Here is a 229,164-nt window from a genome sequence, read left to right as displayed (position 1 = left end):
TATGTAAACTCTTTAGGGTTCCAACTTCCTCTGGTGCTTTTTGGTACAAAATTGCAGGTTCATGTTTTTATCTGCAGCATACCCTCTTTGTAGATACAATAACACATTGGTATCTGACGTACTTGCAATTTTGGTAAACTGAAGAAGTTGAATTCCACCTGCATAGCTAACCTTAGCTCTTTTAACTATTTGAATAGAAATATATTCTATTTACAACCAATTAGGATCTATTCCACTTGATAAGATGGCCAAGTTGAATGTAAACCAACACTTACGAATTGGGGTTTGATAGACCTTACTTAAACTTTTACGGGAGTTTCAGAATTTTTGGAAAAGTTGGGAAGGGGGCCAATGTCATTAGCTTTAGTATAAAAATATTACACTCTAAGGGAGAGTACTGTAGCTATCACGTTTCTGCTAAGAATCCAGTCATCTAGTTAATCTATCTGTAAACTTGATTTAACTATTGGCCTAGTCTATATTATGCTACTAAAATTCTCCTGTCTGTTTTTGCCCTCCAGTTGGCCCAAATGGTTGGTTGTACCGGAAATTTGTTTGAATCAATGTACATCAAACCTGCCAATTTAAAGAACACATTAAAAAATTGGGACCGGTTACTCCTGTGGAATTGAAATTTCCAATGTTCATACTACTTCTATGTGCTGACTTTTGGCTGTTGCAGCATCCCCATGGTTGTTATTTCTGATGCTCCCTGCCAGCTTTCCCGCAAGCAAAGTCCAATGGGGAAGCTGTGGCAGGAAGTCAGAAGTGGCTCCCATACCTGGTGTATTAATACCACAACAATTTCTGAATCAAGGTACTTCAAATCCGCTAGTCTGCATTAAAGAATGCAGAAAAAAAATCCAAAAGCCATCACTCCCAATGGAATCTACACAATGTTCACACCAGTTTTATTTGCAAACTTCTGGCTGTCGCCGTGTCTCCAGTCACATGATATACTTTTAAGATGATGGCAACACCATCCAACTTCAGGTTAAAAAAACAAACCAGCCTAATTATGCCTTGTGGAAAGGAGGAGGAGGTCATATAGTCAACAGATAACACCAAACATCAGGAAGTGGTCACACGCCAGACACTACTTTTCTGTCAAAATGACTCAGTGGCTCATAAGGTTGTCTAATCTTGCAATTAATTTTTGGGCTTCATTAAGAAATTTAACAGGTGGACTTTGTTGGATTAAACTTAGTGGAAGCCCAATCTTTTGTTAAGCACCTGTGTACATAACAGACTGGACTATCAAATTTACCACTCGTGCTTAGTTTGCTATGTAGTATTACAGATCCAGCCTGTGTGGTTGGTTTATTCAGGATATTGTACCAAAAGAAAAAACAGTGGCAGCAGGTGGCAGCACTTATCCATGACTGATCTTGAAAAATAGGGTTGAGGTTGATTGCTACTTGGAGACTACTTAACCCAAAAAGTATGATGGACGCATACGTATGCCTATGGCTTATTTCATGACGGCTTGTTCCTGCTAAATACTTTCATGGGTCAATGAACTGAAGACTGGGGGATCCCTAGTTTAGGATGATGGAGGAGCCATCCCAACACAAGGAGCCATTATGGTGTAGTGTCTAAATCAGGTTTTACAAGTAATCCTCAACTTACCATTACTCGTAACTCAGTTTAGTCATCTCACCCCCACCCCGAATACAGGTAGTCCTCGACTTACAACCACAGTTGAGCCCAACATGTCTGTCGTTATGCGAGACATTTGTTAAGTGAGTTTTGCCTCATATTATGACCTTTCTTGCCACAGTTTATTAAATGAATCACTGCAGTTGATAAGTTAGTAACCCGGTTGTTAAGTGAATCTGGCTTCCCTATTGACTTTGTCAGGTGGTTTCGAAAAAGGATCGTATGGCCTCAGGACACAGCAACGGTTATAAGCATGAACCAGTTGCCAAGCACCTGAATTTTGTTCACATGACCCTGGGGTTGCTACCAAGGTCGTAACTCTGAACAAATGTTTCTAAGTCACTTTTTAAACTTTGAATGATCACTAAATAAATTTGGGGGTGGGTGGGAGTTGGTTTGTTTTTCCAAATTTTGTTCTATTGTACTTTACTAATTTGAATCTTTTTGTTCTTATTTTTATTTTTTGTTTTAAATATGACTTTACATTATGTAAGCCGCCTTGAGTTGCCATGAGGTAATAGGCGGCAATATAAATCAAATAAATAAAATGTTGTAAATCGAGAACTACCTGTATTAAGGGCAGGGGGCGGGACGGACACCTCCCAGGCTGAAATGCTTACCAGCCATGGCTTCTCTCCAATGAAAGAGTCTCACTGGATCTTATGGACAATTTCTTTTCATTCTTGAGGAACTAAATAGAATAACAGAGTTGGAAGGTACCTTGGAGGTCTTCTAGTCCAACCCCCTGCTTAGGCAGGAAACCCTACACCACTTCAGACAAATGGTTATCCAACCTCTTCTTAAAAAACGTCCAGTGTTGGAGCATTCACAACTTCTGGAGGCAAGTAGTTCCACCGGTTAATTGTTCTGACTGACTGGAAATTTCTCCTCAGTTCTAAGTTGCTTCTCTCCTTGGTTAGTTTCCATCCATTGCTTTTTGTCCTGCCTTCAGGCCTTTTGATTAGATTAGATTCAGCTTTATTGTCACTGCACATGAACACAGGCAACGAAATGCAGTTAGCATCTAACCAGAAGTGCAAAACAGCAATGAAGTATAAATATATACAGATATACAAAATATATAACTATAGATGGATGTACAGAATACCTATGAATATACGGAACATATATCTATGGAAGGAATATATACGACTATACAGAGTTGTTTATGAACATATGGAATATAAGTATAATGCACAGAGAGTTTATACAAGATATACATTATCAGGGGAAGTATCAGTGTGTGTGTAGCCGAGTTGAGGAGTTCAGTAAGGAGAAGCTGCTCCTTAGATTGACCCCCCTCTCCTTTGTGGCAGCCCCTCAAATACTGGAATACTGCCATCATGTCCCCCCTTAATCCTTCTTTTCGTCAGACTAGGCCTGCCCCATTCCAGCAACCGTTCTTTATATGCTTTATCCTCCAGTCCCCTCATCCTCTTCGTTGCTCTTCTCTTGAGCCCTTTCTAGCGTCTCCTTTCCATTTTAAGAAGGTTTCCATTTTAAACGTTTGGAAGGAAGTGGGGTGGGGGTGGGGGGCTAGAGGGTCGCTTCTGCAGCCCCGCACCCCCCCAAACGGGCAAGGGAGGCTTCCCTGAAACCCACTCCGCCCCCCCCCACCCGAGACCCTGCCTCAGCCTCTGCTCGGGAAAAGGACAAGAAGGGTCTCAGTCCGGCGGGCCCCACCGCCGGAGAGACGGCGGCGCGCACGCTCGGGCGCCTCCGCGCCGGTACCCAGCATGCCTGACGAGGCGGAGGCAGCGGCGGAGGGGCCGCCCGCATCTTCTCATCCCTCTTCCCGGCGCATCTCAGGTAGCGCCATGGCCCGCCCGGCTCAGCAGCCACGGCAGGCGCTGCCCGCCGAGGGGAGCCAGTAAGCCGCCCGCCCGCCCGCCCGCCCGCCTCCCTCCCTCCTCCCTTCCCTCGTGTCCGCCCCGCCTTCGGCTCCTCCAGCCGGCTCCGAGGCCGACCTCGCCGCCAGCCTCGGGTGGGAAAGGCGGCGGCGGCAGCGGAGGCTGCTCCTGCTGCTGCTGCTGCTCCTCCACCACCACCACCATGGCGGCCTCCGAGCTCTACACGAAGGTGAGGAGAGGCGCGCGCGCGGGAGGAGGCCAGGCCTGCCCGGGTGGCCGTTGGTGGTTGCCTGGCAACGCCGTGGGGGGCAAAGCCCCAAAAAGGGGTGACTGCTGGCTCCCCTCTTTTTTTTTACTGGGGGGTCTCTCTGGCGTGGGGGGGCGGAATTAAGGAAAGGAGTCTCGGCCGTAGGGAAGGAGCCTCCCTCCCCATCCTTGCTTGCATGCGGCATTGTCTCCTAGCTTGGGGCTCATTGAAACGCCCGTATATTTAAATAATATGTATTTTTTATATGTGCGTTTCTTGCTTTTTTGTTTTTGTTTCGTGTTGTGCTCAATTTTGGATTGCATCCCCCCTATAATGCAAAAAGCAGGACGACATGGCAACCTGGGCCTGCAGCATCTTTCAGCCTGCATCTTGTCCTCCATTTATTTTTGCCTCCATCATTATCCCTGTCTCTCTCTTTGCATATCCAAATACAAGGAGGTTGGAGCATCCTTTTTATATCTTTAAAAAAAAAACTTATTTAAGAACTTTTGCACCTGCACTTTACAGTGTTGGCAGGCCCTTCCTCAAGATTCATCCCCCCCCCCTGCCCCCAGAAGTGGTTGGGAATTTGAAGTCACTGCCCTATAAAGATTAAACAAAAAAGCATCGTTTTGTGCATTAGAAAAATTAGCTTTTTTTATGATGGCAGCTCTAGGAGGAATAAAAAATGCTTCATCAGTGCACGGATAGAAAGCTGTCTTTTGTTTATAATAAGGCTTCTTTGAACTACCGGTCTTTTTATTCTGCTATCTAAGTATGAATCATATTTGGTTTAATTGTGTTCGTTTATTTCCAGTACTTATAATGCTGCCCTGGTCCCCAAGGACTCTGGGTGGTGTGCTAGCAACATTTAATGAAAAGAAAAAACTGACATTAAAGAACTGCATCCAATTTAATATAAAAACCCAGAATTAACCCCAAAAGGAAAGCAAAAATAACACCCAAGACAGGCATGCGTTGTCAGTCACGTGGGACCAAAACCATGTTCAATCAGCTCTCACTTGTTCATGGAATTGCAGCAAGTTGGGAGCTCCAAATATTGCTGAAATGAAAATATTGTAGACCATAAAGTGGGGGCTGTTTTAGTGAAAGCTTGCCTGCTGAACGCCACAAGGAATAGAAACTTTTGGGTTCTCCGAATAGCCAGCCTGGATGGGGAGATATGCGTAATTTTGGCAAATCTTTGCCTAATTGCAATGTCATTGTATTCTTTGCTTATTCTATTCAGCAATAAGTTTTGTTTTCCTTGGTGGTAGAAGTGGTAATTTTACTTTCTTAACACTGTACAGCTAGTGATAATCTTGTGTCTGGGAATGATGAATAAGAGATTGACGTTACTACTGATAAAAAAATATTTCACTACTATAAGGTTTTGACTTTTGTAAGCAGGTAAAACCTGCTTATTTCCTTTTTTCTGGAACTGTCAATTCTTTATTTCTGGGGGAAATTCCTTCTCTTGTTCCATATATGTTGATGATGTAGATCTGTTTGTTGGAATAAGAAAAGTACTTGATTTGGAGGATGCTGCAAAAAAAATTAAGATGGCAGCTATGACTCAATGGCAGCTATGGAGTGTTTCTTTTATTCATTCAGTATGAGAAATTTAAATGCATGAATAGTTAGTTAACTTTTCATGAGGTGGATTTAGCAATGGCCCAGGGTTCTGTAACTTAAGATGCTGTGTTCGTCTCTGGAGATTCTCAATTTTTTCGTAAACTCTTCTGTTAGTATTTTTGCTTTTCTGCTATTTAGAGAATTGCAAAGCCTAAAAAAATGGTGATGTAGAAATGGCATTTTTTTTTCTTTAGGGACGTGTGTTACATTAATTAATTTTGGATTAGCATATAATTTAGTTAACTAGCATGAATCAGATCACTTTCTTTTTATTTTACTTGTTCCTTGGTGCTTTTTGGAAAGGATTTTTTTCCAGGGAGGTGCCTTTGAGTCAGTCTTGACTCCTGGTAACTGCCTAGACAAGTCCATGGGGTTTTTTTGGGCAACGTTTCTGGAAATGGCTTTCCGTTGCCTTCTTCCTAGAGTTGAGAGGGAGTGACTGGCCCAAAGTCATCCAGTTGTTAGGTGCTCATATTTATCACAGTTGACTTTGCGCCTACAACAGCTTTACAACTCACATTTTGCCCAGTTTCTTATCTGGTGCTTTCGTCTACTACACTAAACTGGGTCATTTTGAAAAGTTAGGCGACTTTAACTCAATTCACAGGTCCTGAAGGATGTGTAACCTAATAAATTCTCCAATCACTTCATTTGCAGCGATGTTGCAGTCTTTTAGCTTGAATTGACTCCATTCATTAGTCAGCCAAGCTTTTGTTCTTTGAGTACATAAATTGGAACTATATGCAGTTCAACATAAAAAAGACGAACCACATCAAGTGAAAAATCCCCTTACCACTGTGGCAAGGCAATAAAATCTCTTTACTTGTGACATTGGCTTTCACTAAGTGCCAGATGGTGTGATCTTTGGAAAGTGGGATAGAGTGGTTTTATTTTGAAAATAAGGCAAGCCATTTAACAATTAGATTAGATTAGATTAACAGAGTTGGATGGGACCTTGTAGGTCATCTAGTCCAACCCCCTGCCCAAGCAGGAGACACTACACCATTTCTGACAGATGACAGTCCAATCTCTTTTTGAAAGCCTCCAGTGATGAAGCTCCCAAAACTTCTGAAGGCCAGCTGTTCCATGGGTTGATTGCTCTCACTGTCAGAAAATTCCTCCTTATTTCCAGGTTGAATCTCTGTTTATTCAGTTTCCATTATTCTTTTTTCTGGCCTTCGGGTGCTTTGGAAAATAGCTCGACTCCTTCCTGCTCTCGGTGGCACCCTCAAATATTGGAAGACTGATATTATGTCTTCCCTGGTCCTTCCCTTCGCTCGACAAGCCATGCCCAGTTTGTCAATTGAATCCGTGTCTAATGAGAAATCAGTGAGGTTTGCACCCAAGTACATGGGCTGTGTGGTATAGATGCCTTCTTTGATAACCCATGTAGAATAATTGTGTTAAGTATATGCAATCATATATTCTGTTTCAAAGGATACTTTCAGATGCCTGTTAATTCACTGGTTAAGAGACATTGTGCAACTAACTTTTTTCCTTAATGGATTTTTTATGCGGCTAGTGGCTGGTGATATGCAGTTGAAAGAAGCAGTAAGAAAATGGTTGTGGAAGATGTTCCCCGGATTTTCCTTCCTCCTCTTTAAAATTCAGTGAATGAGGGAGGATCAATATTTCCATAGCCTGGAAGCATCAAAATCTTACTGGCCCTGGCCTAACAACATTTGCATGGAAACCTTAATGAATGTAAGATTCCTTGATGGTCTGTAATTTAGAGCATAGCTACAACAGTGCAGTAGATAAAAGTATTCAAAGCTTTAGGCATTTATTTCTTTAACCAGATGTTTTAGCTCAGCTGACCATTGTGGCCTATTTGTTTCACCGGAAGTTGCACATGTGCTTAAGATCTAAGATCAGATTTGGGAGATGGATAATGTCAGAAATAAGCAAAATATTAATGATTAAGAGGAAAGCAGGACATTTGTAGACAAAGACACTTTTGTCTCGTTTTTTCCAGTTCTTTCTCTTCTATTCATCTGCCTCCAGGTATTGCAATGGTAATGGTGATGATGATAACATTTTGAGACCATCTAACTCAGGGGTCTTCAAACTTGACAGCTTTAAGACTTGTGGACTTCAACTCCCAGAATTCCTCCTCCAGTCATGTTAGCTCAGGAATCCTGGGAGTTGAAGTCCCCAAGTCTTAAACTTGTCAAGTTTGAAGACCCTTGATCTAACTCCCAAAGCACTTTGGGCAGCTGTATCCAGAAAAGACCAAATACAAAGCATCTGGAAGACTAAAACAACCAAATATACCCCAAACCAACAAAAAAACGAACAAAAGCTCAGACTTGGGTGCAGGCCACATTTTAGCATCGTAGCCTGAGAAAGCTAGCTTTATAAAATTTTAACAGCAATTTTAGAGGCAAGCAGTTAGAGAAATGGAGCATGAACACAGTTTAACAAATGTAAATGCAATGTGTTGGTAGACTGATGAGTTGAAATTACAATTTATAAAGGGAAAAAAACCCCTTTCTATTGATTAAAGAAAGCCATGCAAACCAACACTGATATTTTGGTTGATTACAATTTGTCTTAACTGTGCGGTTTATTCAAAGGAAAGTATGATGAACATCAGCAGAACTGACTTGATGAGAGGCAGCATTTTATTTATGAAGAAATAATCTTGCTTTACAGGGCATTTCATGGGAAATGTTTATTCATATATGCTGGGCAGACCAAAATCTGCAATTTCCAAGAAATCAGTCTGGATGTATTGCCTGCCCTTTCTCCAAAATTCTTTGGAACAAATACCCTCACGTTTGTGAATATTTGCAAGCACATCTCAAGAGGTACACTTCCACTGATCAAGGCCCCATTTTAAAATATGTTAATTAGAGAAAACACCTAAACATTATGATTTGGGTCTCATCAAGTGATAGCAGTACAGGTAGTCCTCAACTTAACAACAGATCGTTTAGTGACCATTCAAAGTTACAATGGCACTGAAAAATGTTGAGTTATGGCCACATCCCCGTAGTCATGTGATCAAAATTCGGATACTTAGCAACTGGTTCATATTTATGACTGTTCTGTGTCCCAAGGTCACGAAATCCCCTTTTGCTACCTTCTGGCAAGCAAAGGCAATGGGGAAGCCAGGTTCACTTAACCAGGTTACTAACTCGCCGACTGCAGTAATTCACTTAATAGCTGTGGCAAGAAAAGTTGTAAAATGAGGCAAAGATCAACAAGGTTCGCAACAACAGAAATGTTAGACTCCGTTGTGGTCGTAAGTTGAGGACTACCTGTAATGTATTGCTTGTATGAATATCTTCAGCCTTAAGGTATTTACTGTAGAGAATCACAGTGTGAATAGGGAAGGTGTGAACTCATCCATGACTTTGTCTAGGACAGTGGTGGCTAACCTTTTTGGGCTCCTGTGCCAAAAACTGCATGCGTTCGCATTAACATGCACACTTGCATGCCAGCACCCAGAAGACAATGCACACACACACACCCACGTCCCCTGCACATGTGTGTGCAATCTCCCCTGCCGCCCTTACCTGCACTGTGCCTCACAGCTGATTTTCGGTCCATTTGAGGCCTTTTTCGGCCTCCCAAAGGATTGAGGAAGGCTTCTGCAGGTTTTGCAGTCCAAAAAATGGGCCCGTTTCATCACTTCCGGTATTTCCGGAAATATAGGAAATGATTTTTCGGCCTGCAAAGGCTTTACTCAAGCCTCTGGGAGGCCGAAAAAGGCCTCAAACCGGCTGAAAATCAGCTGTGAGGCGCGCGCATGCGCAGTGAGGTAAGTTTGCCTGCGGCTCGCATGCTGGCACAAATGGCTCTGCGTGCTGCCTGTGGCACGCGTGCCATAGGTTCACCATCATGGGTCTAGGATGTATATTGACCAGTTGATGTGAAATGATATGTCTGTGAAATGACAGCAGCTAGAATTTCTCATCTGTTGCATGACTGCCAAGAACTGGGCCAATTATTTTTTAACATGGTGCGGAGTAGAATGTGAAAATATATGTTCTTACATGGCAGTATATCTGCTTTCTGTGCAGAGATTATATCCACGCAAAGATTCTCTTAACACTTACTTTAAAGAGCCTATTTTTAAAAATCTAGTCTTGTAGCATGTGTCAAACACTTGGGCATTTCTATAACAATACATACTAGTGTTTATTTTTAAAATACCTTTATCACTTCAAGCAAATGAATTTACTTTGGGGTGTGGTAGGAGATTGATCGTTAACTGCTGGATAGGCTCAAATGTCAAAACTGCTTAATCACTCCCTTCTCTTTTTTGATGCAATCCGCCCTATGAATCAGTGCTTTGCAAGATGATTTGATGAGAGTGCTTTAAAGGAGGTTGAAAAAGGGAAATTCCATGTTTTTAAATGTTCCCAAGTAAGGATAGAGCCTTGCAAATATATAGGATGCTGAAGCCATGCATAAATTGCGTGTGTGATATTACCGCCATGGTTATAGATACACATCGGAAAGGATTACCTGTAGAAACATGTACTCTGCTACCAGCAAAATATAGATGGATAATAGCATCTATGTCTGTAGTCAACTGTGGCCATCTGAAAGATATACTTATTTATCAAATGTCTGTTTGAAAAAAAATGCCATTTTCACAGTGTTTCTGAAGGTTTACCTTGAGAGGAGACGAGCCATCCTAGACTGAGAGGGCCATGACCAAAAGTATTTCCAGACTTCTGTCCCCTTAATAGTGTAGAGGGGAAGGCCACTGAGAAGGACCAGGGGAGACAGGAGAGCAGTCTTCCAATATTTGAGGGGCTGCCACAGAGAGGAGGAAGGGGTCAAGCTATTTCCCAAAGCACCTGAAGGCTAGACAAGGAATAATGGGTGGAAACTGAACAAGGAGAATAAGGAAACTGAATAAAGAGAAACTTTCTGACAGTGAGAACAATCAACCCATGGAACAGAAGTTGCCTTCGGAAGTTGTGGGAGCTTCATCACTGGAGGCTTTCAAGAAGAGATTGGACTCCCATCTGTCAGAAATGGTGTAGGGTCTCCTACTTGGGCAGGGGGTGGGGTTGGACTAGATGACCTAGACAAGGTCCCTCCCAACTCTGTTAATCTGTAAAATCTGTAAATTAATTTTGAAGTTGTTGGCAATATGGAAAAATCAATTATACAGAGAGCAGATTTGGGGGATGGCATGTAACGGGTGAGAGCAAGAAGCCAAGATTAAGGCAGGTTATTGAATATCGAACACTTTGGCTATTAATCTCACTGTTTCTATGGGAGGAAGAAGAAGCGACCCAATGCCGCCAGACTTCGTAGGAATGGTGAAAACAAATTACTGCTGGGAGCGATGTTTTTTTGAACCGTTCGCATTTGATGACTGTCACAAGACAGTGGGATTTTGCCGTTCTTCCAAGAGGCACAGAGAACAGACATTCTGGCTTTTTGTGCTGGGGAACGTTTGGGCAGAATTCTTGGCAAGGAAGGAATCCAGCCGTCTGACATAGCTGTCACTCAACTGATCCTTACGTTCCTTTGAGAGTGGATAATATCACTTTGTCTGCTAGAATCGGCTCCAACCCACAGGGCTTACTAGAGACCAGACGGGAGTAGGTCTTATCCCATGTCTCGCTTACCAAGGTGACAATGATTGCTGCTCAGATTAGCAGAAGTTTGCACCACCGTGAATACTGGAAAACAGTGGATAGTTTGACCCATATGTACATTCAAGTAAGTTACCTTCTTATTGTTACGTATGGGATTTAAGTGCTAGATCTTGTTATTTGGAGATCATAACCTCTTTGCCAAGATGGCAGTCCTGTTTAAAGTTGCATAAGGAGTTGGTTGATTCAGTTGCAATGGATTGTACCCAAAGGGAATATTTATGCATGTTATGGGAAAAAGTACAGAGTGTAGTTTTAATGGAAGAGAATAGTATATTTTGGTGTGTAAATTTAGCGATCAAACTGTGTCTATTGTATTCATTGTCTGTATGGCTCTTTAGAGGTGAATTGTGGTTTAATTTTATTGTTGTTCTACCTGTGGAAACTGACAATTTTGGAATAATTTTGGAATGATGTTTCCTAGTTCAGATTGACAGAGTCTAATATGCATGCAAGTATATTAATATGCTCCGTTTTTCCCCCCAAAAATGATACTACATATTTAACTTTATATTAATGACAGAGGATGTTGTTTTTTCCAGTATTAATTTTGAATACTGTGTTTGCTTCCCTGTAGTGCGTTGACTCTAATTTTGCTTCCCTGCAGTGCGTTGACTCTAATTTTATGGGATTTTATGGGAGTTGCAGGAATTGAAAGTACTGGGGAGCACCAGTTAGGGAAAAACTATATTACATTTTATTGCAAAATAATTACTGTTGAATGTAGTGGGACTTATTTACAGAAACCTGTCTTATTATATTATGGGATTTTGTCTGGGTGCTTGATGAAGTTCCTGTTCCCTAAAAGCTACAGAGAAAATGTTGGTTCTAACTGGACAACTCTTTAGTTGGACAACAAAGCAAGTTTTATTTGACGAAAGTACCTTCCAAAAGATTTATCTAAGAAGATGTGATGAAAATGTAATAGTTATTGGTTCAACTTCTAATGTTTCTAATGTTGATCTTAGGGTAAAACTGTTCCTTCTAATGATTTATCGGTTTTTACATCACCTGTCTTGTTTTTTTTCATTGAGAATAAGGCAGTCCGGAATGCTCCCAGAACAAATTAATATCAACGATGGGTGTTCTTGGTTTTAAAAGGGGTTGCAGCTTAAAGTCTAATGTGACTTCCTTATGGGGCTTCTGTTTTGCTTTTCCTGTTGCCAGTCATCTAGGTGTAAGTCTTCTTCCTGTAAAGGTGGCAAAGCAGTAAAACATGTTTTTTTTTAAAAAAAACCAACAAATTTTAGTCATGTAGAAATCTCACATGGTTTTCTGCCTTTATTTCCTTCAGGAGAGGAAGACATTTTAAAACTGCAGTTTGAAGTAAAACAGCGCGCTCAACAATGCGCACAGAGAGAGATAGGTTAAAACCTTCCCCCTTCCTCCTGCATTACTTTTCTGTTTGCAAGGAGCCAATATTGTACTTGCTTTTCCTTCCTCCTTTTTTCTACTAAATTTGGTTCCGATTTGCTAATCTTCTGCCTTCCTGTTCTTGCAAACTTAGCAAATGAGATATCTGAACGTTGTAATCTGAGCAAGGGTGTGCCATAATTGAGGGACAGCAACTCTGTTTCAGCCAGAAACGTGTTCTTATGCTTCTTACTGAGATAGCATTTTGTCTTCTGGCGATGAACAGTTGCTTCCTCTGTTTATACGATCTAGCTTGAAAGGATCATCATAATGCCATGATTTGATGCCAGGCCAACGATGCTGGCTGGGGAATTCTGGGAGCTGTAGTCCACACCTCTAAAAGTGGCTATAAGGTTGAGACACACTTGCCTTAACCTCTCTATGCCACACTGGCCCCATTGACATTTTATTGCTGCCATAGCAAAACTTCTCTTCTTTACTTCCTTAGCGTTCTTTGCCCTCAAATGGCCCAGTTTCTATTAAAATGTTCAGGGAAGCAGGCTATGTTTTTGGAAGACTGAAGTTTATTGAGTCAAGAAAATGGGAGGGAGGGATTTGATAGCTGTGAACATGTTACTACTACTTTACATATTGTATAAAACGATGGAGAGGTTGATCTTGTTGTGGGATTTATGTTTGGAAGGTGTAAAACAATATAATTTGGACAAGGAGACCAGAAACCAAGCTGAAATTTCAATTACTGCTGGCAGGCACAGGATCCAGCAGGCTTGATAAAAAAAAATATTTATTTATTTATTTTTCATGTTGGAAAGAAACCTTCTCTGATTGCTAGAAGAAAGGGACGCATTGGCTGAAACCCAGGGGAAGCATTCCCAATGTATTCATTCATGCTTAATGTGATATGAAATGTTGTTATAATGCTGCTTTTGGGCTTGAGTAGTTGGTACTTGTAATTGAGTAGCCCCGTATACATAACTGCTTTTCTAACAATAACGCTTCTTGATAAGTCCTGATTTTATATGTTAACAATGTACGTAAATTATTGAGTACAAATGGTAAATATTTATTATTCAGTTGCATTTGTTACTAACATTCCTTTTTTAAGTCCCAAAATGATGTTTTTTTAAAAAAAATTAGTGATGCCCTTACACTTTTCCAGTGGGTTTTTTTTAAAATAGACTTGAGAAGCGTATTACACCCTGTTTTTGACAATCCTGAGTTTAAAAATACCTATTTTTACCACCACTGGTGCCTTAAGTGAGTCTTATGATGTGAATGTTTTGGTACCATAGTTTGGTCTGGTGATTTGCTCATATGATTTTAGATTAGATCACGAAATGCAAGAAGAAATTGTTTTAACGCTCTTGTTGTTTCCGTGGAACAGAAAGAATCCTGTCAGTGCTCTTTGTATCAAAATGTAATGAGTTTACAGTTGAAAAACTTCGAAGGCTGTCTCATCGTCTGGCTGTTCCAAGGGTTTGTAATCTCCACATATGGAGGTTCAGCGAAGAATACTAGATGGCATTTAATTATTATTATTTTTTGGGAGGGGGGGAATCCATCTGTGTATTATTTATATAAAGTTGTCTTTCCATGAGATAACTTAAAGAGTTTTTTTCAAGCCTATCTGATAATTAAGAAATGGAAGTTTTTTGAAGCGACTGCTTGAACTTCTAGTGGATGTTATTACCTTAAAACAGAGGTCTCCAAACTTGGCAACTTTAAGACTTGTGAACTTCAACTCCCAGAACTCCCAGCATAGCTGGCTGAAGAATTCTGGGAGTTGAAGTCCACAAGTCTTAAAGTTGCCAAGTTTGGGGACCCCTGCTTTAAAACATGATCCTCCCCCCATTTTTTAAAAGAAAAGTTCTCCATTTTTTTGAGGAGTGGATGGTAGCTTTTCCCAGGAAACACAATATTGTTTTCTTCTCTATCACAGACCAGTTTAAAGTCTGGGGGAAAATCTGTGCTATTCGATAGCTATTTGGTCATATAAAAAATGCCAGGATAAAAGCAAAACAATATTAAAAAAATTTCTACAACTATTTCTTAAGCTTAGATTCTGAAGCAAAAACCTCACGGATCCTTTGCAGGACATTGCTATCCAAGCAAGCTGCGTGCGCTATAGGCAACAATATAAAGCCAAGTTTGATCCTCTCAGATGGAATTGGTTGAAATTCAGGTGAAATAAGAGAAAATAATCACAACTCATCCACCTCCTGCAGCTTAATTATTAAGAGGATTCTTTGCCACGGTTGGAATATTAGTGCAGAAACCCAGGTGATCAAAATCGCACACTTAAACGCGGTGAGCATCTGTTGATGGCAGACCTTATTCCTTTAAATATCTCATGTAGTGGGCGCAGTGGGTTTTGGTTGTTTGGTTTCTATGGAAATGTGTTCCCTTGGTCCTTGTTGTTGCAACTGGTTGACGTTGTGGTTTTCCCAGCAGAGATAAACAAGATTCCGATGTTGTGGCATTAGAACAACGCTTCTCAAGCTTGGCCACTTCAAGACATGTGGACTTCAGCTCCCAGAATTCCCCAGCGAGCATATGCTGGCTGGGGAATTCTGGGAGTTGTAGTCCACATGTCTTGAGGTAGCCAAGGATGAGAAACATTTCCTTAGATTATTGGTGAGAATGGGATTGGCAGTTAATATTAGCAATTGTCCAACATGCCCCACATGCCATTTTGTTATTAGTATTGGACGTTTCTTGGATTTTCCCCCCCTGTTTTGTCCCAAAGGTGCTTGTGACAAGTCATAATATGAATGTGGCAAGTCATCCTTTTTTAAAACATATTTATTTTTCTTCTGTCACTAAACAAAATATATATAATGGGAAAATATGGAAATTCTCAATCATCCAGGTTCATGGTTGTCCCAAAAGTGCTTTTTTCAAGAGGCAACTAGAGTTTGTGGTTTTTCTTTGAAGTTGTTTCGCTTCTCATCCAAGAAGCTTCTTCAGCTTTGGCTGGATGGTGAGGAATGGAAGAATTTATATTCCTTGCAGACAGCTGGTCATTTGCATTCTTTTAGAGAGTCGTCAAGGCCACTTGGAGGTTTGTCTGTATCCTCAGGAAACCAGAATGTCCAGTTGCCTCTTGAAAAAGCATCTTTGGGACAACCATGACATGGATGACTTGAGAATCTCCATAGACAGTTTTCCTGTTTTGTATTTTATCTTTGGTGACAAAAGAAAAATATGTTAAAAAGAAAAGGTGACTTGCCACATTCGTAGTATTTTCCTAGGATCATTACATGTAATATTGATCCTCTGGGTAGGTAAATAAGACTGCCTTGAATGCCAACTAATTTGTCAAGTCTGTGTAGCCCATAGTAATTAAGCTTTTGGTTTTTTTATGGCGCAAAGCTTAACATCCATAGCAAGAGTGAAATGTCTCAGAGTTTATGTGGGCTTTATCCTTGCTAATGTTTGCTGGGCCTTTAAGTGGTTCGCCTTTTGGATGGGGTGTGGATGTATTTTGTTGTAGACTTCACTTGTCTCCTATGCAGTCCAACACATTGTTGTTCAGTTTCTTTGCAAGCTGAGCTTGAGGGGAGATGCAGCTCTGAGTTTGCTAAGAGAAAGATGGCATCTTTTAAAGCAAGGTTCTTCAAACTTGGCAAATTTAAGACTTGTGGACTTCAACTCCCAGAATTTTTGAGCTAGCATGACTGGACGAGGAATTCTGGGAGTTGAAGTTCAGAAATCTTAAAGCTGTCAAGTTTGAAGACCCCTGTTTTAAAGGGGTTTATCTGGAAAGTAAGGACCTGTAGGTGGACTTTTGCCCAGCTAGTGCGGAGGCCAAATTTGGTATTAAGGGAGAAAATGATCAGAAATAGGTAACATTGACTTGAGAGAAGAGCTACAAATGTTAGTTGATAAATGTGTTTATGTTCCTAATATAAATCCCTTTTTTAAAAAACCAGATAACTGTTTCAGTTGTTTTTGTTTTTTTAGTATGCAAGAATTTGGATACCTGATTCGGAACTAGTGTGGAAGTCAGCAGAACTTTTGAAAGATTATAAACCAGGAGATAAAGTCCTGCATCTTCAACTTGAGGATGGCAAGGTAATGTTTATTTTACTGTTATATTTAGTAAGGTTTGTTATACTTTGATTCTGAAATCTTTAGTTTTACGATGTAACCCTATTTATTTGGAATTTGCATTACCTGCTACTAAAGTCTTCCAGTTGGCTTTAAAGTTTCCTTAAAATAAAGTAAAAAAAATCCCATTAAAAGAGTACTTTATGTGCTACCTATATACCATAACAACCAACTTGAGCAAAAAGTTTGTAAGCTTGTTATAGAAAAACCTGGCATCTTTAGGACATCTCAAGCTTCCTTTTAATTCACACTGCTAATGAATGTTGTGGAAAACCTACAAAATATTCTTCAAATGTACTTTATGTCATTTTTTAGGCTATTGAATATAAACTTGATGCTAAGTCTAAGGACCTACCACCCCTGAGAAATCCAGACATACTTGTGGGTGAAAATGACCTGACAGCACTCAGCTATCTTCATGAACCTGCCGTTCTCCACAATCTCAAAGTTCGATTTATAGATTCAAAACTCATTTATACATATTGTGGTAAGCACGCACACTCTGAAGTCGCTTTCGTGCTATTTCTCATTAGGGTAGGCCAAGGGTCTTCAAACTTGGCAAATTTAAGACTTGTGGACTTCAACTCCCAGAATTCCTCAGCTAACACGATTGGAGGAGGAATTCTGGGAGTCCATAAGTCTTAAAGGTGTCAAGTTTGAAGACCCCTGGTGTAGGCAAATGGCACATTCCAGGCCAGTAATAAAAAAAATGCAGGGGCTTTAGTATTTTTTTTAAAAACCATGAAATCTCTATATCTTCGCTGGTTGCATAAAACCACAATGATGCAATGATTGGGTTTTTCCAATCTTGTCATGGGTTGGCATCAAGTAAGTTTGTAGAATAGACAAAATAACCGTCACATATATACAGGCATTAAGCTTACCTGAACCTGTTAGATGCTATTTTAAACTTTACTGTGCGGTTATTGAGCAAAGTCACATGACACATCTGTGTTTTCAGTTGTTGGGATGATATGTGCATGCAGTGTGTGCATCTGACAAAGAGTAATAGATCTTTCATCAGTTTCTTGGAAGTTGGTGCAATTAGGGAAGTTTTTTTTAAAAAATAGGAAGATCTTAAAAATGCATGAGAATTAGGAAGAGATTTAAGCAGAGTTTATTTAATAAACTTTCTGTTAATTTAACTAAGTTTTTCATATGCCTTTCCCCTTCTCTATAGATTACTATTCCTGTTCTATTCTTTACAAGTATTCTTGATTTGTCTTTTGTATTTCCAATAGCTGGCTTAGCCATTTTGATTCTTTTCTGCTTGGTCCTTTAGTTCCCTCTAGTGTCCATTAGCAACCTTCACCAAGCCTCCTAATATGGGTTTATTTCTTTTTTAGTTATCTCTCTCTAGTATGTCATTTAATTACATGCCTGTTTTTCAAATCTTACAGCAAAAATAAACAATATCCCAAATCTCCCTGGTCTCCCAATCTGTTTAGAACTTAAATCTTTTTGCTTTTTGCCAACTGTATATTATTTTGAATTCTTAAATCCCCGTTTAATTTTTTTTTTTTAACCCAGAGAAAGTAAAACTCATCAGGTATCTAATTAAATTCAATATTTTGAAGAGCTCTAATGTCCATAAAGTAGTTAAATTGAACATTTCCAAATGTTATTAGAAAGTGAGTTAGAGCTTAGTATCCTTACTAAAGTGTCCTTATCAAAGGTTCTGTTGGTGCTGAGAGTATAGATTTTGGCATTCCTGGCATTCAAATCCATGGGAAACTACTCTTTTATGGTCTCCTCACCAGGAGTTGGCATTCAGAGCAGAGTCTCTGGTCAACCATGACTCATACTGGAAGCCGTGTCTCCTATAGATGACCACTCACATTACGTATCACATCAGCTACTGTCATGCCCCTGTCAGAGTCTGAATCCGAGGAGGAAGTTGGACAGCTGACAGGGAGTGGGAGTATGGCTCCATTGGCTGTGGAGGAGGCTGGGGAAGGGCAAAGTCCGGCTGGGCAGAGCAGGAAACAGGTAGAACAAGGGAGAGGGAATTCAAAGGAAGACCCAGGCCCACCTCCTCTTCAAACTAGGGCACTCAGGGAGGAATGGAGAAGAGAGCAACGTGGGTTGCATGGCTTACGGGGGAGGAGAGAGCCCTGATTCCCTTCATTAGCTGAAGCTGGGAAGATAGTTGATGAGAAAGGCAGGCTGCGTGCAGCAGGCTGCTGGAAGCAATGTGACTTTATCTTGTGTTGTCATGGCTTATCTGTGTTCCTGGCGTCTTCCTAACTGTGTGAGTTTTGCCGTGCTTTCAAATCTGAAATTTCTGCTCCTGTGCTGCCAAACTAATTACTTCAGTTTGGCTTGTTTGGACTTTAAGTTACAGTTTGTGTTTACCCTGTTTTGGACTTAATTCTCTGCAGTCAAAGGCTGTTCCTGGGAGTGTTTTTCTCCAGCCAGAAGGTAATCTGGACATTGGGGGCAAAGTTGGAGATAATAAAGGGTATCTGATTGATTATCTCTGTGTTGTCTTTATGCCATGCCCTGGGTCATCATAGCTACATTATTTAGCCAATGCACTGACAAAGTGAAAGGGGAAATACTTATTGTGGTAGCTGCAAGTTCAACAGGGGTGAAATCTTTCCTTGAATTAATTCCACTCCTTTCCCTGACTTCGTTATTCTTTTGTTTTTAGGTATAGTTTTAGTTGCCATAAATCCTTACGAGCAGCTGCCTATCTATGGCGAAGACATCATCAATGCCTACAGTGGCCAAAATATGGGGGACATGGACCCCCACATCTTTGCTGTGGCTGAGGAGGCATACAAACAGATGGCCAGGTTTGTGGGATGGGGGTGTTCGCTTTTCACCGACTAGCAGCTTTGTGGAATGAAGTGGGGTTGTTGTCATGATAAATATAGGTATTGTTGGCCCGTCATCTGCCAGCCGAGCTAGCTGCAGAGTCAGAGGTGGAGGGAGAGCCTGGGCTGGCTTCGGAGCTTTTGGAAGGCTCTGATAAGGAAAGAGACAGAGGCAGATCCGGGGCCTTCCATCCTCCCCCAGGTGGAGAGGCAGCTGTCTTCGGAGCCTGAGCTGAGTGAGGAGGAAGAACAGATGGGGCCCATCCCAGATGCATGTACGTGCAGAGAGGAAAGGAGAGGAGAGCAAAGGAAAACAATAAGCCAGCTCTCAAGGAAAAGCAGAGGAGCCCCTCCCTGGGAAACAAATAGGGGTTTGGCAGTGGCTGGTTGTCGCAGGCAACAGTTCGTTTTTAGGATACAGCAAGCAATTCGGATTTCTAGGTTAGAACCAGGTCTGTTGGGACTAATTATGTTTGGGTTTTTTGTTTATCCGCATGAATAAAGACTGTCCCTAACTTGTTTGAAAAGGGGTTTGTTTTTTCTGGTGAGTAATTACCTGCTAAGGCTGGGTCAGAACAAGAGTCATATGCAGGTAACCTTCGACATTTGTTCAGTGACCGTTACAAGGGCACTGAAAAAAGCGACTCAGGACCGTTTTTCACACTTACAACCATTGCAGAATCCCCATGGTCACGGGATCAGATGCTTGGCCACTGGCTCATATTTAGGATGGGGGTCATGTGATCCCCTTTTGTGACTTTCCGACAAGCAAAGTCCACAGGGAAGCCCTTTTTAACAGCTGTGGTACTAACTGAACTGCTGCAATAATTCACTAAGCAACCGTGGCAAGAAAGGTCGTAAAAATTGGGCGAAACCCACTTAACAAATGTCTCACTTAGCAACAGAAATTTGGGGCTCAGTTGTCATAAGCCAAGGACTACCTGCATTCATATACAATTTAAATTACGGGTTTATAAGTTATAGGGCTTCCTGCTTGAACAGGGGATTGGACTAGAACAGTGGTCGTCAACCAGTGGGCCAGGGACCACTGGTGGTCCGTGAGAAAATTTGGGGGGTCTTCAGAGAAATGTCCTGCCCCCCAAAGCAATTCATCCAGGCTGTGTGGGAACACAAGGCTGCGCTACCCACATGGCCCGTGGGAACACAAGGCTTGTGTCACTTGCATTGCGAACAACACGAGGTAGTGAGGGGAGGGGGGAAAGGGTGGAGGGGAAAGGGACTTGGCCTACGCGCCTGGCCTGGCCACCGGGCTGCTTCTTTCCGCTTCTTTCTTCTGCTTTTGGCTGCACGTAAGGAAAGCAGCAAATGTCTTTCTTTCTCTCCCCCAAACTCCGCCAGAAATGAGTCTTTGGGACCCTCTTGCTCCAAGAAGCTGCGCCGACGCAACAAGTCTCACAAAGACTCATTTCTGGCGGAATGTGGGGGAGAGAAAGAAAGACTTCTGCTGCTTTCCTTGCATGAAGCCAAAAGTCTTTCTTTCTCTCTCCCCCTGAGAATGGAGCTGGAGACGGTATCCTGCGATCCCAAATAAAGAATGATCGATCCATAGGAAAACAGGGTGGGAGATTTTCCTGCAGACTTTTTTTGAGATTTTCCCAGGGTCTCTGGTCCGTGGGATTTAAAATGATGAGTTTGGTGGTCCCTGAGGTCCAAAAGGTTGGCGACCCCTGGACTGGCAGACCAGCTCTGTTATTCTGTTCCATGACTTTTGCTTCTGTTTCAGAGATGAACGGAACCAGTCCATCATTGTAAGTGGGGAATCAGGAGCTGGGAAAACCGTGTCTGCCAAGTATGCCATGAGATACTTTGCCACAGTGAGCGGGTCTGCAAGTGAAGCCAACGTTGAAGAGAAAGTGTTAGCTTCTAATCCTATAATGGAGGTAAGACCAGAATATGGTTTTAAAAAAATAAATAAATTGGAGAGCAATTTTGCCACCGGGCGACTTGTTTCCCCTTTACTGCTTCAACCATACTGGATGATGGAGTTTGGACTAGGAGCCTCGGTGGTGCAGTGGTTAGAGTGCGGTACTGCAGGCTACTTCTGCTGCCTACCGGCTGCCTGCAATTTGGCAGTTCAAATCCCACCAGGCTCACGGTTGACTCAGCCTTCCATTCTTCTGAGGTGGGTAAAATGAGGCCCAGATTATTGGGGAAAATAGTCTCACTCTGTAAACTGCTTAAAGAGGGCTATAAAGCACTGTGAAGCGATATATAAGTCTAAGTGCTATTGCTATTGTATATCAGACAAAATATCCATCACATTGTGTCCGAATATCCACCAAGAGCTCACACCGGCCCAATACCTGATTTTTTTTCAACATAGACCACCTGTCCTTGAATGGATATTAACATTTGACCCATTATAAGCCCATGTGTTTGCTAAATAAATAAATAAATAAATATCAGATAACTGATTTAAAATTGTAAGGGCTAACAGTTTTTGAAGGAAAACATGAAAATGTTGGAGTCCTCGAAATATAAGGCAAAAGAGAAATGGATGGGGAGGGAAGGTTAAATATATATATATTCGCCCTGCTTGAAATATAGACCAGATGCAGAATATTCAGCAGACCTCCTGCTAAATCCAACGCCCCCTTTTTCTTGAATATTTTAAAATCTGTTTTTTTTCCCTTGTTTTAAGCATTTCTTGAAACTCAAAACCCAAAGTGGAGGTGACCCTAATGCAACTTTGTCAGAGGTGTTTTTGATGTATTCAGAGCTCAGGTAATTCTGCCTGGTTTGCTGTGCGGTGTGGAATTTGCAAGCAACTTCACTGAGCAATTATTAGTAAAAATGTATACTAACCAATAGGCATGCCACGTGTGCATTTTCACTTTTCCTTCTAGGTGTATAAAGATTCCTGACCTGATAGGACAGGGGTGAGCAACTATGGCAACTTTAAAACCTGTGGACTTCAACTCTCAGAAATCCTGAGCCATCATAATTTAAAATACGCATTCATATTTTTTTTGAGCCTGTGCAAATCCCTTCACTACATCCCTGGTGATGTACAAATGCAATCATTGTTATCCTCCACCCTCAGCTTCCAACAAAACCTCTGATTCAATCTTAGAATGAAATAGTCCATGTTTGTGGGTGTTGGCTGCACTGTCACTAACATGCAGTTATTGTTAACAAAAATATATGGATGCATTTTCTGAAAGAAAGTCTGTTGGGGTAGTGTATACTTATCTTGTACACAGTAAAACAATTCTCTGTGCCTACACAAAATAGATGTGCTTGTGCCTAGTAATATCGTATGTGTTCTGACCCAGGCTTCCTAAACCGTAATTGCGCACACATTTATTTTAAAAGCAAAACCTGTTTTATTACAATGCTGGGAATTGTTTTCATTCCCAGCCGGAATTAATCTCAAACAGTCCCCCCAAGATAAGCACACACCTTTCAATTCTGTGAAGTGCAGCCAAAAACAGAAGTATCAAATGAACTAGAAAATAAACCAGCCAAAGTACCAAGAGCTTCAAGAATGAATCTGAACTGAAAGAACGACTTTACTTCCTGCAAAGGTTTCTCTACCTTTGCCTGTCCTTTATCCCTTATGGGAGGGGCAATCACCTCGCAGCCTTACTCACGAGTCGCCCCTTTTGTCTCAGCTGCTCTTGCCTTCTAGCAGCTCTGCGCACACGCTCACTGGGAACAGGCTCCCCTTGTTCCTCTGCCTCGCTGCTGCCAGACTCTGGAGGCAGCACCCCACTCCCAGATGGTCCTGGCCCCATCTCTGCATCGGATGCAGGACCCTCGTCCAAGTCCTCTCAAGACTCCCTAACTGGTCCCCGTTCTTCCCCACTGTCCGATTCCGCTGCCATCTGCACCGGCTGCTGGCGAACCACAACACTATGCATCTGAATATGTTAACCAGAGACATGGTATAGATTAAATTAGGGGTAGAGGCCTCGCTTTTTAATATGATTAAAAATTGGCAATTGTTAAAACATTAATTCTCAAGCATGATGTAGTCTGTCTTTCTTTTTGGATATGTACATGTGTTCTAAGAAAACCCTAATCTTACAAGAGGCATCCTCTCCCATGTGTGTGAGAAAGAAGCATTTCTTAAGGTGCCATTTATAATTGGACTGGGTTGTTTTTTGTTTTTCTTCACAGTCTATTGGCAATGCTAAAACCACGAGAAATGACAATAGCAGTCGCTTTGGGAAGTACATTGAAATTGGTTTCGATAAGCGGTATCGAATCACAGGTGCTAACATGAGAACTTACCTCCTAGAAAAATCGAGAGTGGTGTTCCAGGTAAAGTGGATTCTGCCTTATTTTGAAGCTGCATAATGGGGATTTGGGGGACAAAACTGTGCATGGCTGGTTATATCTGGAGTGGGATGTTGTTGGTTTTCCTCACTGCAATCTAGAGTGGAAATGATTAATTTAAGGAAGAAAGTATCTATACATCTATTGTTCCGGAGGAAGTCTCAAAAACTGGTGGAAGTTTTCAGCAGGGAACAAATTATGGGTTTGTTAGTCAAAACTTTCTCAGGATAGTATGTGCCATACAGGAAATTCATCCACTATATATATTATTTCTGAGTATGTATTTGTGTATAGTTTATTTGTTCCTGGAGACAGCTGTCTGTGTGGTTGCTAAGAGTCAGCACTGACATGCTAGTTCATGTCAAATAAAATCTGTTTGTATTAAAGGCGGAAGAAGAGAGAAATTATCATATCTTCTATCAGCTATGTGCTTCTGCGGCATTGCCTGAATTTAAAGCTTTAAGATTGGGTATGTAACGGTAACTGTTGTACCACATTTTGTCATTTACTTGTAATAAAGTACTTTTATTATCTATTAATGCTCATCTGTCTTCCATGTGCATCCAGCACTGCATATTCCAAACATTTTACCAATGTCAGTAATAATTTAAGAGAAATCGTTATTTGCTTGATCCCTCTGACTGCATCGAATCTCTGATTTTGAAGTTTGAATATAAACTGGATTTGATTCCAAGAGAGTCTAGTTTAAATTTTTTTTTAGTAATTTCAGCCTACAAAGCAAGGGACATAAATTCTTAATAATGAACAAATAGTCAATTTGTTTGGCTGCAGTTATTTGACTGTTGCATGAAAGTCATAACAGCATTTTGAAGTGCATTTTGTTATAAAAAATAATCTTGTTTTTGGCCTGTTGGTTTGAGTTCCCCAGCTTGGCAACTGGGTTGCAAACATTTCGTCACCATTCGAGGAGACATTGTCAGTGCGCTTTTCGTCACCATTCGAGGAGGCATCATCAGACGAGCACAATTCAAAGCACACTGACGGTGTCTCCTCGAAAGGCGATGAAACGTTTGCAACCCAATTGCCAAGCTTGGAACTCAAACCAACAGACCAACTACCAACTCAAGCTACTAATATTCAAGTTCATGTCAATCTTGTTCAAATAGGGAATGCAGGCTATTTTCACTATACAAAGCAAGGGAGAAGCCCAGTTATTGACGGGATTGATGACGCTAAGGAAATGCTTAACACTCGACGGGCTTGCACTCTTTTGGGTAAGTACATGACTCTTCAAAGGCTTCACTTAGGATAACTATTGTTGAATATTATTATTTGCAAAAAGAACAAAAAACCCTAAAAGGATGAATAGCTGCTTAAGAGAAGGTTCCACTTACTGAGCATAACAGTTTGCAAAATACAAATTGTTCTGGAGAGTTGCTAACTGCTATTTGACATCTCAAAGGCACCAAAGAGGAATGGAGAAGCAGCAGATGTCTGTTTCAGTGACAAACAGCTTTCTGTGCAGGGATACGAAGAGCAGCTGACTTTCTGAGAAAAATAAGATTTGAAGCACTGTAAGGCTGTTGCATTTATTGCTTGGTGCAAAACTCACCAAATTCTTTCACCAAACGCATATGCCTTGCTAGAGAATAAAAGTGTACATTTATGACAATATTGGTGCGTTGCTTTGAATTGTAAAAATGCTGTAGCCATCTACTTTATTCAAAAATGTGATTACATTAGCATAAAAACCCATTTGTAAGAAGGCAAATATTAAGGGGGGGGATTATGTAGGGATATAGAAGCATTGATAGTTTATGATGACCCCAAAAAAACATATTTCCATCTCTTGCAAGTGGGAGTCTACAGTCTGAATACTGGATGTGGCTGTAAGTTCTTGCCTTTTTGGTAAAAAAATAAAAATAAAAGGGTGACTCCCTCACTCAGTGATGAAGTGTTACCTTATTGTTAGTTATACCTTGTATTGGTCTTGCTTAGGTACTTAATAGGTTGTTGTTATACAAAGTAACTTTTTTAAAATTTTCCCCTCCCCAATACAACAGGAATTGTTGAGTCCTGTCAGATGGGAATTTTCCAAATCCTTGCTGCTATTCTTCACTTGGGCAATGTGTCCTTCACATCTCGAGATGCTGACAGCTGCACGATACCCGTGAGTTCCAAAATACTTAAATATTCTCAATCCCATTAACATGTCTAACCTCTCTACTCTTCCTTGTGTATTTGTGTTGCAGTTGTCTTGCCAACATGGAGATAGGCTGCATTTCCCCCCATCTCTTCTTCTATTATTATTATTATTATTTTTCTTTTTAGATTCTTTCTCATTTTTCTTCAGATATTCCATCTTTCCAAATGGAAAGAACTCTCTCCTTAAATCTAAGCCATGGGCAGGGAGGATTTTGAGTGGTGTGGTGGTGGAGCTCTCACCTCACAATCAGGAGGCTGTGAGTTCGATCCTAGGTAGAGGCAGATACATTTCTGTCTTTGGGCACAACTGAGAATAGATCTGCCGAACAAAACTCCACATTGGCAACAGGAAGGCCATCCGGCCAGTAAACGCTCAGCTCCATTCAGTTTCCCTGACAACCACCCCCCGCAAGGGGTTATGGAGTCGTTAAAAGAAGAAGACGATGGTAGGGAGGATTTTGGCTGCTTGAAAATTTTTAGATGACCAGATAGGAATCCATGTTACTTTCAACTCCTACTGTCATTGTAGCCTAAACACGAACCCCTCAGGATCTTCTGCGATCTCATGGGAGTGGAATACGAGCAGATGGCGCACTGGCTTTGCCACAGAAAGCTTGCTACTGCCACAGAGACCTACATCAAGCCGATTTCCAAGCTGCAGGCTATCAATGCTAGGGACGCTCTTGCAAAACATATCTACGCTAACCTTTTTACCTGGATTGTAGATCATGTGAACAAAGCTTTGCAGTCCACTGTGAAGCAGCATTCTTTTATTGGCGTATTGGACATCTACGGGTGAGTGCTTTCTGTCTCAGTATTTTTTTCAATTATTTCAAGTAGAGTAGTAAAAAAATGATAGATTCAACCTTGAGCTGCAATTATTTTCCTTCATTGATAGATTTGTCTGAAGCGGTATCTTGAAGTTTCATGCAATCAGATTATATAATAGACAAAACAAAATAGCTTACATCGAGAAGGACTCTTTGTTTTTTGTTTTTTCCTGGAAGGAATGTAGACATTGGGCAAATATTTTTTCTGTTTGTTTGTTTTGGTCTTGCCATTCCTTTCCATTTTAATAGAGCTGAAATAATTCAGTGGAAGCTTTTACACATCAGCCATGCCAATGGCTTGTTGAATACTTTTTAAGAAATGCTGAAAGTTGATTTTGTTTTTCAGGTTTGAAACATTTGAGATCAACAGCTTTGAACAGTTCTGTATAAATTACGCCAATGAGAAATTACAGCAGCAGTTCAATATGGTAAGTAAGAAACTTGGGGGTTTTTTGGGGGGGTGTATTGCTCTCTACCCACTGCTTAATTATCCACTTGATAATCAGATTTTCTGGATTAGTGGTTCAGAAGAAGGTCTTTATCATTTTCTAGAGGGATAGCTACGTTAATCTGTTGCATCTGGCAAAACAGGCTGTCTGTTTCCATTTCTGTATCACCGTTAAAGCCCCAGGAAAAACACAAAATGCAAAGTCAGTCACTGTAATCTTGCCCTGAGGATCCGTATTCCGCCCTCTCACACAGCACGTTTTTAAGTTGGAGCAAGAAGAATACATGAGGGAACAAATTCCTTGGACCTTGATTGATTTCTACGACAATCAGCCCTGCATTAACCTCATCGAGGCCAAAATGGGAATTCTGGATTTGCTGGATGAGGAATGCAAGGTAAGTAGTCCAAATTTCCCTATAGAATAATTTCCTCAGAACAAAGCAGAAAAGAGTTACATACCAATTTATATCCCCACCGGTTTAGTGAGACATTTTTTTCCATCTTGTTCGGCACAATTTGCCTGTTGGTATGTTCTGCAAGTTGCAGGGCTCCTGCCAATCCACAGCTTCCATAAGCTCCCAGTCCCGTTATTTGAATGCAGTGGCTAAGTTTTGCAAAGGGTCATTTCATGTGTCTCTTTTAATAAACTCTCTGGGATAGCAAAGGGTTGCGCAGCTCCCCTGTGCACCACATTAAAAGCCGGTTAAAAAACGTTACAAAATTCCTGCCCAGGAAAAAAAGGAAATAATCTCTCCCTTTCTCAGGGGCACCATTGATAACTTTTCTGTGATTACTCTTTCCCCCCATGGCTGTGTTCCCACCAGAAATGTGATCTCCCCGTCTTTCCCTCCTCTAGATGCCCAAAGGTTCAGACAACAGCTGGGCCCAGAAATTATACAACACTCACTTGAATAAGAGTGCGCTTTTTGAGAAACCCCGATTGTCCAACAAAGCTTTTATCATTCAACACTTTGCCGATAAGGTAAGGGAATTTTGTTTCCTGGCTGGTGTGGATATTACTTTTTTTTCTTGTACTTGTCTTGGTCTATTAAGACCTCTTTTTGCAGTTGTTATTTGGGAGGAGTTCTTTAGGCAGAAATATTTGGCAAGCAATTCCACAAAACAAGCATGTTTTGCGTTGAGTATGATGGCTTCCTTTATTAGTCGGAACCATTGGCAAAGCTTATAAATTTAAATCTGAAATTCGAAATCTCTGAAAGCAGAAGACTTTCTGGGCCACTGACTCCATACTGTTACTACAACAGCCGTTGTTTGGTAAAACTGGATATTTGCATTTCCAGGTGGAGTACCAGTGCGAAGGATTTTTGGAAAAAAACAAAGACACTGTCTATGAAGAACAGATCAATGTTCTCAAATCAAGTAAGGTTAGTGTTGAAATGACCCTCCCTGCCACTTCACTTAACCATCCCAATCCTATAAAGACTGAATTTTCATCATCATTTCTGATTTCAGCTCCTAGAGAAGAGCAGGATATGATTCTAGCCAGTTACAGAAACGAATAGATGCGATGGGACTGTCTACTCCTTCCTGATCATATTATAGGAAACTTAAGTCCATAATTAAAAATCAGAAAGGAAGATTACTTCCCTCCTCCTTGTCTGATTTGGGTTACTTTCTTGGAAGCTTACAGACTTCTAAGCGCTTTTCCCATAATCTCTTCTTTAATGGAAGGAAGATTGTCCTGTATTTCAGCGAAGGTGCCAGTTTTTCTCAAAATTCACAAGGCAAAAGAAACAGGGAGCGAGAAGTACTAGGTATCAAACTTCACAACTGTTAGATTGAGCAACGTATGGACCGTTTCCCCGCAACATTTACTTGGTGGAAAAGGACTGTCTTGAACTGTTTGCGGCTGCATGATTTGAAATCAACTTTTGGTCTGACGCAAGCCTAAGAGATTAGGAATGTCGCATCTGCAGCACGCTTGGAGTGAGTTAAGCAGTATAGATAACCGCTCTGTGGGAAGAGTGGAGAAGGTCTTGCATCACCATATTCTCCTTGTCAGTAAGTTTTACGGATGCTTCGGGTTGGCCTCGGTGTGACACAGACTCCTGGGCCAACTGCGCCATTGCTCTAATCTAGAAATTCTTACATTCTTTTGCTCATTTAAATTAACATGCTTTATAAAGCAAAATGTTAACTCATAAAATATTTCTATGGTCTTTTTTAGAGTTGCCAACAGAAAGGGAAGGGGGAAAGGGGTTTGAAAGAGCAGTGCGGCAGCTTGGAAATTGAGAGTGCATTCCATAAATAGTTTTTCAAAGATAGTAACTAGATGACTGTAGTTTCTCTGCCAGCAAAATTCTAACTAGAGAACATGATTGATGACTCTTGGCTATGGATGTGTCTCATTGGAGAATATGAATTATGATACACCTGGGGAAAACCAGGGTCAAGGGTGACAATTAATTATGTGTCTCAGAGTTGGCTACATCCAGGCAGTGCCAGATATGTTAACTCCCAATAAATCCTTTTGAAGTTTTGGAAGTTTGGCTCGAGACTCATGATTTAATTGGGGTGTCTGCCAGAATCCTGACAGCAAAACTGTCATATTTTTACAAGCATCTTGAACGTAACAAAACCAGCTCACAAATGATAATCTCTTTTGGCGTTGGTTCCCCTTTTTATTGTGTTACCTCAGGGGAAAACCTTCTCTTTCCTAATTCAGAGATGTCCTTTTTAAAAACTCTTGTGTCTGAATCAGTTTAAGATGCTGCCTGAGCTGTTTCGAGTGGAGAAGGCCATCAGTCCCACCTCAGCCACACCGTCCGGTCGTACCCCATTGTCTCGAGTGGCCGTGAAACCAGCTAAGTCAAAAATGGCCCAAGCAAGCAAGGAACACAAGAAAACTGTGGGGCATCAGGTAAAGGGAACATATTACATTTCTCTGTTCTGGGCTGTTTGTGGATTGTGCAGCCTCACATTACTCAGGGCTGTCCCTCGTGATGATGGAAGACGGGAAAAGAAACATTTACTGTAACCTTTTGTGGAGAAATAGTGAATTTTTTCTCCACAGTCTACCTCATTTTTTAAAATGATCTTTCCTTGGCTATTAGTTTGCCAATGCAGCTGCACTCTCTAATAAAGTCTTATAAAGATCTCAATTAAGGATTTAGGTAATCCTTGACTTAACAACTGCAATTGAGCCCAGAATTATGTTCATAAGTTGTGGTGGTCATTAAGTGTTCTGACCAAGGCTTATTGAGACACCAACAAACACACATTAGTTCCAAAACCCTTTTTTATTTCAATGGCTGTGAATTTTAATCATTCATAGCCCGTAATGAGTCTCCCACAGTATGTAAATAGTCCCATGGAAGTCTGCCAAAGTCCTTCAGGATAAGTCTGATATAAACACACACCTTTATCTTCCTTGAAATGCTGCCAACGATTAAATTTCCACTTAGTTATACCAAACGAAGTACAAATTCAACCCAGAGCTTCAAGTTTCCAACCGACCAGTACGAACAAAGTTGCTTCCTGCAAAGGCTCATGTCCCTTTGCTCCTCCTTCATATCTTATGGGAGGGCCAATCACCTCCAAGCCTTACTCCCGAGTCGCCTCTTTTGTCTTAACTGTTCTTGCCTTCTGGCAGCTCTGTGCACGCGTGTACCGGTAACAGGCTGCCCTTGTTCCTCTTCCTTGCTGCTGTCTCATTCTGGAGGCTCCGAAGTCAGCACATAACTCTCAGATGGCCTTGGCCCCATCTCTATATCGGACGCAGGTCCCTCGTCCGAGCCCTCCCCAGACTCCCGGACTGGCCCATGGTCCTCCCCACTGTTCGATCTGCTGCCAGCTCTGCAGGCTGCCGGCGAACCACAACATTAAGATGACGATGTTATTATGCTCTTATTTTACTGCTGAATTGTTAAGAGAGCACCATAATTGTTAAGCAAGTGTGGCGGTCATTATGAGCATGGTTTTTTTTTTGCCAGAAATTGGAAGGAAATGTTATTAAAAACACCCCCACCCCGAAATACTGAAATGCATGGTCATGTGACCATGGGATGCTGCAAGGAGATGGTTGTCTGGCACCCAAAATTCAATCATGTGACCATGTGGGGGAACCATGCGGCCATCAGGACTTCCAAAACGGGCCATAAATAGCTCTGGGGACATCCGTCATAACTTTGAACAATCACTAAGCGAGGATTACCTGTACTTCTTGGACCATGGCATAAGTCTGATCTGGATTTATTTCAGTGATGAATACAGATGCAGGCTGGCTTTTAAAAAAATTGCATAGCAAATGACTTGTCATTTATGCGAGTTGTTGCTGCAGAAATTGCTGCATGGAGAAGTAAAAGAAAGGGAAAAAAATGTACAATTCCTCCCCTCCTTTTTTTTTTTGATCTTTCCTATAGTTCAGAAATTCTCTGCATCTCTTGATGGAGACCCTCAATGCCACCACGCCACACTACGTGCGGTGCATTAAACCAAATGACTTCAAGTTTCCATTTATGTAAGTCCATGATGCTGTCATATTTGCCCTCTAAACGTATATTGTGCTAGAGTAAAAAAACAACAACAACCCAAACATTTGATGGTAATTTATGGTCTTGCTTGGGTGCACCAACAAATCTCTGCTGGAGCCATTTGGGAAGTCAAGGACTTTATTTGCATCTTTTGTTTGCTGTTGTTTGGGCAACTCGTCCATTCCCTCACAATAAAAACTTCCGTTCTGTGATCACACTCGTGTCATGAATGACTCGGTGCTGTGTCTTCACATGTAGGTTCGACGAAAAGCGGACCGTACAACAGCTGAGAGCTTGCGGAGTGCTAGAGACCATCCGGATCAGCGCAGCTGGTTTCCCTTCAAGGTGAGTGCGTCATGCAGGAGAGGTAGGGATACGGCTTGCATTTCGAAGGTCTTTTCTGACCGGCTAATGCCACCTTGCCTCTTGAAACCAGGTGGACCTATCAAGAATTCTTCAGCCGTTACCGTGTCCTGATGAAGCAGAAAGATGTCCTTGGTGACAGGAAGCAGACCTGCAAGAATGTCTTGGAAAAGCTGATTCTGGTAGTTATGCTGCTTTAATGCCTGTAAAGCTAGCCCCCACTGGGTGGATCCTTGTCATTTGAAGGATGGGTAATAAAGTGGTTCTCCAGTCTCCTCTACCAGTGTGCTCTTATCTATCTTGTCTATCTGTCTTTGCCTCTGTCCACCCACCCACCCACCCATCTACCTACCTACCTTCCTACCTATCACCCACCCACCTACTCATCTATCCATCCATCCACCCATATCTAGCTATCCCTATCTATCTATCTATCTATCTATCTATCTATCTATCTATCTATCTATCTATCTATCCATCCATCCATCTATCTATCTATCTATCTATACCTGCCTACATACTTACATACCTACATACCTACCTATCGTCTACCCACCCATATCTACCTACCTACCTACTTATCTACCTATCGTCCATCTACCCATCCATCCACATCTTTCTACCTACCTACCTATCGTCCATCCACCTATCCACCCATATCGATTTATCTATCGATCGTCCACCCACCCACCCATCCATTAATTAAGCACAGAGGGGGAGGAGATACTTATTTTTAAATTTGTTTCCTCACTTTCAACATGAAGACATCATTTTTCACGGAGAAGATCTATCTATATGGTTGCTAAGAGTTGATACTTGCCTTGATGACCTATAATCCAAATAGCATTTTAGTTTATCACCATGCCTCTAAAAAAAAAAAGAATAGCACAGGAAGGGAAGGGGCTTTTTATCAGGAAAATAGCTTTGTATGAAGACTCCTCCATCTTGATGCAAATGAGTTATCACCCCCCCACCCCACCCCCAAAACTGCTTTCAGTTCCTGGGAAATTTTTTAGAACTGCCAACTAGAAAAATCCAATGTGTCACGTGCAATCTGACCTTTGCCCAGGGTGTAGAAATCAAAGTACAATCAGAGACTAACAAAGCAACCATATATATATATATACAGACATGTCCATCCACATGCTGAATTCAATGGGGCTTGTCTCAGGTAAGCATATATATAAGATTGAAAATCCATTCATCCCATGGCAGCAAAACTGAATGAAAAATCCTTTAGACAAATTAATTTAGATTCCCAATTAAATCTTCCTTTTAAACTTCGACACTTTGGTATATTGATATATGTTTAACCCTCCTGCTTTTTGGGAAACACCGCACCTGCTTAGAATGAATTCCCTAACATAGAGTGAATAATAACACCCTAAATTTTTTTAACATTCTGAAATCATCATGATGTGTTAGAAATAGAATGGTACGATCCAGATGTTTTGACCCTTTAAAAAGTATATTTTAATATACTCTGCTGCTTCTGCATAATATCACCTTCGTGGTGTCGTAAGATATTTTTAATTCTTCTATTATTGAACCCACTCTGCCTTCTTATTTATATTGCAAAGTGGGTCAGATCTGATACTGATTATACTTTTCCTTCTGAAAATAGGACAAGGATAAGTACCAGTTTGGGAAGACAAAAATATTTTTCCGGGCTGGTCAAGTAGCTTATTTGGAAAAAATAAGGGCCGATAAACTGAGAGCAGCTTGCATCCGTATCCAAAAGACGATCCGGGGGTGGTTGATGCGGAAGAAGTACCTGCGCATGAGGAAGGCAGCCACCACTATTCAGAGATACGTCCGTGGATACCAGGCACGATGGTAAGCTGATCTTCCTTAGGATGGTGTGCCGCAAATAGTTTTGATAGAAGAGAATGTATGTAGCTCAGAGTTGAACTGTGGGGTCTTTGGCGCTCTCTGAGCTTGTTTGTTTTCTTGCAGACCTTTCATGACCCCACTAGGTAACATCATCAGTGCTAGAAGGGAGTGGGGTTTCTCTCTTTTTAAATACTAGTGGCTTGCCCTGTCAGCGTTGGTGGTTCCTTGATTAAGTTGTTATTTATCGTTTGTTTGTGTCAGTTGAGTAGTTCCTTGATTGGAGTATTGTTTATAATTATTGATCTAGTGTAAATAGTTTCATTGCTATCTGCTGAGTTTCCCTGAAAATAAAATTATTATAGGCTTATGTATTGAAAGGTAGGCCCGTGCAATTGGGTATTCATAAGACACACGCGTTCTGTTTTGCTGCCTGCTTGGAAAGCAAGACATTGTAGAATGCTTGGTGGAGCATAATATAGGGGAAATGAACTCTTTTTAATTTGATTAGGGGCATGGCATGAAAATTAATTACAGGCTTGGTCTAGGCTGCAAAACACAAATCATGGAAACTAAATATTAGTAGCTCCTAGTCATATATACACCATCTATGTTCAAGGGCTGCGAAGACTAAATCCTAACTATGGGAAGCGGAGACATTTCTTGAACATTTCTTTGGTTGGCATTTGGTTGGCAACTCTGATGCCCAATTAGATGAGCCGTTGGCCTTCTGTAGTTGAACTGTCATCAGGATGTAAACCTCTGCTGCATCACTGACATTCCCAAAAATAACGTGTGATTAACCAGATTTTATCTAATAAAGTTTCCTGAGCCTTTATACAAAATAAACTCAGAGAGAGTAGCATAGAAGGATAGATCTTTATCTTTCCCCTCTTTTCAGTCCTCCCACGTAAACTAGACAGGAAACATAACTAGATGAGCTAATTCTGCTTTGTTGTAAGGCTACATTAAGAGAAGCCTGTAAGTCTAAGTTCACAAGCTTCCCATCACGATTTTTAACCATCTAATCCAGGGGTGTCCAACCTTGGCAACTTTAAGACTTGTGGACTTCAACTCCCAGAATTCCTCAGCCAGCAAAGCTGGCTGAGGAATTCTGGGAGTTGAAGTCCACAAGTCTTAAAGTTGCCAAGGTTGGACACCCCTGATCTAATCAATTTGAGCAGGTCCACCCTAAGTTTCTTTTTTCTGACCATAAGCCCCTTCTCTTGTCAGGCTGTTTCCCAGGCAGCATTTTTTTCTCTTCCTTCCCCAAGATCTTCCACACATTCCATTCCATTTATTCAGACTATAGGTCATCATCCAAAGCTTTTGAAACCCACCGCATAAGGCAGAGTAAGAACACGGTACCTAGGGAATAACATGTTGGAGAATCTCTTGGTGGCTTCTGCAGGACCCAAAATTATTCTTGTTACTTTAGGGTTTTTTTTGAAGCTGAAATTCTACAGAATTGGAGTAAGAACAAACAACGTGTCTTTTTCCTCCACCACGCCTCTGAGCTATAGTCTGACTGCAATAGATACTAAAGGTAGTCTTTGTTGCAGTTGCCAAAGTCAAATCAAAATATTTGGTAAAAACTATTTAAATCTTGGAAGCTACTATGAATAATCCCTTGACTCCATGCAGCAGGATACTTATTCCAATACAATGAATTCATTTCTGTTCTTTTCTTCTTCTTCTCCATTTTCTTGCTCAGCCTTGCAATGTTCTTACGAAGAACCAAAGCTGCCACTGTCATCCAGAAATTCCAGCGCATGGTTGCTGCCCGCAAACGGTATCGGCACATCCAAGCAGCTACTGTGACTCTCCAGTCCCACTTACGAGGCTACATTGCCAGGAAGAAGTATCACAAGGTAAGCAAGATCTTGGCTGTGATTTTAAATCCTCTCCAAAAGTTATGATCCAGCAATACTTTCTTCCAGGATGCAGTAGAATACATACATGCTTTAATGTTGTTTCGATGGGCCCATTTCTCACGATTGAGATGAGCGCACTTGCAGACCAACAGAGAAGAATAGTGGTGCAAAACTTTGCAAAATATGTATCCCATAATACAAAATGAGCAAAAAACATTCGACCTATAATAGATATTCTTTCTAACCCTTTTCCAATTTGTTCAGTATCCTTTGGGGTTAGCTGTTGACAAAAACATAGCTATACTCCTGACATACCAACATCCAGAATTTTATATTTCGTGGGTTTCGACACATTCTTATACCTCCTTGTTTAAACCAGCTCCCCTGTTTTCTAATTGAAACCTTATTCTGTAGGAGAAATTTCACTGCGTTCTGTTAGATTGTAGAACCCTTTTAAAAACTTCAGCCTCTGACCCTTTGTGGCTTTGTAAGAATTTCAAAGGTGATTCAGTTGTGTTGATGGATCTTCTGACACATATCCATGGTATTCCGGTAATTAAAGATGATTTCATTCTGCATAGCATGTTCTTTGCCTGTGGAAGCTTTTGCAACAGCTGTCTTGTGATTATAAAAACTGGTATGGAAAATAATTACTGGCCTGTAAGAAGAGTTGACTCACCAGTTCACATGTTCGAAGGAGATTCCCAAATGAGATTCTGTTGGGAGGCTCACAGTTTTACAGGGATCTCCGCTGTTCCAACTCTAGAGATGCTGTTTTGTAAACAATCGAATGCACTTAGGGAAGTTTCTGATACTTGAATAGTCTTTGGATTTACTGGGATTATTTGTGTCAGCCTGAGGACCCACAGTCGAATCAAGGTATTTCTAGAGCATTTGAACAGAGCAATGACATAATAGTAGTTGGAAATATGCTGTTGTGTATCCCTGGGTAACTCAAGCATAAGAAATAATATTCAGGTGGCTGGGCTTTAAACATGAAAATAGAGAAAGGCTGGTTAATGTACTATTAGAAAGCAGCCTTTTCCAAATTGTTTTCCTGATATATACTGAAAGAGAATATGGCGTTCTTGGCCAGCAAATCAAAATTTGCATCACAATTTGTGGTCACAGGATGGATGAAGGATCTTGAATCTTTCCTAATAGCTGTACTCCTTTTGGGAGTTTAAATTCTTTATATTGATTCTGAGTATTAGTTTTATGTAATATAGGAACAAACTAAAAATACCAAACTGATTTAATTTAATTTATCAGCTGAATCTATCACTACTCAGATGAAGCAATGAAGCAATATTTGAGTTATTTATAAAACACGAATGTTTGGTCTACGACCTACGGCGTGAATAATTTTATAATTTTAACCTTGGTTGGCAAAGCAAGCTACTGCTATAAATTGGGAGGAAATATTTTTTCCTTCTTAGTTTTAGCGTTGATGTTTTCTATTTCAATAACTTTTACCTCAGCCACAACTCATTTTCACTGTGCTGTCAGTTAATTGTCCCCCGTAGCAAATTTCAGTCAGAGATCTGAAATTCAGGGAAAGGATGCTCAACCTGTCTTTTAAATGCGCAGATGCTTTGGGAGCACAAGGCCACCATTATCCAAAAACATGTGCGCGGCTGGCTGGCTCGCTTGCGCTACCGCCGGACTTTGAAGGCAATTATTTACCTGCAATGCTGCCTACGGCGCATGAGGGCCAAGAGAGAGCTGAAGAAGCTGAAGATAGAAGCTCGCTCGGTAGAGCACTACAAGAAACTCAACGTCGGCATGGAGAACAAGATTATGCAACTCCAGCGTAAAATCGATGACCAGGTAAAATGGGTGTGCAACTGCAGATTAAATGAGCCGTGGTGGCGCAGTGGTTAGTGTGCAGTACTGCAGGCTACTTCTGCCAACTGCCTGCAGTTTGGCAGTTTGAATCTTACCAGCTCAAGGTTGACTCAGCTTTCTATCCTTCCGTGGTGGCTAAATGAGGACCTAAGGAGACAAGATGATCCATAACTATTTAGCCTGCATCTGTCATCTTCTAATGATTGACCTGCAGTCTTTGGGTTTTTTGTTCAGACACGAGACTCCAGGTCCCTGGTTGAGAAGCTAACTAGCTTAGAGGCAGCTTATACTTCTGAGACGGAGAAGCTGCGGAATGACATAGAGAGGCTTCGGATGAGCGAAGAAGAGGCCAAGAACGCCACCAATCGCCTCATTAGCCTTCAAGAGGAGATTGGCAGGCTGCGGAAAGAGCTGGAACAGATCCAGACGGAGAAGAAAACGATCAAAGAAAAGGCGGATCTCTATAAACAAGAAACAGACAAGGTAAAAATCGTTCGGTTCCACTTTTAAGTATTGCTGATGAAAGCAACATGGTGCGTATGTGTGTGTTTGTGCACATGCACACCCACATGTGTGCGCATCAGTTCCATTCTCCACACTTTTGCTCCTATCTCTTCCCAGTTGGCTTCAGCTTGTAGCTTGAGTAGACCAGTTTCATCAAAGTTACATTAAAAAAAAAACCATTTTACCCTATCTGTCCTTTTCATCAAAACTCAGCAGACTCATATATTGTAAATCAGTCCGTCCCCCGTCGTTCCCCCCGCAGAGGCAGCTTAATAGTGCTGGCTGGGGTTCATGTTAATGGAAGACTCCAGCCTGAGCAAGTCTGATCTAATGTCCTAGATCAGTGGTTCCCCACCTGTGGTCCATGGACTTCTGAGGGGGGGCCCATGATGTCATCACAGGAGTGTCAGCATTCCAAGTAACAAACTCCAACACAACGAACTCCGAGACCAGCATTTTCTCAAAGTTCCGTGTAAATTAGAGTTGGCACATCTGGGAAAACCTGAATCTGAGAGTTCCTGGTTTTTCCTGAATAATTAACATCTCCAAATCCCATCCCCTGTACCCATCGGTCCATCACATGGTCCAATCATCAACCGTCCCAACTGGAGACCTTCCTCAAACCACTCCTTTCCCAGGTGCAGGATAGCTTGACCTTGACTCAGAAGAAGAATGTTTTTTCTTAATTATTTTTTATTTATTTTTAACATACAGTAAATCCACTCCATTTCAATCGATTAGGTACATATTTCATGTGCTTAACAATTACTAATAATATTTTTCTTAACAGTATAACAATATAATAATAATCACATTCCCATATATATAATATAAGCAATATTCAGTATGTCTATTACACTAGTTTTTCTTATTGTTTTATAAATAAGTCTTCAGAAGAAGAATGTTTTTTATGTCTAAACTTCCACTTTTCCATAAGATTCCCCCCTCCCAAATTCCCAGGCACTGAAATGTTTACTTCTGAGTAAAATATGCCTTCCAAAGCTGACAAGGGGCTCCACAAAGGCTTGAAGAACGGTTACGATTTAAATCTTGAGTTAAGTCTCGGGGTCATGGGGTGAAGAAAAAGTCTAGAACCACGGTGTCAGGCCTGCCTCCCTTCTAAAATCCAAGAAAGAAACCCCTGACTCCATTGGAATAGAGAAAGGGGTACTTTTGCTGAGTTCGAAATGCTAGCAGCAAAAGCAAGGCAAGATCTGATTCAAAAAGCATAAGAAAGTTACAGGTGGAAAGTTTCCCCCAATCCTTCCCGCCAGGGTATATGCTGAGTGTCCAATCGACGTCCAGTGTGATGGTGTGTGAAGCTCATTGTCAGGTATTCAGCCCACCTGGAGTCCTAGGACGGTTGGCCTTGACAGGGTGTAAACAACTCCTCTCAGCAGCGCAATCATTCTTGAGAGCATATCTCCCTTTTAGTTCACATGGGACTTCACCTCAACCAGTTCACTTCCCAACCCCAAATGCCAAGCCATCCCTTCCCCATTACTATGGCAGCCAATAGCAAGCATGCATCAAAGGAGAATCCCATGCTGGAGATCCCGCTGACACACTGTCCTAGACCAGGGGTCTCCAACCTTGGCAACTTTAAGACTTGTGGACTTCAACTCCCAGAATCCCAAAGCTGACTGAGGAATTCTGGGAGTTGAAGTCCACAAGTTGCCAAGGTTGGAGACCCCTGTCCTAGACTAAGTGAAATATTGTGTATAGATAAGACTTTGATAACAATTATCAGCAGCCTGGTTATAAACTTAGCAACTAATTTAATTGGACTCATATAGAAAGAGATTTATTGCCAGAGCATTACAAAACTATCCTTTCCAACCTTTTTTTTTTTAGCTGGTGCTGGAACTAAAAGAGCAAAACACACTTCTTAAAGAGGAGAAGGATGACCTGAATAGCCGCATCCAAAACCAGGCCAAAGAAATTACAGGTAAGCTCAGCTCTGGAATTTACTGACTGGTTTTTAAAAAAAAACAAAAAAAAAACTAGTTTCTGTGTTTAAATAGGCCTGTGGAACTGAATGTGGGAATGCTGGGAAAATAGGGAATTTCTCACTTGCAGAGAGAAAGCAAGGGGTGAAGTCCTGCTTTGATTTTTTTCTTCTTGTTTGCAGAGGTCATGGAGAAAAAACATCTAGAGGAGACAAAACAATTGGATCTCGACCTGAACAATGAAAGGCAGAGGTATCAGAATCTGCTCCAAGAATTCAGCCGGTTGGAAGAGCGATATGATGACCTGAAAGATGAGATGAGGCTGATGGAGGTGAGTGGACCAGGTGGCAAATTCAATATCAGATTTGGGTTTGGGAATAGATGCTTTCCTATAGCTCCAGGGAAATGGGAATGTACATAATTACCCTTAGGTAAGATGGGCATCCTATAAATTTTATTATCTATCTATCTATTATCTATCTATCTATCTATCTATCTATCTATCTATCTATCTATCTATCTATCTATCTATCTATCTATCTCCACGGTATCTATCTATCTATCTATCTATCTATCTATCTATCTATCTATCTATCTATCTATCTATCTATCTATCTATCTATATCTCTATCTATCTATCTATCTATCTACAGTATCTCTCTCTCTCTCTCTCTCTCTCTATCTATCTATCTATCTATCTATCTATCTATCTATCTATCTATCTATCTATCTATCTATCTATCTATCTATCTATCTATCTATCTATCTATCTATCTATCTATCTTCTCTATCTCTCTATCTCTATCACTCTCCCTTTACCAATCAATCAATCAATCAATCAATCAAACAAATTGTGAATGTAGTGAATAAGGAGGGCATCCTGAATCTTCTTCCTTTTTGCTGCTTCTCCGTCTGATTTTATTTATCAAATAGCTTTCATTTTTCTCTATAACTTTTCTAAATTCTCTCCAAGAGATGAAGCAATGAATGCGCAGGAAACCTTTAGCTCATAGAAGCACCAAAGTTAATGCTGGCTCTCCTTCCCTTCCCAGAGTATTTCCAAACCGGGGCACAAGAGAACGGATTCCACCCATAGTAGCAATGAATCAGAATATACTTACAGCTCTGAGATCGCTGAGGCTGAGGACTTTCCAATGAGAACAGAGGTATGGTTGGAAAATGTTTGTGATTTGTTTGGGAGTTTCCTTGCTCAGGATGCAGATCTTGTCATCATCTCATCAGTTCTGGAGATCATTTTTGAATATCCAGAAATGTTCTATATATCAAGTACTTGATGGCTGAGTCAAATTTTTAAGCTGTGATTTAAAAACATCTCAATATCAGAAAGTGGCAAGAAGTTCGTGTGTTCATAATTTGTATTGGAGTCTTAACTGTCAACCTGTTGTTGTTTTTTCTTTCCATAAAAATAAGGCAGAAAGTCATCATCTTTGTGGACCTTGAATTGTGTACTAGATTTCATTTTTTTTTAAAGCTTTAGGACCAATACTTTTGAAATTAGCTTTGTTTATCAGACTGACCTTTTGAATTTTTTTTTACTTCTACAATAACAATTTGAAAAAAAATTGGAACGTCCGTATGCAGCTCTTTTAAACAAGTAAAATATATACATTCCCCATCCCATTCTCTTCATTTATTCTTAACTTTTCCATTCAGTTTGCATGTTGACGTGCTCATTTAAAGCCAACTTGGGATTTTTTCCTTACAGAGATTTTCAGCTACTGCTCCAATGTTGCTGCCACGAGTTGGTCCTCTACATTGTGGGCCCTGTTTTCCTGAAAGTCCTTATTTCCATATGCTTTCATGTTTTTCTTAATGGTAGCAAACACTGTGTAGATCTGCCCTTCCTTCCAGTAGCTGGGAAACTTTCTGATCTCCACCCTTCCCCATTTGCCCTCTAAATCAGGAACCAAGTGAAAAGGCACCTTTGGACATGTCTCTCTTCCTCAAACTACAAAAACGAGTGAAGGAGCTGGAGCTGGAAAAGCAGTCCCTGCAGGATGAGCTAGAGAAGAAGGAGGACCAAGTTCTCCGGGCCAAAGCCAAGGTAAGATGGAAAAGATCACGCATCTTCTAGTCCAGGTGATGGGGGGACGGTTGGGATCCATGCCAGCAATGATATTCCATTCAGCCGGTGGGAAGTAGATCCATGATTCCCTCCAGAGGAAAACAATACAAGATAATATTGGCAACTCAGGGTTGAAATGAGGGGTCTTTGGTGCTCTCTGAGCTTGATTGTTTTCTTGCAGACATTTCCTGACTCAAACTAGGTAACATCATCAGTGCTAGAAGGGCTAGCATAAACACCACTCCGTTCTAGCACTGATGTTGTTATCTAGCTGGGTAATGAAATGTCTGCAAGGAAACAACCAAGCACAGAGAGCACCAAAGTCTCCTCAAAATTCCGAAAGTAACTAAGGAACACACAAAACAGTTGTCCACGCCTTAATTTTGTAATTGTCCACGCCTTAATTTTTGTTGGTTTGATCCATTGATGTTAGAAGCAAGGCAGAATTTTTTTTTTTCTTATGGTATTTTGTCTCATGACCTTACAAACTTTAAAAGTTGTTTTAATCTAGTTTTTAACTTGTTATCTTAATGTTGTTGAGACAGTCAGCAGAGCTACCAGTGATGCTTTTAGTAATTGTAACCTTTTGAAAATCAGTCCCCTATCTATCTCTCTTGGCTTGGCTGTAGAATTCAGTCCATTCTTAAAACCTTTAAACAATAAATAAACATTACTAATTATCTCAAAATGAATACAGGGACTTCACTGAAATACCCATTTATTCTTGATAATGCCTGAAATTGTTCTGTTTCTAAAAATGCAATATTTTGGTTTGTACTTTAAATTTTTCCAGGAGGAAGAAAGGCCTCAGATGAGAGGAGCAGAACTGGAATACGAATCGCTTAAGGTTGTAAAAAATATTGTACTTCGGATCCCTGAAATAGGCTAAATTAGAAAAACAGATTTAAATGATATTTACTGAACTTTTTAAAAAAAAAATGTCCCAATGCTTCATGTACATACTATGGTACAAGCATAAATGGAATCTGAAAGCCAGTAGTGATTTGGTTATTTCAGTTATTAGCCTGAGACACAGTCACAAAAGTACGTGGAATTTGTGATGCATCATCAGTGGATCTGGAAGTACCAACATTTCTGGACTACTTTTCCACTCTAGGCATATTTTAAGTCACTGTTTTTCAAACTTAGCAACTTTTAAGATATGTGGATCTCAACTCTGAGAATCCTGGCTGGCTGGAGAATTCTGGGAATTGAAGTACACACCGTTGAAGTTGCCAAGTTTGAAAAACCCTGGTTTAAAGTGTTTCCACTCTGAATATTTTCACTGGCTGCCATTTCTTTAGTGGGGGGAAAAAACAGACAACGCATACACAAAGACGGCTCTCTCCTGACCTCATCAGTCCACCAATTCATAGAATTCTTTAAATGGAAAGCACAGGGGTTTCACCTGGATTAAAGTAGACCTTCATTTGTGAGATATTTTATCAAACCCATCAGTAACTAAAATTGGCTTCTTTGCCTTGATCTTGATTTGAACTAGGACCGTTGGTGAATGAGGACAATTGTTTTTATTGTTTCTTCCCACCTGATACCCTGCAGCGTCAAGAGCTCGAGTCAGAGAATAAGAAACTAAAGAACGAATTGAACGAGTTGAGGAAGGCCCTGATGGAAAAGAATGCTCCGGATGTCACGATGCCTGGTGCCCCCGCATACAGGGTCCTTTTGGACCAGATGACCTCGGTCAGTGAGGAGCTGGAGGTCCGCAAGGAGGAAGTTCTCATCCTGAGGTCTCAGCTGATGAGCCAGAAGGAAGCAGTGCCGTTCAAGGTGAACACAGAAACAAAACTGGTTGTGTCATCCATATTCACGTTAGGTAGTACGAGGGCAGGTTACGTTGCTTCTTTTCTCCCGAAGTACAATCCACAATCAAGCCAAATAACTAGCATGGATTTTCTTCTATGGCTCATGAGCGGCGCAGGCTACGTGTGTAAACTCTTGCACTGCAGAAAGCTATTCCTTCTCACCATCGAGTACGTCGTTCATCAACTGTTGCGTTAATTTATGGCCTTTTGGAAGGGAGGGGGGCCAGCATGCCCAGTTCCTTACCATTTGCTTACCACAGTCATCTGAAATGGCCTTTCTGAAGCTTTAGAGCAGGGGTGTCCAACCTTGGCAACTTTAAGACTTGTGGACTTCATCTCCCAGAATTCCTCAGCCAGCAAAGCTGGCTGAGGAATTCTGGGAGTTGAAGTCCACAAGTCTTAAAGTTGCCACGGTTGGACACCCCTGCTTTAGAGCAAGGATGTCCAACCTTGGTAACTTTAAAATCTGTGGAGTTCAACTCCCAGAATTCCCCAGCCAGTCATGCTGGCTGGGGAATTCTGGGAATTGAAGTCCACAAGTCTTAAAGCTGCCAAGACCCCTGTTTTAGAGATTAGCAATCTCCAACAAGAAACGGCTTCCTTTGAAATGTGTTAGGATAGCAACTGATGCAGTTGCATTTATTCATCAGTCAGCTTTAATCAATGAGTATGTGTGTTAGATAACTAGCCTGTCTCTTTATTTTCCTGCTTGCACATGGATTACCAGGATGATAAGGTAACGTTGCTGCAGCACATAATTTTATTTCTTAATGCTGGAACCCTCGTAACTTGCCATGTGTCCATATTAAATGCATTCAAACAAGCCACTGAAGTGAGCCCACGAAAGGAACAAGGGATGTTTTGATCTGCAGTACATTATAATTGTGGTATTATTATTATTTTTACTTTGGCAGTAGCTTTCCTAAAATAAGAATCTCCAAAAGAAAAATAAGTTCCCCTTAAAGCTCTTTAGCTATACAAGAAAGATCAGGTCCACACACAAAGGTTCAGTGAAGCTGATCTATTGCTTAAAACCTATGCGCAGGAATCTTCCCAACTAACGGTCAATACCTGCTAAAAGTTAAATAAGGCTCTGCAGCACTTGAGGGGAAGGGGTTGAACTTATTTCTCTTGCGACTACATAGACATTTTAGGCTGATTCCCCCTTTTCACTCCACACACACACACCCCAGTTCTGCTATCATTTCTCCTATATCAAGGAACTTTTTTTTTTATTGTGTTGCTGAATCTGTCACAGCTTTGAAACAGCCCTGGGATATGTAATTGAGACAGAGTGCATGATTGGGCCAAAGATCAGCTAGGGAAGTTCATGACTCAATTAAGATTTGGACTCAAGCCACCTCTTGATGTTGGGCCAATGCACTTAGATCAAATTGCTTTAGCAACTCCTCTGGAAGAGCAGCGTAGACAAGTCTACATTAATGATAACTAAATAATGATTGCATTGCACAGTTTATTTGCTGCTGAGACAATCCTGTACTTAAGCATGTACTATTGAATCGTTCTCATTTGTCCTACCATTGATTATTCTCAGAACACCATGACAGACTCTACAATTCTTCTGGAAGATGTTCAGAAGTTGAAGGACAAAGGAGAGATCGCTCAAGCTTATATTGGCCTGAAGGAGACAAACAGGTACATTACTAAAAATCTTGAACTTTTGTCTCCCAACATTAATTATTATCTCTATTTTCTCTGTCTTTTTGTCTCCCATCCTCCTCCTCTCCAACCTTATGAAATGTACAGAACATTTCAATTGTTGAGCTATTTTGAATGTGAAAAGTCCCATTTAGCATTTGAAACAGCGTATTTGGAAGTGCTTGTAACTTAAGATTTAACACCCTGAGCCCTAAACCGCTTCCAAAAGGACCATAACAGCCCATCTTGAATATGGGATAATTGCTTCAAGCTCCAAACAGGGTATTTTGAATTCAAAACCTTTTACACACCTCCAGCATTTTCAGTCCATAAATCTTGATTTTTAAACGTGTACATTTTGGGTCCTTTAATTTGAATCTCTCTAAAGAGCAAGATGGTTTTAATGCCTTCAGCTTTCATGGGAAAATAAACCTCAAATAAGCTTGAATTTGATGTTTGAAAAGCCTTTTGTGGTTTTGATACACTATTCTGAAATTTGCTAAACCCTCTTGTAAAAATACAGCTTAATGCTGTGCCTTGATTTTCATCTCTCAGCATTGTTCGTACAAAGGGGGAAAAAAACTATTTTAAAATGAAAAATTGTTCCATGGATAGAAAGAAGCTGGTAGATAATGTAGGGTACTGGTGCTCTTTCTTGCCAACTTTGGTTGCAGTATCAGACCTGCCCTTAAGCAGAACAGCAGTGAAAATACTTTCTGATTGGCATTATTGCCCAGAAATATTACATTAGCCTCCTGTCACAGTGAATAAATACCTCTGAGAAGATTCTTCCCTTCTTCAGTTATTTGGGCTGTGTAAAATCCTTCTTATCTGGATCTAATAAAAATGTGGCTTATTTGTTTGGGTTTAATGAATCTGGAATAAAGCAGCTTTATCTGAACACATCTTATCAACTGGATTGTACTCAGGTTATCTTTTACAACTGTGTTACTTCTATAGTAATAGAAGCGATATATAGTTCTATATTCACATTGGAGGAAGTCCCAGTGAAATCAATAGATTTAGGTAGGATTACACAAATACAAGTTAGGAAGGTTGCATTTTTGTTTAAATTTAGGTATTAGGATCTTTACGACATCGGATGAGTAAATAGCTTGGAATTAATATTTACTGAGACCAAAAAAAGAATACTTCTTTTTGTCTCCTAATTACACTCTTCAGCTTGCATTGTCCTTTTACATAACATGTCCCATCATTTCCATCACTTTTTTGTTTTTGTTTCTGCATTTAAAAAAAAAATTGCTTGGAAGATCACCTCAAGACTGTCATTTGCTGAACGAGGATGGCGAACTGTGGCTGGTATATGAAGGGCTGAAACAAGCCAACAGGTTACCAGATTTCTCAGGATGGGGGTGTTGTTGTTGCATTCTTTCTTGCCTTCTTGTGTCACTAACATGCTGTGGGGCTGCTTTTGGCAATTCGATCCAAAGGTGTTTGTTAAAGGAAGAGAAAGAAGAGTGTGCATTTATGTATTAATAAGATTGACATACTGCCTGGCTCAATAGGGCTTTGGGCATCTAAGCCTCATATTAGAAAGAAATCTAGCATTAGGACTGACATGCCTAGGAATCTTCTGACTTGTGTAAAACTTTAAAAGAAGCAGCAGAATCCATTTATAAGTTGGGAACTTCATCAGGATAGGACAAGTGTGGATATGATGGAAAGAAGTCCAACACAGCCAATAAATACAAAATCTGTCTATGTTTTCTACTAGAGGACAAAGTCTTGTTGTTCTGACATTAATTAACACGTTCTTCTCATATGGAATTTTGTTTCTTTATTTGGAAAGAAGGTGAATTTTTTGTTTGTTCTGCTGGCTTCGCTGCCTGGATGATCTCCATCAAAATATTTAATAGACAGAGGAACTACAGTATCTGCTATTACAATTTATGGGGATTTTGCAGTATTAAGTGGACCTATTTCTTAGAGAGTCCCTGAAATCTTGGTGTCAGCTAGAAAAGATGGCGAACCAAACTTAGTTATTGATCTCCCAAAAAGAATGCATAGTCTAAAAACAGAAAGATAAAGTTCAAAACGCATAGTCCTGTACCTATCCTAAGATTAGCGGAATGAAACATGCAAGTAATTAAACCTATTATTTGCTTGTCAGTTTAAGTCATTCCAAATACTGTAGCTATTCTGCAGACCGTTTCCAAAAAAAAATCAGATTTAGGCCACTTTGAAAATGATCTCAACACAGTATGTGCACCCTGTTCTGTAAATATAGCCACTGAATGCATCTACTTATTGGAGAATGGGGAAGTCAGATTTTAAATATACATCTATATTCTCTAAAACTTTCCTGTTTTGTGCTATTTTTGTAGCCAAGTGATAATGAAAGTTTCATTTTTAGCTCAATCAAACAACACTCAAAATGCTACTTTTGCCAAGAATGCCAACTTAACCGGTCTCTTTCCTTTTCTTGTACTGCTAACAAAACACGTACAATTAACTGCATCTTTTTGTAAGTTTGCAAGAAGCTAACTTGGGGGGGGGGGGTTGGTCTACGCTGCAGGGAAAGCAGAGGGAAAGGTGGCTCTGCAGCTTTTTGTTTCTTTGTCCCCGTGTTGTAGAATTGCTGGAAGGTTCTAGAGCAAATGGCAAAGAAACGGAAGGTAAATTATCCCCATTTACCTTCATGTGCTTAGTCAATGTAGCTCTTAGCTGATCTGCTTAGACATATTTAAACCCTGAAAGACTGTGTCTAGATAGTTGAGATAGCACCTGTTTGTAGGAAATGCAGTGCTAGCGTTGATAATGATTATTTATTCTTTGTATGTATGTATTTATTTGTTTCCTCTCACAATTGACATAAGGTGAATCAATCTTTGGTTCACCTGCCCAAGGTTGTACGTTGAATTAGTAGCACAGGATTTCCTCCCCCTCTTTATTTAGTTTCTCTGATATTGGATCTGCAATAATATCCCTTTTAAAACCAAAGCTCTGAAAATCTTTCAAAGCCTCTGATCCATGTGGGTTATTTTTTGCTTTAGTTAGGATATTTCTGTTTCTACTCTGAGCAGAGTAATCCCGAAGAGTAGAAACTGCTTAATAAATACATCTTCACCGTAATAAATTTATTTGTCCCTTTTGCTTATAGGAAACCAATTGTAGGACTCTTTAAGGGCTAGGGTTACTTAATAATTCACTGGGGTTTAGGGACCAGCATTAGCCTAAGATGTTAGGTGTCTTGAGACAGAAAATCGAAATATTCCCTAGGATGATAAAAAGGTAGCAGTCACCAAATTGTATTTATATGTAATAAACTTCAGTTAGATGGTATATGCAATCCTGTTAACTAATTGTTGCCAATTGTAGATTTTCTGCCCTCCCAATAGTGCCCCATAGACTTCCCCCAAATTGTCCTCTTTGCAATAGATGTGGCTGTAAAGTAGCATTTACACCAGCCTTAAGCTTTGCGTGGAGTTCAGCATCTAGAATTACTAGGAGGAGAATTTTAGAAGCTGGAACATGTTAACCTGGCTGAGATTGAGAAACAGCTCTCCAGAAGGATCGACCTGCTTCGTAGTTTTGTAATTCAGCTATTTTGGAAAGAAAACCTGAATGCCCAAACATGCTTGTGCAGAATCAGCCTTAGTTCTGCTGCATGGGTGAAGTCAGTCAAGCCAAGGTGCTTTTTCAAAAGATAACTGGACTTTCTTTCCCTTGAAGACGTTTCGTTTCTCAGAGAAGCTTCTTGGAAGAGAAGTGAAACATCTTTGAGGAAAAACAAAGTTCAGTTGTCTTTTTTTTTTAAAGCACCTTTGGGACAACTATGACCAGGTTGACTCAATCTCCATAGTCAAGTCAAGCAAAGTTTCAGCCTCAAGACACTCAAAAGGGTTTAAAGAACCTTCTTCTGGCTTTCTTTCTTTCCCTGATCAGTCGGTCGCTTACTCCTATCAGCAGCAATTGAAATGCCCAATCTGTGATGAGAAAGTCTTTAACATGTGCTGGTTTATTTCTTTTTCTTCCTCCTCCTCCTCCTCCTCCTCCTCCTCCTCCTCCTCCTCCTCCTCCTCCTCCTCCTCCTCCTCCTCCTCCTCCTCCTCCTCCTCCTCCTCCTCCTCCTCCTCTTCTTTCTTCTTCTTCTTCTTCTTCTTCTTCTTCTTCTTCTTCTTCTTCTTCTTCTTCTTCTTCTTCTTCTTCTTCTTCTTCTTCTTCTTCTTCTTCTTCTTCTTCTTCTTCTTCTTCTTCTTCTTCTTCTTCTTCTTCTTCTTCTTCTTCTTCTTCTTCTTCCTGACTTTCTCTTCCCTCTTGGCCTTCGTCAATTGGCTTCTTGTAGGCTTCTGGAATCTCAGCTGCAGGCTCAGAAGAGAAGCCATGAGAATGATCTGGGGGCCCTCCGTGGAGAGATCCAGAGTCTGAAGGAGGAGAACAACCGCCAACAGCAGTTGCTGGCCCAGAACCTCCAGCTGCCCCCAGAAGCCCGAATAGAGGCCAGCCTGCAGCATGAAATCACCCGTCTGACCAATGAAAACCTGGTAAGGACTTTTCATAACTCAGTAGTCCGAAAAACCCAGCTGTACTTCCAAGGTTTCGGGGAAGAGGACAAAGAAAGGAGATTTTTTAAAGCCTTGTTGATAGCCGTGACTTTCTCAGCTGAGCTTGAGGCCTCCTTTCTCTGGCTGGAGAATTCTGGGAGTTGAAGTCCACAAGTCTTCAAGTTGCCAAGTTTGGAGACCTCTGTTCTAAGGCTTTATATTCTTTACTTTTTTTAAAGCATCAAATTAGGTGTGTATTCAGTTAGTTGCAACATGTGCACGAATCCCAACAAAGCATCTGCAGCTCACTAATTTTCATGCAATACCTTGGAGGAACCTGGGAGTAGTTTCCCACAAGCTATGACCTTCCAGAAATCTTGGGAGACTGCTGCATGCAGAATTCCCAGTTAAGCATGGCTGGTCGTTGGGAGGATCGAGTGAGACATAAGAAAATGGGCATAAGAGAACATCATGTTTAAATTCTCTCTTCCGGGCCTGCTTTTCTACTGCAATATTCCAGTAGAACTTCACTAACCTTACGATAAAAACAGTATGGAAAGGACCAGATTATTTTTGTCTCGGCAAATCTATCCAGAATAGGAACAGGCCTGAAGTCTGCCAAATGTTCCTGAAGGTTTAATGATGACTACCAGGTGCTACAATCCCCTTAAGCCCTGTGGGAGAGAATCTGCCAGAAACCAGGATACAGGATTTGTTGCATCTCTTGAACGAGGTCACATAAATCCTCTGTCATGCTGCATGCATTTCAGTCTCTCTCTTAGAAAGCAAAAGATTTTTATATAAAAACGCCAGGCTTGCCAATATTAGCCAAATGGTGGCATTGCCTTCCAGGTGTCCTGAGTTTTCTCTTGCAGCACTAACAGCACTGGTTTCTGTTTTGTCTGTTGCTTTTCTGGTCCTTTTTTTTAGCCTCTCACCCATTTTGTCCTCAATTTTGTTGGGTAGGATTTAATGGAACAGATGGAGAAGCAGGACAAGACGGTGCGGAAACTGAAAAAGCAGCTGAAAGTTTTTGCCAAAAAAATTGATGAGCTTGAAGGTATAGTACTTACCTGCGGTCAAAATTTTCTGCTTCTAAATATTAAATACAGACATACCTTTTTATCTGTCTGAGACAAAGATTCCTGAAGTTGCTCATGAAAAATACAGTGGTATTCTGCAATAATAATTAAGTTTGGATACATTGAAGGAGCTGCACAGGTTGTCCTAGGAGCTGTGTGCCAGCTGGTTAAGAGAAAATAGATGGCAGCATTGTTTTGAGGTTTTGTTTTTGTTTTTGCACTCCTGTTCTCTTGAATTTTGTTTATTAGAGGTTACAAAAGTAATATATTGAGTTTTGGATCTTTCCCTTGTAGCAACTACATAAGATAGAATTTCCGATAAAGGAGAATATTTGTAGCTCAGGGCTAAACTGTGGGATCTTCAGTGCTTCTTGGTTGTTTTCTTGCTGACATTTCATTACAGAATAGAATAGAATAGAATAGAATAGAATAGAATAGAATAGAATAGAATAGAATAGAATAGAATAGAATAGAATTTAGAATAGAATTCTTTTATTGGCCGAGTGTGATTGGACACACAAGGAATTTGTCTTTGGTGCAAATGCTCTCAGTGTACATAAAAGAAAAGATACATTCGTCGAGAGTCAAGATTCATAAGGTACAACACTTAAATGATACTCATAGGGTACAATAAGCAATCAAATCATACCAGGAAACAATAAAAAATCATTAGGGTACAAGCAATAAGGTTACAGTCATACAGTCACAAGTGGGAGGAGATGGGTAAAAGGAAAGATGGGAGGATTAATAGTAATAATAATGCAGACTTTGTAAATATTTGGACAGTGTTGAGGAAATTATTTGTTTAGCAGAGTGATGGTGTTCAGGAAAAAACTGTCCTTGAATCCAGTTGTTCTGGTGTGCAGTGCTCAGTCTCTAGAGTCGTTTTAAGAGTAGAAGTTGAAACAGTTTATGTCCAGGATGTGAGGGGTCTGTAGATATTTTCACAGCCCTCTTTTTGATTCGTGCAGGATACAGGTCCTCAATTGAAGGCAGGTTGGTAGTAATTGTTTTTTCTGCAGTCCTAATTACACTCCGGAGTCTGTGTCTGTCTTGTTGGCTTGCAGAACCAAACCAGACAGTTATAGAGGTGCAGATGAGAGGCAACTGGGTAACATCATCAGTGTTAGAAGGGAGTGGGGAGCAAACCATGTGGTGGCGAAATGGGCAAACTTAATAAATAAATAAAAGAATAAAACTAAAGAAATACTGGTGCAGGAGAGAATGATGCTTTCCCAACTAATTAATCTCCTTAGAAGACTAGAGGCCGTGTTTTGCCACCTAAGGCAATCTCATGAAACTGTTCCCAAGGTTTGCTCCTGGTTCGCTTCATAACCCAGTCTGTGTTCTTCACCTGGTTGGATTTCGCCCTTCGTAAGGCATTTTCCCAACCACACACCTGAGGGTGGGGGTAAAGGGCTCTTTTAAAGATTACATTAAAGGAGTGGCCGAGATCAAATCATTGCCTTCCCTTTGCCACGCTAAATGCCACGCTGTGCTGGCGAGTATGCACGTCTGTGTTTCAGCTCCTGAATTCAACAAGGTATGCGGGCAGACCGGGAAAATGTCAGAGCTATGTAGAAACTCCGGATTCTAGAAGCTTTCTGTTATTGATCTGCTGCCGGCTAACCTCAGCCAGGGTTGCTGTGTGTTGTATTTATTGTCGTAGGCTGACACAAAGCCAGGTTCAGTTTCTAGCTGATCAGCATTCCAGAGCATATTTTTGATTTTAACTCTTCTGGTGAGGGCATTCCTTTAGCACTTCTCCCCTCCCCAAAATGATTGTTTCCAGTATTTCCTTAAGAGAGTTTTATAGATCTCTCCTCTCCCTCTTCTTCTCCCTCTCCTCTCCATTCCCCTTCCTTCCCCTCTCCTCTCCTCCCCTCTCCTCCCCCTTCCTTCCCCTCTGCTCCCCTCTCCCTTCCCCTTCCTTCCCCTCTGCTCCCCTCTCCCTTCCCCTTCCTTCCCCTCTCCTCCCCTCCCCCTTCTTCCTCCTCTCCCTTCTTCCTTCCCTCCCCTCTCCCTCCCCTTCCTTCCCTCTCTTCCCTCTCCCTCCCCTTGCTTCTCCTCCCTCTCCTTCCTTCCCTCTCCTCCCTCTCCCCTTCTCCCTCTCCCCTCTCCTTCCCCTCTCTCCTCCCCTTCCTTCCCTCTCTTGCCCTCTCCCTCCCCTTCCTTCTCCTCCTTCTCCTTCCTTCCCTCTCCTCCCCTCCTTTCCCCTTCTCTTCTCTCCTCTCCCTCCCCTCCCTTTCCTTCCCTTCCTTCTCTCCTTCTTCTCCCCTCTCCTTCCTTCCCCTCTCCTCCCTCCTTTCCCCTTCCTTCCTCCTCTCTCCCTTCCCTCTCCTCCCTCCCCTTCCTTCCCCTCCTCCCCTCTCCTTCCTTCCTTCTCCTCCCTTCTCCTTCCTTCCCTCTCCTCCCCTCTCCCCTTCCTTCTCTCCTCTCCCCTCCTTCCCCTTCTCTCCCCCTCTCTCCCTCCCCTTCCCCTCCTCCCCTCCCTTCCTTCCTTCCCCTCTCCCTCCCCTCCTTCTCCTCCCTCCTTCCTTCCCTCTCCTCCCCTCCCTTCCTTCCCTCTCTTCCCTCTCCCTCCCCTTCCTTCTCCTCCCTCTCCTTCCTTCCCCTCTCCTCCCCTCCCCTTCCTTCCCCTCTCCCTCCCCTCCCCTTCCTTCCCTCCCTCTCCTTCCTTCCCCTCCCTCCCCCCCTTCCTTCCCTCCCCTCTCCTCCTTCCTTCCCTCCCTCTCCTTCCTTCCTCTCTCCTCCCCCCCTTCCTTCCTCTCTTCCCCTCCCTTCCCTCTCCTCCTCCCTTCCTTCCCTCTCTTCCCCTCTCCCTTCCCCTCCTCCCCCCCTTCCTTCCCTCTCTTCCCCTCTCCCTCCCCTTCCTTCTCCTCCCCTCTCCTTCCTTCCCCTCTCCTCCCCTCCTTTCCCCTTCCTTCTCTCCTCTACTCCCCTCTCCCTTCCCCTCTCCTCCCCTCCCCTTCCTTCCCCTCTCCTCCCCTTCTCTCCTTGCTCTTCCCTCCCTCCCTTCCTTCCAGGGGTGACCAACCTGAGTCACTACGTACTTCAGCTCCCAGAATTCCCAGCTGGGGAATTCTGGGAGCTGAAGTCACTGGTCTTAAAAAGTTGCCAAATTTGGACACACCTGTTGTAGAGCTTTATGGGTGCTTCATAAACAACGTGTGCTTTCTCAGCAACCTCCTAACGGATTGTAACTAATTCCTTAACTCTCAGGAAGAAAACTCCACCGTTCAGGGCCACCTTTCTGGGTCAAATCAAGCTTTTGTTCACCTCCTGTTCCCTCTTCCTTTCCTTGATTTAGTGGGCCAGATGGAGAACATTTCACCTGGACAAATCATTGACGAGCCAATACATCCTGTGAATATTCCAAGGAAAGAAAAAGACTTCCAAGGAATGTTAGAGTACAAGAAAGAGGATGAACCCAAACTCGTTAAGAATCTTATTTTAGGTGAGAGGCCTTTCGGCTTACGAAATGCGCCGTGTGGTGGTTTTGCAAACATACGCCCTTTTTTTTAATCATTATGTACAATTTTATTGTTAAGTCTACTGCACAGCAGGTTCCATTCTCTCCTTCAATAGCTTTATGCTCTTCTATTCTATAATAAGCCCAGGTAATTTTTTTTTTAAATTGGTGATTGCACAAAGGAAAACAAACTTGGAATAGAATCAGTAGCATCCATTTAAAAAGAACAGAGAAGTAGTATTACTTCAAAAGGCTTTTTTAAAAAAATTATTTTGCTTTTGAGTCAATCTGGACAAGTTCTTGGCAAGCTTTTTCAGAAGTGGGTTGCTATTGCTTCTCTCTGGGGGCTAAGAGACACTGGTCGGGTGTCGCAGTCGGCTTCTCACCTGAGGCAGGACAAGAACTCGTATTTTCCTAGTTCCCTTGAACCACTTCTGGCTCTCTGCTGTTTTATTAGGGCATGTTGAATACAGTGATGCAATATATAGGGGGCGCAATGGCTCAAAGCTTGTCAGCTCCCATTCCTTACCTCAGCTCCTGCCCACCTAGCACTTTGAAAGCATGCAAATGCAAGTAGATAAATAGGTACCACTTCGGTGGGAAGGTAACAGCATTCTATGTGCCTTTGGCTGGCCAGATGACCACGAAAATGTCTTCGGACAAGGCTGGCTCCTTGGTTAAGAAACGGAGATGAGCGCTGCCCCCTAGAGTCAGGCACGACATGGACAGGGGAAACCTTTACCTTTAAATACAGTGATCTACAAATTCCTGTATTCCTTTTTGTGACTTCTCCCTCCCTCAGACCTGAAGCCTCGTGGAGTGGCAGTAAATCTCATCCCAGGGCTGCCAGCTTACATTTTGTTCATGTGCGTCCGCCACGCCGACTACCTTAACGATGATCAAAAAGTGAGGTCCTTGCTGACTTCTACGATTAACGGCATCAAAAAAATTTTGAAGGTCAGTTTACGGTTTCGATTGAAACGTCACTCCGGAGTTTATTAAAAATACTGTTGATGAGCTCTGTATCATACAGACTCTGTCATGAAAACGCGATCAGGCAACTAAAGTATTTTTCTGTTAGAATAATAAAGGACAACCTAGCCCCGTGATGGCGAACCTATGGCACGGGTTTCACAGGTGGCACACAGGACCATTTGTGTGGGTATGTGAGCCCCAGCCAAACTTACCTGCACTGTGCATGTATGCGCCTCCCACTGGTTTCAGCCAGTTTGAGGCCTTTTTCGGCCTCCCAGAGGCTCGAGGGAAGCCTCTGCAGCCTTTGCAGGCCAAAAAACAGGCCCGTTTTGTCACTTCTGGTACTTCCAGTCACTTCAAGTATTTGGAGGCCGAAAAATGGGCCCATTTTTCAGCCTCCAAAGGCTGCAGAGGCTTCCCTCGAGCCTCTGGGAGGCCGAAAATCAGCTGGGAGGCGCACGCATGCAAAATGCAGATAAGGGGGAGTGTGTTGCATGCACATGCGCAGGGGGGGACACATTGCATTGTGGGTGCCGGCACACGCACACTTTCGGCACACCACAACAAAAAGGTCTGCCATCACTGACCTAGCCTCATCTCCATTCATGGCACAGATTCTGTGATGACCTGTGGTCTCTCAAAATAACCCAAAACATACATTAAAGTCCAGTAATGCCTTCAACTTAACTTCACTGTTTTATTAGGCACAGTTTAAAGTCACAAAAGTAAATATATTATGAGGCAAAAGGAAACCCAAAACAAACTGCATTGATGAGAGTTCCGAAGCAAACCAAGATAATTAATCATACATTCCAGGAAGATAACCGGGGAGAGTCCATGGGAAGAACGCCAACGAAGATAAACCTCATTCAAAGGAAGCACTAAATTTGACTCCAGCAATTCTGGCTATGCAGTTACAAACTTATATACATAGCTCCCAGCTGCAAGCCACGAGGAGGAACGTGGTAATCTCCCGAGTAGACCTCACTTTTCCCTGATCCTCTTCTCTCTGCGTGCCCTAGGATGGAGAGGGGATGGGCCCGGGTCCTCCTCTGACTGTCCAGCCGGCCTCTGCCCTTCCCCAGCCTCCTCCACCACCTCTGGAGCCACACTCCCACTCCCTGTTGGCTGTTCCTCCTCTTCCTCAGAGTCAGTCTCCACCAGGGGCATGACAGATTCCCTGATGCAGAAATGGATTCAAAGAGAGTCCCAAAGGTGCTTTTTTTTTTTTTTTTAAAAAAAGGCAACTGGACTTTCGTTTTTTCCTCGAAGACATTTCGCCTCTCATCCAAGGAGCTTCTTCAGTCCTGACTGAAACTTCTTGGAATGAGAAACGAAACGTCTTGAAGACAAAACGAAAGTCCAGCTGCCTTTTTTGAAAAAGCACCTTTGGGATAACCGTGACCTGGATGACTGAGAACCTCCAGTCAAAGAGAGGCACACAGAACCCGGTAGAAGTGCTGCTGTACCTTTTATATTTTGTAAAATAAATGTTCCATGATCAATAATCTTGTGTTTTAAACCTCCTTTAATGCACGCTGCCTTTTCATTATTATTTCGTATTTTTTTGCTTTTAGAAAAGAGGCGATGACTTTGAAACGGTCTCCTTCTGGCTATCCAACACATGCCGATTTTTGCATTGTTTGAAGCAGTATAGCGGTGAAGAAGTAAGTTCTCCATTTTGGTTTATTTCCATTGGTGAAAGCGCTTTGGAGGTTTGAAGTGGGCGTGAGTCTCATTCCTCTAGCAGGCTTAAAGAAAGTTAGCCACTGCGATGACCCGGGGCATGGCACAAAAGCAACAAGGTCACAAGAGTAGGTAAAATCCCTTTAATAACTGCAACTTGGCCCCCAATGTCCAGTTAAAACTCATCGGCTGGAGAAAAAACTCTCGCAAGAACAGTTTTTAAACAGAAGAAATTCAGTCCGAACCTTAAGTACATCTAAATTATAAATAAAAACCAACACAAACCATGCTGCAGCAATTAACGAGACAGGGCAGGATACGGAATTGAAGACTTCAAAAGATAATGAAACACACAGAGTTGGGAGGACGCCAGAACCCAGATAAGACTTGACAAACAAAGATAATTCACGCTTCGCTTCCAGCAAGGTGCTGTGTGCAAATGCCCTTTTAAAATCCTGTTTTCCCAGCTGCAGCTAATGAAGGGGATCAGGGCCCTTTCCTCCACCGTAACCCACGTTGCTCCCTTATCCGTTCCTCCCTGCGTGCCCTAGGATGAAGAGAGGGTGGGCCTGGGTCTTCCTCTGAATGCCCAGCCGGACTGTGCCCTTCCCCAGTTTCCTCCACAACCACTGGAGCCACACTCCCACTCCATATCAGCTGTTCGACCCCCCCCTTGGAATCAGATTCCAACAGGGGAATGACACCCACACTGTTCTTCACCCAAAGGATTTTTTTTAATTAAGTCATTATCCTCCTCACCTGTTTGAATGCAACAGCATAAAATACATTAATGTAAAAAGAAAATTCTTTCTCTCTGCCTTCAGGGGTTTATGAAACATAACACAACTCGTCAGAACGAACATTGCCTGACTAATTTCGATCTTGCCGAGTACAGACAAGTATTAAGCGACCTGGCCATCCAGATTTACCAGCAACTCGTTCGAGTTCTAGAGAATATTTTGCAGCCCATGATTGGTAAGGCGAAAGTGAAGGACGTGAGAGAAAAACCAGTGGAGATTTTTGGGGGGGTTCTAATTAAGAAAGTCATTTTCATCGTTTGGATTTTTCTCTGATAGCGTCCATCAATATTACTATGCAATGAAAGAATTTTGTTTTGTGTCAATTGTGTAAGCCGAGTTCAGAGGTTAATTTTGCTACGTGCTAATGCAATCTTAAATTGCATTAACAGACAGATACGATCGAGATCAAGTGAGGTACTAATGCCACTCTATAAAGCCTTAGTAAGACCACACCTAGAATACTGCATCCAGTTTTGTTCACCACACTATAAAAAGATGTTGAGACTCTAGAAAAAGTACAGAGAAGAGCAACCAGGATGATTAGCAGATGAGGATAAAACGTTCAATGAACTGTTAAGTAACTGGGCCTGGCTAGTCTAGTAAAGAGAAGGACCAGGGGAGACAGGATAGCGGTCTTCCAATATCTGAGGGGCTGCCACAGAGAAGAGGAGGGGGTCAATCTATTTTCTAAAGCACCTGTAGGCCAGACAAGGAACAATGGATAGAAACTGAACAAGGAGAGATTCAACCTGGAAATAAGGAGAAACTTTCTGACAGTGAGAACAATCAACCAATGGAACAGAAGTTGCCTTTGGAAGTTGTGGGAACATCATCACTTGAGACTTTCAAGAAGAGATTGGACTCCCATCTGTCAGAAATGGTGTAGGGTCTCCCGCTTGGGCAGGTGGTTGGACTAGATGACCTACAAGGTCCCTTCCAACTCTGATTATCTGTTATGCTTAGGGTTATTAAGCAAATCAAGCAGTGGCTGTCTATAGCTACTACAGGTAGTCCTCGACTTACAACAGTTCATTTAATGACTGCTCAAAGTTACAGTGGCACTGAAAAAAGGCCTTATCATATTTCATGCTGACAACCATTTCTGCATCCCCATAGTCAAGTAATCAAAATTCAGACGCTTGGCAACTGACTCATATTTATGACAGTTGCAGTCATAAATGGGGAAGGAAGATTTACTTTACAACTGTCTCACCTAGCAGCCGAAATTTTGGGCTCAACTGTGGTCGCACGTCAAGGACTACCAGTATTTATGATGTCTATGCCAGGTGGCTGTTGAGAACTGGCTGACACCAAAGAGGTTTTCTGGTTCTTAAGACCCACTTATGGACTTTCCAACAGTAGCTAGTCTGTGCTGTGCTTGGGTAACTCTCCTTGAGGTGGCTTGTCCTATTCCAGGTTTATCTTTGGCCATTTGGAGAAGACTTGCTGGTGCGGTGGCCTAGAGGTGGAGCTCTCACCTCACAATCAGGAGGCTAGGAGTTTGATCCTAGGGAGAGACAGAAATTTCTCTCTCTGGGTACAATGAGAATATATCTGCTGGAAAAAAAAAACCTCCACATTGGTGACAGGAAGGGCATCCGGCCAGCAAACACTCAGTTCCATTCAGTTGCCCAGACATCACCTCGCAAGGGATTATGGAGTCATTAAAAGAATATGATTTGGTGAAGACTTGCCTGTTTCAGTAGATTTTTTTTGGGGGGGGGTTAGTATGGAACTGGGCATTTGCTTTCATTTTAGTTTGACGTGTTCCTGTGCCACAGTTGTTTTCTCGTTAACGGTGTCCTTCCTTATTTTCAATTTTTTAAAGGAATATTTGTCATTGTTTATCCCTGCTTCCTTTGTTTCTGAGTTATTCCTCAGTTGAATTAATGTGACCCCCTTTTCTCAGTTTCAGGAATGCTGGAGCACGAAACCATCCAAGGAGTGTCGGGGGTGAAACCCACCGGCCTTCGGAAGAGAACCTCTAGCATCGCTGACGAAGGGACCTACACCCTGGATTCCATCATGCGTCAGCTGAACACCTTCCACTCCATCATGTGCCAGCATGGCATGGACCCTGAGCTGATCAAGCAGGTGGTCAAACAGACGTTCTACATCATTGGGGCCGTGACCCTCAATAACCTTCTGCTGCGGAAGGACATGTGCTCCTGGAGCAAAGGAATGCAGATAAGGTGGGGGAGATCTCTTTCAGAAGATTAAGTCCTTTGGGGTCCATTTCTTGGCTGAGCAGGGAGTTATTTTGAGTCAGCTATGTTCTTAACCTGAAGGTCTTGCTGGGCTGAAACGTTGGTTTACCAAGCAGGCAGGTCTCTAGCTGTGAAGGTTAGCCTGCCATATTTCTGTGTAGAATGAATGAAGGATGCATGAATGTGTATTTCTGAAAGCATCTCTCGGATAAACAGTCACTAAACAGGGCAACTGTTAAGCAAAGGGTGCCTGTAGTTTGAACTCTTAACATTGTTCTGACCCAACCGGGTTCCCAAAGAGCAAACACAGACAAAGGCAGCAGCCCCCACCTTTTAAGGTTTAATAACGAGTTCTGTTCCTTTCCACTAATTAGCTCTGAAAGAGCCTTGCCAATTTGTTTGTCAAGGCTTCCAAAAACCCAGAGATAAGAACTAATTTACAAGATTATCCAAACATGAACTAAGTTGTCCACAAGTTGAACTTCAGAGCTTCTTTGCTGTCTGCAAAGAACACTTTTCCAAACCTGGCTTTTATCCTCTTGAGGGAGGGGCCATTACCTTGCAGCCGAGTCGCCTGTGCTGCTGTAACTGCTCTCTCCTACGATCAATCCTGTGTTTATGTGCACTTGGCACAGGCTCCTCGGGAACCTCCTCATTGCTGCTGCCAGCCCCCACAATCTCTGAAGGCAGCAGTCCACTCCCTGATGGTCCTGGCCCCTCATCTGAGTCCTCGTTCTCCTCAGCCATCTGCACCTGCTGCTGGCTAACCATAACAAATGTGATGCTGTAAATGGGATACCCTGACTAGTAACTTTCTTTTCGTATGCTGATTAATAATAATAATAACGATCATCGATTACATTTAAATGCCGCCTGATTCTTGGCTGTTCTTGGTGACTTACAAATTGTTAGAAATGGGGGGGGGGAAACAAAGGAACAGAGAGGTCAGAGAAAAAGTCTATTAACTATTTAAAAATCAGAATTCCAGAACAGACCAGTATGTTTTTCTATCTGAATCAAAACCTTGTTCCCCCCGCTAACTGTAAAAGAACACAACTCAATGGGAAACTTTTCCCTCTATCAAATTTCACGTGAAGTACCAGAAAAAGTAGGAATTAGGGAAATGTTCATTCCTTGTTTCGTCTTCTAAAGGTATTCTGAGCAAGGAGCTGCTCTTTCCCTCGTAACAAACCAGTTTTGTTAATAATTAACAGAATACCTCTTGAAGGGCTACTGAGCAAGCATGCCTCGAGAAAACAATTCCCACTTAGGCAAACTGACTTTAAAAAGTTGTTATAAAGATTTTTGATTGAATTTTTTTCCCCCCAAATCACATCAACCCCGCAGGTACAATGTAAGCCAGCTGGAAGAATGGCTTCGTGACAAAAACCTGATGACCAGCGGTGCAAAGGAGACTCTGGAGCCCTTGATCCAGGCTGCTCAGCTGCTGCAAGTGAAAAAGAAGACCGAAGAGGACGCCGGCGCCATCTGCTCCATGTGCCATGCGTTGACTACCGCACAGGTAACCCTCTTCCTGGACAAGAGCAACGAAGACGGTTAGGGGACTGGAGGCTAAAACGTATGAAGACCTGTTGCAGGAATTGGGTGTCAGCTCATAAAACATGTCTATGCCTGTTTTAGGGTTGCCCTGAAATAGGGGGGCGGAAATTTGAAGGAGCAGCGGGGCAGTTTAAAACCGAAAAGTGCATTCCATTCTTATCTTGCAAAGATTGTAACTAAGTGACCGGAGTTTCTGCCCCAAAAATCTCTAATTGGAGAACGTGATTGATGACTCTCAGCTATGAAGGGGTTTCAGCTGGAGAATATGAATTATGATACACCCAGAGAGGTTGGGGTGGGGGTGGGGGAAACAGGGTCATAGGTGATAGTAAATTATGTGTCCCAGAATCGGCTTCACGCGGGTTATGCAGGCATGTTTGTTCCTAATAAATCCTTTGAAGTTTTTGAAGCTTGGCTCGAAGTCCAGGGGTGTCAAGCTCCATTTCATGGAGGGCCGCATCAAGGTTGTGTTTGTGACCTTGGTGGGCTGGGGTGAGCATGGCCAGCATGACATCACTTGGCTTGGGGAGGTGCCTGTGTTGTCCCAAGTGCTCTGCCAGTGAAAAGGGGAACCCAAGCTCTGTTTTTGGTTGTGACGACCTCCTGCAACCCTCTGCCAGCGAAAACGGAGCTCGGGGGGTGGGGGTGGGGGCACACGCAGCCCTCACGAGCTCCATTTTTGCGGGCTGGTGGTCCTTTGCTGTTTCCAGGGCCAGATCTAAGAACCCCCACGAGCCGGATTCGGGCCCTGGTCCTTGAATTTGAGACCCCTGATCTAGTCTAATAAAGAGAAGGACTAGGGGTGACATGATAGCAGTGTTCCAATATCTAAGGAGTTGCCACACAAAGACGAGGGAGTCAAGCTATTCTCCAAAGCACCTTAAAGGCAGGACAAGAAGCAACGGGTGGAAACTAATCAAGGAGAGAAGCAACTTAGAACTAAGGAGAAATTTCCTGACAGTTAGAACAATTAATCAATGGAACAACTTGCGTCCAGAAGTTCTGAATGCTCCCACACTGGAAGTTTTTAAGAAGAGATTGTACAACCATTTGTCTGAAGTGGTGTAGGGTTTCCTGCCTAAGCAGGGGGTTGGACTAGAAGACCTCTAAGGTCCCTTCCAACTGCATTATTCTGTTATACCACCCTGGCTGAGTTGACTGCACGCTTCACTTCTCTGTGCCTTTTGCCATTTTGCTCTTCCGGTGGAATTCGCATTCACTGCTTGCTCAGCTCAGCAGGGTGAACCATAATAAAAATGCAAAGATTGAAAAGGAGGAAGCTTTGCAAACCCCTCCGCCGAATGCAGTCGACATTAAAGACAAAGGTCTCCGTTTTGTGTCCGGGATTTATTTCACGGAGAAGAATAGAAAGGCGCCCTTTGTTCTTTTAGAGGGAAGGATTTCTTTTTAATCCTTCGGAACGGAGCGCGATGTCTGTTTGGTACAATTGTGACCACTTGCATTCCAACGTTGCTCTCCACTGAAACAGGATAGACCGCTTGAAAGACTGCGCTTAGCAACGATGATTGTTTTTTGTTTTTTTAAATATCCTACAAAGTGATTTAAGATTTCAAGCTGAATGTAGATTTTATCTTAGATTAGAGCAGGGGTTCCCAAACTTGGCAACGTTAAGACTTGTGGACTTCAACTCCCAGAATTCTGGGAGTTGAAGTCCACAAGTCTTAAAGTTGCCAAGTTTGGAGACCTCTGATTTAGAGCGATCCTATTGCAATCAAGCCATGATTAACGTTTCCCGTGACTTAAATTTAAAACGTTTGTTGGGGGTAAGTAGCAAGAATGCGTCAACATTACCTTCTCCTTTTTTTCTTTTAGATTGTGAAAGTGTTGAACTTATATACTCCCGTTAACGAGTTTGAAGAAAGAGTGTCTGTGTCTTTTATCCGGACAATACAGGTAAATTTTTATTTTCTTGTCTCACGGATGGCATCTACTGATATTGGAAGTGTGGTAAGAAGGACCATCCTACCTCCAAAGACTTGGGTTAGTTTGTGGGGGGAAAGGTGTGAGTGTCTAAGAAAATGTTTTCATATTAATGGAAGCAATAGGTCCCTGTTTATGGATCCTTTGGGAAGAGGAATGAAAAGTTTTCCCAGGCACTTTCTTGCACACTCAGCTGGTAGGAACGAGGACAACAAACATTTGTCTTTTAGCAATAAATTGAGGCGAAATTGTATTAATGAAAACATTCAAGAATTCAAGTGTACAACAACCACAGGCAATCTACGAAAACTGTCAACTCAAAAATATTTCTCTGGTCTTTTAGAGTTGCCAGCAGAAAGGGAAGGGGGGAAGTAGTGCATTCCTTAAATGCTTCATAGATAATCTCTAGGCGACCGAAGCTTCTGGCGCGCAAGATTATTATTGGAGAGCATGATTGATGACTCTTGGCTATGGACGTGTCCCATTGGAGAATATACCTCCAGGGAGTGGGGAAGACCAGGGTCACGGGTGAAATGAATGATGTGTCTCAGAGTCTGCTACACCCAGATAGCACCAGCATGTTCACTCCTACTAAATCTTCTTTAAACTCTGAGAGATGTGGCTAGAGCAGGGGTGGGCAAACTACGGCCCGCGGGCCACATCCGGCCCGTTGGTCTTTTTAATCCGGCCCACCGAAGATTGGTACAGAATTAAGGTTTGATGTGAATGATTGCATTCATTTGATTTTGACTTGTAATGTCAGGCATTTCGACACCCGGTGGCGGCCCATCTGTCAAATTTTAAAAGTCAATGAGGCCCCCGAGCCAAAAAGTTTGCCCACCCCTGGGCTAGAGGCTTATGATTTAAATGGGGGTGGATGCTGGAGCCCTGATGAAAATGTTGCTTTCTAAGCTCATGCCTTCAAAAAGAATGTTTAATATCTATCAGCATGTATGGTAAATTCACTGCAAATTTACTTTCAAACAACATCTTGTCTTTTGTTCTTTTGAAAAATAAGAATAGAATTGGCTTTTTTTAAAATGTATATAATTCAAACAATCTTGGGTAGAATGTCCACCTGGGTACAGGTTGTCCTGGACTTATGACCCCATTTGAACTCCAAATTTCTGTTGTTAAGTGAGACATTTTTAAACTGGGTTTTGCCCCAATTTAGGACCTTTCTTGTCTCAGTTGCTAAGTGAATCACTGCAGTTGTTAAGTTAGTAACCCGGTTGTTAAGTGAATCTTGCTTCCCCATGGACTTTGCTTGTCAGAAGGTCACAAAAGGGGATCACGTGAGACCCCAGGACACTTCATCCATCATAAATACGAGTCGATTGCCAAGCATCTGACCACGTGACCACGGGGAATGCTGCAACGGTCGTAAAAAAACGTGAAAAACGGCCACCACTCACTTTTTTTCCAGTGCCGTTGTAACTTTGAACAGTCACTAAGAAGAACTGTTGCAAGCTGAGGACTACCTTTATTTAAACAACAAGACTGTCAACTAAAAAGATACTCCTTTGGTCTTTTTAGCTGCCAGAAAAAGAGAGTGGGAAAAAACAAGTCCTTCCTTAAATGCCTAGATAATCAACTCAGCAGCCTAAAGTTGTTGGAGCATAAGAAGGTTATTGGAGAGCATGATGGATGACTCTTGGAGACGGATGTGTCCCATTGGAGAAATCACATCCAGGGGGTGGGGGGAAGACCAGGGTCAAGGGGGAAATGTATGATGTAATTTAGTATATTGGCTGCACCCAGCCACGCGCCAACGTGGCAGTTTCTAATAAACCAATTTACTTTTCCTGAGATGCGGCTAGAGACTTTTGCTTTGAATGAGGGGGATTTGTTGGAGCCCAAAGAAAGACACTAACGTGACCCATTATTCTCTTTGCAGCTGCGTATGCGAGACCGGAAGGATTCTCCTCAACTCCTCATGGATGCTAAACATATTTTCCCCGTCACTTTCCCATTCAGCCCTTCCTCTCTCGCGTTAGAAACTATCCAGATCCCAGCAAGTTTGGGTCTAGGATTCATCACTCGGGTCTGAACCCAAGGCCGAGGGAAGCTGTCAGCCGCCCATTTCTACTCATAATCTCTTTAACGCTGAAAATAAATTGAGTTCAAAAGCCATTGCGGGTTTGGGGAGGAATGGCGGGAAGAGACTGGAAGGGAATCACGTATGTGCTCTCAAACTGCATTGCAGAAAACTGGAATGCGTCGTCATCATTCTCTCACCACCGGAAGCTGATAGAAACCACTGGACATTTGTAGAAACTCACCCGTTCCGTGCTGAGGCCTACCTAAAGTTTTCAGGTTAAGAAAAACATTAGTACACACCTTAATGTTTCTCTCTCTTCCACCCCTCCCCCTCCTCAGTTGGTTGCAAGCTGTCTTATATTTGCCTTGTAAACCAAAAACAGCCTGTGACAGATAAACCGCGATGGGTTTTCCTTTTCCTTTTCCATATTAAGACCCAAAAATTATCATGTGCATCTGGTGGCAGAAATTACAATTGTGGGAAGAGGAGTCTTCTCAGTTTTAACGGTTCTGATAATCCCTATAATCTGTATTTTACACGTACGCTTTTTTTCTTTTTTTTGGGGGGGGGGTAGAAAACAGTCACCAGATATTCTTTCCTGTGTCTCCACTGAGTGGAACGGCATCATTCCAGTGCAATGGTGTGAGTGCGTTACCTCCAATCCATAATGTGTTTCTACGTTTAAAGCTCCTTGTAAGGCATTTCAGCATATTTAAGTGACAAGTGATTTGCCAGTTTAATCACTGATCAGCCAGGTGTGATTTTCAAGAGAAGGATGGAAATATTAGGGGTAGCTTCTGTGTATGTGTATATAAACACAGACACACATATACATGTATAAATATATATATTTCAAAGACCTGAACATTTAACAGAGACAGACAACATACAGTATCACTGATCAGGCATTTTGCCTGTACAAACCGTAAAAACCATTGAAATAAATAGAAATAGTCATACTCTTAGAAAGCACCATTCATTAGGGCAAGGTTAAATAAGTTTTTTTTTATAGGTTTCAACCTTAGAGATAATTGATCAGGTCAATTGATTGCCTCCCTATTTATGTCAGGTTGTGACATAAATGATGAATTAATGAAAAATATTTTGATTTACGTTCTGGTACAATAGAGCTGCTTGTTAGTACTGTTTCAAACCATATCAGAAGTGTCGCAGTCTGTGGTGTTCTTTTAAATGTACAATAATTCTTAAGGAACAGAAATGCAGGTTTATAAAATCACTGTAACTTTAATAGTCTGGTCTTTTCATAAGATTTATGCCAGTGTCAAGAAGCATATAAGTAGTAACAGGAAATGATAACTTAAGCACAATCTAAGAAACCTGTTTTCTAAAGTCAAAAGAACCAACCCAACAATATTATATTTTATATTTATTTATTGTTTTGGTATATGTTGCTTTTTGTGTTTTATTTGCCAGATGTGTAATGAGAGTGTGTAATATTTATTTTGGAGGTGGGGAAGAGGTTTTTTTCCTTATAGGGAAAGAGTTCATCTAAAATGCGCCTCAAACATTTAATCCTGGGAAAGAAAGTATTCCCCTACCATTAGCACCACTCCCAATCTTAACAATTTTCTTAAAAGCTTGCTACACATTCCTTTTTTAAAAATGTAATACTATCCCTGATTTGGACCTAGTTTATTAAACAAAAGGAAATATTCATTTTCTGTTTCCATGGGAACATTTCATTTAGACATATTATGAATACAATCTGATGAAAAGATTTTGCCGAAATCTCTCAGGCTGTTGATACAATAGTTGTCATGATTTTCCCCAGTGTGAAACTGACATTTTGAAATATTTGTGGACCTTCACTTAAAGTTCCCCAGGCTCCCTTAAAAAACAAAAAACAAAAAAAACAGGTACGGTCAGTGATGATCAGAAATACAAAAGATGACATTACATATCCCGAGACTGCCATGTGCAATATTTTAATTTATCCTAACAATTGAATGATGTTTATTTTCAAACATATCTCTGCTGTAAAATGCACATTATTAAAATGGTCTAGTCCTGGACTTAATTTCTCTGTGCACCTAAAAGATGCTGTCACTTGAAACAGGTTTAAATAGGTTTTCATGTGCGAAAGAGATGGGACTGACAGGGACATTGTTGAGGTAAATAAAAGAGGCCTGTTTTGGGGGGGGCTCCCCATTTTTTTTCGTTTTGTTTTATTGTGGGAAGGGAAGCAAATGCTCTTTGATTTTTTTTTTTAAAAAAGAAATATTCAGGTACTCAAGTATTGCCTTTAATACATGTTCTTTATTTATGATAATTAATAGGTCTTTACTTGAAAATGTGCATCTTCTTTTATAACTGGCACTATGTTTACAAAAATGACTAAGAGTGTGTCCCTCCTAGGATTACTTTAAAATGCTCTATTAAAAGGTACACTTCTTCTGGCTCTGGCCAGTTGGGGCTTGATACCACAAAGGAGCTGAAAGTTGAGATCCTAGAGTGGCCATTTCCACCCTAATGGCTTCCTAAATGATCTGGACTCTATTCTCATAATCTCCCAGCCCCAGGTGTAAATTAGTCAATTTCCTGTTTGTTGTGTGGTCAGTTTCTCTCTGTGGGTGTGTGGTGTGCAGTCAAACAATAGGTGTCCAAAACACCTTTCTTAGAGAAGGTAAAAATACAAAAGAATAGAGTTTTAATCAGTCATCTTTAGGGCAATTATGGAGCATCAAAGAACTTTTCGGAGATGCTGGATCTGCTTTGCTGAACTGGTGACACCATTTGGCATTGGCGATTGGCCTGGGGGGGTTATCTTCCACCCCCCCACCGCCCAAGTTTTACACCCATGCTCCTAGCGAGATTTGCCACGCTAGTTGTGGATTATGAGAGTTCATGTTCAGAATCTTAGATGGCTACTCAGATGGCAAAGTACACTAAACTTCTCACTGGATTCTTAGCATACTGCACAACAGATGTGTCCAACTTTGACAACATTAAGACTTATGGACTTCAATGCCCAGAATTCCCGAGCCAGTCGTGCTGCCTGGGGAATTCTGGGAGTTGGAAGTCCACAGGCCTTAAAATAGCCAAGGGTGGACATCCCTGCTGCATAATGAAAAGGCTGTAGCAGAAATTATGTAAGGGGACAGCTCTACTTTTCAAATCTAGCACCCCAATTAGTTTCCACTACTGGAAATTCTGCTTTTTCATTTCAACTGAATAACTGTTTTTTCAAGAATTTGACAATTCCAAAAGCGATGATGACATCGTTTAGATATATGGTTTTTAATTTTTTGTTTTATTTGTATAAAAGCCTTATTGTATCTTGTTTACTAATAAGAGTGATGGATGCCTGTCGGCATTATCCTCCGACTGTGTAATCTGATTAAATAATATCTTTCTGTCACATTAAAACCGAATGCTGCTTTCCATGTTTGAAAGGAGTTCCGAGTTTAACTGTAATTCATCCAACACTTTACATATCAGTATTTTATGTGCACTTTTTCTGGGTCTAATATTTTACTGTTACATGCTAGAAAACCAGCTGCTTTCAAGTTAGAATTTGCAGCATCTAACACAATTCGAATTTTGCTTATTTTCCCCCCCACCTTTAAAACACAATCATGTTATTTTAATGTGGAAGCGTTGCCCTCTCTTATTTTTAACTGATATGCTATGATTTCCCATTCTCCCCAAGCGTGCTTTTGAAATGTATAGACCCAAAATATTCCCTCCAATATTACCTCATTAGGTTTCAGATAGTTTTTGCTTTTCTTCCAGCTGCTCCTACAATGTAATCTTGCGATTGGAAGAATGTTCCTTGCTAGTCTGGAACAATTTTTGTTTTACGGAGTGTTGCAATCCTGGGCATCCTTTTAAAGCCCCTAAGAAAGTTGCAAGTAAGGATTAAATGCACTGTATTCAAAACATGCTTGCTTTGGTCACACAGCCTTTTTTTCTTGCTTGTGCTGGACCTGTTCGTTTGTTGCCCACTCCCAGAATATCCCAAGAGGGCTGGAGGCATTGATTTGTCTGTTCCACATGTACAAAGCTTTGTGCATCAGATATTGGTCACAATAAGTTTGCGCTATTCATAATCGGTCTTTCCTGCCGATACAAAGCTTTTGTGGGGCAGGTTTTCCCAGAACATCAACCTCACCCACATCAGATTTTAGCAAAATAAACCACAATTACAGGTCTACACACAGATATAGAGTATTCTTGATCCCAATAACGTGTTTTTTTTTCTCAAAGCAACGCTTTTCAGTTAGTTTACTATCTCAACCCACTGTATCTTTTTTTTTCTTTTGAGACTTTCAAAACTGGACACATTTCAACTGTTGTTGTTTTTTCCTTTTGTAAATCGCTGGATCATTGTCCTTTTAAACTTGCAATTCCTTTTGAAGCAAAAATAACAGGGTTTGAGGTCTTTTACCCACTAGCCGTAGATAGAAACCAAAATGTTTAATCTGAATGACTTAAGCTTGGAATTGTCATGGTGTCTGACATAATAAATGTATGCTTCGTAAATGCTGTATCATAGAAGAAATGTCCAAATAAAAGGAAATGCTAAAAAGTCTTTATTCTTCAGTCTCTTGTATGAAAGGTTATTTGTTGGAAGGATGAATTCAGCAATAATGTAAGATATTACGGTATCCTATCCATTAACTTATCCCAGTGTGCGTTGGGTCCAATTAATGGCTGCTCCTATGAAAATCTATCCTTTAAAGTTGCTTTTAAAAAGTCCTCTATTCCAAAATGCCATCACTTGCATTGGATACCTGCATTTTGCCCCCAGCCATTTCTGCATCGAAAAGTACACAAAAGATGGTGACAATGGCCTTTGTGTTTTTTTTTAAAAAGGGGTGCACATTAAAAACACCCCCAAAGCCAGGAAGGAGCGATAGCTTTTAGGCTACAGGGACCTACATATTTGGTATGCAGAACATCTGGACTAATTTTGGATACTTGTCAGAACTTTGGACATGATGGTCCTGGGCAATTCAAAAATGTGCATACTTTTTTGTGCCAGTTTGCTGGGGGAGGGGAGGGGAGTGGCAGGGGAGGTGATAGTCCAGCATTGCTGCGAGAGGCCACTTGTCTTATGTGGTATATAAATATGTGGTGGTGACCCTTTGAGAGCTGGATGCAACGAAATTTCATTTTAATGTATGCCAATTAGTGTACATTCAAAGTGATAATAAAGTTATTATCTCTCTCTCTCCATATCTATCTACATCCATCCATACACCCATGTCTGTCTCTTTTTCTCTCTAAATCACTCTACATCCATGTCTGTCTGTCTGTCTCTTTCTCACTCTATCTCTACATCACTCTACATTCCTATCTATCTGTCTATCTTCCATCCATCCACCCATTACCTATCTACCTACCTACCTATCTTATCTATCTACATCCATCTATACACCCATGTCTGTCTGTCTGTCTGTCTGTTTCTTTCTCACTCTATCTCTACATCACTCTACATTCATATCCTATCTATCTATCTATCTATCTATCTATCTATCTATCTATCTATCTATCTATCTATCTACTGTCCATCCACTCATCCATCCATCCACCTATTATCTATCTAATCTATCTCCATCTATACACCCATGTGCGTTTGTCTGTCTGTCTCTTTCTCACTACATCACTCTACATTCATATCCTATCTATCTATCTATCTATCTATCTATCTATCTATCTATCTATCTATCTATCTATCTATCTATCTATCTATCTATCTATCTTCTGTCCATCCACACATCCATCCATCCACCCATTACTGATCTAATCTATCTCCATCCATCTATACACCCATGTCTGTCTTTCTATCTGTCTCTTTCTCACTCTTATCTCTCCACATCACTCTACATTCATATCCATCCATCCATCCACTCATTATCTATCTATCCTATCCCATCCTATCCTACCCTTTCCATCCATCCCTACCGGTTTGCCTGTCTCTCTCTCCTCTCCTTACCTAGGTTCACGTGTGAATCCACAACCCCCTGGGTTGGAGACGGGGAGTGGAGCTGGCAGGCAAAGCCAAGCTCTGGAGATCCACTCAAAAGCAACTGCCACCGGGGTCCTGCCGGGGAGACCCACCCCCCGCCTTTCCCTCCCCCCACCCCCCCGCGGAGGGGGCCCGGCCGTCCCGAAGGCAGCTCCCTCCTCGGAGGCGGCCAGCCAGCAAACAAACGTGGCGCTCCGGCTGGGAGGCGGCGGCGGCGCGGAGCCCCACCTCCGGCCGGCGAGAGCGGAGCAAGGGGCAGGGCGCGCACCTTCCCCGCCGCCGCCGCCGCCGCGATGGCGCTGGCCGACCTGTACACGCAGGTAGGAGGCAGAGGCGCCGCTCCGCCTCGCGGGGAGCCCCCGCCGGGGTCTCCTCGCTCAGCCCCGGGAAGGCTCCGGCTGCCGGTGCCGCGGCGGTCCCCGCCAGCTGGCGAGAAGCGGCCGAAGGCCGGGCGTGCCCCGGCTGAGCCATCCGGGTGGAGGAGGAGGCGGGCGCCGCGGCAGGTGGGACGGAGCCGGGAGGGACGTTTGGAGCGGTGCTCGAGGGGAGACCCCGGCCCCTGGGGGACGCTTCGCCGCGGGCTGGGAACGCCGAAGGGAGGCTGTTCGACCCCCAAAGACTGCTTTGCACCCCGGAGTTTGACCCTGCGCTCTCTCTGGCTCTTTCCCCTTTCTTGCTCTCCTCCCTCCCTCCTTCTTTCCTCCATCTTCCTCCTTCCACCTTCCCCCTCTTCCTTCCTTCCTCTCTATCTTTCTTTCCTTCCTTCCTCCCCCTCCCTCCCTCCCCCTTTCTTTCTTTTCTTTCTTTCTTTCTTTCTTTCTTTCTTTCTTTCTTTCTTTCTTTCTTTCTTTCCTTCCTTCCTTCCTTCCTTCCTTCCTTCCTTCCTTCCTTCCTTCCTTCTTCTCTCTCTCTCTTCTCCCCCTCCCCTCTTTCTTTCTTTCTTTTTATTTCTTTCTTTTTATTTTATTTCTTTTGATTTGTCAATCGCTTACAAGATCATAGGTATAAGTATATACATAGTTATGGTATTCAGCTTTGTTCGGGTATTTTCCCACTTTTAAAGCACAACTATAATGACGTGGGAAAATACCCGAACAAAGCTGAATACCATACATATAAAAACCCTTAAGAAACTTAAGAAAACAAATATACATAGTTATGGATACATGAAATGGGTACATATAAGAAAAATAAACAATAGGACAAGGACGGTAGGCAAGTTGGTGTGCTTATGCATTCCCCCTACAGACCTCTTAGGAAAGGGGTGAGGTCAATAGTAGACAGTCTAAGGTTAAAGTTTTTGGGGTTTGGGGAAGAAACCACAGAGTCAGGTAGAGTATTCCAGACATTGACCACTCTGTTGCTGCAGTCGTATTTCCTGCAATCAAGTTTGGTGCGATTAACCTTGAGTTTGTATCTATTGTGTGCTCTTGTGTTGTTGTGGCTGAAGCTGAAGTATTCATTGACAGGTAAGTTGTTGCAACGTATGATTTTATATACCATACTTAGATCAGACCGAAGACGGCATAATTCAAGGTTTTCCAGATCTAGAATTTCGAGTCTGGTGGCATAAAGTATTCTACAACAAGTAGTGGAGTGGAGAACTCTTCTTTCTCTCTCTCTTTCTCCCCCCTCCCTCCCTCCCTCCCTCCCATCCTTGCCCTCCACCCTTTTTCTTTCTTTCTTTCTTTCTTTCTTTCTTTCTTTCTTTCTTTCTTTCTTTCTTTCTTTCTTTCTTTCTTTCTTTCTTTCTTTCTTTCTTTCTTTCTTTCTTTCTCTCTTCCTCCCTCCTTCCTTCCTCCCTTCCTTCCTTCCTTCTTTCCTCCCCTCTCCCCCTCTCTTTCTTTCTTTTGCCACCATCATCTCTATTTTTTCTTTTCCTGTTTCTTCCTCCCTTTTCAACGTTCTTCCTTTCCTGGGCCTGAGACCAGAGTCCTAGACATGACTGGTCCAGTAAACCTTTTTCCAAAGTTGTTGTTTCGCAAGCTGCAACAGGCTGACTTGCCTGGGCCCTTCAGTGGGCAGCCTCAGGGAAACATTCACCCCACACTCTCCCCTGCTTCCCAAATAAACCCATTTTTTTTTTCCTAGCCTATAAATTAACTAAATGTGCTGTTTTCCCCCACATGCTAAACCAGGGAGGGGAAAACCTCTAACCAAGGTAGGGAGTCTTTGATATGTTGTGTGTGAATCCATCTCCTTAGCTTTTTACCTGACTTGATTACACATATGATGCAAATCTGGTTGTGGTTTAAAAACTCTCTCCAAGCAATTTCCACAATCTCTAATTTCAACAATATCGTTGTTGAATCCCAGCGAAACAGGCGTTAAATGGTAAATGAAGCCAGTTGGCAGAATGACTGAACTCCAAAAGCTGTCTGGAGTCCTTTGTTGACTTATGGAGAGAAAGTTTATCCCATAATGCAGAGATCTCCAAACTTGGTGACTTTAAGACTTGTGGACTTCAACTCCCAGAATTCCCCAGCCAGCCTGGCTGGCTGGGGAATTCTGGGACTTGAACTCCACGAGTCTTAAAGTTGCCAAGTTTAAGGACCCCTGCCATTTGCTACTCTTTCCAGATTCAGAGGTACTATAGGCAATCCTTGACTTACAACCTCTCATTTAGTGACTGAAATTACCACATTGAAAAAAGTGACTTACGACTGTACTACCGTGTTTCTCAGCCATAATAAGGCCGGGCCTTATTTTTTGAGCCCGAAAAAACGGCTAGGCCGTCTTTTCGGGGGGTAACTTAATTTCCCCCTTTCATCCTCATCTAGAGCGCCCGTGGGCAGCCTCGCCACCAGCTGCTCCTAAGGGGCGATCATGGCGAAGCGCAGAGAGCTCCCTACTCCCACCAAACACCTTTGCTGCAGACCCAAGACCTTTGGCACCTGCCTCTGTTGCTTTCCTTCTGCCCATTCCGCTGCCGTTTGGAGTGCCGTTGGAGCTGCTGCCACCGTTTGGAGCTGCCGCCGCCGTTGAAGCTGCCGCTTCGCGTTTGGAGCACTACCGCTGTTTGAAGCACCACCGCCACTCCAAACACGGAAGCGGCAGCTCAAACGTGACGGCGGCACTCCAACGGCGGCGGCGCTCCAAACGGCAGAGGCAGCTCCAAACACGGAAGCGGAGCCACCGCCGCCGCTTGGAGCTGCCGCCGCTGTTTGGAGTGCCGCCGTCACGTTTGGAGCTGCCGCTTCCGCGTTTGGAGCACTACCGCTGTTTGAAGCACCACCGCCACTCCAAACACGGGCGGCAGCTCCAAACGCGAAGCGGCAGCTCCAAACGGCGGCGGCAGCTCCAAACGGCGGCGGTGGCTCCGCTTCGTGTTTGAGCTGCCTCTGCCGCTTGGAGCCGCCGGCGCCGTTGGAGTGCCGCCGTCACGTTTGGAGCTGCCGCTTCGTGTTTGAGAGCTGCCGCCGTGTTTGGAGTGGCGGTGGTGCTCCAAACAGCGGTAGTGCTCCAAACGCGGAAGCGGCAGCTTCAAACGGCGGCGGCGGCGGCTCCAAACGGCGGCAGCAGCTCCAAACAGCAGAGGCAGCTCCAAACGCGCCGGCGGCTCCAAATGTCAGAGGCAGCTCCAAATGGCGGCGGCGGCTCCAAACGGCAGAGGCAGCTCCAAACGGCGGCAGCAGCTCCAAGGGCACTCCAAATGGCGGTGGTAGCTCCAACGGCACTCCAAATGGCAAGTCCCCCACCCTTCCCCTATTTTGCATGTTTTAAACTAGGCCTAAATTTGGGGAGGGGCTTAATTTGATTTTATGCCTAGAAAACATGCTGGGTCTTCCTATTGGTGGAGGCCGTATTGTTGGAGAAACACGGTAACACAACTATTGCAGCACCCCCCTGGTCAGGTGATAAAAAAATGTGGGTGCTTGGCAACCGGTGTATATTTATGACGGTTGCAGCATTCTGGAGTCGTACAATTACTATTTGTTACTTATCAGACCGGTATCTGTCAAGCAAACTCAAAGGGAGAAACTAGATTCACTTCACAATTGTGTGAGTCACTTAATACCTGAAGCAATTTGCTTAACAACCATGGCAAAAAAAAAAAAAAAAACAATGGAAAATTGGACATGACTTACTTTACAACTGCCTTGCTTAACAGCAGAAACAGCGATCCTAATTTTGGTTGTAAGTGGAGCATCACCTGTATGAAGGACCCACAGTGGTAGACGCGCCTTGTGTAACTTGTAGAAACCTTTGGCAATTTATTGTGTGAATCCAAAAGCATCAATCACCTGCAGAATTGCTGTTACAGAATTACATACTGAAAAAAATCAGGAAGTGCTTTTGCAGGATCTTAGAAAATCCTTGTAGAAAAAAAAATAAAGTACCCAGATGACCTCATGCTTGAAAGCTTCAGTTGTGTACTTGCTGGTTTTCATACAGGATGGTGTAATTTTCCAGTTTCAGACAGGTGTCATGTAACCTCTATATACTTTCTCCAGTCACTCCAGGAATTCTCCAGTTTGCGATGGTGAAGGGGTGGGAGGAAATCTGGGTGTGACTCAGCATGAAAGTAAACCTGTTGTGTTTATTTGCAAGGCAGGTTCCCTGATTTGTAGGTGGCTTGTCATATTTGCAGATGGAGGCGCCTGGAAGAGTCTGCTTCAAGATCAGATCAAGTTAACATAGGTGACAAAAGAGGAATTCACCTTGTATTGCAATGTTTCAGCTCAAAAACCTCTTTTGTGCACAAATGCAAAGGTGCCACTTGTGCAAAGTCTCCATTCCTTTCAGCAAGTGGACTTCAATCCACAGTGTGCGATGGTTTAGTGCAGTGTTTTTCAAACTTGCAGTCTTGAAGGTGTGTGGACATCAACTGGCTGGGGAATTCTGGGAGTTGATTTCCACACGTTGCCATCATTCGTTTAGTGTATGATATGAACTTAGCTATCTGTGCATTGCAGATTAAACATGGCACTTAACTAATATTTATTTCCAATATTGCCTAAGATTGATTATTTTTCTTCTTGCCTCTTAGGGGAATTTGTATTTTGTTTTATCCTTTTCTTGCTATTCTATTATTGTTCCCTTAGGTTTGTAAGAAGCCTTTTAAGTGAAGGCTACCATCCTTCTACCTTTTTTTTAAACTGACCTTACTCTTGCATCGTTTGATAGTTGATTTTTTGCAAGCTAAAGGGTGTAATAAATAAAAAATATAACTGTATCTTAATTCCCTTTTTTCATCGTTAAGTTTACCCTTATATTATTCCGACCTGCTAAACATTTCCTTCTATGTGTAGCCCCTTTTAAATTTATTTTGATTCTACTGACTTACCGGTCTACAGGTCTACACTTGCATTTCTTCTATAACTTGCTTTGTGCTGGTTAATGACTGTAATTAAGGTTGATGATTATTCAAAGAATTAAAGAACCTTTAAAGCATTGTCCAGCCATATAACAGCTCAGTGACAATCATGGGATGTAAGAGGACAGAAAAAATCAATGAGGAAGAAAGAAACACAGATAGCGTCATACATCACTCTATGCTATTATACAGCTTGTTTGATTTTGCCTTAGCAAACTCTGAGCTGAGTTGCTATAAAACCACACAATTTACAGCACATAGTGATGTCTTGTTCAAATCCAACCTAGTCATTCCACAGAACATTGTTGAAATTGTGGCTTTGCACCAGGGGTGTGATTCTACCAGTTCGCACCTATTCGCTAGAACCGGTTGTTAACATTCTAAGCAGTTCGGAGAACCGGTTGTTAGAAGAAATTGCTGGCCTAATCCTGTAAGGAAGGCAGGAAGGAAACATTCTGGTGTTGCTTACAGAAACTGCCTCTCCGTTGACCCTTATTACATTCTTGGCAGGACTGGACTTCCTGTCTCAGAAGCATCTCTGGAGTTTTTTCCCCCCCTCCTTTGCTGGTACTTTGCTTGTGTGGAGTGACCATTCAAAGTTACAATGGCACTGAAAAAAGTGACTTATGACCCTTTTTCACACTTACGACTGTTGCAGCATCCCCACAGTCATGAGAGGCCAGGCGAGGAGATGCGTGCCTCGATGTGAGTAATATTGAGTTGGCCACACCCAGCCAATAACATGACCACGAAGCCATGCCCACCCAGTCACATGACCATCAAGCCACACCCACCACCTAAGCTACGCCCACAGAACCGGTTGTTAAAAATTTGAATCCCCCTGCTTTGCACACAATGGGTAACCAATCGATTGTAGCTATTTTTTCTTTTCTTTTAAAACTTTGCTAGTCAAGAACTTGGAGAGGGATGAATTATCAACTCACTGGTGGAATGAGGACGAATAAAATGGTTTAGATTGGAGTTAATCGAGAAGGACTTCCTTGTATAACTTGTTTCTCGGTCAAGTGATGGCAATAAACGGGCCAACAGATTATATAAACAGGGAAGGGAGCTGCCAATTCAGCATAAATGTAGTTTCTAGTCCTTGACTTACAACTGAAATTGGGACCGGAATTACAGTCATTGCAGTCGTTAAGCAGATCACTATGTGACCAGACTCAATTTTATGACTTTTTTTGTGGCAGTTGTTAAATGAACCCCCCCCCCCCAGCCATAAACTCATGGTTGGCTGGGGAAGTTTGGGAGTTGAAGTTCACACATCTGTCAAGCTGTCAAGTTTGAGATATGCTTTACATCAGGGGTCCCCAACCACCGGTCCGCGGACCGGTCCCGGTCCGTGGAACAAGTCCTACCGGGCCGCTGGCTTGCTGGGCGCCGCCATCTTTTGATGAAAAAGTGCTTTGGTGAGCTTTTCCGGGTCAGAAAGCCATTTCTACCGGAAAGCTCACACCGGAAAGCTCACGAGCGCTATGCGCTTTCTTTTTGATGAAAAGTGCTTCCGTGAGGTCACCGGAAGCACTTTTTCATCAAAAAGATGGTGGCACCCAGCTAATGCCGGTACCGGGCCGCGCCATAAAAAAGGTTGGGGATACCAGGCCGCGGCGTAAAAAAGGTTGGGGATCACTGCTTTACACGCTCTAGCATAGAACATGGTTGCACATGGGATTAATCCTCTATGCAGATGATAGTTTCTCAGCAAACCACTTTTCCCAACTTGGTGCTTTCCAGTCAACTACAGATCCCATCACTCCCTGCAAAACCAACGGGTAAAGCAAGAACCTTCTAATGTATCAACCCCTGATACAGTGATGTTTGAAGGGAAAAAGGCCTTTTCTACAATAGTAGACGTTTGAATTTACACATTTAAAAGCAAACTGTTCAAGTGGGAACTTTCAAAGTTTAACTCATGTAGTATAGGATGTTAAATGTCTTAAATGTTTAGAAGTTGATCTTAAAGATACATACCTCTATCCCACTTCAATTAATGGAAGTAAATGCCAAATTTCTCACAGTAGGGAAACAATGTTTTTTTAAATTCCATGCAAAAAATAAATAAATCTGTTTTTTGCAGCATAGAAAATTCTGCTATGTTTTCCTTTGAAACTCACTGCAACAAGGTTCTTAAAAGCAACCATAACGGTTAGCTACAATTATGCATTACGGCAAGCAATGTTTGCTGTTTTCATTTTTGCTGATGCTACACTCATCTATATATGTTTGGTTTTAGCTTTGTTTATTTGAGAACAAAATGAATCAAATCTGTTAAGAATTAAGCCACCAAACCCTCTATGATGTTTGTATTTTTCCCCTTTCTTGTAGTACAACAGAGTCTGGATCCCCGATGCTGAAGAAGTTTGGCAATCTGCTGAAATTACAGCTAATTATAGGTCTGGAGACCATATTCTTCACCTCCAGCTGGAAGACAGCACAGTGAGAATAAAGAATGGGTGTTTTTAAGCAGGCGGTGGTAGACTGGCAACACATGAAAATATTATTCAAATATTGGCTTATCCTTTTGGATCCAAGACATGGTTTGGTTGTAAAGATAGCAGATATATCTTCAGACTGAATAAAGAATACATGGTATTCTCCAAAGCAACTGAAGGCCGGACAGGAAGCAATAGATGGCAACTAATCACGGAGAGAGCAAACCTCGGCACAGAACAAAATAACAAGAGATAGAAGGGACCTTGGAGGTCTTCTAGTCTAACCACCTGCTTAGGCAGGAAACCCTATACCATTTCAGACAAATGGTTGTCCAATCTCTTCTTAAAAACTTCCAGGGTTGGAGCATTCAGAACTTCTGGAGGCAAGCTGTTCCACTGATTAATTGTTCTAACTGTCAGGAAATTTCTCCTCAGCTCTAAATTGCTTCTCTCCTTGATTAGTTTCCATCCGTTCAGTTGCTTTGGAGCACAGGTTCTTTGTGGTAACCTCTCAAATTCGGCCTCTGCAGGCCGAATAGGCCCGTTTCGTCACGTCCGGTATTACAGGAAGTGACTAAACGGGCCTATTCGACCCGCAGAGGCTTTTCTCAAGCCTCTGGGAGGCCAAAAAAGGCCTCAAACCAACCAAAAATCAGCTGTGAGGCACGCGCATGCGCAGTGAGGTAATTTTGCCTGCGGCTCGCCTGCTGGCACAAATGGCTCCGCGTGCCACAGGTTCGCCATCACGGTTCTATACCTAGAACTAAGGAGGATGCTGCAACACTGGAGATTGTTTGGAAGAGATTGGGCACCTAGAAGAACTCCAAGGTCCCTTCCAACTCTTTTAGTCTGTAATATTATTTTTCGCTTGGCTTACTCACAGGAGCTGGATTATCCAGTGGATCCTTCTGCTTTGCCGCCTTTACGAAATCCGGACATTCTCGTTGGAGAAAATGACCTCACAGCCCTTAGCTACCTCCACGAACCGGCTGTTTTACACAACCTTCGAGTTCGTTTTGTGGAGTCCAGGCTGATTTACACCTATAGCGGTAAATACCACGGGTCGATCCGCGTTGCATTTAGGATTCTAAAGAAAGCAACTGGTGCAACTCTATAAATTCTCTACTGGTGTGTCATCCCCAGGGATAATTTTGGTCGCCATAAACCCTTACAAAGAGCTGCCCATTTATGGGGATGCCATCATTCATGCTTACAGTGGTCAAAATATGGGAGACATGGATCCCCATATCTTCGCGGTAGCGGAAGAGGCTTACAAGCAAATGGCAAGGTACGTTCTGATCAGTGTCCTGGGATTAACCTTGGCGAAGGTTGGCACCCCCCTTGCCCCTCCCTGTAAGCTTTGAAGGATGGAGAAAGAGACTCTTAGAGTCAACAAGAGATTGTGGAAGGAGGTGTAGGAGATGACTAGGCAGAGCCCGAAGGTGGGGTCAAACACGTCATCAGTTTGGAATCCTTATGTAGCCACAAGAGATCTAAGTCCAACCGGTGGTGAATTCTATTTATTTATTTCATTTATTTTATTTGCCAATCACTTACAAGATAATAGGTGTCAACTATAAAACATGTATACAAAATGTTGGCTATACCCAGGTTAGTGCCGGATGTAGAATGTTACCTTCAAATAAATCCTCTTTAGTTTTGGGAGTGTGGCTCAAGGCTTGTGATTTAATTGGAGTAACTGCCGGAACCCTGATAATAGGTATAAGTATAAACGTGAGTAAGAATACAGGAAATAGGTACGAATAATTGGGGACAATAGGACAGGGGCAGTAGGCACGATGGTGTACTTATGCACGCCCCTTACAGACCTCTTAGGAATGGGGTGAGGTCAATAGTGGTTAGTTTGAGGTTAAAGGAATGGGGGTTAGAGGATGTAACAACAGAGTCAGGTAGTGCATTCCAGGCAGGGACCACTCTGTTGCTGAAGTCGTACTTTCTGCAATCAAGTTTGGAGTGGTTTACATTGAGTTTGTATCTGTTGTGTGCATTCTGTTGACTCTTATAGTACATTTTCCAGATAACAAAATTCATTAAAAGAGTCACACTTTGGTTAGATGCAGCTCCCTCCATCAGGAGGGGACAGGGAACTGTCAGAGAGAGGAAGGGGTCAAACTATTTTCTAAATCACCTGAAGGCCAGACAAGGAATAATGGATGGGAACTGAACAAGGAGAGATTTAACCTGGAAATAAGGAGAAACTTTCTGACAGTGAGAACAATCAACCCATGGAACAGAAGTTGCCCTCGGAAGTTGTGGAAGCTTTATCACTGGAAGCTTTCAAGAAGAGATTGGACTGCCATCTGTCAGAAATGGTGTAAGGTCTCCTGCTTGGACAGTGTCATGCCCTTATTAGAGTCAGACTCTGAGGGAGAGGAGGAACAGCCAACAGGGAGTGGAGGTGTGGCTCCAGAGGTTGTGGAGGAGGCTGGGGCAGAGGCCGGCTGGGCAGTCAGAGGAAGAATCAGGCCCATCCCCTCTTCATCCTAGGACATGCAGGGAGGAACGGAGAAGGGAACAACTTGGCTTACGAGAGAGGAAGCGGCCATGATCCCCCTCATTGATTGCAGCTGGGAAGAATAGTATAGAAGAGAGACAGATACAATACAGCATTGCCAGAAGTAAACCATGTTTTATTTTGGGCTGAAGTGATCTTGGTTGGCATCCTTCCAACAGACTGTGCCTTGTTGTTATCTCCTTGAAGTTGGTAATTCCTTATCCTGGTCTGTGGTGGAAATTCCTTCATTGTAGCTTGTTTTAGTTTTTTATTTCATCTCTATCTAATCATTAAGTTCGGACTGTATTGCTTTCTTTTGAAGACTATTTTTGAATACATTGTATCTCCAACTGAGAATTATTGAATAGTGGGGCCAAGTTGGAGGCATTAAAGGACATTTATTTATGTTTTGGATTTTGTGTTTGTTTGTGTTATACTCCGGGTCATCACAGACAGGGGGTTGGACTAGGTGACCTCCAAGGTCTCTTCCAACTCTGTTATTCTGTATTGAATCTTGAGTCCAAAGAAAGATAAAATAATATATCTTCAGTCTTTTGAAGCAGATCCCAAAGGGACCGTTTGCAGAAATGAGGTTTTTATCAGCACAATAGAGCGAGAGATTATGGCACTTAATTTCCAGCAGAAAGTTTGAGGTCATCCCAGGCTAACACAATGAGTTTTTCACACATGAGAGTTGTGAAATGAGAAGGTACATCATCTGTCTCACACGTAACCTGGGTTTCAATAACGAGCCTGCCTTCTGGTCCTTTATCCTGATCTTACCCCAATTTAAATCTCATGTCAGTTCAGCTACTCCGTGCATCCAATGAAATGAACTACAGCTCACAAAACCGTAGTACCTCAACCTTGTATAAAAAGGGGCTACTACACCTCTGATTTAGAGTCAGTAAAGTGATCACGCAAGCATTTTCATTGATTTTTTTGGAGCCCAGAATGATTTTTTTAAAAAGATTTATACCAATCACACCTGAAATATCTTTGTATCATGGTGATTCCGCCTTAGACCAAATTGGAATCTAATGTAAAAGGAACATAATGACATTTGAAGAGACTTATTTCTAACTTCCTGATGATGATGATATGATGATGATCATATGTTCTTCTTTAGGAATGACCGAAATCAGTCGATTATTGTAAGTGGGGAATCAGGAGCTGGCAAAACAGTTTCTGCTCGATACGCCATGAGATATTTTGCGACGGTCAGCAAATCTAGCAGCAACGCTAAAGTCGAGGATAAAGTGTTGGCATGCAATCCGATAACAGAGGTAAATTATTTTATTTCATTATTAGATTTTTATCCCATCTTTATTACTTTATAGGTGACACAAGACGGCGAACGTAGTAATATTCCTCCTTCCTCCTCCTTTCTCAACAACGGCCTGGTAAGGTGGGTTGGGCTGAAGGAGAATGATTGGCTCAAATTCTCCCAGCTGGTTTTCATGGCTATGGCTGGACTAGATCTCACAGTGTCCTGATCATTAGCCCAAAGTCACCGAGCCAGTTTTCATGCCAGAGGTGGGACTAGAACTCACCGTCTCCTGGTGATTGGCCCAAAGTCACCCAGCTGGCTTTCCTACCTAAGACGGGACTAGAACTTACTGTCTTGTGATTGGCTCAAAGATACCCAATTGGCTTTCATGCCTAACGCGGGACTAAAACTCACCATCTCCTGGTGATTGGCCCAAAGTCACCCAGCTGGCTTTCCTACCCAAGACGGGACTAGAACTCACTGTCTCATGATTGGCTCAAAGATACCCAATTGGCTTTCATGCCTAAGGCGGGACTAGAACTCACCATCTCCTGGTGATTGACCCAAAGTCATCCAGCTGACTTCCCTGCCTAAAACAGGACTAGAACTCACTGTCTCATGATTGGCTCAAAGATACCCAATTGGCTTTCATGCCTAAGGCGGGACTAAAACTCACCGTCTCCTGGTGATTGGCCCAATGTCACCCCGCCGGCTTTCATGCCTAAGGCAGGACTAGAACTCACCACCTCCTGGTTTCTAAGCCAGCACCTTAACCAGTAGACCAAACCGACTCTCTAAATGTTTCCCAACTGAATCATCTGATAGAAATAGCCCCCTTGCCATCTAAAACAATTTCATCTTTTGCGCAGGCAATTGGAAATGCTAAAACTACTCGCAACGACAACAGCAGTCGCTTTGGAAAATACATGGAAATCAGTTTTGATAAGAAGTACCAGATCATTGGGGCAAACATGAGGACATACCTGCTCGAAAAATCTAGAGTTGTTTTTCAGGTTAGTAAAAATTTGCAGCGAAATCAGGGCGTTTCTACTAACTTCAGAGACAGCAAACTTTCTCGCCTTCTGCAGATGGTCTCAAGGTTTATATCTAGCCAACATGCTGCTCAGGAGCAATATTCAGAGATGGCCTTAAAAAACTTGTAAAATTAAAAGTTTTTTTAAAAAACGTTTTGTTTCTTCATAGGAACAAAATAAGAACGAAAGACAGCAAAATTGCTTTGGGGTTTCTGTGTGCAATTCTTAGCATTGTTCAGAGGCGTTATGAAATTAGAATAATTCAAGATGCTTCCTCTTGTTTTTCAATGGAGAAGTGAAAACCATTATTGGAGCAAGAGCTTTGGCTAAAACGCAAAACCACTTTTGTCTGAGAGGCCAGCAGGTTGCACAATCTAGCAATTGGTCAAATGTGGGTGGGGGGCTGAGTGGTGGAAGCTTCCCACTGCATTGCACACATCAGTTTCTGGATAACCCACATCACAGAAAGTTGGCTGGCCTTCCGTCTCTCAATTTTGAAATTATTTCAAGGTTGATTATTTATATTCATTTTTTAAAAAATATCAAAGGGTAAAAGACAAAGCAAAAGAGGGGAGGAGAGGAAGGAGGGAGGGAGGAAGGAAGGAAAAAGGATGGAGAAAAGAAAGGAGGATAAAGGGAGGGAGGAAGCGAGGGAGGGAAGGAGGGGGGAAGGAAGGAAGGAAGGAAGGAAGGAAGGAAGGAAGGAAGGAAGGAAGGAAGGAAGGAAGGAAGGAAGGAAGGAAGGAAGGAAGGAAAGAAAAAGGATAGAGAAAAGAAAGGATAAAGGGAGGGAGGAAGCGAGGGGGGGAAGGAAGAGGGAGGAAGGAAGAAAGGAAGGAAGGAAAAAGGATAAAGAAAAGAAAGGAGGATAAAGGGAGGGAGGAAGTGAAGGAGGGAGGAAGGAAGGAAAGAGGATAGAGAAAAGAAAGGAGGATAAAGGGAGGGAGGAAGCAAGGGAGGGAAGGAGGAGGGAGGGAGGAAGAAAGGAAGGAAGGAAGGTCAGACTCAAGAAATGAAAAAAGAGAAGGGGGAAAAAACCTATAAGAAATATAATGAACTTCTTTTCAGTAGATAGTTACAATTTCATAGTCCCTCCTTTCTCTTAGGCATTATATAGGTTGATTTCAGCCCTTCATTTAATTTACATCTTTCTTAATCGTCAAATCCACAAATCAACATTTCATTTCTTTCTTCTGTCAGCAAAACATCCAAAATATTTCTAGTTTTATCTTTCTCTTCCTTTCATTTGCAGTCAGAAAATGAAAGAAACTATCACATATTCTATCAGCTGTGTGCATCGGCTCAGAGACCCGAATTTAAGCATCTTCAGCTGGGTATGTTACCTATCACCTTATAGATTAATCTCTTTTATTGCTTTATTACATCGGTTTGGTGCATAATTCACAGGGGAGGCTTCTGTTCTTTGTTTGGTAGCATCTTTTTAGGACTGTATGTTCTCGTGTGGCCAAAATATGGTCCCAGTTTAGTAAACCTCACCCTGCTAACTATTCAAAAGGATCTCTCTCCCAATGCTCCAACCCTTCTGCCTACAATTTCTGATCTATTCAATGACATATTGAATCCACTGGAATTGGGAGACCAATAAATATAAATAAATAAAATAAGATGGTGGAAAACAATAGCAAAGCAGTTTGGCGTTCCCCTTGGAAAGTCCTGGGAATTCAGTCTAGATAGGAGACGTGTCCACATTTATTGCAAGTATTTGAGGATAGAGTTTTAACAGATTAACAGAGTTGGAAGAGACCTTGTAGGTCATCTAGTCCAACTCCCTACCCTACACCATTTCTGACAAATAATATCTTGTAATTAAGTTCTTTCCACCAAAAGTTCAATGGTTTCTCAGCGTTAATCTTAAAAGACTCATTTTCCCTCCCGAACCTTTGCAATATTTGGCTACCTATGACCCATTCCTTAGGAGTCTGTTGCCTCCACAGTCAGCATATCTGGTGATGTGTTTGCTTTCCACCCATAGCAAGTGCTGAAGAATTTAATTATACTAACATGGGTAGAAACACCACAATTGAAGGAGTGAACGACCGTGCCGACATGAAGGAAACTCAGAAAACTTTCAGCCTGCTAGGTAAGATCAGTCAAGTTAGCTGTTAAAAAACAATAACAGCAAAATTCTGATATTTATGAAATGCTGGTGGGTCCTTTAGTTTTTGATAGATTGGCAAAAAATTGGCATGCTATCCGATGCAGCTTTTTAGGTACAAAAGGTAAAGTCCAATCTAGGGCACGGTAGTCATCCTTGTTTCTTGACCAAGGGAGTCAGCATTGTCCGAAGACATTTTCTGTAGTCATGTGACCAGCGTGGCTATATGCCAAAGGTGCACAGAACGCTGTTACCTTCCCACCAAAATGGTACCTATTTATCTACTTGCATTTGCATGCTTTCACACTGCTAGGTGGGCAAGAGCCTGGAGCAAGGAACAGGAACTCACTCCATTGTGAGTTGCACTCAGGTCTCGAACACGGACTGTTAGCTTTCCGGTCTTTAACTGCTGAGCCAACATGCCCTGTCCTTTTTAGGAGCCACTGAATTTAGGGAGCATCCATCAAATCACACTGTTAATGTAAAAATTATTTGTAATCTTAACATCAGGGTGAGAAATAATTTTTGCTCATTTTTCATTGCAGGCCTGAAGGAAGATTTTCAGATGGATGTTTTCAAAATACTCTCTGCTATTCTTCATTTAGGCAATGTGCAGATCAGTCCCGTTGGCGATGAAAAGTCTTGTGTTAATGTAAGATTGACTGGCAGAATGTTTTCATGAACGACGCAAGGTTTTGATAAGTTATTTCCTTCAGTCCCTTAATCTTTTGGCTTTTGGGTATTACACTCAGTAGGAAGTACCTTGCTGGCTGGGGAATTCTGGGAGTTGAGATCTATACGTTTTCAAATGGTCAAGGTTGAGAAACATCGCTCTCATGATTTTCTCTAACCCGTTACAAATCTAGAAGAAATATGTTAAAAGTTAAATTCTGCAGGATTGGCACTCAGTTCCAGGACTGCAAAACCTTGGGATCTTCTAGATATTTTAGGATAGTGTTTCTTCACCTTGAGCGGCTTGGTAGCCTAGTGGTGAAGGCACTCCCCTCCTATTCAGAAGATTGAGAGTTCAAACCTTAGATGGGGCAGATATTTCTTACCATGGAGGGAAGGAGAAAATATGTGCTGTGAACTCTGCATAGGCGTCGGGAAGGGCATCCAGCCAGTAAATACTCAGTTCCATTCAGTCACCCCAACTCTACCCCTAATTAAGGGATTACAGGGTTGTAAAAAAAAGTATGTTTCTTCACCTTAGTAATTTTAAGATGAGATAATTTCAACTCTCAGAATTCTCTAGACCAGGGGTGTCCAACCTTGGCAACTTTAAGACTTGTGAACATCAACTCCCAGAATTCTGGGAGTTGAAGTCCACAAGTCTTAAAGTTGCCAAGGTTGGACACCCCTGCTCTAGACAGTCATGCTAGCTGGGGAATTCTGGGAGTTGAAGTCCACTCATCTTCAAGTTGGTAAGGTTGAGAAACAATTCTAGGAAGCAGAACTTCGAAAACAAGGATCTGTGGACTATCAAGCTGTATGTTAAAAAATATATTGCATTTTGAAGCTGTAGCAGTTTCGGTGATTGAACTGCCCAGTGACAACAGGCTTCTTATTTCTGCTTCAAAGGTGGAGGACAAACATCTTAATATATTTTGTGGGCTCCTGGGAGTCGAAAGTGATAAAATAGCTCAATGGCTTTGTCACAGGAAAATTATTACTACCTCTGAAACCGTAGTAAAGCCAATGACGAAACTCCAAGCTATAAACGCCCGAGATGCTTTGGCCAAGAAGATTTATTCTCATCTTTTTGATTTCATCGTGGAACAAATTAACAAGGCCTTGCAGTTTTCAGGCAAACAACATAGCTTTATTGGTGTTCTGGACATTTATGGGTAAGGTGATCCATTTTTCAGAAATAACCCAACATCTGTATTAAATACAGATTAAATACAGATAATGTTTCAACTCCTACCCTCAAAATGACGCTGATTCGTTTAACAACTTTAACAAGTCATAAAGTGAGGCAAAATTCAATTAACAACTGTCTTGCTTACTTAGCAACAGAAATTTTGGGCTCAACTGTGGTCATAAGTCAAGGACTACCTGTAGTTATGTGGACACTACTTCTTCATTGGGACTTCTCCACTGAATGACCTCTTTGAATTCTTCAGATTCTACAAATCGACCGTTCTCACATGATATAGTACCAGAATATTGTTAATATCTTTTGCCCCAAAATGATTGCTCTGTATTGCCACTCAAACTCACGACAGAAAGGATCGCGTCATAGTTTTTGTTTTCCAGTCTAAAAATTTAAAACTTTCTACCATTTGTTTCAGATTTGAAACCTTTGATCTGAATAGCTTCGAACAATTTTGCATCAACTATGCCAATGAAAAACTACAGCAACAATTTAACTTGGTATGATCTTTTTTTTAATGGATGTCCGTTAGTTTGGATTAAAGTTTGTCCTGAGTTGATGTTCCAGAAATAAATATTGGCTTATTTTTGGCAGTAAAACTCAAAGCTTAAATGTTTTGGCACCTTTAAAATGCTTCTGTATTGTTAAGCAACCCTTGAGTTTTGATGTGACTCATAAAACAACCGATGGTATTTGTGACATTAAATTGGCAATATCGTTTTTTAGCATGTCTTTAAACTTGAACAAGAAGAATACATGAAGGAAAATATCCCATGGACGTTAATTGATTTTTATGACAATCAACCTGTCATCGATCTGATTGAAGCTAAAATGGGCATTCTAGAACTTTTGGATGAAGAGTGCTTGGTACGTTTCAACGTTTTAATTTCACAAACCCAAATCTAGTCCTTTTTTTTTTTTTGGGGGCTAATTTTCTTAACACACCCTTGCGAAAGGCAGTTTTGCAATTTTGCTACTCTAATGCTTTTTAGCCATATTAGCAAGACACCTCGCCAACCCAAAATTCATCTTCATAGTTTCTGTCTCTTAAGGCTATTTATGTAGATGCAATTTCCCATCAAAGTAGGATGCAAAATATACTTGAAACCGGCAACTCTTAAGCAGAGATGCAGATATAGCCGATTTTGGAGAATTTGCATCTGAGCTATAAAATGTCTTGGATTGATGAATCAAGCCAGAATCAAATGCTTTATTGCAGTGTATGGAATCCTGTTAACTGCGTTTGGTAACTCTGATCACTTCAGGATGTTGGTAGTGAAATGTAGCAGCAACAGGTGTTCATTCCTGCATGGAAGTTATCCAGGGGTTATTTTTGGATATTGCATTAAGTAGCCATGCCTTGTTTGTTCAGTTGTGGCTCAGCCATTTAATAAATCCTGATGCCTATGAAAAGTCTGAATCCAGTCAGAGAGAAGGATGGGGTGTTCCAGATTGCAACCCATCTTGTATTATAGAACAAGAAAGCTAAGATGGCTGTGTAGAAAAAGGTACACACTGTACACACTCTTGGTGTTGCATAGAAGAAGTGGGTTGTTCAACCAACCAACCACTTTGATCATTCAATAAGCATTTTCATTTATTGTTTCTAATTTTAGATATGCCATTTTTGCTTTTTTCAAAACAGCTACCTCAAGGAACTGACGAAAATTGGCTCCAGAAGCTATATAATAATTTTATGAACAAGAACCCTCTCTTTGAAAAACCAAGAATGTCAAATACTTCTTTTATTATCCAGCACTTTGCTGACAAGGTAAGGTGTTCAATGTGGAAAGAAATGACACCCTTCTATTTCCCAAAATGAACCATCATCCTTTGTCCTGATTTATTCACCTAATATGGAGTTAATAATATATCACCTATCCCCGCAAAAATGATGCTATTTCTATAAACAAGGTCATGGTTTAAAAGGAGTGAGTGATACGAGCTTCTGAAACAATTTTGCCAATGAGTTGTTTTGATTTCTGTAGAAGCTTCTCATTTTAGTCCAAGCATGTCATGGATTTTCTAAGACTACGATATAATATTTTATTTGGGAATTAAAGGAGATGTTTATAGATCTCCTTCCATCTGAAATTCATGACCTGATTTGCTTACAAATAATTAGCTGTGATCCCTTGGAGATCACTCTTGTTTGATCTGATGGGATCTGGCCAACTCACTGTCAAAGAATCTTAAATCTAAAAATTACAGATATACCCTGTGGCTGTCCTACTGATCTATCCTGGGAATGGATATAACACTTCTCCTTTTTATAACTTCATTGCTCTGTGATTGACCTTTGTTCCATAATCTTCCTTAAACAGGTAGAATATAAAAATGAAGGATTTCTAGAAAAAAACCGGGACACTGTGTATGAAGTACTGATTGCTATCTTGAGAAACAGTAAGGTAAATATATTTTTTATGATTCCACAGTACTTTTGCTATTATACTTCTGGTAAGCATAACTTTGCAAGATGTCTGGAAATGATCAAAGCTAAACTCCATCCTTTTTGGATGCTTAAATCTCAAATGGCACAACACAGAGATGCTTCTGGCAATGTCTGGCCGGAACTGAATGTGTCCATCTGGTCAAGTCGTTGTGAATGAAAAGTTCATTCCACCAAGCCATGTGTCAGCTTTGCAAGGTAGACCAAACAAGAAGCATGTCCAGATGAGCTAAATCTACTTTAATGTAAAGTTGCATGAAAAGAACCTTGCAAGTTTGAAAATACATTTCTTCCCCCATTCACTTGAAGAGGTGATTAAAAAGCCACGGTACAAAAATTGCAACTTCTAAACGGTTGTTAAACAAATGATTGTTAAATTGAAAACTGCCTGTCGTGCTATCTAATTTTAATTTTCATCTCTCCGTAGTTTCGGCTCTTTGCAAACTTCTTCCAGGATGGTCCAGTCCCTCTTTCCCCATTCAACTCTGCAATCAAAGTTAAGTCTGCAAAAACAGTGATTGTGTCACCTAACAAACAGTTCCGTGCAACTGTTGGAAGTAAGGTATTTTTGTTTTAGATTCAAGTTACCAAGTTTGAGAAACACTGAATTTTTTTTAAAAAAATTACATGCAGGATTGTTCTAGTTCTTGTATCTATTTTCTTACTTTGCCTTGAACAATCTTAGGCTGGGAAAGCATTGGGGACTCGACTAAAGGGTTGAAGGAAGAGGAGCTGAAAGTGGGAGGGAGCTAAAAGAGATATGGCAGATGGACTCTCAAACCTCCATCCACCAGACTCATTGAGTTTCTGTACACTCATTTGTTTTGACAATAAGGGCTGTCATCAGTATGAAGCTTGTAATAAATGTCATGGCTTCCATTCATAAATTAGCCAGAAAGATGTTGCTTGTATTCTAAAAGTTCAAACAAACTTTTCACCCTCTATATTTCAGTTTCGCAGTTCCTTATATTTATTAATGGAGACTCTTAATGCCACCACACCACATTATGTCCGGTGCATAAAGCCAAATGATCAAAAGTTGGCATTTGAGTGAGTATTGGAAAAAAAAATTGATGTTAATTTAAATATATATTATTTGAGTACGTGTAGAAGTGAATTAACAGATGTTTATGTGCCTGTTCTTGGAAAAATTCCTACTGAATGCGGTTCATAGTTACAATAGCATGAGCTGAAAGTTTGTTTTATAAGCGAGATGGCTAACTCGCAAGATTTTGAAACACAAAGCAAAAGGTCCGTTAAAGAACAGAAGGGCTGGGGGAAATAAACATCAGCATTAAATTATGGGGAAAAGAAAATTGTATCTTTATGTTGATAGAAATGATCAATTGCAGCTTCTTTCTAATGGAATGGAATGGAATGGAATAGAATAGAATAGAATAGAATAGAATAGAATAGAATAGAATAGAATAGAATAGAATAGAATAGAATAGAATTCTTTATTGGCCGAGTGTGATTGGACACACAAGGAATTTGTCTTGGTGCAAATGCTCTCAGTGTACATAAAAGAAAAGATACATTTACAGATGCTTATCTGGCTTTTAGCTACGTATGAATTTAGTTTAGTGCAACAGTGCTGAGGATCCAGAAAATATTGATGAGATCTTGTCAGCAAGCCCAAAAGCGTGATGGTATCTACTGTGACCTATCATCTCCTCCACTGTGGCTCTCAACCTCCAAAGAATGCCATCTGGAATGTAAAAATGGCATATCCCTCCTTCACAAGAAAATAATTGATTGTACCATGATATTCACGATCAACAATTTGCTCCTAGTTTGTTCCTGATTGAAACCACCAGATGTGATATGTAGCTTATAAAAGATCAGGACACATTTGTCCTTCGATTGGGCAGAAATCGGTTGTTCTTCTTGTTTTCTTCTTCTTTAGATTTGACTCCAAAAGAGTGGTCCAGCAATTACGAGCATGTGGGGTGTTAGAAACCATTCGTATTAGCTCTCAGAGTTACCCATCAAGGTATGGAGTTATACCTCTTCAAAGGTTGACTTTCGCATCTCTTTGATTGACTGATTCCAATGTTCTCCTCCTTTGACAGATGGACTTATATTGAGTTTTACAGCCGCTACAGCATTCTCATGTCTCAAAGTGAACTTTCTCTCACGGACAAGAAGCACATTTGCAAGATGGTTTTGCAGCGGCTAATCCAGGTCAGGAGTTTTCTAACCATCCCTACATGTAGAGAGCAGAAGGAATGGACATGAAACATTATAACTACAACAACAGAGGTGGTGGTATTCAGGGGTGGGATTCTACCAGTTTACACCTATTTGCTAGAATCTGTTGTTAACATTCTAAGCAGTTCGGAGAACCGGTTGTTAGAAGAAATTACTGGCCTAATCCTGTAAGGAAGGCAGGAAGGAAACATTCTGGTGTTGCTTACAGAAACTGCCTCTCCGTTAACCCTTATTACATTCTTGGCAGGACTAGACTTCCTGTCTCAGGAACGTCTCTGGAGTTTTTTTCCTCTCCTTTGCTGGTACTTTCCTTGTGTGGAGTGACCATTCAAAGTTACAATGGCACTGAAAAAAGTGACTTATGACCATTTTTCACACTTACGACTGTTGCAGCATCCCCACAGTCATGAGAGGCCAGGCGAAGAGATGCGTGCCTCGATGTGAGTGATATTGAGTTGGCCATGCCCAGCCAATAACATGACCACCAAGCCACGTGCACCCAGTCACATGACCACCAAGCCATGCCCACCACCTAAGCCATGCCCACAGGACCAGTTGTTTAAAATTTTGAATCCCACCCCTGGTGGTATTCATCAGGTTCTGACCAGTTCTGGAGGACCGGTAGCGGAAATTTTGATTAGTGCAGAGAACTGGCAAATACCGCCTCTGACTGGCCCCACCAACCCCATCTCTTCTCTGCCTCCCAAGTCCCACCTGATTGGCTGGGTCTCCTTTGGTTGCCCTGCACAGGAGAATGGAGATGGAGAGCAGGTTAGAGGTGTGGGGAGGGAATGGAGATTTTGCAGTAACTTCCCTCAGGAGTGGGGGTGGGAATGGAGATTTTGCAGTATCCTCCCCTGCCATGCCTACCAAGCCACGCCCACAGAAACGGTAGTAAAAACTTTTGAAGCCCACCACTGATTAGCAAGCACCTCAAATGTGATTATATGACCATGGAGGGTATGTGTGTGGTTGAAGTAACCTCCGAAACAGGTCATAAATAGCTTTTGGGAAGTTCCATTGTAACTTTGAATGGTCGCAAGTCAAGGTTGCAAGTCTTGTATAGCCATTTTATCTTCTCAGAAATGACTCTGATTTCTTTTTCTATTCCCCCCCCCTCCCCCCCAGGATCCAAGTCAATATCAGTTTGGCAGGACCAAGATTTTTTTCAGAGCGGGGCAGGTCGCCTATTTGGAAAAAGTGCGATCAGATCGCCTGAGGCAAGCATGCATCATGGTTCAGAAGAACATCCGAGGTTGGCTTCAAAGGAAGAAGTTCCTCCGCGTCAGACAAGCGGCGGTCATCATACAACAATACTTCCGTGGACAGAAGTCTATACGGTATTTGCAAGGAACAATGGAGATGGTCCTTCGTTGATTAATGGGAACCTTTCCAGTGGACATATTTTGCAGCAAAATAAGCCACTGACTGTGTTAGTCAAGAGGTCTCCAAACTTGACAACTTTAGGGCTTGTGGACTTCATTTCCCAGAATTCCCCAGCTTGGCTGGGGAATTCTGGGAGTTGAAGTCCACAAGTCTTTAAGTTGCCACATTTGGGGACCCCTGGGTTAAACCCATGAGACAAACAATAACGGTTGGGTAGAAAGCACCTTCTTAAGAAGGTGTCTTCAAAGGAAGACTTTCACTTACTGAACATCGTATTCCCTTTTTTTCTCCAGGAAAGCTATAACTGCCAGGGCCCTGAAGGAAACCTGGGCTGCCATAGTTATCCAGAAATACAGCCGAGGATACTTAGTGCGTAGACTTTGCCAACTCATCCGTGTGGCTGCTTTGACGATCCAGGCCTTCGCACGAGGATTTCTAGCGAGGAAGAAATACAGGAAGGTAAAAATTCATTGAAACTGAGTTTACCAAAGACCCATCTTTGGTGTTTCATATTTATTATTCAGTAAGGAATGTGGGTAAGCAGGCTTTGCTTCATAGAAATAGAAGTAGAAGTAGAAATAATAGAAATAGAAATAATAGAAATAGAAATAGAAATAATAGAAATAGAAATAGAAATAGAACAGAATTCTTTATTGGCCAAGTGTGATTGTACACACAAGGAATTTGTCTTGGTGCAAAGGCTCTCAGTGTACATAAAAGAAAAGATACATTCATCAAGAATCATAAGGCACAACACTTAATAATAGTCATAGGGTACAATAAGCAGTCAGATCATACTATGAAACAGTCAATATAAATAGTAAGGATATAAGCGACAAAGTTGCAGTCATACAGTCACAAGTGGGAGGAGATGGCTGATAAGGAGTGATGGGAAGATTAATAGTAATAGTAGTGCAGACTTAGTAAATAGTTGGACAGTGTTGAGGGAATTATTTGTTTAGCAAAGTTCAGGAAAAAACTGTCCTTGTGTCTAGTTGTTCTGGTGTGCAGGGCTCTATAGCGTCATTTTGAGGGAAGGAGTTGAAACAGTTTATGTCCGGGATGTGAGGGGTCTAAATATTTTCATAGTCCCTTTTTGGCTCATGCAGGATACAGGTCCTCCATGGAAGGCAGGTTGATAGTAATTGTTTTTTTCTGCAGTCCTAATTATCCTCTGGAGTCTGTGCCTGTCCTGTTGGGTTGCAGAACCGAACCAGACAGTGATAGAGGTGCAGATGACAGACTCAATAATTCCTCTGTAGAACTGGATCAGCAGCTCCTTGGGCAGTTTGAGCTTCCTGAGTTGGCGCAGAAAGAACATTCTCGGTTGTGCTTTTTTGATGACGTTTTTGATGTTAGGCGTCCATTTTAGGTCTTGTGATATGAAATGTGAAGGTCAGAGCAGCTACGTGGCAATGCCTTAACAACATCCTGCAAAGGCAAGGTGGGAGTTTCTCCCGCTGATCAGCATCCTCTGATTAACTGGAATTAGAACATGTTATAGAACACAGCATCCAGTTTTGGTCTCCGTGACATGAAAAATACTTCGAGATTCTGGAAAGAGTGCAGAGAAGAGCAATGAAGATGGTTAGGGGGCTGGAGGCTAAAGCATATAAAGCAGTTGTAGGAATTGGGTATGTCTAGTTTAATGAAAAGAAGGATTAAGGGGGGACATGATGGCAGTCTTCCAGTATTTGAGGGGCTGCCACAAAGAAGAGGGGATCATTCTAGTCTCCAGAGAATCTGGAGGCAGGATAAGAAGCAGTGGGTGGAAACTAATCAAGGAGAGAAGCAACCTGGAATTAAGGAAAGATTTCCTGAGAGTTAGAACAATAATTGAGTGGAACAACTTGGCTCCAGAGGTTGTGAATGCTCCAATACTGGAAGTTTTAAAGAAGAGATTGGATAATCATTTGTCTGAAACCGTATAGGGTCTCCTGCTTGAGCAGGGGGTTGGACTAGAAGACCTCTAAGGTCCCTTCCAACTCTTGTTATTCTCTTCTGTTCTGAGGTTGGCTCTCTCCGTGATTAGTTGCCACCCATTCTGTCATTCTGTTATGTGAGAGGTGAAGTGTAGTTGAGGAAGCAATAAGTAAGAACATAATTGCATACTCGTCATTTCCCATTGACTGCTCTTGAAACTTACCATTGCCTTTGTCACCTGTGTTTAGGATTCGGTGTGTTTTCCATACTGGTTACCTTTACTTGCTCCCTTTGTTACACTCTTTGCAGATGAACTTATTTACGATTTAATTAAATTAGTCAACTATCCCCTGAACGGAAGGTTATTAAATGATGAGGCGTGGTGTCAGTTTGCTCACCTGCTCCGCGAGGGAGATGGGGGTTTCTAAATTTGATAAATAAATAAATGAAATTTTCTTACAAAGATGCTTGAAGAACAGAAAGCTTTAATCCTCCAGAAGTACGCCCGGGCATGGCTGGCCAGACGCCGATTCCAGAGCATTCGCCGTTTCGTCCTGAACATCCAGCTTTCATACAGAGTCCAGCGGCTGCAGAAAAAACTGGAAGAACAGGTAGCTAAGAAATCACACCATCGTTCAAATAAGTTAATGTTGGTCCGACCAAGGCTTCCAAGACTGTAATTAAGCACATGCTTAATTAAAACAACTCTTGTTTTATTTCAACGCTTGGAATTATGTTCATTCCCAGCCTGTAATGAGTCCCAAGTAGTCCCTTGAGATAAGCACCCACCTTTATCTCCTTTGAATTGCTGCCAATAACTAGAGTGCCAAATGAACTGTAAAAAAACAACCGAACAAAATCCACACAGAGCTTCAAGGTTGAATCCGAACAGAGTGAACGACTTTGCTTCCTGCAAAGGTTTCTCTACCTTTGCTTGTCCTTTATACCTTACGGGAGGGGCAATCACCTCCCAGCCTTATTCCCAAGTCACCCCTTTTGTCTCAGCTGCTCTTGCCTTCTAGCAGCTCTGTGCATATGCACACTTGGGAACAGGCTTCCCTTGTTCCTCGGCCTCGCTGCTGCCAGACTCCGGAGGCTCCAGAGTCAACGCCCCACTCCCAGATAGCCCTGGCTCCATCTCTGCATTGGATGCAAGACCCTTGTCCGAGTCCTCCCCAGACTCCCAGACTGGTCCTTGTTCTTCCCCACTGTCCGATTCCACTGTCGTCTGCCCCAGCTGCCAGCGAACCACAACAAGTGTATTTTTATTATCTTGCCTAATGGATGCTTTTTTCTTCCTGGTTTTAGAATAAGGAAAATCATAGTTTGTTGGAAAAGCTGACCTTCCTTGCTTCAAGTCACTCCAGTGATACGGAGACCATTCAAAAACTTCACCAGGATCTTGAAAAATTAACCGGGCAGAGAAACATATCTGAAGAAAATGAAAGGAAGAACAGGGTGGGCTATGAACAGGTGAGGCGTAAGAGAACGTACAGGTAGTCCTGGACTTACAACAATTCGTTTAGTGACCGTTCAAAGTTACAACGGCACCGAAAAAAGTTGTGTTAGGCCCATTTTTCATACTTAACGTCCATTGCAGCCTCCTTGCAGTCGTGTGATCAAAATTCAGACCCCGGTTCGTATTTATGACAGTTGCTGAGTCCTGGGATGAATTAGCAGCAGAAATTTTGGGTTCAGTTGTGATCGTAAATTCTGTATAACAAAATAGAAAATGAGTTTGGGAGCAATGTGATTCAGCCAACCAAGGATAGAAAATAAATGGTTTGAAAATAAATGAATTTTCACACACAGATATATATATATTTCTTGCTTTATCTTCTCCATCTAGAGGGTCTCAGGACTTGAAAAGCACAACTTAGGGCTACAGGAAGAGAAGAAGAAGCTGGAAAAAGAACTTCAAAAGAAAACAGAGGAAATGAAAGGTGTGATCATGCTCTTATTTTGAGAATTAGTGGCTACTATGATCTTTTCACACTAGCTTCATACTATGCAATAATATAAAGCAGAATTTACCAGCCAGACTATTGAACACAAACTCAGTTTTGGCATTGTGTCTCGAGTAAATCCTATCTTTCTGCCTTGCAAACTCTGATTTGTAGTTCTTATATTATGTGAATTAAGACTTAGGGCTTACAAATCACGGTTAAGACAAACTATAGTTCATTATCCTAAAATATAATAATACAGCAATAAAGGAACTACAGGTTTTAAAAACAGAGATCAAAGGACATTCACAATACAAATGATTTTATAACCATGATTAAAAAGTTTAACACTGTCTTGGTATTTATATACAGAAATGCTTTTATCTATGATAGTTGTAAGATATATATGTTTTAAGTCTAGTATAACTGGAAGGCAACAACTTTAATGCTTTAATATTAAATTCATTTTGTGAAAAGTACAGATTTGGCTTTTAAAAAAATTGTAATGTCTCTCCCATCCATTGTAGACTGCTATGTAAGCTTACTTTATATAAAATCAAACTTTTCTAAGCTTTGCTTGATAGTCTTTAAAATTACATCTGGCTTAATTTTAATTATGCTACTCTATCTAAAAAGTTTTTTTTTTTAATGTCAGTATTATCTTTCTTCAGATAAACTGGATAATTTGACGAAGCAATTATTCTCTGATGTTCAAAGGGAGGAAAGGCAACGAATGTATGGAATTTAACTTCTTTTTTCAAATTGCCATTTTCTTAGGACTATTGGTTTTTTCCTTTGCAGAGAAAGTGAATTATTTTAAAAAGAGTGACGTATTAGTTTAAGTAGGACGTCTAAGCAGGAAGTATACATACTCAGTTCTAAAAGTACAGGGTCAATCCTGAAAAAGTTAGCATGAGAAAGTTTGCAAAGAGTAATTGGGCTGTTTTATGTCCACAACCCTATTTAGAAAATAAATGTAGAAATTAAAACTATTTAACAAGGCCTGCTGTTATGGTTCTAGATCTCCAGGGGGAGCAATCACAGTACAACTTTTGTGATTTTCTGGAATGACCATGTAATCCTGTGGAAAGACTATTTACCAATATCTTAATAATTATGTGAATTTTGTGCCTTCAATCTCATCGTGTTAGAATAAGGCAGCTCCTTGGATTTCCAAAGGATTGCCATTTAAACATGGTGGTTTTTTCTTTCTTTTTTTCAAAGTTACTGGCATATACATCAGTGTTTCTCAACTTTAGCAAATTTAAGATGCATGGATTTCGACTCCCAGAATTCCCTAGCCAGCAGGAGGAATTCTGGGAGTTAAAAATCCACAGATCAAAGTTCTCAATGTTGAGAAACACATGATACACACATCTTCTGATTAAAATATGGGTGCTGAAAGAAAAGGAGTGAAAGTTATCCTTGTGTAATGCTTCTGATTTATCGTTTCCGTTCTTTTAATATCAACTTTTTTAAAAAATATCATATATATTTCACCTTGTTATATGCCACAAACAGATATACAAGAGAGATATTGCACATCTGTAATGGACTTGTGTTTTAGAGTTGTAGAATTGTGTTCCTAGAGAGACAAGGATGTCCTTCTGAATCTTTGTAGATTATTGGAGAAAAATTTCCAGAGCCAAAAACAAGATTATGAAAAAAGGATTGAGTTACTCAATGCAGAAATAATGCTTCTCAAAGAGGAAAATGCTCAGCTGCAAAATCAGATTCAAGAAATGCAACAAACCCAAGATGGCTTAAAAACAGAAATAGAGGAGCTTTCAAACCAAATAAAGGTAGGATAAGAAATGAAAAAAATGATTAAGAATCTCCATAGACATAAGAAATGAAATAGATATTAATTTGGGATATTCAAATTCCTGGTTTTATGTGCTGTGCACTGTTACTCTTATATACTTATTATTATTATATTCATATGCTGCACATTTTATTCTTATTTTCACTACTCTGTCCCTATACTTCCTACCTAAACCCAATTAATCCTAAAATTTAAACATAATTTCCAAATTACTAACTGTCATTTTAACTTTGGGATTGTGGCTATTGTAGTATCATCCTCTTTGCCTCATTATTTACATCTCATTGAACAATGTCTCGTTCTATCAATGTTTAATGAACTCAGACAATCCCTGAATTGCGAAAAGAAATAGACTTCCTTCAAATTCAGAAACTGGATGCGGAGAAGCAACTACAATTCCAGAAGCGTGAAATGAGAGGTAATTGGAAAACATCACTCATTCTCATGATTAAAATGTGCCGGCAAATGGATTTCACAGTCCAAGTGCTATAATGATATAGCCTTCCATCTTGAACTCATCTGTGGACATTTATACGATGACTCTGGAAATGCAGAGGCATTGTGCACAAAAAAGAGGGAAATGAAGGGATTGAATTTGGGAGAAATAATCGGCAAAAACTCAAAATCAGCATTTGTCAGGACTCAATAAACTGAATTAATAGGATATAAACAAGTTCAGTGTGACTATTTTGTGAAGTACATGGTGGGAAAATTTGTAAATCATAGATGTTCTTAGTTAGAGCAGCTTTTTTCAGCGTGATCTCTTCTTCACGTGTTGGGATTCCAACTCCCAGAATTCCTTAGATCAGTGTTTCTCACCGTGGCCATTTTAAGATGTGTGGACTTCAACTCCCAGAATTCCCCAGCCAGCATGCAACGGAAATGGAAAGCAATGGCAATGGAGTCCAGAAAAGCAATTCCAGTATATATGGAAGGCAGAAACTAGATGAAGCTGATTTGTAGCTATCAAATCAGTGAAACTTGATCAATGAAGCAAAACAATTGATTGCAAGCAAACTTGGATGTGTAGTCATCATTAGGACTACGTGGTCGAAGTAGAAAGTCAACATGCGTGCAACTTTTCTTTTTTTTGCTCTCATTTAGAGAAGATGTCCGAGATTACAAAGCAACTCTTGGAAAGCTATGACTTTACAGACGTGAGGAGCAGGTACTGATCTCCCTTTGTTGGCTTTCCAGAAGGTAGCAGCGTCCAGTTCTTCTTCACAGATCTTTCTCCTAACTTCCCCTATCCTTTCTCCCTGATCAACAGGTTGTCTCCTGAAGACTTGCAGCATTTGAATGAAGATGGTGAACTCTGGTTTGCCTATGAAGGCTTGAAAAAAGCCACACGGTGAGCTGCACTTTCATTTCTTTGGGATATAACCTTGAGTCACATATTGGTAGGAATTCTGGAGGCACAACTGTGATGACCCAGGGTGGGATACAAAATAAACACAGTCACAAAAACCCGGTGAAGCCCCTTTTATTCCTTCACTTTGCTTCCAAGCTCCAAATATCCTTGACTGGAGACAAAAAACTCCCACACAAGCAGTTACAAGAAGGAGGAAATGCCGTTTAAATTATAAGACTAAAAAACACACAAATCAGGCAAGATAAGGGCTTGAAGATGTCCACAGATATCAGAACACACACTGGGAAGGACGCCAAACTCAGATAGGAACAATAAACTAGAGATATTTCCATGCTTTGTTTCCAGCACTGGCCCGTACGCATGTCCGTCCTCTTATCCAATTGTCACAGCTGCAGCCCATGAAAAGGATCAAGGCCCTCTCCTCCCCCGTAGACCACGTCTCTCCCTTATCCTCTCCTCCCTGCATGCCCTAGGATGGAGAGGGGATGGGCCCGGGTCCTCCTCTGACTGTCCAGCCGGCCTCTGCCCTTCCCCAGCCTCCTCCACAACCTCTGGAGCCACACTTCCACTCCCTGACGGCTGTTCCTCCTCTCCCTCAGAGTCAGTCGCCACCAGGGGTATGACAACAACACTTATATCAGTTATCATGTCCTAAAGCTGCCAGATATATTGCTCTATAGCAGTAACTTATGAACTTTAGTAGAGTGGGGGTATGGTCTTCAGGTTTAAAAATTGATGTCTCCCTTAGCATAGGAATGACGGTAGAGCAGAAGCTATGGGGAATCAGAGTTTTTGCTCCGTTGTTAAGTGAACTTCAGCCCATTGAAAGCTTAGGCTATTTAATAAAATGTTGTGATCAGAAAAAGGGGCTGCCAGAATCCTCATATCCGTCATCATCAGTTTTAATTGTCAACCTTGAACTTTCAGTGGTTTTTGACAGTGGAAACTGTTTCTCCTTCTCTTTGGCTAAAACGTTGACACTCTACAGTGTATTTACAAGAACAGTAGTAGAAATGAATCCATCTGTTTGAAACTAAGCCTCAAATAAATTTGTTGTATATTTAGATTCGTAAAACTAAGCCTTGGATATTTTATGGAGACAGGCGCAATCTGGTTAAATAGTATTGGGGACAGAGATACCCACAGCGTAAGTCAGTCTCTGTTCTGGGAGTCTGTTTTATTGCAAGGCTTAGTTTAAAAGTTTTTAATTCAGCAGCTTACCTTTGACATGGTTTAAACCTACTCTGTTTATCTCAGCTTTCTTTCTTTTTTTTTTTAATACTGGGTATTTGGTCTGTTGATACTAAGGATTTGATGTGGTGGGCTAAATCTTAAACTCTCTTTGGTTAACTGGTCTCATGCAAGTAAACAGAGGGAAAAAATGCATTCTATTAGATGACAAACTTTTTTTCTGGGAAAAACCACCCTAATCATGTCTTTAATACATTAACTTGTCTTTTAAGCCAACTCCAAATACCCACAGAATTGGTGGTCTCAAGTTCTTTGTAGATGCTCAAGGAGAGGCTATATGCCATGGATGCCTTAATTTGGGTTTTTGCACTGAACAGGGAGTTCAATTCTGTGGCCTAAATAGCTCCTTCCAATTCTGTTGTTTCAATATACTATTTCCTGTCCTTGTTACATCACTTATATACTTCAGCTTCAACCGCAACAATACAAGAGCACACAACAGATACAAACTCAATGTAAACCACTCCAAACTTGATTGCAGAAAGTAGGACTTCAGCAACAGAGTGGTCAATGCCTGGAATGCACTACCTGACTCTGTTGTTACATCCTCTAACCCTCATTCCTTTAACCTCAAACTATCCACTATTGACCTCACCCCATTCCTAAGAGGTCTGTAAGGGGCGTGCATAAGTGCACCATCGTGCCTACTGTCCCTGTCCTATTGTCCCCATTTATTCGTACCTATTTCCTGTATTCTTACCCATGTATTATCTTGTAAGCGATTGACAAATCAAATAAATAAATACATATTAGGATGGGGAACCTATGGGCTTCCAGATGTTGTTGCTTTCAACTCTTACCAGCTCCAGTTAAAATTACTAGTGGTAAAGAAAGTTGGGTCTTCAAACTTGTGTAAGTCTCCATATTTCCAGATGCAGAGGTTCCTCAAGGGATCTCCAAAGTTGGCAACTTTAAGACCTTGTGGACTTCAACTCCCAGAAATTCCCCAACTAGCCATGCTGGGGATTGAAGTCCATAAGTCTTAAAGTTGCTAACTTTGGAGATCCTTATGATAATAGTTTAATTGCTGGGATTCCTACTGCTTAGATCCAACATTCTTGGCCCAAAGCCATCTAGAACTAATGAAACAGCACCTTCTAGTATTTCAAGTTAGCCTTGAGAGTTGCTAGCTTAGTCTTTCTGGATGACCAAATTGAAGACGTCTGAAGCTTAATGAACAAAGGAAGTGATCCAGTGCTGGTATTCAGCAGCTTCTGACCAGTTCTGGAGAACCGGTAGTGGAAATTTTGAGTAGTTAGGAGAATCGGCAAATACCACCTCTGACTGGAGATTTTATGGTATCCTTCCCCTGACACGCTCACAGAACTGGTAGTAAAAAAAAAAAATGAATCCCACCACTGAAGTGATCCATTCTTCTGTACAGATTTGTTATGGGAGGGAATAAGCTTGAATTGGATGCTTTTCTTTAAAAATGTCCCTTTTATTTAATAGGCAGTTGAAAGCACAGTGCAGATAAAGCAGAAAAGAAACAAGAAACGGGAAAGAGATTTACAAGCTGTATAAAACCGAGGGAAAAATGTTGAAGTTAACATTACATTACTGCTGCATACAAAAGTGATCAAAACCATTATTAACGTCAAATCAGTATTCAGTAACCAGCAAAGGTGTAATAAGAATCATGTCAGAATTACAATTGTCCTAAATTTATCAATGGATAAATCAATGGAGACCAAGAGGAGCAAGCGGCCAGTTTTAAGTTTCTGGGTGTTACCCTAAAAGAGGACCTGACCTGGGGGGCTCACATTGAAGCTCTGGTCAAAAGGGCCCAGCAGAGATTAGACTACCTGAGACTTCTCAGAAAACAACAACTGAATGAAAAACTGCTGGTGACCTTTTACCGCTGCACCATAGAGAGCATTTTAACCTACTGCACCTCTGTATGGTTTGCCAATTGCACAGTGGCAGATAGGACAGCGCTTCAGAGGGTTAATGTCATTGCCCAGAAGATCATTGGTTGCCCTCTCTCCTCTTTGGAAGAGCTTTATAGCTCCTGTTGCCTTAAGAAAGTTCAAAACATTCTCAATCCATCTCATCCTGGGAACTCTTTTTTTGAACTATTACCATCTGGCAGACGGTGCAGGATAATAAAAACAAGGACAAATAGGCTGAAAAACAGCTTCTATCCCAGGGCAGGAGCTCTTTTGAATTCTACTGTATTAGTGCAGTGTTGGTGCAGTGTTGGGGGTTTTCAGTTCGATGTGTGGAGTGTGAAGGATGTGTGTTTCATGGTCATGATGTGCACTGAAAATGGTATTTGATTTCATTGTACGAGGTGCAATGACAATAAAGTAAACTAAACTAAACTAAATTTCTATCTCATCTAAAAAGTTCTATCCTTATTAACAGGTCTTTTTTTTTTAACTGATTGGTGCCCAATACTTCTTTCGTGGATTTCTTTTGCTCTTGGCAAAGACAAGCATTGCATTATTACGACTATCCTGTCTCTTGTAAGCTCTTTTATTGTCGTCCTTCCTGCAGAGTTTTGGAAAAACATTTCGAGGATCAGAAGGAGCACTATGAAAGGGAGATAGATGAACTGAACGCTAAAATAAACCATCTGAGTCAAGAAATCACCCATCTACAGAAGCTCTTCAGGGAGGAAAACAACACCAATGAATGTATCCGTCTCCAGGTTGTCAGGCTAACCTCAGAGAATATGGTGAGGTCTGTTATAGAACTTAGAAATCTCTTCTAGAACCAAATGGCTTCCAAATAGGAACAGGTAAGCAGATAGCAAAACCAGGTGTAGCTACAGGTAGTCCTCAAACTTGCAATCACTGCTGGGACCAGAATTTCCATTGCCAAGCATGGTGGTTGTTAAGTAAAGTCGTGTCCCATTTCATGACCTTTTTTGGGTCATAGTTGTTAAGTGAATCACTGCAGCTGTTATCGTTCCAAAGGTGCTTTTTCAAGAGGAGTCAACCGAGCAGTGCAAATGGTTTTTTGAGCCTGCCATTTCTCTGGAAATCCGTTCCTACTCCCAGACCATTCGAAGGATGCTCATGCCAAAGCGCATAGCTAAATATCTGTTAAGATTCTCGGTCATCGTTCACAAGAACCAGTTGCAAATCTCTTTTCTCAATGCTGTCGTAACTTCAAGGAGATGGTCAACCCAAGATTGTAAGTTGAGGACTTACCTGTATTACAAAATTGGCCTGCAGATCTTGCATGCAAGCATGTTGCCTGTTTTTTAAACCATCGGCTCCCAGGTTGCTGGCTTGATTTTGTGAGGTCAATCAATCAAACAGTCAATCAGAAAAGAGATGAAAGGGACCTTGGAGGTCTTCTATACCAGGGGTGTCAAACTCAAGGCCCACGGGATGGTTAGATCTGGCCCATGGCGACGCCCTGGAAATAGTGAAGGACTGGCTCCGTATTCGCTGGCAGAGGGTTGCAGGCAGGGGTAGGATTCAAATTTTTAAACAACTGGTTCTGTGGGCGTGGCTTAGCTGGTGGGCATGGCTTGGTGGTCATGTTATTGCCTGGGCATGGCCAACTCAATATCACTCACATCGAGGCACGCATTTCCTCACGCCCACCACCTAAGCCACACCCACAGAACCGGCTGTTAAAAAATTTGAATCCCACCCTTGGATAAATTGAATGAAATGATAACGGTGTTGCATTGTCCTGCAGGGAGTTTTCCTGAAGTGAGTTGCTGGTGGCAAGTTGGCAGGGGCAAGTTGGCCATGACATGTTGTCTTAGAGCCGTGATGGCAAACCTAGAGCACGTGTGCCAGAAGTGGCACGCGAGAGGTTGCCCGGAAGAGCCCCACTGCGCATGCCTGCCCGCCACCTCATTGTCAGGTATCTGGCACGCATGTGCAGGGGGGCGGGGAGGCACAGGAGGTGCACAAGCATGCACAGAGAAGTGGGGTGTGCGTGGGAGAGGGCTCTGGGACAGTGGTAGCTAACCTTTTGGGGCTCCCGTCGGGTGGGATTCAAATTTTTAAACAACTGATTTTGTGGGCGTGGCTTAGGTGGTGGGCATGGCTTGGTGGTCATGTGACTGGCTGGGCATGGCCAACTCAACATCACTCACATCGAGGCATGCATCTCCTCGCCTGGCCTCTCATGACTGTGGGGATGCTGCAACAGTCGTAAGTGTGAAAAATGGTCATAAGTCACTTTTTTCAGTGCCATTGTAACTTTGAATGGTCACTCCACACAAGCAAAGTACCAACAAAGAAGGGGAAAAAAACCTCCAGAGACGTTCCTGAGACAGGAAGTCTAGTCCTGCCAAGAATGTAATAAGGGTTAACGGAGAGGCAGTTTCTGTAAGCAACACCAGAATGTTTCCTTCCTGCCTTCCTTACAGGATTAGGCCAGTAATTTCTTCTAACAACCGGTTCTCCGAACTGCTTAGAATGTTAACAACCGGTTCTAGCGAATAGGTGCAAACCTGTAGAATCCCACCCCTGGTTGCAGGAGGCTGTCACAGCCGAAAATGGAGCTCGGGAGCCTGGTTTTGCTGGCAGAGCGCTTGGGCCATCAGAGGCGCCCCCAAGACAAGTGATGTCGAGCTGGCCACGCCCATCCTGGCCATGCCACCCCCCTCTCTCTCACACACACACACAACCCAAGGTCAAACACAACACTGATGCGGCCCTCAATAAAATCGAATTTGACCCCCCTGCCCTGTACTATTTCAATAGAAGTTACTCGGTAAAGAAGAGTAACGAGGAACTTCATACTCAATCAAGACCTACTACAACCTTTTGTAAAGTAAACTGTTGAGACTACTGATTGAACCATAGAGTACCGTATCTCTAAAACAGGATTTAGGGTGCATATCAAGATCTTCTTCGCTTCAAAGAAAGTGAATAATAGTTACCGAAGAAAACTATTTTTATTTTGCTGTTGTAGTAGTAGTAATAATAATAATAACAACAACAATCGTAACAATAGAGGAATGACGTAGTTATCCTATTCTTTCCTCCCCTTTTTCCTTTTTTGGTTGAAGATGATGCCTGACCTTAAGCGGCAGGTTTCTGAACTTCAGAAGCAGAAGCTGGACCTTGAGAATCGTCTTCAGGATGAACTTGCCAAGAAAAATGGTAATTTGCACAATGGGGAGAATATATTTTTTGGCCAGGGATGTTCTACTCAGGCGGGCCGAGAATAGGGTGGAGGGTGTGCCTCAGGTTCAGTCACAGTTTCAGTTTCTGGCATGCTCGCTTCCTAGAAGCAGGAATAGGGTCGCGCATGTCATGCCAATCCTTCCCCCTCCCCCCAAGAGCCATTATGGTTGGTGGCAAAGCACCTGGCCTAAAAGAGAGAGTCCTGAGTTCAAGTCCTATTTAGGCATGGAAGCTGGGCAGATGAGTTTGCGTTGGTTACTCTCTTAGCCCAAGAGGTGAAATCGAAAAATCTCTATCTAGCAACCTTCATTGGACCAGATAATAGTCCATAACATTCAGTAAAGAGGGCTTGTTCCTGGAGGGAGAGAGAGAGAGAGAGAGAGAGAGAAGGGGGAGAGAGGGAGGGAAGGAAAGAGGGAGGGAGAGAGGGAGGGAAGGAAGGAAAGAGGGAGGGAGGGAGGGAAGGAAGGAGAAAGAGAGGAGAGAGAGAGGGAGGGAGGAAGAGAAAAGGAGGGAAGGAGAGAGGGAGGGAGGGAGAAAGGGAAGGAAGGAAGGAAAGAGACGGGGGAAGAGAGAGGTTTCTCATTTCACCTATCATTAAAAAAAAAAGAGCTATTATTGGAAGACTTTTTATTCTATATAATCTTCATGTTTTATTAGGCTTTAAAACTCTACCATCCATAAACTGCTGCCTAGTAACAGCCAGTAGTGGATGATAGGCTGCACTTTAGAAAGACTTAATTATTCATGTTCTGTGAAATTGTTTTTTCCGTTTAATGTGAGGTCGTATTATATATGGAGAGTCTTGCTGCATCATTCATATTATGTATCTGGAGGGCCTTTTGGATGAACTTTGTAAATTTCTAAGTTACTTTTTCCTCTTTGTCTCCTTTGTTTTCCTGTATTGTTTCATTATTCTTCCCAGATCCCATTCAGCCTCTCTTTAAATATTCTAGCGTGTAAAGATATGGTTACTGTCACCATATTAAAGGTATTAAATTCTAATGTGAGTTCACAGATTAAAACACTTATCTTTATTGTTGCAGAGAAAATGGAAGACACAAAAGATTGGACACCTCAAAGCCCAGATGAGGAACGCTCACAAAAACAGTAAGCAGACTTCAATGTAAAAAATAAATAACGATAATGTATTATTAATTATAATAATAAATATTAGTGATTGGGCCATGTGACTGTAGATTTATCTGGGCATTGAACTTTAAGCAGTAGTTTTGTAAAATGATTCAACTAACCACAGTTAAAATTATATGTTCTGGCTTCACAAACATTCTGGATTTTAACTAGATTACATGTGGTTGAGTTTGTCTACCTTGGCAGTCTAAAATACGGTTGGCTGCTTTGTGTTCACTTGTGTTGTGCAAGCACAGCCGGATTTCTAAGTAATAGAATAGAATTCTTTTATTGGTCAAGTGTGATTGGACACACAAGGAATTTGTCTTGGTGCAAATGCTCTCAGGGTACATTAAAGAAAAGATAAATTCGTCAGAGTCAAGAATCATAAGGTACAACACTTAATAGTCATAGGGTACAATAAGCAATCAAATCACACTAGGAAACAGTCAATATCAATAGTAAGGATACAAGCGACAGTCATAAGTGGAGGGGATGGGTGATAAGGACTGATGAGAAGATTAACAGTAATAGTAGTGCAGACTTAGTAAATAGTTGGACAGCGTTGAGGGAATTATTTGTTTAGCAGAGTGATGGCGTTCAGGGAAAAACTGTCCTTGTGTCTAGTTGTTCTGGTGTGCAGTGCTCTATAGTGTCATTTTGAGGGAAGGAGTTGAAACAGTTTATGTCCGGGATGTGAGGGGTCTATAAATATTTTCACAGCCCTCTTTTTGACTCGTGCAGTATACAGGTCTTCGATAGAAGGCAGGTTGATAGTAATTGCTTTTTCTGCAGTCCTAATTACTCTCTGGAGTCTGTGTCTGTCCTGTTGGGTTGCAGAACCAAACCAGACAGTTATAAAGGTGCAGATGACAGATTCAATAATTTCTCTGTAGAATGGAAATGAAAAAGAAAATGGAAAGGAAGACCTACAATGATTATGTTGGAAACTTATGAGACATTGCCACATATTTCAGAAAAGGTTTCTATGTTTTGCCACTGACGTTTTCATTTAACAGCTTCTTAGAAAGTGATCTTGTATAATAAGAGTATTGTGAAAGATTTTATTGGCTGATTTCTACCTAAAAAAGGATATTTTTTTCCCTGATCTGGGGATTTAAAAAAAGAAGCTTGAAATGCATGGAAAGTGGAACATAGAACATTTTACATTAAATCCTCGGTTTACAACAATCCATTTAGTAACAATTTAGAATTATAGAGTTCCAGCATCATGTGATCACTGTTTATGACATTCCCACCTGTCTCCCGACAAAGTCAGTGAGAGAACTCAGATTCGCTTAACAACTGTAGTAATTAACATAACAACTATGAAATAAAGCTTGTAAAATTGGGTGTAACCCACTTAACATCCTCGTCTCTTAGCAACGGAGAAGCTGATCCCAATTGTGGCTTTACCTCAAGGAGTACAGCAAAATGTTGTTTTGTGCACAGGGACAAAAAAAGAGAGGCTCAAATATATCTTATTCTTTTTAGAGCTTTGCCGCTTCGAAAGGTCATGTCCACTAAAGGAAAGATGGTAGCCACGTTTCCAGAGTTTCAACGGGACAGTCTGGAGAACCAGTCTGAAAGAGCAAATGGGACTGGAAGCAAAATATGGCAGGATGTGGCGTATCTCACCATGGAAAACACAGTAAGGAAGACCCAGAAGTTCAGAAATGTTTATTATGAACTGCTTAAAAAAATAGGCAAGTCCCACCGTTGTCCCAAAGGTCCTTTTTCCAAAAGGCATCTGGTGTTCTGACCCAGGCTTCGTCAATCGTAATTAATCGTAAAACTTGTTTTAAAAGCAAAACCTATTTTATTGCAACGCTGGGAATTGTTTTCATTCCCTGCCAGAACTAATCTTAAACAGTCCCCCAAGATAAGCACCACACCTTTCAGTTCTGTGGAATGCTGCCAAAAAAAGAAGCATCCAGTTAACTAGAAAAGGAACTAACCGAAGTACCAGAAAAAAACAACCAGAGCTTCGAGGAGGGACTCGGAACCAATCGAACTACTTTGCTTCCTGCAAAGGTTTCATCATCTAGGCCTGACTTTTATCCCTTATGGGAGGGGCAATCGCCTCCCAGCCTTACTCCCGAGTCGCCTCTTTTGTTTCAGCTGCTCTCACCTTCTAGCAGCTCTGCGCACATGCGCACTGGGAACAGGCTCCCCTGGGTCCTCTGCCTTGCTGCTGCCAGACTCTGAAGGCTCCAAAGGCAGCACCCCACTCCCAGATGATCCTGGCCCCGTCCCTGCATCAGATGCAGGACCCTCGTTCGAGTTCTCTCCAGTCTCCCTGACTGGTCCCTGTTCTTCCCCACTGTCCAATTCCGCTGCCGGCTGCACTGGCTGCCGGCGAACCACAACAACTGGACTTTCTTGGGGTTTTTTTTTTCCTTTGAAGTAAACTAAAGAAGCTTCTTGGATGAGAAAGTCCAGTTGCCTTTCAGAAAAAACACCTTTGGGACAACCATGACCTGAATAATTGAGAATCTCCCATAGACAAAGCCCATCATTGTTCTCCTGTATTAGGAAAATTAGACAGGAAAGACAAGTTAGCCTTCAGAAAGTGAGGGAAGCTGAATGTCAAACTTGCAAAGCTTTCCTGTCCCGCTCCAGAGTTGCCATAGGCAGGGGGATGGGAAATTGCGCCTCGCAGCTGCACCGAGGAATTTGCACCTCAGTCAAAACAAAACACATCCTAGCAGGCCGAAGCCAAGGCCATCTCTACGGAGACCCACAACGGCCCGAGGGAGTGACTTCTATGACTCACAAAATTGCTTCGTTGGGGAATGTGACTGGTGACACACCTTGAGGGGAGAGGGAAACAGGGTCAGAGGCACAATGGGAACTGTGTGAAGTCAGAGTTGGCTTCACTTAGTTCATGCTGACATGGTGCTCCTAATAAACAACTGGATTTTTCTTGCTAAATGGATGAGGCTCCTGCTTTTATTGATACCCTGACAACAAGCTTATAAACTTGTTCATTTACATAAGTGTCATAAACAACTTCATTTACATTAACTACTTTCTTTTAAAACGTGGGTTTAATTGACAAAATACTTATTAACTTGAGATGAAGGCTTGCCAAAATTCAGCCTCTACTCTGCTGGTGCTCCAGGTTAGAAAGAAAGCGGCTTTCTAACACTTGCTATTGGTCAGTAGCCAACCCAAATATTGGATATAGGAGACAGTTGAGAGAAATGGCATTCCTGGAAGCGGACAAAGGCCATTTTAACGTGCATTTTTCTTCCTCGACTCCACCAACATCGTAGGATCTGGAAGAAGAGCTGGATAAAAAAGACCGGTTGATAAAGAAACTTCAGGATCAGATCAGAACCCTTAAAAAATCCATTGAGACAGGTAAGAATGTTTATTTATGTATTATTTATTTATTAGAATGTACCAAACAAAAACAAGAACAAGGATAAAAGAATAAAAATACAATGACAGGAAACGATAGGCACATTAGTGCACATGCACACCCCCTTTTTATGCTTAACACTTCATATTTTAAAATTCAATTTTGTGACACTTGGTCGAGGTTTCTTTTTTCTGGAAGTAAATCTATTTCGATACTAAACAGGCCATGAAGAATCCCCGTCTTCTGTGCTGAGGGAATACCTGGGGATGTTGCAGTACAGAAAGGAGGATGAACCAAAAATCGCTCAAAATCTGATCCTTGGTACGTCCGTCACATTTTGCATTTCCGTTAACGTAAATCTAGGCGAAACCCAAGGCGTTAATGTTATTAAAGATTTTGGGCTGTGATCAGTCCTTACATTTTTCCTCTTCTTTCTTGTGGTCTTTTAAAGGCATCTCATATTTGTGTAGTGGGGAGGGGTCTTTTGTCTATGTTTTTTCCTGTAACTTCTCTATAAACTGTTCATTCTTCAAGCTTAAACCTTTGGAAGACTCCAGAATCCTGAATTTCCTTATCCTTCTTTGATCTTCCATTACTGTAAGTCGCATCTAAAAAACAATCAACTTGTTACTGAGACGTTTTTCCTTCCTTCCTTCCTTCCTTCCTTCCTTCCTTCCTTCCTTCCTTCCTTCCTTCCTTCCTTCCTTCCTTCCTTCCTTCCTTTCCTCCCTCCCTCCCTCCTTCCTTCTTTCCTTCCTTCCTCCCTGCCTGACTGCCTGCCTCCACCCTCCCTCCTTTCCTCCCTTCCTTTTTTCCTGCCTGCACCCTCCCTCCCTCCTTTCCTTTCTGCCTACCTGCCTGCCTGCACTCCCCTCCATTCCTCCCTCCCTCCCTGCTACCTGCCTGCCTGCACCCACCCACCCTCCCTCCCTCCCTCCCATTCTTCCCTCCCTCCTTTCCTTCCCGCCTGCCTGTACCCCCTCCCTCCCTCCATTCCTGTCTCCCACCCTTCCTGCTAACTGCCTGCATCCACCCTCCCTTCTTTCCTTCTTTCCTTCCTTTCTGCCTGCCTGCACTCTCCCTCCCCCTCCCTGCCTGCCTGCCTGTACCCTCCCTTTCTTCCTGTCTGCACCCCTCCCTCCCTCCATTTCTGCTACCTGCCTGCTTGCATCCACCCTCCCTCCCTCCCTTCCCTCCTTCCCTTCCCTCCTTCCCTGAACCTCATTCACAAAGCATGGAGACCTTGTAACTTTGAGCCACCTTAATCTAACAGTCAGGAGGCTGGTAGCTCAACAATATTTGGGTAGGCGGGTAGCACAGCTTTTCCAATTCTATCTCAAATAGCCCCCCCTCCCCTAAGAAAAAAAGGATACCCAGAACTATTTTCCTTGCTTCTGGTTGTTTTGTTCCCCTTGTGTATCGCAGAACTCCAGACGATCTCCTTGGAGGCAGCCTTTCCCTGAAAAAAAGCTCTAAACCTCTTTTAGTGCCCATTAAATCCTAAATTTAATTTTTGTATTCCTTGCAGATTTGAAACCCCGTGGAGTAGTTGTTAATATGATTCCTGGCCTGCCAGCTCATATCCTCTTTATGTGCATAAGATATGCGGATTACTTGAACGACGACAGCATGCTGAAGTCCTTTATGAACATGGCCATCAATGGCATAAAACAAGTCATTAAGGTGAGGATCACTTGAGTAGAGCAATCGCTTTGCTTTTCAGAGGCCCTGCGTGGCAATTCCGTGGGAATGTTTACAAAATAGAAACCTCCAACACGCTGGATCTAGTTACTAGTAGGAAGAAAACAAGCTGTGTGCCTGGCTACAGTGACAGCTGGAGTCTCAGATTGTACAGGTTGTCCTCAACATACAATCACAACTGAGCCCAAAATTTCCTTTGTTAAGCGAGACATTTTGTTGCCTGAATTTTGCTTCATTTTACAATCTTTCTTGCAGGGGTGGGATTCAATTTTTTTTTACTGCTGGTTCTGTGGTGGGTGGGTGTGGCAGGGGAAGGTTACTGCAAAACCTCCGTTCCCTCCCAACCCCACTAACCTGCTTTCCAGATCCGTTCTCCTGTGCAGGGCAACAAAAGAAGATCCAGCTGATCAGCTGTGGGTGTGGCTTGGTGGGCGTGGTGTTCTGTGGGCGTGGCTTGGTGAGCGTTGCATGGCTTGGTGGGCGTGGCAGGGGAAGGATACTGCAAAATCCCCATTCCCTCCCCACCCCACTAACCTGCTTTCCAGATCCGTTCTCCTGTGCAGGGCAACAAAAGAAGACCCAGCTGATCAGCTGTGGGCGTGTCTTGGTGGGCGTTGCATGGCTTGGTGGGTGTGGTTTGGTGGGCATGGCAGGGGAAGGCTACTGCAAAAACCCATTCCCTCCTCACCCCACTAACCTGCTTTCCAGCTCTGCTCTCCTGTCCAAGGCAACCAAAGAAGACCTAGCCGATCAGCTGGGACTCGGGAGGCAGAGAATAGATGGGCGCGGGGCCAAACAGAGGTGGTATTTGCCGGTTCTCTGAATTACTCAAAACTTCCGCTACCGGTTCTCCAGAAGTGGTCAGAACCTGCTGAATACCACCTCTGGTTTCTTGCCACAGTTGCTAAGTGAATCACTACCGTTGATTGTTTCCCCAAGCCATGGTTTATATACAGGTAGTCTCGACTTACAATCAGAATTGGGACCAGGATTTCTGTTACTAAGCAAGGCGGTGGTTGTTTTTTAATGTGTGCATATATAATATAAAATTAAAGAAAAGTGTGCTGTTATTTAGGAACACGCCGAAGACTTTGAGATGTTGTCCTTTTGGCTTTCCAATACCTGCCATTTTCTTAACTGCCTGAAGCAGTACAGTGGAGAAGAGGTAAGATTAATTTCATCCTAGGGTTGTCTTTGTGAACAGTTTAATACACCAACCTGGTGTTACCTTCCTGCGTTCATAGCCCTTTTTGTCCTGACCAAGGCTTATTGAGAAACTAACAAACACACGTTAGTCCCAAACCCTTTTTTTTCTTTATTTTATGGCTGTGAATTTTAGTCATTCACAGCCCGTAATGAGTCTCAAACAGTTTGTAAATAGTCCCATGGAAGTTTGCCAAAGTCCTTCGGGATAAGCCTGATAAGTGCGCACCTTTATCTTCCTTGAAATGCTGCCAATGATTAAATTTCCAATTAGTTATACGAGACCAAACGGAGCACAAATTCAACACAGAGCTTCAGCTTTCAAACCGACCAGTATGGACGAAGTTGCTTCCTGCAAAGGTTCCTGTCCCTTTGCTCCTCCTTTATGTCTCCTTTATGAGGGGCAATCACCTCCAAGCCTTATTCCTGAGTCACCCCTTTTGTCTTAGCTGCTCTTGCCTTCTGGCAGGGTTAGGACCCCATCTTCTTAGAGGCTCAGGTGTCACCTCTGATCATACCTTAGATCACCAGTCTTGGCCTTTCATAAGAGAAGCAGAATCCTGTGCCATGATTATTATTATTTTTTGCTTCTAATTGGGATAGGAAGCTGCCAATATAAGTAAGACAAAACAGCTGCTTTCAGGGATGAGAACAATTTAACACCTCTAAATTGTGATCTGGAGAGTTTGCAGTCCTTATGTAAAGAAATTCTGGTTTTGCTTAATTTGTCTTGAAGTGTAAGAAATTTAATTTTAACTTATGGTGATATCTATCCTCTTTTTTCCGCTCTTTTAGCTATGGAATTTCTAGGCATTCGGAAATGCCTTAGAAATAGCCTACTTTAACTCTTGAATTGCACATTTGGTGTTCACCAAAATGCACTTAAATTTAAGAATTCTGAAGAAGAACAAAACAAAAATCTGCCCCTGATATTTTTCAATAAAATAAAATGGAACGGATGACTCTGTAATTTGTTTATATTCTATTTTACTGGAATATAAACAAATTATAGAGTCATCCATTCAATTTTATTTCGTAAAGCTACATTAAAAGCTCTGTATTAGTCTGAAAAATGTATAATTTGTTTGTGATCTTAATTGCCATTTGGTGATAACACTGCAATTGACTTTCCAGGAATTCATGAAGCACAACACACCACAACAAAATAAGAACAATCTGATCCACTTTGATCTGTCCGAATACAGGCAGGTTCTTAGCGATCTGGCCATTCGTATATATCATCAGTTCATCAGTGTAATGGAGACCAGTATTCAGCCAATGATAGGTAAGGAGTTAAATCGGCGTTAGTAATAATAGATTTCATGAAGCCCTTCCTTATTTGAATCCCTACCGGGAAATCGAAAGTTAGAGAGAAGGCGATTCTGAAACACTTAACTCAAATGTTTGTGTGACTACGAACCTCTTGAGTGAATTCTGGTTCCTTCTTTTTAGAATAGAATAGAATTCTTTATTGTAACAGGAGCTCACTCCGTTACACGGCACTAGGGATTCGAACCGCTGAACTGCCAACCTTTCTGATTGACAAGCTCAGCATCTTAGTCACTAAGCCACCGCGTCCCTATGTTATATACTGTATATGGAGACTTAAACATTGATTTTCTACTCCTTGCCCTGGGATTCAGTTCTCTTGGAGATTTTTTTTCTAGGTTAAAGGGCATGAACATTGTGCTATTCTCTGTCAGGCTTAAATGGTGATTATCTGTGGCTGTAACCGTTTAAGCTACTGAATGATTGATGGAATTTGAGAACAAAATGCAATCTCCATGTACTTTCTAACTGTTTGAAGGGAACCGTTATCAGTGAGATAGTGTTGTGGTTCGTGGGCAGCAGGTGTGGACGGCTGAGGTCTCAGAGAGCAAGGATTCAGATGAGGGGCCTGTGTGTGTTGCAGGGATGGGGCCAGGGCTAAAGGAGAGTGGGGTGCTGCCTTTGGAGATGGTGGAGGCTGGCAGCAGTGAGGAAGAGGTCCCTGAGGCGCATGTGCACAGGGCTGCTCAAAGGAAAGAGCAGCTGCAGGAGCATGGGCAACTCAGGAGTAAGGCTGCAAGGTAATGGCCCCTCCCTCAAGAGATAAAAGCCAGCTGAGAAACCAGAGTTCTTTGCAGGAAGCAAAGAAGTTTTTGCACTCAAGCCTTGTGGACGTTCAGAATAGCTTGGTTGGTGTTTGGAGACTCTTTGTGTTTGAAATATTTCTTAGCAACTTTATCTAGAGTTCTTGGCAGCCTTGCACAACCTTGGCAAGGCTTGTTCTTATCAGAGAAAATTAGTTCGAAGCAGCCTTTTAACCGTGAAGAATCATTAAAAGGTTTTGCTGTTACCTCTGTTTCATGTTTGTTTCCTTGGAACAAGGTTTGGGTCAGAACAGAGAGTTGCAATTATGGTTGCAAGGGAGGTTATGCACACGACCAGGGTTTGTACAAGAGGCTGCCAAGAGTACAACTCCTGTTTTCTGATCTGTCATAATGCAGGCAGTTCTGGAACTACGACTGTAATGAGTCTGCCCATTGCAGTCATAGGACATGACAGCGGTCATAGCACCGGCCTGATTTTACAAGCTTTTTTGGTGTCGGTTGTTAAGCCAATGCAGCAGTCATAAAACGAATGCCACTGTTATTAGACCAACCGGTTGTTCAGTAAGTTGTGGTTTTGCCAAAACTGTTGTAAAATGCAGTCAGGTGACTGGATCCCAACTGGAATTGGATGATAACTCCCTTTTTGTAGGTATGTAGGTTGTAACTTTGGATGGTCATTAAGTGGCTTATCATAAAGTCAAGGACCGCTTGTAATGATAACCCAAATATTTTAGCAGTCACAGAAAATATTTTTCTGGCATTTCAATTCAGTTTTTCCTGCCAAATTTGGTAGCCCTTCCTTCCTTCCTTCCTTCCTTCCTTCCTTCCTTCCTTCCTTCCTTCCTTCCTTCCTTCCTTCCTTCCTTCCTTCCTTCCTTCCTTCCTTCCTTCCTTCCCCCTTTATTCATTTTCCTTCCTTCCTTCCAGGGGTGGGATTTTACCTGGTCAGACCGGTTCTATGGAACTGGTTGTTATGATTCTGCCCAGTTCAGAGAACTGGCAAATTGTGCCCCTGGCCGGCCCCTCCCCTCCCCTTCCTGCCCACTCACTCCTTACCTGGCATGAGCGCCGTCAAACTTCCCTGCTAAGTTGCTATTTTTCTTTTCTTTTTTTCCCCGACCATCAGTTGTTCTGCTGTGCCGGGAGATTTAGATTAGTTAGAAAGCAGGAAATTGTTGGATTTCTTGCTTTCTAGCTAATCTGAAAGCAGAGCTGAACCTTCCTTAGGACTGAAGCTTCTATTTTTCAGTGCAGACTCAGGTAGCAGATTGCAGAGAGATAGATCTCTAAGTGAATCTGTGATTCTGTGAGCAACTCAATCTGCCTGCCTGCTTTGCCTGATTTTGGGTAAAAGTTGGTTTTTTAAAATAAAAAATTAAATCTTTACATAAATCTTTACAATATTTACATACAAGCCACGCCCAGCCAGTCACGTGACCACCAAGCCACACCCACAAATTAGGCCATGCCCACAGAACCGGTTGTTAAGAAATTTGAATCCCACCCCTGCTTCCTTCCTTCCCTCCCTCCCTTCCTTCCTTTTTTCTTAATTTCAGTTCACCGCCTTATGTGATTGACTGGGCTGCGTGACTGGCCCAAAGTCACCCAGTGAACCTCCGTGGTTGAAGAAGTCCTATGCTCTAACCACTGCTCCACTGATGGACAAACCACAGAGGCTCATAGGCTGAGCTGCCCTATAGATCTTGATGGTTGTACCGAGACAAAAATCAACAACAAATTCTGATAGGGACCTTGTTCTCCAAAACAACTTTCTTATCCAAGAACGAAATCTAGAGCACTTAGAAAATGCATATTTTGGTCATTAACTGAAAGTCACCTCCATGAATTTGAATCCAGCTGTCCCGTTTGAATAATTTATTTACTGATCAAAAGATTGCATACGCTGCTAGGGCAAAGGGAGAAGCTCTCCATTAAAATAAAATAAAAAAACACTGCCTGGCTTTTATCTCCATTTTTAGCATCCATGAATGACAGGATGCTGAAAATCAGTTCCTGACGAAATATCCTACTCTTTTTTGGGGCATAATCACAATAAGGAGGATGAGGACGAGTAGCAGATCTCAAGCCCCATTTCTTTTCCAAAACTAAATGAAATCCTTAATTATTACATTTCTTTCTTTCTTTCTTTCTTTCTTTCTTTCTTTCTTTCTTTCTTTCTTTCTTTCTTTCTTTCTTCTTTCTTTCTTTCTTTCTTTCTTTCTTTCTTTCTTTCTGTCTGCCTTTTTATCTTTCTTTCTTTCTTTCTTTCTTTCTTTCTTTCTTTCTTTCTTTCTTTCTTTCTTTCTGTCTTTCTGTCTGTCTGTCTGTCTTTCTGTCTTTCTGCCTGCCTTTCTTTCTTTCTTTCTTTCTTTCTTTCTTTCTTTCTTTCTTTCTTTCTTTCTTTCTTTCTTCTTTCTTTCTTTCTTTCTTTTTCTTTCTTTCTTTATTTCTGTCTGTCTTTCTGTCTTTCTTTCTTTCTTTCTGTCTGTCTGTCTGTCTGTCTTTCTGTGTCTGCCTGCCTTTCTTTCTTTCTTTCTTTCTGTCTGTCTGTCTGTCTGTCTGTCTTTTTTTTTTCTTTCTGTCTCTCTGCCTACCTGCCTTTCTTTTCTTTTCTTTTCTTTTCTTTCTTTCTTTCTTTCTTTCTTTCTTTCTTTCTTTTCTTTCTTTCTTTCTTTCTTTCTTTCTTTCTTTCTTTCTTTCTTTCTTTCTTTCTTTCTTTCTTTCTTTCTTTCTTTCTTTCTTTCTTGATTGCTTTCTGTTATCTTTCTACAGTACCAGGAATGCTGGAATATGAAAGTCTCCAGGGGATTTCGGGCTTAAAACCAACGGGATTTCGCAAACGTTCTTCTAGCATCGATGACACAGATGCTTACACTATGACCTCCATCTTGCAACAGCTCAGCTATTTTTACACAACCATGTGTCAGAACGGCTTAGACCCGGAGCTTGTAAAGCAGTCCGTGAGGCAGATTTTCTTTCTCATCGGAACAGTTACTCTCAATAGCCTCTTCCTTCGGAAAGACATGTGCTCTTGCAGAAAGGGCATGCAAATAAGGTAAACCTTTTGAAAAATAATAATAACAACCCCCAGACCTCTAGATTCCACACTTCCATTTAAAGGGAGGGAGAGAATTTCAAAAGCAGCCCAACAATTAAAGTGACGAATTTCAATTGGGTTGCATAAGTAAGATGGGTAAGCAACATGCAAAGTTGCGATAGGCATCTTGTACAACAAATGATGCTGATGGTTTACATGAGTTCTCAATCATGGATCATGGTTTATAAATTACATTTGGCTCATTTTTGCCCATCGTACTTAAGCCAGTGTCAAACTAACCACATTAGGACTTAGTGCTAAGTGCGATCCCAGCTAGTATCAGGAGATTAATGAGAGCAACAGGTCACATAGCCAGAATATTGGTTAGGTCACAAATATTTCATTGCATTTGATAAAAACTGAATTATTGCAAGGGAAAATGGCGCTTAGAATCAAAATACATATCATCCGCGAGAAGGGAAATTGCTGTTTTAAATGATGGCAAATTTAAAAGACACATTTTTGAGAGCACCACAAAAGGAATCCATTCCAGAGAATCTCTCTCTATGCTTCAAAAGGTAAATGTTTAAAGCCTCAGTAGGCACCTGCAAAAATAGCATTCCCTAAGGAAATCTGCCTCTTTTGAGCTATCATACCTATAAATTTTGGTATGATAGCTCAACATAGGCTATTGGCTATGCTAATCAGTATTTATGGGATATGACATAAAAGCTCAAATACAAAAAATTTAAGATATCCTAGACCGGTTGTGTGGGCGTGGCTTGGAAGGCATGGCTTGGTGGGCATGGCAGGGGGAGGATACTGTAAAATCCCCATTCCCTCCCCACCCCACTAACCTGCTTTCCAGTTCCGTTCTCCTGTGCAGGGCAACCAAAGAAGACAGCCAATCAGCTGGGACTCAGGAGGCAGAGAATACATGGGGGCGCGGCCAGTCAGAAGTGGCTTTTGCTGGTTCTCTGAACTACTCAAAATTTCCTCTACCAGTTCTCCAGAACTGGTCAGAACCAGCTGAGTACCACCTCTGGTCCCCAACCCTTGGTCTGTGAACCAGCACCGGGCCATGGCATGCCAAAAACCAGGCCATGCAAACAACTGAAGCCCCATCTGTGGGATGCAGGCCCTATGCGAAACCACGTCCCCAACTTCTGGTCCACAGAAGAACCTCTCTCACCCTGGTCCCCAAAAGGTTTGGGGGTGGCGGTGCTGTTTTAAATCTAGAAGGATGTTTTAAAACCCAACGGCCGTTTTCTGCTGCTTCATCGTCCCAGGTGCAACATCAGCTACCTGGAGGAATGGCTGAAGGAGAAGAACCTGCAGAGCAGTTCTTTCAAGGAGACTTTGGAGCCTCTTGCGCAGGCCGCCTGGCTTCTTCAAGTCAAAAAGATCACAGAGGGAGATGCCAAAGGGATCTCGGAGAACTGCACAACCCTCTCGGCTATGCAGGTATTGAATTCATAAAGGAGAACCTTTGTATCTCGGGGTTGAAATGAAGGAGTCCTTCGTGTTCTCTGAGCTTGATGGCTTTCTGGCAGACATTTCATTACCCAGCTAGGTAACATCATCAGTGCTAGAAAGGAGGAGGAGGAGGAGGAGGAGGAAGAGGAGGAGGAGGAGGACTGTGGGGTTCTTGGTGCTCTCTGAGCTTGGTGGTTTTCTTGCAAACATTTCATTACCCAGCTAGATAACACCATCAGTGCTAGAAAAGAGGAGGAGGAGGAGGAGAAGAGGAGGAGGAGAAGAGGAGGAAGAGGAGGAGGAAGAGGAAGAGAAGGAGGACAGTGGGGTCCTTGGTGCTCTCTGAGCTTGGTTGTTTTCTGGCAGAAATTTCATGACCCAACTAGGTAACATCATCAGTGCTAGAAGGACATCTTTTCAGGTCAAACAGAGAGCAAACCGCACCCCCTTCTAGCACTGCTGATGTTACGTAGTTGGGTGATGAAACGTCTGCAAGAAAACAACCAAGCTCAGGGAGCACCAAAGACCCCACAATCCTCTTCCTCCTCCATAGACGCCATTCCCCTCTAGCACTGTGGAGGTTACCTAGTTGGGCGTTGAAATGTCTGCAAATAAACAACCAAGATCAGAGACCACCAAGGGCCCTTCAGTTACTAAAGTCCTTCCTGGATTTTTGAGGGGTTTGTTGACTTTTCTTGTTGGACTTTGGCAGTGAAGGCTATAAATGGTGATCACATGACTGCAAGATGCCCAAATCATGTGACCCAGGGGGCACTGCAATGGCCACAATTATGAGGACCCATTAAGTCCCTCTTGTTCAGCACCCTTGTAACTTCAAACCTTCACTGAATGACTGGGTGTTAAATGTATTTTGTTCCTTGATCTTCCCACCATCTGATTCTCCTGATGGCTGTCTTCTAGATGACCTTAAGTGCAGTTTTACTTACTATGAATGTACCCTATTGTTTGGGACGGGGTTGTATCATAGATTTGTGTTAGTTCTATATTTTTGATAACAATCAAACAGTTAAATCCATAAAGATTCTCTTCTCTTCTTCTCTTCTCTTCTCTTCTCTTCTCTTCTCTTTTCTCTTCTCTTCCCTTCCCTTCCATATTCTATTCTATTCTATTCTATTCTATTCTATTCTATTCTATTCTATTCTATTCTATTCTATTCTATTCTATATTCTCCTCTACATTCTATTCTATTCTATTCTATTCTATTCTATTCTATTCTATTCTATTCTATTCTATTCTATTCTATTCTATTCTAATCTCTATTTTATTCCTATATTCTATTCTATTCTATTCTATTCTATTCTATTCTATTCTATTCTATTCTATTCTATTCTATTCTATTCTATATTCTCCTCTATATTCTATTCTATTCTATTCTATTCTATTCTATTCTATTCTATTCTATTCTATTCTATTCTATTCTATTCTACTCTACTCTACTCTACTCTACTCTACTCTACTCTATTCTATTCTATTCTATTCTATTCTATTCTTCATTTCAATATTCTGTTCTGTTCTGTTCTACTCTACTCTAGTGGTTTTATTTCCCTTTCAGACTACAGTTTGCAGATCACAATTTCTTTTAATCCTCCCCACAGATAGTAAAAATCCTCAATTCCTACACTCCCATTGATGATTTTGAGAAAAGGATAGCTCCATCCTTTGTTCGTAAAGTCCAGGTATGGTTTTAACTCTTTATTTTGCCCCTCATATTTTTGGACTTTTAAGTTTTTAAATGCCAAACCTCTTGAGACCTCTTCTGTTTGAAAAGTGGCACGTAAATCAAGGAAACAGATAAATTAATATAATAAATGGCAGCCTACCGGACAACGTATCCATATATAACTGCTTAGACACATGTATGCATCCAGGAAATCGTTAACCTTCTCTTTATTCTAATTTCAGGGAATGCTGAACAATAGACAGAATTCCACCCAACTGATGCTTGATACCAAATACCTCTTTCAAGTAACATTTCCCTTTACACCTTCACCACATCCACTGGAAATGATAGAAATCCCCAGCAGCTTCAAACTTGGCTTCCTCACTAGAATATAGTTACAAGGACTAATGCATTATAAATTCACTCTTTCCCAAAGAGTAAATGCAGACTGTTTAGTAATGCTACTGCATCAGCATAAATCTTCTGATGATGATACCTAGTTTGCAGCACTGATGATATTACCTGGTTCGGTAATGAAAGGTCTGTAGGAAAACTCCTGAGCTCAGAGAGCACCACGGACTCAACTGTAAAGCTTTTTTTAAAATGGGCATTAAATCTGGGGGAGCAATATGGACTTCAGAATGTAAGAAATGGAATACTGCATATTCGGTTATCCTGACTCCAGGCTAGCATTTCTTAAATCTTAGCAACTTTAAGGTATGTGGACTTCCAACTCCTAGAATTCTGACTGGCTGGGGGAATTCTGGGAGTTGAAGCCCACCCTTCTTAAAGTTGTGAAACTCTGCTGTAGATTCTTCCATATCGTATCGAGACCTACCCAATTTTAATTTATAATTTTATCAATTAAATTTATAAATACGTTTATAATGAAGGATTTCTTCCATAATGAAGGACTAAGGAAGAGTTTATTTTAACCTGTGGCATTTGGAACACAGCTTATAGAATGGCACTGTTGTAAAAGTATGGACTAAGACAGTGGTTTTGTTAGATGTTTCGTATGTGTGTGGCATGTGTATAATGATAGACGGTGCCACCGATGAAATGACAGTATTCCACTAGATATTGTGTGAAGTCATTGCCACACAGATAAGCTAACTTCCTACTTAGCTTTTTCTAGGTCATCTAAAACTGGCTAAATGTGTATTTTTTACAACTTTCATCTTTCATCAAAAGAATTAATCCTTTGTATGTGACAAAGGGGGCAAGACATTTATATGCACAACAGTAGAAAGATAAACAATTCCCACCACTCAAACGTGGAATTTGAAATTAATGGAATTGGTAGATATGGCAAACATGATTATTTTAATAAAAGAGAAAGGTATATTCAGTTTTGCTTCTACGGTGGTACCTTGGTACTTATCCTTAATTGGTTCCAAATAGTGTGTGATGCGTACCAAAAACGATGAGAACCAAATAATTTTTTCCCATAAGGAATAACATAGTGAGTCACAAGTTCTAGCTTATGCGTTGAGTATCAAACAAAGAATGACTACTTGGACAAAATTTTCACCTCAAAATGTGTTGAGTACCAAATTCGACGAGTTTCACTGTACTTGGAAACCATTTATGGGCTTCTTGCTTGAGAAAAATGAAGGACTGATTTTAGGGTTCAATAATTAGTTATGATTATAGAAATATTGTGTATTGTTATTCTTGATAGTCATGAATACATATATACTTGTATATTGTATATTTTTATGTTCATGTTTAAACTTTATGATATATAATTTTAAGGCTATTTGATTGTTTAATTTGTATACTTTTATACAATGTGTCTTTGTTTTAACTTAAGAGTATGAAGTTACTTTATATTTGTATCTGTATTGAAGAAACTCCCAATAATCTTTTTTTCTTGTCGCTTTTAAACCATTTCCCCTTTTTGATCTCTCCCCTAATTTTTCCTTTTCTGTTATTTTGTAATTCATCTTTTATTTTTGAAATTTAATAAAGCTCACTTAAAAAAATAATTCTTCCAAGGCAAAAAAAAACACCAGAGAGAAGGTTTTAGCCTCCTCTTCATACCTACGTTACAAACCTCTCTGTGTTGAACGGATGATGTTTTCATTCCAGGTGAAACAAGCAGCTTAATTCAAGAGGAATTCAGGAATTCATTTCTGTCTTGTGTTCTCAGAAGTTTTTTTTTAAAACCTTGGAGGATTTCAGGGGAAAAGGTGCATACCCCATATAGATACCTAGAGATTTTAATGGGAACAGCCTCTTTCTGAGTTAGAAACCAGATTCACCTATGTTGGCTAGATGAGGAATGGAGAACTATTTGAGGCAAAAGAAAGGAACGTATTCCAGCCTCATTGAATGATCCATTTCCTAGAATTTTCTTTAACTATTTCAACCATTTGCAAGTCTCTGGAACTTCAAGCAGCATTACAAGGTCCTTCTGTACATTGCAGGGTTGGTAAATCCCTCTAAGTAGATTAAATCAGCCTTAAATTCTTCCTCCTACATTTTAAATAGCCCACTGATTAGCTTGCTGCCTTCCTAACACTTCAAGGTATCACTGTGGGTGAAAAAAGGTAAGAAATACCCTTACTATTTTTGATTACAAGCCTAAATTATCTATAGAGTAATGCTGAAGTGGTTTTTTTTTAAAAAAAATAAAGTCTGTTTTGTTTTTGGTTGGGTTTGGTACCTTACTTGTTCATGGCTTAAAATAAAAACATTATGTACAAGGATTTTAAAAACGTTGCCAGAAGAACAAATGATTCTAAATACCAACAAAATAAAACTGAAGTTTTTGTAAGACTTGTTTCACTCACTATGTATTTGCACCTGATCAATTGTTTAGTTAAATTTGGGTTTTAATTGTTTATTTTTTTTAAAAAAAGTTGTATTTTTAATTGTTCTACTGTACCCTGTCCCATTCATGAGATGGACAGCTATACAGATTTGACAAAAAAAAGAGAAATTGTTGGTTTACTTTCATTTCTCCTACTATAAATTCTTTAGTCTTTCTTGGGCATCAGCAGATGGCTGTGGTCCAAGTTTTTTGTATGAACAGAATAAAGTAATTAGTGAGTGAAAAAAAGGTGCAAAGAAAGAAAGAGAGGGAAAAAGGAAAGAAAAAGAAAGGAAAAGTTATAGAGAAACTGCTTCCAACCTTCACAGCAATTATAAGTACATTTATATTTTACCTCTCTCTAAAATGACAATATAATTTCCTTTGTAGCATAGCCTGTCCTTTCTAATCATCAAACCCGTCAATCACGTTCATTTCCCCCCATTTTTTCAGGAAAAAAAAGTCTATAGGGGATTTCCAATCAGTAATAAATGTAATTATTGTGTCTAATCAACCAACTTCCTGTTTATCTGTTATTTATTATTATTTTTAAGTCAGGAAGAAAGCCATTCCTGTCACTTCTGCTCTCCTCTCTTTCAGCGGCCTGCCAAGATGTGTGACCAAACCTTTGCGGTCAATATTTTTGGGCCGTGCGACATTTGTAGCAAAGAGAAGGTTCTTCAACAAATATACTGTAAGTCGGAGAAACGCAGCTGCTGTGCGTTATGCGTGAAGCAGGTAAGGGCCTGCAATGATTGGAAGGCTGTTTGGGGGGGATCTACTGGATCTCGTGTGGTGTCCCTTCTGATTGGTGGCACCCCATCTTCACTCCCGTAGCAGAGTGGGTTGAAACGAGAGGTCCTTGCTTCTCCGTGAGCTTGCTTTCTTGCAGATCTTTCATGACCCAAACTACGTCTTGTCATCACTGCAGAGTCATAGTGTAGGGCAGGGGTCTCCAACCTTGGCAACTTTAAGCTTGTTGTTAGTTGCGAAGTTGTGTCCAACCCATCGCAACCCCATGGACAACGTTCCTCCAGGCCTTCCTGTCCTTTACCATCTTCTAGAGTCCATTTAAACTCACGTCGACCACTTCAGTGACTCCATCCAGCCACCTCATTCTCTGCCATCCCTTTCGTCTTCTATTGCCTTCAATCTTTCCCAGCATTCGGCTCTTCTGCAGCAAGTCCTTCCTTCTCATGAGGTGGCCAAAGTCTTTGAGTTTCATCTTCAGGATCTGGCCTTCTTTTATTTTTATAATAAACTTTATTAATCTTTTATGACTTTAAAACAAACAAAAAGTGTAAATATCTTGACATTAACCGTTTGTGGCATTCATCTTATACTACTATTTTGTGCATTATTTACAAATATATACAATTTATGCGAATGTAAGCATTTAATCTATATGTTGCTTATCATTAATTTTTCTTTTTTTTTTTTTTTTTAAATAAATTTTATTAAATTTACAATTAAAAACATATCGACATTACATACACAAAAGGAAAAAAACAAAAAAAGAACACTCGGTCTTACAAACTGGAAAGAAAAGAGAAGAGGAGATGTAAAAGAAAGAAAGAAACAAAGGAAGAGAAAGAGAAAAAAAAAAAAAAGATGCGTTTAAAAACAGACAATATCCTTTTTGACAGTCTGCAAGATCCAATTCTCCTACCTTAATTTGAATACACACATCTTATCGATATCTATGCTTAAATTACCCATTGTCCATTAAGCAGTTTATCTCTGGACTAACCAATTATACCAAGAGTTCCAATTATCGTAAAATGTTGAAGCCTCTTTGTTTTTAAGTGCTATAGTTAATTTATCCATTTCTGCACAATCACATATTTTCTGGATGACCATTTGTTCTGTAGGTGCATAGGGTGATTTCCAACACTGGGCAAACGCTAATCTGGCTGCAGTTAGGATATGAATTGTTACATATTTCATCTTTTTGGGTAAATGTTTATCAGAGATCCCTAGTAGGAAGAACTCTGGTTTGTATTCGATTTGTTCTTTGGTTATCTCCTCCAACCATTTTCTGATTTTTGCCAATATTTCTGGGTTTCTTTGCAAGACCACCACATATGAAAGTAGGTTCCTTCTATGCTTTTACATTTCCAGCATTTTGGACTCGTGTTTGGGTTCATTTTCGCCAACCTCGAAGGGGCAAGTGCCATCTATAAAACATTTTGTATGTATTTTCTTTATATGCTGCCGATTTTGTAATCTTAATATTTCTGTTCCAAATCTTTTCCCATTCTGATAATGTAATACTTCTTCCGACATTCCTGCTCCAGGCTATCATGTTCCCTTTGACTATCTCTTGTTCTAATTCTACTTCCAGTAAGTATTTATAGAATTTGGATATGTTCTTTTTGTTTGATCCTAGTAAAATTTTATCTAAATACTGCAGTTTGTTATAAATTCCAAAGTCTTTTATATCTTGTTTGTATCTGCTATGGATTTGTATATATAACCACTGATCAATTTTAAATCCCTGTTCCTGTAGATCTTGTCGAGTTTTTAATTTCCCTTGCGGATCTAATAAATCTTTATATTTAATCATTTTTGTTATGTCCAAATTATTGGGATGTACCATTGCCTCCATTGTTGATAGCCAGATCGGAATTTTTAGATAGTGTTTTTGCATATTTTTTCCAATTAATTAATAATGAGTCCCTAATGAGGTGTCTATGAAAGTAAGACTGCTTGGGTTTCCCACTTCCCATAAGAAGGCATGCCACCCTCTCTGGAGGTCATGCCCTTCTAATGCTAAAATTCTTTTGTTAAGTAAGTTCACCCAGTCTTTTATCCATAATAAGATAGCTGCCGAATAATATAATTCCCAATTTGGAAGGGCTAGACCCCCTCTACTTTTCGCATCTTGTAAGGCCTTTACATTGATCCTGGGTTTTTCCCCTGCCAAATAAATTTAAGTGTGATCTTATTTAATTCTTCAAAAAAATTTTTGACAACTTAATTGGGATTGTCTGGAATAAATAAAGAAATTTTGGTAATATATTCATTTTAATCGAGGCAATCCTGCCCAATAAGGAAAGCTGCAACTTATTCCAGGATTCTAAATCTTTCTTTGTTTGTTGAAGTAGTTTATCATAATTGTTCTCTTTGAGTGATTTACCTTGTGGTGTTAACCATATTCCTAAATATTTGACCCTTTTTGTTACCTGTATCCCCATCATTGTTTCTAATTCTTCCTTCTGGTTTTCTGTTAAATTTTTGGTCATTAATTTCGTCTTTTTCTATTAATTTTTAATCCTGCCACTGTGCCAAATTGTTCTAATTCTTTTATTAGATTATAACCTTTTTCCATGGGTTCCTCCAAAAAGAAAACCATATCGTCAGCAAACGCTTGTAGTTTATATTCTTCTAATTTGACCCTCACTCCTCTAATTTCAGAGTTTTGTCTAACCCGTGTTAAGAGTGATTCTAGGGCAAAAATGAAAAGAAGAGGTGAGAGAGGGCAGCCCTGTCTGACACCTTTTTCTATATTTATTGGATCTGTTTGTTCGCCATTGATTAGTATATTAGCCTGTTGTGTGTTGTAAATAGTTGTTATAATGTTTTCAAATTTGGTGCCAAGACTCATATTGTAAATTTTTTGAATTAAAAAGTGCCAATTTAAGTTATCAAATGCTTTCTCAGCATCTAAAAACATGAGTGCGGATTGTTTCTCCGGGTGGGCTTCATAATATTCTAGGACATCGATAACGGTTCTTAAATTGTTCTTTATTTGTCGGGACGGAAGAAATCCATTTTGATCTTCGTGTATATGTGGATTTAAAGCTTGTTTTACTCTATTAGCTATGATAGAAGTAAACAATTTATAATCGGCATTTAAAAGTGAAATCGGTCTATAGTTGTTGATGTATCTATGATCTGCATCCTCCTTCGGGATTAGCGAAATCAGCCCCCCCTCCACGAGTCCGGCATCTTGGCTGCCAGAAGTACCTCATTAAACACTTCCAGCATCAGTGGTCCTACTAGTTCCAATATTGCTTTATATAGTTCTGCCGGAATCCCATCTGGTCCTGGAGATTTGTTATTACTTTGATTCTCCATTGCTGACTTCAATTCAGACCATGTAATATCTTTATTCAATAACTCTATCCATTCCTCTCCAATTACCTTGTCATTCGTCTCCTCTAAGTAAGTTCTTATTTTATCTTCATTAACTTCCTCCTTTTTATATAATCTTTGAAAATAGTTGTAAATGATATCTTTTTTCTTCTCTATCTCATGTTGTAAGACATCTTTCTCATCCATTAGTTGGTGTATCAATCTCTTTTCTTTCACTTTTTTAAGTTTATGGGATAGCCATCTTCCTGGTTTATTTGCATGCTCAAAATAATTTTGTTTGGACCTTTTCAAGTTAATTTCTATTTTATCTTGTTCAAGTAAGTTCAATTTATGTTTAATTGTTATTAACTGATTTTGTGTTCTCTGGTTTTTAGGGGATTTTTGAAGTTGTATTTCTAATTCTTTAATTTGTTGTTGGAATTTATTTTGTTGGGCATGTATTCTTTTATTTCTCATGGCATTATAGGAGATTGTTGTTCCTCTTATAATTGCCTTCATTGTATCCCAAATATTTTGTTTCGTGGTTGCTTCATTATTATTTTCTTTTAGAAAATAATTTAATTCCTCTTTCAGCTTCTTAATGTACTCTTCTTCGTTTATTAACTGAGTATTTAGTGTCCATCTTTTCTTTGTTTTTCTCCTATCTCTCCAAATTAGTTGTATTGGGTTGTGGTCGGCCCATTCATTTGGTAGGATTTTAATTTCTTTTATTTCATTGGCCAATTCCCCATCCATCCAGGCCATATCTATTCTGGTCCAGATTTTGTGTGGATTTGAATAATATGTGAATCTATATGTTGCTTATCATTAATTTTTCATCATCCATCTATCTTAGCTCAATCCAGTCATACCATTTTCCCCAAATCCTATAATACTCGGACTCTTCCTTTTCTTGTAACATCAGAGTTAATTTATCCACCTCGGCACAAGACATTACTTTTTGGATAATCAGTTCATCTGGTGGTATACATGTATGTTTCCAACACTGGGCATAAGCAATTCTACCTGCTGTTAAAATATGTAATACTATATATTTTATATTTCTCCTGTATTTCTTTTTACATATCCCCAGTAAGAATAATTCCGGTTCTAATTCTATTTGTTCGTTAGTGATCTCATGCAGCCATTTTTTTTAATTTTTAGCCAATATTTTTGAGTCTCCGGGCAGGATCATCACATGTGATAGAATGTACCTTCTTTCTTCTTGCATTTCCAACATGCCGGATTCATGTTGAGATACGTTTTCGCCAATCTCGAAGGGGGGCAAGTACCATCTATAAAACATCTTATAGATGTTCTCTTGATATGCAGCTGATTAAAAGGATCTGGCCTTCTAAAGAGCAGTCAAGGTTGATCTCCTTTAGGACTGACCGGTTTGATCGCCTTGCAGTCCAAGGGACTCACAGGAATCTTCTCCAGCACCAGAGTTCAAAGGCCTCCATTCTTTGGTGCTCAGCCTTCCTTATGGTCCAACTTTCACAGCCATACATTGCAACTGGGAAAACCATAGCCTTGACTCTACGCACTTTTATTGGCAGGGTGATGACTCTGCTTTTTAAGATGCTGTCTAGATTTGCCATAGCTTTCCTCCCCAGGAGCAAGCATCTTTTAATTTCTTGGCTGCAGTCCCCATCTGCGGTGATCTTGGAGCCCAGAAAAATAAAATCTGTCACTACCTTAAGCCTGGAGGACTTCAACTCCCAGAATTCCCCAGCCAGGTTTAAGAACTAGGAGGACTTGTTCTCCGAATTTCAAGTAGCTCTTGCCAGATGCCGATAATAGCTGGCTCCCTTGTGAATGATTTCTAATTTGACAGCTTGTACAGTATTTACTTCCAGTTTTCAGCAAAGCAGCCCAGAGTGAACCAAGGGATCATTTAATGAAGAGAAGGACTAGGGGAGACAGGATAGCAGTGTTCCCATATCTCAGGGGCTGCCCCCAAAGAAGAGGGAGCCAAGCTATTCTCCAAAGCACCTTAAAGGCAGGACAAGAAGCCATGGGTGGAAACTAATCAGGGAGAGAAGCAACTTAGAACTAAGGAGAAATTTCCTGACAGTTGGAACAATTAGCCAGTGGAACGACTTGTCTCCAGAAGCTGTGAATGCTCCAACACTGGAGGTTTTTAAGAAGAGGTTGGATAACCATCGGTCTGAAATGGTGTAGGGTTTCCTGCCTAAGCTGGGGGTTGGACTAGAAGACCTCCAGGGTCCCTTCCAACTTTTCTGTTATTCTATTTTAAAAGCTGAGAGGTATTCAGGGACAGCTGGGAATAAATGAAGGAAGGAAGGGAGGGAGGGAGGAAGGGAAGGAGAGAGACAGAAGAAAGAAAGAAAAAAGAAAGAAAGAAAGAAAGAAAGAAAGAAAGAAAGAAAGAAAGAAAGAAAGAAAGAAAGAAAGAAAGAAAAATTGGGTCGGCCACTTGGGTCACCCGATTTAGACCCATCCGCGCGGGGCTTCTACCCATCCTCCATCCATCGGTGGATGCTGCCCGCGCTGCGCGCTCCCGAAAGGGCTGCCCCGGGCTCGGCGGGGGCGGAGGCTCCTCCTTCCACCCTTCCCTCCCTCCCCTCCCCTCCCCATCCTCCCCTCCCCATCCCTGGCTGCCTGGCTCACTTGCACGCTCCTCTCTCTCTCTCTCTCTTCCCCTTCTGGCCAAGATGGCAACCGAAGGGCTGCAGGAGAAGGAGAGCCTGGCCGTGCTCAAGACCGAGGCGGAGAGCCTGAAGGGCAAGCTGGAGGAGGAGAGGGCCAAGCTGCACGACGTGGAGCGTGAGTCGGGGCCGGGCTGGGCGGGCTGCGCCCCTGGGCATCGCCAGAAGGAGGGAGGCGGGCGGGCGCTTCTCCTTGCAAGGCTATTGCAACCCCGGGCGGGGGGGGGCAGCGGGGAAGGGGTCCCTATTGCAGCCCCGGGGGGAAGGGGCGCCCCCCCCCGGGGCATGCAACCCTCCCTCTGCACGGGCGGCTGCCAGGCTGCCCGGCGTAAACAACGGGCACCGCTGGGTGGAGAGATGCCCGGCCAGCCCGAACCAGCGGCGGGCCAAGGAGACATTGGGGGTGGGGAGGGAGGGCGAGGCAGAGGAGACCCCTCTCCATCTTCTGCCTGCCTGCTTCTTTTTTTTGCACCCCGCCTCCTGCCCTTCTCTTCCTGGCGCCCTAGAAACATTCAAGCCGTCCCCATTTGCAACCGGGCGCCCTCCAAATGGCCCGGGCCCTCTGCCCCGCCAGGAACCCATGCAGCAGCTCAGCGGGGTTGGAGGGGAGCTAACTAGGTTTGGACGGGGCTGAGCTGGAAGCTGCTGCTTCTTTGTGTGTGTGTGTGTGGGGGGGTCGCCTTAGAATCAGTCCTCCCGGCACCCTTGGATTTGGGAGTTTGGAGTCTTTGTTGGTTTGTCTGCTCTGAAAGAGACTTGGATCTGCTGGTACCCAGCAAAAAAACAACAACAAAACACACCTTTGAACTTGGCTGGCGTTGTTGTCATGAAAATGCTTGCATAATTGAAGGGTGGGTGGGGAATCCTAACCTGGTTGAATTATAATATACTAAATGTATTTGGGGGTCCGACTTCTGGTGGCTCTGGGCAACAGAATAACAATAAATGTTAGCAGGGTTCTTGGAGGTCTTCTAGTCCAACCCCCTGCTCAAGCAGGAAGCCCTTTAGCCGTGATGGCAAACCTATGGCAGGTGGCACGCAGAGCCATTTGTGTGGGCACGCAAGCCACAGGCAGAATTAATCAAATCATGGCATGCACAGTGAGCTGATTTTCGGGCCTTATTCAGCCTTCCTGTGAAACGGGGCCCATTTTTCGTCCTACAAAGGCTACAGAGGCTTTCCTCAAGCCTCTGGGAGGCCGAGAAAGGCCTCAAACAGGCCAAAAATCAGCTGGGAGGCGCAGTGCAGATAAGGGGGCAGTGGGGGGGATCGTGCACGCAGGTGTGGGGGGGGATGCGCGCATTGCCTTCTGGGTGCTGACACACGAGCATGTACGCACGCATGCCATTTTTGTCACAGGAGCCCCAAAAGGTTAGCCACCAACTGCCCTATAGCATTCCAGACAAATGGATGTTTACAATAGTTGAATGGGTTCTCTAAGGCAGGGGTCTCCAACCTTGGCAACTTTAAGACGTGTGGACTTCAACTCCCAGAATTCCTGAGCCAGCAACGCTGCTTTTAGACTTCCTGTTGCTGTGGCTGGCTGAAGAATTCTGGGAGTTGAAGTCCACAAGTCTTGAAAGTTACCAAGGTTGGAGACCCCTGCTCTAAGGACTAGGTGGGCTTTCGTTTTCTCGCCGTCGCAGTCCAGTGAGAGGTGCTAGGTTGAGCATAGCGGATTTCCCCACCCATCTTCCTTGACTGACCCCCTCCAGATGTGTCCAGCACCAACTCTCCAATCCTCAGCCAGCTGTGGCTGAGAGTTGACCAACAGATCTGGAGGACAAAGACCTGCAAAAGGTCGACAACTCATCTCAGGATGGGGAAAAAAAGGAGTATCATATGTCTTCATCAGCTTGAATTATTTATAATAAAGGCAGGATAAAAAAAAAAATCTAAAAAAAATCCCAGAATTCCCCAGCTAGCATTTTGACTTCAATTCCTAGAATTCCCCAGTCATCGCTAGGAATTCTGGGAGTTGAAGTCCACACCCTTGATGTATATACCATTGCATTATTAGAATTTTTTTATTTTGCAAAAAAACTGTTTGGCCATCAGGAAATCTGAATCTAAAGAGGCATTACTTGCTTTTCTCAACCAACACATTTTATTTTTCTTTTAAAAGCTTGATTTCCTTGGGCTGTTAAACAATTTAGAGGCATAGAGCACTTTCAGGACTGTATTGAATGCAGGGCATTCCAGCCAAAAGGAGAAAAAAAACTTGAGAAGTTTATTCCTGTCCCCTTTCTTGCATTCAGTTTTCTTTCCCAGGGAAATAAATGCATTTCACTGATATTTTTTTTTATCTTCCAAGGAACTCTGAAATTTTTATAAGTCTTTGGCCTTGGGGACAAAACCCACCAAGTCCTTCAAGGCCTGGTGAAGCAGTTTCTCAAAGTGGAAAGTAATTGTGAAAAGACAGCGAATGTTTTAAAAATTCCTGACTTGTTCATCCGTATTTGGCCTTCCAGCAGATGGGAATTAGCTTTTCCTGCCTGCAAGAAGATCCTATTCTGTTATTCCAAAAATATAACAAGAAAGCTTCTTCGGGATGCTGCTATAATGGTTGCTTTTGGAACGGCTAATCCATCACTGTGAGGTTTAAAGAGGCAGAAATGGGTTGCTTGAATAGTAGCCAAATAAGCCATAAGGCACCGCTCGTCAGTGCTGGGTTCAGGAGTCCTGCCAAAAAAATAACCCTGCCAGCAAAGACAGAGGAGTTCAAAGACTGTTTGGCCCATAAGTGCTCCGTTTGTGCAAAAGAGGAATATGTCCTGGAACTTGTCAAGGATGCATTGGGAACAAAACAAGCCTGCTTACAAGAATACATTTGAATTTTTCTTTTTTTGTTGGCCTTCTTTTTGGAAAGGTTTTGGAAGGCGAAGTGAAATTTTTCGATCGGCTTTTGAAACTGTCAATATTTGTGTGAATGGACGTTGCTTCTTTAACTGCAGTTTTAAGATTTGATGTGGTTTTAATGTGGCTCCCTTTTTTTAGGACAAGAGTTGATACTTTTTAAGGAAGCTCATTCTCTTCCCAGTAGAGAGGATCGCTCCTAAAGGACAGGATTATACCAGTAGTGAAATATTAATAAATATGGCTGTATTGGTTTAGGACAGGGGTCTCCACATTTGGCAACTTTAAGACCTGTGGACTTTAACTCCCAGAATTATTCTCTTAAACCAGACCTGTGGACTTTAACTGCCAGAATTATTCTCTTAAACCAGACCCGTGGACTTTAATTCTCAGAATTATTCTCTTAAACCAGACCTGTGGACTTTAACTCCCAGAATTCTGGGAGTTGGAAGTCCACAAGTCTTAACATTTCCAAGTTTGGAGACTCATGGTTTAGGAGCATAAATGATGCAACATAAAAGAACTAGCCATATCCAGAATTCCAATGAGGTTGATTTTCCAACTTGATGAACTGTAGAATTTGAAAAAAAAATAGATATGGCAGGTTTTTGATGGACCTAATAAAAAAATGTTCAAAGGTCTATAGTAAGTAAATATAAATCTATCAGGATTCCGGCAGTTGCCCTAATTAAATCATGAGCCTCGAACTAAGATTTAAAAACTATAAAGAATTTATTAGGAGTGAACATGTTGGCATGACCTGTTTGAAGCCAATTCTGAGACACGTAATTCACTGTCACCCTTTACTCTGGTTTCCCCCCACTCCTTTGGGTGCATCATAATTCATATTCTCCAACGAAACATGTTCATAGCCAAGAGTCATCAATCAAGTTCTCCAATTAGAGATTTTTGGGGCAGAAACTCCGGTCACTTAGTTACAATCTTTGCAAGATAAGAATGGAATGCACTTTCGGTTTTAAATTGCCCCACTGCTCCTTCAAATTTCTCCCCCCCCCCCCCCTATTCAGGGCAACCCTAAAACAGGCATAGAAATGTTTTATGAGTTGACATCTACTTTCTGACATACAATGGGCATAAAAGTTCCTAGAAATCCCCTAAGTCCTTTCACCTCAAATTTGCAGTATTCTTTGGCACAGCAGGACTGGTGGACCATGTCTTCTGCTTTTATAAGATAGCAAGTCCACATACGATGTGAGAAATACCCAGAGAACCTCACAGGTAATTCTAGGCATCTCCCAAAAGTTTCGTTTTAAATTAACACAAAAAAGGAGAAAGAAGGAACGAAGGGGGGGAATGTCCATTATCAACTCAGTGGGTGATTCGGAGCTACCACCGTCGCTCCACTGTCCACCCTATTTCACAGGTTTGTTGAGATTATAATATGGAAAGGTGAGAAAGAACAGTCAACCTGAGCCTCTTTTAGGTGAATAAATGTGTGAATAAATAAAATGAATAGTGCTTCTACTTCTACGGGTTGGAAATTGTGAGAAAGCAACCCTTGTGGAATTCCACATTTGGTTAGAATTAAGCTTGTTCTTGTTCTCTGGTGCTGCTTTGGCCAATAGATGTTGAGTTGATGATCAACAGTAGGCTAGACTCTTCATTCCTGGTTAGATAGAGTTAGAATTAGAATTAGAAATAGGAATAGAATAGAATAGAAAAGAATAGAATAGAATAGAATAGAATAGAATAGAATAGAATAGAATAGAATTCTTTATTGGCCAAGTGTGATTGGACACACAAGGAATTTGTCTTGGTGCAAATGCTCTCAGTGTACATAAAAGAAAAGATACATTTGTCAAGAGTCAAGAATCATCAAGTACAACACTTAATAATAGTCACAGGGTACAATAAGCAATCAAATCATACTAGGGAACAGTCAATAAAAATCGTTAGGATACAAGCAGCAAGGTTACAGTCATACAGTCACAAGTGGGAGGAGATGGGTGATAAGGAGTGATGAGAAGATTAATAGTAATAGTAGTGCAGACTTTGTAAATAGTTGGACAGTGTTGAGGGAATTATTTGTTTAGCAGAGTGATGGCGTTCAGGAAAAAACTGTCCTTGTGTCTAGTTCTGGTGTGCAGGGCTCTATAGCGTTGTTTTGAGGTTAGAAATTGAAACAATTTATGTCCAGGATGTGAGGGGTCTGTAAATATTTTCACAGCCCTCTTTTTGACTCATGCAGGATACAGGTCCTCAATGGAAGGCAGGTTGGTAGCAATTTTTTTTCCTGCAGTCCTAATTACACTCTGGAATCTGTGTCTGTCTTTTTGGGTTGCAGAACTCAGTAATTTCTCTGTAGAACTGTATCAGCAGCTCCTTGGGCAGTTTGAGCTTTCTGAATTGGCGCAGAAAGAACGTTCTTAGAGAGCATTTCACTGAGGCAGCCGTAGTTGGCGCCATCTTGGAACCCAGATTTCCATAATTCCCGGTCAAAGGTCCTTCTGATTAGAGATTAAGAATCCTGAAATCCAGACATACCTAGAGAATATTAGGTAGGGTGGGAATTGTTTTTCCATTGGTCAAATTACCTTTCGATGCAGTGTGGTTCTAAAGGTGGAAATCAAAGACCAGGTCTTTCAACCAGGTGAGGTTGTCCATCTTTTTTGGGGTCCTTGCTGTGGGATGCAAACAGGGCCATTTCATTTCCCCAGGTTGACACTTCTTCTCCAGGTCTTCTGCTAATCTCCTTCTTAGCTTTCTATCTTGCCTGGGGTCCTGACTGGGCCTGCTTCCATGGTGGCTCAGGTCTCAATGCCACTGTGAATTTCTCGTAGTGCATCAGGTGGCGGAGCGCGTGGAGGCTTTGGGACAATTTGTGATGAAGACACGGAGGACCCTGAAAGGCCATGGCAATAAAGTCCTCTGTATGGACTGGTGCAAGGACAAAAGAAGAGCTGTCAGCTCTTCCCAGGTAACGGGAGTTTTTATTTGTTTATATTGTTTTTTTCAGCTTCTTTCTAGACTGGTGCTTCTCAACTTTTGACGGTGTGAAGATGGATGGAGTTCAACTCCCAGAGTTTACAAGAGAGGGAGAGGGGAAGGAAGGGTGGAAGGAAGGAAGAGAAAGAGAGGGAGAGAGGAAGGAAGGTGGAGAGAGGAAGGAAGGAAGGGAATAAGGGAGAGGGGAAGGAAGATAGATAGATAGATACTGTATAGTATCTATAGATAGATAGATGATAGATAGATAGATAGATAGATAGATAGATAGATAGATAGATAGATAGATAGATAGATAGATAGATAGATAGACAGACAGACAGACAGACAGACAGACAGACAGATAGATGAGCAAGATGATAGATTGGAGACAGAGAGAGATAATTAATTAGATAGATAGTAAAGTAAGTAAGTAGATAGATAGATAGATAGATAGATAGATAGATATAGATACTGTAGATAGATAAATAGAACGAACATATATGAATATAGAGGGGAAGGAGTCAAGTAGGAGATGATTACAATGATAAGATATGTATACTAGTTTAAACAAGAATGTAATGTAATTGTTGTAAGGAAATTGTATTAACCACAAATATGCAGAAGATACTTGTACCCAGACAACACACTGTATAAAGAAAGGATGGAATGTTTGTAAAATGAAAAAAAAGTTTTTTACAAAAAAAACACACCATGAGAAGCTCCAGGGAAAAACTATTGATGGTGGGCCACCAAAGTCCATCTGATGAACGCCAGGGGTCACTCATGACTCATTGAGACCTCAATGGGATAAGAATGCCACCTTCCCTGACTGCCACTAAGATCAGATTCATTAAGGCAGAATATCTGGGCTGACTTGATACCTCAAAAGGGTTTATTTTTGTTGATGTTACCTTTTGAAAGTTGACACGCCATCGGTTTAATTAAGTCAGGTCTCCTCTGCCTCATAAATCCCTGTAATTCTAGGCAGGGGGTGTAAGCAGAATTCAGTCAGTGGACTCCACTGCAGTGTCACTTCCAAATTAAAACACCCACATTCCAGAGTGTTTTGAATTCTTCCTTCTCTTCTTTAGGACGGGAAGGTGATCGTTTGGGATGCCTTTACCACCAATAAGGTGAGTTGCTCTAGAATATCTTTCCCCAACAAGATTGGGCACAGTCTGAAGGGTCTGTTGGATGTGGGGAGAAGGGAGAGAAAATGCACCCTATTTTGTCTCGTTTTTTTTCTCCAAAAGTTTTATTAAGTAAATTATTAAAAACATTGGACGTGGTGTGATCGTCCTGAAAATCCTGTTTGTCATACATATTATAGCCTGGAATACATGTTTTATCTACATTTATACATCTATATATTTATACAATATTTTCTAGTTCTAATCAGCCATTCTACCAACCCTACTTTCTTTTGATTCTAGATCCTTCTTTTTTCCCCACCATTGATAGAATTTATCCCATACTTTATAGTATTCTGTCTCATCTTTCATTTTGAAAGTTAATTTATCCATCTCAGTGCATGTCCGTATCTTTTTTATTACTTCACTTGCATCAGGAATTTCTTTTATCTTTCCACTTTTGAGCAAAGGCTAAACTTGCTGCCATAATCACATGTATTATTAAATACATCTCCTCTTTATTGTATTTTTTGGTTTATATTCCACTTTATGCCCTACCATCTCCTTAAGCCACCTCTGGATTCTATTTTGTCTCACGTTGCATTGCTGCGTAAGGATGAAGACTCTCAAGTTCTGGTTGGCCTTGATGATATCCAACACCACATTTGTGGCTGGTGGTGTTGGGAATTGGCTACGTTTTGTCCCTGGGCCTTTTCTCTTAACATCTCAATGAGCTTCCCAGATTGTCCAGTAGCAAGGCTGGGTCAAGCGTTGGCTGGAGAGATGCAAGGAATGATTTGTATTTCAGGAGCATGCGGTGACGATGCCCTGCACATGGGTGATGGCATGTGCCTATGCTCCGTCTGGATGCGCCATTGCATGTGGGTAAGCAGAAGCCTCTTTAACGAAAGGTTATTTGAAAAAAAAATCAGTGTTTTCATCGTGACAAAGGGTGCTACTTTCTTCTCTTAAACCGATGGGTTTCCAAATGGAAATTTTTTAAAATATTGGCTGGATTTTAATATTGGCAGAAAGAGAAATGGTTTGGCTGCATGTATATTGTAATGCATATTAATATTTTTATCTTGCCCCTATTGCCAAACTCTGGGCACTATCTGAAAACATCAAAATAACGTGTATACAGTATTATGGTATAACACGCATCTTCATTTTAAGAGGAAATTTCACCCCACTCCCACCCCACGCGGCTTCAATCCACAGTGTCCCATTCGCTGCCTGCCTGCCTGCCTTAGTTTCTGGTTGTTTGGGAGCAGCTTCGCTGAGAATAATAACTATTCGCCTCTTTACTCAGCCGAAGCTGTTCGATTCAACCATTAACGAAGCAGGCAGGCAGAACGAGCACTGCGGGCGGGCGGGCGGGCGGACGGGGGGGGGTGGGGAGAAACGGCGCTTCAGGAAGCTGCGGCGACAGGAAAAGCTCCCCCGCTTCTTTGAAGCAGTTTCTTCCTGTGCTGGTGGAGGGCGAGAAGCGACTGAGAGAGCTGACCCAGAGAGAAGGACAGGCTCGTTGCTTCCTCCCTCCCCTTCTTTCATTTGTGTCCTTGATCCCCGATCCCAGCAGCATTCACCGCTTAACATATATCGGCGTATAACACGCATACATCATTTGCCCCTATTTTCAGGGGAAAAAGTGCGTGTTATACGCCGATAAATACGGTATATACAACAGAGGTCTCCAAACTTGGCAACTTTAAGACTTGTGGACTTCAACTTGGCCTATCTACGTTTGAGTTGAAGTCCACAAGTCTTAAAGTTGCCAAGTTTGGAGACCCCTGATATACAGTAATGGGATGGTGTAAAAAAACCTCCTCTAGTAAAATAACCCAGCCCAAATAGAAAACCTATAGAAGAATAAATAGGAGGAGACCCATCACCATTAAGTTTCAAAAGCCTGACTGAATACGATCATATTCACAATTACGGGTACATTCAGGCAGATCTTGAAGGAGACCTTGGAAATGAATGGGCAGGATCCACCTCTGGAGATATGGCTACCAAGACTGAGAAGATGTCTTTTCCTTTATATTTAGTTACCGTCAGTGGTGGGATACCGGTTCTGTGGGCATGGCTTGGTGGGTGTGGCAGGGGAAGAATACTGCAAAATCCCCATTCCCTCCCCACCCCCTAACCTGCTTTACAGCTCCGTTCTCCTGCGCAGGGCCACCAAAGAAGACCCAGCCAATCAGCTGGGGCTCAATGGGAGGCAGAGAATAGATGGGGGCGGGGCCAGTCAGAGGTGGGATTTTTGCCGGTTCTCCGAACTACTCAAAATTTCCACTATCAATTCTCCAGAACTGATGAATACCTGCTGAATACCACCTTCTGAGTACCACCTCTGAATACCTGCTGAATACCACCTCTGGTTACCGTGGTACCTCAGTACTCATTATTAATCGGTTCTGGGAGGCCTGACAAGTAGTAAAAATGACGAATGCTTAATATGTGGCCCTTCCTTTCGGCTACAAAGGATAGCGAGTCACGAGACAGCCGACACCACTTCTAGCTTCTAGCATGCCGAGTACCAAACAAACAATGAGTTCTGGGGCAAAATTTTCGCATCAAAATGAGTCGAGTCCCAAATTTGATGACCTCTAGAGAAGTCAAGTACCAGGGTAGCATTGTATTTATAGGTCACCTTTCCATCCATTGACCCTCAACAGAGCTTTCGGCAAATGTAATGCAATGATTACCAGTGAATTAAACAAAATTTACAAACAGAATGAGAAATAGGTCTCTAGAAGGACCTCCCACGATGCAGTTTCTGAAGGGGAAATGAGATAAGGAGAAGATGACTCTCCGTATATTACATCTCAGGTTGTTCAGGAATTCAAAGTTCCCATCTCAGATTTTCAATCTAGTCCAGAAATAAATTGATAATCCAGGAGCTTTGAGAGCTTCACGGTTGCAAGGCCCATACAACAAGCATAACTCAGATAACACCAGCAAGATTAAATAGGTCGGTTTTATTACCCAACCTGAATGTATGTATGTATGTATGTATGTATGTATGTATGTATGTATGTATGTACCGTGTTTCTCATATAATAAGTCCGGGTCTTATTTTTTTGAGCCCAAAAAATGGCTAGCCATCTTTTCGGGGTGACTTAATTCCCCCTTGCATCTTCGGGCGGGTGGCGACAGCTTGGATGTTGACCTCGGCGTTGGTGGGCACTTCGTATCGGGGTCAACGCAGGCAGCACCATATCCGGGTGTGCAACAAAAGTATTTCCTAACGGCAAGCCCCCCACCATTCCCTCATTTCGCATGTTTTAATATAGGCCTTAATATGGGGGAGGGGCTTAATTTCATTTCATGCCTATAAAACATGCTGGGACTTCCTATTGGGGAGGCTGTATTGTTGGAGAAACAGGGTATGTATGTATGTATGTATGTATGTGTGGTATTCAGCTTTGTTTGGGTATTTTCCCACGTCATTGTTTGTGCTTTTAAAGTTGTAGCAACGTTTGGCAGAATCTCATCTGCCATCATCAGGCTTCTGTATTGTGTTCGTCTGGCAGATGAAAGAACACAATACAGACGAACACAATACAGAAGCCGGATGATGGTAGATGAGATTCTGCCGAAACGTTGCTACAACTTTAAAAGCACAACTAAAATGACGTGGGAAAATACCCGAACAAAGCTGAATACCACACATGTAAGTACCCGCGAAAACTTAAGAAAACATATATATGTATGTATGTATGTATGTATGTATCTATGTATGTATATATATTTCAAAAAAGGACTTTCCTTCTCTTTTTTCCCCCTCCTGTTTTTAATCTAGTGGTCTGGATAACAAATGCTCAGTATACCCCCTGACCTTTGAAAAAAACGAGAACATGGCCGCTAAGAAGAAATCCGTCGCAATGCATACTAACTACTTGTCAGCTTGCAGCTTCACTAATTCTGATATGCAGGCAAGTACATCCAACGTGCATCTTGTTGTTACTCTTTGCGTTGGAAAAGTTGTGTAGTGCAGAGTGGCTTTCACAATCCCTTTAAAAACACTCATTTGTTTCTTTTGGGATAGGGATGGCTAAAATACTCCTTATGTTTCATAGAGGAAAATCAGAGTCACCCTTTTCTCGTCCCACAGAAGTCCACCTAATAAGGACTCCTACCATCATCTTTTAACGGCCCCCATAATCCTTTGCAAGGTGGAGTCTGGGCAACTGAATGGAGCTAGCGTTTGTTTAATGGCCGGATGCCCTTCCTGTCACCAATGCAGAGTTATATTCAGCCGATATATTCTCATTGTGCCCAGGGAGAGAAATATCTGCCTCTACCTAGAATCGAACTCGCAGCCTCCTGATTTTGAGATGAGAGCTCCACCTCTAGGCCACCGCACCACTCCTAATAAGGGCTCCTATTCTCCCCCTAAAAAAATAATAAAAAAAATAAAAAAAATATGGAAAAGCGAATTGCAAACTTTGAAAATCCTCCACTCCATTTGTGGATAGAAAAGTTGGCTTGATGGGTTTCTCCATAATTCTTCAGGAGGAGGAGAAGTTCTCCAAAAATATATATATATTTTTTTTTCAAGAGGCAGCTGGATGTCCTTTGTTTTTCCTTGAAGATGTTTCGCTTCTCATCCAAGAAGCTTCTTCAGTTCTGCACTGAACTGTCTTCAAGGAAGACCAAAGGAAGTCCAGTTGCCTCTTGAAAAAGCACCCTTGGGACACTCCAGTGAGAAGAGTCTGATAAATTTGTCTTCTCTTGGAACTGAATGAGGCTGGGGAGGCTACAGACCAAGGAAGAAAGGATTGCAAGGAGAATCTCCCACAAGCCCCTTCTCCATCTTCCTGCTAAATTCAGGGACGCTCCACTGAAGAGAACATTCGCTTAACCTCCTCTTTTTCTCTGAAAGAAATGCCCAAAGGTGCTTTTGATGCAAAATTGAGCACGGCATTAGCTCTTACTCGGTGTGCTAGCGAAATATCAGCTTGTCTATTCTGGGATGTGAGAGGAAATTGCTATTTCCCACTCCGCTGTTTCCAGGAATAAGCCCAAGATGACGGTGCAAGTCTATTGCTATGGAAACTAGTGTCACCCATCTACCTGTGGGCTCTTAGCGTATGAAACTCTAGCCTTGAGAGAGAGAGAGGAGGCTGGTGGAATAATTAAAGCCGATGCGATGCAGAGATGTTTTAGGAAATGGCCTGTAAGGAACGAGATGCCACCAACAAGAGAGTTCTAAATGAAAAGACCTCCCATTTTTCTAGACGTAGAGACATTCTTTTCAGCGAAAACGTGGCTTTTCTTTTTTTTTAATCTTTTCAGGGACAAATTCCAGTATAAAGGATGGAACTTGCTCTGATTTGCTGCTCCCATTTCAAACAGGAATTGTATCCCGTGGCTTCTTCATCCATTATCAGCACTCAACCCCTTTACCCCATTATGTCATCCGAAGCCAAGAAAATTAAGTTCTCGCTCTTACATATCTGTGTTTGATTTAATCACAGTGTTGACTGCACAGATGGGGGGGAAACAAAAGACCAAAAACACTCTTGTTTTTTTTTGTACACCCTGATACATGTTGCTCTCCGGATCCATGGAGACTTAACCTTAAGTGGGTTTGCCCCCTCAGTGGGATTTCCCCATGTATTTTACCAGGAAGCTTAGGTAGGGCAGGTTCAAAAAAAATCATCACCCTCCTAAGCATATGGTGAGCTAGGAACAGTGGGTGGTATTCCAGCGGTTTGGACCTGTTGGTGCAAACCGGATGTTAAAGTTACAGCTGGTTCGCCGAATCGGTATTTCAACCGACCGGCTGGCCCACTCCTCCCCTCCCAGGGGCCTCCACAAGGCCCATTTTGGATGGAGGTAAGTGCAGGGTATGCGCGGAGACTCTGGGAGGGGGAAAAACGGGCCTTCCAGAAGTCCGGAAATGGGCCTATTTCTGGCTTCCGGTGGGCCTCCAGAGCCCGGGGAAGGAGGCCTCTGGACCCTTGGGAGGGTGAAAACAGCCTTCCCCAGGCTCTGGAGGCCCACCAGAAGCCGGAAACAGGAAGTTCGGGCAGCGAACCGGTTGCTGGGATATTTGAATCCCACTCCTGGCTAGGAATCCATTGGCAAAGTCTATTTTGCTCTCCGAATTCATAGGGAGCTAACCCTAACCCTAGGTGGGTTTGCCCCCCTCAATGCAATTTTACCAGGAAGCGTATATAAGACGGGCTCAAAAAGCCAGCACCCTCTTAAGGATACTGATGCGCTACCAAGCCATTGGCCGTGTCCATTTTGCTCTCTGAATTTGTGATTTGATGCAAGTTTGAATGGCCTCTTTGTTTTTGTTTTTCTCTCCCCCCCAACCCCCAAAAGATCTTGACTGCAAGCGGTGATGGTACCTGTGCCCTCTGGGACGTTGAAAGCGGGCAGCTTCTACAGAGTTTCCACGGACACGGGGCGGATGTCTTGTGCCTGGATCTTGCTCCTTCAGAAACAGGGAGCACGTTTGTATCGGGGGTAAATCGAGCTTCCCTTTGCGCAGGATGGGGATTAATGGCCCCTTCGCTTAATGACCAGGTTCCCAATCCCAATTGTGGTTGGTAAACGAGGAATCTGATTACTGCTGCGGTTCAGGTTTGCGGACGGGGTGAGAGCATGAGGGAGATACTAACACTGTACAAAGATATTTCAAACAAACAGCATCCATTTTGTGATCTCTTGCGCTCATGATGTTGAGACTCTAGAAAGAGTGCAAAGAAGAGCAACCTGAGTTATTAGGGGACTGGAGGCTAAAACATACGGTGAACTGTTGCAGGAACTGGGCATGGCTAGTCTAGGGAAGAGAAGGACCAGGGGAGACAGTAGAGCAGTCGTCCAATATTTGAGGGGCTGCCCCAGAGAGGAGGAAGGGATCAAGCTATTTTCCAAGGCACCTGAAGGCCAGACAAGAAATAATCGATGGAAACTGAACAAGCAGATATTCAACCTGGAAATAAGGAGTTTTCTGACAGTGAGAACAGTCAACACATGGAACAGCTGGCCTTCAGAAGTTGTGGGAGCTTCATCACTAGAAGGCTTTCAAGAAGAGATTGGACTGCCACCTGTCAGAAATGGAGTAGGGTCTCCTGTTTGGGCGGTGGGCTGGACTAGATGACTTACAAGGTCCCTTCCAACTCTGGTATTCTATATTCAATGAAACAGCTTTGCCTTCAGAAGTTGTGGGAGCTTCATCACTGGAGGCTTTCAAGAAGAGATTGGACTGCCATCTGTCAGAAATGGTGTAGGGTCTTCTGTTTGGGCCGGGGGTTAGACTAGATCAGGGGTCTCCAACCTTGGCAACTTTAAGACTTGTGAACTTCAACTCCCAGAGTTCCTCAGCCAACTTTGCTGACTGAGGAACTCTGGGAGTTGAAGTTCACAAGTCTTAAAGTTGCCAGGGTTGGAGACCCCTGGACTAGATGACCTACCAATGTCCCTTCCAACTCTCTTAATCTAATCATTGTTTCCCTACATACATATATATATATATATATATTCGTACATACATACATATATATGTTTTCGTAGATTTTCACGGGTGTAGGTATGTAGGTTTTGGCGTGTTCAGGTCTTTTCCCATAAGATTGAGAGTATCTTGGCAACGTTTTGACAAGGTCTCATTCGCCATCTTCAGGCTGGTGCTTTTGGCTTCGTTCTTGTGCGAGCAAAGTGTGATCGGAGCTGCTGTCTCTCTATAAATGGGACCTCGTTGAAACATCGCCAAGATACTCTCAATCTTACACCGGAAAAGACCCGAACACGCCAAAACCTGCATATATATATGTGTGTGTGCGTGTGTATCAATCACAATATATAAATAATATATATATTGTTGTCGTTTATTTAGGGGTGTGATAAAAAGGCAATGATCTGGGACATGCGAACCGGACAATGCATTCAGTCCTTTGAAACCCACGAGTCGGATATTAATGGTGTCAGGTGAGAATCCTATTTTTGAAATGGTGCGTTGGTGCACATGTTGACAAAAATAGCTTTGTGAGCGGAGGGCAGAAGAAGGAGAAGCTGAAGGGATGGGCCTCTTAGGTCATCTCTCATCCAGTCTGCCATCCTCTGGACCCAACATGAAACTGAAGAACTTGTTGGGAAACACCCTGCCAGGCAAGGAGTGTAGGAGTCAAGCAGGGAAGTAGCCTCGAGTCATTGCATGGCTGCAAGAGGCATAGGGCTGACCTCCTTTAAGCTCCATGGGACCATAACTGTTGGTCCCATGGAGCTTAAAGGAAGAGAAGGTAAGCAGCCTGAGGAAAAATTCCTGTACTATAGGTGAAACACAATAAAGTAGTGAACTTGAACTTTTCACCCAGGAATCTGGTTGCTAGCTCCTGACAAGGACTGATCCACATGATCTTGGCTTGTCCAGTGTCAGTGAAAATCTGGGTGTGTGAGTCAATACGAGAATCTCCCTTACTCATGCTATTGTGGGCAGGGCCATTGCCTGGTAAAATCTTGGCATGATCAAGGGAAACTCCAAGGGCTCAGCTGTGTTTTGCAAAGATTGCCAAATATTGCTTCGAAAGTGCGCTGATGTCTTTTTCTTCCTCTTTGTGAAGGTACTACCCAAGCGGAGACGCCTTTGCCTCTGGCTCAGATGATGCCACAGTACGTTGCATTATTTAATTTTGAAAGAGACACATTCCTTCCCCACAAATGAAGGCTGAACCAACCAAGTGAGCCAGTGGTTGGGAATAATAAGAGTGCAAATTCCAGATCTTTTGTAGGACTCTGCCTGACATCAAGTTCCTAGGTCAATGAATGTTCTTCTAAAATTTTCCCATTGCCACCTGGTGGATGAATAAGACCTAGACCTAAGGATTGACAGTTTTTGACTTCCAGATGTTGCTCTTACAACTTCCAGCATCCCCTACTTACATTGGCTAAGACTTCTGGGAATGTAGTTCAAGATATGCATGTGGTTATTTCCTTGGCCAGCTTACCTAGAGGGGCTCCGAATTCTTTTGTCTCTCTGTCCTTATAGAATCTGAACCAGGACTTTAAGATTCCTTCTTAGCCTTGGAATTTCTCCAGGGATTTTAGCTCGGGTCTTTCCATCCTCGCTGCTCTTGCAGGGTTAACATGGAATAATCCACAGATGTTTTGCTCTGGACTCCTGGAGGAAGGGGGGCAAATCAATAAACCAAAGAATTATCCTGAACAAATGGGTTGAATGTAATATCTACGAGCCAAACCACAGCTCTGGAATTTATGTGGGAGGAAAAAAGTTACAACGACAAATGAGGTAGAAGAAGGATGGAATGTTATTGAAAGCTAATTTTAAATGTTATTTATTAGCTTGTTTTGGACATCCTGTCCCCATCTTTCCATGCCAAAAGATTATTCCAAGGTGGTGTAAAAAATGCTATCGCAACAAAAATAAGCTAAAATAATAATCTCCCAAGGCGACTGAGGGACTTGAATAGGGAAAAAGGATGGCTGAAATAAAAGCATACTTGTACTTTCTTAAAAAGGAGATGTGTCCTCTTGGGAAACCACTTCATAATTTACCTGGTCAACCAAAAAAGGTCAAGGTGGGCTTCTTTGGTAAGGCAATGCATTAGTTGAGGTACCAAACGCTCACAGTCAAGAATGTGCTTCCAACGTCAGTTTCTTAGGGCAGCCTCTTTCCATTTCAATTTATCTTAGGCAACTTCCAGATGTATGGCCTTCTGTTGCCAGAATTCATTGGGCAGAACCTCCATACATGGGAATTCTGGAGATTGAGATCCAAACAGCTTCCAGAGAGACAGCTTAGGGATGGTGACTCTAGAATGATCAAAGAAACTCAAGGAATCCATGGGAGTTGAAGCCCAACAAACGTCAACGTAACTTATCAGGGTGTAGGCCACAGTATTCAGGTTTATGTAGGTTTGTTGGCATAGCTAAGATGAGAGGCGCGGTGCCCTAGTGGTGAAGTCACTGCTTCACACTCAGGAGAGTTCAATCCCAGGTAAAGTGGCAGATATTTCTCTCCTAGGGCGCGAATAAAAAAATATCTGTTGCTGTGAACTCCACGTGCTGTCAGGAAGGGCATCCAGCCAGTAAATGCTCAGCTCCATCCAGTCCGTTCCAACTCTACCCCTAATTAAGGGATTACAGAGTTGTAAGGGAGTTTTACTGGTAGGGCTAAAAACTTGTGTACGGTCATAGCATTTAAAAATGATCTAGATAATGAATTTTCCTTTTTTTTTTTTTTTCCTTCCCTTCTTCTTGAGTGCCGTTTATATGACCTCCGAGCAGACAGAGAGGTGGCCATTTATTCCAAAGAAAGCATCATCTTCGGAGTGTCCAGCGTGGATTTTTCTCTTAGTGGTAAGATGTGAATCCTGATGTATTTTCTTTTCTCATGGAAACTAACAAGGAGGAGAACTAAGTGTGGTCTCCTTCCAGTTTAGCTTGGCTGGCGATAGCAGCAAAGCGATTCCATCAGTGAAGTTAAACTCTTCCAGACCTTGAGACTTAAAACAGTCGCTCACTGGGTTGGTCCTTCAACTCTAGGTGTGTTTCTCTCGCTTAGAAAAATATATATATATGAAGTTAACTAGCGAAAGGTGTAGCATTTTCTTGATTTGAGTTTAATTGCTCAAGGTGGAGGTTGCACGAACTTTTTCTTTAGCCCAGTGAACTCACTCGGGTAGGTGAGTAGGGTGAGGTTTATTACACGGAAGTAAAACTACCAGGTCATAAGATTGGAACAGTTGAGCTGAGAATTACAGCTTTGTTGTGCTTAATGGTTGCTGGCTGAAGATCAGTTTTTCATTTAGAATTTCAAGTGGTTTTCTTCTGCTTGTGAATCTGTTTGGGAACTTTGATTGATTGGTTGTGCCGACAGCCTAATTGATTGATTGTGTCATCAGCATAATGCTGTGATTCAGAATAACAGCATAACAGAATTGGAAGGGACCTGAGAGGTCTTCTAGTCCGGGGTCTCCAACCTTTTGGACCTCAGGGACCACCAAACTCATCATTTTAAATCCCGCGGACCAGAGACCCTGGGAAAATCCCCCCAAAAGTCTGCAGGAAAATTCCCCAACCCGTTTTCCTACCGATCGATCATTCTTTATTTGGGATCGCAGGATACCGTCTCCAGCTCCATTCTCAGGGGGGAGAGAGGAAGAGAGAGACTTTTGGCTTCATGCAAGGAAAGCAGCAGAAATCTTTCTCTCCTCCAAACTCCGCCAGAAATGAGTCTTTGTGAGACTTGTCGCGCCGGCGCAGCCTCTTGGAGCAGGAGGACTTGCAGGGTCCCAAAGACTCATTTCTGGCGGAGTTTGGGGGAGAGAAAGAAAGACTTTTGCTGCTTTCCTTGCGTGCAGCCAAAAGCAGAAGAAGGAAGCGGAAAGAAGCAGCCCGGTGGCCAGGCAAGGCCCGTGGGGCGAGTGGGGCAAGTTCCCCACCTCTGCCCTTTCCCCCCTCCCCTCACTATCTCATGTTGTTCACATTGAAAGCGACGGAAGCCTTGTGTTCCCGTGGGCCATGTGGGCGGTGCAGCCTTGTGTTCCCACACAGCCTGGATTAATTGCTTTTGGGGGTGACATTTCTCTGCAGACCACCCAAATTTTCCCACCAGTTGGCGACCACTGTTCTAGTCCAACCTGCTCCAGCAGGAAGCCTACACCATTTCAGGCAAATAGTTGTCCAATCTCTTCTTAAAATCCTCCAATGTTGGAGCATTTCACAACTTCTGGAGACAACTCGTTCCACTGATTAATTATTTTCACTGTCAGGAAATTTCTCCTTAGTTCTAGGTTGCTTCTTTCATTGATCAAATTTCCATCCGTTGCTTCTTGTCCTGCCTTCAGGTGCTCTGGAGAATAAGTTGACCCCCACCCTCAACCCCTTAGATATTGGAACATTGCATATTGGGACCTGTTCTGACCAGCGTTTTGTCCACAGGACGTTTATTATTTGCGGGCTACAACGACTACACCATCAACGTTTGGGATGTCCTGAAAGGCTCTCGCGTCTCCATTTTGTTCGGCCATGAGAACCGCGTTAGCACGTTGAGAGTTTCGCCCGACGGGACTGCGTTTTGTTCTGGATCGTGGGATCACACTCTACGGGTAAGGATGCAGTCTCCCAATTCTTTCTCTCTCTCTCTTTTTCTTTCTTTAAGTTCAAAGGAGAATCCCTGTCATGAAGCTAACCATTGTTTGATGTTTTTCTCCACAGATCTGGGCTTAAGTAGCAGGGCAGTTTCCCAACATGTATTCGCCTAGGGAATCATAGGATCACACACCCCACGGAACATCCGTTTAATGGGGGGAGAAATCTACCACAAAGACTCTGTCACGACCTTAATTGGATGGTGAAAAGATGGAAAGAGACATACCTTGTTAGTATTTATTCCATAGCTGCCCAATTCAAAGCTACTTCTAAATTTATATATATATATATATATATATATATATATATATATATATATATATATATATATATATGTGTGTGTGTGTGTGTGTGTGTGTGTGTGTGTATGTATGTATGTATGTATGTATGTATGTATGTATGTATGTATGGATTCAGCTTTGTTCGGAGTATTTTCCCCGTCATTGTAGTTGTGCTTTTAAAAGTTGTAGCAAGCGTTTGGCAGAATCTCATCTGCCATCATCAGGCTTCTGTATAGGCTTCTGTATAGGCTATCAGAAGCCTGATAATGGCAGATAGATTCGCCAAACGCTGCTGCTTTAAAAGCACAACTGTGACATGAAATACCGACGCTGGCCATACATGTATCCATGAAACTTAAGAATATATATATATATATATATATATATATATATATATATATATATATATATATATATATATATATATATATATATATATATATATATATATATATATATATATCTTTCTTTTCATATCGAAGTGGCGGAAGAGTTTATGTGTTGCTATAGTCAGAATATGTTTTTAATTCTGTTTTTGAAACTACCTTTCCCCCCCTTAGTTAGAGGATAATCATTCTTAAAGCCAGACTTTTAGGGACATCATAACTGGTTAAGAAGACTTTAGCATTTTAAACCACGCTGTACATGTCGTGTTTGCATGAAATGACGTTCCTTTCTAAAGTCGACTTGGAATTAAAATAGAAACCAGTGTAAGGGGTTGGTGGTTGCTTTTTTTTTTTTTTGGCTTTGGATTTTTTTGTGTTTTATTAATCAGGGTATCTGAGGGTTTGTTTGCACATTCCATTACCTAAGTAGGAAGGGGTGAAGCAATTCTCTTTCCTTGCTCTTTCAGGGTCTCAGGTGACAGAGAGAGAGAGAGAGAGAGAGAGAGTGCTGTGCAATGGGTAGGCTGGATTCGAAATCCCCACACAGCCGTTGTAGCACACTGGATGCCCGTGGGCCTCAGGCACTATCTCTCAGCCTAGCCTACCTCATAAAATCGTTGTGTGGGGGGCAGTGGTGGGAAGGATACTGCAAAATCCCCATTCCCTCCCCACCCCACTAACCTGCTTTCCAGCTCCGTTCTCCTGTGCAGGGCAACCAAAGAAGACCCAGCTGGTTAGCTGGGACTCAATGGGAGGCAGAGAATAGATGGGGGTCAGGGCCAGTCAGAGGTGGCATTTGCCGGTTCTCCAAACTACTCAAAATTTCCGCTACCGGTTCTCCAGAACTGGTCAGAACCTGCTGAATACCACTCTGCTCCCCTCTCCTGGGTTTCCTGCAAAATCCCCATTCCCTCCACACCTGACTAGCCTGCTTTCCAGCTCCGTTCTCCAGTGCAGGGCAACGAAAGAAGACCCAGCCAATCAGGTGGGACTCGGGAGGAGGAGAATAGATGGGGGCGGGGCCAGTCAGAGATGGTATTGCCGATTCTCCGAACTACTCACAATTTCCACTAACCGGTTCTCCAGAATTGGCCAGAACCTGCTGAGTACCACCTCTGGTGTGTGTGTTAGGGGTGTTTGTGGAACACAAAGTGGTACAGAAAATGAGTTGCACTGCCTTGGTCATCTTGGGAGTAAATTCGGGATAGAAACAGAGGCCGTATAAAATGAAAGTGTTGTACGAGGAGTGAGTGCAAAGCTGTTTGGGTGGGATCTGGTTTGACGACAAGATCATCGTCCGGTTACTTCAGACCCCTGTCTAAAATACTGTGGGGAATGAGAAAAGCTGGTGCATTGGCCCTTTTTTTCCATCTTTCTTTTGGCTGCATGCGTCGAGCCCGATTGGAAACCCTCCATTTTCCCAATGCTGACTGAAACCTAACCGAAAAGAAACAAGTAATTCACATTAAAATCAGCGGGCTGTATATTTGCTGTTTCTGTGAGCTGGATCCAAGGGGTACCAAATAGAGGCAGTCCTCGACTTACAACAGTTCATTTAGTGACCGAAGTTCCAACGACACCGAAATAAGTGGCTTACGGCCATTTTCTCCAGGCTTATGGCCGCCGCAGCTTCCCCTCATGTGATCACGTGATTTGCCTTCGGATGCTTGACAACAAGGGAGGGAGGATGGATGGATGGATGGATGGATGGAAGGAAGGAAGGAAGGAAGGAAGGAAGGAGAAAGGAAGGTGCATGGTGGCGTAGTGCTTAGAATGCCATATTACAGGCAAACTCTGCCCACAACCAGCAATTCGAGTCTCACCAGGCTCAAGGTTGATTCAGCCTTCTATATGTCCGAGATAGGTAAAATGAGGACCCAGATTGTTGGAGGCAAGAGGCTGACTCTGTAAACCAGTTAGAGTGGGCTGTAAAAGTACTATAAAGCGGTATATAAATCTTAAGTGCTATTGGTATTGCTGTTGGCAACCGGTTCACATTTGTGGCTGCTTGCGGCTTTAACCTGATTTACAAGCTTTGCCGAAAACTGGTGTTTCCTCCCCCCACCCTCTCTCCCTCCCCTTCCCCTCTCTTTTTCTTTTTTTCTTTTGGGTTTTCTCCAAAAATACTCCTTTCCCCAAGAAAAGATTTTTTTTTAACGGAATGGGCTGTTTTTAGAGTTTGCGACCTTTGGCTGGTGAATGGAAATTGGGAAAGCTTTTGAAGGTAGCGTACAGAAGTTCTTATTATTATTTAGAAAGGCAGATCCTTGAAGGTGGCTCCATGGGACTTCTCTGAATCCATGTACACAGGCCTAGGAAGAGGTGTAAATATTTCTAAGTGATTCCATGTTTCTAGGTTATTGACACTTCTGCCATTCCTGGAAACAGCTTGACAAATCACTCCCCTGAACTTTCCACTTGGAAAACAGCTCCGTGTGCTTTTTATGATGTGGGCAACCAGTTTTGCCTATTCTCCAAGGGTGTGCCCTGTAGAAATTACCACTGTTAGCTTGTGATGCAATGACGATCTAACACTTTGATGCAGTATTTATTGGTGAGACGTTTTTGAGTTTTGATTGGAATATGTGGTGTTGATTAACTTATGAATGGCTGCACTATAATAAATTGTATTTTACATACCGAGGATTGTTGGCTCTGGATTGTCTCTCTGGATTTCGAACAAGAACCATGCTTGCATCGTTAGGTCACGTGTACCTAGCCTAAAGACGGCTTTGGGTCTTATGAAGGACAATCCAGTGTATTGTACGTCTGTTTGGAAATAAAGGCCAGGTGGCTAGCTATACTTGGAAATGCTATCTCCAGTGAATTGGAGACTGACTCCTTTACTAAAATACCATGCAGTGTTTCATCCCTTGACTGAGTTAATAGATCTGAAATATTTGTTTAGTAGAGTAGAGTAGAGTAGAGTAGAGTATGGAATAGGAATAGGAATGGAACGGAACAGAACAAGAAATAGAGTAGAGTATAGAATAGGAATAGAACAGAAGAGAACAGAACAGAACAGAATAGAATAGAATAGAATAGAATAGAATAGAATAAGAAGTAAGAGTAGAGTATAGAATAGAATAGAACAGAACAGAACAGAATAAGAAGTAGAGTAGGAATAGGAATTAGAATAGAATAGAATAGAATAGAATAGAATAGAATAGAATAGAATAGAATAGAATAGAATAAGAAATATAGTAGAGTAGAGTAGGAATAGGAATAGAATAGGAATAGGAATAATAGGAAATAATAGAAATAGATCTGAAATATTTGTAGAGTAGAGTAGAGTAGAACATGAAATAATGGAAATAGAATATGCTCTATTTGGCCAAGTGTGATTAGACACACAAGGAGTTTGTCTCCAGTGCAGAAGCTGTCAGTGTACATGCAAAGCAACACACTAATAATAATATCATAATAATGAAGCCGGTAAGACTTAAGACCAAAGCATCTTGCAGTGGAACAAAGTAGCTATCATTTCGTACATGTGAACACGACCACCACACTGCACGAACAAAAAGGGAGGGCTTTGTGTTGGGAAGATGCTTCCACCTGCCTTGACTATGGATTATTTATTGCCGTGCAGATCCCTTGGAGGTGGCTTGCAGATGTTTGCTGCATGGTGGATCTTGATATTGTCTACCTTAAGATGATTAAGGACCTGGTGTCAAAAACATGTGAAGACTGGTTGCAGTATTTAGGTATGGCCAGTCTAGAGAAAAGAAGGACGAGGGATGACATGACAGCAGTATTCCAGTATTTGAGGGGCTACCCCAAAGAGGAGGGGGGTCAACTCATTTTCCAAAGCACCAGAAAGCGAGAAGCAATGAATGGAAACTAATCAAGGAGAGAAGCAACTTGGAATTAGGGAGAAACTTCCCAGCAGTAAGAACAATTTAACCAGTGGAACAGCTTGCCTCCAGAAGTTGTGCATGCTCTATCACTGGAGGTTTTTAAGAAGAGACTGGACAGCCACCTACCTGAAATGGTATAGGCCAGAATCGTCTTCTTGAGGGGTTGGACTAGAAGATCTCCAGGGTCCCTTCCAGCTCTATTCTGATTGTACTATCGATTGGAGACTAAACTCCTCACATTGAGATCCTTTGGAAGGAAAGCAAGATGTCAAGGAGATAGATGGTTTCTCTCTCTCTCTCTCTCTCTCTCCCTCTCTCTCCCTCCCTCCCTCCCTCTCTCCCTCCCTCTCTCCCCCTCCCTCTCTCTCTCTCCCTCCCTCTCTCTCCCCCTCCCTCCCTCTCTCTCTCTCTCTCTCTCTCCCTCCCTCTCCCTCCCTCCCTCTCTCCTCTCTCTCTCCCTCCCTCCCTCTCTCTCCCCCTCCCTCTCCCTCCCTCCCTCTCCCTCCCTCCCTCTCTCCCTCCCTCTCTCCCTCCTCTCCTCCCTCTCTCTCTCTCTCCCCCCTCCCTCCCTCCCTCCCTCCCTCCCTCTCCCTCCCTCTCTCCTCTCTCTCTCTCTCCCTCCCTCCCTCTCTCCCCTCCCTCCCTCCTCCCTCTCTCTCTCTCTCCCTCCCTCCTCTCTCCTCTCTCCCTCCCTCCCTCCCTCTCCCCTCCCCTCTCTCTCCCTCTCCCTCTCCCTCCCTCTCTCTCTCTCTCCCTCCCTCTCTCTCCCTCCCTCCCTCCCTCTCTCTCTCTCTCTCTCCCTCTCCCTCCCTCCCTCTCTCCTCTCTCCCTCCCTCCCTCTCTCTCCCCCTCCCTCTCCCTCCCTCCCTCTCTCCTCTCTCTCTCCCTCCCTCCCTCTCTCTCCCTCTCCCTCCCTCCCTCCCTCCTCCTCTCCCTCCCTCTCTCTCTCCCCTCCCTCCCTCTCTCTCTCTCCCCTCCCTCCCTCCCTCTCTCTCTCTCCCTCTCCCTCTCTCTCTCTCCCTCCCTCCCTCTCTCCCCCTCCCTCCCTCCCTCCCTCCCTCTCTCTCTCTCTCTCCCCCTCCCTCTCTCCTCTCTCTCTCTCCCTCCCTCCCTCTCTCCCCCCTCCCTCCCTCCCTCCCTCTCTCTCTCTCCCCCTCCCTCCCTCTCTCTCTCTCCCTCCCTCTCTCTCCTCTCTCTCTCCCTCCCTCCCTCTCTCCCCCTCCCTCCCTCCCTCCCTCTCTCTCTCTCTCCCTCCCTCCCTCTCTCCTCTCTCCCTCCCTCCCTCCTCTCCCCCTCCCTCTCTCTCCCTCCCTCTCCCTCCCTCCCTCTCTCCTCTCCCTCCCTCTCTCTCCCCTCCCTCCCTCCCTCCCTCTCTCTCTCCTCCCTCTCCTCTCCTCCCTCCCTCTCTCCTCTCTCTCTCCCTCCCTCCCTCCCTCTCTCTCCCCCTCCCTCTCCCTCCCTCCCTCTCCCTCCCTCCCTCCCTCCTCTCCCTCCCTCTCTCTCCCCCTCCCTCCCTCTCTCTCTCTCTCCCCTCCCTCCCTCTCTCTCTCCCTCCCTCCCTCTCTTCCTCTCTCCCTCTCTCTCTTTCTCTCTTTAAAAAAAGGATTCTCAAGTTATTCCCCTGTGGGTGACTTACAACATCTTTGAGATTCACCCAAGGACCGCCATGCCAGCTTAACTGTAACGAGGAGAGGTTTTATCACTCCAGCAACGGCTGGGAGATGTTAGGAAGGTGCTATAAATCACCCATAGAGAACTGGCCGCCTTCAGACCAAGAAATACTGGAGGATCAATATAGGAGCAGGTGGTGTCTCAGCAGAAAATTTTCTCTGGGCTTAAGAAGGAAATACACTGTGCCCAATGCAGGTATCTTCCTAAGGCACAGCAAGCTTGACAAAGGCTATATGGAATAAACATTAGATGATGAAGGTAGAAAATTTCAGGAGGGCTTTTTTTTTAAGAAAAAAACATGGTTTTTTGGGAAGTCTGGGGCTGCTTCCGTGCAAAGCGGATCTCTTCCATAGCTTCAATTTTGCACTTTTGATTACATATTGTCCCGTGCAGCTGAAATGTGAATTTAGGAGAACTCACAGCCAGGTTATGGATCGGCTAGCCCAAATTTCATCACTCCAGCCTCACATCCCAGGACAGAAAGATTGGATGCAAAAAAAAAACAAATTAAAAAAAAAACCCCAAACCTTTCCCAAGGGTATGAATAATTGAAAAACAAAGGAGAAAACTGAGCAATTTTTCACATCTTTACATCCCAACATCTGGCACCCTTCAAGCGAGATGAAAGTAAAGCTGTTTTATTATAAATCATCATTTATTGTAAATGATAAATGGGCGTTTGAAACCAGCTTTTCCAATTCTCTCCCCTCTCCCGTCCCTTTTCTCCAAACCAGCAATTTATTTCAATAATACTGAAATGCAAGGAACAGCTTCGGCTTTTATTAAAAATGTTGACATTGCTGATGAAAACTTGTAGGGCGAGGGGGGGGTTGTGGGGTGGGAAGGATCCATCTATGGAGAGCTGCGATCGAAGAAAGAAAGAAAGAAAGAAAGAAAAAGCAGTAGCCATCCTTGAAAACGCTGACTTTGGAGAATGATGCCGGAAGGGGGTTAAAACAAAAACAAAAAAACCACCCAGTTAGCTTTCCAAATCTTTTCATTTCTTTCAAAGGCTTCCAAACCATTCCTTGAAATCTAAACCCTTCCAAAACAATGTACAAATATGGTAATACTTTTTTGTTTTAAAAAAAGCAGACAACGAAATTGTGGCATGAAAAAAAAAAAAGCCATTCAAATATCAAACCGGAAGATCGTCCAAATTGCTAGTCCATATTTTCTGTCCAGATAGATGACTTGATGTACAAAGAAATAAGAATTTCTTAGAACAAGGAAGGAAGGAAGGAAGGAAGGAAGGAAGGAAGGAAGGAAGGAAGGAAGGAAGGAAAGAAAGAAAGAAAGAAAGAAAGAAAGAAAGAAAGAAAGAAAGAAAGAAAGAAAGAAAGAAAGAAAGAAAGAAAAAGCTTGGAAATGTGATGCATCTAATTTCAGTATCAATGCAATTATTTGAATGACAAAACAACCAGCATATTAAAACCTTCAATAACAAGAGAGATAGTATTGTGTATGCCAGAGACCCTTAAGTGTTTTACATCCAGATTTATCTCTCCTGGATTTATTATGAACTGAATCGCAGTTTAATATTTCTGATATATATCAGTAGGTGAGCCTTATAAACTGCCATAATAATGGCGCATTTGGGCGCTGCAATCCTAAAACACACTGGAAAAGATGGGGAAAAAACCTGAATAATACAAGGAAGCCCAAACTCTGCATTTAAAAAAATGGTATTGTGGTTCTGGCCACGAACTCCTGACTTCGGGGGCATTTCTGGCCAATCCTAAGGAGGAATTCTGGGAGTTGAAGTCCACAAGTCTTAAACATGCCAAGTTTGAAGACCCTTGCATGAAATCAATTCAGCTCCCTGGATTTAATATCTGTGTCCGTGGTGGGATTCAAATTTTTTTTACTACCGGTTCTGTGGGCGTGGGTGTGGTGTGGCTTGGTGGGCGTGGCAGGGGAAGGATACTGCAAAATCCCCATTCCACACTAACCTGCTTTCCAGCTCTGCTCTCCTGTGCAGGGCAACCAAAGAAGACCCAGCCGATCAGCTGGGACTCAATGGGAGGCAGAGAATAAATGGGAGCAGGGCCAGTCAGAGGTGGGATTTGCCGGTTCTCCAAACTACTCAAAATTTCCAGTACCGGTTCTCCAGAACTGGTCAGAACCTGCTGAATACCACCTGTGGATCTGTGTAGCTAAATAGGCTTCAATCAGACAAATGTTACGGCTACAAACCAGCATAGCTTAACCTCACCTGGGGACCGAAATTAACAATGCACAATCTGTTGGGCCCACCATGGTCTCTGTTCACCTAAAGATTATGTCAAAACAGTCATATCCTGGCTTGAAATAAAAGCAGAATTGTCACACATCTCAGGTGAAATGGTCTTGTTTGCGCAATGCAACCCATGTCATTTGATTCCTGAATTAACCCACATTCGGGTTTTGCAGAATGCCATCGGCCCACCTTATCCAGCGCAGCAAGAACTTGTCAACATGCCAGGCCACTAACTAAATGGACACGTGCACGTATGTTAAACAAGGGAAGTGCAAGGGAAGAGAGCAAGTCTGTGCCTCAGCGTGCAAATGTCTGTGCTGTGTCATGGCATCGCGTACCGTTTTGACATCATTGTGGCTTGCTACACAACCAAGATTAAAATTAGGGATCCCTGGTGCTCTCTGATTGTTTTCTTGCAGACGTTTCATTACTCAAACTAACATCTGTACTGATGTTATTCCCTAGTTGGGTAGTGAAACGTCTGCAAGAAAACAACCAAGCTCCAAGAACACCAAGGATCCCTTCATTTCACCTCTGAGCTACAAATATTCTTTTAAAGTTAACATTAACCTAATGTAGTGTGTTGCTGGGCTTACTAAGTAACTGGGTTTACTAAGCTGTGGACAACAAATTAAGGGTGTTTCGGTGTGGTGTGTGTAGAACAAACCAGCTATCTTGAGTTTAGTTAGACCAGAAACCCACCGTTTTCAGGAAAGAACAATTGGGGGTGACAGACTGTGGTACAAAAATTATGAAGCTAAAAAGTTTTAGGGTTTTTCCAGATAAGTTTTATGGTAATGGGATGTCTAAGCTGCTATTTCTTCTTTTCTGTCATCCTCTGTAGCTGAAGGGGGCAATTGAATTGACAGCAGTGTGTTTTTAGCAACAACCAACAAAGCACTTCAGTTTCCTCTTCTGCCTGGCATTTCCTTAGAAGTAAAATTACCTGCATCGATTTATCGGTTAGCTTTTCATAATCCTTGGTCAACAAAGAGAGGATTTCCCCCCCCTCTTTATTTTGGGTACAAATAAAGCAAAAAAGCAAAATAAAAAGATAACAAAAACCACCCACCCACCCCAATAAAACCTAAATTGAATAAGGAACACCTCAAATGTGGACTTATCTCCAAGATCAGAAAAACTCCAGCTTGAAGTCCTGCTGAGATAACAGCTTATTTGGTTTGAGCCAATCCTGTTGTGTGAATTCAATCATTGTGGTTTAACATGAAGTGTGAATGCTATTAACCAGCTTATGCAAAAATCACAGTTAAGCGGTTTAGGGATCAGATGTTCCAGCAAGTTCAGGAGATCAAGGAATATCTGAAGGATCTAGTAACCAAACTCTTTAAGAGGGAGGAATGGCTAAAATAATTACCCAGGGGGTTTATTCTGCCAGTGAGAAGAGCCAGGAGACCTACAACATTATGGTAGCCTTTGGATATAACAGGTTGTTACATAAGAGGGGATCCACTCATCTCCCAAAGCACCAGAAAGCAAGACAAGAAACAATGGATGGAAACTAATCAAGGAGAGAAGCAACTTGGAATTAAGGAGAAACTTTCCAACAGTGAGGACAATTATTAACCAGTGGAACAGCTTGCCACCAGAAGTTGTGGCTGCTTCCTCACTGGAGGTTTTTAAGAAGAGACTGGACAGTCCCTTTTGTCTGAAATGGTAGAGAGTCTCCTGTATTGATTATACTATTGTACATATGAGTGGATCTTCTCAGTTGGCCCAGAACTGATGGATAAACCCAAGAAGTAGGCTTAGATGGAATAAGCAGGAAACTCTTGATCAAATGCAGGCTAGTAGGGACTCGGGAAGAAATCCGTGATTATTTCAGCTAAGGGCCAGTGGAACAGCCTGCCACATGAAGCTGTGAAGTCTCCTTCACTGCTTATTTCGGGTGGAGAAGGATCCCTGAGCAGATGACCCATAAGAAGAAACCTCGACGGGTTTTTGTGATAAACTCACCCCTGACAGGCTCCTCCTCATGCAAAAACCCATCCTCCTGCAGTCCATTCAAGCCAATTTACCAAGGCTGTGTGTCCGGATGGCTCAGGAACGCAGCTGTAACAGCCCCGGGGTTTCCCCGATTCCCTGACTTCTGACTGCACCAAGAACCCCCCCAAATGTGGATTTGCAGCTCACGGTTTCCTTCTACTCCCAATCCGCTTCCTCCCACCGCTTTTGCGGGCTGCAACCCCTCCTTTCCACCCAGCCCAAATGCCGCAACTGATGCAGAGCAGAGTTTCCAGTCCAAAACTCCAACCCACCCTGACAATAAAAACCCACCCTAAAAAAACCCAGGTTTAATACGTACCCTTCCCATGCCTAGGCAACCCATTCAAGACGCAACTCTTATCATGCATATGTTCTTTTTTTTTCCCCATAGGGTGGAAAAAACTTAGATGGCATTACATTTTTTAAAAAACAAAAAAAAAATAGAAATCTTTATTGGCCAAGTGTGATTGGAGCCACAAGGAATTTGTCTTTGGTTGCAAAGTGCCCATAAAAAATATTACATAAAATAAAATAAAAAAATAAGACAGGGATCTCACTACCAACCCCCAGCAAAAAAAAAAAAATAATAGAAAGAAAATCTGGCTTGGAGGAGACAGAGAGAAAAAAAACAAAACCCGCAGCGCAACCCAGCTGCAAAACGCGCGTGAGAACGCAGACAAGCGCGTGGGTTGCTCCCCCATTTCTTCCTCCCCCCAGTTTTCCGGGGCGGCCCTTCCAACAGTCGCGTCCTCCCCCCTCCCCTTTCCCCCAGCCCTTCCCCCTCCTCCGGCGAGAAGAGGCGGAGCCGCCGAAGCCGGGCCGACACGTGGGCAAACGGGGGCGGAGGCGGCTTCTTAGGCAGCGGCAGGCGCCGGTACTGGGCCTTGTTGGATCGCCGCCGCCGCCGCCGCCGCCGCCTCCTCTTCCTCCGCCCGCCCCGAAGCGCAGCCGCCGCCGCCGCCGCCGCCAGCCCCGGAGCCGGCCCAGGGAGAGCGAGGCGAACCATGCCGGGCGCGCTCCGCGAAGAGACGGCGCAGCTGCTGGGCGACTACGTGCAGCACCGGCTGGGGGCGCGGCGCCGCTGCCTCCGCCGAGCCGCACGGCCGAGACGCTGCGCCGGGTGGCCGACGAGCTGGAGAGCCGCGAGCGCCTCTTCTTCCGCAACGCCTGCAGCGCCGCCGCTTTGCCCGAGCCCGGCGAAGCGGCGGTGGTTTTGCTGGGCCGGGTGGCCACGCAGATGGAAGCCGAAGGCGGCCTGAACTGGGGCCGGGTGGTGGCGCTGGTCGTGTTCGCCGGCAACCTGGCGGCGGCGTTGGCCGAGCGGGGCGGCCCGGATCACAGCGGCGCGCTGGTCGAGGCGCTGGCCGCCTACCTGGCCGAGGAACGGCGGGACTGGCTGGAGGCGCACGGCGGCTGGGTAAGCGCGGCCCCTCGGCGCCCCCCCTTTCCCGGCCGAGCCTTGCCTGCCAGCCCGGCTCCCTCCCGTCTCCTCTCCCCCGCCCGGCTCGGCGGAAGGGGGCTGCGGCTCCTGCGGTCTCCCCGCTTCTGCAACCCCCGCCCCTCAAGCCGCCTTGCAGCCCCGCTTCCCGGGCTGCTTTTGGAGCCTGCGCTGGCGGTGGGGGGACCCCCCGGGATCCTCTGGCCGGGCCCCGATGCCCTTTTTTCCCCTCTCTCCCTCCCACCCCCGCCGGCCCTTCTTTCCTTCCTCCTCCTGCATCCGTCCCCGAGGCCGCGGCGCTTGACCTTGGCGCAGAGGCTTTTCGCCGGCTGCTTTTTAAAGATGCGCGCTTGGGCGCCTGGACGCCGAGGCTTCTCTCCAACGCCCCCCCGCGTCCAGGCCCCGCACCCTCCCCCAGGCGCTGTGCTGAGCTGGCGGGTCCCCCCGCTTTCCTCGCCAGACCCCCCTCCTCTTCCTTCTCTCACGCCCCCCTCTCCAAGCCCCGATGCGGAGCCCGAAGGAGGCGGCAGAATTGCAGAGGAAGAAGCGGGGCGGGCGAGGAAGAAGGGGGAGCGGGTGGGAGGGTCGGCTGACGGCTGGGGGCAGCGGAGAGGCCCGGCGGAATGTCTTTTACCCATATAAGGGAAGCAACCGCGGACAAACCGTGAGAAGTTGCCTTAGAAAGCGCTTTTCTTGGAATCTGGGATCGGCCTCCCCTCCTCCCTCTCTCTCTTTCTCTCTCCTTCCTTCCCTCCTTCCTTCCCTCCAGTAGAGCTTCTCTCTCTCTCTCTCTCTCTCTCTCTCTCTCTCTCTCTCTCTCTTCCTCCCTTCCCTCCTTCCTTCCCTCCAGTAGAGCTTCTCTCTCTCTCCTCCTTCCTTCCTTCCCTCCGGTAGAGCTTCTCTCTCTCTCTCTCCTTCCTTCCCTCCAGTAGAGCTTCTCTCTCTCTCTCTCTCTCTCTCTCTCTCTCTCTCTCTCTCTCTCTCTCTCTCTCTCCTTCTCTCTCCTTCCTTCCTTCCCTCCTTCCTTCCCTCCAGTAGAGCTTCTCTCTCTCTCTCTCCCTTTTCCTCCCTTGCTTTTTTTGCTGCGGGGCCGCCTCTTTGAGCCCGTATTATTGATGCAGCGCACATAGTACGCTGCAAAAGTGAGCTTTTGCCTTCAGGTTGGGGGCTGGGGTGGGGAGGGGCTGCTTTCTGGGACGAGCTGTGCCCCGCAGGCTGGCAGCTGATGGAGCTTCCAGACCCCCACCCCGCCTGCTCTTGAAGCAGCCTGTGCCAAGGAAACCTGCAAAAGTGGGGAAGGGGCTTCTAAAGAAAGGGGCCCTGAAAAAGTCCGCAGAGTTGCCCCCCCTTTCGCTCAGGTGCCCCCCCAATTAACCAATTTCTAAAGCTCTTCCTCCAAAGGCCACCCAAATCTGCCTAGGATGTAGAATTAGCTTAAGGTTTCTTTGCCTTTTTCTCTTGAAGGGGGGTTCCTTCATCTTTAAGGAACCCCCTGCGCCCCCCAGCATACCGTAAGCACAATTTTACGCTACTCTCTGGTGTGGCTTCCCCCTCCCCCGCCGTATTGTGTAAGTCATGTGATTCCTTTGCATCTGGCTTCAGTGCATTCCAGCTATTGTGGTCTTCACTGCAGCTCTCGGTCTAATGTGCTGTGTGGGAAACCAGCCTGCCAGAACCTGGTTAGATCGGAGTTAAGAAAACCTGGCTTAATGCAAACATGTGAACCTTGCCTCCCCTTGTTGCTTTTTTTTTTTTTACCCCAGAAGGACAGGGCCTTGTGAACTCTTTTCTCTGAAAATTGGGATAAATGCAGGATGCTTCTCAGTTCTGGCCAGGTAGAGGCCACACCTGGACAGATTCTTCCAAGTCTAGATTGCTTGCCAACAGACGTATACTTTGTCCAGCATTTCAAAATATTTACTTAACAAGAGGAATAGGTAGGCTTCCTGTGAATTTCAGTTCACAGCCTGGTAATGAGACATCTGTTTAGTTTTATGCTAGTCCAGCCTGACTGGGGGGGAAAAAACAGATGATATTCTTCACACTAGAAACCTTGAGATCTTATGAATCAAGCACAGGTAGTCCTGGATTTAACAACTGTTCCATTTAGCGACTGTTTAAAGTTACAAACGGCCACCGAAAAAAATGACTTACGACCATTTTTCCACACTTACTGGCCTCCCTGTGGCCATGTCATTTGCATTTGGATGCCTTGACCAACTGTCTTCACTTTTATGACAGTTTGCAGTGTCCCAGAATTCCCCTTGGAAACCACCTGACCAGCAAAATCGAGGCAGAGACCAGATTAACAACCCTGTGAACTAATTTAACAAGGGCAGCGATTCTCTTATTATTATTACCTTTATTGTCAGAGTACAACATGTGTACAATGAGATGGGCTGAGCCACCCTTCATTGCACCTTCGTTGGAAAGAAAAGGGGCACAAAACTGACTGAGCAATAACATATATTTGGGGCTCGGTGGTAAATTGAGGACTACTTGTCGGGATTAACCATGGTTTGCAAAATAAAAAATTGAGCATGTTAAACTGTGAAACGATGGTTTGCAAGCCCCCTGGCAGGAGATGCACATATGTTACGGCAAAACTGCAGAAGTCGTTTGATGACTTTTAGCACAATGTGTGAATTGGAAGCCAGTGCCCAGTTAAATAGGAGGAAGGTGGGTATAATCCCAGAGTTTGGTACAACGCACCATGGCAACTGGGGGTGTGAGTGCGTTTCTGCATCAGATGATTGTAGTAGCTGTCCTAGACCTGACCACTGAACCAAAGAGTTGCTTTCCTTCGCTGCAAGACAGGCTCATATATAACCGACACACTGTTGGAAAGAATTCTCCTTGAACCAGGAGACAGGAAAATGCAGCTTAGATCCTTTACGTAGAATTTGCAGGTCTCTCGTTTGATTGGCCTTTTTTTTTTTTTTTTAAATTAAGCTAGCCTAGATGGCATCTGGAAGTCTTGAGTTCTAGGCAAGTGGATTCTTTCTCTAATGGTACTGATAGAAATATAGTTTGGTGTTGTTGATTTTTTTTGCCCTGAATGTTGGAGGAATGAAAGCTTGGTTGTTCTTTTTTGTTTATGCAGAAGAAAGCCTTCCTTAAGACTTGCAGATATTTTTCTCAAGCCAAAATTTTGGGAACAGGGAAACATCCAGGGAGCCTTCCAGGGTGGTCTGGTCCATCTTCTGGACTAGCTCAGATTTCAGAGAGAGGGCCAAGAGCGGATCCTTACCAAAATGCAGTAAAAATGGAGGACAAGAAGGGAGTAGTAGAAACGATGCTACGTAGAAAAAAAATGTGGCTGGATCAAAAAGGATGGTTGTGTTTGTATCCTCTTAAGATACAGATGTATCTTTACTTCTTAAGTAAAGAAGAGGGTTCAATCCAAAGCCTTGGGATTGAAGTTGTGTTTCCAATAGTCTATTTTTGGAGGGGTCCTTGGTGCTCTCTGAATTTGGTTGTTTCCTTGCAGACGTTTCATTACCCAACTAGGTAATATCATCAGGGCTAGAAGGGAGTGGGGTTTGCGGAAGGGAGGAGAAAGGAAAGGGGGAGGGGGAGGAGGACAATGACTCTGGGGTCCTTGGTGCTCTTTAAGTTTGGTGGTTTTCTTGCAGACTTTTGATGACCCAATTAGGTAACATCGTCAGCGCTAGAAGGGAATGGGTTAGTTTGTGCTAACCCTTCTAGCGCTGATGATGTTACCTAATTGGGTCATCAGAAGTCTGCAAGAAAACCACCAAACTCAGAGAGCACCAAGGACCCCCTCCAAAAACAGACTATATTGGAAACACAACTGCAATCATTTCAATCCTACAAATATTCTTCTTTATAGATAGTCCATAGATATTCTTCTTTATAGACAGAGATGGAGACATAAATGGGTGGCTTCTGTTTTATTATGAAACAATTCTCTGAAATAGACTAGGCTGATTGATTGATCCAAAGTTTCCAAGATAGCCACATGATGGTGCTTGCCTTGGAGATGAAAGAAGAAGTTGGGTACTTCCAAGTCAACATGTAGCATCATTGAGCTCCACCTCCCATGAGCTAATGTCTACTTGGGTGCTCCTTTCATGTGGTGGAAATCCATTGACCTCTGCAGAGTGGCGGACTTTCCATTTCAGACATAGGACTGTGGTGCACTGGCCATTAACATTACATGGTTTGGAAAGGAGTTGGCCAAGTGCATCGAGAAGGCTGTCTATGGCTACTGGTTGTAACTATACATGAAGTCCAGGCTCAGAGGAGAAAATATTTTTGAGTCCCAGCTAATGAGGAACAGGAGGCTGGAGTTTCATACCAGTTCTGCTTCACTGAAGATTGTGACTGGCTAACCTGGGAGTCTATAGTTCCTTCAGTGTAATGCAGCAGAGTTTGACTTGAGTTTCTGCTGGCCAGAAATTTTCTCATGAACTTCCCGTGAACCTTGCAGAACCTGTCAAGTTCAACCAAGGCGGTGTCTTCACATCATCTGTAAGGTTTAGAATACATTATTCATTGTAAACTGAGGCAAACGGGAATAGCTGGCAGTTCTGGTAGGTTCTCATGACTTACCCAGTGAAATTTTTTGCCTTGTTCCTTAAAGATTCGGTACTTGTATTGCCAAATCTCTCGGTCAAAACCGGTCCAAGAACTACAGTGCAGAAACCCTTCTGAACTTGAGTTTCCACAGCCTATAATAATGTTCTTTCCATCGGTTAGCTTCACACGCCGTGGCTCATTGACCGAGCCACGATTCAGCCTTAGCATAGTCTATAGCAAGGTTCTTCAAACTTGGCAAGTTTAAGACTTATGGACTTCAACTCCCAGATAAATTCCTGAGCTAACATGACCGGAGGAGGAATTCTGGGAGTTGAAGTCCACAAGTCTTCAAGCTGTCAAGTTTGAAGGCCCCTGGTCTACAATATTGCTGGCCAGCGGAGTGGCTCACTTCACATGGTCCACAACCCCAACCTTATGATGGTGGTGCCTTAATGGCAGGCTTAGAACCCACCCAGTTCCTGAGATTCAGGCACGGGCTGTTTCGAGAAAGCCTCTTAGGAACTCGAAAGCACTTCCAGGAACCGGGTCGTTCTTGCAGACTTTAATTGGACTTTCCCATCCACCTACTTGAAATAGACTACCGCAAAACAAAAGCCTTTGTTTTGTCTCTGATACAATCAGAACTAGAGTGAATTTTTTGCATTCTTAAGTACTTGGCACCTTTCCAGCCCCTTGCCAGATAGCTTGTGAAGTCTAGCCCATTTCTGTATCCTTCCTCGATAAGGAGATTGTTGCAGTGTTTGTTAGGAACCACTGGAGATACTCAGTAACCAGGTTGCTGGAGAGCTAGCTGCCAGCAAAACAGCCCTTGTATTTATTTTATTTTATTTTTTTAAGATGTGGATCAGCCCATCCCAACCTGTTGGGCTAGGCCGGCTAGGGAAGTTGTGAGTTGTACTCGGAACACACCTGCAGGTCAACTCAAGACAAGAAAGTTATCGCCAATAGCAGAAGAAACGTGTCCTTGGCTAATTTTTTAGGTCAGCAGCAACGAAAGGATAACTCCTTTTTTTCCTCCCTTGCATCTGGCCCAGCTGAAGGTTATAGAAATTCCCCTCTGTGTGTATATTACCAGCTCGTTCTCTTCCCCGCTACTCCCCAGTGTAGGATTTCTTGTAGCTCTGCAAAATCCAACCCCAGCCATTGTTGAATGGGTGCGGGTGTAAACCTTTGCCAGGAATGTGAATAATCAACTTCAAAGCAACTATTTCTCACACAGGACTACGGGGAAAGAATACATAGAAACCTTCATTCAGTTCTCGGTTTTCAAACGGGGGCAGGAGGGAGAAAGTAAGCCTATTCAAAGCCACCTCTTCTTCTTCTCTTGGAGGCAGTTTTCTATCTTCTCCCTCCCTTCCCCTCGGACCTTTGCGATCATATTCTGCATTTAACTGGTGCCCACAGGCTGCATCAAAGGTTTAAACTGGACAAAAGTGCATTTCTCCCCCCCCAACCCATGAAAGGTGAAATCAGAAACTGTTCCCAGGTAGGCCCAAAGATCGTCTTGTGAGGCAAGCCATAAGTCTGGTGGCCGTAAGATTTTTCCCACCTACACCATTTGAGGATGAGAACGTGTGTGTGAACTTGAGTGTCAATCATCATATCTGGCTAGAGGTGTCTGGAAGCCCAGTGTTTTTGTCTCCCCCACCCCCCCCCCAAGGCTGAGACATTTCCCTCGTGTGACTTCTGCATGGGATGGGGGCATGTGGTGTAGTTAAGAGCTTTACTGCAAGGAAACCCGCAATACATTATTTTCAAGAGGTTTAACTTCTCCAGGGTGTTTGAATTCTGCCAGGCACTTTTAAGGGGGCTGCTTTTCCCAGGAGTTGATAGTAGGGAGTCTGTTGTAGAAATCTGACACCTCCATTCCAAAAAAGGGGAAACATATTGGGGGCAAGGAGAACAAACAACAATTTGTGATACTGGCTTGTAGAGAAGATTGTGTGGGTTTCCTGTTTCGTGCCTTACGTGAAGGTGGACATCGTTATCCAGGTTGAGAGAGGAAAGTAATCCATGGGATCAGGAGCTTGGAAGGGGACAACTTGAAAGGAAAGGTTGAAGGTGTGGGAGATGTTTATTTAGCTTGGTGAAGGAAAGCTCGCTTGGTTTTAGAGATGAGAAGGATGACTGTCTAGAACAGGAGTGTCCAACCACGGCAACTGTAAGACTTGTGGACTTCAACTCCCAATGCTGGCTGGGGAATTCTGGGAGTTAGTCCACGTGTCTTAAAGTTGCCAAGATCGGACACCCCGATTTAGAAGATGAGGCAGATATTCCAGAAGACAGGTTGGAAAACAAGGGAGTTTTAATGACAAGGAAGTAAGTTTGGGTTGAACAAAAGAGAACATCCCAATAGAGCAAAAGGTTCATGAATGACCCAGACTATTTTGGAGATGCTGAATCTGCTTTGGAGACCATTCCAGAAGGCAAGTGGGAAAGAAGGAGTTTAAATCGCAAGGAAGTTTTGATGGGACACAGGAGAACATCATAATAGGGGGAAAGGTTCATGAATGAACCAGGCTATCTTGGAGACGGTGAATCTCCTTCGCTGCTGAAGGTTGAAGGGAGGATGGATGACTATCTTCTGAGGTTGCTACAATGGTGGATTTTTGCACTAGAGTTAGATGATTTACAACAGGGGTGTCCAACCTTGGCAACTTTAAGACTTGTGGACTTCAACTCCCAGAATTCCTCAGCCAGCTGGCTGAGGAATTCTGGGAGTTGAAATCCACAAGTCTTAAAGTTGCCAAGGTTGGACACCCCTGATTTACAAGAATCTTTCTCTTTGTTATGTTCTAATCTTCCCAAGAGTTGTGTGGGCTGTGGATTAAACAAAATGCTCCACCATTCTGTGGAACATGATTAACTTTTCATCTCCTGCAACATGGAAAATAACTATTTGGTGATAAGTTTGGCAGGTTTCTGGGGGCCACTTTGCATCCCTGGGCTTCAGATTGGACACCTTTGTCTTAGATCCACCTTCCCCATCTTTGGGCCTGCCGGAAGGTAGATCCTGAGACTAGGAATTCTGGGAATTGTAGTCCTCTCTGTGGCTTTGAGCAGTGTTGAGTTGGAGAAAGCTTCCTCGAATAAGTAGTGGTCTCCTTGATGTTGAGATCTGGAAGGAGTAGATGGTAATACAAGTCCAAATCCAGATTGTCCTCAATTTAGAGCAGTTCATTTAGTGACCAAAGTTACAACGGCTCCGAAAAAAGAGATAACCATTTTTTACACAACTGTTCCAGCATCCCCATGGTCACGCGATCAGAATTTGGACACTTGGCAACGGCTTCACCTTTATGACGGTTGCAGAGTTCTAGGATTTTGTGATTTCCCCTCTTGCGACCTTCAGACAACCAAAGTCAATTGGGAAACCAGATTCACTTAAATATCTGTGGAGATTCTCAAGTCATCCAGGTTCATGATTTCCCAAAGATGCTTCCCCCCCCCCCCCCAGAGTCAACTGGACTTTCTGGTTTATCTTTGAAGACATTTCGCTTCTCATCCAAGAAGCTTCTTCAGCTCTGATTGAATGGTGGAGAATTTATTTAGGTCGCAACTGAAGAAGCTTCTTGGATGAGAAGCAAAACTGCCTTCAAAGAAAAACCATAAAGTCCAGTGGCCTCTTGATTAACTTAACCACCAGTTTGACTAGCTTAGCCATTGCAGTGATTCACTGGGCAGCTGTGTCGAGAAAGGCCACAAAATAGAGCAAAACTCAACATAACAACTGTCTCGCTTAGCAGAAATGTTGGGCTCAATTGTTATAAGTTAAGGACCGTGCACACACACACACGTGTAGGTGAGAGTGGGTGTGTCTACGAGCCCTTTTTCCATCCAGAGCTTGTTTCCCAAATATTGGGTCAAAACTCTGCAAGCCTTTTGGCCTTAATGAATCCCTGCAAAGACAGATCATTAAGTGAAACTGATGGAAATAGACATTCTGTCTCGCTTAATTTCTTTTAGGGCCTCCATTTCCGTTCCCCGCTGCAGCCCTCTCTACTGTTTTCACCGCTCTTCCATTAACGCTTCCATTTTAGCAGAAGCCCAAGTGACAGCTATGTAATGGCAAGATGGGGTTTGGGATTCCCCTCCCACCCACCCTCTTTTTTTTTTTTTAAAGAGAAGAGGGAAAAATATTTATTCCATTCTCTACTTTTTTAGTTTGGGGGCATTGCCTATTTATTTTATTTTATTTGCTTCCGGAATTCCTCGGGCACCTTTGCCCCAGTAGTTCTGAATGGGCGACTCTGGGCATTTTGGGTTCTCCCAGCTCAAAAGAGGGTGAGTTGGCAACGCCTGGAAACTGCCCACCTGAATGCTAATGATCCGAGTGGCCGCTGCTGGCAGAATGCATCAGCTGACACCCAGGCTTCCCGTCTCTCCCCTGTTTGCCCAAATTAAAGTGGTAGAGAACAAAGTTCCGAAAAAAATTAAGGGTAGGACCGATTTGCATAGACATCTGTCAGATAGGAGTTCAAACACGGCCATCTGGACTCGTATCCCTTGTCATTCTTGATTATTCTCAATAAAGAGGCAGCCCCCTGCAGCTGCTGGTTCGTTTCTGGCACCCAAACAGGCTAAGGAATGGCGCAAGCATACACACACACACACACACACACTCACACCTAACAATGATGCTCGGTTTTGTGGGAATGGAATACCGTCTTCCTGAGTGCGGTTTGGGCAGCAGTGTTCTTAATGCGAGCACAATAGTGCAATCCTTTGTGTGTGTGTGTGTGTGTGTTTTCTTTCTCCTGTAGTTGATGGTACAGCCATCAACCCCTGTTGGCAAAGTCTGTCCCTGTTTTCTTGGTCAAAAAGATTTTTTTAAAAAATGCTTCTTCATATTCAGCTACTTCAGTGGGCTCCCGATCTCTTTCTTGCACTTGGTTTGGAAATGTATTGAGATAGCAAAGAGCTGACCTTGGAAGCACCTCTAATACCTTTAGCCATGTTGGTTCCAAATCTACAGTCCTTTATTTGTCGGCTCACTTGGGCAGCTCTTCATTTCCTTTCTAATTTAAGACTGGCATATCTCATTGTACGTCATTTCCCACTAGAAGTCTCTTTTGTACCAATATGAAGACTAATCTGCATTTTCTCACCTGGGGTCTCAACCATGACCATTGGACCAACTCTCACCATATGTTCTGCATATTATTCTCTGGATGGTATAAAGCAGACAGAGTAACTCCACAAAACATCCATAACAAAGTCTTTTTTATTGATACCTCAGGAATCCTCATAACTCACATTTGTGATGAAGTTCTTCTGAATGTCCAATCCTTTGCATATCCGTCTTCTAGTGTAGAAAGGTAAAAAGGTCTCAACCCCATGACGATTGAAGCATGGTATAGTATGGTGGTTACAGGCAAGAGTAAGGGAGCCTCCCCCAACCCAACAAGGGTCAATATAGTGACCAATCAGGTTTACAGATGTGGTCACGTGACATGGACTACATTTCCCAGGATACCTTTAACTACATTTACCATGATGCATTCCCTTAAGGGGACAGCTCACAATTCCTAAGTAACTACCCCAAATCCCATTAACTCTAAACTGTCTGGACAGCACACCATACTTAGCTATCATGGTGGCAGTGGTTGGCTCCTGCTGGTTTGGACTGGTTCTAGTGAACTGGTAGTTCCAACTATCAGTTGGCTTTACCCATTCACCTAGGGGTGGGATCCGGCGGCATAGCAACCGGTTTGGAGAGAGCACACACGCGCATCAGACGCTGCATGGTGTGCGCGCTACCGGCTCCAGCAAGCATTTACCTTCTCCAGCTGACGAAAGCAGCTGAGGATAAAAACGCAGCCACTAAAGAACAGCCTAAGGCCCGGGTGAGCAGGCCAAATAGCAGACCAAAACCTCGTCCCAGCGAACCAGTTCAGTGTCAGCTGCACTTCGGAGCTACCGGTTCTATACAACCAGACCGAACCGGTAGGATCCCATCCCTGCATCCACCCTCACCCTATCCCTATGCATGGTGGGATGGAGTTCTGGGCGCCGAAGTCCAGAACGTTTGATGGGGTTACAAATTGTGGGTATCCGCAAAACGATCTGAAACGCCCAGAAGCTCTTGAAGCTGACGGAGGTCGAACATCAGGTGAACCCGACTCACAAAGTTGTCTGCTGTCTCTTCTCTCTTCTAGGATGGCTTCTACCACTTCTTCAATAAGCACGGCTCGGATGCAGCTGACCAGAACAGCACTATCAGCAATGCAATTATGGCGGCAGCAGGATTCGGCCTAGCAGGATTGGCTTTTCTCTTGGTGGTGCGATAAGAACACACACACACACACACTCACACACACACACACACACATCCGCGGACTTAGACTGCAGGGAGATGGGATGGGTGGGCACGCTCCTTTCTTACAACCGCTAACGTCCCAGCGAAACGTCCATTCTATATTTCTACGACCGTCGAAGATAGAAGCCTATATATAAATATATATATTTTTAACTAGAGTTGGGGCAAAAATTAGTTGAGCACATCACCTCCCCCCTCCACCAGGCACAACCAGAGGGTCGGTGAATGCCTCTTTGCGCTCATCCTAAGAACTTGGGCATCTTCTGGATCTTGGCGTCAGGGCCGACCGTCACCAGTTGTTCCGGGAACCGTGAGAGTGCTGAGTGTTATTGCTACTTGTTCATGGTGGGCTTGTGATGGAACCAAGTGGAAGATGTGTTTGTTTTTCTTCTTTGTGTGCGTGTGTATGGTGGGGAGGGGAGGGGAAGGGAGGGGAAGGGGTGGGCCAGGCGGGATCATTGCCTTGTGAAATGTGAGCCAGTATTAATAAGAATGAAGAGCTTATTCTTCTTGGGGTGCAATGCAAACCATACCAAGGCCGCTCAATAACCTAAAACTCGCAAGTTCCATGTTGCACAGAGCATTATAGCTTACGTGTTTTTGTTATAATGACATAACTCTTAAGTTACACTACAAATCTGTGTCAAGAATGTTGATACCAAAACAGTAGAAGCTGCAGAACCAGTTCTTAACTGAAGTTGTTTAACTATTAAAAAGAAGAAAAACCTTTTTAAAATTGGTATATTTGGAAGTCCATTGAAGGCTGGGATTTCTGTGGATTTCCTGTCAAATTCAGAAACTTCATATAACTTAATATATTTTTGAAGTATTTATCATTGTATAATACTGGTAGCTGGTTAACATCTATTTTTGTTAAATTCCATTTTTTTAAAAGAAAAGCTCTCCAGTTGCTTTCTTCGCTGTACCTGTCTTATAACTTGTTTAACAGTTCTAGTTTTGGTAATTGATATAATGTGTATTGTACAAAATAGTCTTGGGAAGTGTTTTTGTGTCCTTTCCTTTAGCTTGTACAGTTTTAATATGTGAATAAACAACTGAATATTTTTATTTTAAACAAGTTCACGAGCAGACTTTATGTGGAATTCTTTTTTTTCCCCCTCTCTCTCTCAAAGACCCAACATGCCGAATGTGCCTTCAGGAAAAAGCTGCTCTTGTTTTTTGTTCATTTTTAATGCTTTTTTCCTCTGCTTGAGGGGAGATAAATGCTATCGCTTCCATGTTCCAGCGAGCAGGAGGCTGGACGCCATCTTTGCAAATGAAAGAATTCCTGCAAACGTTTCACATATGCTTATGTCACAATGTACTTTCTGTCTCACAAGGTAGTTTGGGAATCTATTGTACAGCTGTGCGGCTGTGGTACGTTGTGATGAACACAACTCCCCAAACATTTTCAGAGATGGAGAGGCGGAAGTTCGGCCTATCTTAGTGAATCAAGTGCAGGTTTGGCCAGGGGCGTAATTTGTATTGAGAGGCCATGAATTGAAGATTGACATTTGGATGTCTTTTGGTATATACCTTAGCTTGGGAGAAGAGGTGAACATGTGCAGGCACCATCTCTTTAAACCAAAACTAAAAGCAGCAGGTCCGGTGTTTTGTGTCTGCATTAGCTATACAGGTTATACACAACTGCGAAAGTCAAGATATATCTAATTTTGTATTGACTCAATGTCTACAGAGAGTACAGTCAAAAGTGAATAAGGAAGCAATTAAAGGAGCCAAGAACCTTTGAGCACTTTCGTTTTCTATTTTTATCCCTCTGTGAAGTCCCAGGGTTGGTTGGTGTTTTTTTTTTACTGTTTATAGTGAAAGAAATGCAAGTTGAATGTTATTTGGCAACCTGAAAGCAGTCTGTTGATGAATCTATCGTATCTATCGTATCTATCTATCTATCTATCTATCTATCTATCTATCTATCTATCTATCTATCTATCTATCATCTATCTATCTATCTATCATATCTTTCTGTCTATCAACCTACCTACCTACCAATCCATCCATCCATCCATCCATCCATCATCCATCTATCTCTTCTATCTATATCTCTATATCTTTGTCTACTATCATTCTATCATTCTATCTATCATTCTATCTACTATCTAAGCACACATATACCTCTTAAGATGAGTGAAGGTTGCAGGGCAGCTCTGATATTACAGATCTAGAGTCGTCTGTCTGTAGATGTGATAGGAGAGTTTCTCTCTTAAAGGTGAAAGCCACCCCATGTTCAAGTAAAGTTTTCTGCTTTGGACCTCATCTTTCAGGATTGTAGCCTGTATCAACACACCCACTTTAGAGAGTTCCTGTGTTTAATCTAGCATGACCTTGTGATTATTTCTGAACAGCCAACTCCCATTGTAAACCTAGATAGAACAGGAATAAGGAACTCCACACCCTTCCCCCCCGGCATAATTTCTGTTGTGTTAGAATGGGAGCATTATGTTGGGATGGGCGGTAGATTCATGGGTAGGACAGACGACAGCTGGTTTTTGTAGTAGAGGTGTCCAATGGGAGAGGGGGATTTTGGAAGCTAGTTTGTGAGCGCCGTTGCAATATTATGGCTTTCATATTGTGGCTTTCATGGCGGGCCCGGCCAGCTCAGCTTTCGGGTAGCAGAAAGCAAAGTAGGACGTTGAATCCTGAAGGACTAAAGAAGCTTCTTGGGTGAGGAGTGAAACATCTTCAAGGAAAAACAAAGTCCAGTTGCCTTTTGGGGAAAAAAAAACAGTCTTTGGGACAACCTTGGATCAAGGAGACCAATTCATAGACATTGAATCCTCTGCTATCCTTGCGAGTTGCCCAAGAAAATACCAAATTGTTTTGTTTTCTTTCAAACAGAGCCCTTGATTACAGCTATATTTTATTTCCTTTTTATTTCCTAAAAAGGCCTGGAGGGTAACAAGGAGGAGCCTGAGACGGTTTCTTGGAAATAAAGATCAGGCTGAAGGTTAGCACATTGCTTGGCAGGAACCCAATTTCTCATTGGATTGATTTTTAAAAAAAAAAAGTTAGAAACATCCTTTAAAAGAAATCTGGAAATGAACTTTGGGTCGTGTCGAAGATCAAATAGTTGGAGGGCATCTCGGGTTCAAGAAATGGAGCCATTTCTCATCGCCGTGGTCTTTTATCCAGGAGGAGGCCCACAGTAAAATTGCCTCCCCCCCCCCAAAAAAAACCCCAAAGCGATGAATGAACTGAATAAGAGTTGGAAGGAACCTTGGAGATCTTTTAGTCCAATCTGCTGCTCAAGCAGGAGAGCCTACACCAGTGGTGGTTAACCTTTTTGGGCTCCCGTGCCAAAAAATGTGCCAGAAGGCAATGCGCCTCCTGCGCATGTGCGCGCAATCCCCCGTTCTCCCCCACCATGCTGCCCGCTTACCTGCACTGCGCCTCCCAGTTGATTTTCGGCTGGTTTGAGGCCTTTTCAGCCTCTCAAGAGACTTGAGGAAGGCCTTTGGCAGCCTTTGCAGGCCGAAAAATAGGCCCGTTTCGTCACTTCCAGTATTACAGGAAGTGATGAAATGGGCCTATTTTTTGGCTGCCAAAGGCTGCCAAAGGCCTTCCTCAAGCTTCTGGGAGGCCGAAAAAGGCCTCAAACCAGCCAAAAATCAGCTGTGAGGCGCACGCATGCGCAGTGAGGTAAGTTTGCCTGCAGCTTGTGTGCCGGCACAAAAGCCTCTGCGTGCCACCTGTGGCACACGTGCCATAGGTTCGCCATCATGGACCTACACCATTCTAGAAAAGTGGCTGTGTACAGTCTCTTCTTAAAAGCCTCCAGTGATGGAACATCCACAACTTCTGAAGGCAATATATTCCACTGGTTGATTGTTCTCACTGTTAGGAAATTTCTCCTTGGTTCTAGGTTGTTTCTCCTTGATTAGATTCCATTTGTTTCTCATTTTGCCTTCAGGTGCTTTGAAAAATAAGTTGACCCACTCTTCTTTGTGGCAGCCCCTCAAATGTTGGAACACTGCTATCACATCACCCCTTCTTTTCACTACACTAGACATATCCAATTCCTGCAACCATTCTTCGCTTGTTTTAGTCTCTATGCCCCCTAATCTCCATGCCCCTCATCTAAATTGGGATCATTCAAGGTCTGAGGTTCTGGTTTTGCCCCAGATGGTCCAATCTTTGAGGGACCTGTTCTCTAACCTATAAAATTAGGCAGGCTTTGTTTTGGTTCCTAAGCTGTTGAATATTTTTTAGGAAACCACCAATAAATACTTGATTTGAAACCCCTGGACAGAAGTAGGGACCACTAGTTCTCCTGGGCTTTGATTGTGATAGTAGCATGGTTGGAACATTATGGAAGTTGAGGTTCCACACACCTGGAGAGAAGATTAGAGAAGGTCAGACAACAATGGCCCCAGGAGTTAGATACAGGTAGGCTTGCCTCTTTAAACTCAAGAAGTTCATTGAAGAGAGCTTATCCTACAATTCTGCTTCTCCAGACCAAAGGTTTTCTCCCTTGCCTCAAAGGTGAAAAATTAGTAGCAATTACAAGTCACCAGTGGAAGATGGTCAAGTTGGAAGCCCATTTCCACAACTGATCTGGAAGAGTTGCTTCTGTGAGTAGCCGTAGTTAATTCGTTTTGTACTGAATACCCACCTTCTCTTGCCATCCTAGGGTATTATGATTAAGTGCCACCAACATATTTTTACCATTGTTAGTGACTTAATTCAATCAACCATGCCAGTCCTTGAAATGGTCCTTTGATTAGTAATATCAACCCCTGGATTTCAACTAGACCATGAGTTCTACATGGAATCAAGAATAGGGAACGTGGACACTAGTTGAGCAGGCATGGCCAATAGGAAGGTATGGTGGAAGGCATAATTCAACACCTTCCCATTTTTAAAAAATCTTGAGAACGTTTTTGGCCATGCCAAGCTTCCACCAAGATCTTTAGGGCGTAGGCAAAGTTTTTTTTTATCTTCCCAAACCCACTGAAGTCAGAAATAATCACTTCCTTCATATATCATGTCAAGCTATAATACAGGTTGCTTGTTCTAGGCTGAGCAGATCATTTGAACCCAGCTTATAAAGAGCTGCAATAGGTATCATGGTTTATGGCTTAGCATGTTCTATGAATCTGACTTAACTTGGGTTAATTCAATAAATAATGCCTAACAAGGGATCACAAAGGATGCTGTGTCAATATAGTTGATGCATTTTCCTAGTAACAACTAGAGGAAGTTCCCTGGGAATGCCTTGCTTTCATGCAGGGCTTGTAAACACTTATTGTTCCTCTTTCCCCATTTGTTAAAAGTACAACACTTCCTGGTTGTAAAACTTCCTGCTCCTCAATTTCACCAATGGCTTGAGAAATCGAATGGCTTCTCAACAGCTAAGTCCAGGCCTATCCCTCAAATGAATAGTTAAACCTGAGATGTGCACCAGGCTGAGCCCTAAACCCATGGTTTACAAACCACTATGCCTGTGTTCCCATCCGTTTCTTAGCTGAAAGGAAGCCAACGTCCAGTGTGAGAGTTCCAGGTGATTAAGAGAAGGCTTAAATTTTTGCTTCTCCAGGACTCCAGACTGCTGCGTTCTCAACGATCCACTTCCTGAAGCCTCTGGAGGACGGTTGCTTGCCAGTGCATTTTTGTGGAAGGAATCGGTTAAACGGTGTGGTTTGGTTAGGTCAAAAAGACAAAGTGAAACAAGAAACTCCGCAGGAGCACTCAACCATCTGCTGAGCATTTGATCTGTCCTGTCCTGTGTGGCATCCCATAATCACCAGTGCCCCATTGTTGCTTTGTGCATTGAGACACTTTGAACTCGCCCAGCCACTGTACTCATTCACATTTGGAAAGTAAAGAGCCCTTAACATCCCCCCCCCCTCCGCCCTCCAAAGCTAGCAGCTGAGAGGGGTGTCTCTCCTGTCCTTCTGTTTCTCAGCTGTCAGTTAGTGAAATGCAATCACGGTTGAAAATCCATCTGAGCTTCAGAAAAAGGTAGAGACTTGATCATTAGTTCAGTGTTCTAATGAATACAACAGCTGCCAAGGGCTGTCCTGAAGGATTCCAGCTGGCGTCTAGGACAAAGCTTCATTCTGCTGGAGGCGTCGGATCTGACTTAGGGAATCTCTGAATTGTGGGGACCTTGGTGCTTTCTGAGCTTGGTGGCTTGATTCCTCTTGGTGCTTTGACTGATCTCCTCAAACCTCCTTAATCGAAGAAGGATCCGCACTATCGTCTCTTCAACACAGCAACTGGACTCCTAGGTCCTACTTATTGGGTTGTGGTTTTTTTTTTAACACCCCAAACTTGGTGTGACTGCTAAGTCATGAGCCTTGGCTTTCCAAACATGCTAAGCCAATGCCAGAATTACGGCCTAGCATGATAGTTAGCCTCCCAGGAGAACCTTTTGAAGATGGAGCCTGCTCTGTGGAAAGGTAGCTTCAAAGAGGAGCTTCAAATTTGCAGGAGGCACTCAGCGGCATCACGGCCACTGGTACTGTTGGGCAGGTCACCACAATCAGAACATGGATGCTAGGAAGGCAGCAAGCAGTCATAATTTCCAAAGAGTAAAAAGGTCATTTGGTATGGATCTGTCGTCCTTGCCTAGCATTCTCCTGCGTTGGAAGAAGAATGGGCCAACTCTCCGCGGCCAACTCAACAAATGCAAAAGTTACATTAATTTCAATGGGAACCTTGGCCAAGAATAATGAATTAAAATCAATCTAGAAATAGAAAAGTTACAATAATTTCGGCAAAAACGTGGTCACCACAATGATAAATTCAGGGGTGGGATTCTACCAGTTCGCACCTATTCGCTAGAACTGGTTGTTAACATTCTAAGCAGTTCGCAGAACTGGTTGTTAGAAGAAATTACTGGCCTAATCCTGTAAGGAAGGCAGGAAGGAAACATTCTGGTGTTGCTTACAGAAACGGCCTCTCCGTTAACCCTTATTACATTCTTGGCAGGACTAGACTTCCTGTCTCTGGAACATCTCTGGAGTTTTTTCCCCCCTCCTTTGCTGGTACTTTGCTTGTGTGGAGTGACCATTCAAAGTTACAATGGCACTGAAAAAAGTGACTTGTGACCATTTTTCACACTTACGACTGTTGCAGCATCTCCACAGCCATGAGAGGCCAGGCGAGGAGATGCATGCCTCCATGTGAATGATGTTGAGCTGGCCACGCCCAGCCAATAACATGACCACCAAGCCATGTCCACCCGGTCACATGACCACCAAGCCACGCCCACTACCTAAGCCACGCCCACAGAACCGGTTGTTAAAAAATTTGAATCCCACCCCTGGATAAATCGAATGAAATGACAATGGTGTTGCATTGTCCTGCAGGGAGTTTTCCTGAAGCAAGTCGCTGGTAGCGAGTTGGCAGGGGCAAGTTGGCCATGGCATGTTGTCCTAGAGCCGTGATGGCAAACCAAGAGCACGTTTGCCAGAAGTGGCACATGAAAGGTCGCCCGGAAGAGCCCCACTGCACATGCCTGCCTGCCAGCTGATTGTCAGTTATCTGGCACGCATGTGCAGGGGGCCGGGGAGGCACAGGAGGCGCACAAGCATGCACAGAGGTGTGGTGTGTGTGGGAGAGGGCTCTGGGACAGTGGTAGCTAACCTTTTGGGGCTCCCGTCGGGTGGGATTCAAATTTTTTAACAACTGGTTCTGTGGGCGTGGCTTAGGTGGTGGGTGTGGCTTGGTGGTCATGTGACTGGCTGGGTGTGGCCAACTCAATATCACTCACATCGAAGCACGCATCTCCTCGCTTGGCCTCTCATGACTGTGGGGATGCTGCAACAGTCGTAAATGTGAAAAATGGTCATAAGTCAATTTTTTTAGTGCCATTGTAACTTTGAATGGTCACTTCACACAAGCAAAGTACCAGCAAAGGAGGAAAAAAAACCTCCAGAGAAGTTCCTGAGACAGGAAGTCTAGTCCTGCCAAGAATGTAATAAGGGTTAACGGTGAGGCAGTTTCTGTAAGCAACACCAGAATGTTTCCTTCCTGCCTTCCTTACAGGATTAGCCCAGTAATTCCTTCTAACAATCGGTTCTCCGAACTGCTTAGAATGTTAACAACTGGTTCTAGTGAATAGGTGCAAACTGGGAGAATCCCACCCCTGGCTCCCGTGCCGAAAATTGCATGTGTCACATCCAAGCACCCAGAAGGCAATGCGCGCTGGGCCTCCCACGCCCCCTGCGGATGTGCACATGCAATTTTCGGCACGGGAGCCCAAAAAGGTTAGCCACCACTGTCCCAGAGCCATTGGAAGTTAGCTTTGTGTGCAACATAGTCGTCTAAATTAGCCTGCTACCCTCACACGTTGGGCTGGCTGGCTAAGGAATTCTGTGAGTTGAAGTCCACAGATTTTTATTTTTTTTTGTAAAAATTTTATTTGGGTTTTCACAAAACATAATACAAATAAAATACCTTTTTTTGAGAATAGCATGGTCCCAGGTTATCACTTCTCCCTACAGACACAAACTCAATTTCATATTCATCTTTGTGTTCTATTCCATATCTTATTACTATTTTAACATTTTCTCAATAATTTTTCCCTTCCCTTAGTTTTCTCAACCTTGCTTTTAATTATTTCATTCCTTTCTAAATTCAATTATATATATATATATATCTTTTTCTAAGTTTCAATATCTTTCTAATCATTATATTTTGTCTGTCCTGTTTCAATTTCATATTTTCTTTTCTCATTAAACAATATTTTCTCCTGTAATTACTGATTGGAGTATGACACCTTTGTATCTTTTAATTTTTGTCCATTCAACTCTTATTTAAACTTCAATTTATGCCTTTACAATTATAACATTCAATTTAACACATAACTTCCAGTCAAATTCTGCTTGGTACGTTCTTAAAATACACACTAGGTTCTTAAAGAGAAAGTATATATATATATGTATGTATGTATGTATGTGTATGTATATGTGTGTGTATGTATGTATGTGTATGTATATGTATGTATGTATGTATGTATGTATGTATACACAGACCAAGACTCCCAACCAATCAGGATGAAGAAAAAACCATTCTGGCACAGCAATAGGCTGCCCCAAATTTAAATCTGAAACCACTGTAAAAGTCTGACTCACAGACGAACACTATACAGAAGCCTGATGATGGCAGATGAGATTCTGCTGAAACGTTGCTACAACTTTAAAACTAATATCTCAGGCTGGCCTGAAATGGCTTCACGGTAGAACACCATCTTGTTTTACTACATGAAAACTCCATGTAGTAGCTGAAAAAGAGGTGGGTTTAACTATCTCTCTCTCTCTCTCTCTCTCTCTCTCTCTCTCTCTCTCTCTCTCTCTCTCTCTCTCTCTCTCTCTCTCGTTCTATTATTCCATGAATATTTTCTTTGATCAGGGAGCATGTGTGGCTAGGGTATGCACAATAGTGTATGCTTTGGTTCTGCCAGCAACAGAAGCCAGGGGGGGAGGTTACACAAGCACTTAAGATTGCCATTCCAAACCCATTTACATCAAAAAAACAGACCCACTGAATTCAGGAAGGCTTACTTCAGAAGAAGACTGTCATAAAATTGCATCGTGAGGGAACTTTCATCCAACACACACAAGCTACTTTCTGACAGCCGGGTTTAGCCCAACTAGTAAAGCTTGCTTTGAACCATCTGGCGCGTTGCATATGGAAAGTTCCCAGTTGCTTAATGCTCATTTGGAGGTCAAGCCATATTTACTCAGGAGGGTTCCTAATTATATTTTGGGCACTTGGGGGCTGGGGTTGCAACAGTACCTCTCACCGTCTGTTCCTCCACAGCATCCATACAACAGAGATAGTTTATTTATTATTCAGGCAAGGGAAGTGCTTCCAACTCTCAGAGTTGAGTTTATCCACTGCGGTCAAAGGCCAACGAAGGTTGCATGCTATGGTTAACCATACATAAAATGCTGTTAAATGAGAAACTCCGTTGGTTAATGCGTATCTAACACTGTCCACGAACTGCAATACATTTGAGATAATGCTTACGTTAGATCTAAGTCTGCCTGAGAGCTTTTGCTACTATTGGTCACTCTCCTTTGTAATGGAAAGAGCCGTAGGATGGGGCAGTAGGTCCCTGCTATGGTCTCCACCTTGAGAGCTTCGTAGAGGCATCTGTTGGGTGATTATGGGATACAAGATGGCCATTGGGGTGAATCACCAGTGCTTTCTATTTAATACAAAATAATCGAGCAATCGAGGTGGAAGGGATCTTGGAGGCTGTCTAATCCAACCCCCTGCTCAAACAGTCTCTTCTTAAAATCCTCCAGCAATGGAGCGCCCATAACTTCTGAAGGCAAATCCTTCCACTGGTTAATTGTCCTCACTATTAGGAAATTTCCCCTTGCTTCTCTCCTTGATTAGTTTCCATCCATGGCTTCTTGTGCTGCCTTCTGGTGCTTTGGAAAACAGGTTACCCTCCCTCTTCTTTGTGACAACCCCTCAAATACTGGGTCCCGGCATCACAAAATGATCCACGGACCGGTACCGGCATCAGCACACACGACCAAGGCAAGGCGAGCCGAGCGACCGGCCAGCCAGCCGTCCCCCGCTTCTCCCCGCCATCTTCAACTCCTCCTTTGTACCTTTTTTGGGCTTTTCGGGCTCTTTCTTAATCTCCTCCTGAGTAACACGAGACTCCACCGCCATCGGGACGGCTCTTCGTTCGAAGCCCCCCCTCCTTCGACGAAACTAAGGCGCGAGGATTCCTTCAGCACCCAAACGCCGCTTTCCAACAACCGACGACCGACAAGCTCACCCAGAAGCACTTTCTCAAGCGCCGTCGAAACAAGATGGCGGCGCCCAAGCAAACTGGCGGCCTGGTACAAAATGATCCACGGACCGGTACCGGTCCTGGGCCCGGTGGTTGGGGACCACTGCTCTAGACTAGCCATACCTCATTCCTGTAACTGCTCTTCATACGTTTTAGTCTCCAGGCCCTATGAACACCAACCAACGTTCTTCTTCTGTGCATCTGCATTCACTTATTTTAGTTTGGATAAGGTGTCAAACCCACCAGAGATACTTCTAGCTCGCTTTTGTATCTATTTCGGGTTTTGTGCATATCCATGTGTTGCCTTCTCATTTCAGGGCCACAGATTCTCATTAAGAATACCCACTGATCATTTATTTCATAGCAGATACCACTGACGGAAAGACACCGTTCCTCCTGTGACTCAGGAGTGGTGGAGACGGTGGGCAACATGTTCCTTAGTTGTTCCTTTTACACAGAGTTAAGGGAAAAAACATATTCTGCCAATAACTGCTAGGTTTTCTGTCCGCTCCAATACCAGTGGTGGTATTCATTTTTTTTTTTACTAGCGGTTCTGTGGGGGTGGCTTGGTGGGCGTGGTGTGGATTGGTGGGTGTGGCAGGGGAAGGATACTACAAAATCCCCATTTCCACCCCATTTCAGGGGAAGGATATATTGCAAAATCTCCATTCTCTCCCCATTTCTGAGGGAAGGTTACTGCAAAATCCCATTCAATCCCCACCCCACTAACCTACTTTCCAGCTCCGTTCTCCTGGGCAGGGCAACAAAAGAAGACCCAGCCAATCAGATGGGACTTGGGAGGCGGAGACTAGATGGGGGTGGGGCCAGTCAGGTGGTATTTGCCGGTTCTCTGAACTACTCAAAATTTCCGCTACCGGTTGTCCCAAACCGGCCAGAACCTCTGTCCAATGAACCTTCCATAACTACAGTGCAGGTGGCCAGATTCTGCACAGCAGCACCGAAGATTCATCGCAAACACGTGTCTTCTCCACCGTAGTTATGTTATAGAATAAATGTGGCTAACCCTTTGCCCCGCTTAGCCTTTTCCCTTTTAGCGTTGAATCTACAACAGGCCGCACAGTTTATGGATAGTAATTTCAGCATAGCTGGAGCATGTATAAGTGACAAACTGGATTTTATCTTAATTGTAGAATTTTTAATGGTATATTTACTGAGTGTTTTTATTTCTTTTTGATCTCTGGTCTAAGACTGTAATAAACTGATTGATCGATTGATATTTCCTAGCAGCTCTGAAATCGTAGCCGCCCTCCGTTCCGTTTTAGGATTTTTTGCTCAGTCCATTCAGCCTGCAAGTTCCTAGTAATCATTGCTTTCTCTTTGCTGGTCAGGATGGAAGTTAATCAAAAACCGCTACATACTGTACATTCCAGCGGTGAATTCTTTCCCGGAGCACCAATAGATGTGCTTCTCTCTCCTTGTCCCTACCCCACCCCATAACCCACGAGGTTTATCCACATTTTGCTTTCTGCCTTCAATTATCTCCTCTACATCGGTTGTCTCTCCACCGCCACCTCTGAGTTTCAGTTCTGCTCTGGAATGTGCTTTGGAGAATGTGCGCAGACAAAACATTGCTCGCTATCAGCCTGGGGTTTTTTTTTTTTTAGACGAGGTGGATGATCGCAGGAACCTGCATTTCTTTTCAGGAACCCCGAGGCCTTTTTGGAAGACCTTCTCGGAGGAGAAACTGAAGTCCAATCAGTCATCTTGGACAAACACAAAATAAGAAAAGCAAGAGGCAAGCGATGGCTCCAGATCTCCCTCCACCTCCAACCACAATTGCCAAAATTGGTAGTGATTTCCTCCCGTTTTTGAGACAAGAAACCATCCAGGAATGAGAGCATAATCCCTTAAAGAGACATAACACAAAATCTCCCCAAAATCTAGAATAACAGAAGACCCTTGCCTGGTCCATGGTGGTGGTGGTAGGGATAGGATCCATTCAGTCGTGTCCGACTCGTGGTGATTCTGTGGGCCAGGTTCCTCCATGCCTTCCAATCTTGCACTCCTTCTTTGACTTGTTCTGGTGCCATACCTGATCCTTACCTGTACCTATTCTGGGACTTCTTTATGCCGGTGGGGCTTGATCAGAAAGGTGTGTAGCGTGCCTTTAATCACCTTCCAGGAACATTGAAATCCTTTGAAAATTATATCAGTGAAGAAAATAGCCACATTTTGTCTTTTGCTAATAATCTTTTAACGCAAGAGTTTTATTTCTTCTTGATTCATACTGTCTTTTCTGTACTTGTGGAGGTTGTCATAGTTCTTGTTGTTCCCTTTGTTCTTTCTTCTTGTTGTTGTTCCTCCTTTTCCTTCTCTCTTTTCCTTCTCTCTTCTCTCCCTCCAGTCCACGGAAAAACCTTTCTCCGTGGAACTGGTCCCTGCCAATGGTGGGATTCAAAAATGTTTACTACCGGTTCTGTGGATGTGGCTTGGTGGGCGTGGTGTGGCTTGGTGGGTGTGGCAGGGGAAGGATACTGCAAAATCCCCATTCCCTCCCCACCCCACTAACCTGCTTTCCAGCTCCATTCTCCTGTGCAGGGCAACCAAAGAAGAACCAGCCGATCAGCTGGGACTTAATGGGAGGCAGAGAAAAGATGGGGTTGGCGGGGCCAGTCAGAGGTGGGATTTGCCGGTTCTCCGAACTACTCAAAATTTCCGCTACTGGTTCTCCAGAACTGGTCAGAACCTGCTGAATACCACCTCTGCCTGGTACCGAAAAGGTTGGGGGCTATTGTGCTAGAGAGAAATTCCGAAAGCTCAGAAGTCAAAACCTCTGTTTCCCCTGACCGACCCAGATTGGGTCCTGCAACATTATCCTGGGACGTGTACATTTTTCGTCTTCATTCGTTAAAGGGCAAAGCTCGGTTTTTCAACCTAGTCCGCAGGGTAAGATTTGTCTGTGAGGATCAGAAGGATGCTTGCAAGAAAGGAAACCCACAGATGCCTCCAGAAAGGGAAGACTGGGTTCAAATGTTAGAAATGAAATAAACGCGTGCCAATTTTACATGTCTGTTTCTCTTTACCGAGGCTGGAAATCAGTTTAGCTATGGAATGCATTTTCTGCAAAAAGCCACGGGATTTTCTTACATGCACAAGAAAGAAAAAAAAGAAAAGGAATTCTACATCCTTCTAGATTCTCCGTGCATCCCATTAACCTTATTTACATTTCAGGAAAACTGGCACCACCCTAAGTGAATAAAATGCTGGGTTTCAAAGTACGCGAAGGAAATTCTGGGTCTTTCATTAATTTTCTTTAGATTTGCACAGGGTTCCCTTAACAAAGCCAGGAGGAAATGACTGATGGAGTAATTACAGATTAGGAATGAAGAGTACTTCAAAAAATTCAGAAGACTCTTGCCCATCAGTGCTGAAAAGAAGGAAAGTGGCTAGAAACAAAATACCAACCTCATCAAGATATCAGAAAATGCTAGTGCCTCCCGGATTTCCGATTTCACTGTGAGCAACCTTGCTATGGGTCCAGATTGTGATCATTATTTTATTTTTTCTACCCCTTTAGAAAATGTTTACTCCGATCCCTCACTTTTGATTTGTTTGTTTGTCTGTGTCAGAAGCCTCACAATTAAAATAAGGGTTACTATATGACATAAAATTTAAAATATAAACAAGAAGATTAAAATATGTACAAATTAAACAGATTTTGCCCAGACACTGGCAACATAAATTGTGTTTCATCATATTGCCATGAGGTCCTCAAATATATACTGATCAGGGCACAAGGAACAGGTATAACGTATGTGTTATTGTCTGCATGTCAGCACAATCGCAAAGAGCAGAAGTAACTGGATAGCCCCAGTTCTTCAGAGTGTCTCTGGATCTTGTACCCATGGGCTGTCTATGCAATGATTTCTATACTTCCCAGTTTCCTCCAGACACAGGTTCCAGCTTCCCTCTTGGTTCTACCCAATTTTGGTTCTTTGTAACTTTCCATAGATCTACTCTGCTTTCAAAGTCTTCTATCAACCTAAGGAAGCTTTTTCTAGATTTTGATCTCTGATGAACAGTCCCAAAGGTGCGTTTTCAAGAGGCAACTGGACTTTCTTGTTGTTCTTTGAAGATGTTTTGCTTCTTATCCAAGAAGCTTCCTCAGTCATCCGGGTCTTGGGATAAGTATGACCTGGATGACTGAGAATCTCCAGAGACACACTGATGAACTGGTTGTAGGCCATAGGAGTTTGTCTAGATATTAATGATCGGAGTCTCTCCCTCTCTCCCTCTCTCTCCTGCTTCTTCTCTATGAACAGCAGGTGGGACTAGGTGGTAGATCTTATCTAGGTAGTAGATCTTATCAAGAGGGATAGGTTTAAGGTGTCCTGTAATAATTCTGCTAGCTTCATTCAGAGCAACATCTACTGTACCTTCCTAGGAATCTTTCCGAAAAGAGATGGACATTCATAGAAAGCTTCCATTTCTATCAGCTTTTAGCCCTGGAAGTCAAGTTGGACCAACTTTGGGATTATTTCAAAATGATTATCAGCCTTGTCTATTCGGGATAGACTTGTGCAATAGGTAAGAACTTTATATTCAGTACATAGTGACATGTCAACATTAATGTAAGGCCTCCTGTCACTGGATATGTTGACATGATAGCTTGATTGCCATCCGTAAAAAGAATGCTTTAATTTAGGTACCAGATTTGGGTTGCAACAATTTGAAGGACCACTAGAGTGCAACAAATAGTTAGCCTTTTTATAGGCTGCCATCTACTGGTCATCTGAGTTTCTGCAGTTCAGATTTGATAGGTTTGATTTGGATTCCTGCCTTACGCAGAAGGTTGGATTCCGTGACTTAAATAGCTCCATCCATTTCTTGGATCAGCCAGAGCTTAGCATAAATGAATATATATGAGTGAATCCTGAAGTTTTATTTAGTTACAATTTGTATGTTGCTTCTAAGATTTTTTCCCCCCCAGGTCATGCATCTACCGTATATTAGAAGCATCATATTAGAAGATGCATCTTCTTTAGTAAATGTGAGATATGAGTAGGCTGCTGCTTCTTGAGCATTTTTGGCAATAATGCTACTATCATTCAATGCATCACGAAAGAAGAACCCAAGTTACAAGCTTCTAGGTATTTGGGATAGAATAAACTGCTGAAGCAGAGTGAAGAGTAAGGGCCAAGCATGGACTTAGACAGTCTGAGGTTTAATTCCTAACATTTGCAATAAGGACTAGGAAGGAGCCAAAATTGAAATAGGTTGAGTTTTGTCAATCACACAGACAAGTTTAAAGTGGATGGATCCTTTTTCCACATTTCAAAACAAGTTTGGTTTGCAGAGCAGAAACAGAAGACAAAAAGTGAAGACATGAAAAATGAGCAACTTCAGGAAAGGTCACAAGTCGTAACTGAGGAAAGAAAAGGAAAGACAAACTTCAATGAATCCAGGATACAAGAGGTCTTTAAAAAAAAAAAAGAAATTCTTTTAACTGAAATAATAGGCTAGGCCACAATCTTAACATTCCATAGCTGCTTGGAAATACACCGGGTGACCCAGGCCAAAATTCAAAGTGCCTGTGAATAATAACAGGTGTCTATAAAGGAGGTAGCGAGGGAGCAGGTTATAAGGGAAAGAATGCATTCGAACATGTCCTTACCTGTTTGGCTTGATCAACAAACAGTTGCTCTCCACCCGATTTCTCTAAATAGCAAAACTGACTCTTCGGTCTTTAGCTTTCTCTTTATAAATACACAATGGTAAAAGCCAAGCCCAAGATAACGAAGGGATCAAAAATTCATTTTTCTTCTTCTTTATCTTCAGCTTTGTCTTTCAGAGAGGCATTAGGAAGTGTCTTGCATCAATTCAGGGTGCAGAGAAAAGCAACAAAGATGATTAGGGGACTGGGTTTGTCTTGTTTAACAAAAAGAAAGATTAAGGGTGACATGATAGCAGTGTTCCGATATCTCAGGGGTTGCCACCAAGAAGAGGGAGTCAAGCTATTCTGCAAAGCACCTGAAGGCAGGACAAGAAGCAATGGGTGGAAACTCATCAAAGAGAGGAGCAACCAAGAACTAAGGCGAAACTTCCTAACAGTGAGGACAATTAACCAGTGGCATGGCTTGCCTTCAGAAGTTGTGGATGCTTCATCGCGAGAGGTTTTTAAGAAGAGACTGGACAGCCATTTGTCTGAAATTGTATAGACTCTAGAGCAGGGGTCCCCAACCACCGGTCCCTGGACCAGTACCGGTCCGTGGATCATTTTTTACCGGGCCGCAAAGCTTGGGCGCCGCCATCTTGTTTTGACGGTGCTTCCAGGTTTTCGGTTGCTTTCGGGTTTTCAGTTGGAAAGTGCTTTCGGGTTTTCAGTTGGAAAGCGGCTTTTGGGTGCTCGCGCCTTAGTTTCGTCAGGGGGGGCGGCTTCGAATGAAGAGCCGTCCCGATGGTGGTGGAGTCTCGCGTTACTCAGGTACCGGTCCGTGGAAGCATAAATAATCGTGAAACCGGTCTGTGGTTCAAAAAAGGTCGAGGGCCACTGCTCTAGAGTCTCCCGCTTGAGCAGAAAGTTGGACAAGAAGGTCCTTTCCAACTTGTTATTCTGTTCTGAATGAAGCCCAAGTATTTTAGTACAACCCTCCAAAAAGAATTCATAGGATGTTTTTAGTTGGAGCTCCACATGAGCATGTTATGTGGAGATCCACCCAATGCTAAGCTTTGATGGCATCTCCATACAACGTTTGAAACCCATTTTATGCAGTGGTGGGATTCAGCCAGTTCGCACCATTTTGGGAGAACCGGTTGTTAACTTTGGAGCAGTTTGGTGAACTGGTTGTTGGAAGAAATCATTAGGGCAGAGAACCAGTTGTTAAATTATTTGAATCCCACCACTGGTTTTATGTGTTTGAGAGAGTCTAGAATTTAGAATGGATCCTACATATGTCGATAGATGACAACTGTTATCCTGGTTTGCTGCTAATTCTTCTGGGAATTAATATCGGGAGGGCTTCCCTTTACCCATTGTTGCTCCAGACGAGTGGTTTCCCACCACGGTGGCTGGGCCCACTGGTGATCCACCCCAAAATTTAGTGGGGGAGGAATGATGGGTGGAGATTAATTTTATTTATTAAGTTTGTTTTATTTATTTATTAAGTTTGCAGTGAGGTGATTCTGGGTGTGCTTTTATTGTGCGTATATGTCTATGTATACCCACGCATGCACAATAAAAATACCGGTAATAATTATAAAAACGTAAAGATTTCCCTGTCTAGTTGTGCGCAACTCTAAGGCACAATGCTCATCTCCGTTTCTTGGCCGAGGGAGCCAGTGTTGTCCGAAGACATTTTCCATGGTCAAGTAGCCAGCATGGCTATATGCCAAAGATACATGGAACACTGTTGCCTTCCCACCAAAATGGCAGCTATTTTATCTTCTTGCATATGCATGCTTTCAAATTGCTAGGTAGGCAGGAGCTGGAGCAAGGAACCGGAGCTTACTCATTGCACAGCACTCAGATCTCAAACCCGGGCTGTCAGCTTTCCAACTGCCAAGCTCACCGCCTTTAACCGCTGATCCATCACTTCCCTTTGGTAATAATAATGTAGTAAGTGTAAAAAACAGTCTTTTTAGTAGCCTGCATGTTATAGGTCTGGGACAAGATTGGGTCCATCTTGCCTGCATATTCTCCTTATCTATTATCTGTACCAGCTTCTACCCATCTTATTTATTCTTCTTCTAAACAGTCACCTTCTTTTATTTTATTTTTTTTGCTTGAAAGAAAAACGGGTGCCTATTGTCCTTTTCGAGCAGCCTCCAAACTGGGTTGGCTTTGAAACGGGGCCATTTGCCTATTGCATAAAAAGCCGTGAAAATATAAAATGATTTTCCACTAAAAGCAGCCCAGTTCACTGTTGACACATAAACACAATCTCTGTGACTCTCCCACTGAGGGGGAATTATTACGCTTGCATTCCTCACTGCTGCAAAGGGAAATCTGGCGGGACTGCAGCTTTTTTCAGCCACTGTCAGGCTGTTCCTGGATTGGCATTATGTGTGTACCTGTTTTCTGACTTGAAGGAACCTCCCAACCTCTCCAACGTTGCTAGATCGGAACCAGAATCTCTCAAGTCATCTAGGACAGGGGTCCCCAACCGCCGGTCCGCGGACCGGTACCGGGCCGCGGAACAAGCCTTACCGGGCCGCTGGTTGCTGGCGCCGCCATCTTTTTGGTAAAAAAGCAATTTTTCGCAAAAGATGGCGGCGCCAGCCTTCGGTGAGCTTTTCCGGGTAGAAAGCCATTTCTACCCGAAAAGCTCACCAGAAGCGCTGGCGCCCATTTTTGACGAAAATCACTTCCGTGACGCCACCGGAAGTGATTTTTCGCCAAAAAAGATGGTGGCGCCAGCTGACGCTGGAACCGGGCCGCGGCGCCCAGCTGACGCCGGAACCGGGCCGCGGCGTCGAAAAGGTTGGGGATCCCTGATCTAGGAGATTGAAATCCTTTTTTTTTTTAAAAAAAAAAAATTGCACTAGTGTTTAGTTTATTCAAGGAAAGTTAAAATACAAAACTGCAAAATATTAAAAATAAAAAGACAAACAAGACATTAAAAAGAAAAAGTGTCTTGGAAAAAAATCAATATTGATATATATATATATATATATACACACACAACATCTTTCCTAGTCGAATCCTGGTAAATCCAATGATAAATATTAATTTCCCATCCCTTACAAAACAGACCGACAGAATTTTAAACGACAGATAATCCTCGACTTAAGACCACCATAGAGGCCAAAATTTCTGTCGCTAAACGAGACATTTGTTAAGTTGAGCTTTGCTCCATTTTTACGACCTTCCTTGCCGCGGTTGTTAAGGGCCGTTGTCGAGTTAATCCCTCGGTTGTTAAGAGAATCCGGATTCCGCATTGACTGCGCTTGTCAGAAGGTCGCGAAAAGGGACCGCATGACCCTGGGACACCACAACCTCCGTAAATGTGAATCAGTCGTCGAGTATCCGAATGTAAATCAGGTGACCATGGGGATGCTGTAACGGTCATAAGCAGGAGTGGGATTCAAAAATCCCAACAACCGGTTCTCTGCCCAGTTGCTGGGAGTGGTCATGGCCATGGTGGTCGTGGCCTACTGGAATTTCTGGAAGGGTCATTTTTCAGCTTCCGCAGAGTCCAGAGGCTTCCCTTGGGCCTCTGGGAGGATGAAAACGGCCTCCCCCAGGCTCCGGAAGCCGGAAACAGGCCCGTTTTTGGACTTCCGGAACTTCCATGAGGGTCATTTCTCCCCCTCCAGAGCCTCCACGCGGACCCTGCACTTATCCGCATCCAAAACAGGCTGCGTGGACAGTCTTGGGGTGGGCAGGGCCAGCCGGTTGGTTCAACTACCAGTCCAGAGAACCAGATGTAATTTTTTTTAAAACAAGTTTTATTCAGTTTTTCACATAGATACAAAACAAAAAAGCTCTTTTCGGGTGGAAAACATAATTCCGGGTCACCACTTTTACATGCAAATATGACATGGTTATATATTCATTTTTTTACATTCAACTTCCTATCTTATCCAATTTTAATTCTATTATTACCTTTTCCATTCCAACTTTTACAGAAGAAAAGAACAAATAAATTATTCCTGGCCTCTGATATTAGTCTCAATCTAAAGATCCTCTCAGTTCATTTCAATTATTTTCAAGTATATTTCTTAAACATTAATATTTCTTTTAAAGATAAAAATAACAGTATGCATTCACCTAATAAAAATTATCTATGTCCCCCCCTTCCTCTTAATAACCTATATTACCCTATTCCGATATCTTCATACTTATTACCTTTTAATTCTTTTATCTGTCAGATTTGCAGTTTCATCACATATTCTTTCCATAGGTTCTAGATTAATACAAGCTTTTTACACAAGAGAAAAATGAACCAGATGTAAATTTAACATCCAGTTCGCTCGAACCTCCCCGAACCGTCTGAATCCCACCCCTGGTTGTAAGTGTGACAAACGTTCATAAGTCACTTTTTCCAGTGCCGTTGTAACTTTGAACGGACACTAAATGAATTGTTGTAGGCCGAGGGCTGCCTCTACTCAACTGTTTACAAGGAAATCTAAGGGGATTTGAAAGAGTTAATCTCCCCTCTCTAACCTCCGCTGAATAGAGTTATTGTGAATGGGGACTCAGAATGCAGACTGCAAGGTTTGGCTCAACCCCAAATATTTTATCAGATAAAAAATATGAAAGGTTTCCAAATGTTTGGGATATTTGAAGGGGGAGCCACTGCCCCCTATTCACCCCCACAATTTCTGGAAACTTAAAAATACTCCAAATGCAGATTTTTAGTCTGCTCTCCTGAACAATGGGTGGACTTTTAGCCTAGTTGGAAAAAGGTCCATTCGTCCCTCTCTGATGACATTCCAGACGCAGGAGTGAATTGTGGCTTGTTGTAAAAACATCATGTGGAAAACAGTTTTTAACCTTTCGGAGCTGAGTAACTGTTTTCCATCTTCTTCGGGGGTAGGCTCTCCTCCATGAATAGGCTTTTAAAAATATCCCCTGCTGTTGAACTTTTCAGGTAAGTCACATACAATGGAATATTGTTAGAAGTACGTAGGCATCGCCCAACCGTTGCCTGGAAGAGGTTTTGAGACACACAAGGTTCTAGGCTTCTCTGAGGCAAGTTATTCTACGGATGTTCCCGTTAGCCATCGGAGTTTATTTGTGGAGAAATCACTTCTGAGAATACAGAAGTAGGCAATTCACGTAGAAAGATATTGCATTTTACGGCAGAAAGACGAGGAACTTCATCAGTTCTATTTCACAGCTCTATTTCTTCTCCAAAGCACAGGATAGTGTTTACCAGATGTGATGGGCTTCTGAATTCCTCTGATAGCTTCATTTAATATGCTGTTTGTATAGTTGATTAATGACTGGTATGCCATGTCTGTAGTGGATTAATTACCAGGGAGAAGGTAGCTCAAACTGGGAAAATAGGACTGGCTTGGGGAATGCACTTTTTTTTTTCTTTGAAAGCTTTAAGAACCTTTCAGAAAATGGTTGCAGTTGTGCGGTTGTATTGGATTAACACTGTATTTCTGGACTGTGAAAATATAGATGACCATTAGGTGGCAGTAAAGAGGCAAGAGGGGGAAATACTGATTTCTGCTGCCATCTTGTGCTTGTCTGACGTTTTGCAACTGCAGCTGGTAGCCCTGATCTTGTTAATACGATTCTCTCTGAAGGATTTCTCATGGAAGGGCACCTTGTATTACCCCTAAAAGTGGAGTACAGCAATTGGGGCTCACAGGTGACACTAAGCGGTAGATAGCTTAACTATGGTTTAGCAAATAAACCCAAATTGGCTGTACTTATGTGTTACATGTTTAAACATCATTTACATGTCACAATTGCAGGTTCAGATAGCCAGAACTAAGCAAAACATATCCTAGCTTTACAGGCCATTTTATAATTATGCAATCGTTTTGATTTAAACGGACTTTTGGTGGAAAGAAAGCACTCAAGACTTTAAAAGGCTTGTTTTCTACTTAGGGCAACAATCCCATCTTGACAAAACCAAGAAATTCAGGAGAGGTTGCCATCCCTGTGAGATCCTTTTAAGGGAGAGAGAGAGAGAGAGAAAGTGTTTAACCCAGGCCAGAGTGATAGCTTTTTAATTTCCTGGCTTGGTTGCCTTACATGATACACCAGCCTCCCACAGCAGCTTCAATCAGCTTTCCTCCCCATGAAAAAAAAGCTTGTGGATGTAATTAAGTGAAGACTTCACAGCTGTTTGCAGCTGGAGACATTTGCTCAGTTGGGTCACAAGTGAAATCTAAACTTCACTGGGGCCAAAGGTTTCCTCAACGAGCGGGTTGGGGTGAAACCTTATGCTCGTTTTCATAAGGCGAGCTGCGATAGGTAGCATTTTCCATGGGGATTTTCCAGGATATTTTTCCCTACATTTGCCCCTTCATGTCTGGGCTGTTTTCCCAGACAAAGGATGGATGGCATTAAATGACCAAGGCAGTGGTGGTATTCATTTTTTTTTACTACCGGTTCTGTGGGTGTGGCTTGGTGGGCACGGCAGGGGAAGGATACTGCAAAATCCCCATTCCCTCACAACCCCACTAACCTGCTTTCCAGCTCCGTTCTCCTGTGCAGGGCAACAACAGAAGACCCAGACGATCAGCTGGGACTCAATGGGAGCCAGAGAAGAGATGGAGTTGGCGGGGCCAGTCAGAGGTGGGATTGGCCGGTTCTCCGATCTACTCAAAATTTCCGCTACTGGTTCTGCAGAACTGGTCAGAACCTGCTGAATCCCACCTCTGGACCAAGGTCACCAGACCCTTCATACACAAGGATAGTGGTAGAATTTGGAGATAAGTTTAGTACTTTGTCTGTGCTACCATTTGCTGAGCTCTGAATTTAATCTCCTCGAATGACTCAAGGGTGCTTTCTCAAAAGGCAATAGGACTTTCTGGGTTTTTCCTTGAAGATGTTTCTCTTTTCATTCAGTTTTGACTCAGAAGCTTCTTGGATGAGAAGCAAAACGTCTTCAAGGAAACACCAAGAAAGTCCCGTTGACTTTTGGAAAAGCACCTTTGGGACAATCGTGACCTGGACGGTTGAGAATCTCCAACTGTCCTTGAAGGACAGTTACTATGTGCTTTCCCATGAAACTTAGTGTGACCACCTTATTATCTTGACATCTGGCTCTTTAACTTGATGGCACATCAACATGCTCCCACAACTTCGGTAAGAGGTTGTCTCCTTAATCGTGATGAAGCTTTGCTCTCATCCCCGGCTAGTTAGTGGGGGGCAGATAAACTTTGGGCTTGTCTGAATTGATGTGGAAATAAAATTTTCCACCTTCTCCCGACATGAGCCTTAATGTATGGATGATTTATATTCCTTAAGGAATGACCCATGATACTGATGTAGTAGGAACAGAGGAGATCTTCCCAGCTCCTATTGACTGGGCTGGGAATGCTGTGGGAAAATTTCCTCCCTCTTGACTATCTTGGTTTGTAGGAGCTGGACTGAAAGGTCATCAGGCGAGAGGAACATTATGAAGACCTTCTGGGTCACTCTTGTGGGACACTCTTTGTTTTCTACTAAGTCATTGTCAAGGGGTCTTGGTCTACCCCTTTCTCTTCAGATCTTGCTGCGGCTCCAGCAATAGCAGATAAACCTTAACTTGTCCTGAGGTAAATTGCTAGGATAATAGCATTTATAACAGAGAATATTTGTAGTTCAGGGGTCTTTGGTGCACTCTGAGCTTGGCTGCTTTCTTGCAGGTGTTCATTACCCAAATTAGGTAACAACAGTCCATCATCAGTGCCAGTAGTGGTATTCAAATTTTTTTACTACAGGTTCTGTGGCCGTGGTTTGGTGGGTGTGGTGTGGCTTGGTGGGCATGGCAGGAGAAGGATACTACAAAATCCCCATTCCCTCCCCACCCCACTAACCTGCTTTCCAGCTCCGTTCTCCTGTGCAGGGAATCAAAGAAGACCCAGCCAATCCGCTGGGACTCGGGAGGCGGAGTATAGATGGGGCGGGGCCAGTCAGAGGCGGTATTTGCCGGTCCTCCAGAACTGGTCAGAATCTCCTGAATACCACCTCTGATCAGTGCACTGATGATGTTATCTAGTTTGGGTAATGAAACGTCTGCAAGAAAACCACCCAGAAAGGTCAGAAAGCACCAAGAACTTCTCACGGTAGTATTTGCTTACCTCATTACCAAAGTAGAGTAGAGACAATCTACATAAATGGAACACATTATCCCAGCATATTGAGGACTGAGGACAGTACATTAGCCCAGCTGAATGGATGTGTTGTGAAATTTCGGGATTAGGTAAGCTCGACATGTACCCTTCCATGGAATACATCAAATCTAAATCATAGCGACCTGGGATTTACCTCGTCATCTTCCAAGAGTCTTCTTTTTTGGTAGTAGGAACTATGACTTTAGAAAGTAGGGTTGACTCAAACTCTTCTATTTGTCCTGCCAAGTAGGGTTCTGGATGTCACCTTGATATGGCCACTTTGAGAGTAGGATAGATTTGATTTGTTGCTACGGTGGCCCAGCTGGCCTCAGCACTGAATGTATATATGCTGATTTAAATACTCCAGGGTGATGAGATGCTATTTTGCAACGTGGACTCCCGCGGCGTTCCTTGGCCGCGTGCCACGTGCCCATCTGCCTTTCCTGAATGCTATGAAGTATCTGCTGGCTACTGCCAATGAAATGCAAGGACAATAGACTTTTGCCACCAGACCTGGCCGCTCTCAGCAGAGAAAGAGCTGGCCACTTGAGTTCCAAACTAGCTGCCTAACTTTTTCTGTAGCTGTTGGTACTGCATTCCCAGGGCATCTTCTGAGGAAGCATGGAAACTCAAGCTTTGCCCCACAACAGTGGAACCAACAGCAAAATTGTCAAGTTGCTTCCAAGTCCAATTCAATGGGCTGGTGTTGACCTTCATGGCATGGGGCCAAGTTATGTGAGAGACCTCCTCTCCCCCACGACATCCGCCTGTCCCATCAGAAGAAGTATATTGAGGGGTCCCGGCTGCTAGAGAGTTCTATCAATAAAGGAGAATATTTGTAGCTCAGGGCCGAAATGAAGGCTGTTCGGGACTTCTCTGAGCTTGGTTGTTTTCTTGCAGATGTTTCGTTACCCAACTAGGCAATGCCATCAGTGCTGTTATCTAGTTGGTTACCTAGTTTGGATAATGAAATATCTGCAAGAAAACAACCAAACTCAGGGAGCTCCAAGCACCCCTCAGTTGTTGTTGTTGGTCTTCCTCCTCCTCCTCCTCCTCTCCCCATTCACAAACCCAGCTCTCTTTTAGCACTGATGATGTCATCAGTGCTTGTGCTGATGACGTTATAGAGTTATAACATAAAGAGTTGTCTATAACTATACATAAAGAGTATCTGCCAGGGACCCAGACAAGAGCTTTCCTGCTGTGGCATCTGCCTTAGGGACCATCTTTCTCATCCTATTAACTTTTGGCAGGTCCCTCGTGACTTGCCTAAATCACTGGGCTGGGGGACCCAAGGGAAGGGTGAGTTTGTTGAGTTGGCTCCGTGGTTGAACAGACAGGTAATCCTCGACCTATGACCAACAACTGAGCCCAGCATTTCTGTTGTTGAGACCTTTGTTCAGCGAGTTTTGCTTGACTTCGCAACCTTTCTTGCCACCGTTGGTAAGTTAGTCAACGGTTGGTCAGTGGATCTGGTTTCCCCGTTGACGTGGCTTTCTCAGAAGGCCGCAAAAGGGAATCCCGTGACCTTGGGACACAGCAGCGAACATAAACACGAAATTCAGTTGCCAAGCGCCTGAATTTCAATCGGCGTGATCACAGAGAGGCTGCAGAGGTCAGAGCTGTGAAACACGGTCATAAGTCACATTCTTCAGTGCCGCGGTAACTTTGAATGGTCATCAAATGAAATGTTGTCAATCAAGGGTTACTTGTAACCGTCGGTCTCTCCTTGCCATGTTAAATTTTTGACTGTTCTTAGATCAGGAGTTGCCAACCTTTTGGACCTCAGGGACCACCAAACTCATAATTTTAAATCCCGCGGACCACTGATATAAGTTTTGACTGACGGTGGCTTGCTGACGTTGGTGGGAAAGTGGGTCCCATATTCCAGAGCTGCAGTAGTCACAGGACTGGCCATTTGGTCATCCCGGAGCAGCTGCTCCTCCACCCGGGTGCACCGGCTTGCCATGGACTGGAGGAGGACCAAAGGGCCCGTCCTTGTGACTCCTGCAGCTCTGAAATATGGGACCGACTTTCCCACCGACGTCAGCAAGCCACCCTGGGGCAGATTTCCCTCCCCTGCTGTTGGTCTTACCTTCCAGTTCCAGCTTTCATGGCTCTATTCAAGGCAAGGTTTGCGCTCGGCTGAAGGGTGGGGGGCAGTGGGTGAGCGGGCCATGTGGGTGGCTCAGCCCTGTGTTCCTGTGCAGCCTGGATTAATTGCTTGGGGGGGGTGGTGGACATTTCTCTGCGGACCACCAAAATGTTCTCGCGGACCACCAGTGGTCCCCAGTCCACTGGTTGGCGACCACTGTTTTAGATTATTGTTTTTAATTTACTTATTGTAGACTGCCCAGAGTCGCATTTTGTGGAATGGGTGACTATAGAAATATGAATGAGTGAATAAGTGAGTGAATGAATGAATGTATGATATAGTCATAGTACGGAAGTGGAACAGCTAAGTCTCCTCATTCGAGGATAAGCATGGCTGTGCAACAGGTGGCTTCTTTGATGCATCAGAACTACAAGTGCCTGACATTTCTCATTAATCACTGTGCTTCCTGGGGAATTCTAGCTTAACCAAAGCAGGGGAGCCAGTTTGGGCCAGTGGCTAAAGCACAAAGCTACAAACTGGAAGAACATGTCTTCTAGTCGTCTATGGAGATTCTCAGTCACCCAGGTCCTGGTTCTCCCCAAAGGTTCTTTTTTAAAGAGGCAACTGGACTTTCTTGGTTTTCTTTGAAGACGTTTCACTTCTCATCCAAGAAACTTCTTCACTAGATTGTGGGCAATGGGAAGATTTCTATTTCCTGAGGACACAGAAAGACCTCCAAGTGGCCTCGATGACACTCTAAAAAGGATGCAAATGACCAGTTGTCTGCAAGGAATATAAATCCTTCCATTCCCCACCACCCAGTCCGAGGTGAAGAAGCTTCTTGGATGAGAAGTGAAATGTCTTCAAAGAAAAAACAAGAAAGTCCACTTTGCCTCTTGAAAAAAAGAAAAAACACCTTTGGGACAATGTGTTCTAGTCCTGCCTTAAGAATGAAACCAGTTGGGTGACTTTGGACTCTGTCAACCCTTTGTTGAAACACGCAAGGACAAACCATTTTTGAAGAATGTGGCCAAGCAAACGGCATAGGCTTGTCCAATTGGGTGTCAGGTGTCAACACTGACTGGAAGGCCACAAAAATAAATACATAAATAACAAATCTGGAGAGCTTTGTATTGTGTCCCATAGCTGATCATTGGCCATCTTCTTAAATAGCCAAAGCAGTGCTAGAACATAGTATGTGCAGTGCTTTGGATTCAAAGACCAAAGAAAGTTGGAACACATCAATGGTGGGATTCAATTTTTTTTTTACTACCGGTTCTGTGGGCGTGGCTTGGTGGGCATGGCAGGGAAAGGATACATAAAATCGCCATTCTCTCCCCATCCCACTAACCTGCTTTCCAGCTCCGTTCTCCTGTGCAGGGCAACAAAAGAAGACTCAACCGATCAGCTGGGATTCGGGAGGCGGAGAATAGATGGGGCGGGGCCAGTCAGAGGTGGTATTTGCTGGTTCTCTGAACCAGTGGTCACCAACCAGTGGGCCATGGACCACTGGTGGTCTGTGAGAAAATTTGGGTTGTCCACAGAGAACTGTCAAGTCTCACAAAGACTCATTTCTGGTGGAGTTTGGGGGAGAGAAAGAAAGACTTCTGCTGCTTCTGCTGTTTTCCTTGCATGAAGCCAAAAGTCTCTCTCTCCCTCTCCCTCTCTTCCCCCGAGAACGGAGCTGGAGACGGTATCCTGTGATCCCAAATAAAGAATGATCAATTGGTAGGAAAACGGGGTAGGGAATTTTCCTGCAGATTTTTTTTTGGAATTTTCCCAGGGTCTCTGCTGCTTTCTGCAGAGACCCTGGGAAAACATCAGCAAGCCACTATCAGTCAAAATTCATATTAGTGGTCCACGGGATTTAAAATTATGCGTTTGGTGGTCCCTGAGGTCCAAAAGGTTGGCGAACCCTGCTCTGAACTGCTCAAAATTTCTGCTACCAGTTCTCCAGAACTGGTCAGAACCTGCTGAATACCACCTCTGGAACACATGGGTCATATAAGTCACGCCTGTCTATGTGTCCTCACCCAAGTTCTTCTTTTCCTGAACTTCTTCTGCAGCTGAGAAAAGCAGCCAGATGTTCCTAAAGAGTTCTCAGTTGCTTTCAGAGATGGTTTAGTACCTTCCTAACCCTTGAAGCATCTTTGGCCGTCAAACCCCAAATCTTGTATAGCCCTAAATGCAGAACAGCTAGATTCATACAAGCCCGATGTGATTTAGCCTGGGGTATGAACCCTACTTGCGTGGCTTGTAAGTTCAAAACCCACTGTAGATCATACAAAAGTAGTGGGTTGTGTGAATCCAGACAGTAAGGAATCATGGTGGTGCAGTGGTTAGAAGGCTGTATTGCAGGCTAATTCTGCTGACTGCCACCTGTCAGCAGTTCGATCCCGCCCGCCTCAAGTTTGACTCAGCCTTCCGTCTTTCCAAGGTCGGTAAAAGGAAGAAAAAGGCTCTGTAAACTGCTTACAGAGGGCTGTAAAGTACTGTGAAGCGGTCTATAAGTCTAAGTCCTACTGGTATCTTCTTACCCTACTTTAGATTCTCCTTGTAGTAGAGGCAATGAAGCACGGTCATTCTTCTCTGCTTCCCGAGTGAGGGAAAGTAAGTCTCCAATTTTCTTTATCAAATGTGTTTCCGAGGGATGGCATTTCACAGGTCTTGAAGAAGAGAAGTCAAAGGCCCACGTAGCAAATTAAGGCCCACCCCAATAGCAATAGCACACCTTCCCATCTCAGTAACTTCCCGTCTCAGATATCAAAGTGATCTAATAGAAGTCCTGTTCTGAGTGATATTTTCAGCACCAACCCACTGCTATGTTGCTTTATCGGATGTATAGCGTGGTCAAAGTGTAGTTCCAAACCCCTCTTTTTCCTCTCCTGTTAATCTAGATCAGGAGAAGAGGTTGAGGTCCTTAAGCCGGGGAAAACAACCCAACAATTCCAGGTTTCCAGTCCTGAACAGCTGACAATCTGATATCTTTGTCAGGCTGTAGAATGGGTGACCGGGGGGCATTCTTCTTGGCACAACATTTGATAGCTGTGCGCAGTTGATTTTTCCAATTGCATTGTGTAACCGTAGTATATTTTTCCATTCCATTATTGTGGAGTTGGCAGCTCTTGGGATGATGATTATGACTGAGATTATTTTTAAAATCATGGTTTCCTGTCTGCCTTGCCCAGAAGGATCTTTTATAAAAATCTCCTCTCTTGGTAAAAGGAAAAATGGCACAGAAGGGATTATAGCCCAAATTGCTATCACACAAAAAAAGAGGCATATTAATCTAATTCCCCCACTTTCTCTGCTATATGCAGATGTTTCTTGGAATGCGTGGGAGATTGTTAGGATGAGGTCTTCTAGTTTCACTCCATATGGCATTGTTTGTTTATATCCTGCCTTTATTATTTTTATAAATAACTCAAGACGGCAAACTCCCAGTACTCTTTCCTCCTCCTATTTTCTCCACAATGACAACTCTGTGAGGTGCATTGAGTTAAGAGTGAGGGATTGGGCCGGTCCACAGTCGGCTTTCATTCCTAAAGCAGGACTAGAACTCACCGTCCCCTGGTGATTGGCCCAAAGTCACCCAGCTGCCTTTCATGTCTAAGGCAGGACTAGAACTCGCCGTCCCCTGGTGATTGGTTCACCCAGCTGCCTTTTATGCCTAAAGCCTGCTCACCATCCCCTGGTGATTGGTTCACCCGGCTGCCTTTCATGCCTAAGGCAGGACTAGAACTCACCGTCCCCTGGTGATTGGCTCACTCAGCTGCCTTTCATACCTAAGGCAGGACTATAACTCACCGTCCTCTGGTGATTATTTCACCCAGCTGCCTTTTATGCCTAAAGCAGGACTAGAACTCACCATCCTCTGGTGATTGGTTCACCCAGCTGCCTTTTATGCCTAAAGCAGGACTAGAACTCACCATCCCCTGGCGATTGACTCAAAGTCACCCATTCAGTCATATTGTCTGAATACCTATAGAGGCTATTCAGAAATAACACCAGTTAACGGTAGAATCTCTACATGCTTATAAGTAAATCTCCTTATATTTAAAGATGCTTCCAGGTTGGTACACACCAAGATTGCTATTTAATCCACAAATAAAAACGTAAACAATCACATATCTTTGGCTGCATGGAATGTTCAAAGTTACAACGGCACTGAAAAAAAGTGACACGACCATTTTTCATGCTTACCACCATAGCAGCATCACGTCATCAAAATTCAGATGCTTGGTCATTGACTCACATTTATGATGGTTGCTGCATCCCGGAGTGACGTGATCCCCTTCTGACAAAGCAAAGTCAACGGGGAAGCCAGATTCACTTAACAACCGTGATACTGGCTTAAACAATTGCAGCGATTCACTTAACAACGCTGGCACGAAAGGTGATGAAATGGGGCAAAACACACTTAACAAATGAAAAGGCACCTTTGGGACACTCAACAAATACTTCACTTAGTAACAGAAGTGTTCAGTTGTGGTTGTAAGTCAAGGACTGCCTGCCTAGAAAGTTTTTCTCCCTCTAAATATAGCAATGTAAGCCAGTTTGGTTCTTCTTCTTCTTCTTCTTCTTCTTCTTCTTCTTCTTCTTCTTCTTCTTCTTCTTCTTCTTCTTCTTCTTCTTCTTCTTCTTCTTCTTCTTCTTCTTCTTCTTCTTCTTCTTCTTCTTCTTCTTCTTCTTCTTCTTCTTCTTCTTCTTCTTCTTCTTCTTCTCCTCCTCCTCCTCCTCCTCCTCCTCCTCCTCCTCCTCCTCCTCCTCCTTCTCCTTCTCTTCTTCTCTCTCCTCCTCCTCCTCCTCCTCCTCCTCCTCCTCCTCCTCCTCCTCCTCCTCCTCCTCCTCATACCCCATTCCCTAATAGCATTGATGATGTTCCCTAGTTGAGTCATGAAACATCTGCAAGCAAACATCCAAGTTCAGAGGACACCACAGTTGTTGTTTTGTTCTTCTTCTTCTTCTTCTTCTTCTTCTTCTTCTTCTTCTTCTTCTTCTTCTTCTTCTTCTTCTTCTTCTTCTTCTTCTTCTTCTTCTTCTTCTTCTTCTTCTTCTTCTTCTTCTTCTTCTTCTTCTTCTCCTCCTCCTCCTCCTCCTCCTCCTCCTCCTCCTCCTCCTCCTCCTCCTCCTCCTCCTCCTCCTCCTTTTCTCTCTCTGCCAAGTTGAAATGCCATGAAACTTGTTCATTAGCCACTAATCCATTGTGGAGCGATGGAGACTTCCTGTCCCCTTTCCGATTAGTATCTCCGTTGCAAAGAAAAAAAGAAAAGATGTAGGCTATTTTAATCTCAGGAATTTGTTTAGGATTTCACTTTTATTTTTGAACGTGCTAACCTTTCCCAACACAATGAGCCATGGTGGACCAAGCATTGAGGTGCAGCGTTTCTTTCTGGAACTCTATTCAACCCTGAAGCCGGCATGGAAAAAGTGAAGCAGGCTTTAAAAATATCAAGAGACGCGCGATTGTTAAAAGGAACTTGGTTGCTTGGGACAATTAAGATCTCACTCTTGCATGCAGGACAATTGTGTAATGTACACAATAGGGAACACATTCTTTCACCAAGGAAATTTTCTTTGGAGGAACAAAAGTTGGACAGAAACAAAGAAGCTCATTTGTTTTCCCTCGTAGAAACCCGAATCTTAGTTTTAACTTCACTGATATGCGCCATGGAGAACTCAACCGTGGCCCAACCTTGTAAAAAATGACCCTTAATCCAAGTGTGCAAATAAGCTATGCAGTTGTGACCCCAACATCTTCCAAAAGATACCACAAATAGACAGAAATACAGATGCTGAGTGAATATATATTTTTTAGAAACCATGATAGTTTGTGATTTCATTCATTGGTATGATGAGTCTAAATTGTTTCCCTGCCTGTGTGAGGAAAGTACATTTTGATGGGGTTTCGTTACTTGAGCTTTTTTTAAAAAAAACTGTTCTCCTATACCTGCTGGTTATGCACACCTTTCCCTGATGTGCAGTTTTTGCCTTGACATATGTTTTTCCACATCGGTATCCTTGACGTAAGCTTTTTTTTAAAAAAACAAACACCCTAATATAACCATTTAAGGCTTTAATAAAATCCTTATTATACAGTATTTTTAAATGAACATTTCATTTGCTTTCTACCTCTGTCAAACAAACAAGCTCTTTTTTCTATTTTTCTGACAGCCAACCAATCTCTCTCTCTGTCTTTCACTCTCTCTATTTCTCTCTCTATTTCTCTGTTTCTTTCTCTCTCTATTTCTCTCTCTCTCTCTTTTCTCTCTATTTCTCTCTTTTTCTCTCTCCCTTTTTCTCTATTTCTCTATTTTTCCCCCTTTCTATTTCTCTCTCCCCCTTTTTTCTCTGTATTTCTCTCCCTCTCTCTATATCTCTCTCTCTATTTCTCTCCTCCCTTTTCTCTATTTCTCTCTCTCCCTTTTCTCTCTGTTTCTCTCTGTGTGTTTCTTTCTCTATTTCTCCCTCCCTCTCTCTCCTTCCTCTCCCTCCCCCTTCTCTCTCCCTCTCACTCTCTCTCTCTCCCGGATTTTTTCAGATATGTAAATACATGTATTGTGTGTGTGTATGAAGGTTAGTGAAGGACAACAAATAAGATGAGATCTGAATGTGAGATGGAAAGTGTAATCTTAAAGGAAATTATCAGAAAAAAAAGAATCTATCTATATAACAGGAGTGTCTTGTCCTTCCATCTCTAGCTCATAAAGTGGAATCATTGACCTCTTCATGAAGTTTCGGATCCCTACTCATCTATTATATGAACATAATTTAATAAGAACAACTTTAATGAATAATGAGAATAATAAAACTCTGGATAGTGAGTGTGGCAAGGCCCAGAGATAGCAAGCTAAGAGAAAGAATGGGAGAAAACCACAACATAGAAAGGCCTGCAAATAGAAATGGAACAACTGTGGCAAAATAAAACAAAAGTAGTACCAATAATAATAGGTGCAATCCTAAAACACCTGGCATTGACAAAATCCCCATCGGTCAATTGCAAAAGGCAGCTTTACTTTCATCAGCTTACATCCTGTGATGATATCTTTAACATTATTATATAACCACATCTGCTTATCCCGGGAAGAACTTGATAGGTGGACAAAAATGCCAAATCCAGTCTGAACATCTGGACTGTGGCACAAACAATAATAATGGACCCTTGAATAGTCCCCATCGGTTCCTTGGAGGTCAATATTCACCACTTGGAAAAACTTCACCTTAAGGCATTCACCTTAATGTCAACTCATAAAATATTTAGAAAGGAAGTGGGGGAAAGGGGTTTGAAAGAGCAGTGCGGCAGGTTGGAAAGCGAAGGTGCATTCCATAAATAGTTTTTCAAAGATAGTAACTAGGTGACCGAAGTTTCTGCCACGCAAATATCTAACTGGAGAAGAGGATTGATGACTCTTGGCTATGGATGTGTCCCATTGGAGAATATGAATTATGATCCACCCAGGAGGTGGGGAGAAAACCAAGGGTCAAGGATGACAATGAATGGTGTGTCTCAGAGTCGGCTACACACCCAGGCAGTGCCGGACATGTTAACTCCCATTAAATCCTGTTTGAGTTTTGGAAATTTGGCTCGAGACTCATGATTTAATTGGGGTAATTGCTGGAATCCTGACACACCTGACTTCACCTTAGTTGTTCCATGTTAAAGATACTTCTCTCTCCTTTATGCCAGCCACATTCATGGTCAACTTCAAGATCTAGCTATCAATACAGTGGGCAGCTTGAAACTTTTAAAGAAGAAGGCCATGTCTCCAGTCCTCAAAATGGGAAATGTTAGCAATTAAATCCCACAAGGTCAATGGTTTTGGGGCAACACGGAGAACAGGGCTACCTTTTCCCCCCAGCCCAGTCCTATTTAAAATGAAAGGGATTGAAGTTGTGAGCCATTTGAGCAAGGGAACTGTTGTGAATCAATAAAAGTGTATAACCTAAATGCAAATTAGGGTTGAAAACCTGCACACAACAACTTGGGATTGGGCCAGAACCAGTCCCTGATTGGCCACTTTTGGGACTGTCCTAATTGGTCAGTAGTGGGAACCTGTTACACATTTCATTGGTTAATAAGGCAACAGCTAACCCTATAAAAGGGTTACTGCTGCCCATAGCATTGCTCTGTTATGTCTGTCACTTTATTAAAGAGTTGAAGTCACTGGTCAGATGTCTGGTCTCCCTTATTCTCCATACTTAACAGGAACGCTCTGCATAATTAATCTTTAAGTCCCTGGAGTTTCAGCATGGAGGAGGGAATGATGAGTTGGTTGACTTTGGACAGACAGTGGCAAAAAGGTGCAGAATGCAGGAAACTGAAAAATGTTGTGGTTCACCTCGGACAAAGAAGTGGCTTTATAAAATAGGGAGCAGCTAAAAATACCTCTCTTAGATTCATCTGGAAAAATACAGCTTTTACCGGGAGTGTAAACAAGCGTGGCTTTACAATTGGCCAAGGAGACAGTGCGAGAATAGAGTCTTCTTGACTGACAAATGTCATCGTTCTCTCTCTTTTTTTAAACAACCGATCACCAGCTGTCAGAATGCTTAATATATTGTCCCCTTGAATTGTGGTGAGATCTAACAACTCATTTCTATGCACAACGATGAGTAAAAAAAGGCTTACTTTTACAAAAGCCTGCGTAAAATTGTGGTCTCGGAGGAATAATCAAATGTATTTAAATAAGTCGCTTTTGCTTCCTTTTCGTCAGACCACAGAAAACGCCTTGTTGGGTTCTATCAAGATGGTTTAGATGAGTCAAGAATGGCTGGTGAGAGAGTATATTAATCCGATCATTCTTCCATGCTCCTGTTTCCTCTATCTTCTCTGCCTCCATATTTCTTGTCCTGTCATTGTTTCACTTGTGTCAATGTCATGGCAGGCCTGAAATTGAAGAGTCTGGTGTGCTTGACAACTCGGTTCTTCAGGTTATTTGTTCTAACAATCAGGAAATTTCTCCTTAGTTCTAGGTTGCTTCTCTCCTTGGTTAGTCTCCATCCATTGTTTCTTGTCCTGCCTTCCTTGGTGCTTTGGAGAATAGCTTGACTCCCTCTTCTTTATAGCAGATATTGGAAGATGGCTACCGTGTCACCTCCGTAGTCCTTCTTTTCATTTTTGTTGAGTAGAACAAGTGCTTTAGATTAGATTAAATTAACAGAGTTGGAAGGGACCTTGTGGGTCATCTATTCCAAACCTCCCCCCCCCCAAGCAGGAGACCCTACACCATTTGTGAAAAATGGCAGTCCAATCTCTTCTTGAAAGCCTCCAAGGATGAAGCTTCCACAACTTCTGAAGGCAACTTCTGTTCCATTGGTGGATTGTTCTCACTGTCAGAAAATTTCTCCTTATTTCCAGGTTGAATCTTTCCTTGTTCGGTTTCCACCCATCATTCCTTGTCTGGCCTTCAGGTGCCTTGGAAAAATAGCTTGACCCCTTCCTCCTTTCTGTGGTAGCCCTTCAAATATTGGAAGACTGCTATCCTGTCTCCCCTGGTCCTTCTCTTCACTAGACTAGCCAGGCCCAGTTCCTGCAACTGTTCATCGTATGTTTTAGCCTCCAGTCCCCTAATCATCTTGGTTGCTCTTCTCTGCACTTTTTCTAGAGTCTCAACATCTTTTTTATAGTGTGGTGACCAAAACTGGATGCAGGACTCTTGGTGTGGTTTCACTAAGACTTTATAGAGTGGTATTAGTACCTCCCTTGATCTTGATTGTATCCCTCTGTTTTAAGTACAGCAACTGCTTAGCCTGCAGATTTGGCGTTGCTGAATTTTTAAGACTTCTTATTAGATTAGGCATCAAATTTGGAGAGTGGGGGAGGGGAGGAAAACATTCAGGTTGTGTGAGAAGTGCTGCATTCCGAATTAAAAGTGGAATTCAACGAACGGCTTTGCTGCCCCGACGTTGGATCTTGGATTGCAACTTGACATGCTTGCCATTCATGTGTGGTACACGCTAAGGCAGAAGGGAGCCTGCTGTTTGCAAAAACCTCTGTCTGGTGTAGCCTCTGACTCAGAGTTTTGGCAGTGGCATTTCTGGACTTTTCAGAAGCTTCCAGGTCATCGTTTCGAGAATAAATAAACATGTTTGCAAATCTAGGCCTTAGAGACATCTGAGGGAGCTGCGGTTCATTAATCTGGGGGGAAAAGCACTCAATGTAATAGGACAGAATTTGGGGGGCAGGGATAGGATCCTGGCAGCCCTGTTTCATCTGTTGTATGTCTCCTCTTTGTTGTGGAATAACTCCTTCAGTTTTGGTTAACGTTCTCCCCTTATTTTTCAGCAGTATGGCAATCCCACTCTTTAGAGCAGGAATCTCCAACCTTGGCCACTTTAAGACTTGTGGGCTTCAACTAACAACAACAAACTCTATTATTCTGCTAAGAGCTATATATTGTGTGATGACAATCACGACAGCTTACTCATCTAGCTACAATTAAACCACGACTTTGCAACCATCTCTTGTACAATCTACCTGCTCCCCACAGTCTAGAAGGAAGGGGATCCTTTGGGTGCCTGCCCTGTTGTATATAGATATTTGCATACTCGTAATGCTACATTCTGATTGGATTGCCATTGCCGCCTATTGATTGGTTACTTAACTATTGTTGCAATTGGTCCGCCTGACGGCGGGAAGTTTAAAGAACTGTCATTGGCCGCGAGCGCATGAGCAGCCGCTATAAAAGAGGCTGCGCGGCTCCGGTTTTGTTGAAGTTACTGATAGCTAATAAAGAGCTGAATTCACACTGGTCTCGAGTCAGATCTTTCCCGCGACAGAACATGCACCATAAGAAATGAAGAGAGGAGGGATTTGGAGAAGCGTCTTCACCCTGTGGAACATCCTGGCCCAGAGAGCCTTATCATTACAATCCTTAAAAAAAATGTTAAGAAGATTAAATACTGAGCAAGGGCATTTAATTTTATTTATTTATTTACAGGGTGGTTTTTTTTTCTTTCCCAGAGCAGTGCCGTGGCCGAGAGGTGAAGACACTTGCCTCCCATTCAGAAGGTTGAGAGTTCAATCCTAGGTAGCGGCAGATCTTTCTCTATCAGGGCACAAAAGAGAAAATATCTGCTGTGAACTCTGCCTAGGTGTCAGGAAAGGTATCCAGCCAGCAAATGCTCAGCTCCACTCAGTTACTTTAATTCCAAAATAAAGGGTTAAAGCAGGGGTGTTCAACCTTGACAACTTTAAGACTTGTGGACTTCAACTCCCAGAATTCCTCAGCCAGCAAAGCTGGCTGAGGAATTCTGGGAGTTGAAGTCCACAAGTCTTAAAGTTGCCAAGGTTGGACACCCCTGGATTAAAGGGTCATAAAAAGAAAAGAAAAGGGGAAAAAAGTGTTTTTCTACCCAAAAGGTGGCAGGCAGCAACCATTGTTTTCCACAAACTGAACAGTCATAACTTCAGTTTTCTCCATAAAGATTTTTTCTCCACCTCTTCGTATCCTTTTACCGGATTTCCCGGAGCAGAACCCCTGTAGCCCTAAAATAACTCAGCAAGGATGGAGAAGAGATACTGGAGGCCGGTTTCATCCCGGAATGAAATCTATCTCTCTGCTCAGAGGTGCCAACAGCTGTGGAACCAAATCCCTATCCTATAGTGGGCAGGGGAGATGGAAAGAAGAGAATGCAAAGAAGGTTGGCTTCTTAACACCAGGTTAAGCCTCTCTCTTTTTTCCCCCTGAAACAACTGGTCTATGATCTTAGACGGCTCAGTGACAAATGGTGACAGGAAGGTGACACCGTTTAGAAGTGCCACATCTTGCGAGGTGACATCACTAGTGTTGTTTCTAGTGCGTCTCACACCAGTGCTTCTAAAAATAATCTTTCCTACCTTCTTCACACGGGAGAACTATGGCAACCCACCATGCATCAGCAGACAAACCAAGTTAGGGCCTTAGACGTCCTTATATAACTGTGTCGTAGTGATGGAGCACCCAATGCTCGCATCCTCTTCAGTGCATGAATTCAAGGATTAGAAACGACACCGAAAAGCTGGCTCATTTGCATGCAGTTCTTTTTAATTACATTATCCAGGAGGCAAATCCCACCTTTGCGCGTGGAAAGGAACAATGCTCCGTGTTCTATTTCTATGAAACCAACCTGTTGACTCCAGAAGTTCCAGTCCTGTTTCTCTGGTTCAGGCCTACCTCTTAGCCTCTAGATTGCCTTCACAAGGTCTGGAGTCATTTTTAAGCCAAGGCTGATTTTGTGGTTTGAGGAGGATCTCTGGACAAGAAAAAGTCTAAGGAGAATAACAGAGTTGGAAGGGACCTTAGCGGCAGGGGTGGGATTCTACAGGTTCGCACCTATTCGCTAGAACTGGTTGTTAACATTCTAAGCAGTTCAGAGAACCGGTTGTTAGAAGAAATTACTGGCCTAATCCTGTAAGGAAGGCAGGAAGGAAACATTCTGGTGTTGCTTACAGAAACTGCCTCTCCGTTTACCCTTATTACATTCTTGGTAGGACTAGACTTCCTGTCTCAGGAACTTCTCTGGAGTTTTTTCCCCTCCTTTGCTGGTACTTTGCTTGTGTGGAGTGACCATTCAAAGTTACAATGGCACTGAAAAAAGTGACTTATGACCGTTTTTCACACTTACAACTGTGCAGCATCCCCACAGTCATGAGAGGCCAGGCGAGGAGATGCGTGCCTCGACGTGAGTGATATTGAGTTGGCCATGCCCAGCCAGTCACATGACCACCAAGCCACGCCTACCAATTAAGAACCGGTTGTTAAAAAATTTGAATCCCACCCCTGCTTGGTGGTCTTCTAGTCCAACTTTCTGCTTTGGCAGGAAACTCTATAGCATTTCAGACAAAACACTGTCCAATCTCTTCTTAAAAACCTCCAGTGTGTGGAGCACCCACAAATTCTGGTGGCAAGTCGTTCCACTGATTAATTGTGCTCACTTGTCAGGAAATTTCTCCTTAGTTCTAGGTTGCTTCTCTCCTTGATTAGTTCCAGGGGTGGGGCTGCTGGGGGTTTGCAGGGGTTCAGGAGAGCCCCTATCTAAGATTCTGTACAGTTTGGAGAAGCCCCCCCCCCAAATCCAACTCTTGACTGGCCTCACCCACCCCTCCCCTCCCCGGAGTTCCCACACAGCTCATTTGGGATGCAGGTAAGCGCAGGGTGTGCACAGAGGCTCAGGGAGGGCAAAAACAGCCCCCCCAGAAGTTCAGAAAGGAAATGGAACCATTTTTGGCTTCGAGAGAGCCTCTGGAGCCCGAGGAATCCGTTTTCACCCTCCCAGAGTCTTGAAGAAAGCCTCCGGAGTCTGGGGAGGGCAAAAACACCCCCTCCCGCTGTGGTGCAGGAGGCCAACTAGGCCACGTCCAACTATGCAGCAACCAGGCAGAGAACCCTTTGCTACAATTTTTGAAGCCCACCCCTGATTAGTTTCCATCCGTTGCTTCTTCCCCTGCCTTGGGTTGCTTTGGAGAATACGTTGACCCCCCTTTTCTTTGGGGCAGACCCTCAAATATTGGAGCACTGTTATCCTGTCACCCCTAGTTCTTCTTTTCATTAAACTAGACCTGTCCAATTCCAGCGACCGTTCTTTATATGTTTTAGCCTCCAGTCCCCTGATCCTCTTTGTTGCTCTTCTCTGCACCTTTTCTTAGAGTCTCAACATCTTCCTTCTAATGGTTATATTTTGGCCTGCATTTCTTTTCGGAGCTCATTTGTACACCTCTTCCTAGGAGAAATATTTCTTCTACTTGTGCTCAACTCTTGGTGCTTTCCACGAGAGAGATTAAAAAAATAAATAAATCAGAAAGTTGCACAGATGAATATCAGTCTAAATGATTTTCTCGCTCTTTGTAGGTCCCTTAGAAACACGTTTATTGAAAGGAAAACGTCTCCTGCGCAAGTGTAGTTTTCCCTAGTTGTGTCAATATGATTGGAAGAAACGGATTGAAGTTTAGCTGTCTGACATCCCAAGGTCAAATCCAGACCCCACCTACCCCCAAACCTCAGAACAGCCCCAAGAGACCTCCAAAGGCTAATCGCAAGTGGTAATATTTAATGGGGTATGGGAGAATTATCCCCAAACGGTTTAAGTAGAAAATTGCAGGTGATGATTAGTGATGGAAATTACATTTTGTTTTTTTCCCCTGGCCCCCTTCAAATTACTGGCTTGTCATTCCTGGTCAAGTTCAGCCTTTAGCTTAGGAAAGAGTTGTCTATCTTAGTTGCAGAGCCCAGAGTTGGACTAAAACATTTTGATGCTGGCTAAAAATGCCGTATGCATGGAGGGATATATTCAATCAGAGCTGACCATGTTGGGAAGAGGACCAAATCCTTATTTTGCAGGTGACATTGTGGGCAAAGTGCTACAAGCACTTTCAATCTGCTTCATGGCATTACATTCAGAGATGGTATTCAGCCGGTTCTGACCAGTTCTGGAGAACCAGTAGCAGACATTTTGAATAGTTCGGAGAACCGGCAAATACCACCACTGGCCCCGCCCCCATCTCTTCTCTGCCTCCCGAGTCCCAGCTGATCGGCTGGGTCTTGTTTGGTTGCCCTGCACAGAAGAACGGAGCTGGAAAGCAGGTTAGTGGGGTGGGGAGGGAATGGGATTTTGCAGTAACCTTCCCCTGCCACACCCACCAAGCCACATCCACAGAACCGGTAGTAAAAAAATTTTGAATACCACCCCTGTATCCTTAATATGATACTTCTGTGTGTTCCTAGCAGTCACCCTACTGAGCAACCATGTTGAACAAAAGAATAACAGAGTTGGAAGGGACCTTGGAGGTCATCTAGTCCAACCGCCCACCAAATCTCTGATAGATGGTAAGCCCAGTCTCTTCTTGAAAGCTTCCAGGGATGACGCTCCCACAACTTCCGAAGGCAACTTCTGTTCCATTGGTTGATTGTTCTCACTGTCAAAAAATTTCTCCTTTATTTCCAGGTTGAATCTCTCCTTGATCAGTTTCCATCCATTCTTCCTTGTCTGGCCTTCAGGTGCTTTGGAAAATAGCTTGACCCCTTCCTCCTCTCTGTGGCAGCCCCCCCCCCGTCAAATATTGGAACATATCATGTCTCCCTGGTCCTTTTCTTCACTAGGCTAGCCAAGCCCAATTCCTGGTTTGAATAACGCACTTAGGAGCTGGAGCTGCAAAAGGTGCTAAGACTGCTTAGGAATTTTTTGGGGAGGGGGGGGATTTCTCACACTTGTGAGTTCAGCGTCTTGTGCAAAGGTGCAAAAATTAGGCCTCCTGTACCCTCGTTAAATGCCTTGTATGAAACCAAGGTGAGGAGCTAAATTTCTGGCTGAATGTGTGTGTGGTTTCCTTGTATCCACCAAGAGATGGGAATTATAATCCAGTGGCTTTGATTGACATCGAATTGATCTGTTCTTGGTATGCAGCCACCTGAGCGTTCGTTTTTCCAACTCGCGTGGGTGGGTGCTGAATGTGTATATATGATCATGCGTAAAACTGGAAAACTATCGTCAGTGTGCCTGGCCACAGAGCACCACTTGATCCTCCAACGGCTCTCCGGCAGGTGCTATAAAAGTCATGTAATTAAGAAATAAAAATAAATTGGAGCCCAGCACCAGGTTGCAGCCTGAATTAAATACCAAGAGCGGAGTTAAAATAAATGTTTTTCTCTTACTAAGGCGAAGGATATGAGTAAGAAAATGCCACACAGCACACCCTATAATTATCAGTCTTTGCAAACATCCTCCAGGTTTTGATGCATCACCGTTCTGGGCACTGGGACCATGACAGTATACCAAGGTCAATAAAGAGAGGATTGTTGTTTGATCGAATATCGGGGAAATATTTATTTTTCCACCCAGGCAGATGGGGTGTGGAATCACAGTCAACCAAGGAACAGCTGCAAAGATGGGCTTCTTGTGTTTAGCACTAGCACTTAGACTTATATACTGCTGCACAGTGCTTTCCAGCCCTCTCTAAGTGGTTTACAGAGTCAGCCTCCTGTCCCCAACAATCTGGGTCCTTATTTGACCAACCTCAGAAGGCTGGAAGGCTGAGTCAACCTTGAGCCAGTGAGAATTGAACTGCTGGCAGTGGGCAGAGTGAGCCTGCAATACTGAACTCTAACCACAGGGAGGGAGGGAGGAAGATAGCAATAGCACTTAAGACTTACATACTGCTTCACAGGGCTTTACAGCCCTCTCTAAGCGGTTTACGGAGTCAACATATTACCCCCGACAATCTGGGTCCTCATTTTACTAACCTTGGAAGGATGGAAGGCTGAGTCAACCTGGAACCGGTCAGGATCAAACTCCTGGCAATGGGCAGAGTTAGTTTGCATGCTGTATTCTCACCACTGTGCCAACCTGGCTCTTTGTCTAATATTTTGTGTTTTAGGAAAAATAATAGAGGTCTTGAACCACAATCCTGGCTTCGTGGCTGGTAGCAATGAATGTTAGGATCCATACTTGAGTATCACGTGGAAATGGTACCCACATAGGTGTCAAAGGAGACAAGATGGTGATCAAAGCATAAGTGAAGCTCCACCCCCTTTTTAAAGATGGGTTGACATCATAGGCATAGATCCAGGGATGGGGCTTTGATTGTGATGTCACAATTGCAACCCGGCTCCTTTTGACATCCCACAACAGAGGCTGCTGATGTCCCACCCACTTATTTTTGGTTCCCCAAAAATCACGAGAGAAATGTCCTAAAGGTGCTTTTTCCAGAAGACAACTGGACTTCCCTTGAAAGCATTTTGCTTCTTACCCAAGAAGCTTCTTTGTTCTGAGGTACAGAATTTATGTATGTATGTATGTATGTATATATGTATGTATGTATTTATTTATTTATTTAATTTTGTCAAGCGATTATTAGATAACAGGTATACATATAAACATGGTAATAAATATATGAAATGGATATGAATAAGAAAAAAAAGAAACAACAGGACAGGGATGGTAGGCACGTTGCTTCGCTTTTGCATGCCCCCTACAGACCTCTTAGGAAAGGGGTGAGGTCAATAGTAGGCAGTCTAAGGTTAAAGTTTTTGGGGTTTGGGGAAGATACCACAGAGTCAGGTAGAGTATTCCAGACATTGACCTCTCTGTTGCTGAAGTCATATTTCCTGCAATCAAGTTTGGTGCGGTTTACCTTGAGTTTGTATCTATTATGTGCTCTTGTATTGTTATGGTTGAAGCTGAAGTATTCATTGACAGGTAGGACATTGCAGTATATAATTTTATATACTATACTTAGATTGGACTGAAGGCGGCATAGTTTTAGGTTTTCTAGGTCTAGAATTTCGAGTCTGGTGGCATAAGGTATTCTGCAACGAGCAGAGAAGTGGAGAACTCTTCTTGTGAAATATTTCTGGACTTTCTCAACTGTGTTAATATCAGATACATAATGCGGGTTCCAGACTGATTAGCTGTATTCAAGTATTGGTCTAGCAAATGTTTTGTATGCTCTAGTTAGTAGCGTGATATTACCGGAGAAAAAGCTACGCAGGATTAGGTTTACAACTCTTAATGCCTTTTTAGCTATGTAGTTACAGTGGGCTCTAGCACTTAGATCATTTGAGATGAGTACTCCAAGGTCCTTGACAAAGAATGGAAGAATCTTCTTGGATGAGCAGTGAAACATTTTCAAAGAAAAGAAAAAAACAAAGAAAATCTATTTGTCATTTGGAAAAAGCATTTTTGGGACAATCATGGTGGAGGACTGAGAATCTCCACAGACATTTCCCCAGAGGTGTATTTTCTGAAAGTACATAGCAGATTGTAAAGCTGAGTTATCCACCGTTCATTTTTCAAAAAAAGAAAGAAAGAAATAGAACAATATTACCCAACATTATTCTTTCCTTAAAGAAAAGAACCTCATTTTGTTCTCATATAAAACTCTTGCCTCCGTGTGATGTAATTATAGATAGGTGGAGAGACAGATGGACACAGACATGTAACCAGAATGATAAACTCTTGCTCTCGTTCCATTTTATCACAAAAGACTCTTCCAATTTTTGATGCAGATTGGAAAAACTCTGCCAAAATTCCTCTGGGGATTTTGTCAGATAAAATAACCAAAAAGGTGAAGGGATAAATTAAATGTATTCATCTATGACAGGTCATCTGTCTTCCACAAGACCGGATGGCGGGATGGTTCACCGCAGTCCATTCCTTAAAATAATACAAAGAATTAAATAGAAAGGAAAAGAAACAACCAGGGTGATTTCATAGAAAAGACACATAATTGGTGGCCTGAGCATCCCAGCTCAAACCAACACACCTACCTTGTAGAAAATCTTCTTCACTCAAGCATTTAAAACATTTCTCCCCAAACCTGTTTCTCTCTTCTTTCCTCAAAGAACTGATTCAGTTTTGAATTATGAAATTTTGGCACCTGACAGGTGAAGGGTGAGGTGAAAAATCTGACCTAAGAGATGTTTTGCACAAAAAGAAAAGAAAAAAACAAAACAGAAACAAGGAGGGGGAAAAAAAACAAACCCAGGTAGCTGTTTAGGAAGAACGTGGATCTTTAATTCTGTCCGATGTGCAACTGAAAGCAACTGTGCTTTTTAGACAAGGACGGGCTAACAACTAATGGAAATTCTGGTTAAAAGAGGTTTTATTGGATTGTCATTGAAGTCCAGTTTTGGAAGGAGGAGGGTTGGCCTCCCTGGGACAAGAGCATTGATTTGCAGAAATGGGATGGCCAAATTGGCCTGATCTTTCAACGCTCCAAAATCGATATCAGTCTGGCTAATTTTATCCCAAGGACAAATCTACAATGAGGTTGGTATCACTCACATGCGGCTTCCCATGCTTTTATTATTGTCATTTCAGTGGAAATTAAGGCAGCCATGCGTTCTGGCGAGGCCGATTAATTATATTATGATGGAATTATTCCTCTACCCTCTCTCCTCTTTTTATCTCTGCTACACGTCTGTAATATAGGCTGGGTGAAATGAGAACATTATCTATGCAAGATGTAGCCAGAATAGAGCTGGAAGGGACTTTGGAGGTCTTCTAGCCCAACCCAACACCATTTCACAAAAATAGCTGTCTGGTCTCTTCTTAAAAGCTCCAGTGATGGAGCACCCATAACCTCTGAAGTCAAGCCATTCCACTGGTTGATTGTCCTCACTGTTATGAAGTTTCTTCTTAATTCCAAGTTGTTTCTCTCCTTGATTAGTTTCCATTCCTTGTTTCTTGTCCTGCCCTTTGGGGCTTTGGAAAATAAGTTGACCCTCTCTTGTTTGTGGCAACCTCTTAAATACTGGAATACTGCTATCATGTCACCCCTAGTTCTTATTTTCTCTAGACTAGCCATACCCAAATCCTGCAACCGTTTTTCATAGTCAGTGTTGGAAGCAGTAGATGGAGGATTTCTGTTGGTTTTCTGAAACTGCTTGCTCTCCGATATGGGGGAAGCTTCTCATGCTGAAAGATCAGCAATCATGTGAGATGATTTCTGTACATAGCATGGCAGAAGGACAACGTCTTGGCTAGTGTCTAAGGCAGCAACCGGTCATGAGTTCCTTCCTGTCATTGAGCCTTATGATGAGAGGCTGAGAAATAAACAGAAGAACCTTTTGATAGGAACAATCAACCAAGCGAAGAGCTTATTAGAAGCTCATTTAATAAAAGGCAGCTCAATCCAGGTTGTAGAAAACGTGGGAATAAGATATTCACAACTTTGAAGACGACTGTACCTTGATGAACTTCACTTAATGAATGTACTAATATAGAATGGCTGGAGGCTCTTATCACATTTTCCAATATTTTGTACCTTACCTCTAATGCTTGCGTTCGAACTCATCAGGGAAGCATCTCTGCTTCTTGCTTCCTTGGCTGAGTCATGGTCTAAGGTGATTGACAGTTGACAATGAGACCCAAATGTCCTTGGCCATGGATAATTCCTGTTTGTTAAGAGAAATGGGCTGAAATAGTGATTGGTGAAGAAAGCTCGCTAGGCTTTAAGCCAAGAAGAGGTCCTTCACTTTGACCAAGTCTTGAACAAAGTGTAGCCTCCTTCCTTCTACTTTACAACTGTCATTTGCAAGAACGAATCTGTTGTGCTTATATATCTCTATCTCTCATCATCTCCTTTTAATGACCTCATAATTCCTTGCAGGGTGGAGTCAGGCAACTTAATGGAGCAGAGTGTTTACTGGCCGGATGGCCTTCCTATTGCCAATGTGGAATTTTATTCAGCAGATAAATTCTCATTGTGCCCAGAGAGAAATATCTGCCTGTACCTAGGATTGAACTCACAGCCTCCTGATTGTGAGGCGAGAGATTCCACCTCTAGGTACCGCTCTACCTACCTACCTACCTATTATCTATCTATCTGTCCATCCATCCATCTATATCATCTATTTATTTATTTGGTAGATTTAGATGGTTGCCCATCTCAAGTACAGCTAACATTATTACGTTGCTTCACTTCGGCCGTCCCTCAAGGAGTCTGTGAAATACCCAGGAGAGATTTCGAAGCATCAAGCAAAGGATGTTTGACTCCTCTTAATAGAAATTGGTTCAGTTTAAATAGAGAGGATGTTTCCATTCCCCATCTCTTATTGTCCTCTGTGATGCAAAGTTTGATTCATGTACCAAACAGGCAGGTTTCACATCCAAGCGAGTTAGGTGATTTATAACAAATATGATAGGGATGATTTATGGAGGAACAGTGCCAGCGGAGGGCAATTTACCCTGAAATACAGGTGACTTTACATCACAAATGTAAATTGTTTGAAGAGTCATTCCTCTGGAAGAACCACGGTTTCTAGTTTCATGGGAAAGCGAGAAAGACATGAAACCAAACCATTTCAGCAACCGAATTTAGATATTTTCTCCTGTAGGCCTCAGCAAATTCCTTTTCTCTCAATTCCTTCTAGTTTTTTTTTTTTTAAAGAAAACATCCCTCCCCCCCCATACACTCCCATTGTTAAAATTGTGCAAATAGTGTTTTCTAAAATGCACGAGGCCCAGTTTTATAGCTTACTTTGCTATTTTCATGTTTCCTGCCTCAAAACTGTTGCTGGTTTTTGTTTTGTTTTTTTGTTTATTCCAACAACTTTGTTTTTATTTCCAACTTTTGGAAACGTTGGTGTATTTGGGGACAGGAGACTTAGCTTTGTCTCAGTCTGGAGATCTTTATGGTTGAACAAGATCACCACAGCTGCATTCTCAGAGGAGAACTGTGTTAGTTTATGATAGCAAACAATCTGGAAAGTGTCAGGTGCTCGCACCTTTTCTAACGCCTTTTTTATTTAAATCCTTTTAATAAAATTTGTTCCTTGGAAAAAGCACTACAAGATACTTTACTGGACTGCAGCGGCTTCTGACAGACCCCATGGCTTCATCCTTCCTTCCCATTGCTCCAAATTTACACCCAATAACCAAGTGCCTTGCCTCATGTTATGGAGAGTGTTCTTAAACTGCAGAGGTGACATTCAGCAGGTTCTGACCAGTTCTGGAGAACCGGTAGCGGAAAGTTTGAGTAGTTCGGAGAACCAGCAAACCCCACCTCTGACTGACCCCACCAACCCCATCTATCCTCTGCCTCCCATTGAGTCCCAGCTGATCGTCTGGGTCTTCTTTGGTTGCCCTGCACAGGAGAACAGAGCTGGAAAGCAGGTTAATGGGGTGGGGAGGGAATGGGGATTTTGCAATATCCTTCCCCTGCCACGCCCACCAAGCCACGCCCACCAGAACTGGTAGTAAGTTTTTTTTTTAATCCCACCACTATTAAACAGATATCCCTTATTTCACAAGAAATAAAATATTTCCTCATTCAGATGGAATGGTCATTTGAATAGTTTCATGGCTGATGTAGGCTCCTCATCCCAGAAGGCTATAGAGCTCCAAGTGTGTCTCGCCAAACATTTTAATTCTTCTTCCTTGATACCTGCAGGTGGCTTTTAGCTTGCATGTCTTCCTGTTTTTCTGTTCTCCATGGTGGCGACTCTCCACCCTGGGCTTCAAAACACAAAAGCGGATTCAGCATTTGGGTTCCTGTGAAGACATTGTTTTGGTGGAATTTCAGGATGTGAGGTGGAATCTCGTCAAGCATTTCCTCCAGTGAGAACATAGATGATCGCCTTAAACTGAAGGCAGTGAGACGCTGCCATTTTCTAAGCCTCTGCTGCTTTGGTCTAACACTTCTACATCCACCAGACCTCATATCACTGCCATGGGATACACTAAAATGACTGTTCCCTTCAAGTTACAACATCATTTGACCACAAGTAAGCTCAGCTTATAGGAATATCAGCTGTGTGGCGATTAGTAATGACCATCAGTTGACTCCCTCAACCCTGATAAAGTGATAGACAAGTGAAGTTTTGTGAAAGGGGACATGACCCTTAGCATCCACAATGGCAATGGATATCAAATAGACGTATCAGATGATGGCCCATGTTCTGTATTGTTCATTAGCATTCTTGTAAACACCGCGCCCTGATTGGCCAGGGCGCATGGCAACCGGATTGGCTGAGCGAGCCGCACTGATTGGCCCCGCGATTGGTGAAAACCGATTGCGGGAGATTCAAAGCGGTGCCATTGGCCGCGGCTGGTGCGGCCAACTCAATATAAGCCGCAGCCGATCCGGAAAACCCCGAGTTGATCTTGGGACTAATAAAGAGCTGAAAATTAGTCACTGACTCCCGAGCCTTCTTCGAGCGCCTACACAACAGCCCATACCCTTCTCTTTTCCTGTGGCCCTTAACTTTCTTCTCCTCTCTGATCTTTACCATCCTTTACCAAGGATTTCCTGAAACGATCTTCTGGATAGTTTCATGGCTGATATAGTCTCATCCCAGAAGAATATAGAGCTCCAAGTGTATTTCCCCAAACACTTTACTTCTTCTTCCTTGATACCTGCATGTTGCTTTTAGATTGCATTCAAAAACTCTTCACAGACTTCTGATTTACTTATTTTTATTTTCCAATCAGCCAAGATTCCTTCATCTACTTAAACCAGTGGTTGCCAACTGGTGGGCCGCAAGAAAATTTTGGTGGTCCACAGAGAAATGTCACCCCCAAAGCACCCCCCCCCCCCCAAAGCAACTAATCCAGGCTGCACTGGAACTGCGCCGCCCACATGGCCCATGGGAACACATGGCTTGCATTGCTTGCATTGAGAACAACATGAGGTAGTGAGGGGAGGGAGGAAAGGGTGGGGGGGGGAACTCACCCCACTCACCTGATGCACCTGTCCTGGGCTGCTTCTTTCTGCTTCTTTCTTCTTCTGCTTTTGGCTGCACGCAAGGAAAGCAGCAAAAGTCTTTCTTTCTCTCCCCCAAACTCCACCAGAAATGAGTCTTTGGGACCCTGCAAGGCCTCCTGCTCCAAGAGGCTGAGCCGGCAAAGACTCAATTCTGGCGGAGTTTGGGGGAGAGAAAGAAAGACTTTTGCTGCTTCTGCTGCTTTCCTTTCATGAACCCAAAAGTCTCTCTTTCTCTCTCCCTCTCTCCCGCTCTCCCTCTTTCTCCCCTCACCTCTCCCACCAACATCAGCTAGCCACCGTCAGTCAAAATTCATATTAGTGGTCTGCAGGATTTAAAATTATGAGTTTGGTGGTCCCTGAGGTCCAAAAGGTTGGCAACCCCTGATTTAAACTGACTAACAATTTTATTCCTCCCCGAGAAATGTCCTTCTTGAGTTGGCTTGCCCGAGACCAACCAAAGCAAAGGCCATGATGGGGGTTGATTTTTACGAAGAAAACAACATTCTCAGCAGTCATTGCAGATTGAATTAGAGGCAAGTGCTGCCAAAATTCCTCCTCTTCAAGGAATTTTTGGCAACTGCCTTCTCTGTGTACTTTTTTGGGGGATCTTGTGACTCTGACTAAATACATGACGTGACTTTGCTAGCATTGATATTTTTTGCTGCGTGCGCTTCAAGTTTTTTTTTTTTTTTAAATCCTTTCTTAAATGCTAGTCTTGCTGAAACAAGATGTAGCAATGTAGGTTTCTCCTAGTCAAATGAGTTCTGGCAGATACCAAAAAATATCATAAGATTCTTCTTAGCTGTTTTTTTTTTCTCCAAACAGAAAATAACTGAAACAAGGTTATTTTAAAAGCAGAAACTCCTGTTTCAAAGTTAACCAGAGGTTAACTTTCTCTTTGTGAAAGACAAAGGCCTTTCTTTTGAAGACAATGAAATCCACATTGTGGACAGAAGATGATTTGAAAGAGGGGTCAAAGAGGCCATCTACATTAATATTGAACAGCCCTCTCTCAAGGGTGTGTGTGATACAATACCACCTATCTCCTGTTTACCTTTCTGCAGTCCCAGGAAGTTTGCACACTCATTTGCACTATTCCGGTGAGTCTGAAGGCACAGATCAACCTCCAGGTGGCCTCAATGACTCCTAGAAAGAGTGCTAATGATCAGATGACTGCAAGGAATATAAATCCTCCATCATTCAGTCAAAACTGAAGAAGCTTCTTGGATGAGAAATGAAATGTCTTCAAGGAAAAACAAAGAAAGCTCAATTGTCTTTTGAAAAAGCACCGATGGGACAACCATGACCAGGATGTCTAAGAATCTCCATAGACATTTAACTAGAGGCTGTGGGACATCTGGGGTGTCAACTCATAAAACATTTCTATGCCAATTTTAAGGTTGCCAACAGAAAGGAGGGGGGAAGGAGTTTGAAAGAGTAGTGCAGCAGTTTGGAATCGAAAGTGCATTCCATTCATAACTTGCAGAGATTGTAACTAGGCGACTGGAGTTTCTGCTGCACAAATCACTAATTGGAGTACATGATTGATGACTCTTGGCAATGAATGTGTTTCAGTTGGAGAATATGAATTATGATGCACCCAAAAAGGTGGGGGGAAACCAGGGTCAAGGGTGACAGTGAATTACGTGTCTCAGAATCGGCTTCAACCAGATCCTGCTGACATGTTCACTCCTAATAAATTCATTATAGGTTTTGAAGTTTGACTCCAGGCTGATGATTTAATTAGGGCAACTGCTGGAATCCTGAGAGGGGGCTAGTTTCGTTTGTTGTGAATCACTCAAGTGAAGATGCAAAAGTCTATGGATCTTCTTATATCAATGACTTTCGGGAACCCATGCATGCTCAGTCATAGGTGAAAACCACGGCTCTTCGGAATAACCAAGTTGTAAAGGGGTATCCAGAGTTCAATTTTTACCGTTCACAGTCAACATGGTTGAGGGATGTTGTGAGTTGAAGCCCAAAGGATCTATGGAACTCAAATTAGGGAAGGTTTAATTTGAATATCTGTACTGAGTCGGTAGTTGAGCTTCATATTCTAAAATATGATTTTTCTCAATTCAACGATTTTCAGTTTTTTTTCAAGTTGCAAAAATTTATAGCAGAAATGACATGTTGGAAGGGTCAAAACCATTGATTATGTTGGCTAAGGCTGCTGGAAGTTATAGTTTAAATTTTATTTTGAGAAAAAGGAAAATCATCAGAAAGGCCAAGGGGAAACGAGAAAGAGAGAGGGAGGGAGGGAGGGAGGGAGGGAGGGAGAGAGAGAGAGAGAGAGAGAGAGAGAGAGAGAGAGAGAGTAGTGTTGGAGTAGTGGGCATGTGGACTGATTAACAATAACTTAGAGAATGAATAAATGGAATAGTGCAATTATAAAAAATGAGGCAATTTTTGGTGACATACTGCCAAGCCAAGAAAGTGCAATGAATACTAAGCAGAAAATTTCACACTGCGATGTATATTGCTAGTCAGTTGATGATGTATGAATGTTCTTCTTTTTGGTATTCCTCATCTCATCTTCCTTCTGCTTTCTGTTTCCAGTTTTCCTCTAACGTAAGCAACATTTTAATTCCTCTAAATTTCTTGGGATATTTTCAGTTTGACCAACTGCATACATTGCTTCCTCCATGTTTCTTCACAGAAAAAAAAAAGCATAACATTCAATAAGCTTGTCCTCGGGGTTTGTTACTCCACAGAGCCTGAAGGAGGTAGAAGATGTTTTGGTTCCCATAATTGGATCCAGGAGTATCCATATTTCTATTTCTATTGGTCCCAAGAACTTTCGTGATTGAATAAGAGAACGAAGAGAAAATATTACTAGCATAAAATCCACTCTCCCCCTTTCCAGCCACAATTATTGATCACTATCTGATTATTCCCGAAAAAGTTGCTATCCTTATTTGCAGGAATACAGGGAGTCCTCAACTTATGACCATAATCAAGCCCAAAATTTCTGTTGCTGAGAGAAACATTTGTTAAGTGAATTTTGCCCCATTTTTTGACCCCATTTTATGACCACAGTTATGAATCACTGCAGTTGTTAAGTTAGTAACATCGCTGTTAAGTGAATTTGGCTTGTCCCTTGGTTGTTGCTTGGTGATAGGTCCCCCACCATTAAACCATCTTTCCAAACAGCCTCCATGTTTCCAGTGTCTTTTTCCCCACTTGGAACACTGAACCCAGAAGGATATTTCTTCCCACACATCCAAAGCAAGAAAGCATCCACTAAGTGTTCTCTCTCCAAACTGGGCACCTCGAAAACTTGTGGACTTCAATGCCTAGAATTCCTTAGCAGGAATGGCTGGCTGAGGAATTCTGAGGAATCCATAAGTCTTCAAGTTGCCAGGTTTGGAGAGCCCTGGGATAGACCAACAGGTTTTAGCCAATTCTCAAATCTCGCCCTGCCCTTGGGCAAATATTTTGCAATGTTGTGTTTGAAAGGAAGCCTGACTCTCAGCTGATAATCACGATCTTCTTCGGTGACATGAATGATATTGCAGAAGAGAGCCAAACCCATATTTCCAAAGCAGCCCAATCGCTGACGGGCACAAGGAGTATTGGGCTCTGGAGGAGCAAACAGAGAAAGAGAAACACCAAATTTATCTACTGCCCGAAACAGAATGGACCTGGAGGTTGGTTGCTGTTTGCTCCAATGTGAAATGGCCAAGAGTTGCTAGGCTGTTCCCACCCTTTAGAACAGTGGTCGTCAACTGTTGGTCCAACTGTTGGTCCAACTAATGGTCCATGAGAAAATTTTGGTGGTCCGGAGAGAAATGTCCCCCCCAAAGCAATTAATCCAGGCTGTGCAGAAATACAAGGCTGTGGCCTGCCACATGGCCTGCCACCTGCTGGCCTCCACCCTTCAGCCAAGTGCAAACCTTACCTTGAGTAGAACCACATGAGCTGGAACTGGAAGGTATGACCAATGACGGGGGAGGGAAATCTGCCCCGGGGTGGCATATTCCAGAGCTGCAGGAGTCACAGGATTGGCTCTTTGGTCATCCCAGAGCAGCTCCTCTAGTCCATGGCAGGCTGGTACACCCAGGTGGAGGATTATGTGGGTGTTGGTCTACAATGTCCCCTTCCTCTCTGCAAGTCATCCTTCCTTGAAGATGAGCAAGGTGCAAGGAAAGCCAGAATGTCAGGAAAGCTCAGACACATAGCACTGAAGATGTCTCATGTTGGATCCCAGCTAAGAGAAAGTGGATGGTGTTTTAAGACCAAATTGTTTTGATATGAATTGGACTGTTGATGGTCTTTTCCAGGATTTTCTGGCCAGTTCACGATAGGCAGATGGACAACAAAGAGCTTCAAGGGATGTTATCTCTTACGGATTAACAGAGTTGGAAGGGACCTTGTAGGTCATCTAGTCCAAACCTCCCACCCAAGCAGAAGACCCTACACCATTTCTGACAAATGGCAGTCCAGTCTCTTCTTGAAAGTCTCAAGTGATGGCGCTCCCACAACTTCTGAG

The 229,164-nt window shown here is 42.8% G+C and overlaps 4 protein-coding genes and 2 long non-coding RNA genes across 17 annotated transcripts in view; 5 read left to right on the top strand and 1 right to left on the bottom strand.

Annotated features, from left to right (window-relative positions):
- Positions 1 to 3,414: 3,414 nt before the first annotated feature.
- Positions 3,415 to 70,314, top strand: MYO5A (myosin VA). Of its 4 annotated transcripts, none has more exons than XM_026684114.2 (40): positions 3,415 to 3,738; positions 16,353 to 16,463; positions 16,815 to 16,986; positions 19,153 to 19,297; positions 21,063 to 21,219; positions 23,462 to 23,605; positions 24,008 to 24,089; positions 24,748 to 24,855; positions 25,645 to 25,751; positions 26,316 to 26,581; positions 26,963 to 27,044; positions 27,319 to 27,459; positions 27,921 to 28,046; positions 28,366 to 28,449; positions 29,787 to 29,945; positions 31,447 to 31,544; positions 31,816 to 31,902; positions 31,994 to 32,102; positions 33,545 to 33,756; positions 35,465 to 35,621; positions 37,215 to 37,454; positions 37,707 to 37,955; positions 39,831 to 39,924; positions 40,108 to 40,256; positions 40,978 to 41,091; positions 41,850 to 41,990; positions 42,805 to 42,858; positions 43,572 to 43,799; positions 45,390 to 45,490; positions 46,765 to 46,842; positions 49,800 to 49,998; positions 50,965 to 51,058; positions 54,391 to 54,537; positions 55,355 to 55,509; positions 57,105 to 57,194; positions 58,038 to 58,188; positions 59,923 to 60,205; positions 61,568 to 61,742; positions 63,614 to 63,694; positions 65,619 to 70,314. In XM_026684114.2, the coding sequence occupies exons 1-40, from the start codon at positions 3,712 to 3,714 to the stop codon at positions 65,769 to 65,771; spliced, it is 5,550 nt and encodes a 1,849-aa protein (XP_026539899.1). In that variant the 5' UTR covers positions 3,415 to 3,711; the 3' UTR covers positions 65,772 to 70,314. The 4 variants fall into 4 exon arrangements, with proteins under 4 accessions (XP_026539899.1, XP_087829006.1, XP_087829007.1 ...); XM_087972880.1 differs by lacking the exon at positions 3,415 to 3,738 and adding an exon at positions 10,947 to 11,082; XM_087972881.1 differs by lacking the exons at positions 3,415 to 3,738; positions 46,765 to 46,842 and adding an exon at positions 10,947 to 11,082.
- On the bottom strand, positions 67,995 to 71,870 carry LOC148129696 (uncharacterized). The gene is made up of 3 exons (XR_015750819.1): positions 71,722 to 71,870; positions 69,479 to 69,619; positions 67,995 to 68,396 (listed from the first exon to the last, which is right to left on the bottom strand). It is a non-coding gene; the product is annotated as an uncharacterized LOC148129696 (long non-coding RNA).
- A 95-nt stretch (positions 71,871 to 71,965) lies between these two features.
- Positions 71,966 to 126,441, top strand: MYO5C (myosin VC). 5 transcript variants are annotated; one of them, XM_026684117.2, is made up of 41 exons: positions 71,966 to 72,074; positions 79,412 to 79,522; positions 80,402 to 80,567; positions 80,662 to 80,806; positions 83,163 to 83,319; positions 84,173 to 84,316; positions 85,590 to 85,671; positions 86,331 to 86,438; positions 86,999 to 87,105; positions 88,035 to 88,300; positions 88,748 to 88,829; positions 89,056 to 89,196; positions 89,975 to 90,100; positions 90,654 to 90,737; positions 91,206 to 91,340; positions 91,731 to 91,828; positions 92,685 to 92,771; positions 92,851 to 92,962; positions 94,118 to 94,329; positions 94,669 to 94,834; positions 96,796 to 96,909; positions 97,607 to 97,771; positions 98,148 to 98,241; positions 98,916 to 98,979; positions 99,866 to 100,046; positions 100,394 to 100,487; positions 101,174 to 101,237; positions 101,340 to 101,420; positions 105,192 to 105,372; positions 107,677 to 107,770; positions 108,841 to 108,904; positions 110,420 to 110,576; positions 112,204 to 112,291; positions 112,515 to 112,613; positions 113,821 to 113,975; positions 115,069 to 115,158; positions 116,331 to 116,481; positions 120,062 to 120,344; positions 121,616 to 121,790; positions 123,419 to 123,499; positions 123,726 to 126,441. In XM_026684117.2, the coding sequence occupies exons 1-41, from the start codon at positions 72,048 to 72,050 to the stop codon at positions 123,876 to 123,878; spliced, it is 5,184 nt and encodes a 1,727-aa protein (XP_026539902.2). In that variant the 5' UTR covers positions 71,966 to 72,047; the 3' UTR covers positions 123,879 to 126,441. The 5 variants fall into 5 exon arrangements, 4 of the variants coding, with proteins under 4 accessions (XP_026539902.2, XP_026539901.2, XP_087829010.1 ...); XM_026684116.2 differs by having other exon boundaries at positions 96,763 to 96,909; XM_087972884.1 differs by lacking the exon at positions 71,966 to 72,074 and adding an exon at positions 76,440 to 76,567.
- Positions 125,957 to 161,578, top strand: GNB5 (G protein subunit beta 5). Of its 5 annotated transcripts, XM_087972896.1 has the most exons (13): positions 125,957 to 126,038; positions 126,902 to 127,039; positions 133,057 to 133,168; positions 138,708 to 138,844; positions 139,944 to 139,985; positions 140,791 to 140,867; positions 143,791 to 143,923; positions 146,325 to 146,468; positions 147,838 to 147,929; positions 148,562 to 148,610; positions 150,221 to 150,317; positions 151,902 to 152,068; positions 156,371 to 156,955. In XM_087972896.1, the coding sequence occupies exons 2-13, from the start codon at positions 126,914 to 126,916 to the stop codon at positions 156,623 to 156,625; spliced, it is 1,431 nt and encodes a 476-aa protein (XP_087829022.1). In that variant the 5' UTR covers positions 125,957 to 126,038; positions 126,902 to 126,913; the 3' UTR covers positions 156,626 to 156,955. The 5 variants fall into 5 exon arrangements, 4 of the variants coding, with proteins under 4 accessions (XP_087829022.1, XP_087829023.1, XP_087829021.1 ...); XM_087972897.1 differs by lacking the exon at positions 125,957 to 126,038 and having other exon boundaries at positions 126,920 to 126,995; XR_015750818.1 differs by lacking the exons at positions 125,957 to 126,038; positions 126,902 to 127,039 and adding an exon at positions 152,178 to 152,340 and having other exon boundaries at positions 132,798 to 133,168; positions 156,371 to 156,466.
- A 1,803-nt stretch (positions 161,579 to 163,381) lies between these two features.
- BCL2L10 (BCL2 like 10) lies at positions 163,382 to 175,951 on the top strand. Its single transcript, XM_026684072.2, is given in 3 exon segments — positions 163,382 to 163,619; positions 163,622 to 163,969; positions 174,712 to 175,951. Coding segments are annotated over 3 exon segments (543 nt in total). The 5' UTR covers positions 163,382 to 163,556; the 3' UTR covers positions 174,844 to 175,951.
- Positions 175,952 to 219,740: 43,789 nt separating this feature from the next.
- LOC148129695 (uncharacterized) overlaps positions 219,741 to 229,164 on the top strand; it is a 12,695-nt gene continuing 3,271 nt past the window's right edge. The window contains exon 1 of the long non-coding RNA XR_015750791.1: positions 219,741 to 220,234. This is a non-coding gene — a long non-coding RNA (uncharacterized LOC148129695). The remainder of the gene's footprint in view (positions 220,235 to 229,164) is intronic.

Source organism: Notechis scutatus, chromosome 11 (assembly GCF_049901735.1).
Source record: "Notechis scutatus isolate UNSWTSFEM ecotype Mainland chromosome 11, rNotScu1.2, whole genome shotgun sequence".
Taxonomy (NCBI): Eukaryota; Metazoa; Chordata; class Lepidosauria; order Squamata; family Elapidae; genus Notechis; species Notechis scutatus.
The sequence above is the reverse complement of the archived record's forward strand: the minus strand, read 5'-3'. Positions and strand labels throughout refer to the sequence as shown.

What these genes read in the sequence shown, in the direction of transcription:
- MYO5A (XM_087972880.1), top strand. Translation starts at nt 10,999, where the DNA reads ATGATTGCTGCTCAGATTAGCAGAAGTTTGCACCACCGTGAATACTGG. An exon ending in GTCTGACCAATGAAAACCTG is followed by an intron (nt 49,999 to 50,964) that starts GTAAGGACTTTT and finishes TTTGTTGGGTAG; the next exon opens with GATTTAATGGAACAGATGGA. An exon ending in CGTTAAGAATCTTATTTTAG is followed by an intron (nt 54,538 to 55,354) that starts GTGAGAGGCCTT and finishes TCCCTCCCTCAG; the next exon opens with ACCTGAAGCCTCGTGGAGTG.
- MYO5C (XM_087972883.1), top strand. Translation starts at nt 76,460, where the DNA reads ATGCAAAGGTGCCACTTGTGCAAAGTCTCCATTCCTTTCAGCAAGTGG. An exon ending in CTATCTTGAGAAACAGTAAG is followed by an intron (nt 90,738 to 91,205) that starts GTAAATATATTT and finishes ATCTCTCCGTAG; the next exon opens with TTTCGGCTCTTTGCAAACTT. An exon ending in AGGGAGGAAAGGCAACGAAT is followed by an intron (nt 98,980 to 99,865) that starts GTATGGAATTTA and finishes GAATCTTTGTAG; the next exon opens with ATTATTGGAGAAAAATTTCC.
- GNB5 (XM_087972896.1), top strand. Translation starts at nt 126,914, where the DNA reads ATGTGTGACCAAACCTTTGCGGTCAATATTTTTGGGCCGTGCGACATT. An exon ending in GTGCGTTATGCGTGAAGCAG is followed by an intron (nt 127,040 to 133,056) that starts GTAAGGGCCTGC and finishes CTTCTGGCCAAG; the next exon opens with ATGGCAACCGAAGGGCTGCA. An exon ending in ATGCCTTTACCACCAATAAG is followed by an intron (nt 139,986 to 140,790) that starts GTGAGTTGCTCT and finishes TTTGTATTTCAG; the next exon opens with GAGCATGCGGTGACGATGCC.